This window comes from Vipera ursinii (genome assembly GCF_947247035.1).
Source record: "Vipera ursinii genome assembly, chromosome: 1".
Taxonomy (NCBI): domain Eukaryota; kingdom Metazoa; phylum Chordata; class Lepidosauria; order Squamata; family Viperidae; genus Vipera; species Vipera ursinii.
This window is the reverse complement of record NC_139512.1, coordinates 34,825,462-35,063,548: the sequence shown is the minus strand read 5'-3', so window position 1 is coordinate 35,063,548 and position 238,087 is coordinate 34,825,462. Positions and strand designations below refer to the sequence as shown.

Here is a 238,087-nt window from a genome sequence, read left to right as displayed (position 1 = left end):
AGTAACTCATACAACTTTGGCATTTGTAATGTGTGCATAGATAAACACCTATGCAACACAAGGCAAACATACACACTAATATATGCCATATTTACTTCATTGCACAAAATAAAAAAAAATTGATGCTTCCTATGGCAACTGCTGGCAAATGGTTGCACACTTCAACTATGTTGTTTTCCATTTGTTTTGGTTCTGCATTTTTTCCTTTATTTTTTAATATTAAAGCATTTTTTAATATTTAAGGATTGCCGGCGGGCAACACCCAGGGGGAGGGCCTTCTCTGTGGGCGCGCCTGCCCTCTGGAACCAGTTACCCATAGAGCTTAGGACTGCCCCTGATTTTCGTTCGTTCCGCCGGGACCTGAAGACCTGGCTCTTTGAGCTTTCCGGCCAGGACTGAGGATTTTTTAATTTTGAACTTATTGTAATTGGGTTTTTAATCAGAGTTATAGGGGGGTTAGATTTTAATTAAGGAAAATTTAATCTATTTTAATTGTTATTAATTTTTGTATTGTAATGTTGTTTTAATTGCCTTGTGAACCGCCCTGGGTCCTACGGGAGAAGGGCGGTATATAAGTTTAATAAATAAATAAATAAATTAGAGGTGAGGTAGAAAAGCACTCTTGAAATATCTGAACGGGTGTCCTGTGGGAGAAAGTCAAGACTTGTTATCCGTTGATTCATAAAGAAGAACATGCAAGAAGGGACATTTGTTATAAGAAAGCAGATTCCAGCTGAATGTTAGAAAATAATGACCTAATAATAAGACCATTTGAATTGCTAATTGCGGGTTCCTCTTCACTAGATGTGTTCAAGTGGAAGCTATACAGTTATTTGTTGGGGGTGTTTTAATTTGAATTTCTACTCTGAACAGGAATAACTGGCTCCTTCCAACTGTAATACTGTATTTTGCTATGAGGTCATGCAGGCAAAAAAAAAAAAATAAGTCCGATTCAATTCTGTAAGTTTTGCCCAAAATATGTGTACGACTGCAATATGTTTATTTATCCTTCATTCTATTTAGCACAATGAGGCTTATTTTGGGGTAAACATTAAAAACTATTAATTATTATAATACTATTCTATATGTCAACAAAAGAATATGCTTACTCTGAGGATCTTACAATCTGCATTTTAGCCCTGGGGAAGATCACGAAAAACAAAGTAAAAAGAGGAAAAGATTATAGGCAAAAACTTGTTTAGCTATACTTGCTGAATACTGCATCGTATCCATGGGGATTAGGGACATTTTAAAAAAAATTACAAGAAAAATAAACACTGGCATACCCTACTATGGAATACTTGATTGATCATCTACAGTGACTTTACTTTCCACAAGTGTCAGTGGTCAGCAGTTCCTGACATGTTCCGAACCTTACTTATGGTTTCTCCCACATCTACGTAACTTGGCTATTACTAAATGTCTTTTAAACCTAAATGTTTTCCAGAATGGTGGATTTTTGTCTGCTGCCTCTAGAACTCAACCACTAGGTATTTTGAGGTGACTTTCTTTCCCTCTGACTTACTAGGCCCATGGCAGTGGATAAAGCTGTTCTAGAAATGATGTTAGATTGAAGGGGGAAAAGAAATTCTTCAAAAGTCATAAGCTATTTGGTTGCATATTTGTTATGAAGGACAACCAGGAAGTGCAAGGCTGTTGTCAGCCAGATTTGCAGCACATGGACGATAGAGAACAGCTTGTACTTGATCTACATGAATACAATTCCAAGCAGCAATCAAAACAAGTCCAAAAGTAGGAAAGGCGGAGGAAGTTATGCTTGTTACAAAAGGAATAATTTATTTTGGAAAACAACAACTGCTCTCAAATTGAGGAGAATTAGGTGGGTGGCTCAGTGGGTTAGGATGCTGAGCTTGTCGATCAGGAGGTCGGCAGTTTGGCGGGTCGAATCCCGAGTGCCGCGTAGCAGAGTGAGCACCTGTTACTCGTCCCAGCTTCTGCCCACCTATCAGTTCGAAAGCACATAAAAATGCAAGTAGAAAAATAGGGACCACTACGGTGGGAAGGTGACAGCGTTCTGTGCGCCTTTGGCATCTAGTCATGCCGGCCACATGACCACGGAGATGTCCTCGGACAAACGCTGGCTCTTTAGCTTTGAAACGGAGATGAGCACTGGCCCCTAGAGTCAGAAACGAGTAGCACGGATGTGTGGGGGGAACCTTTACCTTTAGGCCTATATTGCTGTTCTCCTGTTTCCTTGAATTGAAACTTTTAAACTGAATAATATTTTTTTTTTATTATTGCGAACTAATTTTCTTCAGTTTGATGCTCTCTTGGTTTCCAGTTAAGTAGGGCAATGGCGACGCTAGTTGAGAATTATGAAATATTCAATCTATTAACATATATAGGGTACCACCGTCCCAAGGCTGGTAAAAAGTTGGTTTTGCAGAAGTTCATAGGAGCTAGAAATATCTGATTTCTGGCTGAAACACTGCTTCGGTCAGAGTTCTGTATTAACCAAAACCAGGCAAATTATACCATGAGAACCAGTGACTCCTCACACACCTCCTTTGATGCTTATGAGGACCTTCCTTAGGTGATCATTTCTAAAAGATTATTTTAATAAAATGTGAAATAGGAAGCTGATAGGCTGCAAAGTCAAGTACCAGCTTCATCAGCCCAGGGCATTATGTGTTTACAGCAAAGTCTTTCATTCTTGTGACAGTTGCACTGAGATAGACGGATATAGTGTGTGATACTAGTTTGCCTTCAGTTAAGGGTGTTGTATGATTGGTCATGCCTATCATAGCAGTCTTTGGGTAAGCCATGTTTTCAAAATTCCTGTTATGTTTCCTCTGCACCTGGAAAAATCTGACCCAGATTTGGCATAGCACATTAACAATGCAATTAATCAGTTTTTCCTTTGCACAAATGGCTATCATTCATATCTAGATACAGTGCTTTTTTTCTAAAAAAAAAGGTGCCGGAACTCTCATCTTGGCAGGAAAGAAATGAGAAACATTTTTCTCAATGTAATATGTCTAATTTAGCTGATTCTAGAAAAAAAATAGTATCTTTTGTACACTCTTGAAAACTATTTTGAATCTAAACAATTCTTAAGAATGAAATATTCTTAATTTGGACTTTACTTTTACTGTTTGGACTGTTGTGTGTTTTGAAAAATAGATTATTTAGAATCTAGTTATGTTGAACTTCAGTCTTTAAATAATTAACCTAGTACATACATAACAATATATGATGTTTTCCCTGGTGAGCTTAACATCAATAACAACATTTATTAAAAATGCTAAAATAATTTCTGGGGATATTATCTGTATAGTAAAATTTTGGACAAGCAGTGATCATGTTACATATGTGCATAAGCGTAGTCAGTAGCATATGCCTTTTTAAAAATATCAAACATGCAAAGAAACAAAAATAAGTCCAAAATATCTGTATTACATCCAGAAATGCCAACTTTGCAACCAATATTTCTCATCCATAACTATGGCACCCTAAGGATACCTGCATACAAGTCCAAATTAAGAATATTTCATTCTTAAGAATTGTTTAGATTCAAAATAGTTTTCAAGAGTGTACAAAAGATACTATTTTTTCTAGAATCAGCTAAATTAGACATATTACATTGAGAAAAATGTTTCTCATTTCTTTCCTGTTACCTTTGATTTCATTACTGAGATGTTAACATAAGAAATAGATTATTTTGTTATCTAATTTTACCTTCCAAAAGACAGAAGCAGATGAAAAATGTGGGGTTCTTTCCTGTTGGCTTTTCTGAATTAGCTGTTTTAGATTCTAAAAGTTTAGTTCCTAAAGAAGTAACCTTATAAATAATTTTAATGTCCTCCTCTAGTGCTGGGTAGGCAACCTTGGCTCTTTTATGACTCAAGGACTTCAACTCCCAGAATTCCTGAGCCAGCATGGCTCAGCTTGGAAACCTCTCCCTTTCCCCTCAGCATGGCTGGCTCAGGATTTCTGGGAGTTCAAGTCCACGAGTCATAAAAAAGAGCCAAGATTGCTAGCCCTGCAATAGGCTTAGGAAAACCAATAAGGGAGCTGGGTTGTTTGTTTGTTTGTTTGTTGCAAAAAAAAAAAAGGTTCCAGAATGCCGTTCTGAGCGTTCTATGAGAAAAAAAAAGCCCTGTCTATATATAATCTACTTAACTATCTAATTTACTTACCTACCTACCTATCCATCATCTCTCTCTCCCTTCCTCCTTCTCTCCTTCCCTTTTCTCTCTCATCTATCTTCTTTTTAATCACTACTAGCACACAATTGTTATGGAGCACAATTTTTGCTTTTTTTTACATTGTGAGTAGCCGAGAATCAATTTATAATTGTGGCAAGTTATAAATGAGATTGATCAATCAATACTTGATTGGAGAGCATTCTTGCTTTCTTTGGATCTCTGCTAAGAAGTATGAGTCCAGTGCTCATTCGATTAACAGGAAGTATATGAGATAATCAGTGGAATCATGCCTACAAATCAAGCATTAAATTTATAGTATAAGGAAAGCATTACTTATGCTTCAGTCCCTTCTCATTCCAAGATCTTCTTTAACAAAACACCTGTGCACTTTTAGAATTTTATTCCCGGCAGCAAGGTATCAACAAATTTGTCTGGGCAGGGAAAAGGCCACAAGTTAAACTTAAGATTATGCAGGATACTCGTGAAAGAGGTGGTCTTAAAATGCCTAATTTTAAATTATACTATGAAGCTGCTGCGTTAGCAGGAATAAGTGATTGGATTAATTTGACACAAGAGAGATTATTAAATCTTGAGGGTCACGACTTGTTGTTTGGCTGGCATGCATATTTGTTGTATGATAAAAAGGTAGATAATGTGTTTAAAGCGCATATTTTAAGACAGGCATTGTTGAGAGTTTGGAAGAAGTATAGACATAAGTTAGATTGTAGGATACCATTGTGGGCAATCCCAAAACACGCAATAGAAAATATAAATGTTGGTTTTAAACATGATGTGACTACGTATAAGGAGATTTTAAGTTTGGAAAGAAATGTCTGGTGTCTGAAACCGTACACTTTCTTGCGAGATGAGAAGATTGTTCAAACCTGGTTTCAATATATTCAGCTACGGGCCAGGTGGAAAGAAGATCAGAAAATTGGTTTTACAATGACTGATGAAAATCTGATAAAGCAAATTAGAAAGCAGGGTCCAGCACATATCAAACGGATATATCTTGCATTGATAGAAATTGACTCAGAAACAGAACTTGTTAAAGATTGTATGATAAAATGGGCCCAAAACATCCAAGAAGTTATTACAATGGACACGTGGGAAAAGATCTGGGTGAGGAAGGTAAAATTTACACAAGCTCAAAATTTAAGAGAGAACTTTTATAAAATGTTTTATAGATGGCATCTAGATCCTAAGAAGCTTGCAAGTATGTATCCGAATTATCAGCCTAAGTGCTGGAGGTGTGGCGATGAAGATGCAACATATTTTCACATATGGTGGACTTGTAAAAAGGTTAAGGCTTTTTGGATAAAAATTTGGTGGAACATGCAGAAGATTTTTAAGCAAAGGATAAAGTTTTGTCCGCAACTTTTTTTGTTAGGTATAATTACAGATGCTACGGTTGTGGACACTAAGCTGATGTTGAATTTAATTACGGCAGCAAGACTCTTAATAGGTCAATATTGGAAGAAGGAGGAACTGCCGACTGTAGAAGAATGGACTTTAAAGGTTTCTGACCTGGCAGAGATGGCAAAGATCTCGGCTTACTTGAAAGATCACTCGCAAGAACGTTATATTATGGAGTGGAGAAAATGGATTGAGTATATCCAGAACAAATATGGGACTAAAAAGTTTCATGTAGCATTTGAATAAGTCTTCCTTTTTTTTCTTTTTTTCTTTCCTTTTTATATTTAATAGTAATAGTGTTTGTAGTTATCCTATATGAGCTAGAGAGTGATAGATTTTAGAGTTTATGGTTGTTAGCATATGGATGTTTATGATTGTTTTTTTTTTGTTTTTATACCGTGTACTTAGCTCTGGGAAGTCGAGGGGGGGAGGGGTAGGGAGGGATGGATACGGGAGGGGGGGATTGTTAAAGATAAAATGTATGTTAAAACTTTTTAATAGAATTTTATTCCCAAAGGTTTACCTGACTTTTCCATTTCGCACCTTGCAATAAATAAATTTTTCCAGAATTTTTTACCTTAAAATATTAAATATGAGTCCCATGAAACTCTTCAAAAAATTTTTAAAAATGACTAATCTGAAAAAAGGATATTTTTTCTCTAAAAGTAAATGTAAAGATTAGAGGGTGATGAGAATTAAAGTAAAGTATGTTTCATTACTCTACTTATAACATGATTTATCCATGCATTAGAATCATAAATCTATAGAACTGAAGAAAAATTTGAAAGTGATCTAATCAAAATTTCTATTGACAACAGAATCTACAAACGTGAGATAAACACTCATCTTCTGCTTAAATGTTTAAACATTTCAAGATATTCTACTGATAAACAATTGTTATCATTTAGAAGGAGGGTTTTTTTTAATATTCAACTAAAATCTGCTTTGTATGTCTATATAATACTATAATAATAATAATAATAATAATAATAATAATAATAAAGTTGGAAGGGACCTTGGAGGTCATCTAGTCCAACCCCCTGCTCAGGCAGGAAACCCTATACCGTTTCAGGCAAATGGCTGTCCAGTCTCTTCTTAAAAACCTCCAGTGTTGGAGCATTCACCACCTCTGGAGGCAGGTTGTTCCACTGGTTAATTGTTCTAACTGTCAGGAAGTTTCTCCTTAGTTCTAGGTTGCTTCTCTCCTTGACTAGTTTCCATCCGTTGCTTCTTGTCCTGCTTTCAGGTGCTTTGGAGAACTCCTGCTATGCAAAATGCATTAATTGCCAATATGTTTCTGGATGCAATTCAAGATGCTGTTTATCACATTTGAAGCCCTACATTGCATGGGGCATGATTATCTGGTGGCTGCCTATCTCCCAGAGTGTCTGCCCAAACATTAACAGCCACAGAGTGGGTGTGTCCAAGATCCCTGTATGAATCAGTGTCATCCTTTGAGGAAGGATGCATGCATTCTCTGATGCATGCCTGCCCTTGGAATGAAGTCCCCCCCCCAATGGCTCCCATTGTGTTTCAGAATTTCTTAACGACTTGGCTTCTGTCCCAGCCCTTGGGGTAAGGTGGATGGAACTCCTTGTTAGCTGTGTTTGTTATATGTTCATGAGTTTTGATGCTAGTGGTCCAGATTTGCCACTTTGTTTATTTCCCTTTTTATATTTTTACCTTATCACATTTATATTTGTGGGTTTTTTATTGTCATGCACCCAGAGTGACTCTGAAGTTGGGTGATGCCAAATTTGAAATAAATTTTAATTTTGACACAGCACAGAACCATTTCATTCTGCTTTGAACTTGATGGTCCTTCTAATATTTAAAATCTTCCGTGAAGTCAGTCAGATCCAGTTCAACTTGTCCTGTGCTCTCAGCTCTTTGTCAATTGCAAAATTAGATTTCTGACCCTTTTCTCAGAATATGTCAATCCTACAAAGTAGACCAGACTAAGAAATAGATGCCATGTGTGCCTCAAAGTACTTTTATTCTGATTAGAATCTTGCAAGTTGGAATGAATTTCTCATCCTCTTTCTTTTATCATCATATTTATTTATTTATTTATTATTTTGATCCCATTTATATCCCGCCCTTCTCCGAAGACTCAGGGCGGCTTACAAGCTTAGCAGTAGCCTTCATTCTATGTATATGCCTGCTTATTAGGGCTTTCACACACACACCCCAGCGGCATTATTACAAAGTCAGCTTAATTGCCCCCAACAATCTGGGTCCTCATTTTACCTACCTCGGAAGGATGGAAGGCTGAGTCAACCTTGAGCCTGGTGGGACTCGAACCTGCACTGATTGCAGGCAGCTGGTGTTACTTAAGGAGGCATTAGCCCACTGCTCCACCAAGGCTAAATATTAATTTAGGGGTGTCTCTCTGAGACCCTTCCTCCTCACTTGGGCTTCTATAATGTTTATCTACTTATTGTCTTGGTAATAGATTTTCCCTTCTTCTGTCAAGTTTGCCTTTTTTAATCTACAGGATATGATCCAGTTTATCAGCGTTCTTTTTTGGACACGATTCTTCTCAACCAGTACAGAATAGAGACTCATAATTTCTAATCTAAATATTATAATTCTGTTATTATGCAACCTCAATATTTATGAACTAATGTTATCTATACACATAAATCATTTATTTCTTTACATTTAGTTACATAAATTCCTTGAGGCTGAGGGCCATGCTTAGTTTTGAAAACCATGGGAATCTCACTCCAATTGTTAAAAGGCAAGCAAATAACTAAATGTCATTTAATATTAATGTATATTTAGCATTTCTATATATATATTTAGTGTCCCCTTTTCTGCACTAGAATGTAATTTAGCCCAATTCAGCACAAATATGGGAAGAGTTTTATAGGGAAGGCACATCTAAGGCCTGCGGTTTCTTCACTCCAGCTTTGATATAAGGACTGGTTTATATAGGTATATGCAACACATGGGGACTGTTTCATCAAGTGCATCATTCAGCAGATCAATGTTTTTCAACCTTGATAACAATGAAGGTTCGTTCTATCCAGACCCTTATAGTCTCCAGGCTAATGTCCAGTGTGACCAGGAATAGTGATGTACAATTGGGTATTGTCAGCATGCTGATGATACCAAAACCAAATTGATGAATAATTTCATCCAATGGTGAAATACTGAGTGAATGTAGATATTAAGAAACAAGGGGGAGAGAGGAGAGAGTTATGTGTTACTCAGCAAAAGGCCACCTGACTTATCTCTCTTTCCCTACTACCAGTGACTGGAACTTCCATGAATGACAGAACCATTGCAAAACAATGCCTCCAACTTCAACCCTACAAGCAATCCACAGGGATGTTATGGTCAATAGCTTTGAAGACCACTTGGAGATCCAAAGGGCCAGGAGGTCACAGTTCCCCCATTCAGCTCTCAATACAGATTTTCCATAAGAGCAACAGAATCCATCTCTATTCTATGCCCAGGTCTGAAGCCTGACTGGAAAAAATGTCTAGATGATTTTGTTTTTTAGCATGCTCTGTAGCTGTACACCAATAATCATCTCAATAATCACTTTCAGGAAGCAAAGATAGTGGTTGTCAAAAAGAGATAGGTCCAGGCAAGATCTCTTTGAATGCTGCTAGCACCAATCCCCCCTGAAAAGATCCATTGATCACTATCAAGCCTGCAAATGATCAGGAACAATTGGGAAAGCCTCTTATTCACTTTCTTAAAGTCAAAAGGCCCAAAAGAATTCCAAATAGTGTCACAAAATGTTGCTCCATTTTATCACAATGAATTTGGACGTGATCAAGAGTTTGATGAATCTCAGCGACTTTATTGGTAAAGCGCTAAGTGCTCATAGCAGTCAATAAGGGAATAGCTGTAAGCAAAGCTATTGACTGTCAGCCTCCCACATAATAAGGGAAGAGAAATAAATGTGCTCCCTCATGCCCATGGCTTGTCAGTTTGATATACCGCTTTACTCCATGGACACTCCAGGCATTTCATTAGCCTCTTCTTATCTTGGAAATCCTCAATAAATTGGGAAGGTGCACATCCTTGAACCAACAGAAAGAAGACATTATGGGGCGATCTTCCAACTGCCAACAACCAGGCACTCAACAGAACTGCCTACAAGATTACTGGGACAGCCTCTAACTACATGCCAAAAATCATCCATATCCATAAAGAACCCAAAGGAGAACTTTGTTTATTGTACAAAAGTTCATGGCAAGCATCCCTCTGCCCATTGCTGTAATGTATATGGGAATGACTCGGGAGACAGGAGAAAGAACTACAGCCTAGATAAGTCTGATAAACAAAATTTGAGCCTGAAGGAAGAAGGATGGTGAAAGCATCTCAGAAGGCATCCTCCCTAGCTTTCAGAAGAGCAAACATGAAGGAAGGGTGGAGTACTTTAAGATTTGCAAGACTAATGTGAGCTTTGCAATGTAGTCCATATAATAAAAACACAACCAGGAGTACTAGCTTACATTACCAGAATCTTACAAGTCTGAAAGTTACTTATATATAATTAATTTCAACAACAAATACAAATAAAGGGGGAAGGTTGCATCATCACACTAGGAAGAAGGAGAAAGCTTATATTCTGCCCCTGGGTTTCTGAAACTCTTAAATTTAAGGGGCCTTAATCCAAGACAAAATGTTCATGCATAGCTAGGCAGAGAAAGAAGTAAGAAGGCAGTTTGAAATACAGAATCTGTGAATAGTAAAGAGCTAGTTGGAGCAGGATTGGTGCCCTTGGTTCCATTTCAAGTTCTGAATCTTCTACAGCAGGATGAAATGTAGCAGAGCTTTGATTTATTTATTTATTTATTTTCTCTACTGGTTCTTGAGGTAGATTCTCAGCTTCTAACTGACTAGTTCACCTACTTATTAATTGTTCAGTAAAAATTATTGGTTCATCTAGGCTCTAGCCTAGCAATTATTTCATTATAATTGCTACATACTGTATTTTAGGATTACAGTGTAGGCCTAAATTTCTTTATTATATGAAACAATGAAGTATTGTTCTAACTTTTGTTTAAAAAATCAAAAAACCTTATAAAATCTTTGCTGAGATGGTATCAGCTGGAGAAAATGCAATTGTTCTTATGGCTTCATTGGAATTAAAAAGCTAGTTCTAACTATGAAGAAAGAAAATATTTCAAAGCTTGAGATAGCTCAAAATCAGGCCTCTTAATCCAGGTTTAATTTTCTCAATAATGCCATAATTGGACTATTTTTCAATTAAAACAAAAATATGTCAAATCCCTTTGAATGCCATCAGAGTAGTAGGTACTAAGCTCCACTGAAGAACCTGTCAGTTTTGTTCAGTTGTCTAACCTAGAGCTGATGAATTTAAATTTATTAGATTTCGGGGGGGGCAGTAAGTAAAGTAGCAGACAGGAGGGATTTGGAACTTTGGTGGCCTTGGTGTGTGTCCATTAGTTCCAAAATAATAATTTGCTATTAGCATTACTTTCTCCCAGCTTACACTGATTGCCTTTAATAAAAGGTGCTTAAGTCAAGTATTACCAATCTTTAAACCATGAAATGCTCAGAAAGTTTTAGCTGTCTTGTATACTAGGACTATTTTGCAAGCCCATGCAGAACAAAGTGACTCATTTATTGACTTTTGAATGGTTACTCAAGTTTTTAAAATTTACTTTTCACATTGGGTATACACTGGGTAGGAAGGAAGGGAGAGAGGGAGGGAGGGAGGGAGGGTCATATATCAAATACTTTAGTATCAAAATATTCAGGACAATCTTCATGAACTGGCATATGGAATAAAAACTATCAAGATGAATTTCAATAAATGCAAAGTCCTAAATTTGGATGGGAGAAACCAAAGACATGAGTACAGGATAGGAAAAATCATATCAAGCAACTGTAGGTGCCAAATAATACAGATTTCTTTGTGGATCACAAACTGAACATGAGTTGACAGAGTGATGCAGCTGCAAATAGAGACATTTCATAGCCAAGAGGTGTCATTTTTATTGGATTGGTCTGGACATCACAGACTAAGAAGAGCACTGATTGTCACTCAATGTATTATTTGTGCCTACCTGCCAAGAAAAAAGGCAAAGATCAGATGGATTTCACTGGAAATATTTGGGGGGACTAAAATATAATACAAAATAATCATTTCACCTTCAGATCAAACAGTGTTTTGTACTGGCCAGATGTCATGGAGAAAATCTATCTGTGATTGCTAGAAGTCAAAAACAACTTGATAGCACATAACCAATCAATGAACTGAAATTGGCTACACCAATGTTGCAGACATTTTATCAATGGGCAAGCCTCTTGTGGTAAGTATAGAGACACTGCTAAGCTGTTCAAGGCAAAGAACATTTCCTCCAAGTCCACTTAGTTCAGGGGTGTCAAACTCAATTTCATTGAGGGCCGCATCAGCATTGCGGTTGCCCTCAGGGGGCATGGCCAGGGTGGGCGTGGCCTGCTGGGTGGGTGAGGCTAGAGTGTGTATGGCCTACTGGGTGGGCGTGGCCAGCTCTACATCGTTCGCATCAAGGGTGCCTATGGGGGCCCGGGCAGGAGTGGGACAGATCTGAGGGTGTCTGGCAGAAGGAGGGTTTCTGGGCCAGGGCCAAGGCAATGGGGGCCGTTCCCTCACTGTTTCCAGGATGGCTTCGTGGGCCACATGAAACCACTTCGCGGGCCGGATCTGGCCCCTGGGCCTTGTGTTTGACATGTCTGACTTAGTTCATCTTTTTAACAATTCAATCAACTTTCCAGTGGCATCAACTCAGGAAATTTAAAACTTATTTCTTATTGCAATTATCATGCAGGAATTTTTTTAAAAAAATCACAGAAGATGTTTGTTTTATGCCAGAAAGTGTTTGTGGAGGGAGAAGGGGAAACAAAAAAGTAGAAAAAGAAAAACATAAAGAACAGTGGCATCCATAACAAACCGTGATAACAGAATGTGCTGTTATCACACAAATGTCACAATTACGTACTTATGTATTTTTATCAGGCATTGCGACATACAGTAAGTTGCTGTATTTGCATGATGAGGTCATCATGCAAATGTTGTCATTTCCCTTACCGCCCACTTGATGCCCATGATAGAAATGCAAATATACAAGCCACAGGTATTTGGAGGTCAAGCCTATACTGCACGAAATGAAGGAAATGAACAAACTCAGGTTCAAAGAGTAACCTTTTGCCTGCCAAAACCAATGTTTTGCATTTAAAGTACCATATTATTATACATTAAGTATATACTATTATAAGTAGCTTACTTTGAAATACCATACTACTAGTAATGCATATTAGCTATATTTTTAAAAATAAAACATACAATTACCTTGAGGGGTTTTTTGTATTGCCATTACTAAAATTTTAAATAACTAAATTTGTTGCCCCAAATTTCATATTTCCTAGAGTTATATTTTTTCCTTAAAAAAACAACTTTCCAGGAACACTTTTCTATTAAGCACTTGACTTGTACACCATGAAACATCTGACTGTCTGCCATGGAAGCTCTTGACCTGTGAAAGGGCTGGGACACACAGTTCACACAGGGTCTAAACAATCAGCCCATTTGCCTCCTTGCTGCTTTGCTGTGTTCTACTCTTTTTGTCTCTTTCAGAATCACTCTCAAATTATTTTCCCCTCACATTAGTTTTCTGCCCTTTGCCTACCAGGATGAGCTCTCTAAATAATTCCTCTGACTTACTAGCATCACATACTGGTGTGAATTGTGAACTGTGATACTGGCTTCAAATAAAAGCAACAGCATCTTGCAGGAGTTGATCAAAAAAGGTCAAGAGGTAAATGAAAATCTTTTGTTAAGGATCTGATGTTTTAAGGCTAGTTCTTTATTCTTTCAGTATTGTCAAACAATATTTAAAAAAAGAATAAGCATTCTAACAATAGTCTGAGATCATACTCAATAACCTTTTCCAATCTGATACATTTTGAATAAATTGGAGCTATAATTTCCTCAAATTCTCAAACCACATGGTTATTCCACTCTGGAATTCTGATACTTCCAACATATCTGTGAGGCAACATATCTGGAGTTGAGGTGAGCAATAAATATTAATAGGGGGCAGCAGCTGTAACAGGAAAAACAATCTTAAAGAGTGTTGCACCCCAATCCACAATACTAAATTTAAACTAAACTCTGCTGACACCATTTCCAAAAACTTTTCATTGAAAGACATACGCCTTCATGAGCTGTTTGCTGGAAAAGGTGCTTCCAAATTTCTAACCTGAGGCTAAATAAACTAATTTAAATGCCCTCCTACAATGTTCGTCAAATTTGTAGGTGCCCTCTTTGGATGAGCCCCGGAAAAAATATTCTAGGGTAGTATTGTAATTTAATCAAGTAAACTATATATTTCAAACTCTTCATTCTTGAAGAGAAGAATGGAACCTCCAGATTGTATTTAGTCTAGCCCAGGAGGGATAAAAAGCCTTTGTTAAGCTGCAAATCGTATGACAACTGTTGTACTTGGTGCTCTCCAAGGTTCTTCAATTCCATACTAATGAAGCCACAATTACAGTAGTCATTCATCATACCCCTTGAGCTCCCACTTGTGGCCAAGACAAGATAAATCACCATTGTTTTAAAAAAAACAAAACCCTTGGAAGAAAAAAAATCTGTCCCAACCCATGTTCCATGAGAGGCATGACACCTAGAAAAGCTCCCTCTACTAGTTTTCTCTTCTAACCTCAAACATAACTAATACCTAGAAGGAGTCCTACCAAAATCAACCAGATATTCTAAGAAGATTTTGACTCCAAGATTTGCAGGATGACATTCTTGGTAAAGTAATTTTCTGTTTTCAAATTGCTCTCGCTTTTCAAATTCTTATTTATGCTCATTGTGTGGTCCTTCCTTCAAAGGCATGCAAAAGACAAATAATCCTCTCAATTAGTTTGAACAGATAGAGAAATGATTCAGAGGATGCCTACTTAAAACCATCCTTCCACTGGAAAGTCACCACTAGGAGACAGTTAGAAATTCTGTCCAAAGTAAAGAAATCATCCCAGCAAGAAATTATTTTAATTTAAATCCAAGATACAAAAGAAGAGATGAAGATGAATTTGTCCATCTGAAGTCCATGTAACACCAAGATGTTGGATTATTGGAGTCCCACTTCCCACATGAACACACTTCTTGATAACACAGAACATGGAGAAGTGCATTTTCCATGTTCTGCTGCCCTCAGTTTTACCCGATAAATCAACAAATTAATGGTTGATTCATCTTTTGGTCTTTGGGACTTTCTTCTCCAACATGTTTCAAATGTTTTATTTTATTATTTGTATTGCTGTTTTTCAAACTGCTATTTTAAAATTACTCTTATAGACTTTTATATATAATATTTTGTATAGTCCACTTTGAACACATTAGAAAGATTTGTCTAATTAATGTAAGTGAATCACAACTGGAAGAAGCTATTGGCCACCAAATTCATCATTGTGCTCAGTGCAAGAATTCAGATTTAAGAATCATTTAGAAAAATTATCCATTCTCTACTTAAGCACATCCAGCAAAAAGGAACCAACTAAACAAGAGTAAAAGCAAAGCTAAACACTTCTGTTTGCTTGCCTTCTTACACTGTTGTCTTTCTTCTCGCACAGTTCATACCATAAATGAACTTGTCTGGGAGAAAATAGCAAGACAAATTCCCTGGGCATTAAAAGGTAGGTGCACAGCAGAAAATTCAGTTTAGAAAATATACATATACAACTTTTTAAATTATTAAAAATGCTTGCTTCCTTCATATCTAGTTTATTTCATAGCCTCATCTCACCCTCACCATACTTTACAGAATTGGATAACAAGTTATCTTGATTTGCTTTATTTTATTATTGGGATGAACTACATTAAGTTAAACCTTCAATTTATATAGGGCTGTAGTTTATTTTTCTGTTAACAAATTCACCTCCTAATGTCAGATTTAGTTCATGGAAAGAAATGCACTAGATAGTGCTTTAAAAAAAAACCTAATGTTACAACTGTTTTTCCAACTGTGTTTTCCAGCCAATACATTTCTATTCTCAGTGTCATGCTTCTTAATTTTCTGACTGTGATTGTTTCCTTTAATGCTAAAACAAATTAGATGGTTTATGTCTCATGAATAAAGGCAACTAACTATACATGTTCCAGAATAATGTTGAAGGATCCAATCTATGTCAATCACTGGGACCAGAGTTAATCTTCTGAGCTAAATGGAATTGTCTCTTCACACACAAAAAAGAAAAATGTGTCAGTCCCCGGGATCAAAAATTTAGTCTTCTGAGCTTTCGGACTTCTTGTGCTGGAGTCCATCCGCAGGGAATGTGACACATTCCAGGAGACAGAAGTTCCCTGAGGATGAGCTCCAGCACAAGAAGTCCGAAAGCTCAGAAGACTAAATTTTTGATCCCGGGGACTGACACATTTTTCTTTTTTGTGTGTGAAGAGACAATTCCATTTAGAGCAGAGGTCCCCGACCTTTTGGGCACCAGGGACTGGTTCCAGGGAGAGAGGTTTTTTCACGGACCGGAAAGGGCGTGGTTTCATGTATTGCCTGCATCCCGCAGATGGGGCTTTGCTTATTTGCATAGACCGGTTTCTGGCATGCCGCGGCCTGGTGCCAGTCCACAGACTGGGGGTTGGGGACCCCTGAATTAGAGAGTGGATATTACTGCTATTTCTTAAGAGAAAGGGTAGAAAAAAGTGAATTATTTACACAATCTAAAGATGTACATGCAAACAAACTTGTAACTCTTTAGCAGGACTTTCCTTCGCTTTCTTCCACCTTTGTCCCTCATATAGCACATTGTTTTACAGACTGCCCCAAGTTCCTGGGGAAATTTGAAGTTACATAGTAGTCTCTTTATAGAATCAAAAATATAAGGATTGGGAAGAACCATGTGAATCTACATTTTGGCCAGTACAGAAGAGATGGAATCCTTGAAAAGATGATCATCTAGCTTTCGTACTGAATTTTCTGTTCTACCCACCAATTTCAGCAACTCTATAAGTACCCGTCATAATGTTTCTACTCTTAGTGCCTAGATTTCTGGTTTAAAAGAACGGTCTATTTTTAGCATTAAAAATAAGAATCTTTATTTTTACTGGACTCTTTAAAGCCTAACTATCTTTTTATGGAAAATGTTGGAAAACATTTTGTTTCAAAACAGGCTTGTTTATCCTTCATTCATGTGCTGGAACTCTTCTTTTTACTCATTCATCTGCTCCTGCTGATTAATAGCCCCCCGACTGAAAGTATCATTCTTCTTTTGATCCTAATCTGTGTGGTGTGGGGCATCTAACATCTCCTACAGGATATGACATATTTAAATGATATAACTGACTACATTCCAGCTAAGTAGGATGTTAGAAAGCAATGTGGTTTGAGCAATGTGGTTATTTCTGGCTTCTGAAGCTGTAACAGAATGTTCATTTGTCCAGCTGAATCATTCTTTTATTACCATTATTGCTCTTTTCAAAACCTGCAACAAAATCAAATTTAGGATCCCATAGACTATTATATCTCAACCTTAGTAACTTTAACAATTCCGGGAGTTGAAATCCATACATCATAAAGTTCACAATATTGAGAAACCCTATTCTAAGATGTGAGGAACAACTGTATCTTCTTTTTGGATAGTGCCATTTTGTCAGCATAAATAATAGCAATAGGATGCTACTATTTTATTCAAACGGTACATTATGCATCACAGAATATTATGAAAATCAAAAGAACTCTTTATGATTTACAATACCATTGCTGCCAAATCAAAACATTTTCATCTGTCTCTTTCCCATCTCGTTTCAGAATAAGAATGTTGCAAAGAAGCATGATTCTTAAGGATTTCTGTCAATTTTCTGTAGTAGCAAGGGAGAAGGATCAAAAACAGATTTGTGTAGAACCTGAGGTTTTTAATACCGTAAGTGACTGAGAAAATAACATCAATGGCCTTGAAAAAGCTTGTTTTTTAAATTACCTAAGAGTCAAAGAATGTCTCCTTTTCACATAGTCAAAGAATTAAGAGACCACCAAAATTGTAGTACTTTAAAAAGTTGATAATGCACTTCTCTGGCCTTTACCATCTGACACTGAAATTCTTAAACACTTTACATTCTTTTTGTTGGAATTTCTTTTTTCCTTCAAAAGAGATAAGTAGGAAAAAAGTTCCACTAGTCAATTTTTACATGTAACACATACAAGTTCTCAAAAACCACTTGTTTGTATAGTTTCATATACTAACACAAAGAGAAGGATGATACTTCAGATATTTTTTATGATTTTGAAGGGGGAAAGTATTGCTTTCATTTAGAAGTAATTCCTGTTCAATGTGCTGAAAAGGAAAAGAAAAATCTAAATAACATGTATCAGAATAATGCTAATTATTTTAGAGTGTCCTTGGTTTTAAATGATTTGAAAGTTCATACATTTGTCTGAATTGTGAACTATAGGTATAGAAAAGTGTGTTTGCCTTGGATAAGTAGAAGATATAGTACATTACCTTGTGCAAGAGGGAGTCCCTTTAGCAATGTTCTTAGATCCAACATTACTTCCAGATGCTCAGGTAACTCTAGAAGCTGATAGGTCAGCTGTCTCACTACCACCAAATCTGACAGATGCCTTGCTCACTGCCTAATTTGAGTTTAACATGAGATTGCAATCATTTGGAAAGTACAATATTGCAAAACATCACAGCCAGCTTCCTTTCTGATTCTCAAGATCACATTAATAGTGATTGAACAGGTTTTCATTTTGTTTCTGGGCCCTTTTAATGTACTGGTGATTTCCTATATGTCTTTAATAGTTTAGAGCCAGAAAACATCAAGAGATATGTGCTTGGTGAGATTTTTTACTTGTTTTAAATGGCATCTAATTTTTTTAAGATGGCATTCCAATTTTCAAATTCAAATTCCCTCCCAATAAGAATCAACTAATTCTCTTATATTGGCATTGGCTCAAATATTATGACTCAAGCTACTCTCAACCTACTCTTATGCACTTGAGTAGTCACAGAAAGGAAGAATCAAGAAAGCCACATTCCACAAGCAGAAATCCATTTCTGGGAGGAAATAGGAGGAAGGACATCCCCACACATACCCTCATCCCATGCACCCTTCCCCACCCCTCTGTATTCTCCCCCAACCTAAACCACCCTCCCTGTGTGCCTTTCCCGACTCATGTGGCACCTGTTATATGTCCACACCCTCCGAATTCAGAATACATCTTCTCCGACCTGTGGGGCCTTTCTTGGGCAACCCCACACAGCTGCCCTGTGGTTACAACCCAAACTTGTTTTACTACTGAGACATTTTGATGTGGCTATAGACTTCATTAGACAAACTAAGATGCTCAAGTATTCCAGTGAATCCACATATTTATTGCTGGGTAGGACCAGTAGAATTGGAGTTCTAATCTTTATTGGCTGCCATGTTTCAAAACTGTTACTATTTATTATTATTTGGAAGAACACCTCTGAAGGGAAAGTTGCAAAAATAAAGTGAAAATAAAGTAAAAATTATCTATGCTCTCCTCTTGGAAGAGATGTGGAATTTTTAAAAACATTATGAGTAATAATAATATTGGTTTTAAAAATTTCTAGTACTTGGTCACATAATTTATAATGCTGGATGGAAGGATTGTAGTCCTTTGGTTCCAAGTATTGCAACTCTCTAGGCATTCCATTAGATGATTCTTTCAGCCAGAGAGCAAGTATATTTTAAAATATATATTTTAAGACTACAAAGAAAGGCATCTTAGCTTACCACTTAGGAGTCTTTTGAATTTTATATTAAACTAACAGAAAGAATCTTTTTCTCTTGGAAGAAAGCTTATAGAAAATGTGCTAATTTTTCATAAATGCAAGTCAAGGATCTTGCAGCAGAGTGATTAAGCTTTCATCACTGGCCAGATTTCTGATTTGGAAAAGTTGTGAGAGTATGTTAATCTTGGAATAATTCTTTCCTGATTTTTAAAAAAATTGTGTTTTACAATTACATTTCCATGTGCCATTTGGTATGTTACAGTATCATACTGCTTACAAATATATTTGTAAACAAATATATAACTAAGATAACTAGGTGTTGGTGCTGTTTTCAGAGCTTTGCTAAATTCATCCTGATTTTTGTTGTGCTGTATTGAGGAAGGAAGGTCTTATAATCAAATTCTTGATGAATGTATAACTGTGTCTAAAAAACTTTATTTTCTATTTAAAAATCAGATGGCTTAAATCAGACATGTCAAACACAAGGCCCGGGGGCCGGATCCGGCCCGCGAAGTGGTTTCATGTGGCCCGCGAAGCCATCCTGGAAACAGTGAGGGAACGGCCCCCACTGCCTTGGCCCTGGCCCAGAGACCCTCCTTCTGCCAGAGACCCTCAGATCTGTCCCACTCCTGACCAGGCCCCCATAGGCACCCTTGATGCGAACGATGCAGAGCTGGCCACGCCCACCCAGTAGGTCATATGCACTCTAGCCACGCCCACCTTGGCCACGCCCACCTGGCCCCCTGAGGGTAACCGCAATGCTGATGCGGCCCTCAATGAAATTGAGTTTGACACCCCTGGCTTAAATTCTGTCCATGGTATATTTTAATTTAATGACTGTTTGCAGACTATTCTTAGATTGTGTTGTGCACATAGTTTGCAAGAGCTAGAATTGGTTATTGAGATTCCTTAAGGGTTTTGTAGAGGGGTGGGCACTGGTGCTGGCTAACGCACGTTGGCTAATCCTTCCTCAGTCCTTAGCACAGTTCAGATCTGTGCAGAAAACAAACATTAGCTTACCTGAGATTCACATTCAGTCAGTATAAAGCTGGGCTTCCAACAACTTTGCCAAAGAGCTCACCCACCTATCAACTAAGTCAAATCTCCCTTCCTTGAAAAAGCAATTATATGGCCCTCATTGTTGGTTGCCAGTGTTAGTACTAACCAAGTAAACAGGGGTAAGTAGAGCACAAAATTTCCCATTGTGCTTCTTCATTAAGATAATCCTATGAATTTTAAGAATTTGTTGCAACAATACACCAGTAAATGGATTTTGCGAAAACAATGGGATGACTAATTTCTTCTGGAAAAGTCACAACTTGGAATTCACAGAAGAGCTATAACTGAATACATTCCAACTGCAGTTTCACTATTATATTTCACACAGTGGGTAAAAAAGGAATGTTGGAACGGTATGTGTATGTGCCTAGCTTTGAGAAAGCTCCTTCACACAGGTTTAAAAAAACCAGAATGTGAAGTTATCTAGATTAGTACATGAAGGTCCTCCAAAGGACTCAGTAGTATAAATAGCAAAAAAGATTTATGCCATTTTAAGGACAACAAAGCTTTATTTATAAGCTTATGTGGATCACAGTTGCATAGACTATAGTCCTGAGAACCAAACTGTGCTACATAAAAAATCATGAAAATCATGAAAAAGATTTGCAAGAAGTGCTTTGAACCTCATGCAAGTACAGCATCTTTCTGCTATTCATTAAAAGAGACACACATTTTTTAGGATTCTTCATGAGCCTAAAAACAGCACTACTGCTTTAACAGTTGCATGAATTTTAATGGATTCCTGAAACTAATGGAACCTTGCTTTCAGGGCTAGATGGAAGCCACAAAAAATCGCCTGTGTAATGAACAGCAGAGAAATGTTGTGCTCAAGTCTTGTTTAAATATGATCAGAATTTAAGATAGACAACAAGACGCTAATTATAGTTTAATTACAAAACATTAACCTGCTACTACTCTTGAAGGAGCAATTTAAATTGGATTGTTTTTATTTCTTTAGGCTACAGGCTCCAATCTTACCCTATCCCAACCTTTGGGGGGAAAGCCAGCTCTTTACCATCTTCCAGAAGGCTAAGAGGGCTGGGGCCTGCTGGATCCCAGAGGGAAGGAGTTCCACAGGGCAGGGATTGCTATAGAAAACACAAGCCTTCTAGGTCCAACTAAATGGAAACATTTAAAGGAAAAGACATCTCCATTTTTATCCAACTTGATGGAATGGACAGATGTCTTCAGAAGAGAAGGTCCCACAAATAACCTGGCCCCATGCCATGAAGGGCTTTAAAGATGATAACCAGCACCACAAAAAGCTGGGAGCCAGTACAACTTGCGCAATAGCAGTTAACTTGGGCAATCCAATTTAATTCTTAATAAAGTTGGGGAAATGTGATATCTAGCAACATTTGACCTTATTACTATTTTTTCTTACTGCTTTTCCTAGGTTTCTTGCTAAGTGTTGTCATGCTGGGCTTGTGCCCTGCTCCAGTCAGCCTGAGTATTGCACCTCTTGAGGTCCTACTTCTTGCAGACAGAGACCTGGCAATGAGAGGCCAGCATGAGAAAGAGCTTTCAGCCATCTGAAAATTCACTATAGGATGGAGAGAATGAATTGGGACTGTAGCCAAACTTGGATGTGAAGAGAGAGAAAAAGAACAGGAGTTAAATGTCTTTGCTTAATGAAGAGTACATGTGCCCATGCTTGGATAAAGTATTATCTTACTACAAAAACAAGGGGAAGGAAGAAAAGAAGCAGAAATCAGATGTCGCCTGGTTTGGGGACAGAGGCAGAATTTCAACTTTGAAATCCCTCATCCAAATCCAGAACTTTAGCTCTTAACAACAAAAGAAGCAAAAAACCTTTTTTACCAGAAATTCCTGTAGACCAGGGGTGTCAAACTCAATTTCACTGAGGGCCGCATCAGCATTGCGGTTGCCCTCAGGGGGCTGGGTGGGCATGGCCAGGGTGGGTGTGGCCTACTGGGTGGGCATGGCTAGAGTGCATATGGCCTACTGGGTGGGCATGGCCAGCTCTACATCGTTCGCATCAAGGGTGCCTATGGGGGCCTGGGCAGGAGTGGGACAGATCTGAGGTTCTCTGGCAGAAGGAGGGTCTCTGGGCCAGGGCCAAGGCAGTGGGGGCCGTTCCCTCACTGTTTCCAGGATGGCTTCGCGGGCCACATGAAACCACTTCGCGGGCCGAATCCGGCCCCCGGGCCTTGTGTTTGACATGTCTGCTGTAGACTCTTTATCTTATGATACCAGTTCAGGACATTAGTATTTGCTCTGTTCCTCATGCAGTGGAAATACAAAAATTATTTCAATTTCTGTGACATCTTCCATTTATTTGCTCTATTTACCTAAATAATAAGCTGTATTTGTAATTCTTTCTTCCCTTTCCATTTTATCTTCATAGCAACACTGTGAAAGAGGTTAAATTTGGATGAGAATAAAACAGGATTTGCATCAAGTAAGGCATCATGTTGTAAGGGTCAGCAGCTACCTGAAGAACTTGAGGTTCCAAGAGGGCAAATCAAGAGACTCAAGCGGAGGCTTCCAAGTCAAACAGAACTTTATTTAGCCAAGTGAAGTTGCTGGGTGGAACACTGTCTGAAACACGGACAGCTGTGTTCAGAAGTGCCACACAATGGTGAGTTAGGCACTTCTATTTATATACAGGTAACAATCACATGGTGACACTTGTTGGCACGCAGAATATTAACCAATCATCTTTCATTACTTTCCCGCTCTTTCCCTTGTCTCTGGGTCTGTGTACGTGATCTTCCTGGCTTCACAAAATGGCGTCCCTAACGCAAGCACAATGTACAGAAGCAAAATGGCAGTCATTAGGCTAGTAACAAGAATACCCTTTTATACAATCCCTATAATGTGGTCTATTTAGTTTTGTTTTAGCACATTGTCTGAATTCAACCACTATTGTTTTGTAAAACATGGTTTATAGACATGTTGTTTGTTTCAGAATATTGTAGGAAGCCACCCAAAAAAATCATCTTTTAAACAAACCATGACTTACTGTAAATCAAACTGTTGATTGGTTCAAAATGACCTAATGGATTACGTGAGTGAAAAGTAAAATCTGAATTTCCTAGTCTTAATCCAGCATTCATAACCATTATACTCATTTATTCTCCTTTAATATTAAAATTCAACTCTGACTGTTCTTTGGAAGAACAGATACTGAAGCTAAAGCTCAAATACTTTGGCCATCTAATGAGAAGAGAGGACTCATTAGAAAAGACCGTGATGTTAGGAAACATTGAAGGTAAAAGGAGAAGGAAACAGCAGAAGATGAGATGATTAGATAATGTCATAAACACAATAAACATGACTTTGGGCAAACTCCAGGAGTCAGTGGAGGATAGGAGGGGGCTAGTGTGCTATGGTCCATGGGGTCGCGAAAAGTCAGACACAACTTAGTGACTGAACATCAACAAATATTAATATTTGTACACTATTAGAAGATTTTTAAAAACTTTATATTATGCTTACATTTAAGTATGATATATGGTATTTGCAGTTCTTCTCTCCCCTTTTATTTTTCACAGCAACATTGCGAGGGGTTAACTTGACTGAGAGATTTAAAAAACTGAGATTTTTCTATTCACAAAAAATTGTTTCCCCACAAAACATAATCCTTTCTGAGACAAAAGGGATAGTGATATTTTAACTTACTAATTACAGTATATGATAAATCCTATGTGTAATCATTTAAAAATAAGCAAGTGTTCTTTTGGAACTACTGGATTTTGCTTATCTGGACAATCCCTTGCTAGAAGCTCTATTGGATTTTGACAAATCTGTGCTGTGCTAACAGAACATGAATGCTTATTGGAAGTGCCTTCAAGCCTTGCTGTAAATTGTTTTTAACAATTGCTATATGTGTCATAATTCAGTCTAGTCATGCTGCTAGGATTTCTGGAAATGTCCAGAATTCCTAGCCAGCATGACTTCCATCCAATTTAAAAGATGCCAGCTTGGAGAAGAATTGCTAGTACCAAAGAAATATAGGCATATCATTATTATGTGTATGCATTCATTCATTCATTAAGTTACAGTTCTAATATGATTTCCAGTATTTTGCTGTCCCATCTGAGAATTGACTATGGTAAGTTTTGAAATTGGAATCAAGACGTGTCTTTCATTCCAAAGAGAATATAAGAAGAAATCTAGCATAAAACAATGTCTGGCTTCTTCAAAAAGCTAATATTTCTGGGCATCACACTACAATTTAAACATTGCCAAGTATCTAGCAGAAGAGTTGTGAATGTAACTGGAATTATTTAAGGAGAGAGGGGAAGAGAGAGAGAGAACTTCTTAGCCTCAGATGAACTTTCACCATCAGTCTTGAGACTAACATTGCTAATAACTTAAGAAAAAAATACAAGGATTTGTCTGAAGGCAGGTTATTCGGTAAATTGTAGAGAGCTCTGTGACTAGTGTGGTTAATACCTCTTTACACAAGATTAGTGAGTCACATTTTTAAATCCTATGGGAATTTAGCTTAGAAGTTCACTATGATATTTTTAGGGGGGAAACATCAAGGTGCTGAACCATACACAATGACACACACACACACATTTTGGCAAGAGATTTTCAAGTGCATACTTTGAGGATCAAGTAGAAGAGACAAGGTAGGTGGTATCATGCAAATTCAAGAAAACTGACTTTAAAGAGATTTGGTAATCAGGTGGTCAGAATGGAAAAGACAGACAGGATAGGACTTTGAGGGACTTCCAAGTGAGGATTTTTTTTAATTATGGAATTACTCTGCTTCATTCCAGGAAGAATGTCCCTACATATTTGATATAAACTACTAGCTAAACAACATCTGAAAGAAAGAGTACAGAACTTTCATCTCCATGTGTAAATTTGGCAATGAAAGGTAATGTCTTGCTAATTCTTGTTATATCACTACAGGACTTTTTACTATTGTGTACATTCAACAGTATGCTCAAAATCCTACAAGCTAGACTCCAGCAGTATGTAGATTGAGAACTACCAAGAAGTACAGGCAGGATTTCGAAGAGGCACAGGAACTAGAGATCAAATTGCCAACATACACTGGATCATGGAGAAAGATAAGGAGTTCCAGAAAAACATCTACTTCTGCTTCATTGAGTATGCTAAAGCCTTTGATTCTATGGATCACAACAAACTGTGGCAAGTCCTTAAAGAGATGGGAGTACCAGACCATCTTATTTGTCTCTTGAGAAACCTATATGTGGGTCAAGAAGCAACAGTGAGAACTGAACATGGAACCACTGATTGGTTCAAAATTGGGAAAGGAGTCTGGCAAGGCTGTATACTGTCGCCCTACCTATTTAACCTATATGCAGAGCACATCATGAGAAAGGCAGGGCTAGATGAATCAAAAGTTGGAATTAAAATTGCTGGGAGAAATATCAACAACCTAAGGTATGCAGATGATACCACTCTAATGGCAGAAAGTGAAGAGGAACTAAAGAGCCTCTTGTTGCAGGTGAAGAAGGAGAGTGCAAAAATTGGGTTGAAACTTAACATTAAGAAAACCAAGATCATGGCATCCAGCCCTCTCAATTCCTAGCACATAGATGGGGAAGAAATGGAGGTAATGACAGATTTTATTTTCCTAGGCTCCAAGATCACTGCAGATGGGGACTGTAGCCAAGAAATTAAAAGACGTTTGCTCCTGGGGAGGAAAGCATGGCAAATCTGGACAGCACACTAAAAACAGAGACATCACTCTGCCAACAAAAGTGCGTATAGTCAAGGCTATGGTCTTCCCAGTTGCAATGTATGGCTGTGAAAGTTGGACCATAAGAAAGGCTGAGCACCAAAGAATTGAAGCCTTTGAACTATGGTGCTGGAGAAGAGTCCTGAGAGTCCCTTGGACTGCAAGGCGATCAAACCGGTCAGTCCTAGAGGAGATCATCCCTGACTGCTCTTTAGAAGGTCAGATCCTGAAGTTGAAACTCAAATATTTTGGCCACCTAATGAGAAGGAAGGACTCACTGGAGAAGAGCCTAATGCTGGGAAAGATTGAGGGCAATAGAAGAAGGGGACAACAGAGAATGAGGTGGCTGGATGGAGTCACTGAAGCAGTAGGCGTGAGCTTAAATGGACTCCAGAAGATGGTAGAGGACAGGAAGGCCTGGAGGAACGTTGTCCATGGGGTCGCGATGGGTCGGACACAACTTTGCAGCTAACAACAACAACAACATTCAACAGATAGTATTAACACACAATAATTTAATGCTTACAGGGGGTAAATCTTATGTGCACAAGCCATATATAAGAACTGCAATATCAGTTACAATTGTAATTTTAAAAAAAACGCCCAACAGTTAGCAAAAGAAGGGAACATTAAAAGCATCCTTTGGCTGGCATTATCATATCTTCTAGCATAAGCACTGCACTTGGGAAGTTTATGTGTACATACCAAAATGGCCAAAAGAAAGAGCAATTCAGTTTAAAAATATTTGTTTGCTCATTTAAAATACTAATCACAACCTTTACGAAATGACTTGGAGGTTTAGGGGGGCTTAAAATTATATTGTTACTATTATTTATAATTCATAACAAAGTTATACCAAACCATACCCTACCCTATCCTACTCTTCCCTTCCCTACCCTACCATATCCTCTGATACCCTACCCTACCCTACCCTAGCATACTACTCTACCCTACCATTCCCTATCATACCATATCCTACCTTACCACACACTTCCCTTCAATTCCCTACCCCAGGGCTTTTCAAACAGTGGTATGCGTACCACCTGTGGTAATTTGCCACGTGGCAGGTGGGTGGTATGTGACTGCTAGCCAAGTGTAGCAGGGGAGGGGAATGAGCCAAAGTGAGCCAAGCCTGAGGGAGAGGCAGCTGGAGCTGCAGGTCTGTCTGGACTCGGCAGAAGCCCCAGGAGCCATCAGGGCTCCAGATGATTGGCTCCAGCTGATTGGTGCTTCCAGAAGCAGCTGGGAGCTGGAGGTGAACTGAAGAAAAAAGGGGGGAGGAGAGGAGAGGCTATAAAAGTAGGTGGTTTGGGGGGGGAAGGGAAAAAAAGACAACAGGAAAGCTTTAATCCCTTTAAACAAATGTAATTAGTTTTACTCCCTTTAAATGAGTCTGTCTATGGCAGACATGTCAAACACAAGGCCCGGGGGCCGGATCCGGCCCGCGAAGTGGTTTCATGTGGCCCGTGAAGCCATCCTGGAAACAGTGAGGGAATGGCCCCCACTGCCTTGGCCCTGGCCCAGAGACCCTCCTTCTGCCAGAGACCCTCAGATGTGTCCCACTCCTGCCCAGGCCCCCATAGGCACCCTTGACGCAAACGATGTAGAGCTGGCCACGCCCACCCAGTAGGCCATACACACTCTAGCCACGCCCACCCAGTAGGCCACGCCCACCCTGGCCACACCCACCTGGCCCCCTGAGGGCAACCGCAATGCTGATGCGGCCCTCAATGAAATTGAGTTTGACACCCCTGGTCTATGGCTTTTAGAAAGGAAAACTTTGAAGGTAAACAGGCTTAATTTAAAGCTAGAGCTTTTTGCAATTGCCAGAGCCTTTCAGTCTTGATTGCAACATTGTGACACATGACAAGCCTGAGGCAGCTTAAAGGGAAAAAAAAACAGTTTGTGTTTCTTGCTTTGCACTTGATTCCTGTCTCTTTAAGGGTACAGGGAAGGGATGGGGGATCCATTCTTACTACACTGTGGAAGGAGAGCTAAGAAGGGCCAACCGGCTAGCTCAGGAGTCTACAAACTTAGCAACTTTAAGACCTGTGGACTTCAACTCCCAGAATTCCTCAACTAGCCATGAGGGCTGAGGAATTCTGGGAGTTGAAGTCCACAAGTCTTAAAAGTGCCAAGTTTGAAGACCCCCTGAGCTAGCTGGTAGTGGTGCATATTAATAAACATGGATAAATTCATCATACATTTGTCAGTGCAAAAGGAAAGTGATTCAGCAAAGGAACAGCCACCGAAGAAATTAAAACTGGTACATTTTTTTACTTTTTTTCTACAGTTTGTAATATTTTATTAGATTATAGAATAAAATGCAAAAATACAAAAGCAAACAGTAGGGCACAGTGGGGAGGAAAAAGAGGGGGAAAGTGAGAGGGAGAAGGGAAAAAGAAGAGACTTCCTCTGTTGCAGTAGAAGGAAGCATTAACATTGAACCTCAACTTTTTACTTTTCCATAATATTATAAACTAACCATTTCTATAACAACAAATGAATCTAATCAGTAAAACCCAAAATCCCCCCCTTTTTTTTAGTCATCAACTTTTTGACACCTTGCTAAGCACTGGTGGTACTCAAATATTGTCATGTCCTAAAAGTGGTACAATTTGTGAAAAGGTTGAAAAGCCCTGATCTAGATCATTTTCAGTCAGGATTCAGAAATGGATATGGAATTGGAATGATATTGGTCACATTTTTAATGCTTTTTGGCATGGGTGAGATGGTTGTTGGGCATCCAGCCTTGCCTTACTTGATTTCTCAGTAGCTTTCAATTCTATCAACCATTGTATCCTTCTGAATTGACTCAGAGGATTGAGGGTAGGCAGTATGGTGTTGCGTTTGTTTCTCTAGGGACAACTTCAGTCACTGATGATTGAAAAAGGGAGATCTCATCCGTCTACAGCCCCTACTGTGTGGAGTGCCACAAGGGTAGGTAGTCTCCACTCCACTAATTACTTCTACATGAGAATGTTGAGTAAGTTCATCCATTGCCATGGAGTGAGGTATTATCTGCTATCTATTGATTATCTGCTATATACTGATGAAACCCTGTTGTATGTGTCCCGACTCGATCACTTAGAAAAGAAGATCCTTCCACGGCATTCATAATGAAAGGTATTCTTTTACTAAAGCCAAGTGGTTACAAGATAGGAAAAGCCAGATCTGAGATACACACATGAAAACTGCCTACTTACTTTCCCATTTTCCAGGTTCCCCCCTCCCCCTCCTTATCTGTTTAGTGTCCAATGGGATTCAAACAAATTGTTTTGGTAACAGTTATGATTCTTGACAGGCTCAGTGAGGATCTGCATTCCATTCCCACACTTATGGCCTGGGGGTCAGCTGGCTGATGTCTCTGGCAGGTACTCAGAGTAGTATCAGTTTCTGGTCTTCCCCCCCCCCTGCCCAATGTGTTGGCTCCTCCTCCTCCCCCGTTCATGGCAGCCTGGCATCAGCGAAGCAGAGATGGGATGAAGCAGGATGACAGTACTGACATACCCAATTGTACATCTCTACTCCTGGCAAATTAAGCCAAGAGTAGAGATGTACAATGGACACCTTATCCTGGTGTCTGAAGACTATGAAGTCCTGGATGGGGAACAACAGTTTTCAACCTAACCTTGGCAAAACTGAGTAGCTTTGGCTTTTGAGGCCTCCAGTTGCGTGGGAAATTTCAGATCCTGTCTAATGTCAGGACCCACTTCAAGCCCATATCTTAAGAAAGCACAACTCTTGGAAACAATTTCTTCCAAGTAATAGCCCTGCAGGCACATCCCGCCTCCCCCTTGGAAGTATGGCAAAACCCAGGAAAAAAGTGGAATGAAATAGAAATGAAATGAAATAAAATAGGAATGGGTTTTGACATCATCTTTGGTAGTAGATGGGGTTGCAATGCCCCAAAGATATTCTGTATGCAATCTGGGGGTCCTCCTGGACTCCCAATTCCTACTTATTGAGCAGATGGCAGTGGTGGCTAGAAGGAGCTTTGCACAACTTTATATTGCATGGCATTTATACCCATTCCTAGATTAAGAGGCCCTACTCATGGTCACTCATGCCCTGCTCATCTCCCTGGAAGTGTATCTGGAAAACTCAACTGGTAAAAAAGCAGTTAGTGTTTCTTGCAGAACAGACATTATACCTCTGCTCCACAAGGTGCATTGGTTACTAGTTTGCTTCTGAGTCCAATTCAAGGTGCTGATGTTGATCTTTAAAGCATTTCATGGTATGGGATCAGGCTATTTGAGGGATTGCCTGCCCCTAATTTCAATTATCCATCCCTCCAAATCCAACAGACAGGGCATATTACAGATTCCATCATCTAGGAGGCTACATTTAAAAGACCCTAGGCATTGGGCCTTCTCTGCAGTGGTGAACTGTGAATCTTTTCCCCTCTGGCCTCATCTCTTCTGAGTTTCTGAAGAGTTGGTTTGTCAGTAGATCTGGGAACTCCAGAGGACCGGTGAGCTAATTAAGGCAGCTCCACTATTGTTAATTTCCCTTTGTATAATTGTTACTTTAGTTCAGTTTTTGTATAGTTTTTGATGTTTTAATTGCTAATAATTGTAGTGAGTTTTGGTATTTATTGATTGTTTTAACCTGTTGTAAAACACCCAGAGTCACTTGTTCTATGAGATGGGTGATTATATATAAATTAGATAAATAAACAAATAAATCATTTACCAATCCCATCACAGGATAGAATTTGGCTATCTGGATAGAAGATTGGATATTATGGCAACATACTTTTCTGCTGAGTTGGGGTTGGGAAGAATAAACTTTAATATAGCTGTGAGGACTAGAAATTAGATGTGTGTTTTATACACAACCAAAATTAAAGCTTGAATTGTGTAAGAACAAGCACTTGTCACTAGAGGACAGTGTTGTGAAATATTAGTCCAATACCAATAGGAGAGAACATATGAAGCTAGGGGTTGGAGTCTCTCTGAGCTTGGTTGGTTCTTTGCTTGCAAACGTTTAGTTACCCAGCTCAGAGAGAACCAAGGACTCCACAATATTAGTCCTGTACAACACATTGGTTCTCTACATATATCCATAAACCAAAGGAATTGGTAACTTACCATTTAACGCAATGACACTGAAACTCATTCTTTAATGGAAGAAATGTCAAGTACAGCAAAAATTAAAATATTTTAATCTAAAAACATGAAAGCCACATGCCACATAATGGCATGTGAGTCATCCTCTATTTTTAAACTGCATCTGCTATATTTAAGTTAAATGTTATTGAGTTAAAGTTGAGTTTCTCAGTCAAAGCTGAAGCATTAGCTACTCTTTCATTAAATACTCTGGATGAGTTATATGGCAAATAATATCTACTAATTATTTTGTCTGATGGAAATCCAGACAAATTTTACACAAAAAAGGGGAGAAGCAGAGGGAATGGGTGGGAGGAAGAGGGAGAGAGAGAGTATTAAGAATTAATTTTAGCAGAAAGAGTAATATTTCCTTGAAATAAGTTGAAGTACATGTTTAGAAAAGATTGTTATCAAAAGAGATATTTGACATTCCTTGGCAAGGAAATTACTATAGTCTGTAGTATGTTACTTTTGCCTTGGACCCATGCATATTCAGTCTCAGTGGGGATTCTGTATGTTGTTCTGATTTAGTTTTGGATATATTTACTTTTCCTGAAAAGGAAAACATCAACTGCAATAACGCTTCTTCTAAATGATTGCTGAGTTCAACACACACATTTCCAAACACACATTTCCACACACCTATATATACATGCCTATCTTGCCTTCCTTTGGGAGTGAGCAATGTTATGCAAATTGCAGAAAGAGAGTAAGAAATAGTAATGTAGAGAAATTATAAACCTGAGCATGAACTATCTTGTCTGATCTAATTTATTACAAACTAATATTATGTAATCTAATTTACAACACTGTTCAGTATATTTGTCAATATTTCTCTGTCCTGCATACCTGTCTTTCTTCCACCACAGCCTTATGTAAAAGTGCAGATACCCCATTCTGTGCTTCAATTAATCCCTAAGAGGACACAACCTCTACACAGTATAACACAGTATAACATTTTTCTGCAAATGTGAATGTGTACTTACCACTGGTTGCCTTTTGTTCATTAAATTTCTTAGCACCTCCATTCGCTACATTAAAACCTTCAATCAAAATTTTCTAAGTTAATTTTCCTTAGGAACTTTTGATTCCCGAGAGATATTGGTTGTGTGCCTTCTCCCTCATGTATACCAGGGACATTTAGCTTTCCCTTATCTTGAGCTCCACACAAGTCACTCTATCTGTCTAGGTCTGCAACCTTGACAACTTTTAAGACTTGTGGACCTCAGCTCCCAGAATTCCTCAGCCAGGTAAAAAAAAAGTCCACAAGTCTTAAAGTTGTCAAGGTTGCAGACCCCTGGTCTAGTGTCTCTGCCTCCTCCCCATGGAAATAGGCTTTATTCTGTTTCCTGAAAATTTTGTTAAATCGAAATCCCACTCTTCCTCATTTTCAGTATCTTTCAGCTTGCTCCTATATTTTATGTCTTAAGACAATAGGATGTCCTATTGTCTTAAGACATAATATAGGATTTAGGACATCCTATTGGTCAAGCCTGGGGAAGTTTCTCCACCTCCCCCACCCCCACCCCCACCCCATCCCAACTTGGATTTTGCAGTCAGTCTCGATTCTCTTGCCTGCCAACTGAAGTCTGGAATTTTGATCAGCTGACTGGTTATTCCACTTATATTTTTTTCTTCCATGTCCACTGTTTCCCAAGATCCACTTTTTACAATACCAAAAATGGCCTGTTTTTCTTTCATCATAATTAAGTCAAATTAACCATGCTGTTAGTTTGATTTTCATATCTTTCCCACCTTACCTTATGAATAGATTCAGGTGTAAATTTCAAATATCTCCAAAGAAAGATATATTTTTCTAAGAAGATATTGACTGAACAATTAACATTTTGATTCATTTTGGGGTCCCCAGTTGTCTAATTACTTTTTCTGTACAGTAGTCCTCACTTATCAACCACCACTTATCAACCTGCAACTTCATCCGCTAAGCGACCTGGTTGTAAAGTGAAATGTCACATGACCACACCAACTCAACTCATAGCATCAGTTCCAACTGTGGTTATTAAGCAAATCACCTACGGTCTTTAAATGCAATTTCACACGTCCACTGCTTCCTGCTGGCTTCCTCATTGACTTTGCTTCTTGGAAGCCAGCTGTGTAGGTTGCAAATGGAGATCACATGACTGCAGAATGTTGCAACCATCATAATTGCAAGCCAGTTACCATTGCCCAAATTGCAATCAGATGACTATGGGACATTGCAACAGTTACAACTTCAAGAACCAATCATACATCTACTTTTTCATCACTGTTGCAACTTTGAATAATCACTGAACAAGCATTCGGTAAACAAGGACTACCTGTACTTTCTTATCATGTTCCCACCCATCCATTTATGTCATCCAACAGAATTGTTTCCTCAGAATGTAGCACAACATTTTGCAAAATTTTGCTTCTTTCCTGCTGCAGTGTTAGATGTCACTATTGCCAATCTATGGAATCACACTTACAGTATATGTGCTCATAATAAGTTAGATGACACAGATCAGTACTTTTTGACTCCTGTCCTCATAGTTAAAGTATTATATGTTTTTCCTTTTTTATTTTATAAACATGCAACATAACTATTTTCTTTTATTTGTTAAACCATGTTGTTTACCAAGATTCCAAAGCAGTTTTCTATAGTATAGAATCATAAAATTTGAGAGTTGACTATCTTGATAATCATCTGATCCAGCCTGTTGTTCAGTGCTGGGATCCATTATTACATCCCTAAAAAGATGATAATTTAAATTATATTTAAATTCTTCGAACCAAGGAAAGTTTACCCATCTACCAAATAGAATGCAACAACTTGCCGTGGCTAACTCACTCCAGCCAACTCGCTGCTGGACAACTTGCCACAGCCAACTCGCTGTGGGACAATATAACAATTCTATTTAATTATTTAAAATAAATATATTTTTTAAAATTTTGGCCATTCACATTTCATTCTGTCCCTCCTTTTGCATCCTTCCTTTAATTATTCTATTCCACTATTTCTTTGTAACTCTTGTCCTGCAGTGAGTTGTCCTATGGCGAGTTGGCTGCAGCGAATTGTCATCATCATCATCATCATAAGTTGGAAGGGACCTTGGAGGTCATCTAGTCCAACCCCCTGCTCAGATAGGAAACTCTATACCATTTCAGGCAAATGGCTGGCCAGTCTCTTCTTAAAAACTTCCAGTGTTGGAGCATTCACCACTTCTGGAGGCAGGTTGTTCCATTGGTTAATTGTTCTAACTGTCAGGAAGATTCTCCTTAGTTCTAGGTTGCTTCTCTCCTTGACTAGTTTCCATCCGTTGCTTCTTGTCCTGCTTTCAGGTGCTTTGGAGAATAGCTTGACTCCCTCTTCTTTGTGGCAGCCCCTGGGATATTGGAACACTGCTATCATGTCACCCCTCACCCTTCTCTTCGTTAAACTACACATACCCAATTCCAGCAACCATTCCCTATATGTTTTAGCCTCCAGTCCCCCAATCATCTTTGTTGCTCTTCTCTGTACCCTTTCTAGAGTCTCGACATCATTTTACATCGTGGTGACCAAAACTGGATGCAGTATTCCAGGTGTGGCCTTACCAAAGCATTGTAAAGTGGTATTAGTACTTCACTTGATCTTGATTCTATCCCTCTGTTAATGCAGCCTAGCACTGTGTTGGCTTTTTTGGCAGCTGCAGCACACTGCTGGCTCATATTGAAGTGATTGTCCACTAGGACTCCGAGATCCTTCTCACAGTTATTACTTTTGAGCAAGGTACCACCTATACTATACCTGTGCATTTGATTTTTCCTACCTAAATGTGGAACCTTACTTTTTTCACCATTGAATTTCATTTTGTTAGATAGCACCCAGTGTTTGAGCCTGTCCAGATCCTCCTGTATTTTAAGCCTATCTTCTGGAGTATTAGCTATTCCTGCCAGCTTGGTGTTGTCTGCAAATTTGATGAGTTCCCCATCTATCCCCTCATCCAAATTGTTGATGAAGATATTGAAGAGCACTGGGCCCAGAACAGAGCCCTGGGGCACCCCACTACACACTTCCTTCCATGTAGATGCAGTTCCATTGAGGACCACACGCTGAGTACGGCCTGTCAGCCAGCTACGAATCCATCTGGTGGTGATGCTATCTAACCCACATTTTTCTATCTTATCAAGTAGTAGGTTGTGAAGAGCCTTGGTGGAGCAGTGGGCTAATGCCTCCTTAAGTAACACCAGCTGCCTGCAATTAGTGCAGGTTCGCATCCCACCAGGCTCAAGGTTGACTCAGCCTTCCATCCTTCCGAGGTAGGTAAAATGAGGACCCAGATTGTTGGGGGCAATTAGCTGACTTTGTAATAATGCCGCTTGGGGGGTGTGTGAAAGCCCTAATAAGCAGGCATATACATAGAATGAAGGCTACTGCTAAGCTTGTAAGCCGCCCTGAGTCTTCGGAGAAGGGCGGGATATAAATGGAATTAAAATTTAAAAAAAATTAAATCTACTTTATCAAATGCCTTACTGAAGTCCAAGTAAATTATATCTACAGCATTCTTCTGGTCCACTAATTTTGTCACTTGGTCAAAGAATGTAATAAGATTTGTCTGGCATGATCTGTTTTTGACTTTTAGTGATGACTTTGTTTGCATCAAGGTGTTCACTGATTTGTTGTTTGATTATCTTTTCCAGAATCTTCCCAGGTATTGAGGTCAGGCTGATAGGTCTGTAGTTTCCAGGATCTATTTTTTTCCCTTTTTTGAAGATGGGAACTACATCAGCTCTCTTCCAGTCCTCTGGTAGTTCCCCAGTGCTCCAGGATCTTTGAAAAATATAGTTCAGTGGTTCTGAGATCACGTCTGCCAGTTCCTTGAGAACTTTGGGGTGTAATCCATCTGGTCCTGGTAATTTGAACTTGTCTAGGCTGGACAGGTATTCACTTACCATTTTTTTTTTGCCTATCTTAACTTGCGTTTCTATTCTGTTTTTTATGGCACTGGTTTTGGTAGGTTGGACTGTTTTTCCCCTTTGTGTAAAGACAGATGCAAAAAATGAGTTAAATAGTTCTGCTTTCTCCCTATTGCTTGTCACCTTGCCACTTTCCCCCACTAATGGACCAATCATTTCCTTAACCTTTTTCTTGTTTTTTATATGTTGAAAGAAGCATTTTTTGTTATTTTTGACTTTGGTCGCAAGCCTTAGTTCGTTTTGAGCCTTAGCTTTCCTCACTTCATCTTTGCAGGCACGGGCTATTTGTTGATATTCTGACTTAGTTATGTGCCCCTCTTTCCAATTCTTATACTTATCCTTTTTATCTTTCAATTTATCAGAGAGTTCTTTATGCAGCCATGCTGGTTTCTTTTGAGAGCTGTTATTTTTCTTCTTTGTTGGTATTGTACTAGACTGGGCCTTTATTATCTCACTTTTCAAAATTTCCCAAGCTTCTTGAGTTGTTTTCCCCTTTAGGATTCTCATCCATGGAATTCTTCCCAAGGTCTCTCTAAGTTTATTGAAATTAGCTCTTTTAAAGTCCAAGACTCTGGTTTGGCTGTGTTCTATTGCTTGTGCAATAGACCAGGGGTAGGCAACCTCGGCTCTTTTATGACTTCAACTCCCAGAATTCCTGAGTCAGCGTCTGACTCAGGAATTCTGGGAGTTGAAGTCCATGAGTCATAAAAGAGCCAAGGTTACCTACCTCTGTCACAGACCCTCTACCAAAGGCAGCAAGTTCTATTTTTGAATAGTATTTACCATAAGAATTTTTTTCTGGTGTCTACCCCACTTCTCAGAGTATGAGTATTCTTCAACTCACCTTGTTTCCGTACTCCCTTGACCTCAATGTCTTTATTATTATTTTTATTCTATTTTAAATTAAATTGTACAGGTAGTCTTTGACTTACAACAGTTTACTTAGTGTGTGTTTGAAGTTACAGCAGCACTGAAAAAATGACTTATGACCATTTTCACAGCAGCATCCCTATGATCATGTGATTAAAATTCAGATGCTTGGCAACTGATTCATATTTATGATGGTTGCAGTATCCTGGGGTTGTGTGATCTCCTTTTGCGACCTTCTGTTAAGCAAAGTCAATGGGGAAGCCAGGTTCGCTTAACAACTATTTTGTTGTTAGCTGCGAAGTCGTGTCCGACCCATCGCGACCCTATGGACAACATTCCTCCAGGCCTTCCTGTCTTCTACCATCTTCTGGAGTCCATTTAAGCTCACGCCTACTGCTTCAGTGACTCCATCCAGCCACCCCATTCTCTGTCGTCCCCTTCTTCTATTGCCCTCGATCTTTCCCAGCATTAGGCTCTTCTCCAGTGAGTCCTTCCTTCTCATTAGGTGGCCAAAGTATTTGAGTTTTAGCTTCAGGATCTGGCCTTCTAAAGAGCAGTCAGGATTGATCTCCTCTAGGACTGACCGGTTTGATCGCCTTGCAGTCCAAGGGACTCGCAGGAGTCTTCTCCAGCACCACAGTTCAAAGGCCTCAATTCTTTGGCGCTCAGCCTTTCTTATGGTCCAACTTTCACTGCCATACATTGCAACTGGGAAAACCATAGCCTTGACTATACGCACTTTTGTTGACAGGGTGATGTCTCTGCTTTTTAGTGTGCTGTCTAGATTTGCCATGGCTTTCCTCCCCAGGAGCAAGCGTCTTTTAATTTCTTGGCTACAGTCCCCATCTGCAGTGATCTTGGAGCCCAGGAAAACAAAATCTGTCACTACCTCCATTTCTTCCCCATCTATTTGCCAAGAATTGAGAGGGCCAGATGCCATGATCTTGGTTTTCTTAATGTTAAGTTTCAACCCAAGTTTTGCACTCTCCTTCTTCACCCGCAACAAGAGGCTCTTTAGTTCTTCTTCACTTTCTGCCATTAGAGTGGTATCATCTGCGTATCTTAGGTTGTTGATATTTCTTCCGGCAATCTTAATTCCAACTTTTGATTCATCTAGCCCTGCCTTTCTCATGATGTGCTCTGCATATAAGTTAAATAGGCAGGGCGACAGTATACAGCCTTGCCGGACTCCTTTCCCAATTTTGAACCAATCAGTGGTTCCGTGTCCAGTTCTCACTGTTGCTTCTTGACCCCCATATAGGTTTCTCAAGAGACAAATAAGATGGTCTGGTACTCCCATCTCTTTAAGAACTTGCCACAGTTTGTTATGATCCACACAATCAAAGGCTTTAGCATAGTCAATGAAGCAGAAGTAGATGTTTTTCTGGAACTCCCTAGGTTTCTCCATGATCCAGCGTATGTTGGCAATTTGATCTCTAGTTCCTCTGGCTCTTCGAAATCCTGCCTGTACTTCTGGTAGTTCTCGATCCACATACTGCTGAAGTCTAGCTTGTAGGATTTTAAGCATGACTTTACTAGCATGAGAAATGAGTGCAATGGTGCGATAGTTTGAACATTCTTTGGCACTGCCTTTCTTTGGAATTGGAATGTAAACTGATCTTTTCCAATCCTGTGGCCACTGTTGAGTTTTCCAAATTTGCTGGCAAATTGAGTGTAGCACTTTTACTGCACTGTCTTTTAAGATTTTGAATAGCTCAGCTGGAATACTGTCACCTCCACTAGCTTTGTTGTTGCTCAGCTTTTCTAAGGCCCACCTCACCTCACATTCTAGGATGTCTGGCTCGAGGTCAGTGACAACCTCATTGTGATTATCTGGGACGTTAAGCTCATTCTTGTATAGTTCTTCTGTGTAATTTTGCCACCTCTTCTTAATCTCTTCTGCCTCTGTTAGGTCCCTGCCATTTTGGTCCTTTATCATGCCCATTTTTGCATTAAACGTTCCCTTCATCTCTCCAATTTTCTTGAAAAGATCTCTGGTCCTCCCTATTCTATTGTTTTCTTCTATTTCTTTGCACTGTTCATTTAAGAAGGCATTCTTATCTCTTATAGCTATTCTCTGGAATTCTGCATTCTATTGGGCATATCTATGTTTTTCTCCCTTGCCTTTCGCTTCCCTCCTTTCCTCAGCTATTTGCAAAGCTTCCTCAGACAGCCATTTTGCTTTCTTGCATTTCTTTTTCTTTGGGATGGTTTTGGTTGCTACCTGTTGTACAATGTCGCGAACCTCTGTCCATAGTTCTTCAGGCACTCTGTCTATCAGATCTAATTCCTTAAATCTATTTGTCACCTCTACTGTATATTCAACAGGGATATGATTTAATTCATACCTGAGTGGCCTAGTGCTTTTCCCTACTTTCTTCAGTTTAAGCCTAAACTTTGCAAGGAGAAGCTCATGGTCTGAGCCACAGTCAGCTCCTGGTCTTGTTTTTACCGACTGTATAGAGCTTCTCCATCTTTGGCTGCAGAGCATATAGTTAATCTGATTTCTGTGTTGACCGTCTGGTGATGTCCATGTGTAGAGCCGTCTCTTGGGTTGTTGGAAAAGAGTGTTTGCTATGACCATCGTATTCTCTTGACAAAATTCTATCAGCCTGTGCCCTGCTTCATTTTGTACTCCAAGGCCAAACTTGCCTGTTATTCCAGTTATCTTTTGGCTTCCTACTTTAGCATTCCAATCCCCCATGATGATAAGGACATCATTTTTTGGTGTTACTTCTATAAGGTGCTGTAGGGCTTCATAGAACCGGTCAATTTCATCCTCTTCAACACTGGTGGTTGGGGCATAGACTTGGACTACTGTGATATTGAATGGTTTGCCTTGGATTCGAACTGAGATCATTCTGTCATTTTGAGGATTGTATCCCAGTATTGATTTTCCTACTCTTTTATTGACTATGAAGGCTACTCCATTTCTTCTGAGGGATTCTTGCCCGCAGTAGTATACCTGATGGTCATCTGAATTAAATTCACCCATTCCTGTCCATTTTAGTTCGCTGATACCTAAGATGTCGATGTTCAGTCTTGTCATCTCTTGTTTGACCACGTCCAGCTTTCCTTGATTCATGGATCTTACATTCCAGGTTCCTATGGAGAAAAAATCTTTACAGCATCGGACTTTCCTTTCACCACCAGACATATCCACAGCTGAGCGTCATTTCGGCTTTGGCCCAGTCGCTTCATTCTTTCTGGCGCTACTAGTACTAGCCCTCTGCTCTTCCCCAGTAGCATATTGGACGCCTTCCGACCTGAGGGGCTCATCTTCCAGCGTCATATCATTTTGCCTTTTGGTACTGTCCATAGGGTTTTCATGGCAAAGATACTGGAGTGGGTTGCCATTTCCTTCTCCAGTGGATCACATTTTGTCAGAACTCTCAGCTATGACCTGTCCGTCTTGGGTGGCCCTGCACGGCATAGCTCATAGCTTCATTGAATTACGCAAGCCCCTTCGCCACGAGAAGGCAGTAATCCATGAAGGAGTAACAAGTATATTACTAATTTAAGAACTGCAGTGATTCACTTAACAACTGTGACAAGAAAAGTTGTAAAATGGGGCAAAACTCACTTAACACATGTCTCTCTTAGCAACAAAAACTTTGGGCTCAATTATGTATCTTTACCTAATGTAAATATTATTCAAGTAAGTATATATTTATCTCCAACTTTTATATACTGTGTCTTAACAGCTCTACACCTTCTTTAGATCAGTATGAAATCTCACCACAGTTGGACTGATCTGTGAATGAAGCTATCAATAGTTAATTTTACATGGACTGCTGTTATAAAATCAGTTTCATAATGTAGTTAGTTAAAGACAGAAATCTTTGTATCCATTATCCAGAGTTCCCTTGAGGTCTGATTTGCAGATCCAAAAATAAAATGACATCAAAAATTTATTTGGTTTGAAGACCAATCTCATTTTTTACAGAAATCCTTTTGATTCTACACAGCTGCTTACTTATTTTTCTCAGCTGTATATGTTATGGGTGTTTAATATTTCAAACATCTTTAAAATAATAATATTATTACCCATTGCCTGAAAATAAAAATAAATGCTTTCCACAATGTCCTAGCAACAGGCAAAATGTCCATTTTGTTTGCATTTCATGCTGTGAATATACAATCAGGAGTAGAGACTGGACAGCCATTTGTCTGAAATGGTATAGAGTTTCCTGCCTGAGCAGGGAGTTGGACCAATGGTGGGATTCAGCAGGTTGTCACCACTTTGGCAGAACCGGTAGCTAACTTTTTGTTGCCCAGGCCCAGAATGGACTTCTGGAAGCAGCATCCACACAGAGAACTGGTTGATCACGTATTTGAATCCCACTACCAGTTGGATTAGATGATGTCAAAGATCCCTTCCAACTTAGTTATTGTTATTGTTAAACATGCATTATCAGCTTATAATTTCTGCAGAAAAGAAGAGCGGGGAACACTCCTTCAACATTCATTGGTGAGCCCAAATAAATTATATATTATTTAACTTGAACATTCTATTATGCTAATAAAAGCTTCTATGGCAGGGGTGTCAAACTGCTGGCCCATGGGCCGGATGCATCATAGCAAAACCGCGCCCATCCCATTGCCGGCAATGGGAAAAAAGTCACGATATGTTGTGATACGTCATGTGACGTTGCGAGTTTGACACCCCTGTTCTATGGTGACTCCACTCTAATATACAATATGCCCTTTCTATCACCTACTGTTCACCTGGCCAAAATATCATAAGGGGATCATCGTCTCTGAGTAAGTCTTGAGTACAGGTTCTCCTTAGGGCTGTGTCCTAAAGCCGCTGTTGTTCACCCTGTTGACCCATGACTGTTGTGCTAGGTTGTGCTAGGTTTGCTACCAACCATATTGTGAAGTATGCGGATGATACAACAGTAGTGGGCCTTATTCAGGATGACAATGAGAATACTTACAGCAAGGAGGTAAAGGGTTTGGTGAACTGGTGTAACAAAAAACAGCCTCATTTTAAACATAGGAAAACTAAAGAGATCATTGTTGATTTCAGAAAAAGCAGGCACAGCCCCACACCTCTTTGTATTAATGATTGACCTTTGGAGGTGGTTAGGAGCATCAAGTTTCTAGGTGTGCAGCTAGCAAGTATTGTAGGCTAGCTTGGGTGCTCAACAGTAAGAGACTGCTGAAGAGGGCACAGCAGCACCTGCATTTTCTGCATCACATGAGAAAAGTACATCTTCCCCTGTCCTTACCACTTTCTATAGAGGGACAATAGAGAGCATCCTATCATACAGCATTACAGTCTGGTCTGGAAGCATTATTGCTTCAGACAAGAAGGCAGTGCAGAGAGTGGTGAGGATGGCAGAAAAGATTATTGGTAGTTCACTTCCTTCTGTCCAGGACATAGCATATAAGTGAAGAATGAGTAGGGTCGCATGGTTGTCTGGGATGCTATACATTGTCTTCATGATCTCTTTTCTTTGTTACCTTCTGAGAGGAGGCTTCATGGTATTTGAAGCAGAACATCTAGATTCAGTCACAGTTTTGTTTCATATAACATCAACCCTGTGGACTCTCAAGTTCTTATTTGTCTTGCCTCCTTATCACCACTGGGAAGGTGTTATAAAGTAGGAGTGTTTAGATCCTTGGAAGATCTGAATTCAGGAATAAGGATATCAGAAGAGATCTTAATTATTGTTTGTAGAGTAAAGTGCAACTGTCTGGATTTGACATAGCATGCTAAACCCAAAAAGCCATGAAATGGTTCAAGTAGTGTGAAGTATAAACCAGACATCAATTGGAAATTGATAACCTAAAGTCCATTATTCAGAACTAAGTCACTGTTGTGTATGCCACCTCTACACCTGGTGGCATGGGTCAGGAGACCTGATTGGTCTACCTGTCCAGCGGGAAAAGTTGGACACCGGGTTGGGTGTCACCTGTCCGGCGGGAAAATAGAGCCAGTGGATTGGCTGACTGCGGGGATCTGGAAAAGCTATAAGAGGGCACCTGGGGGAAAAGACGGGAGTTCCATCTTGTATTCAATAAAGAGTTAAACCCTGACTGTTGTCTCCTGGTCATTACACATGGCACCCACTACAGAACAGTGGCGACGAAGGTGGGATTCCCGCGAAGCGAGTAATCAGAACCTGGTGAGCTGGAGAGCGTCTGCTGCAGAAGCCTAGCAGAAGACAGTGCGCAACACAGGAAATTCAAAAAGCCATCATCACCTGCCGACAAAACTAAGACAACGCGGAATGCAGAAAGATTCAGGAAATGGCACAGCTAGGCATCGTGAGGGAATTTGACACCAGACACCCTGAAGATTGGGAAGAACATGTGGGCCAAGTCAAAGGCTACATGCTGGTCAACGGCATCACAGATGACCGTAAGAAAGCAGCTGTGCTATTGTCCCTCAGTGGTCCAGCCATTTACAGGGTGGCTGTGGGGCTGTGCCAACCTGATTCAATCGCCAGCGTATCGTATGCTGACCTCACTAAGAAACTGAAGGAACACTATACGCCCAAATGTTCAGAGCTGTTCTGGAGGCACATATTTGAACGGAGGAACCAGAGACAGGGCGAGTCCATTACCGACTTTGTGGCCGCAGTGAGAGAAGCCATGTACCACTGCAAATATGACAATCTAGATGTGCGGATACGGGACAGAGTGGTCTTGGGGCTCAGAGACGAACACCTCCAAAATAGAGTAATCGCGAAGCCCACGGGGACCATCCAAGAAGTATTGGATGAGCTGTTAACATATGAGGACGCCAGCCATCATGACTCCCCCCACAATAGCAGCAGCGCGAGTGGGTCGATCCACCAAGAGAGCCTTGTGGACGGTGGGGTGAGAGACTACGACTTTGAGGCAGAGATAGACGAAATTACACAAAAAGTCGAGAGAACAGCCATCAAGAATGACCATTGCGACAACACAGACAGGCAAAGGAGACCAGCATCAACCAGACCACAGTGAGAGGGAAACAGCAGGCGCAGAGAGATGGAACAAAAATGCGGCAGCTGCGGAGGAAACCACCCCAGAGCGGCATGTAGGTTCCGAAACGCTAAATGCAGAAACTGTGGCAAGACGGGCCACATACAGGTCATCTGCAGGAGCCGAGTCTGGGACAGCCTACACGACCTAGAAGCATGGGTACCAGGTACTGTAACCCCTTCGAGGTGCGGCACTGAGTCCCTTCGGCCTCAGGCACGAACTTCTAACCGGGAGAAGGGGGTGAAATCCATCGGCCACTCCGTAATTAATCAATTGATAAGCCCAAAGATTAAAATTGATGTCCGGTTGCAAGGAATTCCCTGCAAGATGGAGATCGACTCCGGGGCTTCGGTTTTAATAATTTCGGGGGAAACCTTTGCAAAAATTGAGGAAAGGAGTGGCCGCCAGATTCACCTCAAACCTACCCCCATTCAGCTAACAGATTTCCAAAGGGCACCAATTAAATTAAAAGGTAAAGCCATCATTGAAGTTTCTTTTAATAAATTTAAAGGCCCATTGGAAATTCTGGTAACGGAAGGGAGGAGAGCTAGCTTGGTAGGGCTCAACTGGTTCGGGGCACTAGGAATCTGGGTAGGGGGAGGTAACTCGATCCAAAATAAAAACCTGGAATCCATCTGCAAGAAATTGATGATGTGTTAATTGCGGGAGAGGATGAAGAAATTTTAGCTGACAGGGTAGAGAGGGTATTGGAGAGGTTCAGGGAAGCAGGGTTGAAATTAAAAAAGGAAAAGTGCTCTAATAGGAGTGACATCCACAGAGTTCTTGGGCTATAGAATTGATGCTCAGGGCATTCACCCAACTGAATCAAAAATAAAAGCAATTAAATCAGCTCCAGCACCAAAGAATAAGGGTGAGCTGCAAGCATTCTTGGGGTTAATAAATTTTTATCACACATTTTTACCACATAAGGCTGCAATAGCAGAACCCTTGCACAGACTGCTTGACAAAAAAACACCTTGGAATTGGCAAGAGACCCATGACAAAAGTTTTGAAAATCTCAAAAAGTTACTCTCCAGTGAATCCACGGTCACACATTTTATTGAGGACAAACCAATATGCATAGCATGCGATGCATCTCCTTACGGGGTGGGTGCTGTAAACAGCCACCTGGAACACAATGGGGACCAGAAACCCATTGCATATTATTCTAGAACCCTGTCCAGGGCGGAGAGAAATTACGCTCAAATTTAATTTTAATTTAATTTTAATTAAATTGATAAAGAGGCATTGGCAATTGTGGCAGGTGTTAAAAAAATTCACGATTATCTATATGGAAGAGAGTTTACAATCTTCACTGACCACAAGCCATTGCTGGGACTATTCACCACTGATAGGCAAACACCCCAAATAATGTCGACAAGGATACATATTCGTGTAAAATAGTTTACAGACCCGGTAAGGAGATGGGACACGCAGATGCTTTAAGCAGATTACCGTACCTTTACCAGAAACCGAACCAGACCCTGCTCCGGTGGGTCAAATCTTAGCCCTACAGGAACTCCCTGAATGACCGCTCACAGCAAAAGACATTGCAGCTGCCACAAGCAGTGATGCAACTCTTAGTAGGATGGCAATGTGGGTCAAATCGGGATGGCAGGAAAAAAAACCTGGGCAGCAATTCCTGGCGTATTTTGTGAGAAGGAACGAGATGTCCTCACATAAAGGATGCCTGTTATGGGGCAACAGGGTGATAGTACCTGACAGACTCAGAAGTAGAGTTATAAGGGATTTGCATGAGGGCCACCCAGGAATTGTGTGCATGAAGGCTTTTGCGCGGAGTTACCTGTGGTGGCCAGGACTGGATAAGGCCATTGAGGAGCAAGTAGCTGGATGTTATCAATGTCAGGTTAGAAATTAGAAGTAGAAAGATAAAAATGTGACTTGGGTATAGAGTTGATACATCTCTGATGTCTAGTTGCTCTTTGAAAATTCAATTGATTTCTCAAAATATGTCTCCTGTTATCATTTTACTAAACATCAGATAAATGCACAAATTGATTTTTGTATATTTATACATGCAGAGGATCAAGTGATTCACGGGGTCAAGTAATTTCTCTCCCTGAAGACTTTTGAATTCACATTAGGCTAAATTGTGTTAAAATCTTGAGATCCACCCTGAGGGCAAAATATGTCACAAGATGCATTTACTGTAGATTCATATGTACCATGATCTTTATTTTCTCTGCCAAAGCATACCTTTTAACAAAAGGCTACAGTATCTAAAGAGACAATGATTCAGCAATGTTTTGTACCATATGCCATATTCTGTCAGATCATTATGAGTGGGGATGCAATTGTCATGGAACAGTGGGATATTTTTGCATTGTTTTTCTCCATGTAACTCAATGGGATAGAAATTTCTTGCACCAGCTTTCTCAGACCTGGTGCCCTCCATATGTGTGGGGATTGTAATAAGACTTTCAGCCACTGCAGTCCCCCATAAATAAAGGATATCTAACTGAAGAAGACTGTGTTTTGCTATTTTGTTTTTCCTGGGGAAATTACAGAATATTACTGACTAGATTGTTCAGGGAATTGCACTGTATTTCATGATGATAGTGTATTTCATGATGACAGTGGCGTATAATTTGTTCCACCACCATAAAAGAATTTCTGTTGTATCTTATATCCCAAATTCTCTCAAGAAGAACTTAATCGCCAAGCATGAACAAATGTCTCTAATCCAAACTACGTAACATACAGAAGACTTTGAATTCTGGACTTGTTTGGAATGGTTTTTTTAAACCCACAAGAGAAAGAAGTTAGCTTTCATTTAGCTCTCTAGCATAGAATTTCTCCAAACTGATAGCAAGGAAATCAGGCTACAATAGGATTTTCCATTTTCCCTTTCATATATAGGGAAAGTATTATTAGCCTCCATTCCGCTCCAAGAAGATTAAACCAAGATGATCTATTTTAGTAAACAGAGCTGCTAATAAAGTGATTCAGCAACCTAGGTTTTCTTTAGGAAGATTTATGGGTATATTATCCTGGCCAGAAATCTTTCCAGATTTGACTTTATTTTAAAAATAACTTCACAATCTCTTCCTCAGACACTGGTTCTCACTGTATAGACTGCTTTGATCTGATTCTTAATAAGATGTTTCTGTTCCATAGAAATAGATTTAAAATATCATGAATTTTCAGTTAAGATATTCAGTGCCTTCTCTGAAAAATATATATTCCAAACAATTACGCCAGGAAAGAAATGCAATGCCTCGACTTACAACAGTTCATTTAGTGATCGTTCAAAGTTACAATAGCACTGAAAAATTGACTTATGACTGTTTTTCACTCTTATGATCATTGCAGCATCCCCGTGGTCCTGTGATCAAAATTCAGACGCTTGGCAACTGACTCACATTTATGACCGTTGCAGTGTCATGTGATCATCTTTTGCAACTTTCTGACAAGCAAAGTCAATGGGGAAGGCAGATTCATTTAACAACAGTGTTACTAATTTAACGACTGCAGTGATTCACTAAACAACTGTGGCAAGAAAGGTCACAAAATGGGTCAAAATTTACTTAACAAATGTTTCACTTAGCAACAAAAATTTTGGACTCAATTGTGGTCGTAACTCGAGGACTACCTGAAGATGTATGCAAGGAAAGTATGCGGGCATCTATTTCTGCCTGAAAGATCTTAAAGGCATCCAGAACTGGGAAAAGCCGGTATTCTCTTCTGTTGAGATTGGTAAGAAGATTGTTGTTGTTAGCTGCAAAGTCGTGTCCGACCCATCGCGACCCTATGGACAACGTTCCTCCAGGCCTTCTTGTCCGGTAAGAAGATACGCAATATGTATTTTTCACTTAATTCCACTAGTGCCAACCTGTTACATGGAAAATAGCAAGTCTTGTGATACCTTAAAATATTTATACTGCAGATATGATCAGATTAGATTATTAAATCCAGATTGCAAGTCAGGGGAAGGCCTGTACGGTAACAAATATACCCATAAATTGTATTCCACGGATTTCCTGCTGCAGCATCCTTGTTATAAGCGTCTGTTTCAAAGGACTACTTGTAACCTGACATTTTAAAAACCAAACAAATTTATCTTTGGATAGGTTTCCCACTAAAAAGCAGAGACATCACCCTGTCAAGAAAAGTGCGTATAGTCAGGGCTATGGTCTTCCCAGTTGCAGTGTATGGCAGTGAAAGTTGGACCATAAAAAAGGCTGAGCGCCAAAGAATTGAAGCCTTTGAACTATGGTGCTGGAGAAGACTCCTGCGAGTTCCTTGGACTGCAAGGCGATCAAACCGGTCAGTCCTAGAGGAGATCAACCCTGACTGCTCTTTAGAAGGCCAGATCCTGAAGCTAAAACTCAAATACTTTGGCCACCTAATGAGAAGGAAGGACTCACTGGAGAAGAGCCTAATGCTGGGAAAGATTGAGGGCAATAGAAGAAGGGGACGACAGAGAATGAGGTGGCTGGATGGAGTCACTGAAGCAGTAGGCGTGAGCTTAGATGGACTCCAGAAGATGGTAAAGGACAGGAAGGCCTGGAGGAATGTTGTCCATGGGGTCGTGATGGGTCGGACACGACTTCACAGCTAACAACAACAAAAAACGTTTCCCAGCTTCTACAGGCAGATATGAAAGAGAAATGTCCACATCCAAAAGTACTGTTTTTGGAAGATAAGATGACTCTTTTATTTTGCTCTAGGAAAGAGAAAGAAGTCTGGAAGGACAATGCAGGAACCGAGCAGAAACGAGAGGACAACAATGAGGGCAATTAACCAGAAGTTGCAGATGCTTCATCACTGAAGGTTTTTAAGAGAAGACCGGACAAACCACCAAAAGGTCCCGTCCAGCTCTACTCTACTAGAGCCTTGGTGGAGCAGTGGGCTAATGCCTCCTTAAGTAACACCAGCTGCCTGCAATTAGTGCAGGTTCGCATCCCACCAGGCTCAAGGTTGACTCAGCCTTCCATCCTTCCGAGGTAGGTAAAATGAGGACCCAGATTGTTGGGGGCAGTTAAGCTGACTTTGTAATAATGCCGCTTGGGGTGGGTGTGAAAGCCCTAATAAGCAGGCATATACACAGAATGAAGGCTACTGCTAAGTTTGTAAGCCGCCTTGAGTCTTCGGAGAAGGGCGGGATAAATGGAAATGGAAATACTCTGATTGAGAGCGGGAATCGAGCCGGCCGGCTTCCACCCGCCTCACGCTGGAACCCAACGTCAACGTCAGTCTTTAAACCACGCCTTCCAGAAGTAGCGGGGGTAGGGGGGAAGAGAGAAAAGGTGTGAGTGGGAGGAGGAAAAAGAACGTTAGAGCCACGTGACGCGGTCAAGCCAATGGAGAGGCGGCCAGCGAGCCCCGCCGTGAAGCAGGCAGGCTAGAGGACTCTTGGCGGCGGCTACGCTCTCCTCCTCTTTCTGCCAGCGCTCCCGGTAGTCGGAGCAGGGGGCGGGGGAAGAGAGACGAGTTCCGCGCGGGGTCTGAAGGAGGGAGCCAGCCAGCCAGCTAGCAAGGAAGTGCGGGAGGCGGGCGGGGAGGGCGAGCCGGCTGGCTGGCTGGCCAGCCGGAGGAGTAGAAACAACTGAAGAAGAAAAAAAAAAGGGGGAGAGAGAGAGAGAGGGAGGGAGGGAAAGAAGGCAGAGGCGACGGGGCCGGCAGCACTGCCACCATCACACCGTCCTTCCCGGGAGGCTGCGATTCCTCGGCCTGGCGGGCCCCCAGACATCCAATCGGTCGGCCATGCCGAATAAAAACAAGAAGGAGAAGAGTCAGGTCAGGCCCGAGAGAGGCAGCGTCGGCCGCGGAGTAGTCCCAGGCAGGAGCAGGCCCTGGGGTGGGGGTGGGCGGGATATTCTACCCAACTGATTGGGCCGAGGCAAGATTGATGGGCCTGGGGGTGGGGAGGCGAAGGGAAGGGAAGGTTACAGTGCTGGAGGAGGAGGAGGAGGAGGGGGAGGGTGTCCCGGCTTATGGGGAATAGGGGTTTGAAAAGATGACAACATCCTGCCCGTTAGTGGAAGGTATTACTTGGGAACGAGTCTTTCCCACCTGTAGCACTTTGTGTGGCACTATTCGTGTATGCCTGTATACACACGTATTTCTTGTGTCAACTCCACCCCCATTCCAAACTGCAAAAAGCACGAGTTTGTACTTGGTGGGAGAAGGAGAGCCTTTTTTGCCTTTGGAGCGCGAAGAGACTTAGTAGATGGCATAATAAGCTCTAAATCTGACAGTCCTTTTATTAACCGCAAGACTCTGTTGATAACAAACGCAACACAGCTCCCCCGTTTTTTGCAAGTGTTGTTTTGGGATGGTTTCTGGATGTCCTAAGTCAGGGGTCGGCAACCTCGGCTCTTTTATGACTCGTGGACTTCAACTCCCAGAATTCCTGAGCCAGCATAGCTGGCTCAGGAATTCTGGGAGTTGAAGTCCACGAGTCATAAAAGAGCCGAGGTTGCCGACCCCTGTCCTAAGTGTTCACTGATGAAAGAGGATGGGGCTTATTTCGGAAAGTGGCTTAGACTGTGGATGCTTAGATGGGGGGTGGGGAGAGGAGGTTTCTTGCAACAGACTGGCAAACTGGTGTGAAGAGAGTTTATGTAGGCAATCAGTCTTGTTATAATAAACTCACTTCCCAAGATTCACTTGTTATTTTTCTGTCTTTCGTTTTGACATGTGTTTATGAAAGTGTCATTGAGCAAGTGTTAAGATTTAAGGTACCGTTTTTCTACTGAAGCAATGTGCAGGGATCATATCTAGGCAATGGTGCAATCCCATGCTTGTGTACTTTGGAATAAACTTTACTGCTCAGTGAGTCTCATTAATTCAAGTATGCATACCAACAGGCTGTATATGTATTAAAGCTGTATACTTTGGTATTTTATTGTTTATTACTGAGTAAAACAGGAAGGTTCACTTCTTGTTGATTAATCCTCTAGTGTTGAATTCTATGGTAGCATCTCCATATATGCTCTGAAATGCAAATGTTTATTACATGTATTTTATTACTTTTTTATTAGAGTACTTTACATACACTAGGGCTACAATTCTACTTGCCCTTATAAATTTCAAAAATAAATATCTAGGGAAATTTGTCTATTGACTGAGGCCCTCAGTTCTTGTTGGCACTTGCATTCTGAAATGGTTTAAACACACATATAAGAGTACAGCTCATCATTTGGCATAATTTTTAAGAATTACAAATGGAAGCTCTTTGATAGGATACTTGTGCTCATGTGACCTCTCTATATTACAAATTTAATTGGGCCTTACAGAGAGCTTAATTTTGACTGATTCTCAGAATTGTAATAAAAATGATGCCATGGATTATTTGTTAGAAATTGATTCAAGTCCTTTAATATTTCATTTAGTCTACTGCTTTTGCTTTTAAAAAGTATTAAATGTTTTCTGTCAATGAATAGTGATTTCAAAATTACTGCTTGTTTGAAAGTAAATGTAGGCCATGTATTCTGTTTGATGTAATTCACATTTTTTTAAGTTTACAAAATAATGACTTTCTAAACAAAATTATACTGTGTATGCGCTTGAATTTTTTTAATCTCAATTTTAGGAACCTCCAAAAGTAGGGAAAAGTGGGAAAAGCAGCAAAGATGTACAAGATAATCTGGATATTGAGGTAATTTTTTAAATGCTATCCTGGAAAAGTATGCTATGTTCTATAAGATTTGAAAGTTCCTTTTTTTGTGGTACCATGATCTGAGTTCTCTGAGTAACTTTAAACAATTTCTCACATTTCCCTAACCTAGTATATAAATTCTAGGAATGATAATATTGGCTTACTTAATTGAAATAATTATTACAATAATATACTATAAGTGTTTTGTAAGCTTAAGAAAAGTTACTGTATAAAAGCTGAGTTTATTATTGAGGATCTGGAGTCTCACCATATTTCAGTAGAACTGCTAAACTATGAATTAATTTACTTGTTCTTTAAGTTGCTTATAAGCTTGCAAATTGTAGTGACCAATATTTCTTAATTAAATTAGAATTCTACCAAACACATGTTTTAGTAATCTGATTGATTTAAAAACTAGTATCCTATTTTAACTAGTCAATAATTGTCTTACCTGTTTTGTGTTTCTTATGTATGCTGCTCAAAAAAATAAAGGGAACACTTAAACAACACAATGTACTGTATTTAATAGTAGGATGTCTTATCTTGTGTTCCCTTTATTTTTTTGAGTAGTATAGAAACTATCCTATGATACTAGGCTTTTTCTGTTCAGTCATTCATCTCTACAATGTATAATCTTGAGAATAAAATTTAAAATTTTCAATATTATGCCTTTTATAAGCTCTCTCCTTAAATATTCAGGGCATATGTTTTTAATATTTCCCTCAGTAATATTTTTGCTCAATATAAATATAAATGTATAAGTAACTTGAGCATAGATTTTAGCTTGGAATTTTTATTTGTGCTGAAATACACAAATGTGCTTGTTAATATTAGAGTAAAGATGTTACAAAATGGACCAGGAACATGATATTTCTATAACTAATAAAACATTTAATAGCATGTCATATTTCTTTAAGCAGGGGTCCCTTTACTAAAATCAAACTATAATCATTCTGAAAGTTACCAAATATCAAGAAATAGTAACTCTAAAAGTTCCTTCAGTTAGCCCTAGCTGAGCAAATAATCTTTGATAAGAGATGAACTAACTACATTCTGCTTTTAACACCACTGCAAAGAGGGTTCTATCTTAATTTTCAGTAAAAATTGATAGTAATGTACTGACAATTAAATAAGGGTTCCACTCAGCAGGGAACAACAAATGTTTGTCAGGAGAACCTAATTCTTCATACTACCAGTCACACCTTGGTTAGACTAACCCTAGTTGTACATTTTGGGGAAAAAATATAGAAGTTTTATGATAGATGCTAATGTTGATAAGATATTTTATGAGAGTTTGGAGAGTTATTTTTAAGAAATTTGCTGAATTTGAACTGGACGTGCCATTATTTAATTTAGATGGTGCTCATCTCCCTGTCCCCAGTGACTCTGGGCAGCTTACAGTAGCACAACAATTATGAATTAGATATTGAAATTAAATAAGATGCTGTTACTTTATGAATCAAATCAAGTAATAATTCTCAATACTAAGATCAAAGTATATTTCCTTTAAGAAAAAAATATTATAAATGGTAGAGATGTTTTGTATCTTGGATTCAAAACAAAGGATTTAGAGCAGCTGAAAATATGCATGCTGCACCTCTTGGCACCTTAGAAAAACAGTCTTTTCCTGGTTTCACATGATAGCCGTGCAATCCCAGGAAAATCATATTTGAAGCAAGGAAGAGCCAGTACATTTTCAGGCCTCCTTCATATAAATGTGTACAAAATTTTCCTGTAAGAACATAGCTACCATGTGACTTCAGGAAAAGATACATCATTTTTAAGGAGGTGCTGACAGATATATTCATGCCTACCCCTATTCCAAAGCAGTTTTTCTGCTTCAGATTCTACACATGCCTAGTAAGAATCAACACTGTATATAAGTTTCTTCTCAATATTTCCCTTTGTGCAGCTTTCTTGCATTAAACATTTCTCTGATTTTGATAATGTTTTCCCTGTTGTTCTACAGTCATATAGAAAAGTCTTCTCTGTTGCTGGGGAGAGTAGAACTAAGGAGACAGGAGCATTCACAGAGATCTGATTGAATGTATATTTGGGTCGGCTTCCATAGCTGTTTTATGCAATTCTTAAAACCACCAAATGCTTAAGAATTGTATGTCATTTAGTATTGCAGGGCATTGTACATGCTGAATTGTGAGAAGCTGATGAAGTGCTGGTTTAACATTCTGATACAAGCATTTTAAACATGGTACATATTTTGTCTTTTATAGAAGTACATTGTACATATGTACATGGAAATACTAATAGAGAAGCTTATTGCCCAGTTTAAAATTAAAGATCTATGAAAACAGAGAACTTGCATATACAAATGCATTTTATCTCTGGATATATATATAGAGAGAGAGAACTTAAGAATCCTTTTCCAAGTAACAGATTTCTAGGATATACAGTGCAGTTTGACCAGTGAGTGTTGTAAAGAGTAATATAATTAATTGAACATATGCATAGATGTGCTCCGGACAATAGAACTGAACAGGGTAACAATAGGAGAGCTTCTGCTGGATCCAGCAAAGGGATTATTGCCTTGTGATTACTCAGAAGTCCTTGGGAAGCAGTGGTGTGCAAAATTCAGATATTCATTTTCCTGAGCTCAAGAAAAGGCACAACCCCTGAAGTTCTCAATAGGTATATCAAAGATACCTGCACTGAATCCAAAACTCTTGCCTGCTTCATATCTAAATGCCAGACATTTCTAACTGAAAGCAATATTTTATAGTTGTTCAACAGAAGCTATAGTTTTTGATATGGTAGGATATACTGTAGTGTATAAGAACTGTAATTACCAGCTTTGTCATGAATTGGTTCAGCCTTTTTTTAAAAAAAAATCGTTCTCAAAAATTCTAGGGAGGAGTCACAAGCAATTTAGAATAGGGTTGCTTTTTTAAGCTCACCAAGCTCGCATAGGCTCTTGCTTTCACTGGGCAGGCCTGGAGCCCACTTACATAGGTAGAGCAGAGAACAGGGGCATATGCAGAGGGAGAGCAAAAAGGTAAAGATGATAGCTTCAGTTATCAAAATGTGGGGCTTTGCTCATTTACTCTTAGAAACAATGTGGTCTTTTTAACACTCTCCATAGATGTTCCAAAGGTGTTTTTTCAGGAGGCAACTGAACTTTCTTCTTTTTCTTCTGGTAGAGAACAGAGTCTTGAGTGAGTTTTGATAGCAGTCACGTTTGCCTGTGCATGGCTGGTGCAGACAAAGTAGGATCTTGATAAAATTCATTCCTGCTGTGCCTGGCCAATCCTGCAGCGGACTTGCACAGGCAAAGCAAAGAACCTGGAGAACTTTGTATATATTGCTATGTACTCCTGTCTACCCATCTCTAAAAACCAACTTATCAGTCATAGCAGCTTTATTATTTATTAATCTATCAATCCAGGGGATTACAAATTCTTTTATCATGTACTGGTAAATTATAATGCCTGAAAATGTAAAGATATATCGTCCTTTTAAAACACCACATAAATCTTTGTGTGGCAATAGGAGTTGCGTTGTTCCATGATCCCATTTTACCTTGCCTCTGGTACTGCCACCAACACTTCACCCCCATTTTTATTCTATATAAAAACTCTCCCTTGACTCCTTGTGATTATATGGGTACAATATTTGTGTGTGTGTGTGTGTGTGTGTTTGTGTGTTTGTGTGTGTGTGTAATATATAGAGATAGATATCAATATCATAGATTAATATGAAAAGAGATTTTGATTGATAAGTACCTATATAAATTATCACTCTATTTCAATTTTCATATCACTTTCTAAGAATACTTGTGCACTAGTGAAAGAAACTATTTCAGATATCATGCACAGTTATATAAACATTACAATGTGAAATTTCTAAAACCAAAACAAAAGTAGATTTAATAACCAAACTTGCAGTTCAATTTGGGTGGCAGGGCAGGGGTTGGAACTACATATGATGGGATGTAATGCTGATAGTAAATCTAGTATCATACTCATTTTCTCAACAGTATCTAATAAAATATAAGGCATCATATCTGATTGTTTCTAATATTTAGGCAGCACTAATTAAGTAAAGCTGAATTGGGGTAAATTCACATATTACACTATATGTTTTGTCAGATGAGATATAGGACTGTCCTGGTTTCAGGAAAATTTCTGCATGCTTCCAGTGAATATTTTAGTTATCATTTTTCATGAAATTAGGGTTGTCAGCACATTGTTTTTGCACACCCAGATATTTATAATTCCATCCAAAGAATAATATTTTTTCTTTGACCAGGTATTTTACTGTATTGATATAACTATTTTTAATTGCTTGCAAAATATGTAATAAGTTTGGTTTCAGACTTGTCTATCTAATCATGTCCATATGTGAGGACGTTGTTGGAAGAACATGTAGGCTTTAAATACTGGGGCTTTTTTCCACAAAATTGTAGTCTTCTGCTTTACTTTGTACACTAAAGCCAAATCTTCCTGTTATAATGGATACTGTTTTATTTTATTTAGCATGGTAGTCTGTTAAAACTAGTATATCTTTGGGGAGATTTGACAAACTGTTATAAATATGGAATGATTAACTTACTTTTTCTTTGCAACTATTATTGGTCATAAACTTGGATCTCCATATAGTACCATTTATTGCCTTGCTTTGGATTCAGATTGAGATCATTCTATCATTTAGTCCACAAGCATTGACTTCAACACTCTTGTTAATAATGATACTGCAAAGGCACCCATGTTAGTACAACTTACTATACTTTAACATGCCACAGCAGTAGCAATACGTAGCCATCCTTGGCTGATGGCAAGAATATGAAAAGGGGTCGGGTCTGATCAGAATCTGGGTTAGACACTACCGGAGCTTTCCAGAATAAGCTACAGATTTAACTAGGATATCTGAAAAGTATAAGGATATCTGAAATAAGGGAATGGTAAAAAAAAACTTCTATATTGTTACAAAAAATGCTGTTACTGGAATTCAAGCTTGACTTGAAGGGAGACTTTACTGTTTATTCTAAAAACAGCATGGCTAGCTATATTTTCTTGTATCATGTTACTATTGTTTTAATAATGTTCACTGTCCAGTGTATAGTAGATGTTTTCCCAAGATTCTTCTTTTCCTTCTTTTGGGTGTGCCAGTTTTATATTAGCTACCATGAAGTATATTTGAAAAAATATACATGTGTTAAATCATGGTAGATTTGTGAGCATTAAGTGCTTCTGTATGTGTGTCATGACTGTATGTGAGATAGAGAAAGCAAGTAGGTCTTGTATATGTTGTTTTGGAAGCCTTTGTGATATAGGAGGCTATATTACAAGGCAAAGGTAAAAGTCTGCTGCTTTTTTGGCTTTTTGTGTGTTTGATGGTAGATTTATAGGAGTAATGAATGATGATTCAGACCAATCTTGTATAATGAAAACAAACAATCAAGAATGTAGAATCTTGACTATGATGAGTTCAAATTCATTATTGTCATATTTGCTTTGGTATATTTACATTTTTGTATCCATAGTTGTGAGTTTAGTTCCACAGTTATGGAAATTAATATTTTAAAGAATTAGACTGTGAATGATCAGTATCTGTAGTTTGTTTCTTACCGTATTCCTTTCTTGAGCATGTATAAAAAAATCAGCATTGAAATAGTAATATTATTTCAGTAGTTTGTTCTGTAGTTTGCAAAAATATTGCAAATAATATTAGAAAAAATCCCATTTCAGAGTATAAAAATCATTTTATACTACAATTATAAGCAGTTGTCTATGTAGGTAATTATATATGCCAAAATTTAATATATTGTAAATCTAGTTTCCTCTATTGGAGATGGTTCAGTTTTTATGACCAGAGGGCTAAGTTTATTGTGACAATAAAGTCATAGATTTGAAATAAGTACACTAATGCAGGGATCCCAATCCTCTTTGAATCACTTGTGCTTTTGAGAATGTGCTCTGGGCAGTCTCCCAGAAAGTTCACCATGGAAGACATGGCCAGTCACAAAATGGTTTGATGTGATTTAAAGAAAATGTAAAAACAAAAAATTAAATCACAAGGCAGAGATGAAATCTGAATTATAAAACAGAGACTTAAGGTTTGGGATCTGCGTAATGTTATAGCCAAATGCATTTTGTTCAAGGCTTAAAGATAACACTGGGAATAAAGATGATTCTAGAGCTGTTAACAGCAAGAGAGGGGCCTATCAGCACTAATTTCAGCACTTCTGACTTATTAATGAGAAAATAATATCTATAGGAAGAAAAATTGTGCAATTTAAATAGCACATTGAAAAAGGCTTCTCTGAAAGTTAACATTTAAAAAATACATTCTTCAAAGGAACCCATGAAGGCAAAAGCCTTCACTTTGTAAGGGGTAGGGAAAGAATGCCCTGTGATTTCATCTAATTTTCTCCTTTGGTAGTAGACCATGAATCACATCTTGTGATATTTTACAACATCTGTAAGGTTGTCCCAGGGAAGTATCACAAAGCAGTGGCAATGATTTTTGCTAGTATAGTTCAACTCTTGACTGTTATACTAATTTACATGTTTTCATTCAAAAGAGAAAGGTACAGTACATAGATAACAGTAACTATTCCCATATTAGAAATAAAAGCTTGAACATGACTATTATCATGAATTTCAAGATAGTCAAAATTATTCTCTCTGGAAATGGGAACGTATGGTGCTGTTGACTTAATGCTATAAGATCTGTAGCTCAGGGTTAAACTCTGGGGTTCTTGATGCTTGAAATTTGGTGGCTTTCTTGCAGATGTTTCATTACCAACTAGGTAACAATGCTACTGATGATGTTACCTAGTTTGTTAATGAAACATCTGCAAGAAAACCATCAAGCTCAGAACACCAAGGACCCCACATCTATAAGATTTATTTATAAACAAAAACTTTGGGAAAGTGGAATCTTGTGGAATCTTGCATGAGCAGCAAACCAAGTTTTTGTAGATTCTGTGCAACAATTTTTGCCTTCCTCTAAAGTTGTAAATTTTTTCAAACTCATTGAACCAGATACTATAGATATTAAACACTTCCAGCAACTTTAGTAACTTTCTTGTCTATTTTTAAAAATTTGAATAAAAGAGAAAAAGAAATCAAAATATATTAAAACCAGCTTGTAGACATTTAATCTCCAGACTTGTGTGATGGTTTATTTTGTAATCCTGAATTGCAAATAGAGAAAGCCTAAAGAAAACCAAGCATAGGATCATTATAAGAAATACTTTTCTAAAGAAAAATGAACAATGGACATCACTATCTTTCTTAAGAACCTTTATCTTAAGGATTTTGATGATAATATGGCATTTGTTCATTTGTATCAGACATATCAAACTCGCGACGTCACGTGGCGTCGCACTACATATCGGAGCTTTTTCCCATTGCCAGCAATGGGTGGGCACGGTTTCCTTGTGACACGTCCGACCCACAGACCTGCACTTTGACACCCCTGATTTATATCTTTGCTTCCTATCACTATGTATTTTAAAGCTTCCTGACTTTGCTTCCTATCACTTTCTTAGGCACAAAGCCAGCTGGGTGATCTTAGGCCAGTCACTCTCTCACCCCTAGGAAGATGACATGGCAAACCACTTCTGAAAAAGCATTGTTAACAACATTAAGCTTGCATCAATAAAATCTGTTGCTGCCTAATTAACATCCTTTTTAAGAAGTCTCATGATGTTTTGCTTTTTAAAAACAGATTTCAAGCAAAAAAGCGAATACTGTATCATCTGCAACACAGTTATCTAAAAACAAAGTAACCTCTACACAAGCTGCAGCAAAGAAAGAAAAACGGCAGAGTTCCTCAAAATTTAGTATTGCGAGTAATAGAGAACTCCAAAAACTGCCAGCTTTAAAAGGTATTTGCATTTTTTTTCACATATATCATCATAAACGCAGGTGGGAATCCCAACAGCGGGATCAAGAAGTTAGTCAAGCCTGTGAGATACTAATTTATTGTGGATTATTTTTTCCGCAGTTGTCTTTTTTTTCCTTTTTTGTTTCTTATTTGTGTTATGTTTGTATGTCTTTTTTATTACTTCACTAATGTTTTTGTTCAACACCCAGCCTCACTTTGGCATAAGGGCCAGACATAAAAATTGAAATAAGTAAATGTTGGTTGTAGAAAAATTGGCAATATAATGTATTGTTGTGGATTCCTTTAAGCTCTTATAGCAGAGTTTCTGACATTTTTCCTTCAAAAATCAGATCACAGAGCATTTCTTGAGTTTCCATAAGTTTCAAGAGTGCTTAGCCGGGTGGTTCATATGCTGCTGCTAAAGAAATGGCAAGATTATTGCTTTAGGACAAGCAGCAGAGTATGGTCCAAAATTCATATGATAACATTATGCTGTGATAATGACTGAACTTTGGTGCTGTTTCTTGATACGGTAAACTTCAGTGTGCTGTCTAATGGGTATTTATTTATAAAATATATTTGCCCTTAAGTCATATTTGCTCAGTAAAAATAATCATGGTTTCTGGGCATGATTGTTGATTTTCTTTTATAAAAAACAAGCTTTGATCAGAAGATAAAAAATGGGGGAAGGAAGCAAACCATGGAGAACACACAACTTCATAGGAACAGTGAGGTAATCACAATGCATCATTATTCTATAGTATGTTTTCTCTGTATAGGTTTAATACTTTCAAATTTTGTGCTTGTTCAGTTAAAATAAAAAAAGAATAGGTTTGATTTCTCTCCTGAGGCTATAATTAATATTATCTTGTGGGATGCTATTGGTCTGTTGAACCTAAAAACAGTTTTCATTTCTTCATGTTTCAGTAATACTTGACAAGTAATACATATGGCTTAGCTGAAAGAAATAGAGAACAGTGAATAACAAAGAAAATGGAAAATATCTTTATAAATATTTGTTTGTTTTGCAAAAATCTTGGATCTGGATTACCATTAACCTGATTCTGTTTTTGGAAAATGGGTGCAGAGAATGTAATTTGCCCAAAGTTTTGCCGTCTTGGCAAAATAATATCTTAAATCCTCTCCATTGGATTGTATGTATTAGGATCATTATAGAATTTATTACATGATAAATGTAGATGTCCTACCTTTATTTCAAAACCTGATGTTACAGTCATCTAACTTTTCTGCAGTCCAGTTGTAAAAACAAAATATTCATATTTAAATGAAATGAACTGGAGCAACTTTCTTCTAGTTGCTAGTATTTTAGACAATCCAAAAATGTACTGTGCATTTTTTATACAATCTGATGAATTGCTACTACTTAATACCAATTTCACATGTTAAATAATGGAATATTTCCTACATTAAAAATCCTTATTAAATCAGTTTTAATGTTTAATTATTAGAGAGTCCAATTTAGGACTGATTTTGCCTTAAAAATAAAAGTAATCACCTAGCTCTAAAATGTATATTACATACCCTTCAAAGTCCAGCTCACTTTTTTTTCAATTCAGGACTTGAGAAATGGATGCACCTTTCATAAGGTCAGTTTTAAGGTAGGCAGCAATTAAATTGTGCCTCATGGACATGAGAACGTATGTTCATTTTGCCCCTTTATTTTAGCCTATTAAAGTATAGGCTAACAACAGTGTTGAGCTAAATTATATGGTGTGCTTTGATTAGAATAGTGGCATGTGACATGCAAATGACTGAGAGCCTCTTTAATTCCTTTTTGCTAGAAAGCCCACATTGCATGTGCATCAAACTCTTTTTAATCTGGATGAAAAAAATAATTGGGAAGTGGTGAAGACAAAACGGATATGCACTTTCTAAAAGGAGCATTTTGATAAAATGTTCAGTGTACATACTGAGATGCTGAGTTTCTCTTATTTCTCTATCCCTTCATAGAGTTTTGTTATTGCTCAGTTAAATGCTGTTATCTGGAAGGATATACAAAACTGTTACCACATTCCAAAAACTTCTAATTTGACAATTAACTTTCTAAAAAAAAGTATATAAGGTGTATATTTTTGGTTCTGCGTGGTTTTTGAGATTACTAATATGACAGTACTAACTTTGCTTGGTTATGTTTTTAAACAGTGAACTGTTTATAAGAGTCAATGGTATTTTATTTCACTTCTGAACTTGGATAAACAATGAAATTTAATTTGCAATGTAGCATACTTAGGAAGATAACTTATATTTAATATAAATGGTTTATTAGAAAATAAACTGAAATACGAGGGATATTTTAAGTTACTGTCCATTTCCAAGAAGCCTAAGCATAATTTAATTTTTGACCACTGAAAGGCAGATAATGGCTGGATTTTTATATCATGCTAAGCTGTAATAGTACTATGGCTTATCATAATGTGGTTTCACATGTGTGCCCCAGATTGCTATAGTTTATTCAATAAACTGATTCAAATATCTGGTTTAACACCAATTCTAGCTAATATTAAATTTAAGTTACAGTATTTATTTTCATTATTCAAATTGTATGAAGTTCCTGATTGTACATTGTACATGCTACAAATTGGAATAGACAGATGTAGTTCTGCAAACATAGCTATCCCTTGCTAATTCTCCATAAGTCTGTAGTTGTCCATGAACAGATTGAAACATAAGGGAGGTGGAAATTGTTGAAGTATGGATTATAAACTGAAAGAGAATTAAATAGAATATTTAATATTTAGAAATAACACTAAATAGTTTTTAAAGGATTCCCAAGTGGAAAGTGGAACAACACAGTGGAAATACAGCATATTGGAGGGAGAGTCCAGAAATCTAAGCTTTATTTAAATAATTCAAATTTACTCTGTGTCTAAATGGGGAACAGGGAAGGACCGAATAAACTCTCCCAACAAAGAATTCCACAGCCTGAATGAAGAGGCTCTCTGCTGTGTAGTTATATACAGGTAGTCCTCAACTTACAGTCATTCATTTAATGACTGTTACAAGTTACAATGGCACTAAAGAAGCTGACTTATGACTGTTTTTCACATTTAGAACCATTGCGGCATCCCCATGGTCATGTGATCAAAATTCATGTGCTTATCAACTTATTCATACTTAGGACAGTTGCAGTGTCCCAAGGTCAGGTGATCACCTTTTTGCGACCTTCCATCTCTTCAAAAGACTAACACTCTTAAGACTTAATTTTTATGCTTTTATTTAATGAAGTTAATTATTTATTTAACAGCAGTTTTACACATTTTAGCCCCATTGTGTTTATAAACTTACTTGCTTCAAGAAGATAATGTAATATAAACCAGGTCACAGTCATAGATAGGAGAGCCTTTCACAACTTCACATTGTGTGCCCTTTGGACTCTTTTTAGGATCATGAGGTCCTGTGTGTAATAATTCATGCCCTGGTCATCTCTTGGTTGGATTACTGCAACACACTGTACACGGGGCTATCCTTGAAGAGTATTTGGAAGCTATGACTCATACAGAACACACTGGCATGGATAATTCTGGAGGCCCCTAAAGTGACATATGTAACCCCTGTTACTCAAGCTGCACTAGTTGCCAGGTGGCCTGTCCCACTGATACCAGCAGAATAAGCTTTCCATGAATCTCATCTGTCAAGGAATTTCGGCTGGTGGAAAACCTTGCTCTTCCAGCTGCCCTGGGTCCCAACTGGGGGTGCTCTATGGTGGGGATAGCTGACAGGGTAGAGAGAAGATCTCGCCCCCATGCTGCCCATCCTCTTGATTTCTAGTTTCTATTTAATTCTTGTTAATTTTAATCATTTTTATATTTTTATCATTTTGAAAGCCTCCCAGTGACATGGGCAGCATATAAATTTAATAAAATAAATGAGGCATGTGCATGCTTACCTATATGATGAAATTGCACTCTAAACAGTAAAATACTAAGGAAAGTACCCCACTACATTAAATTAATTGCTAAAAATAATACTTATGATGAAATATAGCTAATTCTTCAAACAGTGATTCTTATAAAGTTATTTCTATGAAGTTAAAGGAATATTTTAAGCATAATATTTTTCACCATTTAGATTATCTCCCCCCCATATCTTCTTAAAATTCCCATCAAGCCCTCATCATAGCTAGATCTCTTAGAGGTATGGTACCTGTCTACATACATACAAGTAGTCCCTAACATGTTCAATAGGCTCTTTGACCTTAGTTATAATTTTTAAGCCTTGTTGCCTGAAATAAGACCCTAATCAGTTGCATACTAAAGGCTTTCTTTTGCCTCCTAAGCATCCAATGTGCCAGTTCCATGCTAGTGGATTCCTTTTGATGTATATGCTTACTTTCTTGTAATCTTTTCCCTTATTCCCCCCCCCCTTTGTAATATCCTTCTTTGCTAATTATCCCAGTGCCAGGGTGAGCATGGCAAATTGGGGGGGGGGAGGGAGAGAGATTTCCTCTTTTACCTACCTCCTTGTAAGTTGAGTTCTGGAAACCTTTCCTGCTATTTGGGCTCATCTAGCTGTTTGGGGCTATATCCTTCTGATGCTGTAAGTATATTCAGGAATGATTTGTCAAGATTTACTAACTTCTGGCATCTTCCTTAATGTTCTTTGGTATCCTGCAAATTTTAAATTGTCAATGCACAAATTAATGGCAACATATGTTTAAAGTGCTGTTACTTTTGCTTGCTTATTTACCCATACCAAGGGAAAAAGAAAAAAACCTCAAGTTTCCTTCATCTGAAGGAAGTAGCAAAAAGGAAAGGAAAGGTGAAGTAAAATTATAAACAGTTGCAGTCATGTGATTTTCACTTAGCAACCACTTTGTTGAACAATCAAGATGCCAGAACTCATTGTGTTGCTAAAGGAGGACTACTCTATAAAATCTGATTTGCACCTTTTGAAAATGATTAAAAAACTGTTTCAGAACTCTAAGTAAATGCAGTACTTCTCTACTATTTATAGATAGTAGAGCAAGCGGCGGGCGCTTGCACTCGTGCGAGCTTGTGCCAGCCCAGTTTTGAACAGTAGTGGGTTGTAGCCTGGGGGTTGGGGAGCCCTGGTTTACAAAATATCATAATATATAAAATACAAAGATGATACAATGAGGCAAAAATGTTGTATAAAACCATGTGCTACCAAACTTGTAATCTATAGGTAAGATAGATAAACACTGAGAGGAGCTTTCCAGTAATTACCTATACCAATCTTATTTTCTCAATCATATGCATACTATCTTATCCATTTGTCCATATTCATGAAAAGAGAACCCATTTGTACATAAATTATTTTCTTTCTCCCTCTGTCTTTAAATTCTATCCCCTGAGATTTGCATTAGTGAAGAAGAAAAATTTTCAAATTCAACTAATAAATTGGGTCTTGGCTTCTTTTAAATGCTTGATTGTACTAGTCAACTCTAAAAATAATTGGTCTGTAATAGATAAACTGAAGACCAACAGCAGAAGGGCAAATGTGATAAAGAAACAGAATATTTTTTCTCCATGTGAAGAAATAATCAGATATAGGTTCCTGAAAAAAGAAGTTTTTTCTGCAAGCAAACTTTGTGTGCTCTCCATGCCATAATTGTTTTTTTTTTAAAAAAAACATATGAATAAATTCAGTGTAACTCTGGCTTTGAAACTTTTCAAAGAAATTTACATATGCATAATATGTGTATTCTGGGGATAGGAGAAGAATTTCATTTTTTTTTCTGTACAATGTTGTGGGAACTTTTGTAAAGCCCTAAAAGTCTAGGCATAATATTTGTATATTTGATGTAAGTTCATTAGAGAGAGGAAAGAGAAATGTTTAATATTTATATCAATGCAATTAAAGTAGAAATACATATTAATCTTCTGAATGTATGAAAATCCTTTTTCATTCCTAGTGTACTTAAATATATTTACGCTGCTATACTCTGCCCTTTTTTGCTAGTATTTTCAAAGAGTGATTTAGATTTTCATTTACTAGTGATGAACCAGACGTATGAGCAAGCTGACAATATACACGCTGAATGCACAGTGACAGTCACACAGAGAGCTCTTTTCATTTGCGGCTTTCTAGAGTCATTTTAAGTTGATGTAGATAGCCAATCAGCTTCCTCATCTCTGCTGACATCACTAACTAGCCAGTTCCCTCCAGCTGCAGAGAGCTTCAGTTTCTTTTTTTTTTTTTAAACTAAAATGGAGGCTGGTTTCTTGCCTTAAGGAGTACACGGCTTTCTCTGCTGAAGCCTAAATGTTGACATGTAATAAAGCTGGCAACAGAATGGTGGTAGAAGCAGCCAATTCAAATGGGCCGTTCCAGCCTGTGGCCCTTTTACATATTCGAGGTGAGTTATTTGTGTTTGAATGAATTGTAACCTTCTGTCTCTAGCTATTGTGATTCTCTGGTAAGGAAAGCAGGAAGTCTTTTGTAGAAGAATCCATTTTTGTTTTGATGCAGATTTATTAAAGTTGCAAGATTATACATCAGGGTTATAGTTTATTTTTAAATGATTGAACAATTGGGCGGGCTGCTTGCAATGTTAAACAGGTTTTACTGCTTTCGACCCTGCTGCTCCCCTCCCCTCTTTCAAGCTATGCTGATGTCAAAGGATGTGAAGTCACTATCCCAAAAAGCTGTTTGTGAGGGGTGGATGAAAGAGAGCCAGGACATTACAGATTTTCCAGAAAATTGCAGTTCTTTAGGACATAAATAAATTATAACATACTTAATAAAATGATTTTTGTGCGAACAATGACACTTTCTTTTTAACCGGCAATAGAGTTTGTCAAAGTACTGAAAGACACTTTCCATTACATTATCAAAGATGTGTAAAATGCCTCCCCCCCCCCAAAAAAATCTGTTATTTGTATAATTTGTCATTGATGGTGATTGTGCATTCCTGTCTTTTATGCTGATTAGTAAAGGATGAGGAAACGTGTTGCTATTTTGAAATCTTGGAGAGCTACAGAATGCTGCATGTGGCAGAGAGTTGTTAAATTTTCTTGGAATTATTTCCCTTTTCTATTTAAAATACTTAGGAGATTGGTGGTAGCTTATGAAGAATTGAGACATTGTAATAGTAGTTCTCTGTTATAAACATACACATATACAGCATTATAGATTTTACTTTGAATCAATTAGAAAAATATTGTAATTATAGACTGTTACATTTTTGTTTCTTATATTTTTGATGTATTCTGAAAAGAAGCTTTTGAAATGCTGGATGCAATGCTTATACTATGGCGTTTTCAAGAAGTAAATTTACAATTTGAGTTCTGTATGTATTTTGATCCTGCCTTCAATTTGTATTCCTATAATATGGAATGCAAAAGACAGTAATATTCTGATCTTCAGATTTTAGTTTTCATAATTCATTTCCATGGAAAAATGTGTTTATATGTGATACTGCGGAAGGAAATTATAGTTATTTTATGGTAACTTATTATTAACCAAATTTTAATGTGGTAGTAGATATTTTTGAAAAACTTTAATGTAGGATTTTATTTCAAAATCTGCTACACAGTATAAAACACCTTTCTAGAAGATAGTGTATATTTATGTCCCTTACCTAATAGGTTTCAACTACTTAATTTGAATTTTTTCATAAACCTATTAATTCTGTCCATCAAAATATGTATTATATTGTAATATGGCTCTACAATTATAGTTAGCTTACTAAATAATTTTCAACATGTAGAATAATTGCTGCTGCACAAGTAGACCCACCCGCTTCTACTTGCAGTACAGAGGTATGACCTCAGATTCTACTCTAGTGAGTTTGGGGAGATGAGACAGCTACATAACAGTCAGAGGGAGCATGGACACTGCTTATAGGTAGCACTTGGCAGCAAGTGGATACAATTGGATTTCATCCACAGGCTGAAGTTAGCTGAACTACCCAAAATGCTGATGTTATGAAATTAAAAAGATGATCAAATTGTTGCTCAGGAAAAAGGCTTCATTTTTATTACTCAAGAATATGCAACTGCAGAAAAATTACTTCATTACAACAAATGAGCTAGAAATATAGGTATTAAAAATATGGTTTGTTGACTCAAAAATTCTTCGTTTCCCGTTTCTATTGGGTATATTTTATCATGTATTATGTAAATAGAATAGAATAGAACTGAACTGAACAGAACAGAACAGAACTGGAAGGGAACTTGGAGGTCTTTTAGTCTAGCTCCCTGCTAGAGCAGGAGGACCTATACCATCTCAGACAAGTGACTGTCTAGCCTCTTCTTAAAATCTCCAGTGATGGAGCACCCATGATTTCTGGAGGCAACATAGAAAAGATCTTGTTACAAGCTTGTAACTTGTCACTAACAATTTTGTTCTGTGGTAACAGAATGGTTAACAGATAAAATAGCAACAGATAAAAACATACTAAAAATAAGGAATATTGTAGAATTTTGTGGATTGCTTGAAATGGGTGCATCGCAATGGTAGTTTTAGGATTGGTAAATTAAGAAACAAACCCTGTATCTGCTCTGGATATATTATAGATAGATCCAATCCTCATGTAGATTTTCAGTGTGTGTATGGTGCTAGAGGGAGAAAAGAAGATCTTTGAAAATGCCGTTCTTTTAGGAGATAAACATCACTGGTACATATTGTATGATTTCTCTGATGTTGTTTCTGCCGTATTATGATAGTAAAAGTAATGTCTACTGTTAATTAAGATTAATGAGATTTAATATATTACAAGGACACTTGGGTTACAAATATGTAGATGGGCATAGTTTAGAGAACTATCAAGCCACTATAGATATTGCTTGTAAGAAGGAGGAAATGCTCCTAAACTTCCCACTTTGGAAAAAAGGTCACGTAGGAAGAAATGTTTATTTACTCTGGGGAAAAAAAGTACTTATTATTAGACTGGCATTTAAAGTAGACCCTTGGCAATCCTAGCTACTGAGAATCAAGCTGCTTTCATATTCAATATAGTTTTTTTAAATTCTTCCTCATCAAATGTTTCCTTTTTTTGCAGAAAAGCCTTTTCATGATTGATTTCAAATTCACTAATATTATCTTTTTATTTTATATAAAATGCAGTACATTCAGACTCCATACACAAATGAGTCATAAGTATTCCTGTGCTTAATGTTACTGAATTCTGATTTCTGTCAAGCTGTGGCTGTCCTATGTTTCTCTCCATTCCAAAGTAACACACTTTTAAGAAAAAAATACATTTTCAAATGAATGGAATTATATAAAATAAATACAAAACTAAGCATCTGAAATCCATAGTTGGCAATAGCTTATATTAGGAAAAAATACAGATGTCACAAAAAAGGGTACACATTATCAAGTTTATTAAAATACCTCATGAAATACAAGAGTGTTGGTAGCCTTATCTCTGTGTAGAGAAAGACTCGAAGTAAAATGTGTGCACGGACACACACATAGTCACATTCAGCAATTGAAATGTAAACACATAGTTCAAATGAGTCTTTAACAAGATTGATGAAGATTACTGTATGTGTAAGAGGTAGAGTGGGAAAAATGTCTTAGTTGCTTACATAGCATTGATATCAGTTAAACAGCTGCTTATTTATCAGTTTGTGGTAACTTCAGCTGTAGAATAGTCTGTATCATTCAGCTTGCTGACCTGCATTGAAAAGGAATTTAATAAGCAATGTGTATCATATAATATTAATTGGAGAGTAAAGATAGAATTGCATCCTTACAGTGATGGCAATTTAAAAATGAAAAGCTGTATGCTACATAAAAAGCATTCACGTGACATTGGAAAATAAGGGATTTAAATATTAAAAAGATAAACATGAATGCTTCTAAAATTGTTATAGGGTATTAAAATGTGTTTACTGTAATTACAATTTCGTGTTCTTATAAGAAATATTGCTCAGTACAAGAATTCTTAATAGATTAAATTTTTACTTTAAATATCAGGTGTTAAGTTCTATAGATGTTTAATAAAACAATTTATCATACCATTTTGAAATGTCTGTTATAAAATGGGAAATAAATCAGCTTTAGGTGGTCAGTTTTAGGTATTAGGTATGCTAATTTGATATGTTCAAGTAAGGAATGAGAAGTGCAAGAGTGAAATTTGCTAACAAAACTTATTTACATAGGATGGTACAGTCAGAAAGTAATTGCAAACAGTTTACACTGCAGTTAAAGGTATTCCATTAATTTTGAATAAATTGTGAGTGGGTTTGGATGTGTACATGGGTTAATTAGCATGTGAAAATAAGAGGTATATGCATTTGAGCCTATTCATGTTCGGCCAGACAATTACTAGCATGTAGGATGTTTCAAAATGTTTGGATGCTTCTACATGTCTTCACTGTGTGTGTGTGTCTATGTCTGTGTCTGTGTGTGTATAGAATAACTGATAGTTTAGCTTGCAGTGTTAAATAAATTCATTGCTTAATTTTCTCCTTAATATCTGTGAAATGATATATTGGTTTTGTTTATTTGAGTATTGTTTTCAAGGTTGTTGTTGAACTAGAAGTAACTGTTGCTATTACTAATATGAATTTGTGTCACATTTTAGAATATTAAAGGACTTCATATACAAGGGCAATTTGGAAATAAACCTCCGTTTGGTTATTAATGACAGACACTCGCAGATATAAAACTTTTATTATACACATTAGAAAACTACAACATTACATTACTTTTTGACATAATCGCCATTCAAATTAAGGCACTTGTCATAATGTCTTACAAACTTTGAAATTCCTTAGTAGTAGTCACTCGGTGCCAAATCTGGGCTATAGGGGTGGTGGTGGTGATCAAAAACATCCCAATGGAACTGCTTCAAAAGTTCTTGGGTGTGTCTAGTGGTGTGTGGACAAACATTATCATGAACTAATATCACACTGAAAGTCAGCATGCCCCGACGCTTGTTATGGATGGCTCATCTGAGTTTTCATAACGTTTCACAGTAGGCTTCTGAATTGATGGTCGAACCATGTTCCATGAATTTCACTTGCAGTACTCCTTTGGCATCTTCACATTTGGCAGGATTTTCTATGGCACCACTTCCAGTGTGATATTGATTCATCATAATGCTCGCCTGCACACTGCTAGATGACCCAAGAAGCAGTTTTGTTGGGATGTTTTCGATCACCCCCCTCCCATAGCCCAGATTTGGCACTGCCTCAATTTGAATGGCAATTGTCAAAAAGTAATGTAAAGTTGTAGTTTTCTAATGTGTGTAATAAAAGTTCTGTATCTCTGAGTGTCTGTCATTGATAACCAAATGGAGGTTTATTTCTAAATTGCCCTTGTTCATTATTTTGTACTCTTAAACTGTATTTTATGTATAGTTATACAACTGACCTCTTGATAGAATTGGGAAGAACACCACAGGATTGGCGTTTTCATTGTGGTAATCCTACAATACCTGCAAACTTTATTCAATTTTATCCTTTAATTGAACATTGTTCATGATAACCAAGAAAGAATAGAGACAGATATCATTCTATAATTGATCATTAGGCCAATTCTTTTGAAGATTCCATAGTTTAGATACATAAACAGTTTTGATTTAAGAATTGATGTGATTAGAAAGCACATGGGACACTTCCACTTGAATTTCAGGAGCATTTTATAACCACTTCATATCTATAAGTAATACTATTTGTTTGTTTGTTTATACACTGCTTCCCAGCAACTATGGGTAATTCACTGAATAATAATAGAATGATGAAAATAAAGAACAAAAAATAACACAAACTGAACAACAACCACAGCAAACCCACATGATTGTGTGGGAGCTTCAGTTGTTGCTATTTGGGTCTCAGAGGGAACCTCCTTCCAGTGTGCAGACACAATGACATAGAAGGTACACTTCCAGGATCTTCGTAGATATCATTGTTTAACTGAAGGAGGGCACCAAACCTGCCAAAGTGAATTGGGCAAGCAGATAGTATGGGACACATGTACTTCCTCAAGTAACCAAGCCCTATTTCATTTAGGCCTTTATGGATAACCACTACTAGTACCGTGATTGCACCTGATAGTAAACTGGCAACAAATGCAGCTCACAGAACAGAGGTATTACATAGGCATACTAAGCCATGCATATCATTGCCCACTTTAGTTTGGACAAGTTGAAGCTTCTGGGTGGTCTTCAAGGGCAGGTCTATGTACAGGTGTATTGTGGTAGTCGAGCCATGAAGTGACTGAGTATCTATCTAGAGAGAAATTCCTCGATGTAGGAGAGGATGCAACTGGTATACCAGATGAAACTGAACAAAGGCCTTCCTGGCCACAGCTGCCACCTCCTCACTGAGCAGGACTGTGAGTTCAGAAAGACACTAGATAATGCTCCACTCTTGAGTGGGGAAGTGGTATTCCATCCAGGATTAAGATGGAATATCCCAAATATGGGTGGCCCAAACACTCATAAGCTATACTCAGTCTTAGTAGGACTAAGTCAGAGAAGAGTCCTGCCCATCCACATCTTCTCCATGGTCTCACACCCTCCCCCCCTTTCTTTCAGACAACAATTAATTTGACTTGAATATTGCTAATATTAATTTTAAAGATTATTGCTAAAATATATTTTTCTAAGCTTTTTAGATTTTCTTTAGACTTACATTTTTAAAAGAAAATATTTTTATAACTTCACCAGCCTAGGGCTATACCAAGAACAAAGCCTTGGTTTGTGCCCTAATAATATGTTAAGAAGAAAGAAAAGGAAATAATAATAGAAAAGGGGTGAATCAATAACTGTTACAAACAGAATGCTATTTAAATACAGATGAGATAGGTACTAGATGAATATATCAAAAGATTAATAGGAATCTTGTTCAAGTTCCACAAATGGAGATGCAAACAGTGCAGGGATTTAAGGAAAAGTATTGTATGAGGGAAACAATTTTTTTTCAACAATGTACAAGTAAATTTAAAAGCCAGATGTGAAACTAAGAGAAGATCCGAAAAGGAAATATTTTCATTATCAAATGAAAGCCAATGAGAGCAGTAATTGTAATGTTTATTATAATGTTGTAGGGAAGAACTGACATGATTTTTAATGGACTGTTATTTATTATTAGCATATGGTGGTGTTACAGAAGTCAGGAGACCACAATGCTATTGCAAAGTAGTAGTTTGGCTTTCCAAGGCACCAGATCTGTTATAGGACATGTTTCCCAAAGTGCGCCACAGGAGGGCAACCTGGCTTTGCACCAGATAGAAAGACAAGTGGCTCTTCCTGCAGCATCACCCAAGGCCCCTCACTTCCTAGAGTTGCTTCGCAAATGGGTGCCGCAACTGGGAAGGTTCAGGACCATCAGGAATCTGACTGCCTGCACAGAATACCAGCTGGTCTCCTCACTGAAGTGGTCCCTATTTATCTACTTGCATAGAACATGCTTTCGAACTGTTAGGTGGACACAGGCTAAGGCAAGTGACAGGACCTCACCCTGCCATGCAGTCCTAGGTCTTGAACCACCAAAGCTGAGACCATCTCCAGCATCATTAAGCCACTGAGCCACTGCACCTGTTTTAATGGACTGAAATACATGGCAAAAATAATCAGAGATACAAGGCTGATGCATGAGAATAAAAGAAAGGGATATGTGGGAGAAGTTTTAAGAATCTTACTTTATTAATGAAAGGATGAGATTTTAAAAGTTTATGGGCCTTATTATCTCCATTCCTTACTAAAATCCTGGTCGTTCTGACTTGTTTTATCTTAAGTTGCTATTATCAGATTAATTGCATTTTATTTCTTTGAATACAACTAAGTAATGTTCTATAGCAGAATTCCCCAACCTTTCTGGCTTTGCAGACCGGGGGTGGGGGTGTTGGTTCCGCACTAGGGGCGGGCAAGTATGTGTGTGTTGTGTGGCTTCATTTGCATGAACGGCGGCCATACATGCCTGCAAATGGACCGTGTGTGCACGTGATCTATTCACACAAGTGGGGATGTGTGTGCACGCTCTCCCGCAGCTTCAGGCAGACCAGTTTTAAACAGCTCACGGCCTGGTTGTGGGCCGGGGGGTGGGGACCCCTATTCTATAGTTTGCACATTATGCCATAGTATCTCTTCCAATCTTTTTTGGATATTTTAGAAACTACAATTTACTTTCTTTTTTTATCCTAATCAATTGTGATTGTTTTATTTACTGCTCAGTGACTAAATAAAAATTGATTGATCGATTGACAGAGAGATAAAAACTAATATAGACTGAAAAAAATAAAAGTATTAAAAAATAGAAAATGCACAGGAAAAAATATAGAAAGAAAAAATAGAGCTGTGGTGGCGCAGTGGTTAGAATGTAATATTGCAGGCTAATTCTGCTGACTACCAACAGTTTGATTCTCACTGGCTCAAGGTTGATTCAGCCTTCTATCCTTCCAAGGTTGGTAAAATGAGGACCCAGATGCTGACTCTGTAAGCCGCTTAGAGAGGGCTGTAAAGCACTGTGTAGCGGTATATAAGTTTAAGTGCTATTGCTAAAAATACAAAGGGAATAGATATGCCATCCAGCCCTATGCTGTGCTGATAGGATGCTTCAGGGTACTTTATCAAATGTTTTGCTGGATTCAAGATGCATTATGTCCACAGCTTTTCTACAATTTGTTAAGGAACTTACCCAATCAAAATCAAATAAGGCTTGACTAGCAAAATCCTATCATATTGTTTTCAAGATATGTACACATCAATCACTTTGTAAATTGCCAAACATACTTATTCATGCTCATTTCACTACATACATATTTGTTATTTCAAGTTATTGGGCTATTAAGTCTCAGATTGTTTTAATAGTCAGAGTTCTAGATGAGTTGAACAGTAATTACGAAATGTACTGCGGATAGGCATTGTAATTTATTAGGTATTTATTGAGATTGATTATATTCTCCCACAGATTATGTTTGTAAAGGCTTTAATAGTCATTAATGGTTTAATGGTCTTTCATTGTTATGAGTTTGGTTATTTTATTTTATTTTTTAACTGTAAGCTAAATGGGTAGCTAAACCAATCAATATTTGTTATATATTAAATATCCTTAAACTTTCCTTGTGCTGGCTCATTAAAGTAATAACTAGATATAACCTTGCTTAGCTTCCAAGGCTACATGGGGTCAGACAGGTGTTCCATCAGTTGAGGTAGAATGGCTTTAAATATTTAGACTGAGTTGCAAGCCTATTAAAATTCTTAGATTATTTTTTGTCCATGATTTGTTAAATAAGAAATAAATGATAACTTTTGTTACATTGTATATTAAACTTTTATAGTTTTTGTGATTTTTTTTGGTATCATAGTTAACCTAATAGATTTTTGCTAGTCACTCTCCTTTTTGGAAAATCACTAAAGATTGGTTCCTATGCTAACCCAGTTTGTTTACTTTCAAAAAGCAAGCCATTGTAGCAGGACCATTCTATCATTTAAAAATAAAGAGATCCTTCTCAGTATTTCTTATTGGAGAACTACATTTTCTTACAATTCTAACATAAGAAATGAAAATTGTTTTCTTATTTTATTCATCTTATGATTTCCATGCTTTGGGTCCACAGAAACATTTTGAAACAATATTGCCACAAGTTAGTACAAATACAAACATGTCCTTTTTTCAACAAGTTATCCCATGTTCTATTCATTAGTAATCTTTTTCCGTTTTCTTCCATTTAAAAAAATAAAAACCATCTGGTGATAGCAACTTAAGATAATGCAGGAATATTTTTTTCCTAACTAAACTGATACAAATTGAAAAATATTTAGTGGATTTAAAAATAATTTTTTGGTTAATTTATTAATTCATCTATGGGTGTAGTGATTAAGGAATCATGATAGAAACTGGGAGACTGAGTTTGCCTTGCTTTAGTCACAAAGCCAGCTGGATGACTTTGGGCCATTAATTCTCTCAGCCCTAGGAAGGAGGCAATGGCAAACCACTTTCAAAATCGTGCCAAGAAATCTGCAGGGTCTTGTCCAGGCAATGTCCAGACTGTTCCAAATAAAGCACTGAACAGTAGTTACCCAAAATTTTTATTTTCTTATGAAATAATGAAGGATTAAGAGGCTTTCTCAGGAGTAAAGTCAATGCTGATAAATGCCATTGTATTTTCCTATATATCAGTCTTTCATTTAAAATTAATAATAAAAGTTAGATGTTGTACAGAGCTTCCTTTACAAAAAGTTGTATACTCTCAACATTATCATGATTTAGTTAATGAAAAATTAAGAAATCTAAGAGATTCCTATTTGTCTCTACTGTCTTCACTAAATTGTTGATAATTTTCATATTGAATTTAGTTTTAATTTAGTGTGCCTATCTCTATGTGAAAGTAAGTTAAGGTGGATACTGTTAACAGTTGTCAAATGCCCATTATTCTTAACCATGTATTGAAGTTATTCAGTTCCCAACAATATATGTTCCAATCATATGGCAGTATGCTTTGAGATACATGTTTGTGGTATATGTTTCATATTCTGGTGGGAATAGGAATTGGGGTCCACAATTCAAAGATAGTGGGCTAAAGTGGAAGTTGAAAAAACCTCTTAGAAGAAGATAATGGAAAATTGCTTCCATAGTATTGGCAAGAAAACATAACTGGAGTTACTTGGAGCTGAATTTAACTTGTTGGAATCCTTATTTTTCACTTTTTCTACACATACCATTCTTTTAAAAGACAGTGCTGGCTCTACCATTGTCTTTTAGTGATTAACCTGCAATCCTTACTTAAAATAGGACAATGAGTTTTATTCAATATCATTTACACAGAATTTGATGCAACTATTACAATTTTTCGAAGAATAGCAAGCATTTATTCAATTTCCATCATTCAGTCTGATGTAAGAAGATTATCAGTTGTATTTTGAATGATGTATGCTCAGGAGTACACAGATTGTTCAAACTCTCAAAAAATAGTCACGGGATTGCAAGACAGTCAAGCATGACAAAGCATGTGTGATATGATATCACATAATTGAAAGGGTGGGATTGATGGCACAATTTATGTTTTTTGTCATGCTAGCAAAAGCAGTAAATTCTGAAAACACTGCTGAATATTCATAATAGAGAGCTACAAGCACATTAACGAAGTATAATGTATGATACAGTAAATCTGATCTAATAATTTTCCATGATTATGTTTTATGATTATAATTGACAACTTTGCCCCTATAGTTTTATACTTCCTTTGCAAACTCAATTTTAGCAATTTATGTCAGAAGAGTAATATTTGCACTAAACAGTGTTTGGAAAAATGAAGAACGCTCCTTAAATTCATTTTAAATTTATGTAAAATAAAGTTGATAAGTTTGTCTAAATCTAAATCATTTGATGAAAACTTATTGAATAAAATCACAGTGGGTTCACACAACAAGTTAGGCTAAACCAAATCAACAATACAATTTAAAGTGAAGTGTTGATATTAGTTTCTCTTTATATTTAGGGATCTCAGAGCAAGCCAGTTGTCATAAGAATGGTATTCTGTTCATAAATAGCTATCATTTAGCACCTTCTCTGTGATTACCAAACTCTTTGCTATCACTGGTCTCCTAGTAACAATGACGAAAGCAGCAACTGAATTTCACTTAGTATTGTATCCCTACTTGTCTGTGCCCCTATGTTAAGTTGATCTTTAGGCCACGTCAGATATCTAAAACTGAACACAAAATAAAAATAACTCTTTTAATGTAATGTTTAATTGACTTTTAAATATTTAATCACTTAATATTAATCTTAAAATCATCAGTTACCCACTATAGTTCTGTCTTCTATTTATGTTTGAAGCTTGTCAGCATAGAAAGTATATTTCCTGCAATTTTAAGAAAATACCTTCTTTCAAATCTTTTCATTTCAAGCACACTGTACAAAGCAGAATAGAATCTTCATGTTTATTTCTTATTAAGATATAACCTTATACAATAATTATTTCTAATAACTTACTTAAAGTCCTATTCATGACTTTATTTAACGTAAGGGTGTATTTTAAAAGGTATTTTTACTTATTGGAATAAATTAGTAAATTGAGTTTGTATTAGTGGTGTATACATATTGTGTATGTATATACATACATACATATGTGTGTGTATGTGTGTGTATGTATGTATATATATATTGATCTCCCTTCAAAACAAAAATATTGATACTGCCTTATGGCTAAAGAAAGGTTTGGTTTCCATGAATGCCATGCCTTATATTATCTCATTAATTTCCTGGTTAACATTATTTTTCCCTTTGGGTCTATCTGAATGGTTCTCAAAAACCCTTTTAAATCAAATTGGCTTAACAACATTTTGGATTTCATGTCTTTTACTGAAGACTCTTTTCCCATAACAATTTGAAAATGCCAGGAGTTTCCTTTAGTGGTATAGCCAAGATACTGATTTCCAAACTAAATCTAGCATTCAATCCTCCCAGTCTCTGGATTTTTATCAAATGAGTACGTGCCATCATTTTATCACTCCTCTATTCTAATTCTGAAATTTTATCAGGCCTTCACGATAGCTAGGTTGAATGCACTATTATTGTCCATAGTCCTATGGGGGCTTTTTAAAAACATCCCTGTACATCAGTGCATATTGCCATGTAGGAACAGCTCCATGGAGCTCCTGAACCACATATTCTTTTGTTGTTCTTTTTTACAGAGAATGTCAAATGAGACTACACTGCTTATGTCTCATTGTTCCTCTTCCTTCCTTCCTCCCTACCTCCCTTCCTCCTCCTGCTACTTTAGCATCATGTCTGAATGATGTGTGGAAATTTAAAAAAAACTCCATTTTTTTCCTGTGTATATAACAGATCATCATGGCTGAGCTGTTCTGTAATATTGCCACAACACTTTGCAGTTGGTTTTAGTGAAAGTCCTAACATTATGTTCCATATTGTTTTGTTAACTCTGTGTTAAGTGCAATCCTTTTTGAGGGAACTTTCACATGCTGAGTTTTGACAGATCCACATAAAACAGTCAATACACTTTTTATGAATATAAGAGTGTTCTGTGTGATGGGTATAACAAATACCAAATTTCTAGGTCAGGTAAAAGAATTTTAAATTGGGAGGGAGTCATCAAATATAGGGTTAGGTGATGTATACTGTATACTGTAAATGATGACAATTTCATCTATTACTAAATACCAGTTAGAATTAGAGGAGTAAACCCAAGGAAGGAGGAGTAGGGTGTATATAAGCATTAAACAAAATGTCAACAGCTGAATCAGTTTGTCTTCGGAAAATCTTATTATAATATTCACTGTAATGAAAGATTTACAAGCAAAAGAAGTATAACTATAACTTTAAAAATCTTTTCAGATGTTCCCTCCGGTGAGCAAGAAAAGCTTTTTATTCAGAAATTGCGACAATGTTGTGTCCTTTTCGACTTTGTTTCTGATCCACTAAGTGACCTGAAGTGGAAGGAAGTAAAACGAGCAGCTTTAAGTGAAATGGTAGAGTACATCACACATAATCGCAATGTAATTACTGAGCCCATTTATCCAGAAGTAGTACATATGGTAAGTTATTTAAATTTAAATAAACTTGTTAAAAAACCTTTTGTTTTGACTTATTCTGCTAAACAGATTTTTATGCTTGGATTTTTTAACATTTTTTTCTGTGCTCTATTCTCTTCTGTACAAAAATCTCATATATAAAAATAAGAGGCTTGGCTTTTGGAAGCATATAGTATTGTACGATCAGATACATACTAAGTAATTAATTTCTAATAACATTTCATGCTCAGTTATTATTATCAGTATGAAGAATGGAGTGTTTATTTTGGTCCTGTAGACCAGGGCTTTTCAACTGGTGGTACGCGTACCACCTGTGGTACATTAGCATGTGGCAGGTGGTACTCAGCCCTGCCCAGCCAAATGTAGTGGGGGAGGGAACGAACCAACACAGGCAAGGACTAACTGAGAGAATCCTCCGGAGCTGCAGAGTGGCTGGGGCGAGGCAAAGGCCCCAGGCTCACTTCCGGCTCACTCCCAGAAGAGAAAGGAGAGGAGGGGGGTGGAGACAGGAGAGGCTATAAAAGGAGGCAGTTTGGGCGGGACAGGGAGAGAGAGAAAAAGAAACAGCCTCGGGAGGAGGTGGAGTCAGCTCTAGTTGCACCAAAGGGAAAGAAGGAGGAAGGTGGGGGGAGAGGAGAGGAGATCAAGCAGATCATGAGCCAATCTACAACTGCTGTGGCAGCCACCTGTGCTGGCAGCAGTAAACAGGCAAGAAATGCAGCGGGGGAGGGATTGCCCTCCATGAGGAATGAAGAAAGGCAGCAATGAAGAAAGGCAGCATCGGCTGGAGGTGAGGCATGGAGGGAGGGAGATGGAGAGTGGAAGGATTCTTATGTGCTTTTGTGACTGAAGTTCTGGGATTTGTGCAATGTGGGCTTTATGTTCTTAAGGAGTGTTTGGCAATTTCTATTTTTTTTTTTATAATTGCATTTATATCCCGCCCTTCTCCGAAGACTCAGGGCGGCTTACAAGCTTAGCAGTAGCCTTCATTCTATGTATATGCCTGCTTATTAGGGCTTTCACACACCCCAAGCGGCATTATTAAAAAGTCAGCTTAATTGCCCCCAACAATCTGGGTCCTCATTTTACCTACCTCGGAAGGATGGAAGGCTGAGTCAACCTATTTGGCTGATGGCTGGTGTTAGCTTTTGTTAGCTGTAAGTTTTGCTGCAAGGGATTTTGAAGTATTTTTCTCCTGAATGGATTTTGCCTATAGCATTCCTTTACTTATGAATGGAGCCATTTGGGGAGGCTGTGTTAGCCAACAGCCAGTACTTAACTATATATTTTTTTCTTCCTTAAGTGCTGGCTGTGCTCCTTAACTTTCCTTTCTAGCCAGTAACTAATTCTTAAAGGGGAATGTGCCTTTTTAAGCTAGTTCACTCAACAACTTTTATTTACTGTCTCTGGAGGCTTTTCCTTGTTTGATGAATATATGGAAGAGGGAAAATATGGGGGGGTGTTTTTTTCCCCAAATTCTTCCTTCAGAAGGAGATGGGAATGAGAAGGAGGGAGGGAAGGAAGTCCCACCTTAGCTCTTAGCCACCAGCAGCCCTGCCATTGACTTTGCTTGTTAAAAGGTTGCAAAAGGGGATCACATGACCCTGGGACACTGTGACCATCATAAATATGAATCAGTTGCCAAGCATCCAAATATAAATCACATGACCCTGGGCATGCTGCAATGGTCATAAGTGTGAGAAATGGTCATAAGCCATTTCAGTGCAATTGCAACTTTGAACAGGTTTTTTGGGTGGATTTTTTTTTGGTCATCAAGTTTTTGACACTTTGCTAGGTGGTACTTGAATATTGCCATATCCTAAAAGTGGTACAATCGGTAAAAAGGTTGAAAAGCCCTGCTGTAGACCCTGTTGTTAATTTTGTTAGAATTTGCATGGTACATAGATATATGTTCTAAATTTATCATAAATGAAAAATCAACGTTTAAGCTTATTATTGACCCTGCTTATAGTAGTATATGAGGAAAAGTCAAGGTTGGGAGACTTGCTTGCAAAATAAATAAATAACATCTGCATTTATTGCAAGGACTATTAGAAAACAGTTTTAAATCTAGCATAGTGGCATTGAGGTACCACTTCAGTTCTATGATAAAGAACAACATTTTAGATGGTCATTCTTTTTTTGGAAAATGCAGGTTCCCATTGATTGCAATTCAGTTTGCAAAGAGACACTGCAACTTCTCTGAATAGCATACAATTAGGCCTAAATGGGAGGAAACGATGGCCAAGAGATTTCTCTCAGACTTTAAAAATAGTTCCCTCTGTTTCACTTGTCTCTAATAGCAGCCTGACAGATTATTTTGAATAATTACTTACAGTTTTCATAGGCAATCTCATGCAGGGCACTTTTAAAGAAATTGTTTTTCACAACAACCAGAAATTACTTTGATATTACTGTAGCTAGATGCTCTTTGTCTAGAAAGTGGTGAGGTAAATAACCAGGGCTACCAGAAAAAAGTTTTTCATACTACTATTGCTTGGGCACACTGAATCCAAAACCATTCTCCAACTTTCAGACTGGTTCTTAAGTGGACAACATAGTTCAGTTCAACCTAGATTATATATCAGGAATAATCAACCTGCAAACCACATATAGCATTGAGCTTCCAATTAATGCCCCCTAGAGATCTTCTGATCATATTGCCAAAATTTAGCAATGGTGCAACTTTTCTTTGGGAGGGCATGATGCTGGAACAAAAAAGACGCAATCCATTCATTCAGTCATTAAACTCAGAAGAGCTTCACAGTGCTCACTATCTCTTCAGAAATTGATGTACAGTAGAAAGCCAGTTCTAAGACACTGATACATCGCAGTTTAAAACTTAGTAAATTTTATTTGGGAGATATTCTGCTAGAGATAATATTTGAAGATTATGGCTCTGCTCATCTGCCATTTTTATCTAATTATTACCTACAAAATTCATATTAAAATGAGATTTTAACCAAGGACTTTCCATACTTCAACCTTCTTACACCAATAGCTTAGGATCAAGTGCTACTCTCAATAAGTGTTGTTCTAATGAGCACAAGAATAATACTTAATATGAATTAGCTTTGGTAGAGGAAAAGATATTTTGTGCAAGAGAATTTGAAACAGATCATTAACAAAATCATTTATTTAGCAAAATATGACGGTGTGGTATAATACATCACTTCTATATAAATTATACTTCTAGTTAACTATGTTCTAAATTGACATTTCAATTTCATTTTTTCTAAACTGACATTTTCCTCTTAAAATTCTGGGTGTTTATTTTTCCCCCTTTCAATAAATTAGAATTTTCTGAGAAACTTCTTAAAAGAAATGTTTCTGTAATTGAGGAGAAACTATTATATATTTGTATTTGTTTAGCTGTTTTTAAAAATATTTATGCAAGAATATATTTCTTAAAATTGGGCTTTTAAAAAATACTTTTGCTTAATCAAGTGTGATTTTAGTTTGCAGTTAACATGTTTCGCACACTACCCCCTTCATCCAATCCAACGGGAGCAGAATTTGACCCAGAGGAAGATGAACCAACTTTAGAAGCTGCCTGGCCTCACTTACAGGTAGAAATGAAATACATGCTTACATTCTAATTCAGGAATGGCAAAATTAGTGCAAACTGCAAAATGAAAACATAAATCTAGATATTGTTTTTTTTATCTGGTTATATCTAAAATCTGCATATTAATATATTCTAATACTGCTGTTTCATTATGCAGTTAGGTTAATGTTTTTAATAAATAAAATATTAGCATGTTTTAATGCAATGTTACTTATCGTAATAAGATCGTAATTTTGAGATATAAGCTTTAAGTATAGGTAAAAATTTGTGGCACCTGTGGTTCATTGAACAAAAGATGCTATTGTAAACATCCAGATAATTTTAAGTAAAATAGTACTTCAAGTCAGACCAACTGATCCACTGTGATACTCCATGATTAAAAGTACAAGGTCAACCTTTTTTCTCTTCCCATCTCATAGTTACATTTTCCTTTAAACAAAATTTCCTAAATTGGCATCTTCCAGATTTTCTGAAATTACAATTTCCATAGGTTTTAGACTTCATAACTAACACCCTATCTAACTTTGAATTCTGGAATTTCTAATCCCAATATCTCTGGCTAGTGTCAGGTAGCCTTAAGTCTTAGGTGTAGCAATATAGTAAATTGGCACCAACTACAATAGTGATTAAATTTTTACCTAAGATACACTGGGAAATCCATCTAGCTTTTATTTACATATTTTTTTATCTCACAAAATAATTGCTAAAACCAATTCCAGCACATTCCAGATACATGTATTGACCATAGTTAAACCAGAGAGGGAGAATGTACATTTTGCATTTCTCTCTGTTGGAGAATGTACATTTTTGCATTCATCTTCCAACTTTTTATCTACAATTCACAGTAGTCATTGCATGTTAATTGACTCAGAACTGCAAACTTTTATGAAATTAATATAATAAATATTTATTGGGAAATGGAATTGGTCAATTTGTTATGAACAACTTCCTGCCAAGCCTGAGTAAAATGAATGGTTCAGGATGATTTATGGTCTGCAAAAAAAAAATATTACAAGAACATAGGAAGCTGAAGGAATTAATCTTGCACATACAGGTAGTCCTCAATTTATGACCACAACTGAGCCCAAAATGTATGTTGTTAAATGAGAAATTTGTTAAGTGAGTTTTGCTCCATTTTATGATTTTTCTTGCCACATTTGTCAAATCACTGCAGTTGTTAAATTAGTAACATGGTTGTTAAGTGATTCTGGCTTCCTCATTGACTTTGCTTGTTAGAAGGTCACAAAAGGAGATCACATAAGCCTGGGACAATGCAACCATCATATATGTGAGTCAGTTGTCAAGCATCCGATCGTAAATCATGTGACCGTGGGGATGCTGCAATGGTCATAAGTGTGAAAAATGGTCATGTCACTTTTTCAGCGTCGTCGTAACTTTGAACAGTCACTTGGCGAACTCTAGTAAGTTGAGGACTACCTGTATCCATCTTGATAATATTTTGAATCTTTCTTGGAAAGTATTTAAAACTCAGTATTGTCTTAACAGCTTTTCAAAATTCAAGTTGATTTATATTGTAAAACTAATTTTTATTTTTGTGGATCTTTTTCAGCTTGTATATGAATTTTTCTTAAGGTTTTTAGAATCTCCAGATTTCCAACCTAATATAGCTAAGAAATATATTGATCAGAAGTTTGTATTGCAGGTGAGGTTAAAAGAATATATCTTCAAAGTTTGAGTTCCATTTAATTTGAAATGGATTAAGCAAATAAATGTTCATCTTTTGCAGCTTTTAGAGCTTTTTGACAGTGAGGATCCTCGTGAAAGAGATTTTCTTAAGACTACTCTGCACAGAATATATGGAAAATTCTTAGGCCTAAGAGCTTACATCAGGAAGCAAATTAACAACATATTTTATAGGTATGTCTATATTCTTTGCTGATGCTCAGTAATAGATAAAGTATTTTAATCACATTACAACTTTTTTTGTAGAAAACAAAAATGTTCTTAAAACAAGTATAAAATTCATTAAGTGTCTGGACACATCCCGTAGTTAATAATGTAATTTCCTTTCCAAAAGGCAGGCCAAAGCATTTTTGACTTACTTAAAATTGGAGTTCCCTGCTAACAATATTGTATTACTGCATTTTGGTATGTGAATTAATAGCAGGATATTTTTTTATGTACAGTAGATACATATAGACAGAAAGTGTATAGCAGAGTGCTTTGCCAATAGTTGTTCATTTGAAGCTGTAGAAGCACTATATTTTGTAATTTTTCCTTTGTACATTTCCCCCATTGCCCAGTTTTCCCAAAACAGAACATATGGCAGAACCCCTTTAAAGAAGGTAGTGCCAGCTATGCCACAGCTTTTGCTAATCATATATAAAAGACAGAAGTACCAGCTGCAGATAGATGAGAGAGAAATGGAAATAAGAGTGAAAAAGTGTTATTTTTTTGAGCTAGCTTTTGTCTATGTACCAGAGACAGAAGTAAAGATTTCTATTAAAAGAAGAAATGTCAGTTGTAAATTATGACAAGAATGCTTGAGTGTACAATATCATTCCATCAATATCCTTGTTTAAAAAAGAGTTAAACTGAAATGACATAATTATTTACAAGGGTCACATTTTTAGTTTTCAACCAAAGATAATAATCATATTATGGCTAGGGGGTTAGGTTCTGGAAAGGTAATGCTTCAATTATAAAATTTGATTAGGATAAAGACAGATCTTTTCAGACTTTTACTTTACAATGGCCTAAACTACCTGTCTGGTTTCAGTATCTTCAAATGAGTATTATAGTATTTAAAAGGCTGCAGAAACAAGGGATAAAATTGACTAAATTTGAAACTCTTATCACACAAAAATTGTTGGGCTCTATTTACAAATTATTAATGCAGTCTAACTCAGAACAAACAAATTAAATACAGGTAGTCCTTGAGTTACGAATGTAATGGAGCCTGCCCATTCCATTCGTAACTTGAGAATTTGTGGGAGGATGGGTGCCTGAACTCTGCAATATTATAGCATCCAGGAGTTTCTATTGACTTTCCTCGCCCTCAAAGTGGCAGAGAGGAGAAACAGCGGCAGAGGGGATTTTTGCAAGGTAAGTGAATCTGGCATGGCAGAATGGGAAGGGGAAGCAGTTGTGGGGAAGGGGGGGACTAGGATGAATGTTGCAGAGCCTCTGCAGTCATTCATAAAGGCAAATAACTGCTGTGGAGTTGTAACATTTGTAATTTTGGGAGTTGCTCATAAACACTGGGGGGGGGGTGCTGATGTAACTTTGAACGAGCGCTAAGTGAACGTTCATCACTCAGAGATTACCTATACCATATGTTAAATCGATGCAGAATGTAAATGTTGTTATAGTATACAACAATGGGACTTTCAATAGAAGAACATGAAAATAAAATCGAATATCACAGAAAAAAGTTTTTTTATCACTGATATATTGCCCCAGTTCTGATTGTTAAAATAGATCATTTCTAAAAATATAAAGACCAATTCAGATTATTTTTCCATCTTTGGCAACCATGTTCCAGCAATTCTGGAGAATTATATATACTAGAATAAAACAAATGTTAGAAGTTATATTTCTTTTTCAATCTGCAATATTAATTTTTTCACATATATTCCCACAAGGTATTCTGAATCAGTTTTAAAGCTAACCACTGTGCTTATTGGAAAGGAAATTTGATGCCTTCTGTGAAAAAATGGCTAACCCAAGTTGCAGATTATTTTTAAAAATTAAATCTGACAATTAATTCAATTATGTGTAGATTACAATAATTTGTATCTCATCCATAATTAGGGCTTCTCTTGACATAAATATTTCTGGGTTTTAGGATTTTCTTATTTATAATGTGCTAGTTACCATTTCTTAAATTTATATTCTCACTGATTTTTAATTTATAAAATAATATAGTATTCCTGAGTATTTATAATCAACCAGTGAAACTCCAAAAAGCTTTAATAGCCAAAATTATATAAAATAGCCTTTGGTATATGAAAAAAAATCATTTATACAATTAAAAAAATCTTAATTCAAATAACAATTCCTCTAGTAAAATTTGCAGCAGATATATATCTGATTAATTCACTGTGTTGCCCACAAATATTTCCATAAGGAAGATACTATTTTTGCAGCAATAACCAAGATCTTTCTCTTCTTTGAAACATATACCTTCGATCTTAATTTTTCATGAAAAAAATAAGATTGTTCAAAATAATGAGAAGTGTCAAGATGACCTTGGATCAAAAAGAAAAAAATATATTCAGTGAGGCAAACCATATTTTATATTTATATTTGTGTGTGTGTGTGTGTGTGTGTGTGTGTGTAATTTTTTTGGCTTGCTAACAAAGAATAAAGGGAGACCGATATGATCATTTCAAACTTATTTGTTCTCATCAGTCAGCCATACCCTTCTGAGATTCGAACCTGGGCCGACTGCATCTTAAGCAGTTGTTTTAACCCCTCTCTCTCTGTTAGCTGAGAAGCAAGGAAGATATGTGTTAAATGTTTGTTAAGCATTCAGAATACACTTGCTTAGTCCCAGACACGGGACAAATCTTATTTCCTGTTTCAGCCTAGCCCAAGGCCGTCTACAGGCAGTAGCCACAGCAGTGGCAGCTCATATTTGTGTAAATTTTTTGGTCATATATATATATATATATATATATATATATATATATATATATAAAACAAAGAATGTTAGCAAGCCAAAAGATTTACACAAATATGAGCTGCCACTGCTGTGGCTACTGCCTGTAGATGGCCTTGGGCTAGGCTGAAACAGGAAATAAGATATGTCCCGTGTCTGGGACTAAGCAAGTGTATTCTGAATGCTTAACAAACATTTAACAGAAGGAAGCTGAAGTCACCAGCCTGAGGATGACGGATGAGATTTCGTCAAAACGTTGCCCTGATACCTCCAATTTTACATGGGAAAAAACCCGAATGACCAAAGATCTACACACACACACACACACACACACACACACACACACACACGTTTAAAACATTGAGTCCATAGCCATAAAAATAAAGAAAAAACCTAAAAGGCAAAAGAAATATAATAAATATAAATATAATAAAGTGGACAAGGTGAACTTATGTTAATTATACTTCATTTTCTCTTTCTCCTTGAGCTGCTCAAAAACTATAATTGAATTGTTTGTTAAAAAATGTTAAACAAAAATGTTACATCTTCTATCAAGTTTTGATGTTTGGGGAAAAAATATGCCTCATCAGCAAAAAAACCAAAACCCTTTCCTTTCTATCTTGCCTCTCAGGGAAGAATTACCCCCATCAGCATAAGTTAACAACTAGTTTGTGGCTGTTAAAAGGCTAATTCCTGAGAAACTTGCTCCATCTGAAGTGGCTATTCAGCTGATAGATTATGATTTATGTGGTTCACTTGTTCTTGTTAGTTGCGAAGTCGTGTCCGACCCATCGCGACCCCATGGACAACGTTCCTACTGCTTCAGTGACTCTATCCAGCCACCTCATTCTCTGTCGTCCCGTTCTTCTCTTGCCCTCAACCTTTCCCAGCATTAGGCTCTTCTCCAGTGAGTCCTTCCTTCTCGTTAGGTTATATGGTTCACAGGCAGCTACTAATCCTAGAGCTTCCATTAGAGCACTGGTGTCAAACTTGATCGTGTCATGTGATGTATCTAAACATTTTTTTTTGCCTTTGTGGAGCCGGGGTGGGCGTGGTCTGCATGTGGCACATCCAGCCTGCGAACTGCCAGTTTCACACCCCTGCATTAGAGGAAGAGAGCCAAGAGAGTTATCAAACATTGAACTTTTAATGCAGTCTATAAGCAGAAGTTATAATGTAGGTGCTTAACACTGATATACTCCAACAAAAGTTAATTCTTGATAGAAGGAAATGAAAAAGCTTCAGAAAAATTCTAATTAAATTTTAATGAACACAGACTTTTAAAAAAATGGGAAAAAAGTATTTTAAGAAGTTGGTACACTAAGGTGAACTTATACAGATTCAAGACCATTTATGCAGGAGGAAGCTCAAAAGTTTTCTTATCTTCATTATACTTCTGATAGAAGCTTCTTGTATACATTGCAGAGAACCATCTCTGTGAATCAATTCCAGCTTTGTTGGAATTAATGCAATATACCAAGTTTCATCAAGATTTCAGCCTTATCTCAAGTCCAATTGTAATAAAGTTCTTTAGGAGGACCTTAATATCCTGCAGCTCTCTAGAAAATCAAAACTGCTGGAATATACAAGTAAAAAGCCTAATGATTTTCCCCGATTTGCCTTCCAGAATAGTTAGCAAATATAAAGAATTTAATCAAATTTGTAAGAGAGCAAAACAGTATTTTTCTTTATCCTATGATTTATTTATTTATTGCCTTGATTGGAAACCAATCTTAATGCAGCTGCCAAATATTTAAAGACGAGCTGAGATGCATTCTGATGCCAAAATGCAATAATAGACCTCCCAGTAATTGTGTAAATTTTAAGACACCCCCGCTTTCCCCAACGTATTTTAAAGAAGATAATCAGTACATAGCAAAGAGAGGTTAAATATGTCTCCAGTAGTTGTAGTTTTAGAGGATTATTTTTTCCTCTTTGGGGGAATTAAAATTGTATTTGAGATTCCTAGAAGGCTTACTTTCCTTAAATCATTGCCCCAAATGTCTATTTGCAAAACAATGATGGAAGCAGCTATAAAATAGATCCAATCCTGAAATAGTATCTCTGCTTCTCTACTTTTCAGTTTGTTGTTTTAAAAAATGTGATACAGGTAATCCTCGGCTTACAACATTCAAAGTTACAACAGCACTGAAAAAAGTGACATAACAGTTTTTCACACAACCATTGCAGCCTTCCTCATTGACTTTGCTTCTCAGAAGGTTGCAAAAGGTCTCATGATCAAAATTCAGATGCTTGGCAACTGACTCATTTATGATGGTTGCTGTGTCCTAGGGTCATGTGATAACTTTTGCAACCTTCTGAGAAGCAAAGTCAATGAGGAAGCCAGATTCACTCAACAACCGTGTTATTAACTTAACTGCGCTGACTCACTTAACAACTGTGGCAAGAAAGGTCATAAAATGGGGTAAATCTCACTTAACAAATGTCTCACTTAACAGAAATTTTGGATTCGGTTGTGGTTGTAAGTCAAAGACTACTTGTATCAGGGATACAGTTATTTATGCTATGTCTTAATTTAGCATTTGCTTTACTTTTCCACAGAGGGTGAGCAGCTAATCCTATTTTGTTTTCTCTAATACTGATTTAATTTTAATCTGATTTAAGGTGCTAATTTTTATTACATTTTGAACCTTAAAAGTCATGGCATTACACACACGCATATCTTTTTGCTGTTCAACGTAGTAGCTCAAACCTATTTCATAGGACCAGATACATTTTCATATAATGCTTCTTGGTATCTCCCACATTGGTTATGTTCTTGCCTGTCATCATCTGGTGGAATTTGATTGAAATTATTTTGTTTTACTTTTGAGCATTGAAAATGAAGTTTAATTTCTTCCATATAGTCTGTATAGTGTTCATTATTTCTATTAAGGTTTTTAATTTTTATATTTTTTCTAATGCTCTTGGATGCTCCTCAAAAAGCAGCTGGTCCTTCAAGTATCTTTCCAAAAATATAACATTTTTATTTACTATAGCTATATATTCAGCATATCATTTGGTAATAGGTAATTGTGCCTTTGCACACCAAAATCTATTTCTGTTAATGTTATGAATATCACAAGTCTTTGATTGCCAAACTAGAAACAGGTTCCATTGTGTTCAGAGTGTTTCAAAGCAAATTAGTGCTGGATTATAATCTAATTTTTATTCTCTTCTCTGGTTCCATTCTAGTAAGACAAGTGGAAAAATCCAGTTTATTGATAACCCTTTTTTTCCTTTAAGATAACCTTATCTAACACTATATATTTTTCTGATACCTTTCCCTTTGTTTTCCTAGCTCTCCTCAGTTATAAGTAAAAATAATTAATACAAAATTCAATTGAATAAAAATTCTGAATCTACAAATATACACAGTATGGTTTTAAATTGATGAAAGTAAGTTGTGTTTGTGCCTTTTATGCAACCAATCATATTGTTGAATAAATTGCACTATTGATGATAATGAATTGTGTTTTCTCAGGTTTATTTATGAGACAGAACATCACAATGGCATAGCAGAATTACTGGAAATATTGGGAAGGTAACTACTTAATAGTTATGCTTCATAATAAATAATACTGCTTAAATGTAAACCTTTCAGAATTTTATAAAGAGTAACAATGGATCTTGAACTGAACAAAACAATAAACATTTTGCATAGCTTCTCTTAGTTATAACTGAGAAACTCTTGTCAGTGGAATTGGTGTAGCAGAATGGGGTTGTGGTTTACCATTACAGAAATCTGGAAAATAATTCTTATATACAATAACCAAATTGTTGTCTTCATTTATATTTGTAAGATATTTGAGAAGTCTTAACAAAAATACTTGAATGATAGCATAGCTTAAAGCTAATGGAAGAGTATGTTTTTCTTTTAAATGAAATTAAAATGCAGCAATACAATAGATTTTCTCATTCTAACACACTTTTTTCTTCTTTAGTATAATCAATGGATTTGCCTTACCATTAAAAGAAGAGCACAAAATTTTCCTTCTCAAGGTATTACTACCTTTGCACAAAGTAAAATCACTCAGTGTCTATCATCCACAGGTAAATAGTTTGATGTGTACTTGTTTTCATACTATTGATAAATTACATAACTGCAAATTTTAAGTAGGAAACTGAAATAAAATCATTTTCTTTTATTTCTGAAAACTTATCAACTTTTCTTATATTTTTTACTTGTTAGACTGCTTTGTGTAAGTTGAATATTTATTTTAATTTCAAGTATTTTAAGCTTTCTCAAGAAAAATGCTAAAATAGATGAATATGCCCTTCTTGGATAAGTATTAAAATACTTGCTTGTGAATATTTATTTGGGTATTTTCTCTGTCCTTAATCTACAATAAATAACGGGCTTGTTTTGCATGCGAGCTACTTTGCCTGACGCTGCTGGGGGCGCGTCTCAGCCGGGGCCTTGCAGGATCCGGGCCGGGCACCTCTGCTTGCCCTCAGCAGCACCCGGCAAAGTAGCTCACACACGAAACAAGCCCGGCAGAGGAGCCGGAGCGGCGAGCAGAGGCGCCCAGCCTGGATCCTGCAAGGCCCCGGCCGAGACGTGCCCCCAGCAGTGGAGCTGCTCCGGTTCCTCTGCCGGGCTTGTTTTGCGTGTGAGCTACTTTGCCGGGCGCTGCTGAGGGCGAGCAGAGGCGCCCGGCCCGGATCCTGGAAGGCCCCGGCCGAGACGCGCCCCCAGCAGCGTCAGGCAAAGTAGCTCGCACATGAAACAGGCCTGGCAGAGGAGCCCGTGCATGAAAGAAGCTCGGCAGAGGAGCCGGAACAGCTCCGCTGCTGGGGGCGCATCTCGGCCGGGGCCTTCCAGGATCCGGGCTGGGCACCTCTGCTCGCCCTCAGCAGCGCCCGGCAAAGTAGCTCGCATGCGAAACAAGCCCGGCATAGGAACTGGAGCAGCTCCGCTGCTGGGGGCGCGTCTCGGCCGGGGCCTTGCAGGATCCGGGCCGGGTGCCTCTGCTCGCCCTCAGCAGCACCCGGCAATGTAGCTCACACGTGAAACAAGCCCGGCAGAGGAACCGGAGCAGCTCCACTGCTGGGGGCACGTCTCAGCCGGGGCCTTGCAGGATCCAGGCTGGGTGCCTCTGCTCCAGCTCCTCTGCCGGGCTTGTTTCGCATGCGAGCTACTTTGCCGGGTGCTGCTGAGGGGAAGCAGAGGCGCCCGTCCCGGATCCTGCAAGGCCCCGGCCGAGACGTGTCCCCAGCAGCATCAGGCAAAGTACCTCGCATGAAAAACAAGCCCGGCAGAGGAGCTGGAGCAGCTCCGCTGCTGGGGGCGCGTCTCGGCCGGGCCTTGCAGGATCCGGGCTGGGTGCCTCTGCTTGCCCTCAGCAGCACCCGGCAAAGTAGCTCACACGCTGCCTTCCTGCCTGGGTACCTCTTCCCCCTCACCGGTTGGGTGTTGCTCGTCCTCCCCCCAGCGTCCCACCTCACTCCCTCCTACCTCCTCCTCCACTTTTTTTTTTTGGAGCCGCAGGAGATTAATGAGGCAAGTGTACGTGTGCTGGGCTCCACCAGCCCACGTGCACTTGCCTCCTACTGAGCAAGTGCTCACCCGGGCCGGCGCCAAGCTGGTGGGGGCCGAACCTTTGTAATTTCTGGGAGAGTTGTGCGGGCCAGATTCAATCATGTGGCGGGCCATTTGTGGCCCGCGGGCCTTGTGTTTGACATGTCTGCCCTAGTATATCTTTTCATAGGGGTTATTGGAATAATTAAATGAATAGAAGGACTAAAACTAGATAGGAGTTTCAAGTTTCAATGATTACCTGTAGTATATAATTGAAATTGTAATCTTCAGTAGTGTTTCATACAGCTTCATCTAGTGAAGTAGAGAAATCAAAATTTTTGTATGTTAGTAACTACAGCTTCATAGGAGTAGGGTGTGGAGTCTAGTCTAGAAGTGCAGGTAGAATTAATGCCCCAAATTGATCTGTTGATAGTAAGAACATAATTAACAGTACTAATTAATGAGACAAAGTTTGAAACAGTTCAATGAATGCTTTTTAAGAATGGCTGCCCCTAACTCTTTAACATTGAAGGCATATATAATAAATTCAGTAGGTAAATGTAAATTTCTGAGGGATTATAATTATAAAAAATAGAATATCTTGTTTTGTCATATTACTAAATAGGGCAAACAGTGCGATTGATTTGCTAAAAATAAAAATTAAAATCTGTTGGGAATTTATTTCACTATATGTGGCTCCCCATCTAAAGTTCATAATTTGGGGTATCTAACAACAGTTAAATACACTGTAAAAAAGTAACAGTAAAAACAACTGAAGATAATCAGCAACTGAGATGAAAACAGAATAACCAACAACAAATTCACCATAAGTATTGTATAAGTGCTCCATCAAGAACTACTTGTTGAGATAGGCAGCTATAAAAGTCAAATAAAGAAATATCTGGATCTCCAAGTTTGGGATAAAACCATCTAATCTCTGGGGAGATGATATTCCAAAGGGCAGGATCCAAGACAGAAAAGGCTCTTTTTCTGATCCACACCAGACTGTACCTTGTAATAAGTGAGACCCGTACTATATCTGTCCTGCTGGACCTACTAGAACAGGTTGATGTAATCAGGGAAAAGCTGTCTCTCAAACAACTCAGTCCCATGTCTTGAAGATATCCTCAAGTTTTAGTTGGTTTTTGAATGGTATAGTTTTGAATTATCATTTATTGCATGTAGTGCTTACATCAGCTAGTCATGAGGTTTCTAGATATATCTTCCACATCATTTTTTCTTCTGCAAAGTTTCAGTCCTCTACCTATTTTCAGAGTTTTTTTCCCTCTGGGTTTTTTTGGGGTGGGTGGGGAAGTACTTTTACAAACTAATACCATATTTGTGTGGATGGACAGTTTATTGTTAAAATACATTCTGTGGAAATTTGTAGATCTGCATTTAGCTGGCATGCATGTTTTTTAAAGAGTGGAATTTAAAAAGGAAGGATCAGGAATAACCTTTGATTTACTGGGTTCTGACATATTCAAACAAGAATGGCAAATACACTAGACTTGAGGATGATATATTTACTTTGCCTTCCATTGAAATAAATGCCTGGTATTTTTTAAAATAAAATGGCATCTCCTCTGCTATATATATTATTTCTACTTTAGCATCCTTAGATTTGCTCTACCATGTTCTAAGATTTTTGTGTGATTTGCTATTTTGTATGAATGTGCATTGCAGTATAATATAATACAATACCTCATAGCCTGATGAAATAGATAAACATAATAGAAGATACTTGGAAAGATGGTTTATTTTATCTGTATGTGAAAACTAAAATTCTTAATTCCAGCTTTGATTGCCACAGTTAGTGCAACATTGAAAGGTCTAGAATCTGGAATGTTAAATGAGTTCTACGGTTGAGGTCTGAAGTATACAAACTACTTTGTCATATTCAGCCAATTATTTATATGTGGGGGGCTGCACATATAGTACTTTCAGGATTAATTTGAACTTGTGAGTACTAAGCTACACTCACAATCCCAGAAAAAGAGTGTGTCATGGCAAATTACTCTTTGAATGAATTGGCATCACTACATGAGCAGAAGAAAGTTTCTTTCTTTGCTATCATTATCTGGGGCCTCATAAATGTTACTTTGGAAAGAAAATACGTAGGAAATCCTGATAATTTATCTATACATGGCATTTTTTCATACTAAGTCATCTTTTATTTTTCCCAGACATTTTTAAGAACAATTAACTCTGTGATTTTAGATTTTTCTCCACTGATGATTTTACTTCTATTTTTCAGATATTTCTATATTGTTACATTTTTCAAACATTCGCTAAAAATTTGTCTGAAATTCAGATCACTTTTTTCTTTTGGGTTTGACATTCTGTTTTATTTATTCACCTAGATAAACATTTTATACTAATATATTAGATTTCTGTTGAACCACAGATTAATAGCATTATTATCTTCTTTCAATTTAGCTGGCTTACTGCGTAGTTCAGTTTTTAGAAAAGGACAGCACACTTACTGAGCCAGTAAGTCTAGTTTTTCTTCTTCCTTTTGAAAATATTATCTAATTATTTAAATAGTGTATTTTTAAAATTGTATTCTTATTACTTCATCTGCAATAGCTAACTTCCACATTGCACTATTCATATCATATGTTCAGAATGGTACAGCTTGAACAACTTAAGATAATGTGCCTTTAAAAATGATTTAAAATTGAACAATTTGTGGACTGTTTACGGTTAAGAGTTTACAGAATGATATATGTACATATACTGGGTTAAAACTACTACTGGTACTATAAAAATGATCATGTTAAGTACCAAACAATGACACACATATTTCATTTTAAAATTTCTTTTTCTGGATTGCATTGTTTCAGAAGATAATGGAAATAATAATAGACACCAGAGTAATATAAGAAATTTTATTATTTCATAATACATCTCCACATGTACTTAGTGAAATTTCACACTGTTTTATGGCGTGAACATATTAACTATAAATATAATTGTTTTCATCTCTTATTAAACATTGAAGCTCTAAATGGCAACATAAATAACCTACTTAGCAGGAATAATGCTTTATTCTTTGGTTTTGTTGTATATGTTTCTACGTGGGAGCTATGTGGTTATTGTTATGGGTTTTTACTTCCCAGTTGAACCAATTTCGTCTAATGGTTAAGGCACCATACTAGAAATCATGAGACTATGTACAGTCCTGCCATAAGCATGAAAGCTGGCTGGGTGACTTTGGGCCAGTCACTCTCTCTCAGCTTACAGAGTTGCTGTGGAAAAAATAGGAGAAGGATGGAATATTGCATATGTTTATCACCTTAAGCTATTTGTAAATAAAGGCAGGATACAAATAAATTAACATAGAAATAAGTATTGTTTATACAGGCAATAAACCATTGAGTGTCACTTGAATTATTAATTATTATTAATTACTAGTTTTAATTTACTATTTGGAGACTTTAAAAAGAATTAGTAATAGCCATTTTAATTTCCAGAAGCCCCAATCACTATGCTGTATTTCTCCTAACTGACCTGGCTTTATTTTCTGTACACAAAAGTTCTAAATAAGAAAATGATAATTTCTTACTTGAATAAACAGGACTCTTTGAGATCACCCTGTGAAGATGTCAAAACTTTGTTTAGTCATGTTTGCTGAAGTCAATATTTCAAACTAACACACTTGATCAAAAGATCAAAAGTTTCTTTGTAATGCCCTATACTGATGATAAGAATTTGTGTTATATATGGCACTAATGATGTATAAATAATATTTGAGGCAAGGAATTAGAAACCTAGGTATTTGGGTATTTTATTTTCAGGTGGTGATGGCACTACTCAAATACTGGCCAAAGACTCATAGTCCAAAAGAAGTTATGTTTTTAAATGAATTAGAAGAAATTTTAGATGTTATTGAACCAACTGAATTTGTGAAGGTTATGGAACCTCTTTTCAGGCAGCTAGCGAAGTGCGTCTCCAGTCCCCACTTTCAGGTTGGTCATTCTAATACATTTAATTGTCTGTTTTTTTTAAAAAAAACATTAACGTGTCATGCCATTAGTCAGTTATTAGGTCAATTTGAATTACAGGTAGTCGTTTAGTGACCACTTTAGTGATTATTTGAACTTGCAACAGTGCTGGATGAGTGGTTGTTATAACTGGTCTTTCAAATTCTGGCTGGTGTAGCAGACCTGCAGTTGCATGATTGCGATCTGTGTGCTCAGCAACCAGCTCAGATTTCTGACCAGAATAGCATCTTGCAGGCAAAGGATCATGATTTGTGATATTTCTGGTCAGTTTCCCACAAGCAAAGACAATGGGGCAGCTGGCAGGAAGTCGGAAGTCATGATCACTTGAGGCCTTGCTTAAAACAGGTAACTGGAGATTGCTGGAATTGTTGTCGCTAAGTGGCATGGTCACATGATATTGCGCTTTCTGACTACAACACTTAGCAACAGAAATACTAATCCCAATTATATTGTTAATTTAGGACTACCTCTATGCTTTGTAAATGTATTGCACTACAGTATGCTACAGTTTTTCCAAGGCAAACTCATGGCAGAAAATGTGTTAGATCAGGTGCTATAAGTTGTGAAGGCCTTTTCTGTGACATTAGCAAAGGGGCATTGTCAGAATGTAATTCTGACATTTCTATGAGCATTACACAGTTGAGTAGTGGCAGTTCTAGCAGTTACCAGTCACATACCACCATCTATATCAGAGATCATCAACCTTTGTCAGTTGGCAGACCAGAGGAAAAGGGAGGAAGAAGCATTTTACATGCATGCGTGTGCACACGGAGTCTTGAGCACACGCGCAGCGCAAACGGGATGGGCTAGCGCCCGCATGATACTTGTTAGTATCTGCCCTGTTCTTGCATTAAGATACTGCCCCATACTTGCATGGTGCAGCGCCTTCTTCCTGCGGTGCTGCGGCTGTTTTTGTGCTTTGCAGTGCAGCGGCAGCCCGTTTTCGCACGGCAGTGGCTTGTTTTCACGCCCAGAGGCGCAGCGTCAGCATCCTGTTTTCGTGCCCAGAGGCACAGCAGCATTCCCATTTTTGTGTCCCAAGACGCAGCAGCAGCCGATTTTTGTGCCCCATGGCGCAGCGTCCTGTTTTTGCGCTCCATGGCGCTAGTGCAAATGAGGGAGAGTGCGCACACACTGGCCAGCCTGATCCATGGCCTGGTAGCCAGTAGGCCATGGCCCACTACCGGGCTGCGACCCACAGGTTGGGGACCCCTGATCTATATAAAAGATGTTGCATGCAGAGAACATGAACTGCTAGAAATAGCTCAAATAAGATTAAAGCATGATTGCACCATAAAAAAGAGAATATAATAGGCATTTTACAGTTTGTAGATGTTGCTAAATGGTTACCTATCTCATGTACCTTAGGTGGCAGAACGAGCACTATACTACTGGAATAATGAATATATTATGAGCTTAATCAGTGACAATGCAGCTAAGATTTTACCTATCATGTTTCCATCCTTGTATCGAAATTCAAAGACTCACTGGAACAAGTAAGAATCTTTTTGTTTTATATTTCTTAATACATAAAATCTAACATAGCTCAGTTGGAAGACTTTTTATAAATTATGGTAGTGTTTGTGTAGTGCCCTTGAATTTCCCATGAATATAAAGAACATAAGACTATTCCTTCAGTACAATCAGTGAAGCTATCTGTTACATCTTATAAGGGACTGAGAAAATGTGCAGATCTTTACATGTGTAATTTGTTCTGAATTTTCAGCTCACCCTCAAAGGCTGACATGAATTAGTTTGACATTGGCACAACTTACAAAAGGCTTAAGTATCAGATTAACATGAGATAATTTATACACCATTGTCTGCCAAATGCTCAATGTACATGAGTAATACAAATGTTGCTTGTACATCCTGCCCCCTAAATCCAATATTTAAAAATGTTATTATATTTATTATACTTATTAATTTTATACGTTTTATAGGCCATTAACAAAGGGATTATTTTTTGGTGGATAATAGGTTATGTGGATAAGAATGTGGGTAGAAATTTCAGCTATAAAAGAATGTTTCATATAGAAGAGAGGAAATAAAACATGTTTCTCCTATAAAATGCAAGTAAACTAAGAATTACCTATAGGGTAACCAAGGATACTGAATAAATCTACCATTAAAAAAATGCAAAGTAAGTAAGCAGTATAATTGTTACAGGTTTGCTTTTGGATCAATATAAGATAATTTTAACAATATCAGTTACTAAATTGCTATATTAGTTTGATATATGAGTTGATGAAGCAACCTAATTTTCCCCCAAAATGTGTTTATAATGAAATATAGACTTTTAGATTGTAGCTGTGTTCATTGGAATTTTTATCCTGATGTATTTGTAATATATATAATAATATATATTTTAGTTAGGTATATTCACATCTGTCAGTATAATCAAGTTAGACTACAGCTAATTAGTGGGTGATGGATATATGTTTTCTGCAAAAGTTGCTATGTGGAATTTTGCTTTATGCAGTATTGCCAGACTTCAATTCTTAAACTTCATGTTAATATGGGGTAAAAATAGGAGTTTGTTTTACTAATGAAAAGTAATAGTTTGTTTTGTTCTCTGTGATCCACACCAATAGGTTCTGTGTCTGGTCAAATCATCATTTGAACTTCCCAGAGTTTGAACTTTCTGTGATAGCTTCATCTTCCTGTACAAATCCATAGAGTAATCATACTTCACGCTAATCTTTTCAATTCTTTTTTGTTAGGCATAAGACCAATATGTATCATGCAATGTTTTTTTTCATACAGTGGATATACAAAAGCTATATACCCGCTAAAATGTTTTTTGAGATGTAAAAAAATGAGACCAAGATGAATCACCTCCCAATTTTTTTCTACATTTAATATAACATGCAATTCAATTGAAAAACAAAGTGAAATATTTTAGGGTGGAAAATAACAATAAAAACACACAATAACATAGTTGCATAAGTGTGTATACCCTTAAACTAATAACTTTGTTAAAGGACCTTTTGATTTTATGTCAGCATTCAGTCTTTTTGGGTAGGAGCCTATCAGCATGGCACATCTTGCCTTGGGAATCTTTGCCCACTCTTCCTTGCAAAAGCGCTCCAAATCTATCAGATTGCAAGGGCATCTCCTGTGCACAGCCTTCTTCAAGTAACAGATTTTCAACTGGATTCAGGTCTGGGCTCTTGCTAGGCCATTCCAAAACTTTGATCTTCTGGTGAAGCCATTCTTTTGTTGATTTGGAGGTATGCTTTAGGTCATTGTTGTGTTGTGTTTAACTTCAGCATTCCATCAGAGGCCTAAAAATTTTGTGCCAGAATTGACTGATATTTAGAACTGTTCATAATTCCCTCCACCTTGACTAAAGTTCCATCTGAAAAAAAGCAGCCCCAAAGTATAATACTACCACCACCGTGCTTCACTGTTGGTATGATGTACTTTTGGTGATGTGCAGTGTTGTTTTTACGCCAACCATACTTTTTGCAATAATGGCAAACCATGGTTTCATCAAACCATAACACGTTTTTCCACCTGCTTTTGTCTACTTGATACAGGTTTTTACAAAATGTAGTGAGACTTGTATGTTGTTTTTCTTTGTAAGAAAATGTTTCCATCTTGCCACCCTACCTGACAGACCAGACATACAAAGAATATGGGAGATTGTTGTCACATGTAGTACACAAGCAGTTGTTGTTGTTAGCTGCGAAGTCGTGTCCGACCCATCGCGACCCTATGGACAACATTCCTCCAGGCCTTCCTGTCCTCTACCATCTTCTGGAGTCCATTTAAGCTCACGCCTACTGCTTCAGTGACTCCATCCAGCCACCTCATTCTCTGTTGTCCCCTTCTTCTATTGCCCTCGATCTTTCCCAGCATTAGGCTCTTCTCCAGTGAGTCCTTCCTTCTCATTAGGTGGCCAAAGTATTTGAGTTTTAGCTTCAGGATCTGGCCTTCTAAAAAGCAGTCTGGATTGATCTCCTCTAGGACTGACCGGTTTGATCGCCTTGCAGTCCAAGGGACTCGCAGGAGTCTTCTCCAGCACCATAGTTCAAAGGCCTCAATTCTTTGGCGCTTAGCCTTTCTTATGGTCCAACTTTCACTGCCATACATTGCAACTGGGAAGACCATAGCCTTGACTATACGCACTTTTGTTGACAGGGTGATGTCTCTGCTTTTTAGTGTGCTGTCTAGATTTGCCATGGCTTTCCTTCCGAGGAGCAAGCGTCTTTTAATTTCTTGGCTACAGTCCCCATCTGCAGTGATCTTGGAGCCCAGGAAAATAAAATCTGTCACTACCTCCATTTCTTCCCCATCTATTTGCCAGGAATTGAGAGGGCCAGATGCCATGATCTTGGTTTTCTTAATGTTGAGTTTCAACCCAAGTTTTACACTCTCCTTCTTCACCCGCAACAAGAGGCTCTTTAGTTCTTCTTCACTTTCTGCCATTAGAGTGGTATCATCTGCGTATCTTAGGTTGTTGATATTTCTTCCGGCAATCTTAATTCCAACTTTTGATTCATCTAGCCCTGCCTTTCTCATGATGTGCTCTGCATATAAGTTAAATAGGCAAGGCGACAGTATACAGCCTTGCCGGACTCCTTTCCCAATTTTGAACCAATCAGTGGTTCCATGTCCAGTTCTCACTGTTGCTTCTTGACCCGCATATAGGTTTCTCAAGAGACAAATAAGATGGTCTGGTACTCCCATCTCTTTAAGAACTTGCCACAGTTTGTTATGATCCACACAATCAAAGGCTTTAGCATAGTCAATGAAGCAGAAGTAGATGTTTTTCTGGAACTCCCTAGCTTTCTCCATGATCCAGCGTATGTTGGCAATTTGATCTCTAGTTCCTCTGCCTCTTCGAAATCCTGCCTGTACTTCTGGTAGTTCTCGATGCACATACTGCTGAAGTCTAGCTTGTAGGATTTTAAGCATGACTTTACTAGCATGAGAAATGAGTGCAATGGTGCGATAGTTTGAACATTCTTTGGCACTGCCTTTCTTTGGAATTGGGATGTAAACTGATCTTTTCCAATCCTGTGGCCACTGTTGAGTTTTCCAAATTTGCTAGCAAATTGAGTGTAGCACTTTTACTGCACTGTCTTTTAAGATTTTGAATAGCTCAGCTGGAATACTGTCACCTCCACTAGCTTTGTTGTTGCTCAGCTTTTCTAAGGCCCACTTCACATTCTAGGATGTCTGGCTCGAGGTCATTGACCACCTCATTGTGATTATCAGGGATGTTAAGCTCATTTTTGTATAGTTCTTCTGTGTAATTTTGCCACCTCTTCTTAATCTCTTCTGCCTCTGTTAGGTCCCTGCCATTTTGGTCCTTTATCATGCCCATTTTTGCATTAAACGTTCCCTTCATCTCTCCAATTTTCTTGAAAAGATCTCTGGTCCTCCCTATTCTATTGTTTTCTTCTATGTCTTTGCACTGTTCATTTAAGAAGGCATTCTTATCTCTTCTAGCTATTCTCTGGAATTCTGCATTCAATTGGGCATATCTATGTTTTTCTCCCTTGCCTTTCGCTTCCCTCCTTTCCTCAGCTATTTGCAAAGCTTCCTCAGACAGCCATTTTGCTTTCTTGCATTTCTTTTTCTTTGGGATGGTTTTGGTTGCTACCTGTTGTACAATGTCGCGAACCTCTGTCCATAGTTCTTCAGGCACTCTGTCTATCAGATCTAATTCCTTAAATCTATTTGTCACCTCTACTGTATATTCAACAGGGATATGATTTAATTCATACCTGAGTGGCCTAGTGCTTTTCCCTACTTTCTTCAGTTTAAGCCTAAACTTTGCAAGGAGAAGCTCATGGTCTGAGCCACAGTCAGCTCCTGGTCTTGTTTTTACTGACTGTATAGAGCTTCTCCATCTTTGGCTGCAGAGCATATAGTCAATCTGATTTCTGTGTTGACTGTCTGGTGATGTCCATGTGTACAGCCGTCTCTTGGGTTGTTGGAAAAGAGTGTTTGCTATGACCATCGTATTCTCTTGACAAAATTCTATCAGCCTGTGCCCTGCTTCATTTTGTACTCCAAGGCCAAACTTGCCTGTTATTCCAGTTATCTTTTGGCTTCCTACTTTAGCATTCCAATCCCCCATGATGATAAGGACATCATTTTTTGGTGTTAGTTCTATAAGATGCTGTAGGGCTTCATAGAACCGGTCAATTTCATCCTCTTCAGCTTCAGTGGTTGGGGCATAGACTTGGACTACTGTGATATTGAATGGTTTGCCTTGGATTCGAACTGAGATCATTCTGTCATTTTGAGGATTGTATCCCAGTATTGCTTTTCCTACTCTTTTATTGACTATGAAGGCTACTCCATTTCTTCTGAGGGATTCTTGCCCGCAGTAGTATACCTGATGGTCATCTGAATTAAATTCACCCATTCCTGTCCATTTTAGTTCGCTGATACCTAAGATGTCGATGTTCAGTCTTGTCATCTCTTGTTTGACCACGTCCAGCTTTCCTTGATTCATGGATCTTACATTCCAGGTTCCTATGGAGAAAAAATCTTTACAGCATCGGACTTTCCTTTCACCACCAGACACATCCACAGCTGAGCGTCCTTTCGGCTTTGGCTCAGTACACAACCAGTACTTGCCAGAAATTCCTGTAGCTACTTTAATCTTGTTGTAGGCCTCTTGGCAGTCTCTCAGGCCAGTTTTCTTCTTTTATCATCAGTTACGGAGGAACAACCAGTTCTTGTTAATGTCACTCTTATGCCATATTTTCTCCACTTGTTGATGACTGTTTTCATTGTATTCCATGGTATATCCAGTACCTTGGACATTTTTTTGTACCCTTCTCCTGACTAATACTTTCCAACAGTGAGATTCTTTTGATGCTTTGTAAAGTCTTTGCAGATCTTGGCTTTTGTACACCTTGTATGTTATACTAAAAATGTTTTGGTCCATATACTTGATATGTTCCTCATACGAGAACCAGTTTAGTAGCCAACTAAAGGCACTGAATTAAAGTTCACAAGCAGACTACAAGTTTTAGTCCTGCCTTAGACACAACAGCCAACAGAATGTCTTTGGACCAGTCTTTTCCTTTCAGCCCTAGGAAGATGGCATATTATTTCCAAAAAGATTTGCCAGGAAAATTTCATGGACTTGTCTATGTATATGGCAGTAGTTAAGTCTGGTTGAAAGAAACACATCTGCTGTTCTTTTTAGTAAAAGTGATAAATGCCAATTTAGCTTTTGTTTCATTACGGTAATAATTTTCCTAATGGTGATTGCTGAATACTATTTCTATGAAGATGGTTGTTCTATGTTTTCTGGTATTAGTCAAATTTTTATGAAATTGTTCATATTATTTTTTTCTTCCTTGCTATTTACCACTTGAAATTGATCTACAATTTATCCTAGAAAACGTTTTATCATCGAGATGAATAAGTGACCTCTACCACATATTCAGACCCAACTTATTTCATCTTTTATAGCAAACTAATTTTTGAGTCAGAATTTTCTTACAAAGTCATTCTTAAAATTCCATTTGTTTCAGATAATTATTTGACCTTTCTTCTTTTTATTCTCAGTCATTATTTTAGAATATCACTCCATTTCTTGAATATCCTTCGGGGATTTGCTTCTAACTTCAAGAGGTTTCAGCAAGCCTCGTGTCTATTCTTTTGTTACTGGGAAGCAGTCAAAGGATTACTGTTGCCTCATTAGATTAGTCATACTTACCATCAAGAAAGGTAGAATTTGGAAGAGCAGTTTTGTTCATCTATAAATCTCTGAACCACTTCCCATATTCAGGGATGCAGCTTACTATTCCCCCACTGGTGTGAATTTCAGAGACCATGATGAAGAAGAACTAATTACTGACCTGAATTGTGATTCTTCAAGTGGTCTTCTGTGAATTCACACAGCCTACTATCCATCCCTGTTAGGTGCTGTGCATCACTGGGTCTGAGGATATCTCCACAGCAACTAACAGAATCAGCAGAAACCATTCCCAGTGCATATGTAGTGGGCAAGATGGCAGTTTCCTGCCAAACATTCTAACTCTGGGATATGTGCAACTGCACAGATGCAGAACACATTGGTGTGTATTCACAGAATTCGTAAGTATTATATTCCTCATTGAATCTTTAGTTTCTGTGTGCCACTTTTAGCTAATGGAAACATCCATTTGCTTTGGGGGCTTTTTGTGAATGTATGCACTGCAAAGCCTGAATCTGTTTTGAATTTGTTTTTTTTTAATTTATAGGACAATACATGGCTTGATTTACAATGCTCTGAAACTCTTCATGGAAATGAACCAAAAATTGTTTGATGACTGCACTCAGCAATTTAAAGCAGAAAAACTTAAGTGAGTTTCTTCTTAACATGTTCTAATTTTTATTTATCATTCTTATCTATGAAAACATCCTGCTACGTTTGTTATAAATTTTGTACTGTGCTTCTGTAGCCCGGATCTGAGGCTGGGGGACGCTTCTGTGTCCCGCCCCCGCCCCCCCGGCTTGATCCGGGTGACAACGGCCTGGAAAATGCCTCTGGAGTCCAGATCAGGGCTCGGAAGAATTCCCCGGCCTTAGATCCAGGCCGCAGCGGCCTGGAAAAGGCCTCTGGAACCTGGATTGGGCTGCTGGGGGGCGCAGAAGTGTCCCCCGGCCTCAGATTCGGGCTGCAGTGGCCTGAAAAATGCCTTCGGAGCCCCAATCCAGCCTCCAGAGGCACATGGAAGCATCTCCCAGCTTCGGTTCTGTTCTCTGTTGCAGAGAACAGAGGCCTAAAGTACCATGAGATCACGCAAGATCAGTAGCGTAAGATCTCACCCCACTGATCTCGCATGATCTTGCGTTACTTTAGGCCTCCATTCTCTGCGAACGTACCGAAGGCCTGAAGCAGCCAAGAAAGCGAAGGATCCTGATCTTCACAGGGTGAATATTGAAGACGTGGTGCCTAGGAAGACCCAGAGGGAGGGAATAACTAGGGTGAATGTTGCAGAGTCTCTGCGGTCTCTCATAAGGGTGAATGACTGCCGTGGTGCTGCAATATTAATAACTTCGGGACTTGCTCATAAGCACTAGGGGGCGGTCATCACGTAACTTTGAACGAGTGTTAAGTGAACGCAGGTAACTCAGGGATTACCTATACCGTATTTTCCGGTGTATAAGACGACTGGGCATATAAGACGACCCCCTACTTTTCCTGTTAAATTATAGGGTTTGGGCTAATAACTCAATATTTCACTTCTGGCACACAATCTGCATATTAACAACTCATTTAGTGTTAGTACCCTTTTTTTATAAGTGCCACGATGTTGCTAAAATAAAAGAGATAAACTTCGTGACCCTCCCAGCCCATGCATAAAACAGAAATGAAAAGTCTTAAGCCTTTCCGTTCCCAAATACCAAGGTTTCCCCTCAGTTTTGCGTGGTTAAACGAACGGCATTTGCGTATTGTTTCTCCACAAAGCACAAAATTTGCCCGAATTAAGGAAAGTGGGAAGCTAAAGAATCTGGGGCTACGGGGAATGCCTCTGGCATGACGGGCAACCCTGGGGAACACGAGGACTGTAGCGGCACCCTCAGTTTGCACATTCTGATCCAGAAAGCGCCTGGAGCCTCCTCCGTTACTTCTAACGGAACGTCTCCACACCCACGTCCCTCCCGCTTCGCCTTTTAAACCCCGTCCCCTTTTTCCCCCGTAACGTTTCCCTGCTCCGCCTGCTCTGTGATTGGCCCAGCTTTGCTCCTTCCCCGCCAAAGGGGGGCCTCACCTTCTTTCCTCTGAGCTCTCTCGCTTGGTGCGCTGCTGCTCTCAGTTCCGCACTCCGTGACCGGGCAAGCAATTCTTCTGGTCGGCGCAGGTCAGGCGGTGCCTCGGCGGGAGCAAAGGTGTTCCCTTCCTACTGTCGAGTGGCGTGCCTCTGGGGACCGCCTGCCCCTCCTCTCGTCGGGGACCTGACAGCATTGGAAGTGCCAGCATGGCCAGTCCTAGAGAGAGCCGTGGCGGCGGCTGCAGTAGCCACCCCAGGAGCTGACGAGAGTTTGCCCTCCATCACCCGTTTGCTGTCGGCCGCTTAACCACGGGTCGCCATCGCCTACCTCCATTCATCCAGCGATCTCGCCGTCCAGCAGAAAAGAGAAAAGATCAGAGAGGTGAATAGTATTTTCTGGCGTATAAGACGACTGGGCGTATAAGACGACCCCCAACTTTTGAGAAGATTTTCATGGGTTAAAAAGTCGTCTTATACGCCGGAAAATACGGTACTTTCTTCAGAATCATCAAAGAAAACTTTGAGCATATTCAGAAAGGGTCAGAATGGAGTTGTAAACATTTAATTGCTTATATATATTTATTAATTGTATAGCACAATATATTGCTTAAAACTGAACAAAGTTTTGCTTAAAAGATAGCTAGGAGCTTCATTCTGATACTATAATTATCCATTTTTGTTCAAAAGTAAAGAGGAATTTAAGAATATTCAACTTGTCAAAGAATGTCTTTAAAAATTCATTTTAATATGAATTGTTATGTTTTATTCATTTTGCCTGCCCATACATGCTTCGTACTTTAAGTTATGAAAATGTGGAAAGTAGAGAGAAAACAACAAATCAGAGCAATTGTATACCGTATATACTTGAGTATAAGCCGAATTTTTCAGCCCACTTTTTGGGCTGAAAAATTCCACTTCGGCTTATACTCCAGTCAACAAAAAAAACTTACCGAGGACTTGTGCGCGGCCGAGGCTTTGGTGCTTCCGGGATCGCGCGCACCTCTCCCAAGCCACCGCCGTCCGCAGACCTGCCGAAGTTTGGGGAGGTGCGCGCGCACCTCCCCAAACCTCCCCAAACGTCGGCAGGTCTCCGGACCTCCGTGCCCTGCCTGCCTGCTTCTTTCCGCTGCGGAAAGAAGCAGACCTCCGCGCCCTGCCTGCTTCTTTCCGCTGCGGAAAGAAGACCTCCGCGCCCTGCCTGCCTGCTTCTTTCCGCTGCGGAAAGAAGCAGACCTCCGCGCCCTGCCTGCTTCTTTCCGCTGCGGAAAGAAGCAGTCCTCCGCGCCCTGCTTCTTTCCGCTGCGGAAAGAAGCAGACCTCCGCGCCCTGCCTGCCTGCTTCTTTCCGCTGCGGAAAGAAGCAGACCTCCGCGCCCTGCCTGCCTGCTTCTTTCCGCTGCGGAAAGAAGCAGGCCTCCGCGCCCTGCCTGCCTGCTTCTTTCCGCTGCGGAAAGAAGCAGGCCTCCGCGCCCTGCCTGCCTGCTTCTTTCCGCTGCGGAAAGAAGCAGACCTCCGAGCCCTGCCTGCCTGCTTCTTTCCGCTGCGGAAAGAAGCAGGCCTCCGCGCCCTGCCTGCCTGCTTCTTTCCGCTGCGGAAAGAAGCAGGCCTCCGCGCCCTGCCTGCCTGCTTCTTTCCGCTGCGGAAAGAAGCAGGCCTCCGCGCCCTGCCTGCCTGCTTCTTTCCGCTGCGGAAAGAAGCAGGCCTCCGAGCCCTGCCTGCCTGCTTCTTTCCGCTGCGGAAAGAAGCAGGCCTCCGCGCCCTGCCTGCCTGCTTCTTTCCGCTGCGGAAAGAAGCAGACCTCCGCGCCCTGCCTGCCTGCTTCTTTCCGCTGCGGAAAGAAGCAGACCTCCGCGCCCTGCCTGCCTGCTTCTTTCCGCTGCGGAAAGAAGCAGACCTCCGCGCCCTGCCTGCCTGCTTCTTTCCGCTGCGGAAAGAAGCAGACCTCTGTGCCCTGCCTGCCTGCTTCTTTCTGCTGCGGAAAGAAGCAGGCAGGCAGGGCGCGGAGGTCTGCTTCTTTCCGCAGCGGAAAGAAGCAGGCAGGCAGGGCACGGAGGTCCGGAGACCTGCCGATGTTTGGGGAGGTTTGGGGAGGTGCGCGCGCACCTCCCCAAACCTCCCCAAACTTCGGCAGGTCTCTGGACGGCGGCGGCTTGGGAGAGGTGCGCGCGATCCTGGAAGCACCGAAGCAAGTCCTCGGTAAGCTCCGGGCGGTCACTTGCTTCGCGTCTCCTGAGGGAAGGGGGGGCGACTGGAGCGGGCGTGTTTCCTCGGCTGCTGGGCGCCGCGATTTGCCCGGGGAACGCGCGGGCCCCGAATGGCAGCGTGGAGCGAGGAAGCGGACAGCCAGGGCTTCCCCGAGAGCCGCGGCCACACAGGGTATTCCTGTGTATTCAGGCTTGCAAAATGGCGGATCGAGCCTCTGCTGGCGGCAGAGGCTTGCAGAGCGCGGATCCAGCCTCTGCCGGCGGCGGAGGCTTGCAGAACGGCGGATCGGCTTATACTCGAGTCAACAACTTTTTCCAGTTTTGGGGGGTGAAATTGGGGGTCTCGGCTTATACTCGAGTCGGCTTATACTCAAGTATATACGGTAATTGATTGTAAGAATGGTGTCTCGTCTCTCTCCCCCCCCGCCCCCCCCGGTGTGTTTGTGTGTGTGTTTTAATCTCTGCTTCCTAGCCTTTTTTTCTCTGGGATTATTGTTTATCCATAATTCTAATATCTATTGTCCCCTCATTATAAAAGAGTTTGTTCTATTTATAATGCATCAAAAAGAATAAATGTGAAAAGTTCCCGTATTTCCTATCGTATTTGTGTTAATTTAATTCCTTTATGTTCATTAAGCATTGCTTAGTTATGTGTGAATGTTCCTTTTTTTCCCCTAGGGAAAAGCTAAAAATGAAGGAACGGGAAGAAGCTTGGGTCAAAATAGAAAATCTAGCCAAATCAAATCCTCAGGTAAGGCATTCCAAGGATGAATATTTTAATTTAGATTTACTTGGAAGAATAAAGTTTACCAAAGTAACATTTATTTATTCTTCTTTTGTAGAAATGTAGCTTTATATTTAATGGCCTCCATTGACAATAGGAACCATATGATAGCCTGGAATCCCCACTCACCCACCCCCAAATCTATAAAAACAATAGATTTCCCCATTCTTGCTCTTCCACATCTGGAATTTAGAATATCATTTGATCCTAGCTGCACAGAGCATGAAGCTAAAGCCATAGCAATTCATAGTTATCTTCCATTGTTTCTTTGTTGCCTTAATTAGTAATGACCAACAAGATCATTTTCATTATTAAATGACCTTTTAAAGTCATCAAAGTTAATGGCCATGACAATATCTCTAATAATGAAATTCCATAAATTAAATCTTCTTTGAATTTCTTCCTTTTAATCTCCCTGAAGCTTTGCCAAGTCTCTTGCTTTTAAGAAAATCAAGTTACATTTTATTTACGATTTGAAGCTAAAATGTTCATCCAAATGTGGACTGGTGTTAACATTTCTGGCAATGAAGTGCCTGAATTGTTATAGCTTCTAACAATTTTAAGAATCTGAGATTTGCTATAAAAAAAAATCTGACGTAACTTTTTGTATTTGGTTAGTACTCAGTATATAGTGACACCTCTCTAGTGAACAGTCCTGTTGCAATGGAAACAGATGGGCCTTTAATTGAAGACTTGCAGGTGCTGACAAAGGGAGTGAAGGAAGAAGCTTGTCCGGTAAGCATATACAGGTAGTCCTCCAGTTAAGATGGCATTTGGAGCTGGAATTTCTGTAGCTAAGCAATGCACTTGTAAAGTGTGACATCACCTGACCACGTCACTTAGCCATGGCAATCCCTGTATTATTGCCATCATTAAAGGAGGGTTGCGGGTCATTCAGTGAGTACCTCCCTGCAGCTTCCTGCTGGAAGAACCAAAGTCAGTGGAGAAGCCAGTAGGAAGTTGCAAGTCCAAAGTAGTTTTCAAGAAGGCCAGCAGGAAGTAAGTGGCTGCTGCCAGGTAGAAAAGTGTAAGCAAGTGGCAGGGGAGGCATGGCGCAAGCACAGCAGGGTTTGAATGGCTGTTGCCAGGTGGGTGAGGGTATGCAGGTGACAGAAGATGCAAAGTGAAAGAACAGTGGGCTTGGGGTGGCTGCTGCCAGATGTGTGCAGGTGGTTGGTGGGAGGTGAGGCACGCATGCAGGGCTTGGGTGGCTGCTGCTGGATGTGTGGCAGGCGCAGCATGAGCTTAGCAACACTTGGGACGCTGCTGTTGGATGGGGAGACTTACCGGTGCATGAGGGTGCATGAGTAACTGGGGAGGGTGCACAAGTGACCAGGGAAGTGTAGTGCAAGTGCGGTAAGGCTCAGGGAGGATTGCATGGGCGGGGGAGATTTACCCATGCAACCTGCGACCTTTCTGGCCAGTTTTCCTACTGAGTGTGCATGTGGGGAGGCCTGCAGGGAAGGTTGCACATCGTGATCAGGTGACCACAGGATGCTGCAATTGTTATAAGTGCAAACTGGTTGCCATGTGCCCAGATCATGATCGGGTGACTGCAAGGGTGCTCAGATGGCTGGAACTTTTAGGATCAGTCATAATTACTGCTCTTTCAACACCGTTGTAACTTTGAATGATCACTAAATGAGCGGTTGTTAACTGAGGACTACCTGTAGAGAGAGAGAGAGAGAGAAATAGCTTATTTTTTCCAAATTTGATTCAGAACTATTTACTCCTGAATTGTACAATTTCTCTTTAAAATTGCAACAAATTGAACAGAATAATTCTAGTAATTTTTAAATTATCACTTGATTTGTTTGTTAGCAGAATGGTTTTAATACATGCTAAATTTGGTTCTCCTTCGTATTTGAATTGAATAATTGTATATTTCTGCTTAGCTCAAAAACTAACTCACTAGTTCTAATTACCGTAGTTTTACCCAAGATCATAAAGAAGAATAGAAAATAGCTTTATAGTAGCTACAATTTTCACTCTTTTCAAAATGCTCCTAATGGGTATAGCTTGCCAATGTTTAAAGGTTGGAAAACCCAATTGTCAAACAACAAACAATGAACAGTGAGTAATTCCAGGCCTGGGACCCTGTTAATATTCATGTCTCTGAGGCAAAAAAAGTTTTAAAATATACCTATACTACTGATACATTACTATGAAAATGTATATATGGGGTTATTGAATAAATCGTTATTTTAAAGAAATAAACTACACTTACCATAACTCTGGCTTGTTTTTCACTTGATTACTGATTGTAAATGTGATGTCTGAACAAGAGTATGTGGTTTGATTTCCCCAGGAGGCTGGAGAGTGGGGATGTCATTAGATTTTGTACTTTGTCAGCACAGGTATATGATATGTTGCCTGTTTTTCACCATGCTTTTTGATTTTTCAAAAATAGAAAAATTAAGGAGCATGCAAGTGAAAACATTCTTAAATTATGGTTTTTAATGCTAAAAATCTTTAGAAGTCTTATTGGAGTGCAGTGGTTTATAAGAATATTTATTTAAATGGTAAATGATAAATAAACCTTTTGAGTGTAACTTAATACAGGTTACACTTGTGTGTATCCAACAAACTGAGTATCAGTGCAAAGCATGAGAATAAAGATTAAGTACAGGAGAGAAGAAATAGCCACTTGTAATCTCTTTTGCTTGGACATGTTGACTCAAATAGTTCCTGTTGAGAGGATCTGATAAAGCAGGGCTTTTCAAGCAGTGGTACAAGTACCACCTGTGGTACATGGGCACCTGGCAGGTGGTACGCGACCATCCTAGAAAAGGAGTAGCAGGGGAAGGGAATGAGCTTCCTGATGGCAGCACTGCACAAGCCTGAGCGAAAGATGGCTGGAGCTGCAGGGCTGTCAGGGCTCAGTGGAAGTGCCAGGATCAGCATCAGGCTCCAACTGGAGCTCAGCACTGATCCTGGCACTTTTGCTGAGCCCAAAAGAAGCGCCGATCAGCTGGAATGTTGCAGCATCTCCAGGGTCTTGTGATTTACAATCAGATGCTTGGCAACGATTCATATTTATGACGGTCACAGTGTCCCAGGATCATGTGAAGTGACCAAAACCTACTGTAACCACCCAGCAGATGGGGAGAATAAAAACCAAATACCTCCCCACCCCACCCCTACTGCCAATCCTCAACAGAAATGAAAACCTCGGACAGGAAGAAGAGCACCGCCAGGCAGGCAGGTGTCTTGCTCAGCTGTGGCTTGGGGGGCACTTTTTTCCAGTGCCATTGTAACTTCGAACAGTCACCAAGTGAACTATTGTAAGTCGAGGATTACATGTACTTTATCACTTCCCCCCCCCCCTTTTTTTTTGGGTTATCAGGATTTTGACACCTTGCTAGGCGACTGGTGGTACTCGGATATTGCCATATCCTAAAAGTGGTACAATGGGTGAAAAGGTTGAAAAGCCCTGTGATAAAGTACCTGCCACCACTTAAATTATCAGACCTTGAATTTGCACTCCCCTGCCTTCTTCATTAATTTCATGTATTTTCTTGGGACTTTGTGGCTATCGTAAGAGACCAGGAAAAGACACAGATATAGCAAATGCCTTGATTCCGAAACCTGAACTATTTATCCACTTTTGTCACCAAATACTACACAATTCTAGCCATAATATATTTCATTATAGCCCTGTTACATGTACCAGTCATTGGGGTCCTTCCACTACCTCTCAAATGTTTTCACCACCTGCATTGCACTAGGTACATACAAGTAATCGCTTAGCAACCACAATTGGGGCCAGCAGTTTGGGTACAAGCTAAGCGATAGGTTATAATTGTATCGTGATAATAGCATAATTGTATCCTGACGACCTATGTTCATATGGTATAGATTCCTGGTAAATATAACCAGTGCTTCATAGAGAAAGGCTTTAAATCCCTTTGCTAGCAGAACATGCCCTCCATATATCTTGACACGAGATTTTGGACGTCACCTCTATCTTTGTGGTTTTGGTCAAGTGAAGGACATTATCCATAATGTCCTCCACTGCCCCATTTAAAATGAGATTAAGGCCAAATTACTGTCAGCAAGTGAATTCAAGGGACCCAACCTTGGAAAATTTAACTATCTTCTTGCAGACATGTTTCTGTTAGCAACCAAGTTGTTGTCAAAACTAAGAAATAAATAAAACTAAATAAATAAATAAATAAATATTATCCTAGTTGTAGCTTTGGCTTTGTTTTGCTGTGACCATTTTACATCTAATGCTCTTAGTCTCAGTATTTTACAGTTATTTTATTGTATTTTATGACACATTGTATTTTATGACCTGGGTTTACAACAATCTTAGTTTATATAAATAGAACAAATAAACTTTGTACTGAATGGCTTCCTGGAGAATCAGAAACAAACAGGAACAACTTCAGGAGAATGCCATAGCAGAATATGGCAAACTCCAAAAATTACAGGGAGACCAGGTGCTTTTTTGTTTTATTGAAATCTGCTTTCTTTTACTGTTTTTTTTATTCTTGTTTAAAACAAAACAAGTTTTAATGTTTGATTTTCACTTTTTATGTTTTAACTTAGATGTAACTGTAAGCTGCCCAGAATTATTACCCTATGGTAAGATGGGCGGCCAGTAAATTTTCTTAATAAATAGCACTTTTTGGTGTAAGAAATCTCTCAGTTTTCTTTAAACATTGCTTTTTTAAATTTCAGGGACAGATTGAACAAAAAAGGGAACGTCCTATAGTAAGGCGCAAGTCTGAATTGCCTCAGGATATCTATACCATGAAAGCCTTGGAGTCTCATTGCCGAGCTGAGAATCTACTATCACATGATGGGCATTAGACTAGTCACGTTATTTGGAGAAAAACAATTTTTTCTGGACTCTGTTCCGCAGTAGAGAACTTACCTTTTTTGTGCCATACTGATCAGTTACACATAAGTCAAAGCTTTTGTTCAACCCCATTCTGTTAGGCAATAATTTCAATACAGTGTAAGCAGCTCAAGATAAGTAGTTCAAACAATGGTGAATTACCTAATTCTGTAATCACAAACTTGAGTTGATTAGTATTAAACAATGACATTTTCTTGGTGCTGTTGGCATAGTACCAACCAGTGGGAAGCATGCATTTTCTCCAGTTATTGTTGAAAGGAGAGCAAATTATTTTAGTGCAAATTATCAAGCACTGCTGCTGAGCAACCATTCAGATATTTCAGGCCTCTTCAAACATATTTTTGTTTGTACATTAAAAGCAGCTCTATATAGAAAAAGGCATGAAACTCTCAACATCTATCATGTTTCACATCCATACATGTGCTAGTAAATTTAAATCGGTTGCAGTTTCAGGTTTTTGTCCATAATATCCATGTGCATACAATGAAATGCATGTGTGACAATCCACACAGGAGTTCCATGTTTTTTCCTATCTCGATCAGCTTATAACGATAAGATGAAGTGACCTTGCATGATTTTTCTTATGTAAGTCCACTGAAATAATGATGGTTGCACAAGACAAGTGCCAGATGAACAGAGCCTATTTTCTTTCTCTTTCCTCTGCCTGCCATTAGTACTGTGGCAATGTTCGAAGTTCTCAATTCATATATAACTATTGAGCATTTTATAAATCTGGAGAGAAAAATACCCAAAGGGGGAAAATGCATTACTGCCTTGATATATTCTGGCTGTTTGGAAAGTTATTCTTTATTACAGAATGCTAATTTTCACGACAATCTTAATCACGTCTAATTTCTAGAGAAATGGTTAAATCCAAATATGGTTCCAGATAGAAGAAACCCCTTGGTTGAGTACTTTGTATGGATTGAAGCCATATTTTCTGGTCTGTTAGCATGAAGGTCAAAATATTTTGGAATTGAGCTGGTAGAGAAGTTGTGCTCCTAAAAATAAAAAATGTCTGCCTTGGCTAAAAGTAAATTGCATTTTTAAAGTAATTGCATATATTTATTGGTTTCAGAATTATTATTTATCAAAATGGCTTTCCTGTTTTTCTCTCTTTTCAAAAGTGTCTAGCATATGGAATATGTTACCTGCTAAGAATCTTTACAGACATCAAGACATAGATTAATTTGGATACATTTCCCTGGCTGTTATTGTTTAGAGAGATGCATCTTAGAAAATTTAGCGTAGACAAATTCCCTCTAATGGCATTCCAACTTTTTCAGATACCTAAAAGCTGAGAAGTTATAGTAATTCTGCTATCAATATATATTTTGGTGAAATAAGTGTATAGAACATGCACACCCCTCAAGAAAAAAGGAAAAATCATCTGCGTTGCTGTTGATCTTCAAATGCTGCTATGTATTCCATAACATTACTTGCCCTTTATGAATTTTCTTCTATCTATTCTAGATGGGAAAGCACAAATAAATTTTCAAAAAAATGTATTGTGCTTTGTCTTTAATATTTGATTGCTCTCAGGATAGCCAGTATTTTAGACTTTAGTATCTCAAGAGCAGTTTCAGATCAGTTTGATTTAGAATGAGTTACTTTTTGTTTTTTTCTTATCTCTACCACTAACAAAATTTGCAATTTCTTTAAAATAGTCCTTTTAACGAATATATCTTCATAATAAATACTTTACAAAGCAGAAATTTTGGGACCAGAGCCTCCTTGTTGGTCTCAGATATGAAATGTCCGAGGTATATTATGAAAATTAAGAATAGATCATATCAGTTGAGAATGATGGGAAATAGTGATAAGAAAAAAATTGAATATAAAGACCACTTCAAGCTTCAAACAAATAGCTATTTTTTGTGAATATAATACCTGCCAAACTTGAACTAAATAGTATGCTTTGTCATAAAGAAATACAAATAAAGCAGTTTAAAGATGTCTTCTCCATTTTGATGAGGGGAAGGGTGCTTTTATAATTGCATAAAGTAATGTATTTTGATATGCCATTGTTTGAACTTCCCATCTTTAGCTGATAATTTATCAAATATCTTTATAATTTGGCTGTTCAGTAGGTTCATGAAAGAGGGTTTTGAGAAAAAGTAGTTAATTTTAACCTGGGGAATGGGGGAATGAGAAAATACTGTATATCAATGTTTGGTTGACTGTGTAACGCTCAGCATATAAGATCTTTCACTGTCTAAATTTTACTTTTGCTCTTTACTGAAGATAAACATTCACCAAAAATTAACTATTCTCGAGCAGGTAGCATTATTGCCATCACCATTTGTTCTAGAAATTTCAGGCTAGTTCACAAACTTGCCTAAGCATACTAAGATTTAGTAGTATTAATTTGTTTGGCTTCTTTCTTATCCCCATGTTATGCTTTATACAAGTTATGTATTAAATTATTGTTAAAATAAATACATCCCAAATAAAGTGTACAATTAAAAAACAGTTTTGGTGATTGTTACTCTTCATAAAGTTCAGTGTTACCTATCTTCCCATGTTCTCCAGAACCTTATGCCTGTACATCAGGAATGTCAAAAGAATATTACAAGTGTCTTCTTTTGTGTGGCTTTAGTATGGCTTCATTTTAATATTGTACATACATTGTACTTTGTTTTATTGTAATGAGTAATAAAAATGTAGACTTCATATTTTGTACAGAATGGTCCTATGTACAGAATAAAACATTCCTAGAAATAGCAAAAAAATAGGTAAGTGGCACAATTTTTCTTTATACCTGTATCTTTATGCTTTAGTGGAATGCTATGTTAAATGTACCAACATATTTTCAATATTTTGTAATTTGGATTTTTTTGTTCAGACATTGTTTATGGAAAAACTTCATACACCTGCCATTTAATATGCTCTTTTATCTAGTTTTTAAATTCTACAAATGGTGTATTCTATGGATTAAATAAAGAAGAAATGGAATTTTACCTGCTCATCATAACACAACTTTTAGCCCTAATATAGAACATTGTAAAGTGAGTGTGGATTACATAAGTGTCTAAGAAATACTGAACAAATTCCAATTTTATAGAATATCCACTCAAACTTCCATATGTTCTTACAGCAGCGGAGGAATCTGTATTGGTGGTAGCCAGAAGAAAATTATTCTTATTCTTAAAAGGAAATAAAATATAAACTGACAGCAAACCTCACTCCTTACTAGCACTAATGATGTTACCTAGTTTGGGTAATAAAATGTTTGCAAGAAACAAGCAAGCTCAGAGAGCACCAAGGACCTCTCATTTCAATCCTGAGCTACAAATATTCTCCTTTATTGGAAAATTATTCCTACCCTTTCCCCATAATAAAGCAAATGAGACATCTTTGCAGATAACTTTCTCTCCAGTTTCTCTACAGTCCCAGTATTTCCTGCAAAAAAGTATGACAATGACTATCCTGACCCCACTGAATTGATCCTCTGGTAACTCTGGAAGTTGAGGAAATTTGTTCCATCCACTAACAGCAAAATTTGGTTGGCATCCTGTCTGATTAATACTGCTTATCACCACGTAAAACATATAAACAAACCATTGTCTGAAAAATATGAAATCATTTTTCTTCAGTCAACTCAAGATGGCTGACATAAATTTTCCTGTTAGGATTTCAGGCATATCTGAAGAGAGTTAAATAGAGGATATTGATTGTCACCTATTGCAATTTTTATTCTTGCCCCTTCTGAAATTGTCTGAGGGTCATGTGGTTCGTATCAGTTCAGTATTTTTGTATAAGCATCATGTGTTTATACACTTTAGTTTAAAATGTGATAAGTCTTCCATTTCCCAAAACTAGAGAACCAAATTAAATGAGTGAAAAACAGACGTAGCACCACTGTATCTTAAGGACAGCAAATTGTGAAAAAGTAGAAATACACCAGTATTCAAATAAATTGACAAATTATTTGTCATATAATATACTTAACAGACCAAAAATGGCCATCTGTGTTAATGTCTGCAGTGACTTAGATTAGATGTATGAAACCTCAGTAATGCAGCTCTTCTATAAAATAGTATTTCTTTAATTATGTTTTGAAGTCTAAGACTTGCCATATCCAGAAGTTATAGAAAACCTAATGTGGGTTTTGGTGTCATGGATACTATTTTATAAAACTATTGCACCCATCAGTTTTTCCCTGTCTTCATACAAAATTGAGGATGTGAAGCATCTTCACAACAGCCTTTATAGTCTGCCTTCCTTGGTTAAATGGAAATCCATGATGAGTTATACCCTTCAGCTTTTGAAATGCTGCATCACTTAATTTTTCCATTCCTATCTTCCATTCCTATCTTCCCCTCCCACCAAACACAACAGGCTCTAGATCAGGGGTGTCAAACTGCCGACCCACAGGCTGGACGCACCACCAGGAAATCGTGCCTACCCCATTGCCGGCAATGGGAAAAAAGCTCTGATACATCGCGTGAGATCACGTGACATTGCGAGTTTGACATATCTGCTCTAGATTATCTTTTCAAAGAAAGCTGCAGTAGCTGTGGAATGGAGAGTAAATAAATACTGGTCCTCTGCCTGAGCGAAGTCCTATTATATGTAACCAATGACCTGAATAGCAAGTGAATTCTCAAGACATTTAGTGTCATTAATTTGTGCTTTTCAGGATAACATATTTATGTTATTGCACGAGTACTACATAGAAAGCTTATACAGTGTATCTTGGTACTCAACTGCTTTGAAACTCATGAAATTTGGCACTTGACATGTTGATGTGAAATTTTTGTCCCTGTATTCATTGATCGTTTGGTACTCAACACATAAGCTAGAACTTGTTGGTGTTGGCTGCATTGTGACTCCCTACATTATTCCTTATAGGAAAAAATTGTTCGGTACTCATCATTTCTGATACTCATTATATCCTCCCAGAAGCAATTAATGATAAGTACCAAGGTACCACTGTTTGTATGCTTATTAAACTGATACAAATTACTGCATTACTTTAAAAGATTACTTTAAACCAGAGCCATTTGGACCTGTTTCCCATCAAAAATAAAACACCAGGAGCCACAAAACACTTCTGCTTTCCCCCCCCCCCCCGCATGGAGTGCCCCACCACCACTGCTTTCCCCCACCCCCAACAGAGCGCTTCACCACCACTGCTGCTTCCCCCCCCCCCCGCACGGAGTTCCCCACTGCTGCTTCCCCCAGTGGTAAAGGGGGAGTTTGGGAGGCAGTGGCAGGGTGTAGCCCAGGCATAGCCCGGCAGCAAAGCTCATCCTCCCCACTCGAGGCTCCTCGGCTCCGTCTGAGCTGAAGAAAGTAGAGGTGCAACAGTGGGATTGCTCTCAATAAGGTGGGTGTACACGAGCGAGCAGCACACCGGCTCTTATTGTTTGAGAGCAATCCCACTGCTGCGCCTCCATTTTCTTCAGTTTGGCTCTGTCTGAGGCACCGAAGGCACTGGTTGCCGCTTGAGTGGGTGATGCTTTGTGCCAACTGGCCAGCCAGGCAAGGAGTAGGTCGGACAATGCTGGCTGGCTGGCTGGCTGGCTGGGGAGGGGGGATCATGGCCGCTCGGGGGGGATCTGCCAAGCCTCATGGCAGCAGCATTGGCACTTCTCCCCACCCAACCTGTTTCCCCGGCTCCATACAAGATGCCTGACAGAAACCCCCCTTTCCCGCCCCCGATCAGACCCATGCGGCTCCTTTCCAGCTCCGACACAGTCCTCCATCACTTCCTCCGCTGCCGTGTGCAGTCCCAAAAGAAGTTTGTGGGACTAAAAAAAAATCAATTTCAACCTTGCAAATCTTTTTTTTCCACAAGAAGTTGCAATTGATTGATTGAACTTTTTTTTTTAGTCCCACAAACTTCTTTCATTTGTGGGACTGCACACGACGGCAGAGGACAGAGAGCCACAGCAAATGGAAGAGCCGCATGCAGCTCCTGAGCCGTGGTTTGCTGACCCCTGCTTTAAACCAAAGCCAAGGACAGCAGTTCTACATGAACAAGATGGGCCAATGTCCCTATTGCTGATCCATACTCTGACCACACATCTGATTTCCCTACAGTGACAAAATCTAACAGGTTGTATACATTTTAAGGCTATCCTTGGATGGTATTAGAAATATATGTTAGCACTGCTACCATAAAGATAACTTAAGTCCCATCAGTCTGAATGAGATATCATGGGGGGAATGACAGAATCTGCCAGCTTGACTTCAAGCTGTAGTCAGGTGTAATGAGGGAAAGGTCCCATAGGGATAAGAAGACAGAACAGCCATAAAATGGGAACACTGTAGCCAAATCATTAATTCTGCTCAGTTGGAGATGAAGGGATAGATGGAAAACCAATCTTATTTTCTGGTCCCAGTGTCTGTGTTTTAATTAAAAATGAAATCCTTTTTAAAAAAGTGTTTCCATTGTGAGGAACACTGGTCAAAATGGTCAATAAGTCAACCAAGTCTGGGTTACTTAGTGTGTCATGCAAACAAGCTCAAAATATTCTGCTATTGGGAATAAGTATAATTTGGACATTCTGTGTAGTTAGCTTCTGGAACTTAGAAAGAATTCCCTGTCCTATCATTTACTCATATCAGGTCCCCCAACTTCTATGCAGCTTTCACAGTCCAATTTCATTCAAAAATACATAGCTCAATAGTTACTTCTCACTTTATACTAAGCTATTTTTCATAGTTTGGCTGAAGTTACACATGCAAAGCAAGAAGGAAATCATAGCTCCGCACAGTGAACAAACCTAGATTTTGTGATTTATAAACCAAAGTTAACACTTACGTTACTGGGTTGATCCAGCCAATAGTGGTTTATACAGTAGTATTTAAAAAACAATTTTCATTTAGCATAATACTATGTAAAAGTTACTGAGAGTTCCCAAATGATGTATGAATTAAATGTTACAAATAATTGTACTACAATTTAATTCAGAAATAAGTCCCATTTCTTTAATGAAGTTTTCTATCAATGGTTAATTACTACTTGATAGTTGCCAGAATATCTGGCCCTCTTCCAGCCATTCTATTGCAATTTAGGAAGAGGTTGAGGCAGCAAGAAGATAGTTGCCAGAATATCTGGCCCTCTTCCAGCCATTCTATTGCAATTTAGGAAGTTTGAGGCAGCAAGAAAATAAAGGCTTCTCCACATACAGCAAAGACAGTTCCAAAGCTGTTCCTGGTTTGTTAACCTTCACTGCCAATATTGAGCGGTTGCTATGAATTCTGGGGCCAGTCCTTTTGGGGATTTCCTTCATCTTTGTCAAGATCTCTCAAGCAACACAGCATAAAGATTAGTTCTGTGTTTGGATCACACATCTGTCCCAAGCTTAGTGATACAATTATATTTTTCCGAATCCATTTATTAAGGGTTAGCACTTGTTTTAACCTTTTGAGTATAAGCCTATTAACCTAAAAAACTTACTGTGAGGCCTGAGTTTGGCTGAGGTTAACGCTAACGTTAAAGCTGATTAATCTACATGGCCTAAGATCAGGGGTCTTCAAACTTGGCCCTTTTATGACTTGTGGACTTCAACTCCCAGAATTCCTCAGCCAGCAAAGCTGGCTGAGGAATTCTGGGAGTTGAAGTCCACAAGTCATAAAAGGGCCAAGTTTGAAGACCCCTGGTCTAAGTATTTCTTCTTCGACCAGAGGAAAGTCCAGAATATCAAGAAACAGTGGCGGCATAAGCTGAAACTGAAACGATTCCCGCGCTCCTATAACTAAATGCAGACTGAAAATGTCGCCTACTAGCATTTTTGCGATCTTTCCGTAAGCATGGCCTTATTATCGCATTGGAATCAAACAAAATAACGCCTCGGGGAGAAGAACTGAGTAGGATTTTAGAAACTCAATTGCGATTCGCGTAACTTTGGATGGATGACTCGTTCGCCAAGGACTCCAATCGACCTTCGCCGCGGCGTTCAAGCCCGTCTTCCCAGCCGCAGAATTTCCCGACTACACTTCCCAGGATCCTCCGGGGCGTGACTGTCGCGAGGAGGAGGCGTAAGTTAAAGAACGGCGTCGTGGACGAGGCGGGGCTCAGTGCGAAGTTTCAGAACTCGGCGGCGGGGAGGCTCGGGAGCTTCTTCTTACTGTTCCGTCCATCTCGACAGCCGGAAAGCTCATCCGCCATGTCCGATTCGGGCGGCGGCGGAGGAGGGGAGGACGGCGGCGGCCTAGAAGCGGCCGGCTCGGCGGTGCAAAATGTGGCGGACGTGTCTGTGCTGCAGAAACACCTGCGGAAGCTGGTGCCTCTTCTGCTGGAAGACGGCGGGGAGGCCCCGGCCGCCCTGGAAGCGGCGCTGGAGGAGAAAGGCGCCGTGGAACAGATGCGGAAGTTCCTCTCGGACCCGCAAGTCCACGCAGTGCTGGTGGAGCGCTCCACCCTCAAGGGTGAGTCGGCCACCCACGGCCGGGCGGCCGCGCTTGCGCCCCGCCGTGCGCTCGGATGGGGCTGCAGAGGAGTTGGCTTGGAAGCGGAGGAGAGGGCGACGGGCTGGGAGAGCGGCTCTCTCGCCCAGCGGGTTCAGCCGCCGATGCGCGGGGGGAGAAGGATGGAGAGGGTGTGGCCGCGGGCGGCGGGGGCTGTCAAAATGGCGGCTCGTCTTCTTGCTCCTTTGTCTTGCATTGTCGGCCGGGGCTGCCTCCACCCGGAGGACTCGATGTCAGCAGGCCTTCCCTTGAGAGGGTGCTGCGTAGTGTTGCTCCCCTTTAGTAGTGGCCGTCCGGCGTTTTGCAGCCCGCATCCATTAGCTCTAGATTACAGGGGTCTTCAAACTTGGCCCTTTTATGACTTGTGGACTTCAACTCCCAGAATTCCTCAGCCAGCTTTGCTGGCTGAGGAATTCTGGGAGTTGAAGTCCACAAGTCATAAAAGGGCCAAGTTTGAAGACCCCTGCTCTAGAAGAAGCCCGTAGTCGCCCTGGCCCGAAAGAGTGTCTTCTTTCTCTCCCACTTCCAGCCCCGGCCTTGAAAGACTGGCGAGAGAGAGAGTGTGTCTTCTTAGTGTGTGGCTTTGTACCGCTCGATCTTGCAAATGCTGGCGCTAATTGAGTATTTGCCAGCGCCTTAAATGATGGCGCCCAGCTGACATAAACACGGCTGGCGCGAATCGACCGTGTTTGTTTTATCAGTGCTGTAAATCAGGTTTCATCTTTGGAGCACCAGATCCTATAGGGAAGCTGATTTACCCGCCAGATTATTTGCTAGGCCTATATGCTCTGAACGGTACTGACCGGCTTTTGCCATTTGCTCGCGATCCATGTCTTCTATGACTCCTAGTAAAGCATCATACATCGAAGTAAATTCTATTCCCTGTAAATTTGAGGCATAACCATCTGGGAAAGTTTTTTTTTTTTTGATTTGTCAAAGCCTCAGACAAAGTGATCTGCCCCATCACTTACTACCACTTTTAGGCATGTCAGGGATTCTGCCTTCCTTGAATGCCAAATGAATGTAACTGATCATTGTATGATTACTTAAGATACAAGAGAAAATTTAAAGTGGACAATAGTACCTCTTTGGGAATGAACTTTTAACAAAAATAAATGCTTAGCATTATACTGCACCCTGGCCTTACAGTGAGAATAGGATCACCAGATAGCTAGGAAATGAAACAATCAGATTTGCTTGCATCAGTCTAATATGCTAGAATCAATCATTGACCCTTTCCACCTTAACACTTCAACTGATGAGTTGAAGTATCTGTATTTTGTACAGTAAACTCCATTATATATTGTTTGTATGCATTTTCATTGTAAATTATTTAACTACAAGATTAAGAAATATTTGGGAAAACATACTGCTTAATAACATTTTGCACTTCCTAATAAATGCAAAAAGATTCTCAAGATGGAACACCAATAAGTCCCCATAGTATTATTGCAATTCCATATGCACTTAGTTTAAATGTATATTTCCAGGGCTTAAAGATAAGTGTCTTTTAATTAAAAGTATATCACTATAGTATAAAAGCAAAAGTTTCTGTAAGTGAAATTCAGTTTCTTTGTCCAAACAATTACTGGTTTTATAAAAGTAAGGTTAGAAACAAAGAATATAAATCTAAAATCACACACTGTCATAGAACACAGTATGAAATGCTTGGTTGAAGAGGTGAATTTTAATCTTTCTAAAAATGTAAACATGAATGCCCAAATACAGTTACTAATTGATTAAATTTGATAACTTGGGGGTGACAAGGAAGAATACCTTCCAAATGTCTGCAATTTCTTTAAGTAGTTTTAGAAGTCATTCAAGAGATTTCTAAGTGGAGACATTTCCTATGTAATCAGAAGTAATCATTTGCAATATTTAAAATATTGATAGGTATTGTTGAAATTTCAAAAAGTAGTTTAGAATGCTTTTAGTTTATATAAAAAGCTATGGTAATTATTCCAGTACATTAAACACATCCTTTCTTCTAAATGTTATTTGTGGTTGAAGAATTGTACAACTGTTTGTAAGCATTCTCTATTCAATTCCACACAGTAATAATTCTCCAAAACTTCTAAATTAGTGGTAGGACTCATTTGTGACTAAGTATTTTTGAAAGGTATATTTGGGTGTTTTCCAGATTGAATGGTAGATTCTTTTATGGTCTTTTACAAATAAAATAATTTTGATAAAGTTATTATAGACTGTGTAAATAGATTTACAGATTTGTTGGAGCTATCTTGTGCACTACATTTTAAATCATGGTAATAATACAGCTTGATTATTTGCATCACTAAATCACCCTCCTTATTTCCAAAATCTGGGAAGAGCCCTTTTTTGAGATGTGTTGTGCAGTAATTGCTGATATCACTTAAATGAGATCAACTAGTATTAAATGATAATCAAAATAGCACATTTTAGTTGATCATTCTGTTCATTATACACTGCCAAATAACTATACAAAAAGCCTAGACTTTTTTTTAATTTAATAGATCCTTTGAATAAGGTAAGAATCATATCATGCAAATATCTTAAGTTTATCAAGCAAATCTAAATTGTATGCCCAAATTACTGATTTGAGATGTAATACAATTTTGTAAAGTTTAAGCTGCAAGTTCTGATATTATATTCACTCAATATTTTATTTTCAAATGAGCAGTCATGGTGGCTAACAAATATTTAAAAGGTGTTATACCAGTTAAAACCTGAAATAGTTTGTCAGTGCTTAGAGAATTAGGCCAATCATGAAGCCCATAATACCGTAGTTGTTTTCCTAGTCTGGGAGCAATATAGGGTCTTCTCTTATAACCCAGATAAATACAATTCTGATAAAAATATTTTAATGTCCACAAAGGTTCATAATAGGAGATAGTTCCTCAGATAATCAGGCTCAAACCACTTGGGGCACCTTAAATTATGACCAGTAAGCAATTGGTATGCAGTGCAGATATTTCACTACAGTAGAGACTCATGTAATCCTTATTGCAATAATTAAACCAGTCTGCATTTTGCAGATATTACAGTTTTCTGAGACTTTTCAAGAGTAATCTGATATGGTGGGATTTTTGGAAAATAAATATTTCTTACCTGAATGACAGCAAAATTTAATTCTCCTTTTTAAATAAATTTCATCATTTTATTTCATTAAGAATAACTTTGATTTAGAATAAACTATAAAGCAGAAATAATGCCAACTTATATTGGAGCATTTAAAAAAACCAGTTTTTTTTAGAAAGTGTTGATTTCTGATAAAAAGTGCATAAAATTTGAGCAGAATAGGTGTTTTTTTCCCCTTCTAAAACACAAAAATCTAGTAAGCCTTGCTAAAAGTATTTTAGCTTTTTTAATAAAGAATAGCAATATTTGTCCAGTATTATGTCAACTGAATCCTTGATATTATGAAAAATGCTTAAAAGTTCACTTAGTATTTTTTTTCCTCTAGAGATATATTATTCAAGCTCCTTGCTCTTTCTTTCTGTTTCCCCATTTGGGTGTGCCTTCCAGAGAGCAGCGTCAGTGTGCTGCATTGCGGTGGTGTCATTACTGCAGCATTGTCAGCTAAGAAATTGATAATTGAGTCCCGTTTTCCTTAAGCCATATTGGTTCCCTGTATGTCTATAAAGAATCCTCTAATATTTGAGAGAATTATGACTTTTAAGTAAATGTTGTTTGCACTGAATCTTGACAAATTAGAATTAGAATTCTGTAGAAAACTATTTGTAAACTGTAAACTGGCATAGTTCAGATACAAAAATGTTTAGAGAAAAGACAATTTATATAAAATAGTATAAACAACAGCAATAAACAATTCTAGCTTTAGGAATCTTCATTTCTGGAGTTTTGCCCACCCAGCTTCCCAATCTCTTTAGCACTTTCTTTACACTTTCCTAAATTTAAGCCAGTATAAAGCAAGGAACACTTGACTAAATGCAATTATTGAGGAATATATCTAAAAGATCTGAATTCTCCTTGACTAGATACTGCTTTATGAGTAAGAGGAATCAGGTTTTTTTGCTCAACCACAATATATATATTTTACTTTCATGCTTTCAAAAACTTTTACTTATTCATTTAGATCTTCCTAGGATAATTCCAGAAACAAAATATCAGTTAAAATTCTTCTTTTATACTTTCAGTCACCTTATTCAGATCTAGTTTGTAAACCATTTGAATAATTTATTGCAAGATAAAGTTAGGATAATACAAGACCAAAATGGCAGTATATTGCAGAATATTTCTTGATACTGCAACTTCATCCAGATCTATTAGCAGTATCTGAAATTTGCAAATTACTGTTGATAATTAGAATACATTTTGGATGATTCTAGGCATGGACTTGTTTATTTTTCATTCTGTTTAATAAAATTGTGATTTAGAATGGAATAAATGATAAAGAACACGAGTTGACTAATGACATTAATAAAATAAAAGATGTCTGTGTGAAACAAAACGAAAGAGTGTAGTTTATCTGAACGAGATGTGATGAACTATAGTAATGCAGCAGATTTCCAGGATGAATGAAGCATATTCCAAGGAGTTGGGTGAGACAAGAAACAGCATAGTCCACAGATGGATTGTGGAAAACGAAGAGATTTAAGATAGTCACTTCTTAGACTCACCTTAGGTGTATAGGTAGTCCTAGACTTACAACCATTTGTATGGTGGCCATTTGAAGTTACAAAAGCATTGGAAAAAGTGACTTACGACCAGTTTTCACACTTACAACCATTGCAGCATCCCTATGGTCATGATCAAATTTGGACACTTCGCAACTAGCATGTACTTATGTTGCACTGTTATGTAGTCACCCTCTGTAATCTTCCCAGGCTTCTGACAAGCAAAGTCAATGTGAAAACCCAGATTCACTTAACAGCCACATGATTTACTTAACAACTTCAGTGATTTATTTAAAAATGTGGCAAAAAACTCTCTTGCTTAGCAACAGAAATTCTGTGATCATAAGGATGCCTTAGGTTAGGGCAGGGGTAGGCAACCTCGGCTCTCTTATGACTCATGGACTTCAACTCCCAGAATTCCTGAGTCAGCTATGCTGACTCAGGAATTCTGGGAGTTGAAGTCCATGACTTATAAAAGAGCCAAGGTTGCCTACCCCTGGGTTAGGGTAATATAAGTGTAACATAGCAAGATTCTGCCAATGTGGTGTAAGCAAATAAAAAACTGAACTTGTTATGTTATTCTTGGACAAGACCTGACAGATTGAGCTCAGTTGATAAATACATGCAAGGAAGTAGAGATGTAAGTGTACTTGTGAATCAAAATGTGGTAGAATGTAGCTTGCATTTCCAGGAGGGAGGGGCTTCTTTCTAGAGACAGTAGAGCTTCCTAGCTATTCTCAGAGTATATCTATAGTTATACTTTAGATTCTGTCTATAGGTGAAGAACAATAAACTGCTCTCAAATTACTCCATCTATCATCCTTGGTGCCTGTCAGAAGAGATTAAACTGGATGTCAAAAATTATGAATTGGTAGTTCTGAAGAATTTTGAATTAAGCATGGGAGAGATAAAAAAAATTAATCTTCAGTATTGAAGAGACCATATGACCCCAACTTTGCGGTTTTAAATTACTGATACTTGCTTTCTGTGTATGAGGTAATGGAAAGTGTTATTTGTGCAGCCGGTGTTTAATGATCTATTTTAAAAATCACATGACTTCCTGTATTTTTTTTCCTAATGTTTCCCTTTGTCCTTTTTTTCTCTCTTTTTCATATATCAAAATAAAAATGTATTAGTGTAGAAACTGATGCTAGTAAGGTTTCTTAATTCTTTGCAGAGGATGTTGGTGATGAAGGAGAGGAAGAAAAAGAATTTATTTCTTATGGAATAAGCACTGACATTCATTATGGTATAAAATCAAACAGGTGAGTCTATGCTGGTCAGTGTGAGTCTGTGCCTTTAAATATGTCTAACATATATTCCTACTTGAAAATGACAAATTAGTATTCAATGTAGATCATAAATAAAATGGAATTAAATTAAAAAAGCAGAATTTCTGGTAGTCAATTAAAAGACAAATTAGAAAGCAGGATTATTCTACTCCCCTCCCCTTTGAAGAGTGAACTTTACAGGTTGGTTGTACTCTCATCATTTAGCCTTAAATTCAGATTCCTTATGCCAGTATTGTAGTTAGATGATTCACCAACACCAATTCTATGAAGCATACCTCACTTTCTGACACAAAGATATTGAAAATGCCAATCATGGATGTGTCATATGAGTAGTGATCTTAATTTCCCATAAGGTCTGAATTGAAAAGAGATCTGGGTAAACATTCTGCAATCAGAGACTACACTTATTTTTTTTGGTCCAAGGCTGTAGGGAATTGCATAGTCACTGGAAAGAATAGGGTCAGGATCCTCAATCCCCTTTTTTAATAGGAAGCAATTGCTTAGTAAATCTGTTAAGCAGATCAAAGGTTTATATAATTATTTAAAGGTTTTATTTTTCTCAATAATGGAAAATTCACAATTTACCAATAATTTGATGTTGAATTGTGCTATTGTCTTAGGTTGCAGCACATACATGGTTGGGAAAGCTTTCTTGTCTGGTCCTGGTTTAAATACTCTTTTAATAGTTTAATTTCTGTGTCCAGACTACCAAAAAATACTATGGTTCTAGGCTAGATGGAAAGTCAAAACCTCCCCAGAAGAAGGCAGTGACAAACCATTTCTATATTATGGCCAATGAAACTGCATGAACATGTACATGGAGTCAGTAGGATTGAGCATGGATTCAAGGATAAGTTACTTATCATCAGGAAAAATTCTGTTATTAGACGTGGTTTTTCAAGTAATTTGGTAGGATTTTATTGCTTTAGTTTTGTTGAACGTCACACAGTTACTTGCTTGTGAGCTTGGCAGCTATATAAATTAGATGATTGACATAGATAGATGATAGATAGATAGATAGATAGATAGATAGATAGATAGATAGATAGATAGATAATATAGATAGATAGATAGATAGATAGATAGATAGATAGATAGATAGATGATAGATAATATAAAAATAGGTTTTTAATTAGATGTTTTTATTCTGTGATGCTATAAAAGTATTTAACCAATGTTTAGGTTTTGATAATGTTTCTATTTACTATTGTTATTAGCTAGTTGAATTCATGTTTGAAGTGGAAATAAGATACAAACTTAACAAAAATTAAAACTGCCTTAAACTTGACTGTCCTCATGTTAAACTGAGTAAATGTTTACTTTTTTTTGGTAATCTATAGTTTGGCTTTTATTAAGCGAACACCAGTAATTGATGCAGACAAGCCTGTGTCATCCCAGCTCAGAGTTCTCACTCTCAGTGAAGATTCTCCCTATGAAACGTTGCATTCCTTCATTAGCAATGCTGTTGCTCCATTCTTTAAGTCCTACATCAGAGAATCTGGCAAGGCAGACAGGTAACTACTGTAGTTGGTACAATTTGTATGAGTGAATTAAAAAAAAGATATGGGAAGATATGTGGAAAATTATTAATAGTCAGCGTTCTAACTGTTAAAATACATTTAGTTTTTTTGAAAGATTGGAGCTTTCAAGCTGCATTTGATGCTGCTCCCATGGGTCCTTATAGGAAAGAGGCAACTTTCTGAAATGTCTGATTCCCTGTGTAAACTTTGTGACAACAGTTAATTGTATGGCACATCTCATTCTTTTATCAAGTTTATTTTAAATTGTAGTAATATCTTACCCTGCGTTTGTGTTGGTGGGCAACATACTCTGGATTGCATGCATATGTATTGTAAATGTCTTAATTACATGTGTAGATTTTTATTTGGCTTATTTTTGTATTTCTCCTAAGGGATGGGGATAAAATGGCTCCCTCAGTTGAGAAAAAAATTGCAGAACTTGAAATGGGACTTCTGCATTTGCAGCAGAATATTGAAATACCAGAGATTAGTTTACCAATTCATCCAATTATCACTAATGTTGCAAAGCAGTGCTATGAACGTGGAGAAAAGCCAAAGGTTACAGATTTTGGTGATAAAGTTGAAGACCCAACTTTTCTCAACCAACTACAATCTGGAGTTAACCGCTGGATTAGAGAAATCCAAAAGGTAAATTACTTTTAGTGATTTTACCCTGATTTATTTCTACTGTAGGTAGCTGTCAGTTATAAGAAATATGATCCATATCTCTAAACCAAATTCCATTGCTATATCTATGCTAAAAATTCTTACCACATTTATCAGTGACTGGGTTTCAGTTTCTCATTTGAGGTATTCAAAATAGAGAGATTCAAAACTTTGCACTAAGGATTTCTGATCCGTTCTTTTTATCCTCTGGCTCTAGTGCCCAACCTTCCAGGTCTTTTTTTTTTAAAGCAAAACAATCTCCATTTTTCCAAAAGAAAATACCGTATATACTTGAGTATAAGCCGACTCGAGTATAAGCCGAGACCCCCAATTTTACCCCCAAAAACTGGAAAAAGTTATTGACTCGAGTATAAGCCGAGGCTGGGAAATGCAGCAGCTGGAGGCTGGATCCCCCGAAAGACGTCTCTGCTGAGATGAGAGAACGGGGTGGCAAGCCGCCGAGAGAATGGGGCGGTGGAGTGCTCCGCCGAGAGAATGGGGCAGCTTGCTGTTCTCTCGGTGCAGCACGGCAGAGGCTGGATCTCGCGAAAGAAGTCTCCGCTGAGCGAGAGAATGAGGCGTCTCAGCGCCCATTTTCTCGGCGAAGACTTCTTTCGGGGGATGCAGCTTCTGCCGCCCCTTTCTCTCAGCTGCCCAGTGGAACAGCTTGCCACCAGAAATCAAGAGTGCTCCATCACTGGAGGTTTTTAAGAAGAGACTGGACATTCACCTGTCTGAGATGGTATCGGTCAGTGGTGGCAAAACTTTTAGAGACCGAGTGCCCAAACCGCAAGCCAAAACCCACTTGTTTATCACAAACTGCCAAGGCAGCATCGGCATTCTGGTGCCCTCGGGGGAGGGGAGAGGGAGGCGCCTCTGAGTGCCGCCTCTGGCACGAAAAAAAAGGGGGAGCAAAAAATGGGCCACCGTACCGCAAGGCACAAAAACAGCAACCGCCGCGCCGCAGGGTGCAGATACAAGGCACCGCACCACGTGAGAACGGGGCTGGGCTAGTGAGTATCACGCAGGCACTAGCCCCGCCCCCTTTGCAGCATGTGCCTGCTCGTGGCCCCGTGCACGCATGCACGCATGTAAAATGCTTCCCCCTCCCTTTTCTTCTAGTCCACCAACCGACAAGGACCTGCTGCTGGCAGCGGTGGTGGCGCACGTGCCAACAGAGAGGGCTCTGAGTGCCACCTCTGGCAGGCGTGCCATAGGTTCACCACCACTGGTATAGGTCCTCCTGCTTGAGCAAGGGGCTGGACTAGAAGACCTCCAAGGTCCCTTCCAGCTCTATTCTATTCTATTCTATTCTATTCTATTCTATTCACTTTCTATATTTCTATTCTATTCTATTCTATTCCATTCACTTTCTATATTTCTATTCTATTCTATTCTTATTACCATTCTCTATTCTATTCTATTCTATTCACTTTCTATATTTCTATTCTATTCTATTCCATTCACTTTCTATATTTCTATTCTATTCTATTCTATTCTATTCTATTCTATTCTATTCTATTCTATTCACTTTCTATATTTCTATTCTATTCTATTCTATTCTATTCTATTCTATTCTTATTACCATTCTCCTATTCTATTCTATTCTATTCTATTCTATTCTATTCTATTCTATTCTATTCTATTCACTTTCTATAATTCTATTCTATTCTATTCCATTCACTTTCTATATTTCTATTCTATTCTATTCTATTCTATTCTATTCACTTTCTATATTTCTATTCTATTCTATTCTATTCACTTTCTATATTTCTTTTCTATTCTATTCTATTCTATTCACTTTCTATATTTCTATTCTATTCTATTCTATTCTATTCTATTCTTATTACCATTCTCTATTCTATTCTATTCTATTCTATTCTATTCTATTCTATTCTATTCTATTCTATTCTATTCTATTCTATTCCATTCCATTCCATTCCATTCCATTCCATTCCATTCCATTCTATTCACTTTCTATATTTCTATTCTATTCTATTCTATTCCATTCACTTTCTATATTTCTATTCTATTCTGTTCTGTTCTGTTCTGTTCTGTTCTGTTCTACGTTCTGTTCCAATCCATTTCATATTTTCTATTCCATTCTGTTCCACTGTCCGAGCCCATCGGAGGCAACCCAGTCAGCCCACACAGGAGTTACACTAAGGCTACGCAGCCTCTCCTCTCAACCTGAACCCCTCCTTACCTTTCCTTTTATCTGCATCCTATTTTTAACTGCCGGCTCTGCCCAGCCCTATTTTGTCCTTGAGCACTCGTGAGCTCATCAAGAACAGAAGGTAACCGTGGGGGGAAAGGCAGGGCAAGATCTGCAAGATCCCCATTTGCATTTGACTTTGCCATCCCATCTGGTTCGAGATAACACACGAGAGAGAGAGAGAGAGAGAGAGAGAGAGAGAGAGAGAGAGATGCACACCTCAGCAAAAAAGAAAGAAAGAAAAAGTAGTAGAAGAGGCAGAGAGCCCCTGTGGGTAGGAGTGAGGATGGGGAGAAACAGCAAGAAGACCGGGTGGGGTGGGGTGGGTTAATCACTAAACCTTCCAGTGTTTAACCAAAGCAGCTTTTGCATTTGTCAAGCTCTGCTAGCAGGGCACTGGACGGGCCTGGCGGAGCTGCTGAAGGTGAACGGGAGAAGGTGAGTCTTCGCCGAGAAAATCTCAGCGCCCATTTTCTCGGCGAAGACTTCTTTCGGGGGATGCAGCTTCTGCCGCCCCTTTCTGTCAGCTGCCCAGTGACAGAGGCTGGATCCCTCGAAAAAAGTCTCCGCTGAGACGAGAGAACAAGGCTTTTCTCTCTCCCCCCCCTGCTTTTGCCGCTTGTGTGTGTGTGTGTGTGTGTGTGACAGAGGCTGGATCCCCCGAAACAAGTCTCCGCTGAGACGAGAGAACAAGGCGTTTCTCTCTCCCCCCCCCTTTGCCGCTTGTGTGTGTGTGTGTGTGTCAGAGGCTGGATCCCCCGAAACAAGTCTCTGCTGAGAGGAGAGAACAAGGCGTTTCTCTCTCCCCCCCCCCCCGCTTTTGCCGCTTGTGTGTGTGTGTGTGTGTCAGAGGCTGGATCCCCCGAAACAAGTCTCTGCTGAGAGGAGAGAACAAGGCGTTTCTCTCTCCCCCCCGCTTTTGCCGCTTGTGTGTGTGTGTGGGGGGGGCAGTCAAGCGTTGTTTCCCTCCTCGTGCCCGTTTCTCAAGAGAAGCCCCCTGATTCAGCAAAATTGTGGGGGGGGGAGGGAAAGGAGGGAAGCGCAGAGAGCCAGGCAAATGGGAAGAAGGCTCAGGAGCTTCAGCCTTGCCTCAAGGACAGCGGAGTCCTCTCCGCAGCAGCCGCGTCCCCGCCCCCTTCCAAGCCGATGCCCCCCACTCCGATCCCCAATTCTCCCTTGCCATCAACAAAGCAGCTAGGGAGGCCTGGGGGGCGCAAAGAGATGCACCCCTTCCGCCCCCAAATTCACTCCCCAGCGCGCCTGGAGCTGCCTAAAGCCGGGAGTAAACGGAAGAACTGGAGACGGTTCGCTCCCGCGGCCTCGAAAGTGACCCGCGGAATTCTGCCCCGCCGCCCAAGCTCGTCCGCTCGTTCCTCCGTCAGCCCCCACCCCCGTGCCCCGCTCTTCTTCTTCTTCTCCCCTTGAACTTGGCAGCGACGCCAGGAAAGCCGATGGGGAGTTTGGGGCCAACGTGCCGGGAGACGAGGCTGGGGAGAGAGATGAGGGGTTTTTTTACCTCTCGGGCTGCTGTCCGAGAAATACGGCGGGGCCGTCGGAGTCACATTGCCCGAACTGGGCGCTGACAGCAGCGTTCATCCACCCCGTCAGCAGCCATGACTCAGGCACTAAGCGGGGAGCGAAGGGAAGGGACCGGCTTCCTTTCAGCCCCGCTGCGCCAGTGTGCGGGTCGCCAGGCGGCGGAGAGCGGGGGAGGGAAGGCGCCGGGCGGAGCGCTGCCCAAAGGGGAGGGAGGCGGAAAGGCGTGCGAGCGGCGGCTGGCTGTGGCGTTGGGGCGGCGCGGGCGAGGCAGCGGGCGAGCGGAGGGGGAGCGGCGGCTGGCAGTGAGTTGGGGCGAGTTCGGGGCTGCGCGGGCGAGCGAGCGATGGGGGGGAGCGGCGGCTGGCGGTGAGTTGGGGCGACTTCGGGGCTGCGCGGGCAAGCGAGCGATGGGGGGAAGCGGCAGCTGGCGGTGAGTTGGGGCGAGTTCGGGGCTGCGCGGGCAAGCGAGCGATGGGGGAAGCGGCGGCTGGCGGTGAGTTGGGGCGAGTTCGGGGCTGCGCGGGCAAGCGAGCGATGGGGGAAGCGGCGGCTGGCGGTGAGTTGGGGCGAGTTCGGGGCTGCGCGGGCGAGCGAGCGATGGGGGGGAAGCGGCGGCTGGCGGTGAGTTGGGGCGAGTTCGGGGCTGCGCGGCCAAGCGAGCGATGGGGGAAGCGGCGGCTGACGGTGAGTTGGGGAGAGTTCGGGGCTGCGTGGGCGAGCGAGCGATGGGGGGAAGCGGCGGCTGGCGGTGAGTTGGGGCGAGTTCGGGGCTGCGCGAGCGAGCGATGGGGGGGAAGCGGCGGCTGGCGGTGAGTTGGGGCGAGTTCGGGGCTGCGCGGGCGAGCGAGCGATGGGGGGAAGCGGCGGCTGGCGGTGAGTTGGGGTGAGTTCGGGGCTGCGCGGGCGAGCGAGCGATGGGGGGGAAGCGGCGGCTGGCGGTGAGTTGGGGCGAGTTCGGGGCTGCGCGGGCAAGCGAGCGATGGGGGAAGCGGCGGCTGGCGGTGAGTTGGGGCGAGTTCGGGGCTGCGCGGGCAAGCGAGCGATGGGGGAAGCGGCGGCTGGCGGTGAGTTGGGGCGAGTTCGGGGCTGCGCGGGCGAGCGAGCGATGGGGGGGAAGCGGCGGCTGGCGGTGAGTGGGGGCGAGTTCGGGGCTGCGCGGGCGAGCGAGCGATGGGGGGGAAGCGGCGGCTGGCGGTGAGTTGGGGCGAGTTCGGGGCTGCGCGGGCGAGCGAGTGATGGGGGGGAGCGGCGGCTGGCGGTGAGTTGGGGCGAGTTCGGGGCTGCGCGGGTGAGCGAGCGATGGGGGAAGCGGCGGCTGGCTGTGGCTTCGGGGCGGCGCTGAGCTGCGCGGCCGCCCTCCCGCCCTGCCTGCCCCCTGGCCTTCGCCCCGCAAGCCCCCCCGACTTGCCCGGAGGAAGCGGCGGTGGTGCGGTGCTGCGGGCCGGGAGGGGAGGGGGCGCGGCGGGGGCTGCCCCTCCTTCCAAGGAGCCGAGCCCGGCGGCATGTGTGTGTGTGTGTGTGTGTGTGTGTGTGTCAGACCCGCAGGAATGGCTAGTAAAGGTGGCGGCAGTCCGGCATTTGCGTTTCTCTGTGTGTCAAGCCCCGTGGGCTCGACACACAGGAAGGGGGGGAATGCCGGAATGCCGCTTCCCTACCAGCCATTCCCGTGGGTCTGACACACACACGCACGCACGAGGGGGAGAAACAACGCTGGACTGCTCTGCAAGGCTCTGCCGCTCCCTTCTCTCAGCAGCCTGTTCCGAACGAAGGGACAGTTCTTTTTTTTTGTTGACTGGAGTATAAGCCGAAGTGGAGTTTTTCAGCCCAAAAAGTGGGCTGAAAAATTCGGCTTATACTCAAGTATATACGGTATCTTCTAAATAATTCAAAACTATAATTCCAAAGCTCCTGGCCCTTTAATCCATTATTATCTTTCCAGAATCTGTATGCTAAGTACCCTTTTGCTTCATGGTCCAAAAATCATACATTTTTAAAATGTTTAAAATCAAATTTAAGCCTTTTAAGTAGATGGAAACTCACCCAATGAATACAGTAAAACCTTGATCTTAACAATGTCTCCTTTGTTCCAGCGATATTACACCCGGTTTGATCTAGCATCCAGCCCTAATTCCCTTCATTAGAGCTGTCTTGCTAGCAAGCAGAAGCCAGCAAGATACCAGTTCACCATGGCAGAACTTGATTTTTTGTATCTGTTTTTTCTTTTATTTCCTTTCTGTTCTACTGCAAATATCTCATTGTATCTTTCTAATTAAGAAGTAAGTAGATGTATACAAGTTTTCCTATATCATTCCAACAATTTGTTTATGTGCAGTCACCAGCTACTTTCAAATCCATTGGTTTACAGTTACGTTTTTCAAGTAAACACTGCTTCAATTTCTAATTAATCAGAGTAGTTCTCAAGCTGTGCTCCTGGATATTTGAATAATCCAAGAATTTTATTAGCAATTTCCCAAATAGAGGATCAGTAAAGGTAGATGAAATTTCCTGGAGAAAAATATGATGGGTTTTCACACTCTGTCCTGCAGTATGCAGCTTCAGCTACTATTTGAATGAAGCACAGCAATATCACTTATTGTATTGTATAAGTGCAGTTGTAATGCAGAATCCTCTGCAGTTTTCTGAGGTTTGTGAAGGAATAACAGAAAAAATTTTCAATTGACCAATTCCCCTCAGGATTCCTAGGAACAAGTTGTAAATAAACGTATTTAAGAACACGGGCTATAACAATACAATTTATGCAAGTTTACTCAGAAGTAAACCTCGATGTATGACTTTTTTCTAAATGTGTTTATAATTGTACCTTAGAGTTTAATCAGGATGTATTGAAATAAATCACATTTGTCTGGGTTCATATAGCACGTTATTATATTATTTATAGTACAATGAACCATATGTTCTTGGTAAATATAAAAGACAAACTTGAAAAAAGGGAGAAATCTGAAAGAGGTTCATAGGGGTAAAAAATATTAATTTTGTATTATAACTTTGTCTTACAAGGAAAATTCAAGAGCAAAACCAAGAAAATAAATCTAAAGGACAGCTTTCTGAAATAAAGGACTCTCCTTTATAATAAAGGATGTACGGTTACTGTATGTATAGGTCATAATATATAGTACACAAACCCAAAATAAAACACATATATTAGCATTATAGACTAACACATTCCTGGCATTGGAAGTAAGGTTTTTTGCTATAATTGCTTTTCTGTGGACAGATTGGTCTTCAGAAGCTCATATTGGTCTGTTTACTGTTTATATATTAAACCAACATTGAGGCAGAATTAGGAAAACACACTAAACATCACATAAAATTATGGCTTAATTCATTAAACATGTTACTTCATTTTGTTTTTCTAGGTGACCAAATTAGATCGGGATCCTGCATCAGGTACCGCTTTGCAAGAAATCAGCTTCTGGCTGAATTTGGAACGTGCTCTTTACCGTATTCAGGAGAAGCGTGAAAGCCCTGAAGTTCTGTTAACATTAGATATTTTGAAACATGGCAAACGTTTCCATGCTACTGTTAGTTTTGATACAGACACAGGTAAGAGGTGTCCAGAAACATAATTTGGCAGAACTGTATTGTTTTTTGGCTGCCTTAACACTTAGAAATCAAATCCACTTTCTTTTTTAACACCCAGGGCTGAAACAGGCATTGGAGACAGTTAATGATTATAATCCATTAATGAAAGACTTCCCTCTAAATGATTTGTTGTCTGCAACTGAATTGGATAAAATACGACAGGCATTGGTGGCAATATTCACTCACCTGAGAAAAATCAGAAACACAAAATATCCCATTCAAAGAGCTCTGCGCTTAGTGGAAGCCATTTCAAGAGACTTAAGTTCCCAGTTACTCAAAGTATTGGGCACACGAAAATTGATGCACGTTGCCTATGAAGAATTTGAGAAGGTAAGTCTTGCTTACATGCAAATATGAGGAGGGATCAGACTAAACATTTGGACAGAGACAAGAGTATTAGCTTCAGCTCATAAGATACACAGCCTACTTCCTACTGCACAAAAACCATAGCATTGAAGCAAATTACTCATATTGACCATGTGGTGATTCTGCATAACTATTTTTAAAGAGAGCTTTCTCACAGATTTCAATTTAGAACATTCTGAAATTTTGGTGACATAATCAAACAACCCTGAAATAGTATTTGTTCCATAATGGCTGATTACTAGTTGTGTCTCTGTAAATCAAAAAGTAGACTATGTAGTGCATAATACACTAAAAAAAATTGCAGGATATATTCATTTCCTTTATTCAACATTATTTCAGGTCATGGTTGCATGCTTTGAAGTCTTCCAATCTTGGGATGATGAATATGAGAAACTGCAGGTCCTACTAAGAGACATTGTGAAAAGAAAGCGCGAAGAGAACCTGAAGATGGTATGGCGTATCAATCCTGCTCACAGAAAGCTGCAGGCTCGTCTTGATCAAATGAGGAAGTTTCGGAGACAGCATGAACAACTAAGAGCAGTCATTGTCAGAGTCCTAAGGCCTCAGGTGATACATATTGCCATTTTTCTTAAAATACTGAAATGTTTTCCAAATCTTAAGTGTGCATTTAGTCTTGCAGATGTTTGTTTCATGCTCTTCTAGTGAAGGCTCTTTTTAATTGAAAAGGGTATTATAAACCAGCTTCCCAAGAAATTGCTTGAACAGCAAAGAAACTCCTACAGTTAGCATGTGGGGATAAATATTGCAAAGACATATTAAAATAGATGATGAAAACCCATAGCAAGCATGCTGGCATCTTGAGTTTAAATAAACTGGTCATGGGGTTAAGCCTACTTTTCTGAATACTGAATGATAGATATACCATTAACTGCTATGATTTTAAATAGGTTACTGCTGTGGCCCAGCAAAATCAGGGAGATGTACCTGAGCCTCAAGATATGAAAGTAGCAGAAGTGTTGTTTGACGCCGCTGATGCTAATGCAATTGAGGAAGTAAATCTTGCTTATGAGAACGTTAAAGAAGTAGATGGCTTGGATGTTTCCAAGGAAGGTACAGAAGCCTGGGAAGCTGCAATGAAGCGATATGATGAAAGAATTGATAGAGTTGAAACCCGCATTACTGCTCGCCTGAGGGATCAGCTTGGCACAGCAAAAAATGCTAATGAAATGTTCAGAATCTTCTCCAGATTTAATGCTCTGTTTGTTCGGCCACATATTAGAGGTGCTATCCGTGAATACCAAACACAGTTAATCCAACGTGTGAAAGATGACATAGAATCACTTCATGACAAATTCAAAGTTCAATATCCTCAAAGTCAGGCTTGCAAAATGAGTCATGTTCGAGATTTGCCTCCAGTAGCAGGGTCTATAATCTGGGCTAAACAGATTGACAGGCAACTTACAGCTTATATGAAGCGTGTTGAAGATGTTCTTGGGAAGGGTTGGGAGAACCATGTAGAAGGACAGAAGCTAAAGCAAGATGGAGACAGTTTCCGTATGAAGCTCAACACTCAAGAAATATTTGATGATTGGGCTCGGAAGGTTCAGCAACGAAATCTTGGTGTCTCTGGTCGCATTTTTACTATTGAGAGTACTCGTGTGAGAGGCAGAACAGGAAATGTCCTCAAGCTAAAGGTTAACTTCCTCCCAGAAATAATTACACTATCAAAAGAAGTCCGCAACCTCAAGTGGCTTGGATTTCGGGTTCCCCTTGCAATAGTCAACAAAGCTCATCAAGCCAATCAGCTCTATCCTTTTGCCATCTCTTTGATTGAAAGTGTTCGCACATACGAACGTACTTGTGAAAAAGTAGAAGAACGAAATACAATTTCTCTCTTGGTTGCGGGTCTTAAAAAAGAAGTTCAGGCTTTGATTGCAGAGGGCATTGCACTGGTGTGGGAATCTTACAAACTTGATCCTTATGTCCAGCGATTGGCAGAGACAGTCTTCAACTTTCAGGAAAAGGTTAGTTTATTTTCATACTCATTTCAGGTTTGGGGTTTTAAATGGATGAGTGACCCAGTAATGTTTGAACTAGACCAAACACAGGATAAGAGCAGAAAATAGATACTCTTTGAAGAAAAACTTATTACATCTTCTGGTTTTGTAGGCATTTCTCTAGAGACCAAAGTAGGATATGTATCATAATTCTTAAAACTAGGTGACCTAGCTGATACAATTTATGCTATTTTTTTTTCCTAGCATTTTCTTGCAAGTGCATGCTCCATTTTTCAGATTAACCAAGTATTGATCCACTGGTTGCTACAGAAATTGATCAGCCTGTCACCCAAGCCTGACATCATGAGCTGGGAGAGGCACAAAATCATCCAGCCGGCTTTCATGCCTAAGGCAGGATTAGAATTCTCCTGGTTTCTACCCTGATGCCTTAAACAATTTATCAAACTAGCTCTTTAAAATGATGATGATGATGATATCCATTCAGTCGACTCTTGACGAGTATATGGACCAGGTCCTTCCACATCTTCCAGTCTTGCACTATTTCTTTGAGTTTTTCTATGCTTTGGCTAGTGTCACCTTTGATAGTGTCCAGCCACCATGCTTTTTTTACAGCCTGGTTTCCTTTTACTGCTTATTCTTCCAAACATAATTGCTTCCTCCAGTGACTATAAAATTAAGGGTTATGCAATTGCATTGACAAAGAAATAGCTTTGGGGGAAAAGATTGTTAAGTACTAAAGGTTTATTTTCTATCTTTCAGGTGGATGACTTGCTTATCATTGAAGAGAAAATAGACCTGGAAGTCAGATCCTTGGAAACATGCATGTATGATCATAAAACATTCTCTGAAATTTTAAACAGAGTTCAGAAGGCTGTGGATGATTTGAATCTTCATTCATATTCCAATTTGCCAATCTGGGTGAATAAGTTAGATATGGAGGTAAGCTTCGCTGGCTGTATTTCTTCCTAAACTCTCTGGCTTATATCCTAGGGGAAAAAATCTGAAAAGGTGATGGAAGTCCACAGTTCTCTTTATTTTCTTTCTATTCAGTTGCTAAATTCCAAGTTGATACACTTACCTGAAAATAGCCCTCATTGTAGCTCAGCAAAGCATATCTGCAAACATACATAATAGTACTATGTTACTTATGCATAAATCTTTTTGAAATCAAATCTGTTTATGATTGGTAAAAATAATACTATTTTATCAGTTTTTCTTTTCAGATGTTAACATACATAAATGCATATTGAAGAATAGCTAAACGATCTATGAGATAAAAGGCAATAAGACTTTAGCAAAGTATCAATTCCAGAAATATGCTTTTCCTTGATTATTAAGTACACTTCTAAACCTGTGTTAAGCTATGTGATCCAATATAGCAGTGGCTGGGATATTTTTTGTTGGTGGTGAATGGAAGTTCTTAAAATTATTTTTATTTTACTTCAGTATCTTTTCTAAAGTGTTCAGACTTACTGAAGTTATAGCAGCTTATAAATTATGTATCTGAATATATTAAAGGTAAAATTTTAAAACGGTCAAGTTTTATTCAGTAACCCAGAAATAATGTTTGAAAATTTTATTCTTAACCATATTTTGCTTTAAAATTTCATTTAAAATACGAATAAAAATAAATTAGTGCTGTCAAGTGATACAATTGTTGACTATATTTGCATCCTAGATTGAGAGAATACTAGGAGTTCGTCTGCAAGCAGGGTTGAGAGCATGGACACAAGTCCTACTTGGTCAAGCTGATGATAAAGCAGAAGTAGATATGGATACAGATGCTCCACAAGTCAGTCATAAACCAGGAGGAGAGCCCAAAATCAAAGTAAATAAAGTTTTCATTTTAAACTGTTATCTGTCCAGTTTGAATACTATTAGTACAGTATCTGTTGAAGAACATCAGTAGTGATGCTGTTGAAGTTTATTCCATATTTGACAAATGCAGTAAATGTATTTTTTCAGAGAAGCTATCTTCTACAGTTTTACTAGAAAATTTCTAGCTTATAACACTTCAGTAATTTATTTAAAGTCTGGGAATAAGAGAAAACTGGGATGCCTATGTTCTACTATGACTAATCCAGGGGTCCCCAGTCCATGGACCGGGACCGGGGCAAAGCCTCATCCATGGGATGCAGGCAGCACACCAAACAATGCGCACTCCGGTCTGTGGAAAAAACTTTCTTCATGGAACCAGTCCCTGGTGCCCAAAAGATTGGGGACCTCTGGACTAATCAATAGCTAAAAAATTTTAATACTTTTCTCAGATCTTCAGTCTGGTTTCCAGTGTGTGGATTACGTTAATTTCCTTTCATCTACCTCATATTTATTCCCTTGTTGTCTTTGTCTCACTGAACTTGCTGCTTTTACTATTGGAACATCAAAAAATAAGATAAATGTACGTAATTTTCATAGTCAAAAGAGACAGGTCTCTGTCCTAAATTCTTTTTCATGTGAATATTTATGCTTTGGGAAAGAATAGAAGAATGAAGCTGTGGGATAAGGAAAAAAGTTGACTCCAGTGCTTAGGCTTTGCAAACATTAAATGATTAATGAAATAGTTTAATAGAAGAGATCAGTTTTGAGATACAGTTTGAAGTAATATATCTCGGCAACTTGGTCTATCACATTGTTGGAAGTCTTTTAAAATGAATATTATGTCTTTTATCTAATACAACAAAACTGAACGTGGCTTTATACTTTTGCAGAATGTTGTACATGAACTAAGAATAACCAATCAGGTGATATATTTGAATCCACCAATTGAAGACTGCAGATACAAACTCTTCCAAGAATTGTTTGCTTGGAAGACAATAATACTGTCACTTCCCAGAATCCAAAGTCAGAGGTACCAGGTAAAACATACACACACATGTGCGCGCGCACACACACACACTTGACTCAAAGAATTATTGAGACTTTCAAGAATTTTTGTGAAACTGCAAATTGTTTCAATTTCTTTTTAAAAAATGTTCTTTATTTAATGCTGGATTTGATTAGGTTGGTGTACACTATGAATTATCAGAAGAAGAAAAGTTTTATCGTAATGCTTTGACACGGATGCCAGATGGTCCTTCAGCTTTGGAGGAGGCTTATTCTGCTGTTAAGGGGATTGTAACTGAGGTGGAGCAATATGTTAAGGTAGGATTGTGGTTTGTTTTTTTGGGGGGGTTCATGTTGAGGTTATAATGTATCAGTATTCTGAGTGATTGATTGACGTCTTGATTATTTGTTGCTGAATGTTCTGCCTTTAAGCTCTTAACCATATACGTTAATTTTATAGGTTGGAGAGTTTGTATTTTGTTTTTTAAAGGACAAAATTCATAAAAGTAATTTTCAGTTTGTTCAGAAATGATGACTTCTTAAAATGAATTGCTCAAGTTTTCTTTCTCTGTGTGTTTGGTTTATAGGTTTGGCTGCAGTACCAGTGTTTATGGGACATGCAAGCTGAAAATATCTATAACCGACTTGGAGAAGACTTAAACAAGTGGCAAGCACTGCTGGTTCAAATCAGAAAAGCCAGAGGAACCTTTGACAATGCAGAAACTAGGAAGGAATTTGGCCCTGTTATCATAGATTATGGAAAGGTAAATATTTTGTAGCATACAATTGAGCAATATTGTTTGTTAAATTAGTACCTAATCAGATTGTAAAGCAAATTTTGAAAGTCCAAAACACTGATAAAAAATAAAAGGATGAGAACGAATGAGGAAATGCAATATAAATGTAAAAGCAGGGTTTTGTGTTACAGAAGGGTATAGAGTAAAAGTATCATCTTCATTGCGTAGGTTCAATCCAAAGTGAACTTGAAGTATGACTCCTGGCATAAAGAGGTTCTCAGCAAATTTGGTCAAATGCTGGGCCAAAACATGACAGAATTCCATTCTCAGATTTCCAAGGTAAGAATATTCTATAGTAAATGTGATGGTCATTATATTAAGTTACCTAAGCAAAAACAAAAACGAGAGGTAAACTAATTGACCCTAATCCATTACTCTTAGGACTCTTGTCCAGTTAGGACAAAAGAGTTGTCTTTTTCCATATTTTGCATTGATTTGGGGATCTTGGGGGGGGGAACATTAGTAACATTGGCATCTCCTTTCTGATCTATCAATTTTTAGAGCAGGCTTCTCTGTTGTAAGTTAGTCTGATGTTTCCTGACATAATTATATCTTTGTGCTTTATTCCATTTCTTGTAGTCACGTCAAGAATTGGAGCAACACTCAGTGGATACAGCTAGCACATCTGATGCTGTCACATTTATTACATATGTGCAGTCACTGAAACGCAAAATCAAGCAGTTTGAGAAACAAGTCGAGGTAAGCTTTTTATGGCAGATTTTCTTAAAAGTTTTAAAAATATATATTCTGGTTTTAAATTGTCAATTTTAGATTATTATTATTTTTAAAAAGCATGCCTTTTTAAAGTGATTGTTTTACCTTTTTCACCTAATAAAGTTATTAAGTTCTTCATGTGATAGTAGCCAGCTGCTAATTTAACATTCCAGCTTGGGTAGCTTTTGATCTTGCCACATAACCTTTTTCTTTTCTGACCACGTAGCTCTACCGTAATGGCCAACGCTTGCTTGAGAAGCAGAGATTCCAGTTTCCTTCGTCCTGGTTGTATATTGACAACATTGAAGGAGAATGGGGTGCTTTCAATGATATTATGCGAAGAAAAGATTCTGCCATTCAGCAACAAGTAGCAAACTTGCAGATGAAGATTGTTCAAGAAGATCGAGCTGTAGAAACCCGCACAGTGGACTTATTGACAGACTGGGAGAAAACAAAGCCTGTAACAGTAAGTTTCCATTAGTTCAACCAGTACTTTTTATCTTTTGGCTTAAGCATCCATTTGGAGATCTATTTATTATTTTCACTCCATATATTTGCATGGCTTTAATATTGTTTTGGTGACTCTCCTTGATCGTATCACAAACCTATAATTAATTTTGGTGGTCTGGTAGAACACAGTGATTGAAACAATAGACCTAATATAGCGTTCTTACTACCTGAGAAATACACATGTTTCAAACACACTCCACGTTCCCTGAGTAGAATTCCACAATACTTAATAGTATCCACAGAATACATAAGGTATACCTCAAAATTAGATAAAGGTGTTTTATAGCGGCTATAAAGCTAAAATACGATAGAAAGTTCCAGTGTCAAATTATGTAATAGTGACTTCTAAAATAACTATTTTAAATTTTATATTAAAGTTTCATAATTTCTTTCTTAAGGGCAACCTACGTCCAGAGGAGGCTCTCCAAGCACTTACCATCTATGAAGGAAAATTTGGAAGGTTGAAAGACGACCGTGAAAAATGCGCAAAGGCCAAAGAAGCTCTGGAGCTAACAGATACCGGACTTCTCAGTGGCAGTGAAGAACGTGTCCAAGTAAGAAAAAACACAGTTTGAATTCTAAGAATTGCAACTTGAATGTTTTATAGTTATGAGATTCAAATTACAAACACATATACATGCATGTCCTGCTATAATTACAGTGATTCTCCAGAAATCATGTGTTTTATCACCATATCTATGCATATTCAATGTATTCATATTTTAAACTTCTTTGCATCACAGGTTGCCTTAGAAGAGCTACAGGACCTTAAAGGAGTCTGGTCTGAGCTTTCAAAAGTTTGGGAACAGATTGATCAAATGAAGGAACAGCCTTGGGTTTCTGTACAACCCAGAAAGGTATTACTTCAGCTATTCATGTGAATGTAGAACAGGGGGTAGGGGGTGTCACCCATTCTTAACTATGTAGTATATTATGTCCCTAACTGTTACAATGTAGAAATTAAAACTTTTTCCAGATGTGTGGGAAAACACTCACTAGCACAAATGGTATAATCTCTTACTGAGAGGCCTAGGAACTTTAGTTATGCCCATTGAGAGTCCACAAGGATGAATCACTGAACTTCAGTCATTATGCTTCCGTTATTGAACCATATTAGAAACTAAGAACCTCTGGAGATAACCTATTGATCACTGATACTGCATATCTCCATACTAGTTTCTTTTATGCTCCTACTTCCATCAAAATTGACTTTTTCAACATAGCATTATATATACTTCATATGAATATTACTTGGAAAGGGTATTTGAACATTGCACCCAGTTTGGTATTACATCCCTTGGATTAACTTTTACTACATTGTTTATTGCCTATTGTTTTATTTTCCATTTTTAATAGTACAATAGTTTGTACAATAGTACAAACTGTTCTGATCATTGAATGAAATGTGGCATAATACTCATGTCAAAATAAAGTTTAAACAAGCAGAAGCTGGGGCCAGGACTTTGAAGGATATGGTTTTGTTTGATGTGTTGATAATGTTATTTTTAGGGGTCTTGACACAGTTTCTTTTGAATTGAATTTCTATAGTTTGGTTATGTTCATCCATCTTTCTAGAGTTCTTTGGTAGTTGAATGGTTATAGTAATTTATTAAATTAAATAAAACAAAAAAAATTGAAGTGACACTATTTCCAGAGGGAAAAAAGTGAAGAGCTGCTTTATGAAATGGAATATATTACAGGTATCTAGATTTTTTTAGATAAGTTTTCTTTCATTATTTTGCTATTACATATAGTATATTACAAGAGTATTATTTTGGTATCACCTCTATTTTATTAGTTTGTATCTTAGATAAGACATTAGCTACTTTTCAAAAAGATTGGAACTGGATGATTTTGAGTTAATTTTAACTAAGGGGGGGGGGGAAACCAGATGTAATTTTAGAGGCTCTTTGAGCTACAACTTTAGTGTACCCTAGTCCAGCATTTCCCAACCTTAGGAACTTGAAGATGCGTGGACTTCAACTCCCAGAATTCCCCAGCCAGTTATGCTGGCTGGGGAATTCTGGGAGTTGAAGTCCACGCATCTTCAAGTTCCTAAGGTTGGAAAACGCTGCCCTAGTCTTGCAAAGTTCCCCAAGACTTCAGAGTAGATTTGGAAAATTGGTTTGGTATATCTATTTTCTATCAGTTTGACAGTACTAGATAACAATCATATAAATAGGGTTAGAATAAAGACCAAATAAGGCCAAAATTTTTTACAGTGAATTAATATCATCATTTATATTTGCAAGCCACAATAAGTATACAGCTGGTCAGCATCTCAGATAAAGGATTCCTTTAATTTAAAATACGTTAATAAGTATGTAATAAAGCATATATTAACATTCGTAGATTAATAGACTTCAAGATTTGCAATTTTTCCAAATTGTTCTTGTTTCAACAGCTTCGACAAAGTTTAGATGGCTTACTAAACCAGCTGAAAAATTTTCCTGCTCGGCTACGTCAGTATGCATCCTATGAATATGTTCAGAGACTTCTGAAGGGTTACATGAAGGTAAGTTTGCTTTTGAAAACTATTTGAATATAGCAGTATGTTGATTTTAAAAGAACAATTTCATACTTTTTTTTTCTTCCAGATAAATATGTTGGTGATTGAGTTAAAGTCAGAAGCTCTTAAAGATCGTCACTGGAAACAACTGATGAAGAGGCTACATGTCAATTGGGTAGTTTCTGAACTAACTCTGGGGCAGATTTGGGATGTTGACTTGCAGAAGAATGAATTGATTGTGAAGGATGTGCTTCTGGTGGCACAAGGAGAGATGGCACTGGAAGAATTCTTGAAACAGGTAGCAATTCATTTTTAATATCTATATCATTTCATATATTTTCCAATTTATATTCTAGTGATTTTAACAAAAATACAAATTGATTGTATTTTGTAACAAGATTTTGTAAAGTTTCATTGTCTTTGCTATCCTAAGCTCTAGATCTTATTGTTACTTCCTTTGTTTAAAGATACGTGAAGTATGGAATACCTATGAGTTGGACTTAGTTAACTATCAAAACAAATGCCGTTTGATTCGTGGTTGGGATGACCTCTTCAACAAGGTCAAAGAGCACATCAACAGTGTATCTGCAATGAAGCTTTCTCCATACTACAAGGTAATGACTATCTACATTTATTTTTATCTTTTCTGTATTGCATTGTTTTTGAATAGTATATGGTAAACCATGCTTCAGTTTATTCTTGAAAAAGTTTAATAAGCATAAGCACAATGTGCAAGCTCCTCTACAAAACTATCTATAAATTATGATCATCGGCAGAATATCCAGAGGACCCAATAGCAGTAAAATGTGGCAGCTAGGCTACTCACAAGAACGACAGACAATTGTTTCCAATCACAGTTCACAGCATGGATGGTTTTATTGTCCAGCTATCTGAATATCTGCTTGTGTCACTAGTCTACCTGGTTTTTAAGATCTGTAAGAGAAGCCTTTTTGAGAAATACCATCATTTGCAGAGCCTGTTTAATAAAAATGTAACAAAAACACATTTTAAAAAACAGTTAAATTATTTTGGCTGTTAACGTTCTAATTTCTGGCTTGAATAAAATTTTTAAAAGTTTTATCGTTTGTTTATTGTATTGTATATCACATTGTGGTCTTTATGGAAATATAATCAATACTTTTACTGAACAATTTTTTTTATTGTGACTCATAAATAGATGCCTTAATTAGTAGTTTTGACCTACTGTGAATTTGTTTGCAATAATTGGAGCTTATTATTTATTTTAGGTATTTGAAGAAGATGCTCTTAGCTGGGAAGACAAACTGAATCGAATTATGGCACTGTTTGATGTCTGGATTGATGTCCAGAGGCGATGGGTTTACTTGGAAGGCATCTTCACAGGAAGTGCTGATATCAAACATCTGCTGCCAGTTGAAACCCAAAGGTTCCAAAGGTGATGTTCTGACCCCAATTTTGGATGTAATTATGGGAAGGTTAATATTGTATTAGTTTTGGAATTTTTAGGGAACAGTTCAACATTAGTAATTATATCACCATTGCAATGATCTCTACATAGTTCCCTGTAAAATCCACTTGGAAACTGGAACTGGTACAAAATGGTTCCTGGTGTTGGCTACAGGAATATATATAACATTGGTATTGTAGAACCTGTATTAGCTACCAAATAAGTTTCTGAGGGCAGTTGAAAATGCTGACTTTGAGCTATAAAATCCTAAGTGTCTTCGATACCTAGGTATTTGCAGAATTGTATTTTCATCATCCCATATAATCCTGTACAAGTTCTGTGGCATTATCCCAGAAGAGGTTATGGTTGTTCCTGGCATCAGGGGATCCTGGTTTTTTATTATTATTTTTTTATTATTATGTGTTAATTTCTATAGACCAGCCTCTCCTTAGATCAGTTATCAGTTATTAATGTTCAGTCAGGTTTATGTAACAATGGGTAGTCCTCACTTATCGAAAACTCATTCAATGACTGAACTTATGATGAAAATAGAGATTTATAGCTCACATGATCCCAATTTAGGCACTTGGCAACCACTGTACGTTTATGGTGGTTGCAGTATGTCTGGGTCATGTGATCACCATTTGCGACCTTCAGAGCAGGCTTCACCAAGCAAAATCAACGGGGAAGCCTGCAGGAAGTTGCAAATTGCAGTCATGTGACATTACACTTAATGACCGCAACCTGAACAGTGGTAGTTAGTGCAGTCACTTGACATCACATTTAATGACCACACTGCTTAGCAACAGAGTTGATGGTCCCTATTGGTAAGACTGCCTGCATTTTTGGATCCAATTATTTTAATTTTAGTTTATTTACTGAAGATGGCTTCGTTTATATTATATCACAATGATCATTTGTTAAATGTTCTGAGTCCTTGACAGATTCAGCGATATAAAAATATAAGTAAATAAAGTGGAAGATATTACATGTCTCGTGCATCAGCATTCTCTCCTCTTGGCTTTTCAGCATCAGCACAGAATTTCTGGCTCTCATGAAAAAAGTATCAAAATCTCCCTTGGTGATGGATGTTCTGAATATTCAGGGGGTGCAGAGATCCCTGGAAAGATTAGCAGACTTGCTTGGAAAGATCCAAAAAGCTTTGGGAGAATATCTGGAGAGAGAGAGAGCTTCTTTTCCTCGGTAAGCAATTTAGTTCAGAATTAATTGTCCATCCTCATAACTGAAAATGACTTCTGAATTCAGTAAGCAATAGTTAAGTTTTTCTTTTTCTTTGATTGATCGATTTGCAAAGAAAAATCACAGTTGGTTTCATTGTTCTGATGTGCAGATTTATTGAAATACTAAACTTTATTTTTTAGGTTCTATTTTGTTGGGGATGAAGATTTGCTTGAAATCATTGGAAACAGCAAAAATGTAGCCAAACTGCAGAAACATTTCAAGAAGATGTTTGCTGGTGTGTCGAGCATTATCCTCAATGAAGACAGTTCTGTTGTTCTGGGAATATCATCACGTGAGGGAGAAGAGGTATAAATGTGTCTTCTGGATCAGGTGGCATAAAACATTTTTCTCTTAAAAACAATAACAAACTTACAATTCTGTTTCCAGGTGATATTCAAAACTCCTGTGTCAATCACTGAGCATCCCAAGATCAATGAGTGGCTCACACTTGTTGAAAAAGAAATGAGGGTAACACTTGCCAAACTTCTTGCCGAGTCTGAAACAGAAATTGAGATCTTTGGCAAAGCAACTTCAATTGATCCAGCTACCTACATCTCATGGATTGACAAATATCAGGTATAGTTTTTTTTATCCTATTTTCAGCATTATAATAAGATAAAATGCTTTGAGAGAAAGGAAGCCAAAATATCGAATAACATTTTTTTAAAAAAAATTCTCTAGGCCCAGCTTGTTGTCCTTTCAGCTCAGATTGCCTGGTCAGAAAATGTGGAATCTGCTTTGAACAGCATGGGCGGAGGTGGTGATAGTACACCTCTGCAATCTGTGCTAACCAATGTCGAAGCAACACTGACTGTGCTTGCAGATTCTGTATTGATGGAGCAGCCTCCTCTCCGCAGAAGGAAACTGGAACACCTGGTAGGTCATAATCTTAACTAGTTGCCTCTTGGCCAGACATTCATGTTATTTTACATGTGCATTTCATGAGCTAATAAAGTTTCAGTTATGTGCACATACCAAGATTAATTTATTGTTTTTTCAAAAGATCACTGAATTGGTTCACCAAAGAGATGTTACAAGGTCATTGATCAGGAGCAAAATTGACAACTCCAAATCATTTGATTGGTTGAGCCAGATGAGGTTCTACTTTGATCCTAAACAAACTGACGTACTGCAGCAGCTATCCATTCAGATGGCTAATGCCAAATTCAACTATGGCTTTGAGTACCTTGGAGTCCAAGATAAACTGGTGCAGACTCCCCTCACTGATCGTTGTTACCTGACAATGACACAAGCTTTGGAGGCCAGGCTGGGAGGATCTCCATTTGGTAAGTTGTTGCTCATACATTCTTTCCTGTTAAGATTATGCTGCTATTCTAGAGCAGAAATAATCTGCCTCTTTTGCATCTAAACAGGACCTGCTGGAACTGGTAAAACAGAATCTGTTAAAGCTCTTGGACATCAGCTTGGGCGATTTGTTCTTGTTTTCAACTGTGATGAAACATTTGATTTCCAGGTATAGCATTTCCATCTATAATTAGATTATTTTAGAAAAGCTTCGAGTTGTATTTCTATCTCAAAAGTGCTAGTTTTTGCATAAATCTAGCAATACTATAATGTTTACATGATAGGCTAACTGTAAAGCCCTCAGTGATTCAGATTAATTAAGTCATCTCTCCACAGTTCCAATCTTGCTAATTTGAAAATTAAATTCAAAATAACCCACTTTTAGAAAACAAAATAAACTCCAAACAATATAATTTATATTTTTAAGTCACATGGATTGTTGGAAAAGAGCAACAAAATCCCAGCCAGTTTTATTTGTTCATTTTTTGATTTACAGATAGACATTAACCTACAGTCATTTGATCAGTGACCATTCCAAGTTGTGATGGTGCTGAATGAATGGTGATTATGACCAGTCCTCAGAGTTCATAATCTGGGTACTTGGCAACTTATTCTCACTTATGACTGGTTACCAGACACCCTACAATCAGGTGATTGCTATTTGTGTCCTTTTCTGCTGGTTTCCCTAGAAAGTCACTGGGGAAGCCGACAGGGAAGATCACAATTCACTGGATGTGATGGAATGTGTTAGGATGGATTCCCAGAATAGAGGAAGTGCATTGAGAGACAATGTAGCCCGGATATTTTGTATGAAAGAAAGAGGGTTAAAACGGCCCCTCCCTGATAGTTCTCAGAGTATATGGTAGATACAGATAGTAAAGTGCTTCAGTTTTGCAAGATTCTGTCTACAGGTGTGGGAACAGCTTGGAAGGATCACCACATGTCATTCTTGTTTTTTCATTGTATAGGGTTAGGATCCCAACCCATATATTCTCCCCAGCTTCTCTTTACTTGGACCATATAGCACTCATCTACCTCACATATTCAGGCACCTTCCCTGACCCACACAATGCCTCTTGCAGCCTGTTGCATGTCCTCCCTGACTCGCTCTTTTCGAGCAGGCCCTGACCGTGCTTCAAATGCACCTTCTCACACCTCCCACCATGTGCTGCACCTCACATGCAACCCCTTGCATCCTTCCCAACAATCTCACACTCCATCACTGCATCCTCTCCAAAGTAGGACAGGTACAAGACATGGAGAATGAGCCCCTGAAATATTCTACTCATATACCATGAAGAGCTTTAAAGGTAGCAACCAACACATTGAATTACACCAAAAATCTGATGGGAGCCAGTGCAGTTCACAAAGTAACATTGAGTGTACTTGAAAAAAGTAAAAATTACATGCCTGCAATTACTTTTATTGTTGCATTCTGGTACAACTGCAGCTTTCAGGTGTTTTTTCAAAGGTGGGGTACATGGGAGAAGAGAGACTATATAGGCTTGATTTAGTACAGCTGTCCTTCCATTCCAAACTGCAAGAAGCCATCAACTGAACTGTGCACCAAACTTTTAACTCCCGAGCACTCTTTGAAATCCAGTAAGGTCCACCAAGCACCAGGAATATATTAGCAGTGAAATAGGTTCTGCTGTCCTGTGGCAAGGAGCAGCTCTGGAACGCTCCAGGGTGATCAGGAACTAATCAGTCCATGACAGAATGATGGCAGAATCTCTTAATTCCAGATCCCGGTACCATGCTCCAGCTGGAAAACCAAATTCAAAGTGTGAGCACCATTGTGCACCAGGCCCCTGATGACCTGGTCAGATCCATATCTGTCATGGTGGCCATGAACTTCAAAGCTACCTCTGATTCTATTCCTGGAAAAACAAGTTGAAGTCCCTTAGGACCAAAATCCTGGAGAACACCACCAATCAAGCCATAAAGTTTAGAAGTTCAGGGAGGGAAAATGCTATACAGCAAGGAGGCTGGTACAACAGCTACAATTGCAATTGTATCCTAGAATCCAAATTAACAAGCAGGATATTGCATCCAGTTATCCATTATGAGCCTAAATTTTAGCACAAGGAAAGTTCCAATATATGTCTATAATGTTTAACAAAAGACTCAGACTATATAGTGATTTTATCTCTTAAAAACCATGGGGAAAATTCTCAATTTTATAGATGATGAGTTACAATAGCTTACAGTTCCTTTTCAATTTCATATATATACATGTTTCTTTTCTCTTTATCTCTTTAGGCAATGGGCCGGATCTTTGTGGGCCTCTGTCAAGTAGGTGCATGGGGATGTTTTGATGAGTTTAACAGACTTGAAGAACGAATGCTTTCTGCTGTTTCTCAGCAAGTCCAGTGCATTCAGGAAGCCTTGCGCGAACATTCAAATCCAAGCTATGACAAATGTATGTATTTTTTTAAAAAAAACTATTTTCCAAAGCTTTAGAGTTTTTCAAATATATAGTTTCTGTATTTCAATACTGTTATTTTGTGAGATATAATTACATTTTTGAAACATTACAGTTAATCTTTAAAAACCTTATTGGTTTGTAATATAATGTAATATAGCAATATAACTATAAAACTTTTGTGAAAAGGAGTAACATTCAAGAAAGAGTGCTATGAAGTGAGAGAAAAAAGAAAGGAAACTATAAGATCATCTAGAGAGAAAAAAAGAAAAAAAATCTTAAAAAATGGAAATCTAAGGAGATGTATATTCTGGAAACCATTCAGATTTGTGAGCAACCTGGGATGGACCTTGCCTAGAACTATGGGGACAAAAAAAAGAGAATCCAGTTTCCAAACGGGCAGCACAGGCCATTCTGCTTTCGCAATAGACTTCTAGAAACGTCACCAAATTATAAAAGATAATATAGAAAAAACATGGACTATTAGGGTCAGTTAAACAAGCATGTATCAAAACTATATCAAATTGGTTAGCTGTTCCCTTTGTATTTACTATATCATTGTCTTTCTAAAGGGTATACATTTCACACAGTCATCCATGCCTTAGTCACCTTCCATTATGATACTACAGTGCAATCTATGTGGGGCTGCCCATGCAGTGGCACATACAGTTTTGTGTATCCCACCTGACTCATTATGCTATGTGAGCTGCATTGGCTTCCAGTTGCTTCCGCAACCCTATGTGGCGCAGGATCAGGTTACTTGTGGGATTGCCTGTCTCAGAGAGTATATGCCCTTCCAAATAGGTTGAATAGGGTTGCTGCACTCCAGGTCCCCTCCCTTATATGTTGCTATTTAATCATACCTTGAACAGCCAGCCACCCACCATCCACCAGAGAGATCCTTACCTTTTAGCCTTCTGTGAACACCTGACTTCTCCATGCCTTGGGCGTTGATCTGTGAGGATGCTTGATCTGGTGTCTGGATGAAGTATATGTTTTTAACTTATGTTTTATCCATTGTTGTGAGCTGTCTAGAGCCATTGTATGAGATATCCAGCCATAAAGGTCATGAAAATAAAATAAAAAATATATAAAATATACATGTACATACACATACAAGTAGTCTCCCGCAGCCTTTCTGAATTCTTTTTCTGTCAGTTCTTGGAAGGCGAAGAGGTGAAAAGTATACTTACTGACAGATGCTTGCTTTCAGCTGCTGCCCCCATTACCTGTGAATTGCTAAACAAACAAGTGAAAGTGAGTCCAGATATGGCAATCTTCATCACAATGAACCCTGGCTATGCTGGTCGATCAAATCTTCCAGACAACTTGAAGAAATTGTTCCGTAGTTTGGCCATGACAAAACCTGACCGTCAACTGATTGCTCAGGTTATGTTGTATTCCCAAGGATTTCGGACAGCTGAAGTGCTTGCCAACAAGATTGTCCCCTTCTTTAAGTAAGTATCATTGTTAACAGAGGGATGTAGGATAATTTATTCTTGGATCATTATGTTAGATCAGATGCTGGCATTACTGTAGTTACCATTCTTATTATTTTATTATATGTAGGTAATATTACATGAAGAAGTAGCTCAAAACTGCTAACTAATCACCCACATTGCTATGTATTTTCTGAGGGCAAATGAAGGTGCCTGAACTGCTTAATAAAACAGCTGAAACATTGTGAAGTAATGTTCTAGAATGTGATAATAATCTGTCTTCGTCTCTACAGCCAATGTTTTTATTTAAACATAGTTGTGAGAGTGACATCTTTATATCCTTAGACTGTGTGATGAGCAGCTCTCCTCCCAAAGCCATTATGATTTTGGCTTGAGAGCTTTGAAAAGTGTACTGATCAGTGCGGGCAACGTGAAGAGAGAAAGGATTCAGAGAATAAAACGAGAGAAGGAAGAGCGTGGTGAAGTTGTTGATGAAGGAGAAATCGCTGAAAATTTACCAGAACAGGAGGTATGCCGTATACTTTATGTGGAGTGGCTAATGCACTCCACAGTTATGTAAGACAGATCCTTAAATGCAAAAACATGCAAGTATTTTGAATTAATTTGGATTTTTAATGCCATTGGTATTCAGTACAAGTGTGCATAACATTTCAGGTTCAATTCATTTTGAATTCAAAACCCCCAGATTGGAGTGTAGAGTAACTATTAGGTGTTTGAAATGTTTCAGGCTTGGTTTTGAACTTTACGCACCTCAAATATAAAGTAGCTGGCCTATATATGAAAATTTCCAAATTGATTAGAAGAGCCCATTACTCTTTTCCACTTGAAACAGATTCCATTTTTGCATAGCTACTATTTGTATTCTTAACGTTCTGGACTACCATAAATGTTAAGTTAATCAGTTAGTAACATTCACAGTAATTTGTTTAAACAAAAATGCATCTGGACCAACCACCACACAAATAGTATTTGATAGTATCTCAATGTATCTTAAAAAAACAAGGAAAATGTAACATCCAGCTTAAACTTCAGTATAGTAACTCTACTATATCCAGTCTTTGAACCCTGCACTATTAAATAACTACTTTGCTTCTTAGTTTGTCTAATAAATGTTTTTCCCATATAGATTCTGATCCAGAGTGTCTGTGAAACTATGGTACCAAAACTGGTTGCAGAAGATATACCACTGCTTTTCAGTCTCTTGTCAGATGTGTTCCCTGGCATTCAGTATCACCGAGGAGAAATGACTGCACTGAGAGAAGAACTTAAAAAAGTCTGTCAGGAAATGTACCTTACATATGGTGACGGAGAAGATATTGGTAGCATGTGGGTGGAAAAGGTATGGCTTTTCAACTGTTACTGACAACGTAATATAAAATCCTATGAGGTTTGGTTGTAAATAGTCCTCTTAAAAATTTAAACAAGATTATTGTTACTTGTCTTTCTAGATTAAAGCTCTTCTCCCATTGTACTCCTTTTTATAGGTTCTTCAGCTCTATCAAATTACCCAGATCAACCATGGCTTGATGATGGTCGGTCCTTCTGGAAGTGGAAAGAGCATGGCTTGGAGAGTACTTTTGAAAGCTCTAGAGAGACTAGAAGGGGTGGAAGGTGTTGCACATATAATTGATCCCAAAGCTATCAGCAAAGACCATCTCTATGGTACTTTGGATCCCAACACCAGAGAGTGGACAGATGGGTTGTTTACCCACGTCTTGAGAAAGTAAGTGTGAAATATATAAGATGTGGTGAAAGTGAATATAAAGATTCCCAAATAAGGTGTTTAAACTGATTCAACATTTTGCCTAATTTATACTACATTCTTATCATCTTATTTAGAATTATAGATAATGTGAGAGGGGAACTACAAAAACGACAGTGGATTATCTTTGATGGAGATGTTGATCCCGAGTGGGTTGAAAATTTGAATTCCGTCCTGGATGACAACAAGTTGCTGACATTACCAAATGGAGAACGTCTAAGTCTTCCACCAAATGTAAGCCTATCTACAGTCAATTCATATTGAAGGTGGTATTTCCATGTGATTTATTGTAGCTAAATTTGAACAACATAGTATCAGAATATTCTTGTACAGCTGCATGCTGATGTATTCTGCCTAGAAAGAAAATCTGAATTTCAAATATCAAAGCACCCCCAAAAAGGTAACTTCAGAGCTACCCAACTCATGGGAAAGCAATATTGATAATTTGATTAAAAAGAGAAAAGGAATCTAGTGAACCACTTCAATCATGCAACTAGTCTGCTGCAATTTGCTTTTTTACTGTTCAGCTACAACTTAACAAGTAAAAATGGTAACTTAAAGTCTGTAAAGCTAGATTTATGAATACAAGTTATACGATAAATGTGGGAAATCTACACTGTTCCCCAATTTATATGCAGATAGTCCTTGCTTAATGATCATTTGAATGATCATTAATGATTATAATCATTAATATAATCATTAATGATCATTTGACCATTTGAAGTAACAGTGGCATTGGAACGAAGGGACTTACAACCCATGCATTTTTGTAGTGCTGCCACAGGCACATGATTGTGATCTGGGCACTTGGCAATCCATTCACACTTACAATTGTTTCCCAAGCATCCCACAATCATGTGATTGCCATTTGTAAACTTCCCTGCTGGCTTCTCCAGAAAGTCAATGGGGAAACTGCTGCCATCTTCCAAGAGGAATCTCCCTGATTTCTGGAGACTGGCTGAAAAGGGTCCATGCCAAAATCCAAGCAGGATTTTGGCACAGAGCATTTGCAGCACAGGGCATTTATAATCAGCCCCCCAGAGATAAGAGGATTCCCCCTGTTTTCTGGGGGCTGGCTAAAGGAAACTGCCAAAATCCAGAGAGGATTTTCATCCACGATGGATTTACAGTCTCGAAGCAAGGAGGCAGTGTGTAAGGTAAGGAGGATGGGAGACCTTGTTGGTGGCAGAGACCCTGGGAGGCCTGGTACAGGCTGTGTGCAAAATTATCAGCTGAATTCTTGCTTGAATCTCAGCAGAGAGAAATTTTAGCTCGTGAGCAGGGAGATACTTTCACATGACCTGCACCTTGCCTCCCAGGGTCTTCCCTCAGGCATTCCATGCTCCTTACCTGGGACTCTAACTCAGGACCAGTACCAGGCCGCGTCATGCCAGCAACCGGGCCACACAAACAAGCAAAAGCCCCATCTGCAGGATGCAGGCAGCACAAAAAAACCATGCCCCTCTGGTCCGCGGAAAAACCTCTCTCCACGTAACTGGTCTCTGGTGCCCAAAAGGTTGCAGACCTCTTCTCTAACTGCTTAATGACTCATGAAATCACTTAATGACCAGAACTAGAAGTGTTGAATTTTCAGTTGTTGAGAATTTTCAGTTGTTGAGCAATCAGTACACACATATCATAGTCAATAAAAACTTTAATCTCAAACTCCTGCTTAAAACCTTTACTTATTTCTACGGAAATAAACAAAGTTCTTGAAAGAGGCAATCCTGTTGTTTCCTTACCAAGGGTTTATTTAGAAATTTCAACCAGTTAATTCTGAGGCTGTGGGAAGATCCCACTGTTTCCTATCTAATAAAGAGAGAGAGGCTTAGGCAGTGTCTAGCTAGCGTATGTCTATTGTGAATATTTAGATTCTGTGTCTGGAATGAGTGAATGTGCATTCAGAATGTCTGCAGTCCTTCTAGCACGTACAGTCTGGGGTACTCTAGATGCAATTTAGCTTCCCAATATCTTGAAACAAAGCTCGTCCACTGAGTTTGCTGCAGTGGCCTTCAGCTGCCCATGCCAGGAGATTTTTTTCTCTGATTCTTTCCTTTTGGTTGCCTTAAACTCAAAAGGAGGAGAAGGTAGTTGAAGGGTGTTTTGGACAAATACCATAAGTCTGGTTTAAATGTTTTCAGAAACCACCTTTTTGTTTTTTCTATAGGTGCGCATCATGTTTGAAGTTCAAGATTTGAAATATGCCACTCTAGCCACAGTGTCACGATGTGGCATGGTTTGGTTCAGTGAGGATGTTTTAAGTACTGACATGATTTTCAATAATTTCTTGGCCCGACTAAGAAGTATTCCTCTAGATGAAGGTGAAGAAGAAGCTCAACGCAGGAGAAAGGGGAAAGAAGATGAAAGTGAAGAAGCAGCATCTCCAATGTTGCAGGTAAACCTAGGGGTCTAGATTTTCCTTAACTCACTAGACAAATTAGTAATTGTTTTCTGGTATGGTAATTTCAAGCTGTAATGTAACTGAAATGGTTCATTAACAGATTCAGAGAGATGCAGCTACAATTATGCTGCCATACTTCACATCTAATGGATTGGTAACAAAGGCACTTGAACATGCTTTTAAACTGGAGCACATTATGGATCTCACCCGACTACGATGTCTCGGTTCTCTCTTTTCCATGCTTCATCAAGCGTGCCGCAACGTAGCACAGTATAATGCCAACCACCCAGACTTCCCAATGCAAATAGATCAGCTAGAACGCTACATTCAGGTAATTCTTGCTTGCCACCCCACCCGCTCACCAAAAGACTGTAATCCTGAGGCAATAAAATTACCAGACTTTTTAAACTCTTGCTGTTGGATTCCATTTGTTTCTTAAATACAGTACTGTTTTCTCACATCAATACTGATGATTTACTGTCATTTCAGAGATACCTAGTGTATGCAATCCTGTGGTCATTCTCTGGAGACAGCCGTCTGAAAATGAGAGCAGAGCTAGGTGAATATATCAGAAGAATCACAACGGTGCCCCTGCCTAGTGCACCAAATATACCCATAATTGATTATGAGGTAAAGATAGTTGTATTCTTATGGTCCTTTTTGTATAACATCAACCTTACTGTGACTGCTGTAATCAATACCACAAATCAAGTATGGGTAGTCCTCTACCTATGACCATTTGTTCAACGAACCATTTGAAGTTAAGACTGTGCTGAATGAATAGTATGGAGTTCCAGCCATCCCATCACCTCACGGTCACATGATTGTGATCTTGGCTCTTGGCCACCGGTTTGCACTTATGACTGATAGTAGTAATCCACAAACAGCAATCCACAAAAAGTCAATGGGGGAAGCCAGCAGGGAAGTCTCAAGTCACTGGGAAAGTCTCCCCAACCACACAGCCTCTTCAAGCCCCTCCGCATTCATGCCAGTTAGTCATGCATCCTTCCCTAACCTCGCCATACCTTCCTTGTACACTCATGCACTCCCTAACATTCTCATACGCTTTCCATCCCTTCTTCACACAGCCTCCTTAACCTTCAGTGTGCCTTCCATGCGCCCCCACGGACCCTTGTTTTCATACACCCTCTCACAAGTTCTCCTTCACACATCTTTCCCAACTCTCCCCTGCACCCTCAGGCACTGTCCCCGATCTGCCCCTGTTACACATCCTTGCACACCCTCCCTGACTTACGTTGTGCCTCTCACACACTTCCTTGCGTACCCTCTCCAGCCTTCCCCTATTCCCTCCCTTGCTTCCTTTCCCATTCAGCAGCAGCCACTCACCTGCTTTCAGCAAGAGAGTCGCAGCTTCCTGTCAGCTTCCTTACAAAAACGATCAAAAAAACATACATTCCTGGATTTGTTGCTTAAGCACTATAAAGTGGTATGAAAGTAATAATTCTAAAGAAAAAAAAACATTTCATTGGTCATTTTGTGGCTATCTTGATGATACGTCTTCTACACAGAAAATAATGCCGCCTCAGAACTGGAAGATGTCCAAGTACATTTTATGTGGAATAATTTTAAAAAGGCTTTTCAATTTGATGATTTATTGGTGACATTTCTTAATGTTTGAACAATTTAAAGTTCCAGTTAGAGTTAAGTTGTTTGGCTGTAACGAAAGCAGAAAGTAGCAGGTCCTTTTTGTTCTTTGTGTAGGTCTCCATCACTGGTGAATGGGTGCCTTGGCAGTCAAAGGTCCCACAAATCGAAGTTGAGACTCACAAAGTTGCAGCTCCTGATGTTGTTGTGCCAACGCTTGACACTGTCCGCCATGAAGCATTGCTGTATACTTGGCTTGCAGAGCACAAACCACTGGTACTCTGTGGCCCACCAGGATCTGGAAAGACCATGACTCTCTTTAGTGCACTCAGGGCCTTGCCTGATATGGAGGTATTTCCCCATTCTGAATGTTTGAAAATATTTTAGTGAGAAACTGTAGTTCCTTCTAGCAGAATAGGAGAAATGTAGTCCTTTAATCACAAAGTACTAGTTCCAGTAGTAATTGAGAGCTTGATCCAGAGCTCCATTCACTTCATTCCAGAAAATTGGATTGCCTTGATGATCTCAATGGATAGATTGTGAGATGTACTGATCATTATTAGTTAAGGTTTTAAAGTAAAATCAGTACCTAAATTAGAATCAAACAGAGGAAATATTGCTGATTCAAGACTGTTAAGACCTGTTCTACATGCTAAGTTAACACAATATATATAATTAATGGTTATAATTATAATAGCCAAATCATCTTGAAAGGGCATTATAAGCCGATGGAGAATACTGCCACAGTATGAATTAATGTGGCCTTGTTATATATAAAATCTATATTGGAACCCATTCTTCAAGAACCAGACTTTTAAAACATACACGTAGCTTAGAATATATATTTTTGAATAGTCAACCATCAACAACAGATTGCAGCGTTTTCTAAAATGTTATGCAGGCGAACGATATTTTTGGTTCTTATTTTCGTTTCCTCTCTCCCTAAATTGTTTTTGCCTTTCCAGGTGGTTGGCTTGAATTTCTCCAGTGCTACCACTCCAGAACTACTATTGAAAACATTTGATCACTATTGTGAGTACAGGCGTACACCTAATGGTGTGGTACTAGCTCCAGTTCAACTGGGAAAATGGCTGGTACTCTTCTGTGATGAAATCAACCTGCCAGATATGGATAAATATGGCACACAGAGGGTCATATCTTTTATCAGACAGGCAAGTAGTAATAAGTGAAAAAAATACTTTTTTGTGAATCAGGATTAAATTGCAAAACAAAAAAGCAATGTATTAATGTGCAGATGGGATAGAAGCAAAAATAGAAAAATGTGAAGGATTTAATAAACAATTTCTTTTACCTTTTGTCTCAATTTTGTCTGCTTTTCCCTGTGTTTTGTGTATAATGTATTTCCCAAAAGGGAATAGCATGGTATGTCTATCTCTCTTCTAACCAAGACTCTTAACTTGATCAGATGGTAGAGCATGGAGGTTTCTACCGTACATCAGACCAGACCTGGGTGAAATTGGAACGAATTCAATTTGTTGGTGCATGCAACCCACCTACAGATCCTGGAAGAAAACCTCTTTCACATAGGTAATAAGCCTATAATACAGTATGCATGTTCATGCCAACTTAGTCTGATGGGGTTTGTATGAAACATAACAGTTTTATACAGTGCATATTTTAATGGCACTGAACAGGAGGAGTCAATAGCAAATCTAACATCCACCAAATGCTTTCTCCCACAGCCACGTTTTTAGTTGACTATGTAATATTATGGTACCTGAGCCCTCTTGGTGCAATATAATACTGCATTTCTGTAGTTTGGATTCTAGAATGATATTTCCATCAGAAAGGCTATTGACGAAAAGAAATTAATGATGACATATCTCATCGTACATAATTATGCATAATTCTCAGGACCTTCTGTGAAACAATTTATTGCAGAATACATTTATTAATTCTTGGAGTCTATGTAGTCTAAATTTGTGTGTGTGTGTGTGTGCGCGCGCGCGTGCCTTCAAGTCTGTCTTGGTGCCTGACCACTGCCTATATAAGTTCTTGGAAGTTTTCTTGGCAAGATTTCCGAGGTGGTTTGTCATTGTCTCCTTCCTAAGGCTGAGAGAGAGTGACTGGCCCAAGGTCAACTGGCTTTGTGCCTAAGGCAGGACTAGAACTCATGATCTCTTGGTTTCTAGTCTGACTGAATGTCTGGAGATTCTCAATCATCTAGGTCATAGTTATCCCAAAGGTGCATCTTTGGGATAACTAGTCTGACTACACTAAACTAGCTCTCTAGTTTAATAAAATACTATTAGATAATGTTCCTAAATTAATCTCTTTGAATATCTTTTCAGATTCTTGCGCCATGTTCCTGTTGTATATGTGGACTATCCTGGACCAGCTTCACTCACCCAGATTTATGGCACTTTTAATCGTGCTATGTTGAGACTTATTCCATCTCTCCGTACTTATGCAGAGCCCCTGACTGCTGCAATGGTTGAGTTCTACACAATGTCACAGGTAAAGCTGAAAGTTTTTCATAGCTTTTAATTAAATGATTAAGAGGGTCGGGTGGGGTGTGTGTGAAATGCTAGTAAGCACTCATCATGTTTTTTTCCCCACACAGGAAAGGTTTACTCAAGATACTCAGCCACACTATATCTATTCACCTCGTGAAATGACTCGATGGGTGCGAGGTATCTTTGAAGCTCTGAGACCTCTGGAAACGTTGCCTGTTGAAGGACTCATTCGAATTTGGGCACATGAAGCCTTGCGCCTGTTCCAGGACAGGTAAACTTAAAATCTCTAGGATAGGATAAATTTCCTCTATTATTAATTTGCCAATATTAGAGTTAAGGCTTATTGAGGTTGTAGCAAATAAGTATTCTGTACTAGACTTCTGTTTAAAAATTTTTTCCTTTTTTTAAATTGTAGGCATTTTGTTGTAGATAGATCTAAAAACTCCAGGAAAGAGAAAATCTAAATGTTTTATAGAAAATGCATGCTATCAAAATTTTTGCTTACGTTTTTTTTACACTTTTTCTAGAATCTTTCTGCTGCAAGGTAGTTGGTGAGCTGAAAATTATCTTCAGCCTTCTTCCTTCTTCTCAGAGCTCTATTATGCTGTTATTTCCCTACTTTTATCCTGGTTAAGTCCTGTCTGCTTCCTCTCTCAATCTCCTGTGTTTATTCAGGCTTGTGGAAGATGAGGAGAGACGATGGACTGATGAAAATATTGATATGGTAGCTCTGAAACATTTCCCCAATATAGATAAAGATAAAGCCATGTGCAGGCCCATTCTCTACAGCAATTGGCTTTCAAAGGTAAGAGAAAAACCTATCTTCTATGTGGTAGAGTTGTACAATGTTTATGACGTGGAGATATTAGGATATGGAGATATTTTCAACTAGAAACAATTCGTATGTTTAAAAAATATAAAATTACTACCCTACCACCTCTGTATCCGACATTGATACAAAAATTTAAAATTCTGTGTGGAAAAATTTTCACCCAATATATTTGTCAAAAAGGATAATAATTACAGTTAATCTATTCTCTTCTGGTTGAGGCCAGATAGGGCAACCTTTTTAGTTTTACTGTATGTTGACTTGAATATTAGTTGGCCTGTTTAACTATGAAATGTTTGCAAAACTCAGCCTGTGTAGCTAACCATGATTCTTGATACCCATGTTAAAATTTAAGTAACTGCTTCATTCTTATATCCTTGAGGAAGAAAGTTAACCTACATGAAAATATGCATCAAGATTTTATTTTTTATTAAACTGATTTTATCTTTTTCTGTGTATAAAATGAGTTGTCTCAGTTAAATAATTGTGCTATTTTTTTAGGAGTGTTCAGAATTTCAGTGCTGATTTTTTATTATTTCCATTAATTTTGCATCAGTACTTTTCTTGCAGCATCATGATTTGTAAATAAATGTTACATTCCTGTCAGCTTTGTTTATTTGGGGGGAAAAACTCAAGACAGTGACTGCTTAATATGAAACAATTTTTAATGGGAAATCAAGCACCTTCACAAATGAACATTTTATGCATCTTAAGATACTACTACCCTAAACGTAGTCCGCTTCAGCATTTATGTGTGTCTATGTACATACAAAAATATTTGCTTGTTCTATTTTTTTGTTAGGACTATATCCCAGTTGATCAAGAGGAGTTAAGAGATTATGTGAAAGCAAGACTGAAAGTTTTCTATGAAGAAGAACTCGATGTGCCACTTGTTTTATTCAATGAAGTGTTAGATCATGTGCTACGAATTGATAGGTATGTATATTACTACTGTGTTTCCCCAAAAGTAAGACCTAGCTTGATTTTTGGGGCTGGGCCTAATATAAGCCCTATCCCAAAAATAAGCCCTAGTTTGGGGCAAGGTGCACGCCTAAAAATCAAGCTAGGGTAGGGAGGGCTGGAGCTTATCATTGCAGCCAGGCCTCCCATGAATCGACACTTGCAGGCCCACTTCTTCTGCGGCCGAAGGAGCAGCTTCATTCTGGAGCTGAGAATCGAGCTCTGGCCTGCATTTCTCAGTCAAAAGCATTTCCGGAAGGCCCGTGCAGCCGAGAACTGAGCTATGGATTGAATTGGTATGGATTGAATCCATAGCTTGGTTCTCAGCTACACAGGCCTTCCAGAAAGGCCTTTGACTGCGAAATGCAGGCCGGAGCTCCATTCTCACGTGCAGAATGAAGCTGCTCTTTTGGCCGCAGAAGTGGGCCGGCTGGTGAGGGCTGTTGGTGCCAGAAGTGAGTGGAAAAGACACCCCCCAAAAATAAGACCTGGTGGCTCTTTTGGAGGCAAAAAAAGACCAGGTGTTCTTTTTGGGGAAACATGGCAAGAAAAAATGTATATTATTAAGTTAATCTAATTTTCATTTTAAAAAGGAATATTATTTTAATGCTTTCTTGGATATTAAATACTAGAAAGAATCTCCAGTAATGTTTTATAAAATACATTTAAGACTCTTAATTGTATGTATGCTCATCTGTAGGAAAGATCAATTGAATGTAATGAGTAAATAATTCCTATAAAGGGAAATGAGTTGTACTGGTAGCTTGCATTATATTCACTAAATGAAGTATCTTTTCAGAATCTTCCGTCAACCTCAGGGCCACTTACTTCTCATTGGTGTCAGTGGAGCAGGAAAAACAACTCTGTCTCGATTTGTGGCATGGATGAACGGTCTAAGTGTTTACCAAATTAAGGTTATTACAACCACTCTTTCAAATAGTAGAACTAAAACCATTTTATTTTACTTTCCTTTTATAGACTACATAAAAACAAAAAATGACCCACAATTCTGATTCACAGGTACATAGAAAGTATACTGGTGAAGATTTTGATGAAGATCTAAGAACGGTATTGAGACGATCTGGCTGCAAGAATGAGAAAATTGCATTCATAATGGATGAATCAAATGTACTTGATTCTGGATTTCTGGAGAGAATGAACACTCTTCTGGCCAATGGAGAGGTAACTTAATGAAAAGCTTAGGGAAAAGCTGGATCTAGATTTCTGTATTTTAAAATGGAAAAAGCCATTGTTCCATCAGTTGCCATGATCAGTTGAAATTTAATCTCTGAGCTGAAGAACAACCAGTCTGCTGTAAAACCGTTGCATAACTGTATGTATTTGTACTGTCACAAACTTGGAATTCAGCCCTTTCGAAGAGTTTCCAGAATCAATTAGATTTCTAATGTGCATTTTCTCAATGTAGGTCCCTGGACTGTTTGAAGGAGATGAATATGCCACACTTATGACTCAATGTAAGGAAGGGGCCCAGAAAGAAGGCTTAATGTTGGATTCACATGAAGAACTTTATAAATGGTTCACTAGTCAAGTGATCCGCAATCTCCACGTAGTCTTTACCATGAATCCATCTTCAGAAGGATTGAAAGATAGAGCAGCTACATCTCCAGCCCTCTTCAACAGGTACTGCACCATTAATACACTGTGTGTGAATAATTTCCATCAATTCATTTCAAAATGTGGCATTATTGTCTTATCTTGTTTAGGTGTGTTTTGAACTGGTTTGGAGACTGGTCCACTGAGGCACTTTATCAAGTTGGGAAAGAATTCACTAGCAAAATGGATCTTGAGAAACCAAATTACATTGTGCCTGATTACATGCCAGTTGTCTATGACAAGCTGCCACAGCCTCCATCACATAGAGAAGCTATTGTAAACAGCTGTGTGTTCGTTCATCAGACACTTCATCAGGTAGATTCAGCTTTTCATTTTGATACTTTTTATCGGACAATCCTAGAAGAAGATATTGCATTTGTGTTTTGTGGAGGAAATTTTAAAACTTACTGATTTGTACCAACATTTTATTTGATGGCAGGCTAACGCTCGACTAGCAAAACGAGGTGGCAGAACAATGGCCATCACTCCTCGTCATTATTTGGACTTCATCAATCACTATGCAAATTTGTTCAATGAAAAGAGGAGTGAGCTAGAAGAGCAGCAGATGCATTTGAATGTTGGACTCAGGAAAATCAAGGAAACTGTGGACCAGGTATAAACCTAAACAAAGGACAATGGGGTGGGGGGAAATTCTTGACAATCCCTAGAAGTTATTACAGAACTTTCCATTAATGCACGTTGACATTATTGAGAATCTCTTTTATCTATTCCAGGTAGAAGAACTGCGCCGTGACTTAAGAATAAAAAGTCAGGAGCTTGAAGTGAAGAATGCAGCAGCTAATGATAAATTAAAAAAGATGGTAAAAGATCAACAAGAAGCAGAGAAGAAAAAGGTGAGGACCCTGATTGGTTTAATAACATGAAAATGACTACTGCGTACGTGGCTGAGACTTTAATACGCTTTGTATAACTTGCCCTAGGTTATGAGCCAAGAAATTCAAGAACAGCTACACAAACAGCAAGAGGGTATTGCAGATAAGCAAATGAGCGTGAAAGAAGATCTGGATAAAGTAGAGCCTGCAGTTATTGAGGCACAGAACGGTAGGCAGATATCATGAAATCGGGGGAGAGGGGAGAGAAAAGCAATTATACACATATACATCAGCTTGGGTCTGCAGCATGCTCTACTATCTGCTGGTCAGTGAACTCTTTTCAGTAATTGCTTGGTTTTGGTATATCATCTCTCACAGAAACTTAATAACAGCAAAGAAAACAATATTACATTCTTAAGCTGAAATCTTTGGGAGAATAATTGGAACAAACAGTAATCATATTCTGCTCTGACTGCGCACAAAGCAATAATTGCACAGCTTTTCAGAATACCTGCTCATATTGCCACTTAAGCTGTTATAGCTATTGATGGCTTTATTATGACTTAAAATGCAAAATATTGGAATGTAACATGACTTTAAAAAAAGATGGCTACAATGAATGTTACTAGTCTGTTAGATTGTTCGTGGTAGCTGATGGTATATCTGAAAAGTGAGAAAAATGATTTTTTTCCAGTGCTTTACGGGCACTATTAGAGCTACCAGAATTTTACAGATATTACCCATAAATTATTTGTTTAAATTAAAATTAATTTGTGTGTGTGTGTATATATATGTAAGATTAAAATTGTTCAAATCGTCTCTGAATTTGCTTTTTGCTGTTTTCTCTTAAATCATTTTCTTTCACGCCTGGCTGATTGGGTTTGTTCCTGCTTAGCTGTTAAATCAATAAAGAAGCAACATCTGGTGGAGGTCCGTTCTATGGCGAATCCACCTGCGGCAGTGAAGCTGGCACTAGAGTCGATCTGTCTGCTTTTGGGTGAAAGTACAACTGATTGGAAACAGATACGTTCCATCATAATGAGGGAAAACTTCATCCCAACCATTGTAAACTTTTCTGCTGAGGAGATCAGGTGAATAATTTGGAAATGTATTTTAGCTGCCTCTGGGATCTGAATGAAATTGTTCACAGAGACTTCTGAAAGGTGAGCAGATTACAGGTACAAAATATGAGGAACTGATTTTGCTAAATCTTTAGGGAGAAAGAATCATTTATTTACAATATCTCTTTCTTGCCCTCCATCTATAACCTGTATCAGGTTGATGGAGGCTACTTAAGGACTGTGAGATCCATTAAAATGGAGACTCTTGTTTTCAGCAGCCCAGATATTATTACAACAGTAACAAAACTGCAGTCTTTGAATCAAATTTCATTCTCCATTCCCATCGGCAGCCTGAAATGTGTGTTGCATGCTCAGTGCTTTTTTCCATCCCTTAATAGTGGTGAGCTCTATAAAGAAACAACATCTTATTGAAGTAAGAACTATGGCCAATCCACCTCCTGCAGTAAAACTGGCTTTAGAATCAATTTGTCTCTTGTTGGGTGAGGAGACATGTGACTGGAAAAAGATCAGGCCAGTTATTCTCAGAGATAATTTCATCAGCAGCATTGTCAACTTTAATATTGAAGATATAAGGTATTTGTAGTTTTAGCTCTATTTAATATGGTGACGGTGATAGTTGCACAATTGGAACTTGTATGTTGAATGAATATTTATTTTCTTGTATGGTTCTTTAAACTCTTTTGCTGTTCTAGTGATGCCATCCGAGAGAAGATGAAGAAGAACTATTTATCAAATCCAAGCTACAATTATGAAATTGTGAACAGAGCATCTTTGGCTTGTGGACCTATGGTAAAATGGGCTATTGCACAGGTAAGTAATCTGTTTGGAAGGATCATATTTTCAAAATAAGAGCTATAACCTGGGGCTGCAGTAGGTTTTTTTATTCCTGAAAGTTGATAAAACAGTAAGAGGAAAGCAAAATGCTTTCTGGAAAAAGCAGTTTTGGATAAAAAGAAAGAAACAAATGAAAATGCTAAATAGGACCAAAGGGGGGGAAATGCTACAGTAAAAAAATGGAAAACGGCACCAAGCAGGTTTTGTCAAGTACTTGTAGAACTGAAAGGGAAGTGCTCTTTCAGTGCCATTCAGAACTGGTAAACCGACTCTCCCTATTCTATTCTAATTTACTTCAGTTTTTTACAGTATAATTTAGTGCTGAAATACATCCATCTTCCTTAAGCATGCCTACTTTCAAAAATCAAAGGGTGAAGTTGCAGAGTTTTTTTAGATTTGAGGGGGAATTTTCTCCTTCTCCAGTTTGTCCTTCCCACAGAAATCCATAGCTCTGTACACATCTTCAAAATCTCTCTGCAGATACCCAGTGCTGGAGTTGGTGGGTTTCTGTGGGGGAGGAAGAATTCGTCCCTTCAGTTTCACAAACAAGGAAGTATTTCTTCAATGAAAATACATCGACTGGATTTCAACTTAGCAATTTTCTCACATCAGACTGTTGATAGGAGGGCTTTTGGAGGACTGTAACATCCCAAATTGTCTGGGAATCAAGTGCCTGCTCTTTTTTTTCCAGTTGAACTATGCTGACATGTTGAAGCGAGTAGAGCCCCTGAGGAATGAGCTGCAGAAACTTGAGGACGATGCCAAAGACAACCAGCAGAAGGCCAATGAAGTTGAGCAGATGATTAGAGACCTGGAGACCAGCATTGCTCGTTACAAGGAGGAGTATGCTGTACTGATTTCTGAAGCTCAGGCTATTAAGGCAGATCTAGCAGCTGTGGAAGCAAAAGTGAGACGGCCACTTTTTGTTAAATGTTTGTTAATTTTTTTTTGTTAAGTTCTGATTAGAGCAAAGTCAGACTTCTATTTTTCTTGTGAGCACTAGATTCCATTTTAAATGACCGTCATGAGTCTTTATACTGTAGTTTCAGTACAGGTAGTCCTCACCTAACATCCATTCAGCAACCATTCAGTGTTAAATGACAAAGCTGAACTAAAGGACTTCAAAGGTCCTCAAAGTTTTGGCCAGTGCCCCCCTGTGATCATGTGAACAAAATTTGGGCACTTGATAACCAGCTCACACTTAAAACCAGGTTGCAGTGTCACACAATCGTGATCACTGTGTATTTGATCTTCCCTGCCAGCTTCCCACAAGCAAATGCAATGGGAAAGCTGTCAGGTCAGAAATCGGTTGCATAGGTCTCCCCACACCCCTGGCTTTTCTTTGCTCACACGCACTATGCTCTCCTTCCCCTCCTTTGCTTGCAAACACAACATCCGACCTTCCTACACTCACACCTCCCCGCAGCACTGCCTTTCTCCCAATGTGTGCCTGGTCTGCACCAAGCCTCCCAGGCCGTCACCTCCTACCTTTGGCACTCCCTCATTTCTTATCTGAGACTCAACAGCCTACACATCTCAGTTACAGTGGCAGTCAGGACTATCTGTACTGATTGGAGGCCTCTTTGAAGAATAGAAGACCAGTGGGAAAGTGTAATATCGGTGCTAATCACAGTTTATGATACATTGCAGAACTATTCTCAGCTGCGATTAAAATTTCTTGCAGTTTTCCTGGAGCTCGATACTTTGCTTTTGTTTCTCTCTCGCCTCCCATTTCCCACCGATATTGTGCTTGGGCCAAGTTTTTAATGATAGTGTTTTCCAAGAAATGACATCAAAATTTTTGAGGTTGGGTTTTGTTTGAATATATTAATTGCTTCACTTCCAGGTAAATCGTAGCACAGCTCTTTTGAAGAGCTTGTCGGCTGAACGTGAAAGATGGGAGAAAACAAGTGAAACCTTCAAGAATCAGATGTCCACAATTGCAGGAGACTGTCTACTCTCAGGAGCATTTATTGCTTATGCTGGTTATTTTGATCAGCAGATGCGGCAAAACCTGTTCACAACATGGTCCCATCACTTACAGCAGGCAAATATTCAGGTAAAAAAAACATTCATGGATCATAAAACCATTCACCACCATTTATTACAAACAGTTGAATCACTTATTGTATGGCATTATGTACCAACTGTTTGGAGCTTGGAATGCCACATCAGTATCTTGTTCGTTGACATATGTTAGCCTTAGTATTTACAGCTGAACAGCCTGGATCATTTGAAATATGTTTCTCCAATACTTGCCCCATTTTGATTAAAGATATGTATACTTGGATCCAAATTGCAATCAATGGATAAAGGGTATTGCTGAAGGGTTAACAATATTTTATGAGGGTAAAAGCAAACAGTAGTAGTAGTAGTAGAAAGGGGACACATACATTTATTAACCAACAGGTATTTGTCAATCCTTGGCTTTTCTTAAGTAAACCATATCCTCATTTTACAGTTCCGTACAGATATTGCTAGAACAGAATACTTGTCGAATGCAGATGAACGTCTTCGCTGGCAAGCAAGTTCTCTCCCTGCAGATGACTTGTGCACAGAAAATGCAATTATGCTCAAGAGATTTAACAGGTACTTTACTTCATCAGGCATTTTCATCCCCCCCCAAAAAAAACAGTTTAGAAAAACACTATTAACACTTGTGGTAATTATTCCTGCCTAAACCTTTGTTCCTGTGACTGAGTGATTTTCAGCTATTTCTAGGGAAAAGAACATTACTTTTGCTATACTCCTAAGACAAAATGTTGTATAAATATTCTGATACTGTGGCATTTCCAAGAATCTTCTGATGTAGTATGAAGAGAATGGCTAATAATTATAGGCATCTTTTCCCCTTAGAATAGCACTGGGAATAATACATTTATATAATCATATTTCATATATTATAAAAAAAGTCATTCCCAGAGAAATATGTTCCCAAAACAGTGTGCATTGCTATACCACTGTTTTAATAAACCAATGATACTGGTTTTGTTAAAAATATCCCATCTAAGTATCTTTTACACAAGATGAAAATCATCTAAATTCTCATCCAAAAAGTTACCAGCAACTCTCAACTATCCCTTCCCATATGATTAATGGTTCCAAAAAGTTCAAGATATCAATCAGTTCAAGCACTGTTTTAAGAATAATTACAAAATGTCTAGGCCACTTGGGAGGTTTATAAGAAGATGGGCAAAATTATATTAAGTATTCATTAGATATCTGAAGATTGTGTTTTAACAGATTAGACACTAACATAGTTGAAAATGGAATTTTCAAAGATGTATCTTACATGCTTTCAATAAATATTCACTATTTCTGCTCAAAAACTCCCAAGTAGCAGTCAGACTGGGTTTGACTGTGGTATGCCTGTTAGAAGCACAAAATTCAGTAGAATAGCAGTTTAAATAGAAATTTGGAAGCTCAAAGAAGTAAAATGTAAAGGCAACAGAACTATTTTTGGTGAATATTAACCAATGAAGCTTTTATCATTCAGTTTCCAGCATACATCATGAATTCGAATCATGAATTTAATAGCAATGGCATTGAAAAAATATTTTAATAGAATAGTATTAAATTCTCTTTTAAAAAAATGACTCCAGTGAATATATATGGAGTAAAAATATTCTTTTGTTAGCTTCCTTAAAACTTAAGAAATTATATTTTAGGTATCCCTTAATTATCGATCCTTCGGGCCAAGCTACAGAATTCATCATGAATGAATACAAGGACCGTAAAATAACTCGCACTAGCTTTTTGGATGATGCGTTCAGAAAGAATTTGGAAAGTGCCCTGCGATTTGGTAATCCTCTGCTTGTCCAGGTTTGTTGCTGTTGAATATTTTGCCTTCAAAAGCTAAGGAGAGTTCATATCATTTTTACTTTTATGAAAACAAACAGCACTTATCTGTAATTCAAATGCAGAAAAAATGCAAGTACAATCAGTAGTATGGAACCCATGTAATATTGAAAAGAACAGGATCTAGAGATACCCGAGTCTACCTCATGAAACCACTGAAATAAAAGCACTTAGCAACCAGGGCTAATAAAAGACATTGACAAGAATGTCTCCTTTCGTCCTAAGCAACATTATTTCTGAACTTACTTAAAATTTGTGTCTTAAAATTCATGCTGTTTCTTGTAATTGATAAGCAAAATTTAGGTTGTAGAATAAATATATCTTATAATGGCTTCCATCAGTGAATGTTATTGAAAAATTTAAACAGTTCTGAGCAAAACTTTTGGAGTCATCAAAACATAAAATGTTTGCAGTGTTTCAATCAGAGTTCCCTCCCCTTATATTCACACATGCTACAAACAACAAGCCCACTACAAAAGAAGCTTGGCTTGGATCATGATGTCACAACCTTCATCATGCCTGTTTTCCTTTCCATGTGTTGAGGATAGTATATTAGTAGATATATCTACATTTTAAGATTCAACTTATTCAAATGTTAAGGTAAAGGTAAAGGTTCCCGCACATGTGTGCTAGTCATTTCCAACTCTAGGGGCCGGTGCTCATCTCCATTTCAAAGCCGAAGAGCCAGCGCTTGTCTGAGGACGTCTCCGTGGTCATGTGGCCGGCATGACCAGACGCCAAAGGCGCACGGAACGCTGTTACCTTCCCACCGTAGTGGTCCCTATTTTTCTACTTGCATTTTTACGTGCTTTGGAACTGCTAGGTGGGCAGAAGCTGGGACGAGTAACAGGCGCTCACTCTGTTACATGGCACTCGGGATTCGACCCGCCAAACTGCCAACCTTCTGATCGACAAGCTCAGCATCCTAACCCACTGAGCCACCGCGTCCCTTTATTTATATTTATATTCAAATGTTAGATTTCTCTAAAAAAGATGAGCCTGAATTTAAGACTCTTACCTATCTAAACAGAAGACAGGATAAGAAAAACAATCTTCATTAACTTATTGTCTGCAAATCTGAGTAAATTATTTTGGAAAAAAATCTAGTTTTCTTCAAAGTAAATAGAGTATCCAAAAAAAAAAAGGCAATCCTTGACTTATAACCACAATTGGGCCTGGAATTTTGATCACTAAGCAGTGCAGTCATTAAGCAAGTTGTAGCTTTCTTTCAGAAAGTACTTCAAGAGGATTTTATCTCTGCTGATTCCATGTATGCCTGATCACTTTGTCATCTTGCCTAGGATGTGGAGAGCTATGACCCTGTTCTGAATCCTGTACTGAACCGTGAAGTCCGTAGAACTGGTGGTCGAGTTCTTATCACTTTGGGAGATCAAGACATTGATTTATCACCATCGTTTGTAATATTCCTCTCCACCCGAGACCCAACAGTAAGGAATAAACTTGTTTTACAAGACCAGTAGTTGATGGCAGTGGATAGGGAAGGCTATTTAAAGGTTACATTGAACGTTTTTGTTTTATAGGTTGAGTTTCCACCAGATCTCTGTTCTCGTGTGACATTTGTCAACTTCACAGTAACTCGTAGCAGCTTACAGAGTCAGTGCCTAAATGAGGTACTGAAAGCTGAGAGACCAGATGTGGATGAGAAACGTTCTGATCTCCTCAAACTTCAAGGTATAGTCACTGAAAAACCAAATCCCCAACATTTTTAGCACCTAGAGAGCTGCAGAAAGAAAAGAATAAAATCCTGTTTCTGTTCTACAGCAGTGCCGGTATCAATTTTATTAGCAAATAGACCTACCTGGATGTTTGAGATTCAGCTCTATTAAATATGGTTACTAGAGCGGAACTCAAAAAGTCAGGTTCTTGTTTTTCAGAACAAGTTAAAAAAAAAAAGTACGGGAGCTGGTCTCATTCCCTAGTTCAGTCCTTTTTTTAAAAAAAAATCATTTTCCTAAACAAATTTCCATCACTTTTTTTTTTAAAAAAACACCTTTAATTATTAACGTTTATTTGCACAGATACCTTATTTATGCTTCTAGAAAAACTAAATTTGATTAGGCAGGATGCTTAAAATTGCTTTGTGTCATTTAAAATTATTCTTGTAAGACCAACCCATATTCCAAAGTTCAAAATTAAATAGAATCCAAAGTATATATGTACAGTATGTACGTATTTTATATGCTGTTCTCACTCTGGGTGGCACATAAACTTAATAAATTTAGGAATTTCCTAGCAGTTGTCAGTTCAGACTCATAAATTATTCTCATCTCTTATTAGAAAGTAAAACGCGTTAGTATTTTTTTTGCTGTTGCTTTGGGTCCGCTCTATTAAAAGGTAAGATGTCAGAATGTGATTCAAGTTTTATTTAAGGGTCTCTGTTGTTCTCAAAGGTGAATTCCAGCTGCGTTTGCGGCAGCTAGAAAAATCTCTTCTCCAAGCCCTCAATGAAGTAAAAGGACGTATCTTGGATGATGATACCATCATAACCACTTTGGAGAACTTGAAGAAAGAGGCAGCTGAGGTTACTAGAAAAGTGGAAGAAACAGATATTGTCATGCAGGAGGTGGAAACAGTGTCTCAGCAATACCTCCCACTTTCGACTGCATGCAGCAGTATTTACTTCACAATGGAGTCATTGAAGCAGGTACAAGGGGTTGATTTAGGTTTCCCTTTCTCGGATTACCTTTTTTTTGTAATGCTGCAAGACGCCATTTCCATTCAAGTTAATACGTTGCTTTTAACATTCTTATTCCGTTTGAATTCTATCTTAGATACACTTCCTTTATCAGTACTCTCTTCAGTTTTTCCTGGATATCTACCATAATGTCCTATACGAAAACCCCAATTTGAAGGGAATTACAGACCATACCCAACGTCTTTCCATTATCACAAAAGATCTGTTCCAGGTTAAGTAGAGGCGTTTTGTACTTCAAAACACTTCAGAGATATTTTTTTTCCCTGTTCACAAACCTTCTACAAAGCTGATCTTCCTAATGTTGTATCTCTAGGTGGCATTCAATAGAGTTGCTCGTGGCATGCTACATCAGGATCACATAACCTTTGCAATGCTTTTGGCTAGAATAAAACTGAAAGGCACTATAGGGTAAGCAAATTCTCTTGCTAAACAAGTCAATACTGAAGAGTGAAGTCTTTCCAAAATTTAAGAATTATAGGGAATTTCATGGAAAGCAAAACAAAAAAGCACTCCAAAAGTCAGACTAAAAGTTGCATCCAGCAGTAGCATTTATAGATTTAAAGTTAATTCGTGCAACCTAAGATGACAGAGGGACACAGGTAATTCCGTATCTCTGTTCAAATCAATAAAAATAATGTCAGAAAGGCCCTTTTGGATTTGCCGTAAGAAAAACCTGAATGAAAAGCATGGTTTAACCTTTGTCTGATATCTCTTGCAAAAGATTATTTGTCATGTTTAAACAGCAGACATACGCACATAAGCTGAAGTAATGATTTTCCCAGGTTTCTTGTTCGTATCAGTAACCCAAAGAATTATACTTAGGGGGTAGTTAGGTTTCTTTATCTTTGAGAGAATTGTTCTCAGTGGGATTTTCTTCTGTTTCCATTGAAGGGAGCCTACCTATGATGCAGAATTCCAGCATTTCCTAAGAGGGAAAGAAATTGTTCTCAGCAACACGATTCTCCCCAAAATCAGTGGCCTGACCTTGGAACAGGTGGAAGCTATGATGAGACTGAGCTGTCTTTCTTCATTTAAGGACCTTGTTTCTAAAATCAAAGCTGATGATGTAAGAATACCCTTTCATACGTCTAAACTATTGAATTTTAAAGTGAACTGTTAATGCAAATAAGAACACTTCATTCTATTTAGACCATTGTATATATGCAGCTTATTTCCAACTTCACTTCATACGCATTATTACCAATATGAGGGTTGGATAGCTTATGCTGACTGAACTGTATATTAATCAGAAAAGTATATTACTACGTATAAAATCACGTTCTTACCATACAGAGAACATGTTCCTTAGGGAAATGTGATCATCCTTGATCTGACTTCATGTGAAGAAATTCATTGGTCTTAGAACTAATACCAGATTCTTATGTGTTGCTCAGAAATAATAATTATTAACTGAATCTGACTTACAGCAATTCTGCATTTGGCTGGATAGCAGTTCACCCGAGCAGACTGTACCCCATCTTTGGACAGAAGACAAAACTGCAAGTAGGTTCATATTTCTTCCATCTCAGTTTTGCTTTGTTAGATATTTGTGGAACACTCACCAAAAGAAATGGCAGGAAGAAGACAAACATATCATGTCAGGGGAAAAATAACATCAAATTAATTTGTAAGAAATTGTGAAATTAGTTGATTTTGAATACTGAAAAACAGACCTTCAAAATGGTATATCAGTATTATATCAGCAAGTAATTCCTTGTAAATGCCTGATTTTGACAGTGACATAAAGGGTCCCTCGGCAATGGGATTAGTGTTTCTGGAAATACATAACTCAGGACCATTCAGACTTACTAATAGTCTACAATAAAGCTGGTATCAGTAGAAAAGCAGGTGCATAGTCTTCAGTACCTTAAAAGTTAATAATAATAATAATAAATAATAATAATAAATAATAATAATAATAATAATAATAATAATAATAATAATAATAATAAAGTTGGAAGGGACCTTGGATGTCATCTAGTCCAACCCCCTGCTCAGGCAGGAAACCTTATACCATTTCAGACAAATGGTTGTCCAGTCTCTTCTTAAAAACCTCCAGTGTTGGAGCATTCACCACCTCTGGAGGCAGGTTGTTCCACTGGTTAATTGTTCTAACTGTCAGGCAGTTTCTCCTTAGTTCTAGGTTGCTTCTCTCCTTGACTAGTTTCCATCCATTGCTTCTTGTCCTGCTTTCAGGTGCTTTGGAGAATAGCTTGACTCTCTCTTCTTTGTGGTAGCCCCTGAGATATTGGAACACTGCTATCATTTAATTTAATTTAATAATATTTCTATACCGCCCTTCTCCCTGAGGACTCAGGGCGGTTTACAGGGCAAGAGTAAAATACAAAATTACAAATATTAAAAGGAAATTAAATAATTGCCCGATTTTAAAACAATTGATATATTACAATTATAAAACCCCAAAGATAATATTAAGAATACAAAAATAAAAAACCCCACCAATCCCCCATCAGGCTAGGCCGGCTTGTACAAACAAAAACGTCTTGAGATCTCTTCATTAAACTACACATACCCAATGATAAGATGGAGTCATTGTGGATTATTAGCCCATGAATTTTGGAATCAGTGTATCTCTGACTCTGAATGGTACAGTGTCTTCCTTAGAGGAATAGGTGTGCAGAGTTGGTGTTCTGGATTCATCTATTACTCAAGGCCTGGTGGACTCAGAAAACCTTTTGCCAAGTATAGCTGGCTCACAGGCTGTGTTTGACCTCCTTCTGGAGACAGGCAGAAGTTTGTATTACCTGCTGGTCAGAACTGATGCTAATGTCTGCAACATCTTTTAGAGAACCCATGACATCATTCTTAAAAGCAATTGCTCTAGCCTTGAGTAATGGATGATGGATAACATCAAGGATAGCTCACCATCCAGATCTGTATGTGGGACAGTTGCAAACCTTCATTGACACAGGGTTTTTTCTCCCCTTCCTTTTTTTCCTCAACAGGAATTAAAATGCAGTCCCACTTGCCAAAGAATCATGTGAGGAATGAACAAATAAAATTGACAGAAAAGGCCCTGTTTTACAACCCACTATCACAGAGATGCTCTTAGAATTAAAGGTTTTTTTAGTCTCCATATGAAATATTATAAAACCTAAGTGTTGCATTAGATCAGTGCTAGACAATATTTGCAAGATGAAAGGCTGTCATGTAGTTTCATGATTTTCTAAAAAGCTGGAGACCTTCCAGTGACATCACCAGGAAAAAAAACATGTTTTTGGACCTACGTTCTATACCAGACATGTCAAACACAAGGCCCGGGGGCTGGATCCGGCCCGCGAAGTGGTTTCATGTGGCCCCCGAAGCCATCCTGGAAACAGGAAACGGTTCCCGCTGCCTTGGCCCTGGTCCAGAGACCCTCCTTCTGCCAGAGACCCCCAGATCTGTCCCACTGCTGCTCAGGCCCCCATAGGCACCTTTGATGCCAATGATGTAGAGCTGGCCATGCCTACCCAGTAGGCCATATGCACTCCAGCTGCGCCCACCCAGTAGGCCGCGCCCACCCTGGCCATGCCCACCCGGCCCACCAAGGGCAACCACAATGCTGATGCCCTCAATGAAATTGAGTTTGACACCCCTGTTATGGAGTGTCATCAGGAGGCCTCTTGGAAACAGGGCTCGGTCTCTAAACGGTCTGAAATCAAATTGCACAATTCCATGTGGTGGGGGTGGAGAGGAGTTAAAGGTGGAAGCAGTTTTGTTCCTAAACCTCCTGTTTCCTTACCCATCCTTATTTTCTTGGAGAGAAAGAAACAGAAACATGTTGGCTATTGCCATAACCTTAGTCTTGAATTGTCTGGAACAATCCAAACCCAACATAAATGTTTTGTTTAATTTTTCCCTTTTCCTAAATCTCAGCACCCATTGGACAGGCCCTACACCGCTTGCTTTTGATCCAAGCTTTCCGCCCTGATCGTTTATTGGCAATGGCACATCAGTTTGTTTCCACAAATCTTGGAGAAAATTTTATGTCCATTATGGAGCAGCCTTTGGATCTGGCGCACATTGTTGATACTGAGGCAAGTAAAAAGTTTAATTACCCCCTACCTTGGTCCCCAGAATCACATACGGATTAAGTACAGGTGATGCTTTACTTTAAAGTCTGTTAAAGCAAATGTTGCATTGAATGTTGATTATTTTTTTTATTTGTTAGATGGCTTTTTGTAATGATACAACATGAGAGGTATAAAAAAAGTAGCTGGGTTTCAGAGTGTACAAATCATTATCTGTCTACCTAAAATGGTTTTAGCTTTCTGGAATTGAAATTGTGGCCCTTTCTGGCCCTTTTGGCATTTCAGAGATGAAATTTTATCAGTGCTAGAAAAACTGAAGACTGCTTAGCAAACGTTGGAGCAGAGAGGACTGTGAAGCAGACATAGTTGATGTTCTCTTTTTGTTTCTCTCCTGCTCCTGGATTTTAGGTGAAGCCTAATACACCTGTTTTGATGTGCTCTGTACCTGGCTATGATGCTAGTGGACATGTTGAAGACCTTGCTGCAGAGCAAAATACACAGATCACCTCTATTGCTATTGGTAACATTTTCATATATTTTGTCATATCAAATGGCTGTGGAAGACAGGTACATAGTTCTGATATGGTAATGTTGTCCTTTTAGGTTCTGCTGAAGGATTTAACCAAGCTGACAAAGCAATCAATACTGCAGTGAAGTCAGGCAGGTGGGTTCTTCTTAATGGTAGGATTTGCATTGGATCAATTTTGGAGTATAATGCAGACCTCTGAAGCATTAATCCCTTTGGATTTTATTTTTAAATATATATTTCAGGTGGGTCATGTTGAAGAATGTCCACTTGGCACCTGGATGGCTGATGCAACTGGAAAAGAAGCTGCATTCCCTTCAGCCTCATGCATGCTTTAGATTGTTCCTTACAATGGAGATTAATCCAAAAGTAAGCAGAGTGCAAAAAAATAACCATCACATTTCTTTCAGAATTCTGCTGTTGTGAAAAAGAGGTTTATCCTCATTCTGTGAGGTTTCTGTCCTGTTGTCCGTAATTCATTTTCTCTCCATTAAACAAGAGAAATTAGTGCTTCTTTGTATGTTCAAAAATGTCAAGTGAATTTAATATGGAACCAACCCCAGAATACTGCACTAACTTCTTCAAATGTTTTTGTTGTCTATTCCATATTAGATCTTGATGCCCTATCGAGATTTATGTCTAAGGATATTTACCCATATAGTATGGCTGTGTTTCTATTATCCTTCTCATCTTTTCTACTACCTTCTCCTATTGGGATCTTATGATTATATTACTTTGTTGTTTGTATGTACAGTGAAAACCTTTGCACCAGAGATAAATTCCTTGTTTGTCCAATCACACTTGGCCAATAAAGTATTCCATTCTATTCTATTCTTGTGATTTTTATTTATGTTAGTTGTAATTTAAAAGTTACTCCATGCTAACATGATAAATTAAAAGTTCAGCACAGCTGAATCATTTTAGTTTCTCTAACAGTACAAGTTTGGGGACAAAGAGCATTTCCCCAAATAAGAGATTATTGCAAGTGCTCCATAATCATTACCCATGAGATTGGCGACTATATAAATTTGATTAATACATTTTTCACTGTACATTTGGATAATGTATTTTGTACTCAGGTGCCAGTAAACTTGTTACGTGCTGGAAGAATTTTTGTATTTGAACCACCACCTGGTGTAAAGGCCAATATGCTGAGAACCTTTAGCAGCATTCCTGTGTCTAGAATGTGCAAGGTAAGTTTTTAAACTAATTAGTTTAAAAATATTTCAATAAATATGGCTTTACTAAAAAATATTAGTGAATGAATCCATTAAGAAGCTTTACTCTGAACTTTACTCAGAGTAGCCGTTGCTGATCATGCAACAATTTCCATTTGGTTCATAGATACAGATACCCCAGCCATTTTATATTCTAAACCAGTAAAGATCAGACTCTTTTGAGCTTGGAGAAATAACAAAAGTAAAATAAGTACCATTTGTTTAGAAGATAAATAAACACATGATTTGACTTTTGTATTGTATCCTCTTCTAAAAGCCCTTTCTTCATCTGGATGGATTTATACATCAAGTACCTTAAAATAAAATACAGCAAATAAGGAAAAGGATTGATTCTTTCATCTGAAATAAATGATGCAGAATTAGAAGATATACTCAATCTCAAGCAAAGTCTTACTGTGTTTTGTTAAATAGATTGCTCTTTTTTTCCATTGAGCCCCAAATAATAACACATTGTTTTTTCTCCTCTCTAGTCACCAAACGAGCGTGCACGTCTCTATTTCCTTCTTGCATGGTTCCATGCTATTATTCAAGAACGTCTACGATATGCTCCTCTGGGATGGTCAAAAAAATACGAATTTGGAGAATCTGATTTAAGATCTGCTTGTGATACTGTAGATACGTGGCTTGATGATACAGCAAAGGTAAGTGAATTCCCATTTTATTCCTTTGTGCAAAAATTCTACTTCTTAAAGGACAAATCTAGTTGTAAGATAGTCGAATGACATGAACAGTTTTGATTATATCTTACCTTTTGTTCAAGCATCATAAGGAAGTATATATCATTCCTATATTGGACTTAACATCACCCATATCCATTGGATTTGATTGAAACTGATAGCCGAGGGCTTTTGCTTACATAATTCATATATAGGCCACCCACTTCGGCAGTAAGGTACTTAAGGTATCAAGCAAAATATCAGCAAACCAGTAAAAACACTTAATTACTGTAACCAAGCTATGCACTCCAGATGCTGAGACTATCCCTTATTTCAGGAGACAAAATCTCCTAGTCAAGGGTCAGCACTATTTTATTAAACTAGCTCTTGTTAATAACATTGCCCATGTAGGCTGTATCATGTGTTGGCTGTTCCTTTTATCACAAAGATGTCTCCAATGTCAGGGTCGTCAGAACATCTCGCCTGACAAGATTCCATGGTCTGCCCTGAAGACACTGATGGCTCAGTCAATTTATGGCGGCCGCATTGATAACGAATTTGACCAACGGTTATTGAATACTTTCCTGGAGCGACTCTTCACCACACGAAGCTTTGACAGTGAATTCAAATTGACTTCCAAAGTTGATGGGCATAAAGATATTCAGATGCCAGATGGAATCCGGTATTAACATTTTCTTTCTAAAACTAAGCATGAGTTAAACTGAGTTATCTCATATGTTCCTTGTAGTTATGAATATCTTGGTCACTATCTGGAATTGTTGATTTGACAGACGTGAAGAATTTGTACAGTGGGTTGAATTGCTGCCAGATACACAAACTCCCTCCTGGCTTGGATTACCAAATAATGCTGAGAAAGTTCTTCTCACCACACAAGGTAAACATCTTGCTTCATCTTTATAAGTGATAAGGCTTTCATGTATAAAACAATTTTCTGCATATTGGAATAACTGAATAAGAAGCATCCTGGTATTTTTTTTAAACAATCACTTATAGTGGTGTTCTGTAAGCCTCATCAGTGAGGTACGTATACTGAAAATTTAGACATAACAACAGGGGTGTCAAACTCAATTTCATTGAGGGCCGCATCAGCATTGCGGTTGCCCTCAGGGGGCTGGGTGGGTGTGGCCTGGGTGGGTGTGGCCTACTGGGTGGGCGTGGCTAGAGTGCGTATGGCCTACTGGGTGGGCGTGGCCAGCTCTACATTGTTCGCATCAAGGGTGGCTATGGGGGCCTGGTCAGGAGTGGGACAGATCTGAGGGTCTCTGGCAGAAGGAGGGTCTCTGGGCCAGGGCCAAGGCAGTGGGGGCCGTTCCCTCACTGTTTCCAGGATGGCTTCGCAGGCCGCATGAAACCACTTCGTGGGCCGGATCTGGCCCCCGGGCCTTGTGTTTGACATGTCTGCATAACAGGGAATGACTTCTGAAAACCAAGATATAGCATACTCAAACCTATTAAGTGTAACTCTGCACAAACCTCATTAAAAATGCATGGCCAAATGTAAACAATATGTGGTAAAACAACTGAAAAGAGTTTTGCAAAAACTGAATTATGCATTTAATTAAAGCAAAATGCATGGCCGTAGCACTTTGTCTTTTTCCTTTCAGGCATTGATATGATCAGTAAAATGCTGAAAATGCAGATGTTGGAGGATGAAGATGATTTAGCCTATGCAGAGACAGAGAAGAAAGCACGAACAGATGCTACGTCAGATGGCCGCCCTTCCTGGATGCGAACGCTGCACACTACGGCTTCCAACTGGCTCCATCTCATCCCACAAACTCTGAATCATCTAAAACGAACTGTGGACAACATTAAGGTAAGGGTCCATTATTTATTTTATTGCAACATTATTCTTTGGAGGACTGAACAAAGGTTTCATTTTGAGAATAGAACTTCATAAGGCATCCCATTTGAAGGACAAAATGGCTTTTTTGAGCATGAAATGGACTATTTCAAAGTTGAGCCTTTCAGATTTTTTTTTTTTTTTTTGGCAAATCTGTATTCGAAAAGAACCAGAAGCAATATACAGAACACGCAGGGTGATTCTCCATACAGAAAAGCTTTAACTCTATAATTTGCACATTCCCACCTATTTAAGCAAATACGAGTTATTTATTTACAGATACCCTCTGCTACACTACAAGAAAGCAGTGGAGTCAGAGATAATAGTGGAACAGTTAAAATTATCCTCCAAAACAGTCTTACATTTAAGAAACAGTTACATCTCCTTACATTTGCCAGGCTTCTCACAATAATATAAAATCATCTTTTCAAATTCTGTTAAAAGAAAAGAATCTAAACTACACAAAAATAAAAAAATTGGGAACTATTTTTATTTATTAGTTTATAATAGAAAATAGAAAAGAAAATAGTAGGAAAATAAGGGAGGAAAAAGGCAAAATAAAAGTGTAGGGCAAAGGGGAAAAAAAGAAAGAAAAGGTATCGACTTCTAAACTCCCTTTGCGGCGGTAGAGTAAGATAATAGCATCAAACCTCAACTTTTTACTTTTACATAATAATATAAACTAGCCATTTCTATAACAACAAATCTATTAATCGGTAAGACTCAAAATCAAAGCTTCATTTTTTTTCATCTCAAGCACAAAGTCCAGAAGCGGTTTCCAAGTAGAAACAAAATTAACTGTATTTTTCTTTGATCAAAGCAGTCAATTTGGCCATCTCTCTAATTCCATCAACTTTTGCAACCATTCCTCCATTGAAGGAATCAAAAGTGTCCTTCCATTATTATTTTTTTGCTGCCATCAACATATATAACATCGAACTTACTTTTTTTTCCCCCAAGTCTCTTTCCATTAAACCCATTTCTGGTTTTATCTTTATATTCACTTTGAATATATTCTATATTAAGATATGAATGATATTGTAGTAGGAACAATAAAAAAATTAAACTACAGTCCATGCTTAAAAATGCTTAAAAACAACCAAAAAAATTATCTTATACATTACACTTATAGACACTGGTTTACAAAAACTATCATGTAATCAGATACAAATATTACTTTAAAATATAAATTGCTTATTTTTATTTATTAGTCTATAATATAAAATACAAAAGAAAATAGTAGGAAAATAAGGGTGGAAAAAGAGAAAATAAAAATGTGGGGCAAAGGGAAAAGAAAGAAAATGTATTGACTTTTAACTCCTTTCGCTGCTGTAGAATAAGATAATATTATAAGATATTTATAAAAATTATAAAAACCTTATTTTTCTTCCTGAAACCAAGGATCCATTATTTAGATTCTTTGAAAGAGAAGTGAAAATGGGAGCAAAACTCCTTCAGGATGTTCGCCAAGATCTTGCAGATGTAGTTCAAGTGTGTGAAGGAAAGAAGAAACAGACCAATTATCTTCGGATGCTTATTAATGAATTGGTAAAAGGTAGGCTTTTCCAAATTTATTACATTAAAGAAGTAAAGTCCTGCTAGTTATGAAAGGCCTATTAAAGCTTGTTTTGCACTGAGGACTAAATTAACCCAAATTCTTGGGGTTTTTCTTAAGATATGAAATTAATCAACAAGATGGTTATTATATATGATACAACATTTTTAAAAGAAAGGAAAAAAGGCCTTGAAATTATACATACAACTCCAACAAAGGGTACCAGATTGTTCAAAAATCTTCCTTACTCCTTTATCAACATTTCATTTTATTACATCTTTACAAATAACATGATGGCAATCCAGTGTATATTCATCCTTTCCATCTTACATAGTAATGCTTTTTAGCCTTTAGCCCAAATTTTGTTAGCTTCCAAATATAATATAATAGTTGAGAATATATGTATTCTCAAACTGTGCTAATAATCCAATGACTTTCAGCCAAAAATGCAGCAATAATAGAACAAGTCCAAGCAGATAAATGCTTACAGCGTAACATCTGTAACCCCCCCTTCAAAGAAATTAGTTTCACATTTTGAAAACAACTTTGATTTTACAGGTGTTCATTATTCAAAGGTTACGTAAATAATATCACATTCCACAAACTCATAATACAACTGGTTTATATGCCACTGTTAATTATTCTAAGATGTCTAATGATTGTGACATTTTAAAAACAGCAATGGTATTGAGTCCATTGTTCTGATTTTTAGCAAATGTTTTTACAGCAGGATTATCCCATAAAGTGATCGATCGCCTCTTTGGTCAAAATTATTTCTGTAATTCAGTATTTCCTGCACCATCAACAATTCCCCCTACAAACAATATCAATACTTACTAGAGTTTCAGTTGGATCAAACTGTAGTTTTAAAGTTAAGTTGAAAGAGGAGCTGTATTCTGAGATTTGAAAAGGAAAAAAAAGTTTCCTATTCCTATCCTTAAAGAAGGATGTAAATGTAACACTAACTCAGACCAGGCCATCAAATATTTCATATTTTCAATGTGTGTGTCCTTTTTACTGGAGCTTAAATACAAGTTGTAGGGTGGTTGCCTCTGAATTTGAAATTCTGGCCTTTCTGTTTACAAAAAGTTAAAACCACACTATATTTTTTCTTTTAGGTATATTGCCTCATAGCTGGTCTCACTATACAGTGCCTGCTGGCATGACAGTCATACAATGGGTGTCTGATTTCAGTGAACGAATTAAACAGCTGCAGAATATCTCCCAGGCCGCGGCTTCAGGTGGTGCAAAGGAACTAAAGGTAAGAGTAGAATTGATTTTCTGTTAAGTGCAGTAGTGTTCATCCCAAAATGCTACAAAGAAGTAGCATTTCCATTTGGATGTAGTTTTACTATTGGAATGGGTACATTTAGTCCTTGGTAGAAAGCTTGAATGAAAGATAGAAAATAAAAATTTAAGAAGCCTTTAAAATGTGCTACTGTAAAAGACTATGACAACTGATCTCCCGATTCTGGCTTCAGATACTGAAATGCATATACCGTATTTTTCGGACCGTAAGACGCACTTTTCCCCTCCCAAAAGTGGGTGGAAAAACGAGGTGCGTCTTATGGTCCGAAGGTAAGCGAAAACACTTAATTTTAATTTTAATTTTATTAGATTTATATACCGCCCTTTCCCGAAGGACTCAGGGCGGTTTACAGGGTATTTAAAATCAGCAATACAAATACAAAAGTTAAAAAACAATTTTAAAAGATTAAATTATCCCTTAAAATAAAAACCCTGGTTAAAAAATTCTCAGCCTGGGCCGGACAGCTCAAAGAGCCAGGTCTTCAGGTCCCGGCAGAATGAACGAAGGTCAGGGGCAGTCCTCAGCTCCACAGGCAGCTGGTTCCAAAGGGCAGGCGCACTCACAGAGAAGGCCCTCCCCCTGGGTGTTATCCGCCAGCAGTCTTTTACCGGCGGGACCCTGAGGAGACCCTCCCTGTGTGAGCGCACTGGACGAAGGGAACTTGATGCTGGCAGCAGCTGTTCAGTCAACGCAGTCCATCAGCTCCATTGGAGAGACGTGATTGAATGAAGACATGGAATTCTCCGCCCCGCCCCTGTGATTGGTCGGCAGGGGAGGAAATACGGACGTGCCTGCCATGCCTTCTGACTGCCTCCCCCTCCCTGCGCGCGTACATTTTCTTTCTTTTACCTCGCTGCTAAAGAAATAGTTTTTGCTAAACTAAACCTCATAGGCGACTTGCCCCAGCAAAGCCGTGAGGAGTTGTCCCTGCAGGTTTCTCTGCGAAGTTTATTGGAAGTGATTTCCCATTTGCAAGATAATACTGCTAATTGTTTGAAATTGCTTCGGCATCTTCAGGGAAAAGAAACTACCGGTACCTACCTTTCTTTCTTTCTTTCTCTCTTTCTTCCTCCCTCCCTCCCTTTCTTTCTTCCTTCCTTCTCTTTCTTCCTTCTCCCTTCCTTCCTTCTTTCTTTCTCTCTCTCTCTCTCTCTTCCTTGCTCCCTCCATCCTCCCTCCTTTCTTTCTTTCTTCCTTCCTTCTTTCTCTCTCTCTCCCCTCCTTCCTTCCTAGTATACCGGTACTATTTGGTTCAGAATATTTTTTTTTCTTGTTTTCCTGCTCTAAAAACTGGGTGCGTCTTATGGTCAGGTGCGTTTTATGGTCTGAAAAATACGGTATATCCTGGAGGAACAGGGCAAGCAATCAAACTTAAGCAAAATGCACCCAAAACCACTTTATTTTTTTCAATCCTAAAACAGTTCTGATCACATTATCAAAACCCTATGTTTTTACAAATTGTGTTGCTTAAACTTAAAAAGTTTATATCATCGAATTTAGATATCACTCATCTCACTAAGTAACTCGGAGTGGTTTATGGATAAAAGTATAAAAACTATGTAACCTTACAATACATACCAAATTCAGTAGCCTGGGAGCTAAGAAAAAAGATAAGAATTTAAAGGTGGCAGGAGTGTCTTCAGGGCACTTAAGCACCCCCAGGATTGCATGCTTCTCTTTGAGTTGGCACCTCACCTCTGGGGGAAGATGTTCCATAGGATGGAGGACAACGGCAGAGAAGGCTAACCAACTAGTTACTTAATTAATGGAACATTAAAAAAAATCCCAGTAAATCTTGATTCTGGCCTAGGATTCCTGTGAAGGGGATAATAAAATTCAGCAAGCGCTCTAGATAAATTAAACCAAAAGAAGAAGGAAAATGGGGTGTATAAAAATGTGAGAAAATTTCAGTTTCTCATTAAAATTGTCTTGTCATGCGACATCCATCACGTTAACTTAGTTACACGTTTGTTCCATAGAACATCCATGTCTGCCTGGGCGGCCTGTTTGTACCCGAGGCCTACATTACCGCTACAAGGCAATATGTAGCTCAAGCTAACAGCTGGTCCCTGGAAGAACTCTGCCTGGAAGTCAATGTTACCACCACTCAGAATGCAGTATTGGATGCTTGCAGTTTTGGAGTAACTGGTTAGTTGTCTCCGGCTTTTTGCTCATTTGTTTGTTTCTTCAGTTAGGAGAAAGCAAACGTGTTAACTTTCTCTCGTTAAGCTGTATGTGCCTTACATTGGACACTGATTTCAAGGAATATTGGAAGAGGAAAAACTGCCTCATTCCTAAGTGCTAAGAAATCATTTTCTCTTTGGATCACTTGCTCAGGAAGCTTTTAAACTAGAGCACCGGGCTAAAATGAGGGGCCTGTGAGTTTTAGTCTCTCCTTAGCCACAAAAGCCAGCTGGGTGACCTTAGGCCAGTCACTCTGGCCCATACTAGTTACAGAGTTGTTTTGGGGTTCAAATGGAGGAAGAAGGTGTGTTAAGTTATTTGTAAAAGTAATAAAAGTGGGATCCAAATAGAAGAAGAAAAATTAGCTGCTAACCACAGATGCTTTTATTAGGTACAATTTCAGAAAGCAAATTTTTAAAATACCACAATTTACTAAAATATATATTGACAGCTTCAAGAAGAAACGTGGCACAACACTGGAAAAGAGAAACCTTGCAGAGGATATTTAATCTGTAACTTGGAGAATATGCTGCCATGGCTAAACTGATTATATTCATAGTAGCCAAATTTAAACAGGAATGGCTTCCTACATAGAACACATTGCACAACAAAAAAAAATTAGACATTTGGAACATGGTTTCTAGGACTTAAACAGCGATGATCTTTATCATTTTATGCAAAGTATAGCCTTGGCCATCAGTTGGAGAGACATACAAAAGAGAAGGGCCTGTCTTGCCAGAAAGTCTTCATAATGCTCTTAATATATATTCGGTAGCCATTGTTTCATTCTCTCCTGTTTTCTTTCTTTTTGTTTATATTTCACTATTACAGTATTTTTTTAAAAGAAAAAAGATCAGCTACCCTATGGATATTCTGGCAGACTTAAAAATGTGACAGAATTACAAGCTGAGAATTTGAGAATCTATATCCTAGTGCAGGTTGTCCTCGACTTATGGCCACAATTGAGCACAGAATTTCTGTTGCTAAGTGAAACATTTGTTAAATGAATTTTGCTCCATTTTACAACCTTTCTTGCCACAGTTGTTAAGTGAATCACTGCAGTTGTTAAGTTAGTAACATGATTGTTAAGTGAATCTTGTTCCCCCCCATTGACTTTGCTTGTCAGAAGGTCACAAAAAGGGATCACGTGACCCCAGGACACTGCAGCCGTCATAAGTATGAACCAAGCTGCCAAGCATCCAAACTTTAATCACATGGCCTTGGGGTTGCTGCCATGGTTATAAGTGTGAAAACAGTCATAAGTCATTTTTTTTTAGTGCCACTGTAACTTAGAACGGTCACTAAATGAACGGTTGTAAATCAAGACTACCTGTAGTCAGAGTACCAGACTGAGAGCGATGGAGAACCAAATTAACAGTGAAACTCAACTGGGTTGAGTCTGTGGGCAAGTCACCATCTCTTTCGTGTAAAGTATCTTAGAAGATGATTGTTAATATAAAATGTGAATATAATGAATGAACAATGTGCATTAAACTTGGTGGAGCAGTGGGCTAATGCCTCCTTAAGTAACACCAGCTGCCTGCAATTAGTGCAGGTTCGAGTCCCACCAGGCTCAAGGTTGACTCAGCCTTCCATCCTTCCGAGGTAGGTAAAATGAGGACCCAGATTGTTGGGGGCAATTAAGCTGACTTTGTAATAATGCCGCTTGGGGGGGGGGGCGAAAGCCCTAATAAGCAGGCATATACATAGAATGAAGGCTACTGCTAAGCTTGTAAGCCGCCCTGAGTCTTTGGAGAAGGGCGGGATATAAATGGAATTAAAATAAAATAAAAATAAATATTAAAGGCATTGCATGCTTTTTCAGTCAATACATTTCAGCCACTTTAAACTGGACTTGGTGAAACTGAACCAAAAATTGCTGTCATAAAATATTCTGATGAAATGCTTCTAATGTCGTTCTTTGATGGGTTAATTCCTACTGTTTGTTGAAATGAATATGTAACCTATATATTAACCACACACTCTCATAGATGAAATGGTGAATTGAACATTGCAGAGTTTTAATGTACTTCAGTGCTCTTTCAAATAGCATTCTCCTACTTCCTTTGTAGGGCTGAAGCTTCAAGGAGCCACTTGTAATAACAACAAGCTGTCACTTTCCAATGCTATTTCAACCGTACTGCCCATAACTCAACTTCGCTGGATTAAACAGACAAATGCTGATAAAAAGTCTAATGTGGTAAGAAAAGGGGCCTTTTCACTCACGCTTTTCAGCTAGGCATGCTGTTTTTAATCTCCGTGTGTATTTCCATCCTCCTAACCAACTTCTGAACTTATTTTACAGGTGACCCTGCCCGTTTATCTGAACTTTACTCGGGCTGATCTTATCTTCACTGTTGACTTTGAAATTGCTACTAAGGAAGATCCTCGTAGCTTCTATGAGCGTGGTGTAGCTGTCCTGTGCACTGAGTAAAATGGTCCTATATTAATGTTGAATTAATAATTAAATGCAACTTTACAGGATAATTTCTAGTTTATACTTTTTTGAACAGATCTATTGTAAATGAAGAGCTAAGGTAATAGTAATTAATGACATTCTGTAAAACATTAGTGCAAGAACGCATTCAAACCTGGGTTGATTTCATATACTTACTATCCGGGAACGAAGAAATCATATAACAGAACCTTTTCCTCGGTTCTGTTTCTTGCCTACACCCAGATTGAGCTTCAGGAAAAAAAATCCTGCACTTCTTTTAGATTCTGTGTATTAAACTTCATTCATTTAAGCTGTTCATTCATTCATTGCTGTTTGTTGCTGATACTCCCCCCAGTAGGAGTTTTATATCCATGTAATGTGTAGCAAAAGCTAGGAGTAATAGGGCAAATGTAAGACTTAGAACTTAACTTTCTCCAATGGTCCATCTAATCCAGCATTATGTTAAGATTACATTATTCAAGTTGTACTTGATTCTGGGGGTACTTGGAAACAAATATAATAAAAGCTGCTTTTGAATAAAAACGGCTTAATGGATTTATGTATTATCCATTAGATTGCAAGGAACTTTTCTATCCTTTTTCAATCCGTTTCTTGCCTACTATTTGCTTTTCTCTTATGATCACATATCCATTCTGTTCTTTACGTGGATCCCACTCATTATAGATGTCATACAAAGAATGTGTATCAACTTTAAGATAGCTGCTGTTTTCTCTGATTTTTCATACCTGGCTTAAGCAGCAAGACCAAATAAGCAGTGGTGTAGTATTTGGGGAACAGTGCGGTGGCTCAGCGGTTGAGACACTGGGCTTACCAGCCAGCAGCCCAGGTTCAAGACCCAAGCGCCATGTGGCTGGGTGAGCTCCATTCTCACCCCAGCTCCTGCCAACCTAGCAGTTCAAAAGTATGCAAGTGTGAGTAGATAAATATGTACTACTTTGATGAGAAGGTAACAGCACTTTGTGGCGTCATGCTGGCCACATGACCACAGAAATGTCTTTGGGCAGCACTGGCTCAATGGCCTTGAAAGGAAGATGAGCACTGCCCTTTATAGTCAGCAACTAGTGGAGTAAAATCCACAGGGACTCCTAGTATTTGGAGCACTTTGTATAGAAATAGTACCTGGCCAGGTGTCTGGTCAGCCTGTTTCTAAAACCCTCCAGAGATGGAGAACTCAAATCCTCCATTGGCAGACTATTACTGTATTAAATGTTTTTTTTCTTTATATTGAATGGAAGATTAGTTAGCTGCAATTTACAACTTTTTAATGCCTGTAGAACTTGGTGTAGCCAGCCAACCTTTTTGTTCAACCATCTCCTTTCATCTCTTACCTAAGACTTCTGTGACTGAGAGATGAATTTAGAGTATCTCTGCTTTGTCATACACTTTCTCTACTCACAGTAATCTGCATGTTTGATTTGCATCAAGAAGGAAGAGCTCACAAAGGGTCAGGTCCCCCTTGATTCATTCACAGTAACGTAAAGGTTCCTCTTCCTTAGCCTCCAAATATGAATGAGGTAAAAGACAAAAATATTTCTTATATTGACCTGATTGGAAGGCATTCTTTCGAAAGAGTGAATTACTTCAAGATTAAAAAACAAGATAAGATGAGTGACACAATTCTAATAAAAAATACTTGAACGTTTCAGTTTCCACCTTATTTATTTGTGCCACCAGTGGGCCCTTTGCAGTGGACATATTCAGCAGCATAAAGTACCTTTTCATCCCTAGACAAATTCACATTCACTTACACTAATGCTATCATTGACACATCAAATCACCCGCAACCTCTTTCTTAATTTTTCTCCAGATTCTAGAGCAGGTCGCCTTTGCTTTTTGTTGGTATTTTCATCTTCACATAATTTGTAGTCACAGTCAATCAGCATGGGCTGCAATGTATCATCCGAAGTTGACATTTCAGAATTTGGTGCTGTAAACCAGGGTGGTTCTGATTCTGTAGTCTGAAGTGGTTCAGATGCTTTATTTGAGATAATTATTTCGGGTGGTGATGAGGAAAGAATCACCTGTTTTTCTGGAGGATGGTATTTTCTTGCCTGTATCTCTCTGATGGGATCACTAAGAGAAACCACTGCTGTGTCATCGAAATCCAAATCATAGTCTGAGTTGCTTGAGAGTTCTTCGTCGTCTCCATCATAAGGGTCCACAAACTAAAGCAACAAATGGTATTGATTTTTTTCTGTTTATAGCAGGAGTGTTTTTAAGTTCTACATGCAAGATACAAACATATAACCCAGATCCCAGTGGTATGAAAAGCAAGAGCAAGAAATCCTTTTCTCCTTTATCACCAAATGAAAAAGGCCACTTTTACGCCAAGTGCAAATAGTGATTGCAAGACATACTAAGCCATTCCAGTAAGCCATGATTAAACATGGTTCCAGAATTACTTCCTGAAAACAATAAAAGGTGCCCCATACCTGCACAATATGTTATCTTAGATAAGTCTCTGGTCCCATATGAAACGCCATGCAGGACAAGGGGAAATGGCAAAGCACCACCAAAGTGTCTTAGCATGTTTAATTTTCTCTCATACTTTCCTAAGATTATATTTTTTCCCTGCAGTATTGTAGGCAGTTTGCAGTGATAAAAATGTAATTTAAAAAAATCAGGCATGCAGTCATGCCTCAGAAAATCTTTTTCTCAAATACAGTAATGGTAAAATTAGTTTGTAGTGAACCCCCCTGTTCAAGGGCATCAAAAGTCATAGTGATGTTTTATTCCCAATTGAGTATCAGAATGACAGGCTTTCTACAAATACATTATTAAAAGCAAAGAAACAGATTGTGAACCAGATTGTGCACTAATCATTTATTGCATTTTAATTTCCTGTGAAGTAATTGCATCAATGGAATGTACTAAATGCTAGATTCCAAAAAAATGTAATTCAGCAGGTAGGCCGACTGGCCAACACTTGTTTATATAAACATTTGTAAGCTATCAAACTTCCAATGATTTTGGGTAGCTTACAATTAAAAGAAAAATATACAAAAAAATAAAATAAATGTAGCCATCTCTATTTTCACCATATCCTACAAGTGTCCCTGATAAGTTTTGTTACTCTAAGATCAGCTGATCCAGGCCTCTTCTTTGATTAGTCACAGGTAAAGAAATTCATACATACCCCTCTTCTGTTTGGGCATAAGCAAAGTTATGTACATGGCAAAAAAAGAGTGAGAAACAGTAAGCAAAAGAAAAAACAGCAGAAAGGGGAAGAAAAGAAAGCTAAAACTAATTTACACTCACTCCCTCATCTTGCTTCCCCCAGAAACACCATTTCATAACACTGCCTTTTGTTCTTTAAACTTCCTCCTCTTTCAGGATCTCAGCAACTCCATCTAACCAAGACTTTCTTTTTCTCTTCTTCTCAATCCATTCACTCTTTTTCCACATTTTGTTTTGGAATTTAAATTCATTTATTCTCTCTCCAACCACACCTTTACTATTGATTATTCACTGTTGTAATCCATCGGCATTCATTCAGCCCCCACTTGGTCTTTCACACAATTTTTCAGTGCCTCATTCAGCTTCTGTGGTTATCTTCACATACCCAACACTCCTACCAAGTAAAAGTGGATAGAAACCTGCTCTTGTACAAAGGAGTTTTCATTACCAGTTGTTCATTCCGTTTTTCTATAAAATACACTACCTTGGTCCGTCATACATTACACATTAAAAAAAAACCCACAGGAGAAGCATTTTTTGCACTGTTGGCACTGGCATCAACTATTTGGCCGCACCCAAAGGACATTCCTGGTATGAAGAATGCCTTCTCTGGGAGAAGAAAGGAGTATAAAACAAATGGTAAATTCTACAAATTGCTAAGTTTATAATTAATGTCCTACATTTTAAAATATATTAACAATTTTAATTTATTCGAGACTATAATAAAGCAACCATATTGAACTATTGCCTCTAAACTTCTTGCAAAATCTGCTTGAGTTCATAAGCCAAATTTGCAAAGGGGTGGGACGGGTATCACAAGATTATTGCCATTTAATTAACCCTTTTCCTCCAGATAATCAGGCTATGTGAAAGCAGAGTTTGCACAGCTTTTACACTCGTACAATAAGTGCCTGGAAATAATAATATAAGTGAAATATATAATAGGGACGTGGTGGCTCAGTGGGTTAGGACGCTGAGGTTGTCGATCAGAAGGTTGGCAGTTTGGCGGGTCGAATCCCGAGTCGGAAACGACTAGCATGCATGTGCGGGGGAAACTTTACCTTTACCTTTTTTAAGGACAATCAATTCTGTATGAAAAGCCATGGTTGATTTTAAGGTTGATTTTTATATATTTTTCCATATATATATATATATATATATTTCCATATATATATATATATTTCCATATATATATATATATATTTCAATATATATATATATATATTTCCATATATATATATATTTCCATATATATATATATTTCCATATATATATATATATATATATATATATATATATATACACATATACATATACATATACATATACATATACATATACATATACATATACATATACATATACATATACATATACATACATACATATATATATATACATAATATAATTATATAATATATATATAATATAATTATATAATATATATATAATATATATATATGGAAACACTTTTCACCCATTGATCTTCATACCCCAGAGATGTTATGTAATAAAATATGATTACTAGGAGGAATCAGAATGGGATTTTCAGTCCCACAGGGTGGTACATGGCAGCCCATTCGTTCTATCAACTGGGCATCTTACCTCTATATTAGCATCAGATTCAGATTCAGTGCTGGAGTCAACAGAACACTTTTGCTGTGAAAAGGAGAGGCAAAAGGAAATGGGAAATTTTATTTACTTTAAAATCATGAATCTCATTTCCTAATCATAGTTCTTACTACAAAAGGCGATAACAGTATTTCTAAAGTTCCCAATTCAACCTCCTAACATAATCATTTTAACTAGATTTAAGCAATAGGTAAGAAAGTTCCATTTGGAAATTCCCGTCTGCTGTCATTCAATCATTGATGAGATCCCAAAGCACAATCAAATTTGCTTAAACCTTGTTCACTGAACCAAAAAACACAGGGGGGGGATGTCATATGGTACACCAAATCATTACCTACAAACTACCCTAGCTAAATTCACAGAATGATGAGAGGACATCCATGTTTATTTATTCAAAAAACAAATGATGCACCATTCACATCTAAAGAAAAGGTGGGAGGTCAAACATGTATCATGTTGCTCAGCTTAAGCTTTTTAGGAGGGATATTTTAAGGATATTCAAGTCAAGCTGAATACTTAAGGACTTTGTGGACTTGTCCAGATAGTCTCCCCGGCCATAAGAATAAAGTGGATTTTTCCCTGAGTTTTTGGAATTCATAGAGGTCTCTCATCTGTGTACTGACTAGGTTCAGCTTTACTTTCACCTGCCCTCCTTTCCATTTGCAGATGGTCCCATGACAGCTACTTCATGCAAGCCTCAGGCTTGTGGATCTGTAGACATTTTACCAATTCACTTAAAGCCAAGAATAATCCAGGTGAGATAAATCAATTCTTAACTGGGTTTGTTTTTTTAAACCCAGCATTTTAAAATAACATTACCGTGTATCTGTAAACTAGTCCTTCTATATCAGATTTTTTCTCTGCATTCACTAAATCACATGACACTACTGAAAAAGAATACAAAAAAAATGGTTAGGAAACTAAGCTCCTTGATCTAATGGTTAATGTTTTCCTCTTATTATTCTGTAGTCCCAGTTATAACTGATGAGCAACCAAGCTATGAAACAAAAATTTGCTCTGCTGCCATCTACCCATGATCTGGATATCTGCAGCCCATGTATACATACAGGTATGTATGTATATAGCATATACCACACATACATATTATACAGATGTACTTACCTGCCACTATTTAAAGCCTGAAAGAACAATCTACTCATCCATAAGGCATAAGATACACAAGCGTAACTTGTGGTTCATATTTTTGTCTGTGTTAAAATATTCACATATTGCCTATCATGTAAAAATGTATACAACATTAAAAACAGTTATAAAGAGCAGCAACATATAACTGTTATAACCAATATTTTAGCTAGATATTAAATTAGCCTAAATTAGCCCCAAGCATATTTTTTGAAGAACAAACAATAGAAATACTGTTTCAAAAGAATTGAAACATATAATACATAATAAACATATGATGAATTTTTCAGCCTTAACATTAGAACAGCTGTGTATTTCTTGTAACTCATTGTCAGCCCATAAAAAAAACAATCTTTAGACCAAGATTAAACTCCTTTAAAATATTACAAGAACAAAAATAGCCATATGTAAAACTCGTGGTCCCACCTAATCCAGCCTTCCTGGACTGGAGGCCTTGGCATTGCCTGGCCCTAGTCCAGGGGTAGGCAACCTCGGCTCTTTTATGACTCATGGACTTCAACTCCCAGAATTCCTGAGCCAGCTTGGCTGGCTCAGGAATTCTGGGAGTTGAAGTCCATGAGTCATAAAAGAGCCGAGGTTGCCTACCCCTGCCCTAGTCTAAGCAGGCTGAAACCACAGTCCCCAAATTTTGGGAGGAGGGAGAAGAACAGCTACTGTTCAAGAAAGAGTTCAGTCACAGAGGGCTCTTTCCCAGCCTTAGCTGGAGAACCCAGATTTTGAGCTGAAGGGTTTGGATATACATACATACATACACACATACAACTAAAAGAAGCAGTTTGGCATTGAGCACTTACCTTCCACGAGTTTCCTACTTTTTATCTTTCTTCTTCTTCTCCTTTGGGTCCTTTGCTGCAAAGTTGCCATTTTTCTTTTCTTTTTTTCTTTCCACCTGCAAGTGTTGTTGCTTTCCAATCTCCCTAGCCTTCCTGCCCTATTATCTTAAGTGTCTGCACCTGTGCTTCCTTTCCAAAAGCTTTGGCATTCAAAATGGCCAAATGAAAAAGGGAAAGGGTGTTTCTGAAGCTTTTAAGTGAATTTTTTTTTTTCATGAAAAGCTGAAAGACACCAGTTCTACTACGAAAGGTCCAGGAGCCTTCTAGTCTTCAGCTGAATGCAGATAATTTAACTCACACTTCTAGTATTAGGGAAACTTATGTAAGAGGGAGGAAGCGGGTACTGTTTTTATCATGCTTCCCTCCACTCTATGACCTCTTTGAACTAGAAACACATACTTTTACTTTCCCCCCCCTTCCTTTTTCATTTTATGTCATGCCAATACCATCATTATAGAGCAGTATTTTTCAACTTTGGCCTCTTTAAGATGTGTGGACCTCCAGAATACTGACTGGGGAATTCTGGGAGGTGTGGCCAAGGCTTGCTTGCTTATCTATCTATCTATCATCTATCTATCTATCTATCTATCTATCTATCTATCTATCTATCTATCTATCTATCTATCTATCTATCTATCTATCATCTATCTATCATATGTTGATGTTACTTTATCCAGGAGACTACAATGCCAATACAGAGTATAGTTTGGCTGCCTAAGACTGCTAGCTCATTTGGTTCGTGCTTGCACACTTTCCAAGAAGCACCACAGGGGGCGAGCTAGCTCCACACCAGAAAGAAAGACAAACAGCATCCTGCCGGTCATCCAGAGGCCTTCTCCCTCCACCAAAATCACCTCACAAATGGGCATTGATCCAGAAAGGCCCAACACTGGCAGGCTTCTGACCATCCCCACAAAGTCCTGGCTCATCTTCCCACCTAAGTAGTTGCTGTTTATCTACTCGCACAGAACACGCTTTCAAACTGATAGGTGAGCAGAGGCTGAGGCGAGCGATGGGAGCTCACCTCACCACACAGTGCTAAGACTCAAACCTCTGGAGCACAGGCCCTCTCCAGCCTCATTAAGCCATTGAGCCACTGGGCCTCGGCCAAGGCTGAGAAATACTGTTATAGATGTGGAAAATAACTGGAAGTAGCGAGGAAATTTAGAAATAAATATATATATGTTTTTAGTATTGTCATGTAATCATATTTTATATTTTATAATCAATTGCCTGAGTAGATGCTTTGAGTATATGGGGAAAAATACAAAATACAAATACAAAATACATATGGTCTGAGTAAACAGGATAGTAGGGGAGGGATCGTATTAGTACAATGTAAGCAAACAGGGGCAGAGATAATGTATTCTGTTTTTAGGCGCTTCTGATAGATTGTAACCTCCAAATCCTAAGTCAATGGGGCCATGGGGGAGGGAATGGGGCGTCGCGATAGGATTTATAATAATATGTGATTTTGGAATTTGGGGGTGTGGTTCAGTGCTTGGCTACATTGCATTGTTTGCCTTCCTGAATCCACCACACTTTGCAAACCGTTACTTTTTAGACTTTGTTGTGAAGTCTAATAAACTTCTTTTCTATTTGTAACTCAAACAGAGTGGATTTCAATTTGTGTCTATTTTTGTGTCTACCATAGGGGGTTCTTTCTTATATTCTTTGGATGAATACATTAACCAAATATCTGTAGCATTTTTTCACAGGCCCTTGCCAATTGACAAGGTACATTGGATCGATAACCGGCTCATCCCTATCATGTCAGCCCATCCCATCTGGCCAGGTAGCTCAGGTAGGGAAGGTATATTATGGATCCCTTTGATTACAGAATTTTGACTGGCAGAGTCCAGGAATGGGGGCTTCTTTACTGTGGCTCCCACATCTGGAATATTCTCCCACCAGAGGTGCGGCAGGCCCCTCTCTCCTAGCCTTTTGTAGGTGTTTGAAAGCCTGGCTCTTCCCATTGGCATAAGACTTACCCTAGCAGCACACAACCATTGGGGGGGGGGTTGGTTGGTGCCTTGACACTCTTCCACCCACCTTTTGACTTTTAACCTACTTTATCCTTGTTTTTATCTGTTTTTAACTTTTTAAAGGTATTTTATTTTTATATGGTTTTTAGGTTTTTATGTATTAATTGTAGACTGCCCAGAGTCACTCTATGAGTGAGGTGGACAGTATCTAAATTGAACAAATAATAATGTCTGTTTGATTTGTAATAGTTATTCTTTTATGTAGATCAGAATTCTATCAGTAAAGGCATGAAAATGTTCCTCCACTCTCTTTTCTCCCTCAACTTACTTCTGAAGTTAATTGAAAACATTTTAATGACAATTAAATAATTTTCTGCCTAACTTCAAATTGGCTGCAGTTCCTGGGCAAAAGTCTTTATTGAAAAAAGTCCTCATGTAAGTACATTTTCTATCTTTAATTGTAACTGCATGTAGGAATTTGAGCAGATACAAATTGTCATTTGAAAAAAACCAACAACGTGCAAGTTCACCTACCTCAGCCAACCAGATGCTTCCAATGCACCCCCGGGCAGAGCAATTGAGCAAATTATAGTTCAGCACATCTGGACAGCATTAGATTGGGGAAAGGTGACAAAAATTCCATTCCTGCAAGCTACTGCAAACATTTGTCAGAAGGCTCAGGATGATGTTATTTAACTATCATCATAAATTATTCAAGAAACTGGGAATGAATTTCCCAAACTTGGAGATGAGAAGAGATATACAGGTAGTCCTTGATTTACAACCACTCATTCGATGACAATTCAAAGTTACAGCAGCACTGATGAAAGTGACTTATGATTGGTTTTAAAAAATATAATCGTTGTAGCATCCCCATTGTCATGTGACCAAAATTCAAGTGCTTGGCAACTGGCATGTATTTACGACAGTTGCATTGTCCTCAGGTCATGTGATCACCATTTGTAACCTTGCAAGCCAGCTTCTGGCATGCAAAGTCAATGGGAGAAGCCAGAGTGGCTTAACTGCCTCACTTAATCACTTAACTGCAATGATTTGCCTAACAACTGTGGCAAAAAAGGTCATAAAATGGGGCAAAGTTCACTTAACAATTGCCTTGCTTAGCAACAGACACTTTGGGCTCAGTTGTGGTTGTAAGTTGAGGACTATCTGTAATGCTGAGCTTTTTCTAGATGTATAATATGTTGTATTCCAATGAATAGTGTTGGTCTTGATTGTTGTTGTTGTTCAATTACTAAATGTGGCTCAAAACCAGTAACTGTGATAGGGACCTTTGAGTGCTAGTGGACAATATATTTAAATATGAGCCAGCAGTGTGCAGCAGCCCAAAAAGATAATACAATCCTTGGTTGTATAAACAGAGGCATAGAATCAAAATCCAGTGGAACAGCTTGCCTTCAGATGTTGTGGGTGTTCCATCACTGGAGGTTTTTAAGAAGAGGCTGCACAGTAACTTGTCTCAAATTGTATAGTGTCTCCTGCTTGAGCAGGGGTTTGGACTAGAAGACCCCTAAGGTTTCTTCCAGCTGTATTCTGATTGATTGGTATTTAATCTCTTTTTCACATACATACACACAAAAAATCAACTATACGTTTTTTTTCTTCCCATCTTTTGTTTTATTTCACTGAAGTTATTTTAAAACATGTCTATTTGTGAAGCTGTGAAAATCCATTTATGCTCATCAGAGTTAAGCATTCACAGACAGTAGAAAAGACTCCAAAGGAGCAGTGTGATTCATTTCAACATCACTGCAAAAATGGAAAGTGAGACAATAAGCCATCTTCAATATTATTCCATTGCCACAAAATTAAATCTATTAAGAATATGCAGGACTTTGGTGCTTCCTAATAGTAAAACTGCACTCGGTAAGAAAAATCATAGAAAAAGGCAACTAAATGTAGGAAGTATGGAGAATGTACACAGCATGTTTAACATAACATACATGACGTTCATGTGACCCAAAGTTTGCTATCAGAAGTATGGTTAAAGAATCCAAAAATGCATCATTTTGAGTTAGCATGACACAGTAAGTCTGAAACCTTGGATAACCTTACGCAGGGGGACTATGGGTTAAAAAAGAAAATGTGCACATTTTTGTTTCACAGAAGTTTTCCCTCTGAGAATGCAAATATGCTGGGTCCAATTTATATAAATCACAAGTAAGAGACTTCTCTTTAACTGTTACACCACTAATGAAGAAAACATGACCATTCCTATCAGTTGTAATCTCAACATCATTACAGTCATCAGTGGCTAACACTGGGAGTGTGTTTTTTTCTCCTATATTGTTTGGAAAAAATGGGTTCTAATAACAGTTGCCACCTTGCTAAGTCAGTTTATTGGTCTATGTGGCTGAACATATTTTTTTCAACAGTCTTCAACCTTCTGCTCTTCAGTTATGTGGGACTGAAACTCCTATCATCTCCAGAATTATTATCCAAGACAGTTGGAACAGTCTGTAGCTTGTTCAAAAGTCTTAGAGTAGGGCAGAGTAAGGAATTGGTAAGGAGGGCTGCTTTCTATTTTCTGTCGTCCCGAAAAACTTGGATGGGGACTGAAGGAAATGTAGGGATCTGCCCAGCTACATGTCTGCTATGGAACACAAAAAAAAATTGGACAAGTTTTCTACTTACAAAAGGACACAGAGAAGATAAGAAGCAAGAAGAAGAAAGGAGCAAAATTTGGAAAAATATTTTCTTTCTTCTATTGCACTACCCACCACGTATTGTCACTGTTCTTCTATTACATGTAATATTAACAAATATCCATTTTCTACCTCAAGCCTGGGTGGCCCGCAGTTTTTTTTGCCGTAGCGTTTCCCCAACTCGTTCCAGAATTGGCATCCCTTTTGACTTCCTGATCATTGTTTCATCATGCATCACAATGTCACCATCAGATCCTGCTAGCAGGGGCAAAGGAGCCACTGCAGGATTTGATGACAGTCCTGCAGATTCTGAAAACTCAACATCCATGAGCAAAGAGTGATCAGGTATCAGTCCTGCCGCATCAGTAAAAGCTCCCAAGTTTGTGGAAGGTTCTGCAGTCCTTGAAAACCTTTGGGGCAGATTCAGCATCTCATTTGCTCTTTGGAGATCACTGGTGGGTTCCATATCAATGTCGTTGGGAGTTTCTGTTGAAGGAAGCCATGCTGCAGGAAGTGCAGCCTGGGAATTCTGGTCCTGTATTTTCAATTCCTCTATCAGATCAGTGACGGAAACATTAGCATTTTGATACCCGGGGTACTTAGAAAAGCTTGCGGTAGGATCAAGATGAATTGAAAATTCTTCCCAGAATCTGCCACCAGAATCTGAAAGCTATTAGAACAAAGCAGCATTAGGTATTATCATAGAAATATTTCAACCAAAAGGATGAAAGCATAAGGGAGAAAAAGGAACCTAAACTATTCAGGTAATCAGAGGTTCAAATAAAGAGGATGTGGTTTCACTGTATTTACTGATATGCATTTAGGGGAGACAGAAACAGCAGAACAGATTTCCTTTACTCAATGTTCCTATCATCAACAACATATTCTCCACCAGCCAGTGAATATCTAGTAAATCAACCTGTGGTAAAAACCAGTGATGTTACTTGCGACTCTACATGTTGCATTTTTTAATAAAAATGAAAATAGGGCTACAAGTTGCCTATCACTCAATTAGAGCTTGATTAGAAGAAAAATGTCTATTTGCATGCCAGACTTATCATATTTAGTGGTTGCTGTGCATTTTATGTTACTCAAAGTCATCTGTCCACAACAGTGTCTGCTGATAAAGGAGAAGACAAAAAGTATGTGACTCAGTTGAGCTTGCTTCTGTTCTCAGAAGAGAGTAGGATAAACATTAAATAATCTTCCATTATAAATCGGGACAATTTGGATACTTAGCAAAAAATAATTATGCCATCATTTACAGATTGGCATCTGGCATATATATTCTCAAATGGGTTTTTCCCTATGGTGACACTGTCCTCTGGAATTCTGTTTTCCCTGATAGTTAAGAAGCCTGAATTATTATTTTTCTGTTTTAAAAGTGGATATGAGCTTCAGCCCCTTCATGGATTACTGCCTTGTCGTGGCGAAGGGGCTTGCGTAATTCAATGAAGCTATGAGCTATGCCGTGCAGGGCCACCCAAGACGGACAGGTCATAGCTGAGAGTTCTGACAAAACGTGATCCACTGGAGAAGGAAATGGCAACCCACTCCAGTATCTTTGCCATGAAAACCCTATGGACAGTACCAAAAGGCAAAACGATATGATGCTGGAAGATGAGCCCCTCAGGTCGGATGGCGTCCAATATGCTACTGGGGAAGAGCAGAGGGCTAGTACTAGTAGCACCAGAAAGAATGAAGCGACTGGGCCAAAGCCGAAAGGACGCTCAGCTGTGGATGTGTCTGGTGGTGAAAGGAAAGTCCGATGCTGTAAAGATTTTCTCTCCATAGGAACCTGGAATGTAAGATCCATGAATCAAGGAAAGCTGGACGTGGTCAAACAAGAGATGTCAAGACTGAACATCGATATCTTAGGTATCAGCGAACTAAAATGGACAGGAATGGGTGAATTTAATTCAGATGACCATCAGGTATACTACTGCGGGCAAGAATCCCTCAGAAGAAATGGAGTAGCCTTCATAGTCAATAAAAGAGTAGGAAAATCAATACTGGGATACAATCCTCAAAATGACAGAATGATCTCAGTTCGAATCCAAGGGAAACCATTCAATATCACAGTACTCCAAGTCTATGCCCCAACAACCAGTGCTGAAGAGGATGAAATTGACCGGTTCTATGAAACCCTACAGCACCTTATAGAAGTAACACCAAAAAATGATGTCCTTATCATCATGGGGGATTGGAATGCTAAAGTAGGAAGCCAAAAGATAACCGGAATAACAGGCAAGTTTGGCCTTGGAGTACAAAATGAAGCAGGGCACAGGCTGATAGAATTTTGTCAAGAGAATACGATGGTCATAGCAAACACTCTTTTCCAACAACCCAAGAGACGGCTCTACACATGGACATCACCAGACGGTCAACACAGAAATCAGATCGACTATATGCTCTGCAGCCAAAGATGGAGAAGCTCTATACAGTCGGTAAAAACAAGACCAGGAGCTGACTGTGGCTCAGACCATGAGCTTCTCCTTGCAAAGTTTAGGCTTAAACTGAAGAAAGTAGGGAAAAGCACTAGGCCACTCAGGTATGAATTAAATCATATCCCTGTTGAATATACAGTAGAGATGACAAATAGATTTAAGGAATTAGATCTGATAGACAGAGTGCCTGAAGAACTATGGACAGAGGTTCGCGACATTGTACAACAGGTAGCAACCAAAACCATCCCAAAGAAAAAGAAATGCAAGAAAGCAAAATGGCTGTCTGAGGAAGCTTTGCAAATAGCTGAGGAAAGGAGGAAAGCGAAAGGCAAGGGAGAAAAACATAGATATGCCCAATTGAATGCAGAATTCCAGAGAATAGCTAGAAGAGATAAGAATGCCTTCTTAAATGAACAGTGCAAAGAAATAGAAGAAAACAATAGAATAGGGAGGACCAGAGATCTTTTCAAGAAAATTGGAGAGATGAAGGGAACATTCCATGCAAAAATGGGCATGATAAAGGACCAAAATGGCAGGGACCTAACAGAGGCAGAAGAGATTAAGAAGAGGTGGCAAAATTACACAGAAGAACTATACAAGAATGAGCTTAACGTCCCAGATAATCACAATGAGGTGGTCACTGACCTCGAGCCAGACATCCTAGAATGTGAAGTGAAGTGGGCCTTAGAAAAGCTGAGCAACAACAAAGCTAGTGGAGGTGACAGTATTCCAGCTGAGCTATTCAAAATCTTAAAAGACAGTGCAGTAAAAGTGCTACACTCAATTTGCCAGCAAATTTGGAAAACTCAACAGTGGCCACAGGATTGGAAAAGATCAGTTTACATTCCAATTCCAAAGAAAGGCAGTGCCAAAGAATGTTCAAACTATCGCACCATTGCACTCATTTCTCATGCTAGTAAAGTCATGCTTAAAATTCTACAAGCTAGACTTCAGCAGTATGTGGATCGAGAACTACCAGAAGTACAGGCAGGATTTCGAAGAGGCAGAGGAACTAGAGATCAAATTGCCAACATACGCTGGATCATGGAGAAAGCTAGGGAGTTCCAGAAAAACATCTACTTCTGCTTCATTGACTATGCTAAAGCCTTTGATTGTGTGGATCATAACAAACTGTGGCAAGTTCTTAAAGAGATGGGAGTACCAGACCATCTTATTTGTCTCTTGAGAAACCTATATGCGGGTCAAGAAGCAACAGTGAGAACTGGACACGGAACCACTGATTGGTTCAAAATTGGGAAAGGAGTCCGGCAAGGCTGTATACTGTCGCCCTGCCTATTTAACTTATATGCAGAGCACATCATGAGAAAGGCAGGGCTAGATGAATCAAAAGTTGGAATTAAGATTGCTGGAAGAAATATCAACAACCTAAGATACGCAGATGATACCACTCTAATGGCAGAAAGTGAAGAAGAACTAAAGAGCCTCTTGTTGCGGGTGAAGAAGGAGAGTGCAAAACTTGGGTTGAAAATTAACATTAAGAAAACCAAGATCATGGCATCTGGCCCTCTCAATTCCTGGCAAATAGATGGGGAAGAAATGGAGGTAGTGACATATTTTGTTTTCCTGGGCTCCAAGATCACTGCAGATGGGGACTGTAGCCAAGAAATTAAAAGACGCTTGCTCCTGGGAAGGAAAGCCATGGCAAATCTAGACAGCACACTAAAAAGCAGAGACATCACCCTGTCAACAAAAGTGCATATAGTCAAGGCTATGGTCTTCCCAGTTGCAATGTATGGCAGTGAAAGTTGGACCATAAGAAAGGCTGAGCGCCAAAGAATTGAGGCCTTTGAACTGTGGTGCTGGAGAAGACTCCTGCGAGTCCCTTGGACTGCAAGGCGATCAAACCGGTCAGTCCTAGAGGAGATCAATCCTGACTGCTCTTTAGAAGGCCAGATCCTGAAGCTAAAACTCAAATATGAGAAGGAAGGACTCACTCACTCACTGGAGAAGAGCCTAATGCTGGGAAAGATCGAGGGCAATAGAAGAAGGGGACGACAGAGAATGAGGTGGCTGGATGGAGTCACTGAAGCAGTAGGCGTGAGCTTAAATGGACTCCAGAAGATGGTGGAAGACAGGAAGGCCTGGAGGAACGTTGTCCATAGGGTCGCGATGAGTCGGACACGACTTCGCAGCTAACAACAACAACAACAACAATGAGCTTCAGTGTTTTCATAGAGGAAGTGATACAAAACTATATTAAGCAGGCTATAACCAATCTGTTATATAAATCTGCATTATCATTTTTCCATAGGGCTGAGGTCATAGGGCTGAGGTCATAGTTTCTGTATCTAGTACAACTTGTTCCTACTCTTCAGATGCTCATCAGGAGATTGGGAGGCAATGCTAGAGCTAAAGGTGTCTCCTCCAATTTTGTGCCACCGAGATATGTTGTTCCTAACCTTCATAATACTGAGACAACCCAATCAAGACCTTTCGTCTGGAGGATACCACACTGGGGAGGTTTTTTTACACTGTTCCAAGTTTGAAAACAGGCACAGGCTGTTGGGGATGAGTCTGTGCTGTCTGAATCTCAAACTGAAGCACAAATGGTTCCTGTACAGCAGACATGTCAAACACAAGACCCGGGAGCTGGAGCCGGCCCGCGAAGGGGTTTCATGCGGCCCACAAAGCCATCCTGGAAACAGTGAGGGAACAGCCCCCACTGCCTTGGTCCTGGCCCAGAGACCCTCCTTCTGCCAGAGACCCTCAGATCTGTCCCACTCCTACCCAGGCCCCCATAGGCACCCTTGATGCGAACGATGTAGAGCTGGCCACGCCCACCCAGTAGGCCATACGCATTCTAGCCACACCCACCCAGTAGGCCACGCCCACCCTGGCCATACCCACCCGGCCCCCTCAGGGCAACCGCAATGCTGATGCGGCTCTCAATGAAATTGAGTTTGACACCCCTGCTGTACAGTGTACAGTTTTCAACAGTGACAGGACACAGGGCAGAAAACATCCTGCAGCCAAGAATTCTCCACATACATTTGCATTACTCAGATAACCCTGAGGACACAGGTAAACCTCTGGCTCTCTAAAGGAATGCAAATGACCATCTGTCTGCAAGCAACATAAATCTTTCCACTCTCCACCATCTAGTCAGAGCTGAAGAAGCTTCTTGGGTGAGAAGTGAAACATCTTCAAAAGAAACACAAGACTTGTCACTATCTGTATCGTTCTAGTATGACCAGCCTTATACCCTTTTCCCTCTCACCCAGCGAGAGAACGCCTTAGAGCACCTTGTGGGTCAGGTTTGTCCTTTTTTTCCGCAGTTTCATGGATCCAGTTGTGGCAATGACATTGAATGCTCCTTTGGTGCAGATTCTTCTCTTCCACTGTTGATCTGCAAAGAACCAGAAAGGAAATGTTTTGGTCATCATACGGTTATGGTTTTGCAAAGAGATGGTCTTTGTATTTAGCCTTGAAAGTTTTTTTTAACAAGAGCACTGAGGTAAGAAGTTATTTTGTTGCATTTTTAATGGTCAATGGCTGTAAGCTTTTTTTTTTAAAAAAAATACAACTAGCTGCTACATTTTGAAGTAGAGAAGACCCTTCCAAAACGGGCCATTTCTTCTAGAATTGCTATTCGTTTTTCCTTGCTGTTGACAATCTATGAAAGTATGGATTCCTGCAGAGAGGGGGCTTCACGCATTGTTAGGAAGAAGATTTGGTCTCACATAGCTGCACACGCAATGGGGTTTCTCTGATCTAGTTTTCTAGAGGACCTTAACAATGTGCATGATATTGGTGGACATATATACTTGACATAGCCTTGCTCCTATTTTGGGGGGACAAATTTTGTTAAATAGGGCTTGAGTAGAATTTTTTCCCTATGTAAAGAATATGCTAATATCAAATGTAAAGAATAGTGCTCTTTTTATACAGTTTTAGAGTTGTGGTGGCGTAGTTGTTAGAATGCAGACATATATTTATTTGTTTTTTCCTTTTGTTACATTAAAAATTACAATTTGTTAAGACATTTATAGATCTATGGAGTCCAGCCATTTAGATGTTGATCTGGTACCTAACAGCTATTCACATTGAGGGTTTCAGAACTGTCAGATGTTTTCTGGCCTCTGCTGCCCAAGCAACCCTGATGATGCAGAGAATAAAATGTCTACAATTGGTTGTTAGCAGTCTTGGTGTGAAATTCTCAGATAGAAAGCATATGCATAGTCCACCTACATTCCTTGGCAGATGCACTTTGCTAGTTCAATCCTACATCTTTAATCCTACTTAGAGAATACCTTCTAACCAATTTACTCACCACAAATGATTCTCCTGTTGTGTTCTAACTACAAATCCAAGACTTGGAATATATGATGATGATGATGATAACTTTATTGTCACTTTGAATGTACACCAATCGGCATACATCAAAATGAAATTTTATTGCATACAGCTCTCAAAGGGTATGCAGGAAAGGTATTCTAGGAGCTATACTCTCAACATAACTGGAGAGGAAATTTTCAACTGGCAAATAAGAATACAAAATTATATATGTCCAAATCCCAGCTTTGTCCAAATTATTCCTATTAAGAAGGACTAGTGCATGGTTACTCATCTCATGTACTGTTTCAAACACATCCTAGGATTAGATTACAAGGCTTTAAGATCCATTCAAATCTTGATCCAACTATAAAACTGACAGTGATTGAAATATTATATAATAAAGCTGAAAAATATACAAACCTACTTCATGTGCCACTTGACCTGTTTTTTCTTGGAGTCCATCTGGAGGCTTATGTAGCATATCCTGTTCCACACAAAATTAGATCATAAAAACTCACAAGCATATTTTAGAAGTATTTTTAAAACTGTGTGATCTGCTCCTGCCTAAAATTACTCTGGAACCTTGCAATAATGTACTGAACATGAATTGCTTGAAAAGTATCATACAAATAATAGAACTACTGAGTTGAAATGGATCCATTATTTCCCTGCTTTTCCCAAAAACTGCACATCCTATCAAGACATCTCAAAGGTGCTTTTTTTCTTCTTCAAAAGGCAACTGGACTATGTTTTTTGTTGAGGAAGAAATGTTTTTTTCTCTTAAATAAGACATTTCACTTCTCATCCAAGAAGCTTCATGAGTTCATCAGATCTGATGAAGCTTCTTGGATAAGAAGCTACGGGAATAGGGCAGTATATAAATTTAATAAAATAAATAAATAAATAAAATAAATAAGAAGCGAAACATCTTCTTTGAGGGGAAAAAAACATTTCTTCCTCAAGAAAAAACAGTCCAGTTGCCTTTTGAAGAAAAAAAGTCGCACCTTTCAGACAACCATGACCTGGATGACTGAAAATCTCCATAGACATCCCATAAAGACAGAACTAGTGATATATACATAATTAACTGCCTGCATTGCAACCAGCACTACATATGACAAACAGAATGCTAGCTGCATTAAAGAATTAAGGAACACAAAACTGTAATAAAGAGCCTGGATTGCAAATACACAATAGCCAGCATGCCTTCACATCAATAGCAGAAGAGCCAGAGAATTCCTGAAGCCTGGCATTCAAATCAAGGGCTAATAAGACATCAATGGAACTAGATATAGCCTTATTACTACGCAATTAATAAACAGACAAAGTGGAGCAAACAAAATACAGTTGACTCCACTCCCAACCACTAGTTGATTGATAGCCCTAGGAAACTTCAAATCACCAATGAATCTCCATGAGTTCAAATCTTTCACAGAATAGAATTACTGCAAGGCCACCCCAATTTCTAATCCACTGATGTAAGAAAGTTTTCCTGGGATGTTGAACAAGATATCCACAAAATCAATACCAAGGCCAGAAACCCAACCAAATGTTGGGTTTCTTGTGTGCGTCTACATAGCCATTATTTGGCTTATCATAATAAAAGAAAAACTAAATATTTTAAATATTCATTTACTAAATTTATACACCACAAATCTCACTATTAAGTGACTCTGGGTGGCTCACAATGTTAAATAATGACATAAAACAATTAAAACATCAAAAGATTAAAATATTGGGCTCAAAGTTAAAGTATTAACAAAGTAATAAAACAACTAAAGTGTGCATGGGGTGGAGGTGGGATGTTCTATTAGTCTACTAGTTACCTCCAAAATGAGATGTCCCCATTGGGGCCCAAGCCAGTGGGCAGAGCCAGGTCTTCAGGCCTATCCGGAGGGCCAAGACAGTGGGGGCAGATCTCATTTGGGGGGGGGCATGTTAGGATATTTAATTTGGTAGCTGGAACAGTTAGGTGTACCATGACAGAGTTGTAGCTGATTGATTGGAGAATGCTGGCTCATGCCTAAGGCAATCTATGCTATGATTGGTTGCTGTGGGTATAAAGGGGGAGTTTCCATTTTTCCTGCCATTTTCTTCTGTGTGCTCTGCATGCTGTATGATGTTCCTGTGTTCCTGACTATCTTGTCTGCTGCAAATATAAATGTTAAACATATTTATTTAATTAAAACTACAAGTTTGTGTCAACATCTCTGACTTCATTTGGACACTTGCTGCACAATTCCCTGACAGGGAGGGCACAATGTACCAAAGGACAGGACCCACAGCAGAAATGGCTCTTCTATCCTACCGGCCACTATTCCTTGCCTGAAGGATCTGGAGCATGACTCTTCTGCCAGACAAAGTAGAACGAGCTAATCCAATCAAAGTGAGATAATTCCTCATTCCTAAAAATGCTATTTAAAAGGGCAACTTAAAGCCTATGATATGAAACCTGCACAAAAATCTGAATCGTTTTTTTCAAACAGTTTGAACATTAAAAACACATGTATTATTTATTTAATTAATTTCTATAATCAACCAACAAAATAAAAAAGACAGCTTTAACCAGCTTTAACTGAGGATTAATTTTATTTTAACTGGGGTTTTACTTATACAGGGATAAATTTAATTTTTTTTAAACTTGGTTTTTTAACTTTTGTATTTTGGTTTTTAATTACCCTGTAAACCGCCCTGAGTCCTCCGGGAAAGGGCGGTATATAAATGTAATAAAATAAATAAATTAAATAAATAAATTAAACCACGGAATTCTTATTTTTTGTAAATTATTTTTATTGCTTTTTAGTTAATAAAAAGCAAGAAGCAAAAATAGTGATGGTGATACATTGTCAAAGAGATAAAAAAAGGAACACGTAAAAAGTATTTTAACAAAAAATGTGAAAGAATACGACAAAAAATACATTAGTTACAATTCTGTATATACTTGCCTAATGCAAATATTATTCAACCATTTATATATTTCTAATACATGTATACAAACTATATAATTCTTATTATAAAAGAATATCATAGAAATTATCACCATAATTTTTAGCTTTCCAATTGTTGTTCCATCTGCATCTTACTTCAGAGTAGGGCCTTTGAACCTTACTTCCCTTTAGTTTAATAATTCTGATAACAAATATTGGGTGCATTTGAAATTCTCACTGTGGCACTTTCAAAGGAAGGACTTTCCCCTCTCATTTCTCTAGCCTTCAAGCCAGGAAGAATTGTAGATAGGAGAAGCAGCATTCTTTACCTTAAAGTTGGCTTCATAGTTTGATCTTGTCCTAGATTCCTCTGTACATGTCTAATTTGGAGAAAAGAGCCAACAACTTGGTTAATGGTTAATAATGAACAACTAGACTGGAGTGTCTGACTACTGTAAACCATCCTTTAAAAATATCATTTGACCAATTTGTCTTTTTTAAAAAATAGTTTTATTACAATATATTTCTAGCAGTGCAAAACTATTGTTACTTTTTATTATAAGAAGGTAACAGATTTTTTTTAAATATTTCCACAATTTTATATTCAGAAGGTGATCTCTCAGAATATAAATTACTTATAAATACCATAGTGGCTGACCGAGTTCTTTTCCATTAATTTCTATACGTCTTATGATATAATATCTTAAAGTTACTCATTTTTTTCTTAATTCAAGAGAAGTCCATCATACTATTGGAGTCCAGTTCCCATCAACCTTGGACACCATAAACCATGGTCAAAATGACAAAATTGGACAACTACATGCTGTTTGTTGTATCTGCCCTGTAAAGCTGGAAAATGGTGTATACTTGCTACAGCTGGTGGCAGCCAATTCTGCACGTTAACTGGTTGTGGAATGAAGATCTCTTTTCTTTTGCCTGTATTGTATCTATTCTACTGGTTGGCACAGACCAAATTAGATAGTGTGGGAAATGAAGGTGAATATGCGTGTCTCAGGATAATGATGCAGGATCCAGTCTGGGTGGATCACTGGGACCAGAGGTTTAGTCTTGCATGTTTTCGGACTTAGGAGTGCTGATTTATCACCAGTTTATCAAGTACTTAGGAGGCGAGGGCTTGGCATCACAAGGAAACAACAGCCAGTGACTTCATAGCTGGCCATCAAAATCCCAATCAATAACTGAAAAGCCACACACAACCATGCATATCACACACAGAATAGCCGAAAGCACACATTCTGTTAGGGAGACGTTCCCTGAGGATGGGCTCCAGCATGAGTCTGAAAGCTTGGATGTCTAAACCTCTGGTCCCGGTGACCCACCCAGATTGTATCCTGCAATAGTGTGGCAATTGTGCTAATACATTGGGATTATGCCTATCTTCAGCCAAGGGCCTACAGAAAACAAGCTTCTTTCTCAAAAACACTTCATAATCATAATCTTTAAGAAAGACATTGTTTCTTCCCAGGTTGTTCAGCCTTTTAAGGTTGAGATTTTTCCCTAGGGAATGAATTTAACTCCTGATGAACTCCCTGATTGGTTTCAATATACTCAGTTACGGGCCAGGTGGAAAGAAGACCAGAAAAATGGTTTTACAATGACTGATGAAAATTTGATAAAGCAAATTAGACATCAGGGTCCAGCACATATCAAACGGATATATCTTGCATTGATAGAGATTGACTCAGAAACAGAGCTTGTTAAGGATTGTATGATAAAATGGGCCCAAAACATCCAGGAAGTTATCACAATGGACACGTGGGAAAAGATTTGGGTGAGGAACGTAAAATTTACACAAGCTCAAAATCTAAGAGAGAATTTTTACAAAATGTTTTACAGATGGCATTTAGATCCTAAAAAGCTTGCAAGTATGTATCCGAATTATCAGCCTAAATGTTGGAGGTGCGGTGATGAAGATGCAACATATTTTCACATATGGTGGACATGTAAAAAGGTTAAGGCTTTTTGGATAAAAGTCTGGTGGAACATGCAGAAGATTTTTAAACAGAGGATAAAGTTTTGTCCGCAACTTTTTTTGTTGGGAATAATTACAGATGCTACAGTTGTGGACACCAAGCTGATGTTGAATTTAATTACGGCAGCAAGACTTTTGATAGGTCAGTATTGGAAGAAAGAGGAACTGCCGACCATAGAAGAGTGGACTTTAAAGGTTTCCGACCTGGCAGAGATGGCGAAGATTTCGGCCTATTTGAAAGATCACTCGCAAGAACGCTATATTATGGAATGGAGAAAATGGATTGAGTTTATCCAGAACAAGTATAGGGTTAAGAAGTTTTATGTAGCATTTGAATAAGTCTTCTTTCTTTTTATTCTTTTTTATTTTAGTTTCTTTATATATATTTAATATTACTAAGGCTTGTTTTATCCTATATAAGCTAGAGAGTGATGGATTTTAGAGTTTATAGTTGTTAGTATATGATTGTTTATGATTGCTTTATATATATATACCTTGTATTTAGCTCTGGGAAGTCGGGGGGGGAGGGGGGAGGGGGGAGAGGTGGGGGGGAGAAGGGAGGGGGAGGGGGGTTTTAAAGAAAAATTGTATGTTAAAACTTTTCAAAAAAAAAAAAAAGAAAGACATTGTTTATTCCCAGGTTGTTCAGCCTTTTAAGGTTGAGATTTTTCCCTAGGAAATGAATTTAACTCCTGATGAACAGGTCTGGTTTTTACCAACAGTGGCTTTTCAGGATTTTAATGGATACTTCCCCAGTAGAGTTAGAACTGCCTGCACTGCGTACAAAACAATTGTATTACTGCTATGCTGTGTTCCCACCTTTCTATGGAGAAGGTGTGGGATAATTATGGGCAGACACAATTGTTTGTCTGGAAATAATACAGATAAGTCTTAATATGAAATGAATTATTGTTAATACTAGCTCTTTGTTGCTCCAATTGTTCCTGCAGCAGCATAAAGGAAAAAAGACGTTTAGGATCCATCATATGTTGTGCATCTGCCTTCCTGCCATCTGCCAATTCTAACCTATTCTCCTTTGGAAATGGGATAGAAGAAAAGATTCAGCACTGGATTTCTCTCTCCCAAATCAGAACCCTAATAAATACTTTCTCACATTGTTTTTACTCCTTTTTCAAAGGCTGCTCACTGAGATTGGAACTTTTCAGATAATTTAATGTGAGTTTGAGCCTTTAAGTCAGAACTGGCTACTGACAATTGCTTGGATGTCCCTGCAGTTTTCTTGGTAAAATTTTGCCATTGCTTCCTTTAAAGCTCAGAGAAAGTGACTGGCCCAAGGTCATCTGACTGGCTTTATGCCTAAGACAGAATTAGAACTCACAATCTCCCATTTCTAGTTTGGTGTCTTAACTACTATACTAAACTGAGTGTCTGCCAAATAATATGAAATATTATCATACTTCAGTATATACTAAATGTAAAAAATACAGTAAAACCTCCATAGTTGACCATCTCTCTAAGTTGAACTAATTTTCATAGACCAGACATACACTATATGTACACAATAGCCAATCTTTTTATATTGACCACCTCTGTAAGTTGTATCTTAACCACCTGGACCTTGACAACATGGCATTAATTTACTCTCTATAACTTAACCAGCAGAGTCCAGCCTGCACCAAGGGCCAGAAAAGTGAAATGCAGAATTCATAGCAATGAATTTCTTTCAAGAAGAATATCAAAGAATACAACATTTTTTACTTTGATTCAACAGTTTAACAATGATAATTATGGATTCATTTTGTAATACAAATTGCACAAAGACTTAAATTTTTTCCACTTCAAATTTTTTCCCTTTTCCCTTTTTCAGGATTGATAAAAAAAATACCCAATGGTAAAACGAAACAAATGCACACACAACACAGACATGTGAGCTGTTTTACTCATTTTACCTTGTGGCAGCCATCAAAGCAAAGCCTCAACAACAGTGTGCGATTTACAATGGATCTAATCATTGTGAAAGAAAGAAAACACAGTTTTAAAGTGTAACGATGTTTAGGTACAATTACAAAGCAGTCTATGAGAAAGAACCAGGTTTTACTTTTTTGTCTTTTCTCTATGCAAGTTGAGTCGTGATGGCAAAAAGGAAGGAACTGAAAGAACTGACATTGAAGGAGAAGGTTAATCTTTTACAGTTTTCTACAAAACGGTAGCCAAAGGAAGATGGCGGAACATTTTGGTGTCAGTAAGCAACATCCAAAAAGATAAGGATGAGTACCTGGAGAGATATGATAAGAAAGTTTATTTATTTATTTTTATTTATTTAGTTACATTTATATACCGCCCTATTCCCTGAGGACTCAGGGCGGTTTACAGGGAATTAAAAAATCCACCATACAAAAGTTAAAAAACCAAATTAAAAAATATTAAATTGACCCTGTATACTTAAAACCCCAGTTAAAAATTTCTCCTCAGCCTGGGCCTGAGAGCTCAAAGAGCCAGGTCTTCAGGCCCCGGCGGAATGATCGGAGGTCGGGGGCAGTCCTCAGCTCCACCGGCAGCTGGTTCCAGAGGGCAGGCGCTCCCACTGAGAAGGCCCTATCCCTGGGTGTCACCCGCCGGCAATCTCTCACCGGCGGCACCCTGAGCAGACCCTCCCTGTGGGAGCGCACTGGGCGAAGGGCGTTTGATGCTGGCAGCAGGTGTTCCCTCAAATAGCCCGGACCCAGGCCATGTAGGGCTTTATAGGTAATAACCAGCACCTTGAATTTCACCCGGAGGGCAACCGGAAGCCAATGCAGCTCGCGGAGTAGAGGTGTTACATGGGAGTATCGGGAGACCCCCATTACAACTCGCGCGGCCGCATTCTGCACCAGTTGAAGCCTCCGAGTGGTCTTCAAGGGCAGCCCCATGTAGAGAGCGTTACAGTAGTCCAAACGGGAGGTAACAAGCGCATGAGTAACTGTGCGTAGGGCGTCTCGGTCCAGATAGGGACGCAACTGGCGCACCAGGCGAACCTGTGCAAAAGCCCCCCTGGTCACGGCTCCTATGTGGTCTTCAAAATTGAGCCGTGAGTCCAGGAGGACACCCAGGTTGCGAGCCCTATCAACGGAGGGTAACACCTCACCCCCCATCATTAGAGGTGGAATAAGTTGGTTAACCCGAGATGCCGATATGCACAGCCACTCAGTCTTGGCGGGATTGAGACGAAGCCTGTTTCTCCCCATCCAGACCTGAACCGCCTCCAGGCACCGGGACATCACGGAGAGGTCATCGCTGGGTTGGTTCGGGGTGGAAAGAAAAAGTTGGGTATCATCAGCGTACTGGTGATACCCCACCCCGAAACCACGAATGATCTCGCCCAGCGGCTTCATATAGATGTTGAACAGGAGAGGCGAGAGGACCGACCCCTGAGGAACTCCACAAATGAGAGACCTCGGGGCGGATCTCTGCCCTCCTGTCAACACCGACTGCGAGCGGCCCTGGAGGTAGGAGGAGAACCACCGTAGAACGGTGCCTCCCACTCCCAACCCCCTGAGACGCCGCAGCAGGATACCATGGTCGATGGTATCGAAAGCCGCTGAGAGATCTAATAGGACCAGGACAGAGGAGCAACCCCTGTCCCTAGCCCTCCAGAGATCATTCACCAGCGTGACCAATGCCGTCTCCGTGCTGTGTCCAGGCCTGAAGCCCGATTGGTACGGGTCCAGATAATCAGTTTCCTCCAGGAACAGAGGGAGCTGATGCGCCACCACACTCTCAACAACCTTCGCCAGAAAGCGAAGGTTGGAGACTGGACGATAGTTGTTTAAAACAGCCGGGTCCAAAGCAGGCTTCTTGAGAAGGGGCCTCACCACTGCCTCCTTCAAGGTGGCAGGGAAGACACCCTCCTTCAAAGAAGCAGTTATTACTGCATGGAACCAGCCTCGTGTTCCCTCCCGAGCCGCATAAGCTAGCCAGGAGGGGCACGGATCCAACAAACAGGTGGTGGTGCTCAGTCTCCCCATGATCCTGTCCACATCATCAGGGGAAACAGGGTCGAACTCAGTCCAGATAACGTGCTCAAGACCGCCTGATTCCTCCACGTCAGACTCTGCCCAGTCAGAGTCCAGACCGGTCTGGATCCGAGCGATTTTGTCCGCCAGATGATGACTAAACTCCTCGGCTCGTCCCTGCAAGGGATCCTCTCTCACCTCCTGGTTAAGGAGGGAGCGAGTCACCCTAAACAGGGCGGCCGGGCGATTATCTGCGGACGCGATAAGGGCGGCAAAGTAGTTAGACTTCGCCGTCCTTATCGCCGCAAGATAAGACCTTATAAAGGTTCTTAACTGCAATCGGTCGGATTCGGATCGGCTGGATCTCCAACCGCTCTCTAGACCTCGTCTCCGACGCTTCATCTCCCGGAGCTCCACAGAGAACCATGGGGCCCAGCGGGATCTGCGCCGGGTCAGAGGTCGCATGGGTACAACGCAGTCAAGTGCCCTGGTGGCAGCCATTTCCCAGGCCTCCACCAGAGCATCGACTGGGCTGTGGGTAAGGGTGATAGGTATAGGCCCAAGCGCCCTCTGGAATCGATCCGGGTCCATTAGGCGCCTGGGGCGGAACCACCTGGACGGTTCCGCCGCCCAGCGGCGGGGGGTGGCATGACGGAAAACCAGCCTCAGGAGGTAGTGATCTGACCATGACAGAGGGGTGATGGATGGGGAACCCCCTCCCAGATCGTCCAACTACTGTCCAGACAGGAACACCAGGTCGAGAGTATGATCCCCCTCATGAGTCGGGCCCTCAATAACCTGGGTCAGGCACATGGCTGTCATGGAAGCCATGAACTCCCGAGCTAACTCCGACGACCCTCCCAGTGACGGCAGGTTGAAGTCACCCAGGACTATAAGCCTGGGGAACTCCACTGCCAACCCTGAGAGGGCGTCGAGCAGCTCAGGCAGGGCTGTTGCCACACAGCTGGGCGCCAGGTATGTAAGCAACAAGCCCAACTGAACCCGAGGACCACATCTCAAGAGGAGGGATTCACTCCCGGCCATCTGGACAATGGTGGCCTCCCGGGGACACAAAGTCTCCCGAATAACCACTGCCACTCCACCACCCCTGCCCTGAGCCCGCGGCTGGTGCAGCACCCGGAAACCCGGTGGGCATAACTCGGTGAGAGGCACCCCTCCCTCCGAGCCCAGCCAAGTTTCCGTGATGCACGCTAGATCCGCACATTCCTCCTCGATCAGGTCACGGATGAGGGGAGCTTTGTTGACTATGGATCTAGCGTTAAAATAGACCAACCTGAGCTCAGGGGCCTGATCACCCTCATCCCCGGGTAAGAGGGTGCTAACCGGAGGGTCGGAGCGCGCCACCGCTCGGAGATAGCGGGGGCGCGATCCCAGGTGTTGATATGGCCCTCTGCGCAAACACCTGCTGCCATTCCCTATCTCCGTGGGGATTTGAAGCCCCAGCCCCACATTCCCAGAACCAGCAGCCACCTCCCCTGACCCCGTCCTGTCGGGACCTCTAACAGGTCCAGACTGAGTGCCGGTTAAAGATTCCCTCCCTCCCCTCCCCTCCCTCCCCCTCCCTAACCTTTTAAAATAACCGGCTAAAAATTTTATCAGGGGCCTCTTAGTACGTCTCCACTCGAGGCCCCTAGTTAAGCCCAGCCACCTCTCGGAGCCCCAGCAATTGGGTCCGTCATCAAGGGGAATGTTAGAAAAGAAGGCTGGTCATATCCAGGAGGGAGAAACCCCTCTAAGGGCGCACAAGTCCGATCCAGAGTATTGTAAACGAGCCATGAGATGGAACTGTCTATATGAGCCATTGTTCACAAATGGGGTCAGAAGTTATTAAGCTGATGGGATGTTAGTTCAGATGTAAAGAACATTAAGTCCGGAACGTGTCTTCATCCAGCAGTCTGCCAATCCGGCTCTGCTCTCACCTGAGCCGGTCCAGACAAGAGCTCATGACTGTCCTCTCACCTAGCCATGAAATCCAGCCTGGGATGGATAGGGGCAGCGTTGCTGGGGAAGCAAAAGTCCACCTTGCTAGTCTCTCACACCAGCAGGGGATTCATAGCCAGTCCAGAGCCGCCCTCTCACCATGGCCTGTCCTAGACTCCTTCCGGAACATCATAGGGAGGTCACGGGAACAGGAGAAAAAATGTCCCAAATCCTGTTCCAGCATCCAGTCCATCTTAGAAAGTAGCAAGCAGACCATCCAGCACACAAATCCATTTCTAGGGCTGTAGGGAGCTCAGTTATAAATGTCAGATGCTCAGGTTCAAGCAGCCAAATCTCCATCGTCCTCTGAGAAAAAGGAGACAGAAAAGTCTCTCCCATAGCCTCCACGCCGAGACGGGAATCCGCAGCCATTTTATAAGCGGAAAGGCCAGGAGCAACAGACAGAGCGATCCACACGGCTGCAGATGGCGCCCTCCAACCGAGTTCAGGCGCCTGATGATCCATCCAGAGGTCTGCAGCAGGATCCTAGGCTGCCGAAGTCATCTCAATCTGAAAAGCTTCCACAACGCCCAAGGAAGGGAGAGCGAGCAATCAGCACAGCGCCTAACAGCTGATCGTGAGCACCAGCTGATCGGCGGCAAGCTACAGGCCGCCCGGCTGCTGCCGCTGCCGCTTCTACTTCTCTGGGGGGGGGAAAGGCTCCACACCGCGAAACGGTGCTAGCCTGTTGTTCCTACACCCCCCCTCCGAATATGCCCTTCGGCTGGGCTTTCCTGAACCTCACCAGTCCCCATTGTGTAGGCTCACCGCAGAGCTCAACGAACGCCGCCTGTGGTCGCCGCCATCTTGGGCAAAAAAAAAAAAGTGGAGATTTACAGCAGAAAAGGAAAAAAAACTTTACTGGATGAAGTCAGTGAATCCACATTACGTAGATTCAAAGAAATGAGGGCCGTTAACACCTAAATCTCTGGGCCAATGAACCAAGAAATTGCTAAAACGTTCGCAAAGGAGCTCGGGGTATCAGATTTCCAAGCATCAAGTGGTTGGCTCAAGAAACTTAAACTGCAACACAAGATCTCCCAGAAAATTCAAGGTGTTAGTAATGACTTACAAAGCCCTTCATGGCATGGGTCTGGATTACCTGCGGCAACACCTGCGGCCGGCGTCATCTTCCCTCTGTCCAGTGTGCTCCCACAGAGAGGGCCTCCTCAGGGTGCCTCCAATCAAAGAATGTTGATTGGTGGCCCCCAGGGGGAGAGCGTTCTCTGTGGGCGTGCCAGACCTATGGAACCGCTTGCCGGTTGAGCTCCGGACGGCCCCCGACCTTCGCTCCTTCCGGTGCGATCTAAAAACATATCTATTTGAGCAGTCTGACCTGGTCTGATGGGTTAGGGTTGGGGTTTTAATATATTTTAACTACTGTTTTACTGTTTTAACTTGGGGCACTTATTTAATTCATTTTTAACTTTTATATTCTGTTTGTATTTATTGCCCTGTACACCGCCCTGAGTCCTTCGGGAGAAGGGCGGTATAAAAATGTAATATAAAAAAATATATATATTGTGTGGTGAATCTGATGGAGTTCCAGTAGAAGTTGTTGAAGTGTTCATTGAAAAATTTCCAGAATTAAAGATGACATCTTTAACGCTGACGAGTGTGGACTCTTTTTCAAAGCGATGCCTGACAGGAGCCTCGTTATGAGGGGTGACAGTGTAAGAGTGGAAAACTGTATAAAGAACATTTCACAGTTCTGCTGTGCGCTAAGTTAATTGGAGAGAAGCTAAAACCTTTGGTGATTGGTAAATCGGCAAAGCCATGCTCATTCAAGAACCTGCAGCCCAAAGACCTTCCCGTCATCTGGAAATCTAACAAATCTATATTTTTTATTTTTTTATTTTAATCCCATTTATATCCCGCCCTTCTCCAAAGACTCAGGGCGGCTTACAATCTAAGCACAAATCAAATGTGCTTAGCAATAGCCTTCATTCTATGCATACGCCTGCTTATTAGGGCTTTCGCCCCCCCCCCCCAAGCAGCATTATTACAAAGTCAGCTTATTGCCCCCAACAATCTGGGTCCTATATGGATGACTGGTGCCCTATTTGAGGAATGGATAAGAGGTATTGACCAAGAAATGAAGAAGAAATGGTCCATTCTCCTAGACATCCTCAAGTAAATCATCTTACAAACGTGAAACTGAAATTTTTGTCTCCAAACACTACATCAAAAATTCAACCTCTCAACCAAGGCATAATCAAAACATTCAAAATGCACCACTGGGCCCAGCTTCTGCAGTGGGTCATTGTTAAAAATGAAACCTATGGTTCGACTGTAGAAACAAAACTATCCGTTGCATCTATTATTGCTCTGGATGCTGGTCTCTGGAGTAGTTCTGCTTGGAAAAAGTTCAGCCTGAAACAATACAGAAGTGCTTCAAGAAAGCAAGAAACCCAAGACCAAGATGTTGCAGCCCCGCTAGACAGCCCACCACCTCCCATGGCGGAATTCGAGGGAGTTAGATTTTGAAGATTTTCTTACATTGGATGATGATGTGGCAATCTGCAATGAACCTAACCCAGAAACAATTTTCTAATCAGTATTGACTAAGGTAAAATCCAGTGGAAAAGTGCTGGAAGCAACTGATTAAGCAGAAGAATCAAGTAAAGAATTAAATGAGGACACGTAAATTGCAGATATTCCAAAAGAAGAGGATGTCAGTCATTTGATAATGCAGTTAAAGTCATTTGCTGAGGGAAAATGCCCAGGTATGCTGAATGGTATAGCCAATGTTGAGAGTGCTTTTTCCGCTTACCTTCATAAAAAAATAGACTAAAATTAGAAAGAATGAACCATGAGAAAACAATACATACACGAATGTAATGATTTTGTACGATATAGTATTGTATGAATGATTTTCCTGTGTTTTCACTATGTGTCTTTATGTATGACATTCTTTAATAAAAGCTGTACAATAAAATGAGGCAGATGTACATATCAGTATAATTGTTCCGTATGTTGACCACTTTCCTCCAGTCCTTTGGGTGGTCAACTTTCAGAGTTTTACTGTGTAACAATGATTTGTTTTATAAATTTTGCATAGTACTATATATTCCATGTATTACCAAAAATATTTATACTTAAGGGGGAAATTTAAGGACAGAAAAATAAGCTGTTTACCATGAATCTGTCTCTGAGTCCCTCCATACAGTCTGGAAACTTGGTAAAATCCATTAGAGTTGAAATCTAAAAGTTAGAAAAAAAAAGCCTATATATATAATGTATACAGAAGTTAGCCACTGAAAATGAATGGCCTTACTGTCTACTTGTGCCTTTCTTACCCCAAGGAGAGATTTGGAGAAGCCAAACACTTGAGAGGAATTTTAATGTTACTCCCACTTATTGTGACCCAGTACAGTGTCTGCACAAAATAGCTGGTAGGCCCTAAACTGGTTATGTTTTGTAATAAAAGCAGAAAAGCTGTTCCTCGTGGAGCCTGATTGTACTCAGGAAAGAAAGAAACTGGCAAAGGGTGTAGTTGTGAGAAAGACAACAAAACAAGTTGGAGCAGAATTGCAGGAGATGAAGGGAAAGACAAGCACTATTCCTGCTATGGCTTCTATACTTCACTTTATGCACTCCCAAAACTTTTTTTGGGTGTGTGAAAAAGGAGTTGGCTATTACGTGTAACACCTAGTTTGCAGTAACATTTTTTGCAGAGAATGAAGCAAATTGCCTCCCCATCTACTAAACCGTGAACGGTAAACTAATGTATTCATATCAGCAGGGATGTCAAACTGGTGGCCCAGAAGCCAGATTCTTCATGTGCAGGCCACACCCACCCCGGCTCCACAAAGGCAAAAAATATCGTGATACATCACATCACGTGACGTGATTGAGTTTGACACCTGTGCATATTAGAATCATCCCAAGAATGAGCCTACCTTTCAGTTAACTTTCCTTACACTCCAAATGCAAGCCAATGTATTTAACAGGCAAGACAATCTCATCTAAACACAAACAAGGTATGTAACATCAAGACAATCATTCTTTGCCATGTTATAGTTGTTGCTATAGCAGCATGTGCTGTGGAATATTTTCTATTATGACATCACTCTTATCAGTATGAGGTTACCCTCATAAGAGTATCAGTATTTTGTAACAAAACCATTTGAAAAATATTAATAAAAATATGAAGCATGGATCCGTGCAAGGAATTATGCCTTCTGAATATTTCCCATTTTCCATAATCATTTGACTAAGGGTTTACAATAGAAATGTAAATGTAATACATATATATTCTTAAACTGAACTCTTTAGCTTTCTGGTCAAGATGCACTAACAACTTTCAGTATTATAGCTGCACCTGAGCCATTTCAGCAACACACTCTTACATTGATTTTACAACGTTTTATTATGTTTTACTTAACCCTCAGTTAAAATATCACTTTGAGCAGGTTTACTGGTAGACTCCAAGATGTGTTTTAGAGTTGCAAATTTCTGCCATCTAGCAATGAAGCCATGTAGGAACAGTCCTCATTGGGACCTTGATAAAATATGTTAACAGTGAAAGTTATTCAATAATATAGATTTGATTTCTGGTCAGGGATTGGTTGGTTTAACCATCACAAATTTTAACAGCCAGAAAACTGGAATGGATGAAAGCACTCAATATGGTGGATTTGTGAAAAAGAAAAAAAAATTACACACGATGTAAAGAATTTCACAAATTAAAATGAAATGAAACCATTTTTTTCCTACTAGGAGTTATAGCCAATTAGAAAAAACACGTAAGATTGGATTTATGCATAGTATCTGCAACAAAGCTTCTTTTTGTACAAAGCTGGAAAAACAGAATTGTCCACAATGGAGAATTGGACTATGAAGATGACAACTAGCAAAAAAAAGGTCTGTTTGATCGTGGAGACAACAGTATCTTCTGATACCTTTATGGACATTTACTAAAATTGGTAAAAATGGCTCGATATTTGGAATTGAAGGGTTGAATATGGGAAATGAATTGTGATGTAACCTTGCTGGGAAAGGAGTGTCATATGTAAACTGCTAAGATTTTATCTATCATACTTTTTCTATTTTTTCATGCTGATCTTGTTTTAAAAATTCTAGTAAAACACTGTCATCATGCATAGTCAGTCTAGCAATACCAGCATTCACGTAATCTACCAGAAAGGGATTCAGGTCCCCTTACCCTGCCAGTAACCAGTTCTGTTGGCTACTTTGCCAAGGTTTGTACAGTAATACATGATGAACAAGCAGCACATTTCAGAAGAGCTGTTATTAGTTTCCCCATCATATATTTCTTACATGGGTCAATAATTGATCAGTGCAGGGGTGTCAAACTCAATTTCATTGAGGGCCGCATCAGCATTGTGGTTGCCCTCAAGGGGCCGGGTGGGTGTGGCCAGGGTGGGCGTGGCCTACTGGGTAGGCGTGGCTACAGTGCGTATGGCCTACTGGGTGGGCATGGCCAGCTCTACATCGTTCGCATCAAGGGTGCCTATGGGGGCCTGGGCAGGAGTGGGACAGATCTGAGGGTCTCTGGCAGAAGGAGGGTCTCTGGGCCAGGGCCAAGGCAGTGGGGGCCGTTCCTTCACTGTTTCCAGGATGGCTTCGCGGGCCGCATGAAACCACTTCGCGGGCCGGATCCGGCCCCCGGGCCTTGTGTTTGACATGTCTGGATCAGTGGAATAACTTGCCTCCAGAAGTTTTGGATACTAAATCACTGGAGATTTTGGGAGACCGGGCAGCCATCTGTCTGAAATTGTGTGGGATCTTCTGCTTGAGCAGAGGGGGTTGGGACTATAAGACCTCGAAGGTCCCTTCCAAATCAATTATTCTTAAATAAAGCCCCATGTGGTATTACCATACTGCGTTTCTTTTGAGGTACCTGAAGTATTTTTAGAATATTTTCCTGACTTTCTTGGGAAGCAAATTCTGAAGATTCTATTCCTGTACAAATTATTCTCTATTCCAGGGGTGTCAAACTCAATTTCATTGAGGGCCGCGTCAGCATTGCAGTTGCCCTTGGCAGGCCAGGTGGGAGTGGCCTACTGGGTGGGTGTGGCCAGCTCTACATCATTCGCATCAAAAGTGCCAATGGGGGCCCGGGCAGGAGTGGGACAGATCTGAGGGTCTCTGGCAGGAGATGGGCCCGGGGGTCCACTGGAAGAGCCTCACTGTTCCTCTCAGGCCTTGGGGAGGGGGGCTGGATGGTGGCGTGGAGGTCAAATGCCCTGCCCAGTCATCAAGCACCCACAGCACTAAGCCCAGCCCCATTTCCCCAAGGTGGCGCCCAGCTGCACTTACCTCAAGGCGGCTGCTGCTGTGCTTGCTCTCCTTAGCCAGGTTGCTCATGATGGGTATGAGGGCAAAGTCAATAGGATCGGAGACCCCCCCCCAGGACAGGCCAGGAGGAGGGAGGAAGGGGATGGTGAAAGGGCAGCAGGGCAGGACTAGCCTCAGACCCTCCCTCTCTCCTTCCTTCCTTCCAAGAACAGAGTGGTAGGAAAATATTTGAGATGAGGGAGAAAAAAAAGGCAAGAAACACAGCTGGGGAAGTGTCATCCTTGTGAGGAATGAAGAAATGCACCATTGCTTGGAAGTGGCCAGCACATGGCCCTCGCCTACTTCACATATCTGGCTTGCTAGGCTCTGGGATGCCATGAGCAGCATGAAACTCGATGTTATCTGCACAATGCTGCCCAGCCCCCAGCATGCCGTTTTGGCAGGCAGTGTGGCACTTTCCTGACAGTGCTGAGGGGCTGAGCCGGGTGGCACAAATTTGAAGAGAAGCACAACGCTGCCCAGGCCCTAACCTGCCCAAAGTAGGCAGGGTCATATGCTGGCCACTTCCAGGTGATGGTGCATTTCTTCATTCCTCACAAAGGGTGATACCTCCCCAGCGTGTGCCCAAGGGGCAGTGCCAACACGGCATGGGCTGGTCCGTTTCCAGATGGCCTTGTGGAGCTAAGACTGAATGTATTTCAGCATAACCACCACGAAATTGTACATTGGCTCCCAGCTGGCCTGGACCGGGGCCAAGGCAGCAGGGGCCGTTTCCTCATTGTTTCCAGGATGGCTTCACGGGCCACATGAAACCACTTTGTGGGCCGGGTCCAGCCCCCGGGCCTTGTGTCTGACATGTCTGCTCTATTCTTATAAAATGTAATTTAATTGAAATGTAGTTCATAACCCTTAATAAAAAAGCTTATATTCGCTTGTTATTAAATACATAGTCTTTTGTCTCAAGTTCATTTTGAACACTTTATTATTTCTAGGTAGTTCCAGAGTAGAACCATACATGCAAAACTGCATTAAACACAATAGATTTACAGTAGATTCTATTCTATATTAAGTGTGGAATTTAGAATCTTTTTTTACATTATAAAAAACTAAACATCAACAGGTTGGAATTCTGATGTTAAATATTCCACAATATTCAGTTCCAATACCTAGTTACCAGGTACTGTACAATACAGGTGTTCAATTGTGTAATTTCAGAGTCTTAACCATAACATTTGCAGAACTGGATTTCCCACTTACTCCTTTTCTGTCCATCAACACAAAATCCTGCTATAAACTCCCCAAATATTTCTTATTTGCCAATGTACAGGGTTATATATCAAGAAAGAACATTCCCTCAATGGCATCCCACATTACCTAAAAAAGCAAATGTAACAAAAATAAAAGAATAACATCTTCAAAAAATAAATATAAAGAGGGAATGCAGACAAGTGTCATGAATTTTTCAGCAGGTTAACATTCATAATATACAAAACATAACTTATTCAAAGCCAAGGACAAAGGGAATATCCACATTTCTTTCAGATAATCGGGTATTTAATCCACTTCTTCCATACGTGAAGTGTCATCATCTCCTTCCAGTGGTGGCATCTCTTCGGTAACTGCTGGGCTTGTTTCTTCTGTAGTGGCATCATCTTCATCTATGCCTGTATAAAGTGAAAAAAATTATTATTTTTCCCAGGGGAAGTATCTCCCAGAAAATTCTTCAATGAAAAAGACACACCTTAATTTTACTAAGATTAACTTACCCAAACCAAGTTTTATCATTCTATAGATACGGTTGGCATGTGTCTGAGGGTCCTCTAGACTGAAGCCAGAAGACAAAAGTGCAGTCTCGTACAGAAGAATGACCAGATCTTTCACCGACTTGTCATTCTTGTCCGCTTCTGCCTTCTGCCTCAGTGTTTCAATGATAGAGTGATCAGGATTTATCTCCAAATGTTTCTTTGCAGCCATGTAACCCATTGTGGAGTTGTCCCTGAGAGCCTGGGCCTTCATGATCCTCTCCATGTTTGCAGTCCAGCCATATGTACTGGTTACAATGCAGCATGGAGAAGTAACCAGTCGGTTGGAAACTACAACCTAAAAGAATTAAGAGTATTTAAATCAGAGAAAAGCCCACCCTCTATAGAAAGCTACAATTCACCTTTTAAAAAATATTTTATCCCAATTTTGAAAAAAACCAGTTACTACTTGACTAAACTGTATAGCACACTGAACTTGTCAAAGACAATAAATATGCTGTTTTATAAAGGTTGTTGTTAGCTGCGAAGTCGTGTCCGACCCATCGTGACCCTATGGACAAGGTTCCTCCAGGCCTTCCTGTCCTTTATAAAGGGGCTGTCAACAAAAAATTATATTCACTTATAGTGGGGGCTTAAGTATACTATACCTTCTCTACTTTCTTTTCAAGTATATCTTTCATGATCTTGCAGAGACTTTCAAACTTGGCTTTCTTCTCCTCCTGTTTCTTTTTCTCCTCTTCATCTTCAGGAAGCTCCAGACCTTCTTTTGTTACAGATACCAAAGTCTTCCCCTCAAATTCTTTCAACTGCTGTACACAATATTCATCAATAGGTTCAATCATATAGATTACTTCCAAGCCATGTTTACGAAGTCGCTCCACAAATGCAGAATTAGCCACCTGATCTTTCGTTTCACCTAAAAGAAAAAATTTATACCTTCAACTAAAGTTCAACAGAATTTCAACCAATTTATGGTGCAAATTTTAATGCAAATCTGTTAACTTGTGAACATGCCTGACAACGACTAAGGTAACATAAGAGCAGACACTTAAGTCAAGAATAATGCTCTACAAGAGCGGTGATGATGCAGAGGTTAGAATGCAATATTGCAAGCTAATTCTGCTGACTCCAGCAGATTGATTCGCATCAGGAGGACCCGGATTGTTGGGGGCAATATAAACTGCTTGAGAGAACTGTAAAGCAGAACTCCCCAACCTTTTGGGCATCAGGGACTGGTTCAATGGTTTTTTTTCCCCACAGACCAGAGGGGGCGTGGTTTCATGTGCTACCTGCATCCCATGGATGAGGTCTTTGTGCGGACCGGTTTATGGCATGCTGTGGACCCCTACTGTAAAGCACTATGAAGAAGTATATAGTTTAAGTGCTACTGCTATTCCTCATTTAGCAACCATAAGTAAAGCAGTTGCTAAGCACAACTGTTTATGATCTTACTTCAACTTTCCTTTGCTTTACAGACCTGCAAGTTATTTTTTCATTGTAATGACAAATAGTTGCGCTAAATGAAGACTACCTGTAAACATTCTGACCCCGGTTAAACCCATTTAAGTAGAAACCAGATGATCTGAAGGTATACTCACCAGTAATGTAGTACACATGTTTCTGATTTTCCTTCATTCGGGTGCAATAATCCTTAAGTGATACCATCTCATCCCCAGAGGCAGAAGTATAGTATCTTAGTAACTCTGATAATTTCTTACGGTTTTGGGAATCTTCATGAATGCCAAGCTACAAGAAAATTCCATTTTTGTAAGCTGCATGCAAACATTTATGGCAAAATTGAAGTAAGTATTTCAAACCAACAAACCTTAATATTTTTGGAAAACTGCTCATAGAACTTCTTATAGTTTTCTTTATCTTCTGCCAGCTCAGTGAAAAGCTCTAAACATTTCTTGACCAAATTCTTTCGAATCACTTTCAGGATTTTGCTCTGCTGAAGCATTTCACGTGAGATATTCAGTGGCAAGTCTTCTGAATCAACAACACCTCTCATGAAGTCTGTAAATAAGATTAAATTATAACCATGTTCTTATTTCTCAGGGTAGCTTAGAAAATCTTAAGATACACAAGATATAAGATAAAGTTTAAAAGCTGACTTATGAGCTTAAAGTGTAACAAGTTAGCTAATTATAAAATGCAAGCTTCCCTTTTCAGAAAATTTCCTGCTTTCATCTTCATTATCTTTTTTAATGGTGTTACACTTTCTCCTTCTAGAAAGAGAACACCAGCTCAGTTTAAGGTTTGTGTGTGATTTTTCAAATAGCTGCTGCACTTCCATAAATTATGACCTGACAGGTCCTCTACCTTAAGCACAATGAATAACTATTTTCAATCTTCTAGCAATCTGCAACTTTTAACAAGAACTACTTACTCAAATATTCAGGAATTAACTCTTCACAATTATCCATGATAAATACTCTGCGCACATATAACTTGATGTTATTCTTTTTCTTTCTGTTTTCAAATAAGTCAAAAGGTGCACGCCTTGGGACAAACAAGAGTGCTCTGAATTCAAGCTGCCCTTCCACAGAGAAGTGCTGCAAAATTAAGAAAATAAATTAGCAAAACATCTTTGGCATAGAATATCAAAGAGTTATAAATTGAAATTCACATCAAAGGATCCAATTATCTGAAGTGTTATTATTATTTTTATTAATTTTATTTGTATACCGCCCTTCTCCCGAAGGACTCAGGGCGGTGAACAGGGCAGTGCATGTTAAAAGACAAAATACAAAAATTAAGAGATTAAACAAAATGCCCACAACTCTTACAATAAGTTAAAATACATTAAAAAAAACCCAACCCCATCCCATCAGGCCAGGCCAGCTTGTTTGAAGAGGTAAGTGTTACAATATCATAAAAGATGTTCTTATAAATTTATGGTTAAACAATGGGAACTAATGTTTACTTACATAAAGGGTCAATATATTTTAAACACAAGCCACTTTTTATATATCATTTTGTCAGATTGAGTTTCACATAAAATTCATATAAAGAACAAATGGTCCATTCCCAAAAGAAGAATAAATAATCTTACTTTAACTGCTAAGTGATCTTCCCAGTCATTAGTCAGACTCTTGTAGAATTCACCATATTCCTCATTAGTAATATCATCTGGGTTTCTGGTCCAAATTGGTTTGGTCTTGTTCAGCTCTTCTTGATCAATATACTTCTCCTTGATTTTCTTCTTCTTTTTCTTGTCACCATCCTTCTTTTCTTCTTCCTCATCAGAACCAACATCTTCAATCTCTGGCTTATCTTCAGGCTTTTCTTCTTTTTCTTCTTTCTCTTCCTCTTTTTCTTCTGCCTCATCATCACTCACCTCTTTGTCACGCTCCTTTTCTACCTATATTAAGCATAGAAAAACAGAAAAAGGCTAGAATTCTGTGAGTCTGATAAAGAGCAAATTGAAGAAACAGTTCTCTGAAAAATAATCCACTGATAAATATAAGCAAGACAAAGTTATGCATAAACTCTTGGACAATCCTTTGTTCACATTAAGTGCTTGCTATATCAAATTATGAATTTAATTTGCTTCTAATATTGCTAATCCAACCTAAAAGTAGCAACAGTTGTCAAATTGCTCCAGCAAGTATAATGGCCTCTGTGCAGTTAATTTAAAATTATCTCACCTTCAGAGCAATTCTTCATTTAGATAAAAACAAAGGTTCAGATACTATTTTATTGAGAACAAGTTACTCACAAATAGTGTTATTGGATAGCCAATGAACTGGGAATGCTTCTTGACAATTTCCTTAACTCGTCTTTCTTCCAAGTACTCAGTCTGGTCTTCTTTCAGATGTAGAATAACCTTTGTACCACGACCTAGAGGCTCACCTGTAAAATAAATTACTGTTTTAACTACTGTTGCACTAAAAGATTCATGAAACAAGTTTTTAAAAATGCAAATTACTGGTTCGAGACATACACTATTCTAGATTATGGCAACAGTAAAAATATCTGGTCTTTAATGCTGCATTATTCATAGCACTATTCTTTTGATGTATGCAGCAAGGTTTCCTATTAGATTGGAAAGATTAAGCAATTATTACAGTATATAAGTTTAGTAACAAAATATATTTCCCCATTACTTCTCAAAGTGCTTTCAAACCTGACCTGACAGCTGCAGTTTGGATTGTCCCCCTAATATTAATCCTTAAAGTTATTATAATTGGACTCACCATTGTCCAATCTGACAGTGAATGATCCACCAGCTGAAGATTCCCAGGCATACTGTTCATCATCATTGTGTTTGGCAATCACTGTCACTTTCTCAGCCACCAAGTATGCAGAATAGAAGCCAACACCAAATTGACCAATCATAGAAATATCTGCTCCAGCCTGCAAAGCCTCCATAAAAGCCTTGGTGCCAGACTTGGCAATGGTACCCAGGTTATTTATTAGGTCAGCTTTGGTCATCCCAATGCCAGTATCCACAAGGGTTAGGGTACGGTCTTGTTTGTTAGGAATAAGACTTATTTTCAACTCCTTTCCAGAATCCAATTTGCTTGGGTCTGTCAAACTTTCATACCGGATTTTGTCAAGAGCCTGCAAAAACATCAGACAAGCATTGAATAAAATAATAATAAAGGAAACATTATTCTAGATCCTTAGAAATTGTACTTACATCAGAAGAATTAGAGATCAACTCCCTGAGAAAAATTTCCTTGTTGGAGTAAAAGGTATTGATAATCAGAGACATCAATTGAGCAATTTCTGCCTGGAAGGCAAAGGTCTCCACTTCCTCCTCCATTGGTTGATCTTGTGTATGTACTTCCTCAGGCATCTGTCAAAAGAGGAAAACCAAATTTTCTAACGCTCAGATATTGACATATTGCATTGCGTAACATAACGCTATTAGATTGTTTCTCATGTAGATTTAAAAGCAATTAAAATAAGTTTCAGCACCTGCTTCGATAAAAATGAAGTGTGTGTTTTGAGCATACCATTAAGCTTACGGCTGTTGAACTCAAACATTTGAATAGGCAAGACACGGAATAAAATCCATTTTACAAGTTATTAGCCAAGTGGGAGTATTTACGTTGGACATGGCACAAAAATGAAAGGAAAAAAAATGACTGCCACACGTCGTCCCGTCCCTCGGTTAACCCACCCACAAAGTAAGCCGAACGCTCAAGCGCGAGGTCTCGAGGATTCCACAGCCAACCTCTGCGCCACCTGCTGGCGGTTGAGCCAAACGAGAAAGAATTCTAGAAATTGCTAGAGTCTTCTTGCTCCCACACATCCGTTTGGCCCCCGCCCCTCCATTCCCTCCCCCCCCACGCGCCCAGGAGCCAATTCTCTCGTCGACGCGGAGGCTGGCCGGTCGGTTGGTCGCGCGCCGCCAAATCCAGGAGAGCGGCTCCTCTCTCGGCGTCCGCCTTCCCTCCCCCTCCCGACAACCGCTTTTCTGGCCTCCCGCCGCCTATCCAGGCCGAGAACATTCGTCGTCCTCGCCGCCCACCCCCAGGCGGCCATGCAAGCTCTTCCATTCATTCCTCCGTCCACATTGCTTCGCCTTGTTAATCCAACCGAAGGCCAAAAAACACCTTCGCTTCCTTTGTGATCAAGGTCGCTCCTCATACCGGTTTCCTCCCCCTCCCCTCTTTTTAAGTAACTTGCTGAAGTCTTTCCCGCAGCACGACCGCCTCGTTCCTTTCTCCAATTCTTCCCTAACCCTTCGTCGCTCCGTGAGGCGTGCGACCAAACCGGCCACTCCCGTCTCGCTTTTTTATAGGTCTCTGGGTCGGTTTCCATCAGCTGTTTAAGGCCCAAAGTAAACCCGGCATCCTTGGGCTCTCACCTCCCGCCCTGGTTTTTTAATCCGGCCCTCTTGAGGAAAGACAGCTCTATTTTCTGAGGGGAGAACCTGGGTTTAAGCGTCCACCTCCTTCGCAAGCGGCCGCGTCCTCACCTTAACGCTGCGAAATCACCAGCTGCACGACCGCTTGCCGAAAGAACCCGCACCTCTCCAACTCTTCACCAGCTGCACTGCGCGGAGCCCCCGCCTCCCGCGCGCCTTATATACCCGCGCCGCTGCCTCTTTCCAGAACCATCGGGAACCTTCACTGACAGAGAAAAGGGGAGGGGGCGGAGAGAGGGCGGGGATTCTTCCGAACTTTCTCCAACGAAAGAAGGGGGAGGAGCCAAAGCGGAGAATGGGAGGAAAAGAGAAGGGAGGGGGTGGGGCCTCGGCGACAGCCCACGTAAACGTCAGTTCGATTTCTTTGCGCGAGAAGGCTCGCTTTCCTTCGACCGGACGGCCCAGGTTCAGAGCGGTCTCCTTTTAACGATTTGGTGTGCCTTGGGTCTACCACGCGCTCTGGCGCGCGAGAGCTTTTTTTTTTTTTCCTCCTCGCTGCCGTTCTTAGGCGCTTGAAAAGACTGCGCATGCGCGAATGCCAGCCACTTGCACTCTCTTACGCCGGCTCCCTTGCCGTTGGCGCCTGTTTAAGGCGGGAGGCTTTGGGAGGGGGGGGGAAGGAAAGTCGCCGAGCTGGCATAATGACATCATCACTGCTGCTCAGATCGATCCCGCTCTGCCCTAGCTAGCCCCGCCCAGGCCCCCCCGAAGCTTGGCCTAAGTAAGGCGTTCCCTGGACCCCCCCCCGTGGGCGGGGGAGGAAGGATTACATTTCTTCCCGGGACGACCTTCCCTGCTAGAAGTGGCGGGAAGGGATTGACGTTTCCTTTCCCCGCCCAGAAGATCCATCTAGAAGCTACGTGAAGCGACGGTGGCGTTTTTCTAGCAAGCCTATTTTTTTTAGACGTGCGGCTTCGGTGGGGACTTTCTCCAGCAAATCGATTTGCTCTAAACTTCCGTCGTTTACATAATAATAATAATAATAATAATAATAATAATAATAATAATAATAATAATAATAATAATAATAATAATAATAATTTGGAAGGGACCTTGGAGGTCATCTAGTCCAACCCCCTGCTAAGGCAGGAAACCCTATACCATTTCATGCAAATGGCTGTCCAGTCTCTTCTTAAAAACCTCCAGTGTTGGAGCATTCACAGCTTCTGGAGGCAGGTTGTTCCACTGATTAATTGTTCTAACTGTCAGGAAGTTTCTCCTTAGTTCTAGGTTGCTTCTCTCCTTGACTAATTTCCATCCATTGCTTCTTGTTCTGCTTTCAGGTGCTTTGGAGAATAGCTTGGCTCCCTCTTCTTTGTGGCAGCCCCTGAGATATTGGAACACTGCTATCATGTCACCCCTCACCCTTCTCTTCGTTAAACTACACATACCCAATTCCAGCAACCGTTCCCTATATGTTTTAGCCTCCAGTCCCCCAATCATCTTTGTTGCTCTTGTCTGTACCCTTTCTAGAGTCTCGACATCTTTTTTACATCGTGGTGACCAAAACTGTATTGCATGCTTTCCTCCAAACCGGTTGGAGAAACAGATAAAGCTACTCTAGGGAGTTGTTTTTTTTAACTTGACATGATGGGAGTTCTTACCTGGCCTTTAAGGCTTCGTTATTATTATTTTTTTTAATACAGGTGATATTAGCATTTTTTTTAGCATGGCATCCGCTTCAATCAGAATAGAGCTGGAAGGGACCTTGGAGGTCTTCTAGCCCAACCCCTTGCTCAGGCAGGAGACTACATACCAGGGGTAGGCAACCTTGGCTCTTTTATGACTCATGGACTTCAACTCCCAGAATTCCTGAATCAGCTATGCTGACTCAGGAATTCTGGGAGTTGAAGTCCATGAGTCATAAAAGAGCCGAGGTTGTCTACCCCTGCTATATACCAACGGTCCCCAATCTTTCCGGCTTGGCGGCCCGGCGGGGCAGGGGAAGAGGAACTGGGCTGCACGAGCGGCGGGCTGGCAGGCCTGCAGCTTGACTTACGTGAGCGGTGGGCCAACGCGCACGTGCTTGCGTGCGCAGTTCAACTTGCACACACGCCAGCCTGCCACTCACGCAAGTTAAGCTGCTTGCGCTCCTCACGGGGCCCGGTTCCAAATAGACCACGGCCCAGGGGGTTGGGGACCCCTGCCCTATACCATTTCAGGCAAGTGACTGCCCAGACTCTTCTTAAAAGCCTGCAGTGCTGAAGCACCCACAACGTCTGAAAGCAAGTTGCTCTATTGGTTAATTGTCCTCACTGTTAGGAAGATTCTCCTTAGTTCAAGGTTGCTTCTTTCCTTGATTAGTCTCCCATCAGTTGTTTCTTGTCCTGCCTATAGGTGCTTTGGAAAATAAGTTGACCCCTTACTCTTTGTGGCAGCCCCTCAAATACTGGTATACTGCTGTCCTGTCCCCCCTAGTCCTTATTTTCTCTAGACCGACCATACCCAAATCCTGCAACCGTTCTTCATATGTTTTAGTCTCCAGGCCTTTAATCATCTTTAGTTGCTGTTCTTTGCACTTTTTCCAAAGTCTCAACTTTTTTGTAATGTGACCAAACCTGAATGCAGTATTCCAGGTGTGGTCTTACTTTATAAAGCAGTACTAATACTTCATGGGATTTTGATTCTGTGACTCTGTACTACGAAGGATTGTATTAGCTTTTTTGGCTGCTACTGCACACTGCTCGCTCACAT

General features: G+C 39.1%; 3 protein-coding genes across 9 annotated transcripts; 2 read left to right on the top strand and 1 right to left on the bottom strand.

Annotated features, from left to right (window-relative positions):
• The first annotated feature begins 49,486 nt into the window (after nt 1-49,486).
• PPP2R5C (protein phosphatase 2 regulatory subunit B'gamma) lies at nt 49,487-116,864 on the top strand. 7 transcript variants are annotated; one of them, XR_014490797.1, is made up of 16 exons: nt 49,487-49,733; nt 51,532-51,597; nt 59,287-59,446; nt 78,687-78,886; nt 82,342-82,452; nt 84,022-84,114; nt 84,199-84,329; nt 90,560-90,619; nt 91,020-91,128; nt 95,036-95,089; nt 96,397-96,567; nt 97,972-98,099; nt 104,503-104,676; nt 104,823-104,924; nt 109,219-109,291; nt 114,011-114,070. XR_014490797.1 is itself a non-coding variant. In XM_083349178.1 (16 exons), the coding sequence occupies exons 1-16, from the start codon at nt 49,701-49,703 to the stop codon at nt 114,140-114,142; spliced, it is 1,740 nt and encodes a 579-aa protein (XP_083205304.1). In that variant the 5' UTR covers nt 49,487-49,700; the 3' UTR covers nt 114,143-116,864. The 7 variants fall into 7 exon arrangements, 6 of the variants coding, with proteins under 6 accessions (XP_083205304.1, XP_083205305.1, XP_083205308.1 ...); XM_083349178.1 differs by lacking the exon at nt 104,503-104,676 and adding an exon at nt 109,943-110,059 and having other exon boundaries at nt 114,011-116,864; XM_083349179.1 differs by lacking the exons at nt 84,022-84,114; nt 104,503-104,676 and adding an exon at nt 109,943-110,059 and having other exon boundaries at nt 114,011-116,864.
• Nucleotides 116,865-122,132: 5,268 nt separating this feature from the next.
• DYNC1H1 (dynein cytoplasmic 1 heavy chain 1) lies at nt 122,133-192,936 on the top strand. The gene is made up of 78 exons (XM_083348586.1): nt 122,133-122,573; nt 128,406-128,493; nt 129,861-130,034; nt 130,433-130,688; nt 137,838-138,024; nt 138,122-138,393; nt 138,769-138,996; nt 139,338-140,414; nt 141,168-141,347; nt 142,087-142,236; nt 143,117-143,263; nt 143,409-143,549; nt 143,819-143,995; nt 144,197-144,307; nt 144,608-144,727; nt 144,969-145,208; nt 145,651-145,806; nt 145,996-146,109; nt 147,657-147,767; nt 147,850-148,059; nt 148,229-148,375; nt 149,009-149,175; nt 150,217-150,390; nt 150,570-150,735; nt 150,817-151,005; nt 151,111-151,305; nt 151,433-151,715; nt 151,803-151,903; nt 153,997-154,156; nt 155,373-155,616; nt 155,944-156,127; nt 156,746-156,958; nt 157,104-157,342; nt 157,459-157,615; nt 159,549-159,776; nt 159,883-160,113; nt 160,272-160,412; nt 161,505-161,738; nt 162,353-162,559; nt 162,814-162,935; nt 163,700-163,865; nt 163,972-164,135; nt 164,540-164,669; nt 165,496-165,629; nt 166,453-166,567; nt 166,674-166,835; nt 167,080-167,294; nt 167,378-167,582; nt 167,707-167,880; nt 168,002-168,121; nt 168,209-168,329; nt 168,996-169,191; nt 169,875-169,992; nt 170,708-170,923; nt 171,863-172,075; nt 172,478-172,605; nt 173,685-173,838; nt 175,176-175,322; nt 175,416-175,566; nt 176,286-176,539; nt 176,667-176,801; nt 176,904-176,998; nt 177,482-177,656; nt 178,018-178,093; nt 180,470-180,630; nt 181,033-181,144; nt 181,228-181,288; nt 181,396-181,519; nt 182,230-182,343; nt 182,859-183,029; nt 183,509-183,726; nt 183,836-183,939; nt 184,670-184,881; nt 186,310-186,463; nt 187,582-187,724; nt 189,752-189,920; nt 192,029-192,156; nt 192,262-192,936. The coding sequence occupies exons 1-78, from the start codon at nt 122,312-122,314 to the stop codon at nt 192,388-192,390; spliced, it is 13,947 nt and encodes a 4,648-aa protein (XP_083204712.1). The 5' UTR covers nt 122,133-122,311; the 3' UTR covers nt 192,391-192,936.
• A 35,777-nt stretch (nt 192,937-228,713) lies between these two features.
• Nucleotides 228,714-235,612, bottom strand: HSP90AA1 (heat shock protein 90 alpha family class A member 1). Its single transcript, XM_083379115.1, has 11 exons — nt 235,445-235,612; nt 234,158-234,316; nt 233,712-234,078; nt 233,234-233,367; nt 232,568-232,876; nt 231,902-232,067; nt 231,338-231,528; nt 231,111-231,258; nt 230,160-230,428; nt 229,516-229,849; nt 228,714-229,413 (listed from the first exon to the last, which is right to left on the bottom strand). The coding sequence occupies exons 2-11, from the start codon at nt 234,314-234,316 to the stop codon at nt 229,304-229,306; spliced, it is 2,187 nt and encodes a 728-aa protein (XP_083235241.1). The 5' UTR covers nt 235,445-235,612; the 3' UTR covers nt 228,714-229,303.
• Nucleotides 235,613-238,087: the final 2,475 nt, after the last annotated feature.

Bases quoted from the DNA above. Each gene is read 5' to 3' on its own strand.
- PPP2R5C (XM_083349178.1), top strand. From the start codon at position 49,701: ATGCCGAATAAAAACAAGAAGGAGAAGAGTCAG. The intron at 49,734-51,531 runs GTCAGGCCCGAG...TCTCAATTTTAG, and splicing joins ACAAGAAGGAGAAGAGTCAG to GAACCTCCAAAAGTAGGGAA. The intron at 91,129-95,035 runs GTAAATAGTTTG...CTTTCAATTTAG, and splicing joins TCAGTGTCTATCATCCACAG to CTGGCTTACTGCGTAGTTCA.
- DYNC1H1 (XM_083348586.1), top strand. From the start codon at position 122,312: ATGTCCGATTCGGGCGGCGGCGGAGGAGGGGAGGACGGCGGCGGCCTA. The intron at 138,997-139,337 runs GTGATACATATT...GATTTTAAATAG, and splicing joins TCAGAGTCCTAAGGCCTCAG to GTTACTGCTGTGGCCCAGCA. The intron at 140,415-141,167 runs GTTAGTTTATTT...TCTATCTTTCAG, and splicing joins TCTTCAACTTTCAGGAAAAG to GTGGATGACTTGCTTATCAT.
- HSP90AA1 (XM_083379115.1), bottom strand. From the start codon at position 234,316: ATGCCTGAGGAAGTACATACACAAGATCAACCAATGGAGGAGGAAGTG. The intron at 233,368-233,711 runs GTGAGTCCAATT...TTTATTTTACAG, and splicing joins CACTGTCAGATTGGACAATG to GTGAGCCTCTAGGTCGTGGT. The intron at 231,259-231,337 runs GTTTGTTGGTTT...ATTTTCTTGTAG, and splicing joins AGTTTTCCAAAAATATTAAG to CTTGGCATTCATGAAGATTC.